The sequence below is a fragment of the Mercenaria mercenaria genome, chromosome 4 (assembly GCF_021730395.1).
Source record: "Mercenaria mercenaria strain notata chromosome 4, MADL_Memer_1, whole genome shotgun sequence".
In the NCBI taxonomy this organism is placed as follows: domain Eukaryota; kingdom Metazoa; phylum Mollusca; class Bivalvia; order Venerida; family Veneridae; genus Mercenaria; species Mercenaria mercenaria.
Genome location: NC_069364.1, coordinates 9467831 through 9683496, shown reverse-complemented (window position 1 = coordinate 9683496; position 215666 = coordinate 9467831). Strand labels below are relative to the sequence as shown.

Here is a 215666-nt window from a genome sequence, read left to right as displayed (position 1 = left end):
ACGTGCAGAGCGCATGTTTCGGATGGCTCGCTTCAAGGTCAAGGTCACACTTAGGGGTCAAAGGTCATATTACTGTTTCAGGTGTACATTGCTCTGCATTGCTGTGCTCTTGTTTTAAATTGGCACATCCCTTTTTTGTTCACTTAACAATATTTTTTTTGAATTGCTTCCCTTTTATGTTACTATAAATAGCATATTTTGTAACTTTTTTATTATTGGCCGTAAGGAAATACCGAGACCACTTTCCTGTGGTACAACATGGATGGTACCTCAAATGTTTAGGTGTATTTTGACATATCTGTACCTGGTAAGGATTTTTTTGTGGACTTAGATTTTGTTTTTTTGGAATTTCTTCCCATTGTTGTTCGGTAAATTGCACTTATTCTTCACAAGGAAATATATTCTGCCGGCATGCATATCCTGCAAAATTCATGAATCACGACAATATGACTTTCCAACATACCCCTTAAAAGACAATATTCCAAATACAACAGTAAATGCCAATGAAGTGATTGAAAAGGACAATCAGCAAAAAAATGGAAGAAAACACTTCTCATGTTAGTGAAACAGTGAATACCAACACTCGAAAGATTAAAGATTCCGTCAGTAAAAGTGGAAATATAGGTTCAACGCAGTCAAACTCAATTGAAACAAAAGAAGACGTCCGATTGGAAAGAAAACCTGAAGTTGAATGCGTTGGAACTTCGAATATCAGGTATATCAGTAAACGATTTCTAGAGGAAGATGGATTTCACCTGGAGAAGACAACCAAATAAAATAGATGAGACAATAAAATACATTCAAAACTCGGACGCAAAAGACACTTATGTTTTGCATTCACTGTGCAATGATGCGGAGAAAAGAACTAAAGAGGAATGCGTTAATGGGATAGAAGAAACAGTACTGACAATATGCAACAAGAAAAAAGAATTAACAATAACATTAATTAAAAATTCGCCGATTCACATCAGGTCAAATTATGTGACAATTCAAATTTGTTTTATAAAGGTGAAGCCTACAGTGGAGTGTTAGAACGAGACGGTCTGCATCTTTCGAAACTTGGAACAAACATGCTCAGCAAAAACATCAAAGCGCATGCCTCATGAAAGCACTAAATGTGAAACACAGCAACTATGGACAACAGTCTAAAACAAAAGTGGGTCCCTACAACAATGCCCAGAGTAATTATGTAAGAAATGGGTGGCGCTAATATGGATTCGTAACCAATAATATAAGACTAATGAAATGATGATAAACCGTAATTTGAGTGTTTATGTATGGAATATAGGTGGAATAAAATCGAAATTTAATAAATTACACAATCTAGACTTCATTAACGCAATTCAGCCTCACGATATAGTTTTATTAACTGAAACACGTGTCAGCGAACGAAAATATCCATGTCAATGGTAATACATATTACTCTAATTGCCGTGATGTTTCCAACAACAATAGACATTTCGGCGGTTTAGCCATTTTAATGAGAAAAGAACTTAAAAGCGCATATTTTATATTGCCATCTACAAGCTCCAAATTTAGATGGATAAAATTGCATAAGCCACAAAGGAGAAAGGGAGCTACTGGTAGCATTTTTTAAATCTTTGGTAGGACCAGGCCTGGGATCGATCCTTCGACCTCCCGCAGTCGAAGCGGACGCTCTAATAGGCGGTTATATATATCAAGTAAATATTTATCTGATCAATTTATATTACATTTAAGATTTCATTGGTGTGTCTTAAAGACCTGCTCCAGTCCTACCTTTTAACCTTAAATTGTCATTGAAAAAGCATGAAAATCCTGACTATGAACAGACGCCTGTCAAAATAGTGTCAATTTTATATAGGATTCTATATAAAATACCTGTGGTTTTGCGTGCTAAAGTGTGGCGCGTGGCCGTCAACTGTTACCTATTGTAATCATGGGTTGCATACACAACAGAATTTGAATAGCCGCGGAGCAGGGCTTCAATGACATTTACAATACATTCATCTAAACGTATGCCAAGTTTCAGAAATGTATTTAGATAACGTTTACGATAGTGGCAAAAACTAAGTGTTGTGTTAAAAGATTCGTTCAGTGTATAATAATTGTATGGTTAGCTGTAATATTTCTGCATATTTTAAAGCTGTATGTTATTATTTTTGTTTGATTTAATGTCACACCGACACAATTATAGGCACATGGGTAAAATTAACGACCTTCAGTAAGCCAACTGGATGGCTTCTTCACATGAAGAATTTAACGCCCAGAGCGAGGCTCGAACCTACATCGATGAGGGGCAACTCGGCCAGCGGCCATGGAGGCCCCTTTATGGTTTCACACGTATATCTATGAATAAAGTATTTAACAAATATTAGTTCTTATCAGTTATGATAGCCTGTTTATATTTGATATCACAACTAAAACGAAAGAGGAAGTAAATTCAACCCCTTCCTTAGAGATAAAGTTGGTTACGTGAAATAAACGTAAACGTGGAATTTTGATGAAGAAATTCCAGTACTCAGAGCAAACATTTACCTAGTGTAATTTTCGGCAGTGTCTCACTGCCTTCTTCAGCACTGACTGACCGGTTATGGTAGGTCACGTGATCGGAGGAGAGGTCCGTAGACGGGGGGAAGCTCCAGGCCCTCGTCTCGATTTAGCGATGGTCTCCGCTGTTTTATTTCTATAGCCTCTTTGACTTTGCGTTTGATAAGTCCACTTTCACTTGTCAGAATCTTAGCGTTTTCAGATTTGATGGTATGTCCGGTGTTTTGACAATGTTCATGTATGGCTGAATTTGTTCTGGTCACATGCTCTTTAAGTCTAGTCTCTAATGTTCTGGCAGTTTCCTCGATGTAATCTTCTTTGCAGTTTTCACATTTCACATGGTATATAATTCCACATTTTTACAGTTTATCGGTTTGATCTTTCACCCGAGTGACCTGACTCCTTATCGAGTTGTATGGTTTGTGGAACATGTTCACTCCGTGGTTCTTGAACACCCTCGCCAGAACTTCCGAAGTTCCACGAATATAGGGCATACCCACGTTTACTCTTCTTTCCTTTGTCGCACCATTTTGAGTCCCTGTTGAGATCTTTTGTTGGGAAGCTGAAAAATCCACTCAGGGTATCCATTCGCACGTAACGCTGTTTTTACGTGTTCAATTTCCTTCTTGTCTGATTCGTTAGTCACAAGTGTATTGGCCCTGTGAAACAAGGTTCTTACCACTGACCTTTTGTGTTCCAAGTGGTGGTTTGAATTGAAATTAAGATATTGGTCAGTATGTGTGGGCTTTCGGTAAACTGTTACTCTTGTTGAGCCATCGTCCTCTACATGAATACAAGTATCTAAAAATGGTATCTTCCCATCCTCTTCTTGTTCTGAAGTGAACTTTATGTGCGGGTCTATGGAGTTCAGATGTTCTGTGAACTGGTCAATGTCATACTCAGGTATCTTTGTCATGGTATCATCAACATATCTTACCCACAGTGATGGGGGGTTCTTGGCTCGGTCTAGTGCCTGGCGTTCAAAGAACTCCATGTACAGATTAGCAACTATAGGGGAGACTGAAAACCCCATGGCCGCTCCCTGTTTCTGTTGGTAGTACTTGCCTTGGTATACAAAGTACGTACTTGTAAGACAAAGTTCTAAAAGTTCACTGACCTGATCAACATTGAGTTCGCATCTGTCATTCAAGTTCTTATCTTTCTCTAGTCTCATTCTAATGACTTCAAGTGCCTCTTCTACAGGTATACTGGTAAAAAGTGCAGAAACGTCATATGATACTAATTTCTGTCCCGGTGGTACCTCTAGTCCCTGAATTTTCTGCACAAAATGAACACTATTGATAATGTGGTGCTGTGTTTTACCTGCCAATGGACCGATTACTGACCTTCCTACGTCACGTGACCTACCATAACCGGTCAGTCAGTGCTGAAGAAGGCAGTGAGACACTGCCGAAAATTACACTAGGTAAATGTTTGCTCTGAGTACTGGAATTTCTTCATCAAAATGTTAAATCCAGAGCATGGGAACAACATAATCAGTTGTAAACGTGGAATGTTAACACTATGGTAAGTAGTTATAACGTAAAAATGTGCTTTTATTTATCTCAAAGTATGTATTTTTAAATTGATTAAAAGTGACAATTATCTAGGTTTTTGAACTTTCAAGTTAGAAAATGAATGACCGTTTTGAAAACGAAAGTAAAAAACGGGATATTTATGCAAAGTATACATTAATATTATAAAAGTATTGGTTTAGTCTTAAACATTACTAACGACTAGTTAGTTATGTTCCACAAATTACCACTATATTCAATTTGTATTAAAGAAAGAAAAAAAACGACAAAAAATAATGTTGCCATTGCCTACCTTTTGTTTTCGACTACTTTACAGTTAAGACTTGGGACTTTGTACATATTACTCGAAATAATGAATAATCAATACGCTCAAAGCATTGACGGTGGTTGTTGTTGCTGCTAATCAATTTGTAAAATATTTGAATGAAAATTACATCTATAAACCAGAAGAACATTTTTATGCAACCCATTCAGCTTTTATTTCAACATTAATGCCTTTTCACTGCCTATCATTGTTTACATAAACTATAACATAACTTACACCGATGTTTTTTTTTACTGTAAACAAATAAGATTTCTTTTCCAAATTATTTAGCTTTTTATACTTCTTTGTAAAGCTTTTTGACACTACCTGCCGTTGATTTTATAAATACTGATTTAGTCCTTACCATTATGAGATTATTGTGAAAGAAAACAAATGTACACCAGAATGTCAGCCCTGCAGCCAGTATATGTTAGTAATACCGTGTTCAGACTACGTTTTTAGCTCGACTATTTATAGAATAGTAGAGCTATTGGACTCGCCCATGCGTCGGCGTCCGCATCGGCGTCCGCGTCCCGATTTGGTTAAGTTTTTGTATGTAAGCTGGTATCTCAGCAACCACTTGTGGGAATGGATTGAAACTTCACACACTTATTCACTGTGATCAACTGACTTACATTGCACAGGTTCCATAACTCTATTTTGCTTTTTTACAAAATTATGCCCCTTTTTTGACTTAGAAATTTTTGGTTAAGGTTTTGTATGTAAGCTGGTATCTCAGTAACCACTTGTGGGAATGGATTGAAACTTCACACACTTATTAACTGTGATAAACTGACTTACACTGCACAGGTTCCATAACTCTATTTTGCTTTTTTACAAAATTATGCCCCTTTTTCGACTTAGAAATTTTTGGTTAAGATTTTTTATGTAAGCTGGTATCACAGTACTCACTAATGGGAATGGATTGAAACTTCACACACTTGTTCACTGTCATGATCTGACATACACAAAGTAGGTCCCATAACTCTATTTTGCTTTTTTACAAAATTATGCCCCTTTTTCAGCATAGAAATTTTTGGTTAAGTTTTTGTATGTAAGCTGGTATCTCAGTATCCACTAATGGGAAAGGATTGAAACTTCACACACTTGTTCACTGTCATGATATGACATGCAGTGCGAAGGGTCAATAACTCAACTTTGCATTAACAAAATTATGCCCCTTTTTCAACTTAGGAGTTTTTGGTTAAATTCTTATATGTAAGCTGGTATCTCAGTACCCACTTATGGGAATGGATTGAAACTTCACACACTTGTCCACTGTCATGAGCTGATACGAACTATGCAGGTTCCATAACCCTATTTTGCTTTTTTTACTTAATTATGCCCCTTTTTCGACTTTCTTATTCATTCAATCGACAAGGCTGTTGAATAGTCGAGCGTTGCTGTCCTCCGACAGCTCTTGTTAATCCTATATTAACTCGGGTTTATTTTTTAAACTCGTTTGCGTAGGCCTATATACAATAAAACAAGTAGAGATGCATAAATTATCACCCCATCTCTCATACTCAAAAGTCCGCTATACATACAAGAGGACAGATTGCCTGACATTCGGTCGAACAACCTTACAACTTTTGTCAGACCGATAAAAAAATCGAAAATTAGGTAACTGACAAAACAAAAACCGTTTTAATTTTTATATTTTACATTGTATATAGTTGTATCAGCCCTGACAGGTTTTTGTAAAAATGAATTTAGCTGAAGTGAAAGAGTAGAAACTTTTTTTTAAAAACAGTTTGAATGTTTCAGCATTTCTATTAATAAAAACGTAATTGTGGCAAAACTTTTAAGTCCTCAGGTTTAGGCTGAAAGAAATTGAAATGTTCATATTTTGAGAAAATAATCATGGAACTGTTAAAATTAAAAAGCACTTCAATGATATCAAAGTGGTTTAAACGGAAAGAATTCCAACATCTCACACCACTGTCAAGACCTTTAAATATTAAGAAACTTTTCTTCATTTTGAGAACATTTAGGTACGAATATTTTTTTCTAAATTATCTAATGTTGAATAATTTTGACTTTGCAACTTACTGTTGCAGTAAGAGATAATGGGTTTATTTTACTTTTATCAACAGTTGTTTTGCTTCAGTTATGTACATACAGGCATTTACCTAACATAAATCAATTAATTGGGAATAATGTTGTTTATCATCGCCAATTTTTACGGGAGAACAAAGTTTAAAATTGATTTTTAAGTTGATGAAATTTGTTATCTGTTGTGCTACAGAAGGCAATTATTAATATCATCGCTGCAGGTTCATATAAATTGAAAAAAAATGCAAGAAAGTAGTATCTTCCTTGGACTGAATTAGTCAAAGCGGGCCTGCAACATTTTTATTTTTGTAATTTTGGGCGACATATGGGTTTCCACTTTTTCTACGTGACCTTGATAAGGAAAAGAACAGAACAGACTATTTATTTTGAGTTAAGCATATACAGCTTATCGTCCATACATGGAAATATATTACAATGGCATGTACATGAAAATGGCAAAATATCTAAGTTTACATAGAAGGCACATATCATACACTTTAGACATCAACATTAATCAGGCCATTTCTTATTTTAAGTGATTTTATGATAAAAATTGATAGCCTATACAAAAGTTTACGATTGCTACTTTTTAAAAGCTCAACAAACTTGAACATATTTGGTCGATTTCTGTAATAGGCAGGAATGTATGTTTTTCGCAATTCTTTGTATGAATCACATATACACACAACGTGATATTCGTCCTCTATATCGTTCTTATCAGATAATACACATTTTCGCTCACTTCTTATCTGGTTCCTGTGTCTACCTTGCTCTATTGCCAAACAGTGGGATGAAAGTCTAAGTTTTGCCAAAGCATTTCTGGATTTACTATTGTCAATTGTATGTAGGTATTCGGACATCTCAAAAGTTTGTTTTATTTCCTTGTATAGCAACAATGACGTTGAAGTGTTTACTGCTTCTCTCCATTGTCCTATATAAATGTCTTTAAACCTCATTTTAAACTGTCCATACATCATTAAACCCTGTCTGTTGTAACATAAACTTGACATTTGATAGCCAATTATTTACTATTTCGTGTGATTCAAATAGATCATTATAAATAGAATATAAAATACAATTTGTATTATGACAGTTTAACAACTTGAACCAATATTTTATTATTTTCACTTTTCTATCTAAGATTAATGGAAAACGACCAGTCTCGCCATATAGTGCATAACTGTTTGTATTCATTTTAACATTCAATGTCCACTTCAAATATTTTCTGTGAAGCCGTTCCAGTTTGTCTGCTTGAGAAAACCCCCAAAGTTCAGAGCAATATGACATTATAGACGTTACATATGCATCAAACAGATTAAAATTGATATGTAGAGGAATCTGCATGTCCTTGGTAATGCTTCTTAATGAAAACATCGATTTAAGAGTTTTATCTGCTAATGCCTCTATTCCTTTGCGAAATGAACCACCACTACTAAGTACAAAGCCAAGATAGTTAAAGCTGTCAACAATATCAATGTTTTGTCCGTTATATGTCCATGACAGGTTTCTTGATAACGGACCGCCCTTTCGAAATACCATATTTTTTGTCTTCTCGACGTTAACTGTTAAGCCCCACTTTTTACAATACGCCTCTAATTGGTTTAAGTGTGTAATACATATTTTACTGAAAGTATTGTGAAGTATATTAAATTGTATTAGATGTTTAAACTAGTTTATAGACTGAAATCATAACTAAATATTGTGTTCTTCAAGAATTTCAATTATTTGTAAATTATTTCAGCTCGATACATCAAACATGAACGAGAAATTCCCTTAGAGATACGTCATGTATCATTTACTATAAATGCAATTGTGTTATTTCAGTAGTGTTGCTGTTGCTTTTGTTATTATGGAAACATGAGCTTATTTTAACGAAACAATTACAACATTTAACCTTTAACAGAATAATCATAATAATGACAAAAGACAATTAAGATTTATGACCAGCTCTAGAGTATATCATATACTGACCAAGCATACATACAAAATACAACTATATCATAAGTAGATGTATATACCAACTTATAGTGACCCCTGGGGCGGGGTCAATTTTAACCCCGGGGGACATGATTGAACAAATTTTGTAGAGGTCCACTAGGCATTGCTACAAGTGAAATATCTAAGCTCTAGGCTTTCTGTTTTATTTGACAATACATCACAGGTAAAAAGATAATTCGAGGCATCCCGAGAAATAGTCTGTAATACCGTAAATATCTGTGAAATTAATTTTTGTATAGGTTATTTATATCTCAAATTCGTTATGAACAAAATACAATATAATTGTTCTATAACCAAAACGTACGTCTGTATTAAGTTTCAATTTAAAAACAGTTTGCAAACATTCAAACAAATATTATTTCAACATGGCATTTATTATTTTTCCTGGATATTTTGTGATTTTAGCTTTCTAAAAGCACTCAAACGAGTGAATATGGAGGGATTCTATTGAATTAAACGCCAACTGGACAAAACAATATTTTGCAACATAATTGGTATAAAGTTTACTTGATTTCATCAAAGAACGTTATTCTTTTTCTTTCAGGTGGCTTCCTTCGCATTATTAGTTGCGGCGATCGATTTTGGTACTACCTTTTCCGGTTGGGGATTTTCGTTCAGACATGAGTTTGAAAGTGAACCAACAAAAGTGTTTACAAAGCCTTGGCCTGGCGGACGGCTGTCTCTAAAAGGTTATATATTGAACAATTTTATTTTTGATATTTCTAGAAACTATGCCAATACTGATAACAAGAACTCCAAGGCGACTTAGAATATCTGATGCTAGTTAAATATGTTTATATCATTTAAAGTGTGAAACAGCAAGCTTTCTTTGGTACACATGACACTCTTTCATCATCATCATCATCATCAACAACATCATCATCATTTTCTCGCGATCTGATTATAATACTGTACATACGCACCTGTAAGGGATAACTATTTACATCTAAATTAGAATACAAATTACTATGCTATAGGTGACACCATTTTTCTTCTAAGAAGACCCACCAAAGTTGTCCGTCACACCAAAGTTGTCCGTATCCCTGGATAGTATATAGTTTCAGAAAACTTTTAGCTTCTCGTGGTCCTCATGGAGGCTACATGCGTCTCATGGGTTGTTGTGCAGGCTTTATTTGGCTTTACGCTTAATGGTTGCATACTTTTCTCAATCTGAAGCGAAGCTAGCTTTTTTGACTGTCCTGGACCCTTTGACGTGATGGCAGTTCATCGTCAACAACTTGTTGACAGCCAGATGATGTTAACATCGACCGTGTTTTGTACGGATTCAGTTTTTTTGATCTATGTTGGCTTTGCCCCACATAAGGAGTGTACGATGAGGAACGTACATGTTTGTGTCAACGAAAACGGCATGGTGATAACTAGTGCCATGTAAGCTGTTCATCCTTGATCAGTTCTGGTCGGTTTGTCAGAAATAACATTAAGTGTGTTGTTGCCACTAGTTGGGAAGTCTACAATATGAGCAAGATCACGTTCAGGAAAATAGAAAACGTGAAAACTTTACAGGTCGCTCAACACAACAAAAATGAAAATGCTGCAGGCAGAGTTTGATTGAGCCTGTTCATGGACGGTAGAGGAAATTCATGCTACCGCCCATGTCCTCTAGCCCCGGGCTGAGCAGAACTCAGCAATTACACATGTTACAAGTACCGAAAATCAATTTGGAGAGATCCGCAAATGCGTTCGTACGGCAGTGCACATGGAACCTTCAGTGATACACTAGTGTGCAATTCCATGAAAATCGGCGTATAGTTACCAGTTAAAATAATGGGCTTGCCCTAAACGAGGAAACAAGGGGCATAACTAAACATATTGAAATTTAGACAGGAGATTTTAGGCTGCCAAAAAAAAAAAAAAAAATAAATAAAAAGCAGGCACCATATCCAAGAGGTGATTATACTACTTAAAGCTGCGAAAGTGGGACTATTGGAACCACCAAAGCCGAAATGTCCAAGCTGAAAAACTAAACAGTACCACTAACACAACACTTGTTCGATGGTGGCTTTCTTATATTCTTGTTTGCCTGTTTATAACGGGAAGGTTAAGATCAGCGGTAACCCATCTGGTCTCGCGTAATGGCGGACAGGTTATTGAACACTATTTTTCACTTGGGGTGGCCACAGAGATCTTAATTAAGGTTCTAGTGTTTCTTTAAATCTCATTATGGATGAATGTTTGACATTTAGATAGAAAAAAATAGGGAGAAAGTTGTTTATGGTTAAGTAAAACTCAGTATCAGTTTGAGTAGTAATACCAGGTCAAAGCAGTGTACTTTTGATGTGATTTTTGCAGTAAGTTTATGTGACAAGACAAATCTCTCTATGACCCCTAATTTTCGCTTCATTTTATCTCAGTTTAAGGATAATTCTTCAAAATGTGGTAAGGATTTGTACTAATATTCAAGCCGCTTTGAAAGTCTGCCTTACAGCTGCGCATGCGCACTCTATTTTTTTTATTGTTATCCTTACACTATCTCTTTTCACTTTTTGGTAGGGCCAACGTGCATTTTGATAGAACCAGATGGTCTGACACTACACAGTTTTGGATATGAAGCGGAAAATAAATACGCCGATCTGGTGGCTAACGAAGAACCCGAGAAGTGGTTCTTCTTCCAACGGTTTAAGATGCAACTTTACGAGAAACAGGTAAGTTTTAGATGTGGATTTATCTACTTTATCATTGAAATTTTGTCTGTATCATTGAATGTAAACCTATTACACGTCTGAGGCTAATGTAGTGACAAAATATATTCCAACACTTCAGAGACTTGGGAGAGACATGGTGTTAGAAGACATCAGCGGAAAAAAGAGGCTCTCTGCTAAAACAGTATTTTCGCTGTCCATTAAGTACATGAAGGATGACCTTATGAAGATGTTACAGGGACGTATGTTTGGTTGTGGCATCAAAGAAGATGAAATACAATGGGTCCTTACTGTACCAGCTATCTGGAATGACGCCGCGAAGCAATTCATGAGGGAAGCTGCACAAGAGGTAATCCATTGATTGTTAATGCATTGATATACTTAAGAAGATACTAATGATAATAATACTGTCTTTAGTTTATTCGGTTTACTCATATACTAGTATATCAACTGAAATATTCCTGTTACATTACATTTGTAAAGTTACAACATGGACTTTGCCATCCGTCATTGAACCACGTTTTGATAAGCAATGAAGTTATTTGCAATGTAAATAGAGAATGATAGGTTACTGTCTTATTTTATTAAGTGAGTCGAAGAAAATATAAAAGTCGAGGCTCTAGCGTTTATAAAAATAATTGCATAAATATGTCTTTTAGCAGTTATTCTCAAAAACAAGATGGCGTCGTTTAAAAAAAAATAAGATAAAATAGTCCGGCAAGCTTTATTTAGTCATTGACTTGATAAAGCAAAATTTATCATATCCCTTGATTTTTGCCTTTATTTTGCATGAAGGTAGGATAAATAGTAATAACTTGATTACATATATTTAATACGTTTGATACTATAGATAGTAACAAAAAGTGCATTTTACCAGTAGTACCAGCCGCGCGCTAATTTTATCAACATGCACAACTTGTTGAACATAATGACATACATTCGAGCACTTTAAAAACGCCCCATCTTTAAATTTGGAGAATTTGATCCAAATACATATATTTGTGAAATATGCATAATAAATATGGGTCTTAAGATGGTAATTTGTTTATGCCAAACGAAAAAATAATGGTAAGCTTTATTTGACGTCGCATATACCACGAGCAACAAAACTCTTGTGCGACAAACTAGGTATCCAGTAGTGCTTATTTCACCTCTTGGTACAACCCTTTAGTACCTTTTTTTTTACTTCTTTGGTATGACGCGGCCAGGGATCGAACCCAGACCTCCCGAACTCAAGCGGACACTCTACCACTGAGCTATTGAGGCGGTGCGAAGTGTGACTACCGCTCATGAAGCTCACATTCGGGTAAGTTTTATTCGGATATATAAAAATTTTGGTCATGAGTTTGTTATCGACGTCAACATGTATAAAAAGTTCGGTTTCGAGGTCAGCGATGTTTTTTATTAATGGAGTGGTCCATTATTCAGGTACTGTTATTCAGTGTGATAGTCGTTTTTACCTAAATAAGACAAGGTAAATTATGCTTATTTCCCTAATCGGTAGACGAGTCTATAAATTGAACTCTCAAACGTAAAAATCAAACTGCCCAACGATAACGTGATGTATGCAAACATGACTATAAATACATTTAAATGAAGCGTAGAGAATTCAACATCTTTGTAAATCTAAATATTTCTAGTTTACATACTATTTACAAATTAGCTCGGAGGTAAAACATACTATTAATACTCATACTCAATAGATCTCCTGCCGCGTGGGTTCGAAATTCAGCGACGGCTTCATTTTTGCATCAAAAATATAGATTCCTTCATTTTCTCGATGATACAGACATAAAGACATCTGACGGTCACGCTTCAAATAACACAAAAAATCGACAATATCGGGTCAGATTTAATTAATAATAACAATTCAATAAAGAAATACTTGAATACATGTTGTAGAGATGGTACTTTGAAAATTAATATTCATCTTTACAGGTTTTCAGTGTGAAATGATAGCTAAGTGCACCAATTTACCAGATATATTTATGCTTTTTCTCCTCTCCATGTAAAAATAGAAATATTTGATGTTTAAACAAGAGCTGTCAGTGGACAGCGCGCTCGACTATTCTCAGTGCTTGATAGTATAATATAAGCAATGAGTAAAACTTTAACATTACAATAAGCATATTCTAAGTCGAAAAGGGGCCATAATTCAGTCAAAATGCTTGATAGAGTTGTCTGTTCCTGTTAACAGACTGGGGTCATGATGGTAAACAAGTATGCAAATCTCAATGGACTTTGAAAATATTTGGGGTGGTAGGCAAACTTTAACATTTATTCTAAGTCGAAAAGGGGCCATAATTCAGTCAAAATGCTTCATAGAGTTGCCTCCTCCTTTTTACAAACTTTAACATTTATTCTAAGTCGAAAATGGGTCATAATTCAGTCGAAATGCTTGATAGAGTTGTCTGCTCCTGTTAACAGACTGGGGTCATGATGGTAAACAAGTATGCAAAATATGAAAGCAATATCTCAGTGGACTTTGAAAATATTTGGGGTGGTACGCAAACTTTAACATATATTCTAAGTCGAAAAGGGGCCATAATTCAGTCAAAATGCTTCGTAGAGTTGCCTCCTCCTTTTTACAGACTGGGGTCATGATGGTAAACAAGTATGCAAAATATATAAGCAATATCACAATGGACTTTGAAAATATTTGGGATGGTACGCAAACTTTAACATTTATTCTAAGTCGAAAAGGGGCCATAATTCAGTCAAAATGCTTGATAGACTTGCCTCCTCCTTTTTACAGACTGGGGTCATAATGGTAAACAAGTATGTAAAATATGAAAGCAATATCTCAATGGACTTTGAAAATATTTGGGGTGGTACGCAAACTTTAACATTTGTGTGACACTAACGCTCGCGCTCACGCCGACGCCGGTGCGAGTAGGATAGCTTCCCTATTCTTCGAATAGTCGAGCTATAAATGACATTCTAAAAATATCTGAAGCAAAATAGACAACTCTTGTATTGACAGTTTTCATTGATTTTTGGGTTTCTCCAGTTATAGTCTATATCAGAAATTTCCACAGTTAGATAGATTTAATAGAGTATAGTGTAAGTTTAGTCTACTTCCATCACCTTGAAAGAGCCTTTTGTCTTTAAATAAATTCAAAATCCAAGACTAGCCAAGAGTCTTAAACTCATGAAAAAATTCTGAGTGAATGAGAATGATAATTATGCTCTTTATTAAAAGTTTAACAAAAATATAACAAAAAATGACCGTTATTAAAGATTGTATAATGTAAACAAACATTTTTACAATCAATACTTTCCACTCAGGATTGCACTCAATTCAGGTGATAACTGTTGATATAATTGTAAATAATAGGCCCTAACAAAAAGTCTTTTTTTTAAATTGTGTAAACAGGTTATGTTGTAAATTAATGTGAATAAATAAAAATCGTCAAATTACTTATTCTCCATATGCTTTTGCAGCATTTATTCGTTTTTTTATGGAAAGCAATGATTGTGTTCAGCTAAAGTTACGTCCAGAGAATATCGAATTGCTTACAAATATATAATTAAACGGAAATTGCAGAGAGTCATTACCGATCCACTACCTCAAAATGTTAAAATTTGCATTTACATTTGATGACAATGACTTTTTGTGTTACATTAATTTCAGTAAAAGACTCCTGAACAGTCTGAGAAATGCTTCAAACTGAGTAAAGCGTAAGAAACACTTTGCTTTGAAAGGATGAATATAACATCAGTCTACCTAAGTTGTTACAAATCTGTGACACCAATTTAACTTTTATGTAATTTCTCATTGTTGGATATACATTTTAGATTTTGATGTATCAATTTTTGTGTAAAACCAAGGTATCATCATTGAGAACAAAAAAGAGCTTTAGCTAAAAAGACAAAACTTAAAATCTGAGGTAACGTTTCATTATGTCGTAAAATTTCTTTAAACAAATTAATGCATTATTTTACTTTATATGGATACACTACTAAACTTTCTATATCCATTTCTGACCAATGTTTTATGTCGGCTTAAGTTTATTGGTCAATTCAGAGTTATTCGCCCTAGCTTTTCTTTAGTAGTTACCATCTCTGCATCATGTTGCCGTAATGAAATAATTGGCATATATTGATGAGGCGTTTTTCAAATCCTAGAGTGCAGTTTGTACAATGACGACACTTATTTTCGACCGATTGTTAGATTCTGTTGCTTTTATTCACAATAGTACCAACGGCAAGTGCAATATAGTGTTATCTGGCGATTTTAACAGCCGTACATCCGATAATCTTGACTATATATCTTTTGATACAAATGAACCTTTTCTTTCATTACCAGAAGATTATACAACTGATGTTTTATATCCAAGATTTTCGCTGGATAAAGGCCATTTGAACAGTAATGGGACTGCATTTATTGAGTTTTGCAAACAGACTGGTCTTCGTATCTTAAATGGCCGTGTAGGTGATGACGCCGGCATTGGAAAATATACATTTGTGGGTCACAGAGGCTGTAGTCTAGTAGATTATATTATTGTATCCGAATCATTGTATCCTTACATTACATCCTTTACAGTCCATGACCCCAATCCGTTATCAGATCACTATGTTATTTAATTTGCTTATGAAAACATTGTTATTCGTCAGCATGAAAATTGCTCTGATGATAGTGATTATTTAACGCTAGATAGTAAATATGTGTGGAATAGAGTACTAAAAGATGATTATGTTAATGCTTTAAATGATACAGTTGTAACTGAAAAGCTAAACGATTTGATTTTGAACACTGGACGAGCTGAAAATTGTGTTGACATTGAAACAAGTTTGAACGATTTTGGAAGTATTATGAATAGTGTAACTGATAAATTGTTTAAGAAAAAAATTAATAAAAACTTTTATAATGTTACATCACAAAACAATAAAGCATGGTTTGATGATAATTGTAAAGTAAAAAGAAATGAATTTTATGTGTTTTTAAATCGCTATAGAAATTGTAAAACTGACGAAAACAGAGTTATACTTTCTAAATCACGCTCAGATTATAAAGCAGCTTTGAAATTTGCTAAAAGAAAATGCGACGATGAACGTACACGAAAGCTTGAAACTTATCATCAAACAAACGCCAAATTGTACTGGAAGTTGTTAAAAGTTGCCTCACATGTAAAAGATCCAAATATACCATTGTCTTATTTTGAAATATATTTCAAAGCTGTAAATAATCCTGACGATTAAGGATAAAGGCCATTTGAACAGTAATGGGACTGCATTTATTGAGTTTTGCAAACAGACTGGTCTTCGTATCTTAAATGGCCGTGTAGGTGATGACGCCGGCATTGGAAAATATACATTTGTGGGTCACAGAGGCTGTTGTCTAATAGATTATATTATTGTATCCGAATCATTGTATCCTTACATTACATCCTTTACAGTATATGACCCCAATCCGTTATCAGATCACTGTGTTATTGAATTTGCTTATGAAAACATTGTTATTCGTCAGCATGAAAATGGCTCTGATGATAATGATTATTTAACGCTAGATAGTAAATATGTGTGGAATAGTGTACTAAAAGATGATTATGTTAATGCTTTAAATGATACAGTTGTAACTGAAAAGCTAAACGATTTGATTTTGAACACTGGACGAGCTGAAAATTGTGTTGACATTGAATCAAGTTTGAACGAGTTTTGGAAGTATTATGAATAGTGTAACTGATAAATTGTCAAAGCTGTAAATAATCCTGACGATCACCTTTTTAATCCTGATGAAGACGTTTTGTACTTTAATGAACGTTTTCTTAATAATGAATTTCAGGTAATGTTCAATGAGCTTGATGTGCCTTTAAGTAATGTCGAAATCACATCTGCCATTAAGGAGCTAAAGACTGGAAAGAGTGCGGGCCCCGATAATTTATTAAATTAATTTTTTACGCATGGTGCTTTTCGATTATTACCTTACCTTAACACATTGTTTAACACGATTTTTAACACTGGATGTTTCCCTGAATCTTGGTCTGAAGGATATATCATTCCATTGCATAAAAAAGGTGCAGTAAATGTTCCTGATAACTGTAGAGGAATCACATTACTTAGTGTTTTAGGAAAACTGTTCACTAGAATTTTAAATAATCGGTTAACAAATTGGACAGAGTACTATAATATATATATAGAAGCACAAGCAGGTTTTCGAAGTGGCATGCGTACCACAGATAATATTTTTGTATTGCATGGTCTTATAACTCATATGATCAACATTGGAAAGAAGCTGTACTGTAGTTTTATTGATTTTAGTAAAGCATTTGATTATGTAGAAAGAAATAATTTATGGTATAAGCTGATTAAAACTGGTGTTCGAGGTAAGATGTTAACTGTTATTAAAAGTATGTACACTGGTCTGAAATCTCGTGTGAAATATAATAATAAACTTAGTAATGAATTTACATGTATGCTTGGTGTACGTCAAGGTGAATGTTTGTCGCCTTTTCTTTTTTCTATGTTTTTGAATGATATTGAAGAATATCTCATTTTGAACAATTTCGAGGGTGTAGATACATATATGACAAAATTATTTCTTTTGCTATATGCCGACGACATTGTCATCTTCTCTGAACAAGCAGACGGACTACAAAAAGGATTAGATTTACTTCAAGAATATTGTTTCAGATGGAAACTGAAAATCAATGTTAAGAAAACTAAAGTTATTGTTTTCAGAAAATCGGGAATGTTACCGAGGAACTTGAATTTTGTTTTTGAAAATGAACAGATTGAAATAGTTAAGTCTTTCTCGTACCTTGGTATAGTATTTACACAAGGTGGATCATTTAGCGAAACCCAAATTACGTTGGCTAGTAAAGCACAAACGGCGATTTTCAAATTAAATATAAACTTACTGAATTTTTCAAATGTTGCTGTTAATCACAGACTAGAATTGTTTGATAAACTCGTTTTACCAATTCTTAACTAGTCTTGTGAAATTTGGGGATTTCATAATGCTGTTAACATAGAACGAGTACATACTTTGTATCGAGTTTTAAAAGTTAAGCGCACAACACAGAACGACTTTGTATATGGTATCTTAGGAAGATTTAGTCTTATTGATCATAGATACATTAGAATTATTAGATATTGGTTTAAACTTATATGTAACAGTGATAATAAGCATAATAAAATTGTATATAATATGTTAATGGCTGATGCAGATATACATCCAAATAAGACTTCCTGGGTTACTTTAGTCCGAGACTTACTGTCTTCGATGGGATTCCATGATGTATGGCTTGCACAGGGAGTTGGTAATTTCGATGTTTTTCTACATATTTTCAAGCAAAGCCTCTATGACAATAGTCTTCAGTTATGGCACGATCGTTTAGAAAATTCAACTCGAGCAGTTTTCTTCAGGGAAATTATTAATTTTGATTTTCAATTTTTTTCTAAAATGTTTAAACGTACAGAAATTTAGGATAGCGTTCAGCAGGTTAGTTGTTTCCTCGCACAACCTTAAGATTGAGTCTGGCAGGTGGCATAGACCAAGAAGTATTCCATTAGCAGATAGAAAATGCACAGTTTGTGATAAACTTGAAGATGAGTTTCACTTCATTTTAGAATGTTCATCCTTTTACGATTTACGTAAACAATACATCAACAGGTACTTTTGGATTAGACCAAGTATGTTTAAATTGAAACAATTGTTTCAGTGTAAAAATGAAAATGTAATTAAGCGTTTAAGTATATACATATTTAAATCGTTTGAAATTAGAAACACTATAAATGGCACATAATATATTTTGTTATTATACCTTGTCTCTACATATGTTGAGTACGATATACGTGTAAGATAGCGATGTAGTATTGTATATTCATATGTTGTACAAATATGTAAATTTGTGTTGATATAATCTCATACTCAGCTAGTCAAAACAAAATAAGAAATGACACCTTCTCCGCATACAGTAAATTACTTGACGATCAGTTGAACCCTTAATCTTTCTTACTTTTGCTAGTTAAGAATGTCCCGTTGCTATTCATTTTGAGCAGAACGTTGTGTTTATACATGCACTTTTTAAAGCTGGTTTATATCAACACAGTATTTGTCACGTGACTTGCTATTGTTATGTAATTGTAATTCATGTATATGTTCACATGGGCCTATGGCCTATTGAATCTGAAATAAAAAAACTCTTCTTCTATAACAACCGGTTCCATTGATCCTATCTGATATTGTTCACACGTAAGAAAGACTACTTTTTAAAAAGCAGGAACAGGCCTTAAGGGCATTTTTTTGCATTCTGTCGGGCAACATCAAAGTATTACGTCTGAGTATTCGTGTAAGTATTATATTAAATGTGAGTAATGCTTTAAAATCCTGTACATGTATCATATTCAAGGCTGGTATATTAGAAGATAAATTGAGCATTGCGTTGGAACCAGAAGCAGCCAGTTTATTCTGTCGCCATCTACCGGTTGAAAAACTCAGCAGTGATAAAACAACATTGTCTACGTTTGAAGTAGGAAAAAAGTACATTGTATTGGATGCAGGAGGTAACTTTTAAGTTTTATGTTACTGTAAGAAACATTTATTGTATCAAAAGCAGTCATTCCGATTGCCTTTTTATTTTTTTATACCCTGCACATTTACCATGCGCAAATTTTGTGCTTACTTTACAGATATGGTAAAGATTATTTAAATAATGAAAAAACAAAAACATTTTAGCATAAATAGCGTTATTAAAAGGTACACGTACAACGCAGACGTAGGATATGGGGCAAAGAAAACAAGAATATCTTTAAAATGATACACTGCCGCATTAGTCAATGCCCACTTTAAGCTACGAAACATGCAAGCACTCTGCACTTTTACAAACGATCGGGTATTTATAAAGCAAAACAAAGTGTAGTTTTTAAAGTAACATTTTCATGTTTTTATGTAGAACAAACTTTATAGAACACATATTTTACATCATAATTATATTAATCATAATCTAGGAAATACATACAGGGGCATAACAATTATGCAAATTTATCATTCAAAATCCTATCTATAGGCACAAACCATTAGGGGTGGTGGTAGGGGATGAGGCGGATATACACTCATTCATTCTGTCACAGGGTGAGAAAAATGTGAAGCCAGACCGAGACTCGAACCTGGGGCCTCGGAATTCCCGGTTCCGATAATCTACGGACTGAGCTACCCGACCGCTTACACATTTTCTGCCCGTTTCAATATTCAAGTTCTATAACGTGACATATTTCCCCACCATTTTGAAATTTGTCCTCGAATTTCAGCGGGTACTTTATAAATCAAGCAATTACAGGCGTCGGAGACTAACCAGTGTAATGCCGTCAAGGCCCCACATTTGGCGCCAAATGTCACAGGATGAGAAAATGTGCAGCCAGACCAGAACTCGAACCCGGGGCCTCGGAATACCGTTCCAATGCTGTACCGACTGAGCTACGCGGCCGCCTATACAATTTCTCCCCGTTTCAGTATTAAAGTTTTATGCCGATATGTGGTTGGCAGAAATATGCCACCACACCTTACAGAAGCTTTAAATCGAATCGGATAAAAATGCAAAGATATATAAATATAAATATCATTTCCACTCGGCTTACAATTCTCATCAAAAAAAATATTACGGGATAACTCGGGGTTCATTAACGAAAAACGGAATTTGAATCTTTCATGTTTTTCAGCGGTTTATTTGATTGGAATAGAAAGGTGATACCGAATCAATCGAATCGCTATATCTATAATGATTCGAAATGATTTAAGCTCAAAATCTTCATAACTGAGTCTAGAATGTTGACGAAACTACTGTGGAACAATTATTTAACGAAGTTATTTCATCTATTTGCATTGATTTATTAAAAGTCTTAATAGTCTAAATTTAAGGAAAGTAAAAGGGGCCGCAGCAGGATTTGCATATTTCTTGTTTGTTGCCTTTTTTAACTCAAAACATGAGAATCCCAATGTTTTGAAATGACGAGAACACTTTTAAAAGAAAAGAACCACGATTCAGAATCCTGTTTCTGTTTTGAGTTAATTAAATGCAACACCGGTGTGTAGTGAAATGGTCTATTCGAGCACCCTCAAGTCAAAACAATTACAATAAAGTTACTATAAAATCAAAAGTAAGATTATCAGTAAATCCCCAGTGACTGCAGTACAGGTCGTGTATATGTTAATATAAATGTCTGTATTAAGGTATCCGATCCACAAATAAGCAAATTCAATATAACAGTGTTATATAAATATATCAAATATTGATGCCTGGTAACCGCATATAATTTTGGTATCATTTGAAAGTATATCATCTACTGAAAAAGAAAATATAAATTACATGATAAAAATATGTTATAGAATTTATTTGTTTTTTACTTTATAGTCTTCAATGATACTTCAACAGAAATCCAGTTGTTACAGTGTAAGATTTGTCATTTTGCGGTCATAAAACAGGACTGTAATTATTTTTGCATATTATTTATGGTCATCTTATTTATTAATTCTTGTTCAGCAGACACAACTCTTTCAAATGATACCAAAAAATCATGGGGTCACCAGGCATCGAAATTTACCTATTTGTGGATCGGATACCTTAAATCACATTCTAACACGATCCGATTCATTTTCCTATTAAACAAAGAAGGCTGGAGACAGTGATTTATTAAACAACAATTCACTGTTCTGACGTCACAACTATTACGTCATAGCGTCAAGCGGCGTAACGGCGCGCTGGAAAAGAACCCGATTGAAAACGGGCAAATATTTAATGCAAGCCGACAAGGTGTACTTTAAAGTCCTTGATAACCTGTTAGAATCGAAATAATATATCTCATTTAGTGATTTGCTCTTGAATAAATCACTGTTTGTTGTCAGATGCGTAGAATTATATCACTCGGGCTACGCCCTCGTGATATAATTCCTTCGCATCTGAACTCCAAGCAGTGATTTATTCAGCGACAAATCACCGATGAGATATATTATTTCTTAATTGTAAGCCAACATTTTCAGATGAATATTCATTTAAGGCATGACTTCCTGTCCTGAACATGTTACTCTAATTCATGTTTTCGTTCTAAAAATATCATAATATGCTCTCGTCATAATATGCCGTGTACTCAAAATGTGATGTCTTGCGCTCGAAATAAAGTGTCGTGCGCTCGGAACAAGAAGCCGTACGCTTGAGATAAGATGACATGCGCTCGAGATAAGATGCCATTCGATCGAAATACGATGTCGTACACTCGAATTAAGATGTCGTGCCATCGCGAAACTGTGTCGTACGCTCGAGATAATTATCGTACGCTCGTGAAAAGATGTTGCGGGCTCGAGATAAGATGTAAGATACCGTGTGCTCGAGATAAGATATTGTACTTTCGAGATAAGGTGTTGTGCGCTCGAAATAAGATGTCGTGCGCTTGAGATTAGATTTGACAGTTTTGCGCGATATACGAATGTTTTAATACAATATAGCGCAAATCTTTACGGGCAAGTGTATTTAGCGCGAAAAAGTCATGCCGTTTAGTCGGATATTTGATGTGGATTACAGGGTGATTTTATTGCGCATGTCGTGTGCTTTAAATAATAAGTCGTGCGGTCTACATACGATGTCGTGCACTCGAGATAAGATGCCATGCGTCCAAAAGATGCCGTGCGCTCGAGATAATATATCTAAATAATTTAATATTAAAACAGAGGGCCATGGTTGCTCTGGGTCGATCACGCGACTTTCAAAGCTCAACATGATTAAAAAGAGGTTTGAACAAACCTCGCCCACTTGCGGCCATGTATATCATAAAATTATAATAAAAAAGTGAGAAGTCAAAAGTCCCTAAAAATTTTGAGCACCATATTGCTTTGATAAGCTAATCATATTGTTCAAGTTCAATTAAGGTCCTTGAATACACACTAGAAGTATTCTCTATAGACTTGACCTGAAAGAATGATTGCCATTTATGCTGTTACAGTCCGCTGGAAAAAGTACACTTGCATACGTTTTCTTGTGATAGAAGGATCCTCGTGTTATACATTGTATTTGGCATTTAAAGAAAGCAAAAAAAAAAAAAAAGCTAATATTTAAAATAGGCAAACTGGAAGGTTCACAATCTTTATTGCAGGTGGCACTGTGGATATTACGGTACATGAAGTTTTGTCTGGCGGGAAACTTAAAGAACTGTACAAAGCCAGTGGTGGAAATTGGGGAGGTACAAGAGTAGATCAGGCTTTCACAGACTTTCTGTCCAACGTTGCAGGTAAACATATATCAGGATAAATTTCTTGAAATTGAAATACATGCGCATTGCATTCGAAAAATAATAGATCTCTAATAATAATAGCTTTATTTAACGAAAATAATGATGCCTATTGCTTTGTATTGGAGGGGAGATAACAGCGTTGAAATGATCTCCACTAGTTATCTTCCTTTTATAGTAATAGTAAAACATATAGCTTGTAATTATCAACATTCACCGCATCGCCTCTTCAGCAAACAACTGGTGGCTTTGGGAATTAAATGAGAGGGTCAGGTCAGAATATTATTTGTACAATGTTCTTGACTCGTTTTGTTATATTTGTTATTTTATGTTTGTATTCTCTTATGCCTTCTCGGGCCATGAGATCAAATAAATCTTTGAATCTTTTTGAATCTTTAGTAAGAGTAAGTAAGTAAGTAAGTAGGTAGGTAGGTAGGTAAAGACTTTATCATGAAGTTACTGTGATATTGACCATTTTACAATATGGTCCACAGATAGGTATGGTAAGAAACTTATTTGGCTATAATAGCAAGTCTAACATGTAGTTCTTTAATATAATGATTTCAACTTTCTATCCGTAGTATGTAACACAGGACATGAATTAAAATAACGTATTATGAACAATTTAATCCTTAGTGACATAAACAGTATGAAAGGAATTTTATGTCTGATAAAAGTATGTACAGGTGATCAAGAATAAATGTCATCTGTAATCTGCGCACCCAAACCCTAAAAACGCTTATATGAGATAAGTACAAGAAAGCGTTGAATTGCATTTTAAAAGCAACGATATTGTAATTTTGTCTGCATGGTATTAAACATTTGCAATCACAGAAATAGACTAAAGAAAAGATAACAAATTATAAAAAATAAATGTGAACTCTGCAAGGAAAATTAAGGTGGTCCTGCACGTTTGTTAAACCCTAAATAATGGCACAACGTCATTTATCCGGATATTGTAGAATAAAGCCTGGAATAAGCATACGGAAATGATAATCGTTTCATAAATAAATTGCAACTCGTGAGTAAGTGTATTACAACGGCAACGTTACTATTTTTCTAACATGTTACATTAAAACGTTTGGCACGTTAATTAATTCGAAATAATATCTTAAAATCAGCGTTTAATGTGCGAATCTTTTTAATCATGGGCAAATATATCACAATTAAGCAAACGGACCTATACATTTTTTTCACCATATTTTTGACCGTACGTTTTTACGACTGTGAGAAGATTCATAAAATTATTCATAGTAGAGAATTTCTATTCTCGAAAATGTTATCAAAATTGCAATTGACGTCCATTATGAAAACTTGTGCGAGGTCCAACTTTTTCAAATCATTTGGCAAAACATTAAGCAAACGACCCTATCTTATTTATTTTCCGAATTTTCTAAGTTTATTGTAACGTTTTGAAAAGTCAGGGCTTTATCAAATTTTAGATGATAGAAAATATTTTTATCCGAAAGTGCAGAACTACCTTAATCTAGTTAAAGAGAGGAAAATGAAGAAAAACTGTTGCGACTGAATTGTCTTACGACTTTGTACACAAATAAGCAGATATGAAGAGAATTTTACTAAAACAATGCCACCAAGTCCAATTTAATGAGGAACCATAGAAAGAATTTGTAGATAATAATGATTATTACATACTCGTTTCTATTCCCCGTTAAGTTACACTGGTACCGGAAACGTCAATATTTTTCCATACACTGACGCCTGAATTTCATATCGGGTGCGTGACGTAATTCAGTGTGTGTTGCTGCACTATTTTTTTCTATTTAGTTCAGTATTGTTAGTCTTATTCAGGCTATTGAACAAATTTATGATATTTACATTATATCTATACGTGTAGATGCGTATGTAATAAAAAGGTTATTATCTTTGCATCGGGAAATATGCACTCGTTCTTCAGCGGAAGAATATTGCGCTCCTAAAGTCGCGCATTATTTCCACTGAAGAACTCGTGCATATTTCCCGATACAAAGCTAATAACCTATAAATAAGTATTTTCAAAAAAAAAAAAAAATATTATAGTTTTCTAGATATTGTATATTATTACATACTCGTTTCTATTCCCCGTTAAGTTACACTGGTACCGGAAACGTCAATATTTTTCCATATACTGACGCCTGACTTTCATATCGGGTGCGTAACGTAATTCCACGTGTGCTGTTGCACTATTCAGTACTCGTTCTTAAGCGGAAGAATATTGCGCTCCGAAAGTCGCGCAATATTTCCGCTAAAGAACTCGTGCATATTTCCCGATACAAAGCTAATAACCTATAATTATATCCATTCTACATTCCCAGTCAAACGCTCTTCACTCAATGTTTGAAGAATGTATGTCTGCGTATATGTGAAACGAAGTTTCGATGTTGAACGATTTGAAACGATAATTATCAGTTTAACTTGCTTGGCTACAATCCAGTTTTAATTTCAGTGCAACCGGTGCAACCGGTGGGAAAATAGCTTAGAAACAGTCACAAAATACAAATGGTATATATCAAAGGATTACCCTTTCACTATCCATAGCAATGGCGGGGGATTTAGCTGTCTTTCAGACTGCCTTGTTAACATACAGCTTCCTTTGGAAAGTTGGAAGGACACCCCTAATTTTGTTAAAGAGTTTTATTATAGAATTTCTATAAAAATGTGATTTCACACCTTTTGGAGAGAACCATTGCATAGATTGAATTAATATTTTTCATGTACATGTGTCTTATAAGATACAGGTTCTTTCAAAAGCAGGCGTGACACCCCTAATATTCTGAGAGTTTTGGCCTACTTACGACGTTATGTCGACCAATCAAAAAACAGATCTGCCATTTTATAGAGAAACACGTGAAAGGATTTTATTGAGTTTTTGTAGGCTTATGTACCCATTCAAGATGCAGCTTTTTAAACAAATCGGACCAGACAGCTCTACTTTTGTAGGGCCTGTGGTCCTTTAGTTGATTTCATTTTAGCTAAAAAGCTACTTTTGTAGTTTTTAACCTATAGCAGTAAATGTCGCGGTGGGGACATTTAATTGTGTCTCGTGGACTCCTGTCTAGTTGTATATGTATATATATATATTACAAATTATAAGAAGTAATGAATTATATCTGTTGAAAATTGTACCTTTCAGTTTGCTAGTTTCTATTTAGTCAATGTTTGTTCTAGTCATTATAATTATTAATAAATGTTGGAATTTATTTTACATGTAGTTCTTCGTTTGATACAGGTCCCAAACTGAATTGAAACACGTGACATGTTTATCGTGAAGAAATTTTTGGGTGTTCTATAACAGCACGTTTAATGTTTGGAAACATGTCACATGTTTCATTTTGAAACATCTTAAGCGTTTACTTTACATGTTCGAGTGTTTCAAAACTGTAACAGAAGAAGTGTTTCACTTTGAAACGTGTCGCATGTTTTTGTTTGAAACACGTGGACATGTTTAAAGTTGGAACACCAATGTTCCAACCAACAACACTGTGTGTTTCTAAATTGAACATGTGACGTGTTCCATTTCGTACGTGTTTTAAAACTGTAACAGGAAAAGTGTTTCAAAAAGTATTTAAAAATGGAACACTTCATTTCTGGAAACATGTCACATGTTTCAGTTTGAAACACTTTTATGTGTTTACCTAAGTGTTCAGGTGTTTCAAAACTGTAACAAAAGAAGTGTTCTGCTTTGAAACGCGTCACGTGTTTCATTTTAAACACGTGACATGTTTAAAGTTGGAACATAAGTGTTTCCCACAGCAACACTATGTGTTTCTAATTCAAACACGTGACATGTTCCGTTTTAACGTGTGCCCAAAGTGTAACAGGAAAAGTGTTTCAAAAAGTGTTTAAAAGTGAAACGCCCGTTTTTACAGTGTAGACCGGGAATTACTGCCTATATTATGATCTATTTTGATTAATATATTTTTAGGTTCTGATGTGATGTCAAAATTCAAAGACAGACATATAGAGGACTACATTGACCTGTTGAGACATTTTGAAGTAAAGAAGAGAGATATATGTCCAAGCACTGACTCAAAAGTAACATTCAAAATACCCCAAACGTTTGCCGACGTAGTGCAAGAATGCAGAGATAAAACGCTGCAGAAAAGGATTGATGAGACAATATACTCGACACAGGTACATGTGTTTGTATTTTCTTGAATGTTCAAAAACGACAAACAACCAACAAAGCAGTCATTGTTTATCTGCAATAATCTGTCTTAATTATACTTGATCAAACACAGTCAAACAAACATATACAGTTTCGGATACTCACGTTGACAAATGTCCAATCACCCTGCCTCTAAAACCACGTTATATAGGCGCACTTGATAACACTGAAGGCTGATTTCTTTGAATCTTTCTTTTGCTTTAACGCCGTTTTTAACAGTATTTCAGTTACATAACGGCGGGCAAATAACCTAACCAGTGTTCCTGGATTCTGTACCAGTGCAAACCTGTTCTCCGCAAGTAACTGCCAACTTCTCCACTTGAATCAGAGGTGGAGGACGAATGATATCAGACACAATGCTTTTTATCAAGTCGTCACGGAGAACATACGCCCGTCTGGGGATCGAACTCACGACCCCGCTATCTGTAGATCTGCGCTCTCCCTATCAAGCTAAGCGGGCGGACTTGGAAGCTTTAAATGAGTATTTCTAACCGTAAAACTTCACTGAGACAAATAGATCTTCTTATATGTAGTAAATAAAATTTGTGAAATGTTTTTGGTGGAAGAAATGCGCTTTATATACTGCATTGCGCACACCGTATAATAAAGCTTTTCCTAAGCGTCTTAAAGGATGGTTGACCGCGTTAACTGAATGTCTAGGTCACTTGAAATGTATGATGGCTAATTACTGATTATGTTGTTTTGTCTTCCCCGCTAAAACAACAACAATATAATGCTGTGATTTCGTTGTTAAATTCTGTCGCCCATGCTTAAACGACAGAACATTTTCAGCTTTTATCGTCGTTTCATTCTGTTGCCCCCTGTCAAATTATAGAGTGAGAAAAAAACGAATGATCGACACATACACGCCTAAACCCTATCGTTTCAGGAGCATGAAATCGAAACAACGACACATTAGAAAATCTTGTTCTGTCGACCCACTTTCCCTCGCTTTCGACAACGTTTTCAATTTGTCATTTTGTCTATCTTTATTCTAAACATAATTTTTTCAGCAATTCCTGAAACATTTGTAAAATGTTAGTCAAGGAATTGGACAGAAAGTTGTATTAGCTTACGCCTGTTCTCCTTTGTACACGAATTTCGAATGCACGTGACAAGCTATACATTCTGACGTTCAGTAGGATAGGTTTTCAAACACTTCTGACAGCCCTAACTAATGGCATTTTAGCTATAAATAAACATTGCAAACACTTATAATTCGGCAGAAATGCAAAGACGTATACGGTGTACGCCCGGAAGTGTGCATTGACTCTTGTCGCTGTGACTTAGTTTATCCAGTAAAAAGAAAGTATTTGCTTCAGCATCGATAAGAAACAAACTGTAGGTGAAGTGTTGTTAACACTTTTTTCCCACTCATTCGTCAGCTTAATTAAGAAGTCAAAGTGCCGATTTGTAAATTCGTCCAGCCATGACGATGTTGTGCTTAACACTAAAAACATATAATCAGAAAACACATTTTCAAATGAAAAGCGAGCGTCATTGTTCAGTGGTATTACTTTCTGACTACGAAACCAGGGGTCGTGAGTTCAAACTTAAATTTACTAACACATGGATAAAAGTCCACTGTATGGGCGCTTTACACCTGGCACACTAAAGAACCTTCTGGAATTGGAGCGTCATCTGTATCTTGCACTATCCTCCAACTTAACTTTACTACAGTCATCTGGAGGACTCGCCCATATGGGTTACCAGTGAGGACTATGAATAAGCTTAGAAACAAAGAAATATTTTTCTGAGGAAGGGAGAGTGAAATTTTTAACATTTTGAGAGAGCATGTAAAATGAGTTTAAATTTGAAGAATGCCGGGCTACAAGTGCGTACCTAATATCACATTTTGACGTCATGGTAGTGTGATGAATTAATCTATTGTTTTTGTGATTAAACTCAATGTTCTTAATTTGTTTGTTTGCCCTTTGTGTAATTGTTTTAAATTGTACATGTAGATTCTATTTGTGTAAATGCCAATCATTTACACAGCGTTCTTGGAACGTGACTCTTACAATTGTAGCGTGCACGGTCTAGCTCAGTATATTCAATATAATATAATTTTCCTATGGGCTTCCTTGCCGAATGATTGGAAAACAAATGATTCTTAAAATGATTGGTGAAATACAAAATAATTAATGCTAATCAATCTATCTCAATTTAACTGATGACGAGCACTCAAAATTAGTGGATGGGATCTCTTGTAGTATGGCGATTCACAACAAACTATGCCTGAGGTGAATACCATACATTAAGATTTTACCTAAATACCACCAGATGTCGAGTTCCTATCGTCGTGGAACTTAAACGGAACGCAATGTTCTGAGTAAGAACCCAGACTATGATAGGAGGTCAAGAACCCGATAGTATTTGGCAATTTATTATATTATTTATTTTTCTGCGATGTTATTCGGTCGGTAGCTTGGCAGATTCATATAATATATTTACTTTGACGTTGTTGACTCCTCGGTAGCCAGGCAGGTTCTGATCTCTTCGTGGCGCTGTCCCGGTATTTATAAGCTTTTATCCAATTGTAATTAATGAGCGCTCAATGATTATGACAAAATCAAGCTCCGTAGTACATTGATAATGGAAGTGCGTAATTTGTCCTTAATTTGTGTATTTTCCGTAATTAGAGCCTAAAACTATCGTAATTAACGTGTCAGTAGATAGAACTTTCTATTCTAGGAATTCATGAAAGATTAGTGCTTATTTCATTTAGTCTATCATCTAAAATATTGAATTATGACGGATCATCGGCGGTTCGAATATGATTGGGTCTAACTATTCTAGGTACGAATCATAAGGTATGCGGTGACTAAATTATATCAAACATCCTGATAGAGGCATCTCGCCACACAATTGATCATTGTCCGCGATATTGTAATTTCTGAGTGATTGTTTTACCGTTGCGGAATAATGTAAAAACAGCTTATATATCTTTAAAACTTGTCATACATCAACAGTTTTGCTTTAAATATTCATTGAATTTTGTTTTAATAAGTAATGTCTGTATTCATAAAAAGACAAACAGAGACTAAAACCTGCAATCACTATTACTTTTTATCACTTGTTTACAGGTTAAACTGCAAGCAGATAAACTACGAGTGAAAGCAGATGTAGCTAAGCTATTTTTTGAGTCTCCAATAAAAAACATCATAAATCACGTAAAAGCCTTGCTGCAAGAACCCGTTAACAATGATGTTTCTGCCATTCTCATGGTTGGTGGGTTTTCCGAGTCGCATATGCTACAAGAAGCCATAAGAAACAATTTTCCAAATCTAGGAGTTAAATGAAGCAGGATTAGCGGTGCTGAAAGGAGCAGTGATTTTTGGGCACAATCCATCCACCATTTTAGAAAGAGTCAGCAAATATACGTATGGTGTTAACATCTTTAATCATATCAATCCTGCTCGCAGTTTCTTTGCTATACACGTGCATGCCGGTGAAACATTAGTTGTTGGGCAGCCACAAGCGGAACAAACTTATGTTACAGTTCGGGAAGACCAAACCATTGGGGAATTTGACATTTATGCTACTTTACAGATTGATCCAATATTTGTTGACGATCCTGGATGTGAGAAAATTGGTACAATGACAGTCCACATGTCTGGATGGGGCTTTGGAAGAAAAGTGAATGTAAAAATGATCTTCGGTGGAACTGAAATAGACGTCGAGTGTACGGAAGTAGCTACTGGAACTGTTACGCATGCAATAGTTGATTTTCTCACATAAGTAACTTAGAAAAGTGACATTCCGCATTTTTTTTTTGCAAATCTATGGTATTTCATGGATATTAAAATTTCGATATGAAATAAGATTAGTACTTAAATTTCCGTGAAATAGATCAGTTGTATGTATAGTTTAATAGTTTCATAAATGTTGATGTGTGTAAGACAAAGATAAATTTAGTTCAAATCATAGTGCAGTTGATAAATCGGGACACAATCAGTTTAAGGACATATGAAGTAATGCTTTCTTGTATTGAAACGTAGGTGTCAGGACCACGATTTCATATGATAACGGAGATAAAACATAACTTATAAAGAGTTTCATTCCCTTCTGTGTGTTTTGGTGAACTATACAGGAATAGTACCAGGTTATCACGGATGTATCTTAAGTATGTTTGAAGTGGTCAGTTTCCCCCCATAACTTATAGACTTAATTATATTTAGAATTGAACCTTCACTTTTTGGTTTACAAGTCATAAAACCGTAGCTGATTTTTTATGAGGATGTGGTTTACAAACTTCGTAATACCATAGGTATCCAAATTCTTGTATATATATAATGCAATTTTGGTGTTCAAAACTTTTACATTTGGACACTACACTTTCATCTACAATTGTGTTGGACGGGTCAGGTGGCTGACTGTATGATAGCCATTTCGTGAATTATTCTCGTCTGCTTAAGTAGAGCGGGCAGACCAATGCTCGGCGTAAAAACTACATATTTTAAATCTAAAAACTGATTTTACATTAACTTATCATACTTTTTTTATCGTCAGTTTGTAGAACAATCTGTGAGTATTCAACCATATTCGTTTACATATTTCTAGTCACACCGTGACGTAATAGACGGGAGCTAAAAATAGTACCAGTAAAACCTGTGCGGTTTTTGCGGAAGTATACCAACGCTCGGCGTACGGCATATTAATCTGCAGGTTGTAATTTTGAACTATCTATGCATTAAAGTGAAGTATAAGAAATATCTAACACAAGACATAGGTTGTATTGATTAACCGATTATTTTAAGTATATAAACTTGTACGTAAATTACCCCTCTCTTTATTCTGCATATACAAATTGAATAAACACATTTTATACAACAATTATCTGAAGGAATTCATTTGAAGATAATTTATCACAATTCTGTGAGTCTAACTTCAAGAAATCAATAACTTATGATATTTGATGATTTATTTCCATTATTTTTGGAAATCTTTTCAAAAGTGTCATTAGTCCACATAGTATATATCAATTACTTGAACAGCATAAGCTACAGAAAGTGCAGTACAATTGGTCCATATAAAATGCCATGATAAGGGTTTATAGTTTATTTACGTATAAAAAAAATAAAATAATTAAAAAGAAAAATGCTTTTTTCTCCATAATTCCGCCTGCAATCTACGTTTTTAATACATGTTTTACCAGAAAATCTGTTTTAATGAGAGCAGAACACAAAACTGAACGGCTTTTAGCCTTGCATCGTCTGCTTTACTGTGACCACGTGACCATACCGGAAATGAACCGCACTTGGATAAAATTACGCGTGATGTAAACAAACGAAAAGGGACTCACAAGAGCTGATATTTTAAATATATATTAAGAAATTCCCAGAGAAACGTGATATACGCCGAGCGTTGGTATGCGCCAAGCATTGGTCTGCCCACTCTACTATATTTCAGTGGCACTGTCTAAATTAATACATTTAGTTCATGAGTAATAAAATAGGAATTTTGTTAGAATATATAGCTTTAAAAAAATGACAGCAAATTAACCAACAGGCAGCATTTACAACATATCACTAAAATAATGCTGTGCTTTTCAGGCTTATCATCAAACGTTCCCGTATTGTCTGTAATATGTTATAAAAATAATAGAAAGTTACAAAAGGAGATTGAAGTCATACATCATCGTTGCTGATCATATAAGTTTGGCAAATAAGGGATGCACCATAAATACTTCTATTCCTCAAAATGTTACATACACCCTTGCGCGTGTTATTTATCCCCCGTGTTGTTTGTGAGTATTAAAAACGGACAATATGCTATTTTACCGTTTGCCATATATGGCCTGAATTTGGTGGTTGCTACATACCCTAGTAGGTTTGTTACCAGTAACAAATGTTCTGTGTCTTAGTAACAAAATGTACCGTTTGCCATCAAGTTAGGTAAAAATATTATAATTGTTTTACTATATACGAATCAAGGTGGAATGCGCCTAAGTTGAATTCGTTTAGTTCCGTTTCGAAACATATATATTTCAAGTCTTAGTATTCTCATTCAACAGAGGTTCGATATGGTCCTTTAAGTTACTGCTGACAGTTTTCGATATTTCATGATGTTTTATAAATGTTTTGTTCAGTTCCATGCAGTGTGCTTTTATTTCTCCTGTTGTATAGTTATTGTATTGTGTATTGCTGGATTATATTTGTTTCGATGTTCTTAACCTTTAAATATGATTTTGTGCTCTTAGTTTTGTTTAAGTTGTCGTATATTTATGTTGATTTGACAGTGAGCCGGTACAATATGTAACAGGTTAGAGCGTTTTCATTTCGCTTAAATAAATCATAAGAAAAGAAAACATGTAAGAATACGATTGAAAACATATTATGTTTTATTGCTTTATTTTATATCTTTGCCTTTCTTCTTTATCTGTTGTCTATGATTTGTGAAGTTTTATTGGTAAGAATTGTATTTGAAATAAACGTTACACCTGCCTCTTTATTTTTTTTGTTGGGTTTAAGGTCACACCGACACAATTATAGATCATATGGCGAATTTCCAGCTTTGATGGTGGAGGAAGACCCCAGGTGCCCCTCCGTGCATGCGGGCAACTGGGTAGAACCACCGACCTTCCGTAAGCCAGCTGGATGGCTTCCTCACATGAAGAATTCAGCGCCCCGAGTGAGGCTCGAATCCACATCGGTGAGAGGCAAGTGATTTGAAGTCAACCACCTTAACCACTCGGCCACGGAGGCCCCTGCCTTTTTATCACTGATTATTTGATTTGCCATTTAAAGATAAAGAAACACTACGTAGTCCAGATGAATTCAGTGTTCTTATAGTCCTCATGTAAAACACCTAATGCAAAGTCCCTATCTCTTAAAATGTACTAATTTTAATGTCTCTCACGCCGATCCGCGTTTTCGAATAATCCCCGGGTAATAATTTTAATAACACCTGCGCAGAGGTGTCCTTTGCGCAGGTGTTATTAAAATTTCAGTTGCTATTTATATTTTTCTTGTTTGGGTTGCTTCGGTATAATAAAATTATAGCCTATTGGCTCGGGTGTTAATACATTTTGAGGGTTGACAATATCAATAACACCCTCACTGACATGTGTTATTTATATATTATAACATATGTTTATTTTTCTTTTAATTGTTGTTATTTATTTGTTGCCTTACTTTTATTGTTTTGGCTAGGCTTATTGTGTCTATGATATATTTAAGTAATGCATATGTGATTTAATACTAAAACACCTTACTGAATGCGAAAAAAAATAAACAAAATTAGTTTGATGTAATTCAAAGAGTGTGAAAATTTTCAGGATAAAAAATGCAATACAATGTAGTAGGTCATCTAGTTTACACAGATCCACTTGAAAATGAACGATTGTTGCGCGTAATCATTTACCTTAAGCAACCAAACTATCGAATAGTCTACATGGTAGGAATACACTTGTGTACGTGTAGCGAACAGAGTTTGAATTATGTCTGTGATAGCACTATCTTAATAGCAGTGATTGTATGAAGATTACGTAATTTAAGCAAATGATAAATCTTTATGATTAGTAGGCCTATATATTATTAAGTTATGTGTCCGCCGTGATTTGAATGGTGACTTTTTCAAGTATTAAAAGCTGCATGACAAGTATTTGTATAATATTTGTATTTATTTTTCCTATATGGATTTTTCTATGGTATTGTGTTCCTTACTTTTAGGCAGTTGACTATTTTGGTAAACTGCACTTATTCTTCACAAGAAAATATATTCTGTCGGCATGCATCTTCTTCCTAAATATTTGGACATTCAATAGGTTTGCCCGCGCCGAATTGTGCCCACTACATAGCTCTGTAGTGCATTTACCATCTAGCCACGCCCACAGATTTACCAAACCACAAGCGGGTTCCAGAAGCCAGTAACTGAGCTGGCTTTCATCAACCCTGAAGACGTGGTTAACTTGTAAACAAGTCATGATGAAGTTAAACACTGATCAGGTGTGTAATTTTAGTAATTAAAATTACAGTTTTTTACTATTCACACACATGTAATGTCACTGCGGACGAAATATACCGAGTTGAAAAAGCAGTGACATAATTTATACATTTGGTAGTGGCTGACCAGTCTTTCACTGCTGTTCCTTACATATCAGTAAAGAAGAAATGTCAAGACGTCACGTAGCCTGTCCTCTAGGGCTTTCCTAGGCGCCCGGTAATCAGTTTGTGTATGAATACTGTAATGAATAAATTAAATTACCATTAGCTATCCTACTCGGCCCGGCGTCGGCGTCTTTCCGCGTCCACACCTTGGTTAAAGTTTTGATGTCTTTCTCTTTATCTCTGTTATTACTTAATAGATTTGCTTCAAATTTAAAATAGTTACTAATCATCATCATCCACATCATATGGCACAAGGGTCATAACTCTCACACCATTATAATTATTTCATGAATTATCCCTCCTTTTTACATAGAATTTCAGGTTGAAGTTTTGGTACACTTTCACTCTATCTCAGTTATTACTAAATGGGTTTAATTTAAACTTAAAATAGTTAATAGACATCATCACCCATATCACATGACAAAAGGTCCATAACTCCAGTACCAATTGTTCATGAATTATGCCCCCTTTTTACTCAGAATTTTATGTTAATTTTAATGCATTTTCACTATATCTCTGTTATCACAAAAGGGATTTGATTCAAACCTAAAATAATTATTAAGCATCGTCAGCTACATCATTTGACACAAGGACAATAACTCCGACACCTATATTTAATGAGTTATCCCCCTCTGTTATTGAAACTCTCGCACCAATATTTTATGAATTACCCCCCCAACCCCCTTTTTACATAAAATTTCAGGTTAAAGTTTTGATGTACTTTCACTCTATCTCTGTTAATTATAACCAAACAGGTTTGATTCAAACTTAAAAAGAGTTGTACCACATCAACACCCACATCATATGACATAAGGGCCATAACTCTTGCACCAATATTTCATGAATTATGCGGCATTAATTTTTACTTAGAACTTCAGGTTTATTAATTTGTGGTGCACTTTCACTATATCTTTTTTATTACTTAATAAGTTTGATGAACTCTTAAATAAATTCTTCCACACCCTCCTCCTCATTATATGGCACAAGGTCAGTAAATATGGTGCAAATATTTCATGAATTATATCCCCTTTTTACTTATAATTTCAGTTTAATTTCGATGCTCGTTCACCATATCTCTGTGGTTACTAAATCGGTTTAATTAAACGTAAAATGACTGTTCCACATCCTCACCCAAAACAAGAGCTGTCAGTGGACAGCGCGCTCGACTATACTCAGTGCTTGATAGTATAATATAAGCTATGAGTAAAACTTTAACATTACAATACTGAAGCATATTCTAAGTCGAAAAGGGGCCATAATTCAGTCAAAATGCTTGATAGAGTTGCCTCCTCCTTTTTACAGACTGGGGTCATGATGGTAAACAAGCATGCAAAATATGAAAGCAATATCTCAATGGACTTTGAAAATATTTTGGGTGGTACGCAAACTTTAACATTTGTGTGACGCTCACGCTCACGCTAACGCTCACGCCGACGCCGGGGCGAGTAGGATAGCTCCCCTATTCTTCGAATAGTCGAGCTAAAAAAACATTATTTTTATGATCATGTTTATGTTATACAACTAAGTATGTTATAAGAGGAATTCAAAACATTTCTCATTACTTCCTGTACAACAGATCCCATAACGTAACACTTCTCTTTGTCAATGGTTGTCTCGGCACAATTACTGCGCACAACAACAACAACAAATTTGGATTTTTTTTTAATGCGACAATAACTTCACATCTTAAAGCAATAGCATTTTAATACAGATATTGATCAGATGTAGTTTTGCAGTATATTATGTAAAGTTTCATTTGAAAATACTTAATTCATAAACAAATTGATTACTTGACGGCTAGAAAACCCTCACAGGAATTGCTAACCGTCCAGTTACCAGATGGCTAGAACACAGGCTAGGCGTCCAGATACCGGACGGCTAGACACTTTAAAAGAAGAATGCACGACCACCCAACCACCACTGCTCAATTTCTTCATTTGACAAATTAAAAATTCAAAATTGATTAGATGAACAGAAATTAAAAAAAGATGACAACTGTCAATTTTTAAATTTGAATTCAACGAAAATTTGGTTATGCCTTTCAAAAATCAAAATTGGTCAAATGGCCTTGGTCAAATAAGGCCTAAACAATTGTTTGTTCCCGACCTACCCTAAATTTTTTGCCCGACCCTAAATGGCCTTGGAGATTTATTTTTCAACTTTTTAACAACAAGAGGGTCAAGATGGCCTAGGTCGCTCACCTGAGTAACACACCATAACATGTAAACATGTTTGACCAAGTGATTTCATGGAGACAAATATTCTGACCAATTTTCATTAAGATTGGACCAAAACTGTGGCCTCTTGAGTGTAAACAAGCATTTTCTTCGATTTGACCTAGTTTTTGACCCCACATGACCCACATTAGAACTCTTCAAAAATTTCATGAAAACAAACATTCTAATATAGTTTCAGGAAGATTGGAGCAAAAAAGTGGCCTCTAGAGTGTAAACAAGCTTTTCCTTCGATCTGACCTAGTGACCTAGTTTTTGACCCCTCATGACCAAAATTGAAACCATCCAAGACTTCATCAAATGAAAAATGCAGCCCTTATTGCCTACAAATATTTTTCTTTGATTAAACCAGGTGACCTAGTTTTTGACCCCAGATGACCCAGATTCAAACTTGATCTAGATTTCATCATGATAATCATTCTGATCAAATTTCACAAACATCAAGTGAAAAATGCAGCCCCTATTGCACATACACAGTTTTTCTTTGATTTGACCAGGGTGACCTAGTTTTTGACCCAAGATGACCCATATTCGTCCTTGACCTAGATTCCATCATTACAAACATTCTGACAAATTCCATTGATTTTCAAACTTGAATGGTGGTCTCTAGAGTGTTAACAAGATTTTCCTTTGATTCATTCAAATTAAAATAAAGGGAGGTTATTTGTCAAAAATTCACTCCAGAGTTGTCTACCCTGATTGTCTGGGTCCACTTAATCACATGATTGAAATTTGGAACCAATCATGCAAGTAGTTACCATATGTTAATTTAAATTAAAGACAAAGGGAGGTAATTTGAAATAAAATCAGTCCAGAGTTATCTACCTTGATAATCTGCGACCACCTGAAGACATATACTTGAACTTTCAAATCAATCACGTACACATGATTAGGACTAGTGAAGAAAGAAAAATGCAAAACAATGTGAAATATAGCAATTTTTATAAATTAAGGGCACATAACTCTGGTCCTACTAAACTGATTTAGCTCTTGGAACTCGTCCATGATCTTTTATTAATCATACACATTCTGTGTAAATATTATTTGGATAGGTGAAGAAATGAAGTTGCTCGAGTGTAAACAAGGGAAAATATAGCAATTTCTGTAAAATCAAGGGTGAGTAACTCTAGCCTAATGGTCAGATTTCAATCATAATCAAACTCATCTGAGATCTTATGCTCATACACATTCTGTATAAATATGATTTGGATTGCTGAAGGAATAAAGGAATAAAGGTGTTATAGTGTAAAAAAGGTAAAATATAGGGATTTTTGCAAAATCAACGGCCCATAACTCTGGTCCTACTTGTCTGATTTTTTTCAAAATTGAACTCATCCAAGATCTTATGGCAATACATATACTATGTAAATATGCTTTGGATTGGTGAAGAAATGAAGGTGCTAGAGTGTAAACAACGTAAAATATAGTATTTTTTGTAAATCAAGGGCACATACATGTACCTCTGGTCCTAACAAATAGATTTTGCTCATAATTGAACTCATCCAAGATCTTGAGGTCATACACAACCTTTGTAAATATGAATAGGATTGGTGGAGAAATGAAGATGCTAGTGTGTAAACAAAGTGAAATATAGCAAATTTTGTCAATCAAGCAAGGGCACATCACTTTGCTCCTTCCTGCCCGAATTTGCTCATAATCGAACTCATCCCAGATCTTGAGAACAAACACATTCTTTATAAATATGATTAGGATTGGTGAAGAAATGAAGATGCTAGAGTTTAAACAAAGTGAAATATAGCAAATTTTGTCAATCAAGGGCACATAACTCTGGACATACTGATCCGATCTAGCCTATAATCGAACTCATCCGAGGTCTTGTGCCCAAAAGCATTGTGACCACGTTTGATTAAGATTGTTTCAAAATTGTGGATGCTAGAGTGTAAAAAAACTAAATGTGAACGGACAGACGACGGACGGACGGACGTGCCACCGAAACGAAGGAGGGGCCATTTCTTTTGTTATTTTCTTTTGTTGTATAGGGGGCCCTATAATCTATTGTTAACGGATTGAAGCTATTGTTCTCCTTTGTTCTCTTTACAGTTAGATGGCCCTCCCTTTCTTTTAAGTTGCTCGGACGGACGGACGGACGGACGTCGGACATTCATCGATCCTAATAGTTCACCATGAGCCTTCTTCTCAGGTGAGCTAAAAAGTTGCAAAACAGCACTTTTCTTTTTATGTTTTAAACATGGTCAGGTGCCCGCTCTTGATGAAATAATGCACTTGAATTTTACATATAGATGTATAGGTTACGTGATTCGTTTCCATGTTAACATTAACAAGATCTGAAAACAGAATTGTTATAAAATTCCTTCATAACTGACTCAAATGGATAAATGATTTCAAGGATTGTTCATGTTTTCTCAATACCATGCTAAATGTTAACAATATTAACAATAGCTGTTTGAAAAACACATATGCTCCCCTTATAGGCTTAGATATTAAATGACCTTGACCTTAGACCCAGGTTCAAGAGTATATACTAAATGAGACCAACCATCATATAAAATTTGAACTATGTAGGTCAAACAGAACTTAAAGGTGGTTAATCAGATTTTGGTCAACTATTGGATTTGTTCAAAACTTAACCAACTGACCATTTACACTTATTTGTTCTCACCGAGTTCTTAATACAAACCCGATCGTCACTGGAAGTATATTTCAACTTTGATTTTCCTACCCTGGTTGCCCAACCAAGATAGCGTTATTTTAGCATAATAATAAAGTTAAAAACACATTTTGCCTAAGGAATGATATGAATGTAAGCACTACTGTATTAAAGTTGTCAAAGATTTGCATTGACAAATATATATTTCGCTGAACTTCATTAGAAATGCGTTTATACAATTATTATTACCTCCCTTTGTCTATCTCGGTTGCGCAACCAAGTTAGATTGAACAAGAGGGCCATGAAGGCCCTGTATCGCTCACCTGACCTATTGACCTAAAGATCATCAAGATAGTTTCATTAAGATATGGTCATAAATGTGTCCTCTAAAGTGTTAACTAACTTTTCCTTTGATTTGACCTGGTGACCTAGTTTTTGACCCCATATGACTCAGATTCGGGCTTGACCTAAAGATCATCAAGATTAACATTCTGACTAAGTTTCATGAAGATACATCATAAATGTGGCCTCTAGAGTGTTAACAAGCTTTTCCTTTGATTTGACCCGGTGACCTAGTTTTTGACCCCACATAATCCAGATTCAAACTTGACCTAAAGATCATCAAGATTAACATTCTGACCAAGTTTCATGAAGATACATTCATAAATGTGGCCTCTAGAGTGTTAACAAGCTTTTCTTTTGATTTGACCCAGTGACCTAGCTTTTGACCCCACATCACCCAGATTTAAACATGACATATAGATCATCAAGATTAACAATCTGACCAAGTTTCATTAAGATATGGTCATAAATGTGGCCTCTAGAGTGTTAACTAGCTTTTCTTTTGATTTGTCCTAGTGACCTAGTTTTTAATCCTACATAATCCAGATTCAAACTTGACCTAAAGATCATCAAGATTAACATTCTGACCAAGTTTCATGAAGATACATTCATAAATGTGGCCTCTAGAGTGTTAACAAGCTTTTCTTTTGATTTGACCCAGTGACCTAGTTTTTGACCCCACATCACCCAGATTTAAACATGACATATAGATCATCAAGATTAACAATCTGACCAAGTTTCATGAAGATACAGTCATAAATGTGGCCTCTACAGTGTTAACAAGCTTTTCCTTTGATTTGACGTAGTGACCTAGTTTTTGACCCCAGATGACCCAATATCGAACTCATTCAAGATTTTATTGAGGGTAACATTCTGACCAAGTTTCATTATGATTGGGCCAAAAATTGTGACCTCTAGAATGTTAATAAGCTTTTCCTTTGGCTTGACATGGTGACCTAGTTTTTGAACCCAGATGACCCAATATCGAACTCATCCAAGATTTTATTGAGGGTTTCATTCTGACCAAGTTTCTTTAGGTTGGGTCAAAATTGTGACCTCTAGAATGTTAACAAGCTTTTCCTTTGATTTGACCCGGTGACCTAGTTTTTGGTCCCAGATGACCCAGTATCAAACGCATCCAAGATTTTATTAAGGGTAACATTCTGACCAAGTTTCATTAAGGATGGGCCAAAATTGTGACCACTAGAGTGTTAACAAGCTTTTCCTTTGATTTGACTTGGTGACCTAGTTTTTGACCCCAGATGACCCAATATCAAACTCGTCCAAGATTTTTATGAGGGTAACATTCTGACCAAGTTTCATTAAGATTAGGCCAAAATTGTGCCCTCTAGAGTGTTAACAGTCAAATTGTTGACGACGGACGACGGACACAACGCGATCACAAAAGCTCACCTTGAGCACTTCGTGCTCAGGTGAGCTAAAAATAAATTAATTCTAAAGCTACACGCTGTTTTAGAATTTACCGTTTATTTCAGGTAGATGATATATTCCAATATTTATCAAATGCAAATCGAGGGGTGAATGCGAAAAAGTGCTTCTTTATTTATATGCACTTAGAACTCTTTCGCATTCACCTCTCGAAATGTAAAACTAGAAATTATATTGAAATAAAATGAACTAATCCGCTTTTGTATTAAAGGGAGATAACTACAAAATTCCATAAAAAGAAATAAAATATCCAACACGGATCTAACTCTGTGTAATGGGTCTTATTGTTCCTTTAATAAATGTCTAAAAGATTACTATGAAAAATGTCAGATGTGAATGACCACCTTTAAAGATGCGCCGCAAAAAAAATATTTTCTTTTCTATTTCCATGATCATCATGGTAATTATACATGTTTTGCATGAAGATAATGAGAAATAACAAGTATCTAGTTACAAATTGACAGTGACATTATATAAGGCCAAGACAATGTGTTTAATGTCTAACTATATTTATAAAACTATACTGAATGAGAATGACTGAATAAGTTTGCAAATGAAGTTGCGAAAAAAGGAGGAAAAAGTAGGTCACTAGACCGTGGTGGGTCTTTAAGGTATTGATTTAAAATTGATTTTACTCTAAATGACACTGACCTATGGCCAGGTGACCCATAAATTATTGAGGGTCATCTTCTCAAGGAGACTGGGTAAATCAGATCTGCAGATGGAGATCTATAAATGATTTGATGCTAAGTAAGCTTGACCTTTGACCCAGTGACCCGAAAATGAAAATGGTCATCTACTTTGAAGTATGTAGGTAAACAGATGTTGAGATACTGCTTTAAAATGGATTTGACCCTAACTGACCTTGAACTTTGACTACATGACACAGAAATTATTAGGAGACTAAACAACCAATAAAATATGAAGGCTTAAGGTCAAATATTTTTCAAGATAATAATCAGAAACGGATTTAACCAATTAGGACCTTGTGACCTTGACCTTTGACAAAGTGACCCCAAATATCAATAGATGTCATCTACTTAAAAAGACAAATTGTGAACTAGGCCAGACGTCCGGAAACCGTTTAACTGTTCCGGGTCACTATGACCTTAACATTTGACCTACTAAGAGGTCATCTGCTGGTCATGTCATGACCAACCTCCCTTTCAACTTCCATGATCCTTGGACCAAGCTAATGACTTATCATCCAGAAACTTGTTTACGGGACTAATAGACAGACGGACATCTGCAAAACAATATACCCCTCCTTCGGAGTGGGGGTGGGTGGGGGGGGGGGGGGGGGGTAATTACCTAAATTATTGTATAAAAACATTAAAAAAAATTAATAAGTGGTCAATGATAACCCTAAATCTCTCACCCAAACTTCACCGAATACTGGGACGTTTTTTTTGGGGTAGAACACTAATGAATCGTTATGGTAGTTACTGGGGTAAATGTTGTGACTAAGTTTCATTACAATTGGGCTTAAATAGTGGTCATTGCGCTTGAAAGAAATTTGAAATTGAACACATTGATGAAAGTAAACATTTAAACATTTAATAAATTACAAGTGCTATCTACTCTGAGATTTCTTGCCAAGGGTGATTTTTCGTCAGAGACGAGCGATCTTCATGGAATTTCTAAATCATCAAGCAGCAGGATTGTCTCAATGTATGCAATGCGATATGTAGGCGTTTGATAAACATTGATATGCCAGACCCACACCAAGCACAGGTTAGCAATCAAGGAATTACCAGTAATGGCACCACATAGGGCAGCAAAAGCTACCTTCGTTTGCGGAAGGGATATCATGACAATAATGTGCAAGCCGTTTGTGACCAAATACAGGAGGTAAATTCTGAATTTTTAATACTCATTAATGAACACTGTAACACTTGAATGTCAGGCTGTGCGGGTATCTAAATATGAAGTTATTTCAGTAATGTGCTGTAATGTAACTAAAATATGCATTGTTCTTGATTCTGCACTACTACTGACATGTTCTATTAAATTATTTAATACAAGAAGAATGACTTGAGACATGTATGCAACAAATACTACACTTACTGCTTGATTTCCTACTTCAGCTGTAATGTTTATGATATTCATTTTAATCATAACATATATGCAGTTATCTGTTACACAAAAAAGTAAACAATATTTTAAAATTTTATAAACAAGAGGGCCACCTTGGCCTCAGTATCTCACCTGAAGAAAACCTTAACCATCATACTTTGCTTCTAACTAGTTTTGGTGAAAATCCTTTAAGCTGTTCATTAAAACAAGTTTTTTTAAAAAAACAAATCTGCATTTTGCTATTACGCACTAAAAATGCATAACATCAGTAAAGGTATTTCTATTTTAACTCTTCTGGCTCCTTACAGGGCCAAAGTGGCCCCATTTGAAGAAATTCGACATAAGACCTTTTAATGATGTAACAAACCACGTTTGTTGAAGACCCATCAAGCAGGTAATGATAGTAGTTGTTAAAATGTATTTTTATTTTTAGTCCTAGCATAGCGGTCCCTGTAAGGGACAAATGCCCCCTTTCCCCATTGGAATAAAACTGGGACATGACCTTCTAATGATGCTACAAGGCGATTTTGATGAAAATCCACCACGCGGTTCATGAATAGATCTTTTGAAGGTATTTCTATTCCTACTTCTAGTGGCTCTTAAAAATTGGCCATGGGCTCTTAAAAATTGGCCATGTGCCCCCAATTGAACAAATATGACAAATGGCCTTAAAGTCATTCTTTAGAACAAGTTTGATGAAGATCAAACAAGTGGTTCATTAGTAGAAGTCTGTTAAAGGTATTTCTAACCTTAACTTAGGCAGCCACTAGCTTAAAAATGGGCCAAGTACCTCCAACTGAACAATATTGGTGAAGGACCTTTCAATGATGTTGCAAATCAAGTTTGATGAAGTTCAATTATAATAAGTGGTTTATGAGAAGGAGTCGTTTAGAGGCATTTTAAATTTTCCCTCTAGTAGCCCCTAAAATAGGCCGAACTTCCCCATGTGAAAAATGTTTGGAGAGGACCTTTTGATGATGCTACAAACCATGTTTGATGAAGATCAATCCGTCAGATCATGAGAAGAAGTTGTTTGAAGGTATTTCTAATTCTATCTCTAGCAGCCCTTAAAAGGGGCCAAGTGCCCCTATTTGAACCAAATTGGGAGAGGACCTTATAATGATGCTACATACCAAGTTTGATAAAGATCCATGAAGCAGTTCATGAGCGCTTCAGCTAAGAAGATGTTTCAGTATAAAATTTTGATTTTGGACGACAGATGGACGACGGATGCCTGACCATTCACCTATACAAAGTTCAGGTGAGCTTAAAACCACATGCCAACATAATATATCTTTATGCTAGTAATAACTTTGATTCAACATAATCATGATCATGTTTACATATATAGCGTTTCATCGGGTTCATGCATGTTACTACTTGTTTCAGATTCATACATGTTGTTGTAAGGTAGCCAGGGAGTACCCATGACGCATTCATAATAGCCAACTCGTCTTTACCGATCATACTAGAGAGAGCTAACATTGTTCGGCTAGTAGGGGACTCTGGATATCCTCTTAAAATTTGGCTTATCACTCTAGTTTTAAATGTGCAGACTGAGGCTGAAAGACATTTCAACGATGCATTAATGTCCACTACAAATATTGTCGAAAGAGCATTTGCTCTGCTGAAAGCACGTTTCAGGTACAGATTAACAATAATTATACATTTATTTTAAATATATAAAATTTCCTTTGTATAACTTCTTTCTTCTCACATGTAATGAATATTTCCACAATGTGTTGAATAACTGAATAAATAATGGCATGTATTTTCTTAATTCTTAAGTCTGTTTAACACTGAGCTCCTCTGCATTACAACAAATATAGGACAATCATCAGTTTCATTCTACTGTCAAAAAACATTTGTTACGGTGAGTACCGGATTAAATGATTTCAAAAGTGGCATGGCCCTGATTGATATTTCAAAATGTGTTGTAAATGAAAGAAAGATAATTTTTTGTTACATGTGAACCACAAAAAAAGTCTACTTTCAAATTTTGTAGATTTGAACTGGAAAGCTGATAATCAACAATAATATCTGTTACTAAAAATATACTTATAAAAAAGTTCATGAACCAAAACCGAAACTGGCATTTTCTATGTCGTTTTAGGGGAATGTTTAACGCATAAAATACTAAGCATAACATTATTATTTGTTTAACTGTGCGTGTATCAGTGCTATACACTGGGCACGTTAAAGAACCAGGCTGTCTATTCGAAACGAGCTAGGCTAAGTTAGCCGGATAAGCCTGTATCTGATTTCTGATCTCTCTGTCGTGGGGGCTTTGTCTCACTCTGTCCCTCTGGTCAGATCGCTCTGTGTCTGTACTAGTAGAGGATGAATTATGCGCCCTGTGTGGCTGCATTTGAACTATGTAAAGCGCCTTTGGCGCTATATAAATCTGGTATAATTCAATGTACAACGCCGGTGAATATACTATGTGTAAAATTAGGCGTTTAATCAAATAAAGCAGTTTCAGTTTCAGTTTTAACTGGCAACAAAAATTATACAGTTTACCATCTTATAACATTCAAATTTTTTCCAGGAGTCTACACAGTACTGGCGGGTCACTTCCGTATCAACCCCGAAAAGCCAAGATAATAAAGTCATGTTTCAAACTGCGTAACAAGGCACTTAAATTAAATCTTCCACAACCAAATTATTGACAATATTATACTAGACAATGACAACAACATCGTACAAGTCTGCAATAGGAATGGTTTTGAACAGAGAAGGAGGCTCATTCAACTAACTTTTAACTTGTAGCATACAAATCTTCAATATTTACAACAGGTTCTTTTGACTATTGTGAATTTACAGAAAGAAAACTGCGCTGTACATACTTCTTGTTACTGTATACAAATTGCGTAAAAGCAAACTAGAATAATGGAAACTATGCATCACATACATGTGTTATTAATTTCATTGTAGAACTGTATTCAATTTTAAATCTTTTCAAAAAGTATTTACAGAGGTACTAGCTTACATTGCAACAAAATTTGCTCAATCGAACATGGTGTATATAGAGGATATTTGTTTGTTTTAGTGTAAGATCGAAATATATTTCACCAAGTGAACACTATAATGCAATATTTTCACGTGAAAATGTAAATTATGGTGTTCACGAGTGTAATACATTGTATATTTCGATCTTACACTGAAACAAACAACTTTTCTATTTATTGTATGCATTTTTAATGGTTTTAACCAAATTATATCCAGTTTGTCCGCGCAACGTCACGTGCATCTTATCACGACGTCGTAATGTTGTGACGTCAGGGTATCTTTGTTGAAAAACTGTAAATAGTTCTATTATGTTTCCTGATTTGTTTTACATTTTATTATGATAGAATGTAAATATTTATGATCCTGTTATTATTTCTATACAATTATACCTTTACTGAAGAATATTTTACAAAGAATTCTCTATCATTTACAATTCATATTATTTCGCACTCAAGTGTAGTTCCGTACCAGTGAAAAATAAAAATGATATTTTCACTGTTTGAAACAGTGAAAATATCAATTTTATTTCACTGATAAATTTCAGTATTTCACCGAAAAGCATAAAATAGATAGAGAGGATATTACATGTTGAATTTATTAAACAAGTTGAATAAAATAATAAAATACGAGGCCCTGCCAAGCATTTTATCAATTTTATTCAACAAATTTGATAAATCCAATGTGTGTGTGTGTGTGTGTGTTCGGGTTTAACGTCTTTTTCAACAATTTTTCAGTCATATAAACGACGGTGTCTACTTGTAACAGTGAGCACAATGCCCAACTTTATAATGCTGCCTCACTAGAATATCACGCCGTAGACACGTGACATGATACCCCACCAGTCACATTATACTGACACCGGGCTGACCAGTCCTAGCACTACCCTCTTAATGCTGAGCGCCAAGCGAGGAAGCTACTAGTACCACTTTTTACGTCTTTGGTATGACGCGGTCGGGGATCGAACCCACAACCTCCCGCACTCGAAGCGGACGCTCTACCACTAGGCTACCGAGGCGGTGGAAGGACACAAATGTAATATTCTTTTTTATCACATGTAAGCTTTTCCTGCTGAAATATCAAAATTTCTTCTTTCTATACCTATATTATAGACCAAGTAAATTCAACCAACGGTTCCTATACTTAAAACGACGTCAACGTCAAAGCTTTATTACACTAGTGTATTATCAAATTTATGTAATAGAGTATATTTGTTTGTTTTAGTGTAAGATCGAAATATATTTCACCAAGTGAACACTATAATGCAATATTTTCACAAGTGGCACAGCCACTCGTGAAAATGTAAATTATGGTGTTCACAAGTGAAATATATTTCGATCTTATACTAAAACAAACAACTTTTCTATTTATTTTATGTATTTTTAATGGTTTTAACAAAATTATATCCAGTTTGTCCGCGCAACGTCACGTGCATCGCATCATGACGTCATAATGTTGTGACGTCAAGATATCTTTGTAGAAAAACTGTAAATAGTTCTATTACGTTTCCTGATTTCTTTTATATTTCATTATGATAGAATGTATATATTTATGATCCTGTTAGTATTTCCATACATCTATATCTTTACTAAAGTATATTTTGCAAGGAATTTTCTACATTTAATAATTCTTATTCTTTCGCATTCAAGTGTAGTTCCGAACCAGTGAAAAATAACAAGAGCTGTCCATAAGACAGTGCGCTCCACTATTTGGTGATTTGACAGTAAAATGAATATATGTCTCAATAAGAGACCTCTACTTTTTAAAGGAAGATACACCAAGGGGCATAATTCTGTCAAGAACACAAATTAGAGTTATTGGGATTGTTATCACACATGCAGATGATGATGGCAAATATATATTTTGAGTTTCAAGTCATTATCTTATACAGTACCAAAGTAGTTTGTCAAAAGATTTAAGTATGAAAGGGGCATAATTTGGTCAAAAATACAAATCAGAGTTATAGGGGTTGTTACCATACATGCAGATGTTGATGATAAAGACACATTTTAAGTTTCAAATCTGTATCTTATATTGTACTAAAGTTATGTCCAGAAAGCAAAGATTGCCAAAAAACATCAAGTATGAAAGGGGCATAATTCTGTCAAAAATACAATAAGAGTTATGGGGATTGTAACAGTAACAAAGATATGACAGAAAAACAAAGGTTGCCGAAAAACTATACCCAAGAAAGGTCACGCCGACGCCGACGCCTGGGCGGGTAGAATAGCCCCCCTATTCTCCGAATAGTGGAGCTAAAAATGATATTTTCACTGTTTGAAACAGTGAAAATTGAAACAGTGAAAATATCAATTTTATTTCAATGATAAATTTCAGTATTTCACTGAAGAACATAAAATAAATGGTTTTATTTCACTCCTGCGACGTCAAACATGTGATAAAACTTTTTATTAATGAAAATAAATATTCTATTTTATGTGGTAACTCGGACATTAACTTTCAATAAAATTGATCAAAATTTTCAAGAAGAACCACACACCATATCAATAATTTCTGAGGAAAAAAATTCAGATAGTTTAAGTTATTAAAATACGTTCCTGTTATATGCCCTATGTTATGTCTTAATTAACTTTCAAGAAATTTTTTGTTAACACATCATCCAATTACTTTTCTCTTAAAATAACAAGTATAGATTCAAGTGCTTCTGTTGATCTAGTCTGTAGTATAGTTGATTTTTCTAATAGTTCAGTTTTTCTTTTTTCCAATTCAAGTTGTTCTTTGGCAATCAACAACTTCTGTTGTTCTACCTCTAAGAACTGTCTTTTCTGATCAAATTCGTCATCTGAAAACAGTTGAGATTTGCTTATTTCCATAAACTAGCAATAACAAAGAAATCAATATCTGCACTTAAACTTTGAAAAACTTGATATAATGAAATTAAAAAAAATTGTAATAATGAAATTTTCAGGAAGCATATTGTTCATAATTTTAACATGTATTTTATATTGTACTTACTATGCATTATTAGTAAGACAAAATGCATTCAGAAAAGTCAGAAATTGGAATCTTTTAACTACAATGTTTGCCAGACGAGGACAAACAAGATTCTGCGTTTATTGAAAATGACTCACAGCTAGTGGCACTTTTCATTCCACTGCTTGTCAATGTGGCCTTCCCTGAAAAATTATGTTGTTTAATTAATGGACATAAGCTTGAGATTTCATAATTGAATAAAGCCAGCAACATTAGAATTTAGCTTGAGAGAATGGTCACTTAATGACATTACACTGGATTTGTATTATTATCAGAATGATAGGTTGATGATGATGATGCGATTTTAATATGCTCACCTTAGGGGGCATAAAAATATATTTTATATTACCATTACTGGCCTATATAAAGACTCAAGCCAAAACGACAATTGATCACTGAAATTTTACTGTTGATCTGGTTTGAGCACCAATCAAATGTTTCATGAAAATCAATTATTCCCTCTCTTTAGCTGTGGCACCTGAATTCTTCAATGAACTGATTAATGAATGTGAAAATACATTTAATACCCCGACATTAAGTTTAAGCACTATCAAGAATTTCAATTGCTTCATTAATACTTCAAACATTCACATAATTTTGAATACCAGACACTGTAACGGATTATTATATCATGGTTAACTGATGATGGTTCAGGCTGGCATAAAATGTTTTCAATGGGCTATGCACTCTCACCTGAAGTGAGAGAAAGGTTCTTACAACCATATTTTGTTGTAATATTCAAGCAGCATCATTCACAAATTTGAATAAACGCAATTAAAGTAAGTAAGGAGCAAAATACCATTATTTGTAGGACACGTTCCTTTCCTGGTAGGGATATCAATTTGACATTGAACTGTAAAATACAGAAACTCATATGTTTCAAGAGGCACAAATTGACTGTAGTCACTGAATGTCATTTTAATGGACAACTTGTTTAATCACTTTCATGAAGTTTCATCCACTTCCAATCTATGCGGTCAATATCTGGCACAACCATTTGAGCAAAGTTTAGAAATAAGCATCCACTAATGTTACGTAACAGGTACAGAGAACAGCTGGAAATCAAAGGAAATGTACAACCTTATGAATTAACCTAAGAGGCACTTACTGGCATAAGTTGGTAATCTCATAAGGGCATTGATCTAAAGAGATAACTATCAGAGGGTCATGATGACCCTATATCGCTCGCCTGTTAAACTTGGCCTTTGGATCATCAAGATAAACATTCAGACCAAATTTCATGAAGATAGGGTCATAATTAGGGCTCTAGAGTGTTAACATTCATTTAACCAGACAGAGTTTGATAAAGATTTCATATTTGGGTTATTATGTGAGACCAGCATTCATGAATATACAAAATTGTACAAAAACTGAAAGCTAAATACCTGCTTCACTTCCACATGCGCCTTTCTTTACTAATACCTCAGATTGAACATCTGCTGAAAAGTATACAATCAAGAGATGCCAATTAAAACAGCAGGCTCGGCTATTTTGATGTTGAATAGTGAAAGTGGAAACGTGTGAGGGAGCTGCAGCTTTCATAAAAGTGTGTAGTGACTCCAATATGGATGAAGGTATTGTATAGGTAGTTTTATTTAGTTATAACAGACATAGAGTAAAAGTGTATCAAAATATTTAATAAGTATAAAAGGGCCATAATTCATGGAAAATGTCAGAAAGAGTAATGCTCCATGTATTCAATATTGAACAAATTTGTATTCAAAATTCTAAATTAGAGAGGCATCACTCAGCCATGAGTGATGTCGCGAACTAATCATTTTTAGATTGATTTATATACATTTTACGATTTTATGATTTAGCAAAAACAAAGATATGGTGAACAAACAAAACTCAACAGAAATTATTAAAAGGAAAAGGGTACATAATTCATGAAATATCTTCACCACCATTATGGACCTTGTGTCATATGATAACGATGATGATATTGTGAAGGAAGAGAATTAATTCTGAATAAGAATTGTCATGTATTTATATGTCTATCTACGGGAACATCCAGACAAAGTTTCATCAAAATCCATACAGTGAAGAAGTTGTTTAAACAAATTGTTGACAATGGATGGACGGATAAACAAACAACTGACACAGCGTGATCACAAAAGCTCACAATGACTACTTTGTGCTAAGATGAGCTAAAAAAAAGTCAAACATGTACACCAAAGGTTGTTAAATGTCAATCACTAGTAATATAGCAGAAACAAATACCTTCACTTATAGGACACAGCCCCTTTGTGTGAGCTTTAGTTGGAAAGTACATACAAAAATATACATTAGAGAATTATAACAGGAGATCCAGCCTTTTCAAAGCTTTTAAAGATCAGTAATTTCATCTGATAAATATCACATGCTTATTTCAATGTCAACTAAATACTTCATAATAACGCATTTTTTTACAACACCTTTATGTTATTGTTATAAATTATATATTTATAACACCATTTTTCAAAATGAATACTTTTAAAAGAAATTCTTGAAAGGAATAAGAAGGTAGCGGTCATACGTGAAATAATGGCAATTTAAAATTACACCTAGTCATCAAAGGACATTAATACAAGTTGTGATATGTATATCCCCTCCTTATGGAAAACTTATACTAAGGGCAGCAGTTTTATTACCATTGTGTAGACATGATGTGGTGCAGGGCAACTCACAACTTCCAGTCTGTTCTGTATCTTTTCCATGTACGACACAGTCTGTGAGGAAGATAAGACAGTACACAAATATTCGTATTAGCGACTCCAAAATGTATATATCTAAATTAAATCACTTCTCCTGCTATTTTCAGGGTGGCAATTCTTCTTGCACCAATGAGCATCTCGGTAGAACCACATACATTCATTAATCATTATGCCACTTTAGTAGAATCCTCAAAATGAAAAATAACAAGTGAATGAAGTATTGCCATGCAAGACAAAGTCCCCTACTTGAAGGCACATAATTTTCTCTACTGCAGTATAACATAATGAACTGATATCTGTCAATGATGTATAAACAATATTGTATAATATATACAATATGTCATGACAAAATTTGCATATACAAAAACCTATAGTTGTTGATTGTTTCATAACATCTATAAATATAAACAAGAGTGCTAGAATGTCACAATATATGCCCGTCACAGCAAACTTCTTTACACTAGCACCTGTATTTTCATATGGATTTTTTTTTGGCCAATTATAAGAAAGTGATAATATAAGTTATTTATAGTAACAACAAAGGTAAAATTAATCCTAAAATTAAAAACATCTATATGGTAAGTCCACAAAAACTTCTTAACCAGGTAGAGATATGTCAAAATACACCTGACAATTGGATGTAACATGCATGTTGTAACACAGAAAAGTGGTCTAAACAATTGATTTTTCAATGAGCATTTGTGCCAAGTTACATCAAAATCCCTCCATGCATGAAGAAGAAATGCTGCGGACAAAGTCATTCTTGAATTTGACTTTTGAGCTCTAAGTGTGACGTTGACCTTAGACCTAGGGACCTGGTTCTTGCGCATGCCACTCCGTCTCATGGTGGTGAATATTTGTGCCAAGTTTCATCAAAATCCCTTCATGTATTAAGAAGAAATGTTCTGGACAAAGTCATTCTTGTATCTGAACTTTGGCCTCTAAGTGTGACCTTGACCTTAGATCTAGGGACCTGGTTCTTGCACATGACACTCCACCTCATAGTGGTGAACATTTGTGACAAGTAATATTACAAGAGCTGTCACAGGAGACAGCGCGCTCGACTATTTCGATGCTGGATAGTGAAACTGAGCACATCTGAGGAAACTAGAACTGTCACTGGAGTGTTTAATGACTCCAATTGTGGATGAAAATATTGCACAATAGCCTGAGTCTATGTCAAAAATATCAACTTAAAGTAATAAGAGAGGTAAAGATAAAATGTATCAAAACACTATATAAGTATATCCTAAGCAAAAAGGGGCATAATTCATTAAATATTGGTGCCAGAGTTATGCATCTTGTGTCATATGGTGTGGGTGATGATGTTGAACAACTATTTTAAGTTTGAATCAAATCCATTCAGTAATAACAGAGACAGAGTGAAAGTGCACCAAAACTTTAACCTGAAATTCTAAGTAAAAAGGGGGAATAATTCATGAAAAAATGGTGCCAGAGTTATGCACCTTGTGTCATATGATGTGGGTGATGATGTCGAACAACTATTTTAAGTTTGAATCAAATCCATTCAGTAATAACAGAGATAGAGTGAAAGTGCATCAAAACTTTAACCTGAAAATCTAAGTGAAAGGGGGGATAATTCATAAAATATTGGTGCCAGAGTTAATGCCCTTATGTCAGATGATGTGGATGATGATGAGGAATAACTATTTCAAGTTTGAATCAAATCCATCAAGTAATTACAGAGATAAGTTGAAAAAAGAGAAAGTGTAAAAAAAACTTAAACCAAGGTGGGGACGCGGAAAAACGCCGACACCGACGCCGGGTCGAGCAGGATAGCTCTCCTTATACTTCGTATAGTCGAGCTAAAAATCCCTTTAAGGATTGTTGAGTTACAGACTGGACAGGAAAAAAGCCCTTCTGGCCTTTTGCTTCCAAGTGTGACCCCTGACCTTTCAGCTTAAGGCCCGGGTTTTGCGCATGACACATTGTCTCATCCAGGGGAGTATTTGTGCCCACTGATATTTAAATCCTTTTTGCATGACAAATTTATAGACCGAACAGGAAAAAAATCCTATTGACCCTTGATCTCCAAGTGTGACCTTGACCTTTAAGCTAGGGTTTTGGGTGTTGCACATGTTACGTCGTCTCATTATTGGGAACACTTCTGCCAAGTAATATTTTGATCCCTTGATGGATGACAGAGTTCTGGACCGGACAGCAAAAAAAACCAGTTGACCTTTGACCTCCAGTTGTGACCTTGACCTTTAAGCTAGGGGTCCGGTGTTTGCGCATGACACGTCGTCTCATCATGGGGAACATTTGTGCAACGTAATATTAAAATCTCTTGAGGAATGACAGAGTTATGGACCGGACATGAAATGGCGGACGGACGGACAGATGGACGGAATGACGGAAAAGCGCATACCTATAGGAGTTATGGAAGACACGAAACAGACCCTGTTCATGCCATTGTTACACTTGACTGCCAAGTGTGACCATGACCTTTGAGCTAGGGGTCTTATTATGAGGTACATTTGTGCCAAGTATTATTAAAATCCCTTCATGGATTGCAGAGTTATGGACCGGACAGGAAATAAACCCTGTTGACCTTTGAGCCTGGGGTCCGGGTTTTGCGCATGACAGGTCGTCTCATCATGGTGAACATTTGTGCCCAGTTATCTTAAAATCTCTTCATGAATGACAGAGTTATGGACCGGACATGAAATGGCGGACGGACGAATGGAATGGCGGAAAAGCACATTCCTATAGTCCCCGAAATTGGTTTTGAACCAGTAGGGGACTAACAAAATATGAGGGAGGGTTCACATTCGAATGCATGTTCATTTTGTCTTAAGATCATCTTCAAAACAAAAAAAACATGTATTATCCCTACTTTGTATATGGAACTTTAATTAAAAGTCAGCGACCTAGAAAACTTGACCACTGTTGTACACAATAAATCACTTGAAACAAAAATTGACTTATAACTATTCTTGATTGGGGCAACAATGACCAATTTCAATGGCTCTGCTGCCACTACTCATAGGAATTTTCAAAATAACTAGTATATTAAATATTCATATTCCGATCAGATATATACAGTATATATTAATCAATATGTCCAGACAATGCTGCCTCGTAAATCTCCATTTAATTGATAGGATTTTCTTAACATTATCAAAGTAACATACATATCAAGAGTCAGGCCAAATTTTAATACCTGTTTTTTTCAGGTCCCCGTATCCTGAATCGCACCCATCAACAATCCCAATCATACTGCTCTTTGGTATCGTGGTAAGAACCTATGAAATAAAAAAAACATTAATTTAATATATATTAAATATACATTATGGTTAGTTCAATTTGTTTAACTCAATGAAACTGTTTGCTTATAAATGTTCATGACAAAAATTTATATATACACACAATGTATATATATAACTGGATTAAATGAAGTTGTACAGGTTACAAGCGGAAATTGTGGCCTAAAATAAAGGTTGAATTTCCAATCTTATTCCATTTTTATGCTGCATAAATACTTGGATTTCTTTATGCTGCATAAACACTTGGATTTCTGAACAATCAATCATTTTTGTCTTAGAAAATCATATGCAACTGGTTTCTTACAACATATTCCAGATGCAATTATTTAACAAGAATTTATAGCAGAGTTACCAACATCCCCCACCTAAGGACATTTTTCACAAAACATACTGCATGCCAATACAGCATCTTGACATGAACAAAAAATAACAATAGTGCAAGAATGTCACAATATACGCCCGTCATGTAGATGTTACAGTAAAACATATTCTGTATAAGTTTGGTAGACAGTAAGCCAAAACAATGACTTATTCAATTCTAGCAACCATGCAGGTTAAAATGTTTTAAGAATAAGCTATTTATATTCTGTATAAGTTTGGTAAACAGTAAGCTAAAACAATGACATATTCAATTCTAGCAACCATGCAGGTTAAAATGTTTTAAGAATAAGCTAAGTAAGTCCACAAGAAATCTGTATTTTGTTTTTCTAAGTCCACAAAAAACTCCTTACCGGGTAGAGATACCTTAGATTACACCTAAAACTTGAAAGTAACATCTATGTTGTTTCACAGGGAAGTGGTCTTGGTTTTTCCCTGCGGTCAATTATATTTATTTATTTTATTTTGTTGGGTTTAACATAGCACCGTCACAATTATAGGTCATATGGCGACGTTCCAGCTTTAATGGTGGAGGAAGACCCTAGGTGCCCCTCCGTGCCTTATTTCATCACGAGCGGGCACCTGGGTAGAACCACCGACCTTCCGTAAGCCAGCTGGATGGATTCCTCACATGAAGAATTCAACGCCCCGAGTGAGGCTCGAACCCACATCGATGAGGGGCAAGTGGTTTGAAGCGGTCAATTATAAAAAAGTTACAATATACGTTATTTATAGTAACAACAAAGGGAAGTAAATCTTATAAACAAGAGCGCCGCCAAGCGGGGCAATATACGCCCGAAGGGTTACATCAGAGGATTGGAGCAAAATTTAAAGAACTTGACTGTTAAGCCCAAAGGAACAACAAAAAGAAAAACATCCAAAAAAAATTCTAAGTCCACAAAAAAATTCTTACCAGGTTAAGTTATGTCAAAATACATCTAAAAATTGGATGTACAATCTATGTTGTACCACAGAAAAGTGGTCTCGTTTTTTCCCTATGGCCGATAATAAAAAAGTTTCAAATAAGCTATTTATAGCAAAAAAAGGGAAGTAATACAAAAAAACATTATTGAACAAAAACAGGATCTGCCAAATAAAAACAAGAGCACGCAATGCAGAGCAATATACACACAGCAAAGTCATATATGACCGTTGACCCATAAGTGTGACCTTGACCTTGAAGCGAGTCATCAAAAACATGTGCTCTGCACGTCGCCTTAGTGTGGTGAACATTTGTGCCAAGTTTCTTTGAAATCCTTCAAGCAGTCCAAGAGTTACAGAGCGGACACAGCAAAGTCATAAATGACCTTTCACTCCTAAGTGTGACCTTGACCTTGAAGCTAGTCATTCGAAACAAGCGCTCTGCACGTCGTCTCAGTGTGGTGAACATTTATGCCAAGTTTCTTTGAAATCCTTCAAGCAGTTCAAGAGTTACAGAGCGGACACGAAACACACTCATATGACCTTTGACCCCTAAGTGTGACCTTGACCTTGAAGCTAGTCATCCGAAACAAGCGCCCTGCACGTCGTCTCTGTGTGGTGAACATTTGTGTCAAGTTTCTTTGAAATCCTTCAAGGCGTTCAAGAGTTACAGAACGGACACGAAATTGCTAACGGACGGACGGACAGACGGGCACCGGGGGTATAACATAATACGTCACTTCGGGCGTATAAAAATCAAAAAAATCTATGTCCACACAAAAACACTTACCAAGTATGGATAGGTAAAAATACACCTAAATATTGAATATATCATGCATGTTGTTCTACAGAAAAGTGGTCTCGATTTTTCCCTACGGCCAGTAATAAAAAAGTTACAAGCTATTCATAGTAACAACAATAGGAAGTAATTCTCAACTAGGGACCTGATTCCTGCGCATGACACTCCGTCTCATGATGGTGAACATTTGTACCAAGTTACATCACAAGAGTTGTCACAGGCGACAGCGCGCTCGACTATTTCGATACTGGTTATTGAAACTGGGCACATCTGAGGAAGCTGGAGCTGTCAATAGCGTTTAATAACTCAAATATGTATGAAGATATTGGAAAATACCTTGAGTCGATGTCAAAAATATTAAGTAATAAGAAAGATAAAGATAAAGTGTATCAAAACATTAAATAAGTATAATTCTAAGTAAAAAATGGGCATAATTCATGACATATTGGTGCAAGAGTGATGCAACTTGTGTCAAATGGGTGATGATGTGGAATATCTACTTTAAGTATAAATCATATCCATTTAGCAATAACTGAGATAGAGTGAAAATGCACTAAAACTTTAACCTGAAATTCTAAGTGAAAAGGGGGATAATTCATGAAATACTGGTGCTAGAGTTATGGTCCTTGTGTCATATGCTGTGAGTGATGATTTTGAACAACTATTTTAAGTTTGAATCAAATCCTCTCTGTAATAACAGAGATATAGAGAAAGTGCATCAAAATTAACCTTAAGTCTTAAGTAAAATGGGGGCATAATTCATGAAAAATTGCTGCTAGAGTTATGGACCTTGTGTCATATGATGTGGGTGATGATGTGGAACAACTATTTTAAGTTTGAATCAAATCCATTTAGTAATAACTGAGATAGAATGCACTTAAGTGACCTCATTATAGTACTTGCAATATTATAACGTCATACACTATATACATAATGCCAGAAATACCAAAACTCATTTGTCACCGCAATCTATTTTAACGTGATAGGCAAGGAAAGGACTCTTACATGACAGCAAATGACTGCTGATTTTTCAACAATTAAAAGTTATGGTGTGGAAACAAATTTTTACTTGAACTTAAACCGTGATTTTGACCTTTAACTGACATGCATAGATCATGTATTGACATAATGTCTCATCATGAGGAACATTTGTGTGTAGCACCAATCCATCAATGCATATAAAAGTTATGGAGCAGAAACAAATTTCACTTGACCTTCAATAGTGACCTATGACCTACAAGCATAAGTCATGTACTTGCATAATCTGCATAATGCCCTCTATTCATAGTTTTATGAATCTAGCATGAATACTTCTAGAGTAATTGCAGGATCCAGATTGGAGGATGGACAGACAGACAGAGGGCATTCCTATAGTCGCCTTCAGTGTTCCACTAGTAGGGGACTAATAAACCTCACTAGTGTTTGGTTTCTCATTCCACACTGTGCCTTGGGTAGAGAAAATTAATTATTCTCAAATATGTCATAGCTACCTTATCTTAAATTTGTCTTCCAGATGTAAATGGCAACTTTTTCCTCTAAAGTAAGAGATCTGGAAGTCAGAGATATATATCAGATATATATATACATAGATGGCCCATCAACTTTATACCTACAATCAAGAAAACTTAGAAACAAAACTTACTTCATCTTTTGTAGTTTGGCTTGTGCACATCAGTATTTCGCCTGACTGTGGCAATGGCTGGTCTTTGTCCATCATATATACAGACAGTGTGGTCGGTAAAACATCTCCTAGAAAAAACGCAGAAGTCAACTTTGTTTTATTTTCAACTGTTAGGATAAAGCTAACATTAAATATTACTACATACATGTGACAAAATGACTAAAGCACAATGTTCACATGAACTTGAGAAATAACACAAAAAGTTAAACAAGGTAAAAATATTTTTAAAACCCTAAGAGTGATGATCTTGATAGTCATTTCAAAAATATTCCTTCGTTTGACACAATTTCAATACTATACAAAAAAGTGTGGTAAAAACTTGTGTGGCAATAAGTTTATATCAAAAAGCATGCTAACAATATGCAATTTTGAGAAACTTTTAGTAAACTTCTTATCATCTCTTGAGTTGCAGTAAAGGACAAATAATCAGATTTGGCTGATCTTTAAACCCAGGTGGCAATGATCTGGATATCTCTCCGGTATCTATACAAACAGAAAATGTTCAGAGAAAAAGTACATAGCAAGTAAACTAAACTCTACAAGCTTAAGTTTGGGAGTTTTAATTCAAACCCAGCTCTGCCTCAGTGATAAGAGATATGACAAGGGTATGAAAATTAATGATAAAAAGACCGTGCATATGACTATGTGATGCTATTTAATAGACACTTCATATTTTATATTTTAGAAATTACACACTTTTTAATTTTGTAATACTTTTCCAAAAATAGAAAGCTTAAACAAGTTGAATTAAATGAAACTGATATATTTCTTGCTGTACATTATCTTTAGATACTATTTGCATGAATGTAGCAGAGCCAACTTTTAGAGGTTTTAACCCATTGTGATGTTCCTTCATTTAGTGTACTTTGATCTTTCTTTTGCTATCCCGCTCTTTCTTTTGATTGGTTGAGAGGACATGTAGTTTTCTTATTGTACATGAAAGGGAAAAGTTGTAGTGACAGTTTTAAAGTTGATGGGACGAATATTTCAGGTTGAAATCGGATGTTTTGGTCAGTATTGGTTCTTGTATTGGCTTGTGTTGATTTAGTATGGTTTATAATGATTTTACTATTATAGAAATCCTTCTTGTATTGAGATTGTCATGAATTTCCGCGACGGTCTACAAACTGCCATTTATTCTATATCAATTGCATGTCACTTTATGGTTTTGGTTTTACAGCTAATACATCACAGTGTCTGAGAGAGACTGGAAGATTAAACAGGACCAGACCAGAGACTGAACATGTTGTAACAGTGGTTTTGCTTCACAAGCAAGGTAATTATTGAATGCCATATACATGTATTTTATGTAAAGAACAATGGATGTGTCGAACAAAGTTATTTATGTATAAAGTGTGTTTTACTAGTAGTTACAGTACCATTATACACTTTACCACTATACACATCTGATTTTAACATAAGTATTGATAATCATACATGACTGACATAAGATGTAAAGAGTGTTATCCACATGATTGCGTTATGTATTATGCTCATTGATAAATATGTATGATTCATTTTTTATTATAAATGTTACGGTATTGTAATGCCAAATAGTTATGATACTTATTATTATTTCAGATCCAGGACTTATAGGATAGTGATCACTGGGTACATGTGTACCGGAGAGACTATAGATATGTTGTGATGAATTAGCTAGTATTTATCAACAGTCATATATCGTGATATTGTATAGTAATCATAAGAGGATAATGAAGATAAGATATAAACTTGCAGACTTGGTTTATTTATTTACAATGTGCTCTACCGACATACCCTAAAATAAGCCATGGTCTACATAAATTCTGAGGATTTTTTTTAAAAGCTGGTTTGAGATGCGCTACTTAAACATGGCCAACAATATTCATATTGTCAATCAATATTTAAAGCAGTTTACTAAATTTTGATCAAAGAATAAAATATTATTTCCATTCATGGGCGGAAGACATAACAAGAGCTGTCAGTAAGACAGCCAAGCTCGACTATTCGAAATATTGTCCCAGAAGCAGGAAAATATTACCCAAAATGTTAAATATCAAACGAGTTTTAAGTTCAAAACGGGACATAATTTGACCATAATGCATATCAGAATTATGAGACTTGCTGCTATCATGTAGTTTTATAACCCCGAAGACACACGTGAAGTTTCAATTCAATATCTGCATTAGTTTTGGAGCGTAACTTGCATGTAAAACCTTAACCAGAATTTTCTAAGTCCAAAAGGGGGCATAATTTTCCCAAAATACATGTCAGAGTTATGGGACTTGACCCAGTAAGGTTGGTAATTGACCTAGAAAAAGAAAAAATAAGTTTCAAATCTATATGCCTTTAAGTAATAGCTGTATGTACTTGCACGCAAAACTTTAACCAGAATTTTCTAAGTTCAAAAGGGGGCATAATTTGGCCAAAATGAAGGTCAGAGTTATTGGACTTGCTGCTATCAACTAGTTTTATAACCCCGAAGACACATGTGAAGTTTCAATTCAATATCTGCATTAGTTTTGGAGATAGTAACTTGCATGTAAAACCTTAACCAGAATTTTCAAAGTTCAAAATGGGGCATAATTTGCTCAAAATACATGTCAGAGTTATGGAACTTGAACATAGAAAAAAAAATTCAAATCTATATGCCTTTTAGTAATAGCTGCATGTACTTGCACGCAAAACTTTAACCAGAATTTTCTTAGTCCAAAAGTGGGCATAATTTGGCCAAAATAAAGGTCAGAGTTATTGGACTTGCTGCTATCAACTGGTTTTATAACCCCGAAGACACATGTGAAGTTTCAATTCAATATCTGCATTAGTTTTGAGGATAGTAACTCGCATGTAAAGCTTTTACCAGAATTTTCTTAGTCCAAAAGGGGGCATAATTTGGCCAAAATGAAGGTCAGAGTTATTGGACTTGCTGCTATCAACTGGATTTATAACCCAGAAGACACATGTGAAGTTTCAATTCAATATCTGCATTAGTTTTGGAGATAGTAACTTGCATGTAAAGCTTTAACCAGAATTTTCTAAGTCCAAAAGGGGGCATAATCTGCTCAAAATACATGTCAGAGTTATGGAACTTGACCCAGTGAGGTTGGTAATTGACCAAGAAAAAGAAAAAATAAGTTTCAAAGCTATATGCCTTTAAATGTTAGCTGTATTTACTTGCAGGCAAAAACTTAACCAAGGTGTGACGCCGACGCAGACGCCAGGGTGAGTAGAATAGCTAGACTATTCTTCGAATTGTCGAGCTAAAAATCTAAGATATGCCTAGAACATGCTCACTTTGTTCAAAAACATTTTTCTCAAAGAGATTTATTTTAACCAAACACATAAGTACTGGAAAGCTAAATAAAGTCTTAAATGATCTTAAATTTTTCATAAACATATGAAATGCAAAAGACCTCACCTTTTATGGCAAGATATTTCAAGATGATACCAAGATGTTCTAGACTAAGATAGTCCCGTATGTTGGAGGAAATCGACTCTAAAAACTTGTTCCATAATGCTTTGAGATCACTGATCAAAGGGTCTGATCCAACAGTGCTAAAATTGTATGTTAAGTCATAAAAATATAATTATAGACAATTAATACTGACCACTCGACATAACTTTCATGCAAGCAGATAAAACTATATATAGCCATCAATGCAAGACTAATAATGTTTCTTTTTCTTTTTTCATACATCTATGATGCTATCTTTTTTACATTTGTTACTCCACAACAATCAAAATGTTTCAGCAGGGTATATAAATTAGTTACAAAAAATCCAATAATGAGCTAATATTGGACATTTCCTGGGGAGTGCTCAAGTCTGCACACTTGCAGAGGTTTTAAAAATAAGTTTGTCCTCCATTTATATCAAATAAATTAGCATAGTTTTGTATCATTATCTGTAAAGTTTTCATATACAGTGGAAGCCCACCAAACCGGATATTCCTAAGACCGCAATCCGCCGAAAATCGGAGATTTCTGTCGGTCCCAAATTTTCACCTTCTATTTTTATAAGAAAACCATCTCCCTTAAACAGGATTTTCTGGATTCAGGAAACTGGACGAAAATAGGCAGAAATGTAGTCATTTCCAAAGTATTTTCATCTCCAAAAAACTGACCTAATTTTCCATGGCCTCTGGTCAAACTAATTTCAGTGAGGAGTTTTCGAAGCCGTGTCACTCGGACTGTGCGGCATTAGAAATGTGCAATTGTGAATTTGCAAGTTAATGATGTGTTGGTAATTTGTCGGTGATTAATGTCATCAAAGGTTATTATTCAATTTGACTATGAAACAAATCAAATTAAACAGACAAAAGTGATAATTAAACAAAAATTACACAGAAAGGCCATGCTCAATTACTCAATAAGCTAAGAAACATATTTTTTTCAATTCAGCATGTTATTGTCGGCAAAAAAAAACAAGAGGGCCATGATGGCCCTATATCGCTCACCTGTTATCATTGCACTTGAGGACAAGAAGGTCCTCAGTAAAAATATTTAAGTCCAAAGGACAGGAACAACAAAGGGAAGAAATTTAACCAAAAAGAAAAAACAATTCTTACAAGGTATAGATATGTCAAAATGCACCTAAAAATTGGAGGTACCGTCCATGTTGTACCACAGAAAAGTGGTCTCGGTTTTTCCCTACGGCCAATAATAAAAAAGTTACTAAAAATAAGCTATTTATAGTAACGTAAAAGGGAAGTAATTAAAAAAAAGTATTGTAAGTGAACAAAAGAAGGCTCTGCCAAATAAATCTGTTGACATAAATGAAATTTCAGATCAGTATCTTCATTAGTTACAGAGATATACCCATTTTAATTTGAAATAAAGGGAGGTAATTTGACATAAAATCAGTCCACAGTTATTTACCCTGATTGTCTCAGTCCAACTAATGACAATAATGAAATTTCAAATAAGTCCTATAAGAACTTACTGATATAAATCCATTTTGATTACAATCAGGGGAGTTAATCAGATATAAAATAACTCTGGAACCTACGATTGGATCTGATTTGTCATGGAATCTAAGATTTATTGTTGTTGAAGATATTTTGGAAGTTTGTATCAAATAAAACCATAAATGAAGTCTCTATATGGCTGCAAAAGCATCAAAATTGCCAATTTTGGACCTTTAAGGGGCCATAACTCTGGAACCCATGACGGAATTTGGCCAGTTCAAGAAAGGAACCAAGACCTTGTGGTGATACAAGTTGTGTGCAAGTTTGGTTAAAATCAAATCATAAATGAAGCTGCTATTGTGCAGACAAGGTCAAAATAGCTAATTCTGGCCCTTTCAGGGGCCATATCTCTGGAACCCATTATGGGATCTAGCCGGTTCAAGAAAGGAACTGAGATCTTATGGTGACACAAGTTTTGTGCAAGTTTGATTAAATTCAAATCATAAATGAAGCTACTATTGTGCAGACACGGTCAAAATAGCTAATTTTGGCCCTTTCAGGGGCCATAACTCTGGAACCCATAAAGGAATCTCGCCAGTTCAAGAAAGGAACCAAGATCTTATGGTGATACAAGTTGTGTGCAAGTTTGGTTAAAATAAAATTATAAATGAAGCTGCTATTATACAGACAAGGTCAAAATAGCTAATTCTGGCCCTTTCAGGGGCCATAACTCTAGAACCCATAATGGAATCTGGCCAGTTCAAGGAAGGAACCAAGATCTTATGGTGATACAAGTTGTGTGCCAGTTTGGTAAAAATCAAATCATAAATAAAGCTGCTATTGTGCAGACAAGGTCAAAATAGCAAATTTTGCCCTTTCAGGGGCCATAACTCTGAAACCCATAATGAGATCTGGCCAGTTCAAGAAAGGAACCGAGATCTTATGGTGATACAAGTTGTGTGCAAGTTTGGTTAAAATGAAATCATAAATGAAACCACTATCGTGCAGACAAGAAATTGTTGACGGACGGACGCACGGACGCACAAACGACGGACGACGGACGAAGGGTGATCACATAAGCTCACCTTGTCACTATGTGACAGGTGAGCTAAAAAGAATAAAAGAATGATTGCGGACACTCAAGAAACATACAATAATTACAAGAGATTAACCAAATATTTTTTTTTGTTTGTTTGTAGCGGATGTTTAGTAATTGATAAAATTTCAAAGACTGTGTTGTCATTAAATGGGAATTAACGATTTCGTGATTCCTTCTCCTAAAACAAGAGGGTCACTGACCCTAAAGCACTCACTTGTGTACAAAGCTTCAAGTGTGCTTGTATAAGTACAGAGTTATGTTTCTTCTATGTTAGCCTATAATATATACATGTCACACACACTTTTGAACCTAGGGCAATAAATTGAACAATTATGGTAGACAGTACAACTCTGATATCACATGCCAAATATCAAGGCTCTATCTATTATTGATTCTCAAAGTTTCTTATATATAAGCCTAGAGTAAATACATGTCACACACAGGGACATGGCCATTTTTGACCTTAGGGCAATAATTTGGACAATTATGGTAGAGAGTCACACCCTTATATCCCATGCCAAATATCAAAGCTCTAGAGAAAAAGTAACAAGAGGGTCATTGACCCTAAAGTGCCCACCTGTGTACAAGGCTTCAAGTGTGCTTGTATAAGTACAGAATTAGGTTTCTCCTATGTTAGCCTATAATGTATACATGTCACACACACTTTTGAACCTAGGGCAATAATTTGAACAATTATGGTAGACATTACAAATCTTATATCACACGCCAAATATCAAGGCTCTAGCTATTATTGATTCAGAGAAGAAAAGTGACCACACCCCATGGCAGACATGTTTTTTGATGAATCGAAATAATTTGAACAATCTTGGTAGAGGGTCACAAAAGAACCATTTGTGTAAAATTGTTTTAAAATCGGGCTTGCAGTTTCAAACAAGAACGTTTTTAAAGTTTCCACTATATACATATCGGGAAAAGAGACCACGCCCTCTGGCGGCCATGTTTTTTGACGAATCAAAATAATTTGAACACTCTTGGTAGAGGGTTACACAAGGACCATTTGTGTAAATTATTCTAAAATCAGGCAAGCAGTTTCACATAAGAAGATTTTTAAAGTTTCGACTATATACATAAAGGGAAAAGTGACCACGCCCTCTGGCGGCCATGTTTTTTGACGAATCAAAACAATCTGAATAATCTTGGTAGAGGGTCTCACAAGGACCATTTGTGTAAAATTATTTTAGTATCGGGCAAGCAGTTTCACACAAGAAGATTGTTAAAGTTTCCGCTATATACATAAAGGGAAAAGTGACCACGCCCTCTGGCGGCCATGTTTTTTGAAAAATCAAAATAATTTGAACAATCTTGGTAGAGGGTCACACAAGGACCATTTCTGTAAAATTATTCTAAAATTGGGCAAGCAGTTTTCACACAAGAAGATTTGTAAAGTTTCCACTATATACACACAGGGAAAAGTGACCAAGCCCTCTGGCGGCCAAGCTTTTTGATGTTTTGACGAATCGGTATAATTTGAACAATCTTGGGTTAGGGTGACATAAGGACCATTTGTGTGAAATTATTCTAAAATCAGTCCATCGGTTTAGGAGGACATGTCATTTGAAGTTTTTTCTATTTTATGCTCTGGCAGCCCCTATGTGCAACCAAGCAGAACCGTTTGAACCATTTTCAAATTGGTAGAAGACCACCCAAGGAACATCCAGGCCAAGTTTCATCAAAATTCATTTAGTGCTTTTGAAGATGTCGTTTAAACACAATTTTTGACGATGCACAGATGACTTGATGGACGGACGGACGCATGAATGAACGACTGACACAGCGTGATCACAATAACTCACTATGTGCACTTGGTGCTCATGTGACCTAAAAAATAAGTTTAACAGGCAAATTCGATGAATTGGTATCCCCCGCCGAAAGGGTTTGTGGTGAGGAATGGCAAAAAAATATATCCGGCAAAAAGTTAAGGATGTTAATAAGAAGCAAATAATTTCATTAGTCAAAATCAATTTAACAGAAAACAAATGTTTAATTAAAGAGTACATAATAAATGTATGATACTTTGATCCTGACTAAAGAATTTATTTTGAATGGGATATGCTTACTGTAATAAGCTTAGCTTTTAAAATTAAATGCAGTTAATTGAAATGTGCGCTTGAAGTTTAACTGGAACGAAATATTGTCTTTGAGTGGTTTGGAACCAGGTGTTGTTGTTTAACATGTACATTTGAACTTAAAAAATCAGATGTCCTTATGAGAACACTGGTAAGATATCTTGAACATGACTGAGGGCAAGGCTTGTGCAGTCACAACTTAACATGTTGAAGGTTTGAACATTTAAAAAACAAGAGCTGTCGGAGGACAGCAACGCTCGACTATTCAACAGCCTTGTCGATTGAATGAATACGGAAGTCGAAAAAGGGACATAATTTAGTAAAAAAGCAAAATAGGGTTATGGAACCTGCATAGTGCTTATCAGCTCATGACAGTGGACAAGTGTGTGAAGTTTCAATCCATTCTCATTAGTGGGTACTGAGATACCAGCTTACATATAGGAATTTAACCAAAAACTCCTAAGTTGAAAAAGGGGCATAATTTTGTAAAATGCAAAGTTGAGTTATTGACCCTTTGCATTGCATGTCATATCATGACAGTGAACAAGTGTGTGAAATTTCAAGCCTTTCCCATTAGTGGATACTGAGATACCAGCTTACATACAAAAACTTAACCAAAAATTTCTATGTTGAAAAAGGGGCATAATTTTGAAAAAGAGCAAAATAAAGTTATGGGACCTGCTTTGTGCATGTCAGATCATGACAGTGAATAAGTGTGTGAAGTTTCAATCCATTCCAATTAGAGAGTACTGAGATACCAGCTTACATACAAAACCTTAACCAAAACATTCTAAGTCGAAAAAGGGGCATAATTTTGTAAAAAAGCAAATAGAGTTATGAAACCTGTGCAATGTAAGTCAGTTTATCACAGTAAATAAGTGTGTGAAGTTTCAATCCATTCCCACAAGTGGTTACTGAGATACCAGCTTACATACAAAACCTTAACCAAAAATTTCTAAGTCGAAAAAGGGGCATAATTTTGTAAAAAAGCAAAATAGAGTTATGAAACCTGTGCAGTGTAGGTCAGTTTATCACAGTGAATAAGTGTGTGAAGTTTCAATTCATTCCCACAAGTGGTTGCTGAGATACCAGCTTACATACAAAAACTTAACAAAATCGGGACGCGGACGCCGACGCGGACGCCGACGCATGGGCGAGTCCAATAGCTCTACTATTCTATGAATAGTCGAGCTAAAAAAAAAAAAAGGAATGGAAATATATATATGTATATATATTTATTTTTTAAGGGTGTGGGGGTGCGGGGGAATAGGAGAGGAAACAAAATTTCACATGTTGATTATAATTATTGATGGAAAATTAAAAATGAAAAACAAGAGGGTCATGATGACCCTGGATCGCTCACCAGAGTAATATGAGCTGCATTTTTCTAATTTCAAACTGATGATTTTTAGAAATTTTTTGGAAGATTTTCTGATGTACAATCAAGTAACCCCTGGGGCGGGGCCAATTTTATCCCGGGGGTCATGATTTGAACAAAGTTTGTAGAAGTCTACTAGGAAATGTTACATATCAAATATCTAAGATCTAGACCTTATGGTTTATTTCTAGCAAATTTATGAAGATTTCCCTATGTACAATCAAGTAACCCCTGGGGCTGGGTCAATTTGACTCTGGGGGGTCAAGATTTGAACCAATTTTGTAGAGGTCTACTAGGCAATGCTACATGTCAAATATCTAAGCTCTAGACCTTCTGGGTTTTTTTTAAAAATTTTGAAGATTTTCCGATGTACAATCAAGTAACCCCTGGGGCGGGGCCAATTTTACCCCGGGGGTCATGATTTGAACAAAGTTTGTAGAAGTCTACTAGGAAATGTTACATATCAAATATCTAAGATCTAGGCCTTCTGGTTTATTTTTAGCAAATTTATGAAGATTTCCCTATGTACAATCAAGTAACCCCTGGGGCTGGGTCAGTTTGACCCTGGGGGGTCAAGATTTGAACAAATTTTATAGAGGTCCACTAGGCAATGCTACATGTCAAATATCTAAGCTCTAGGCCTTCTGGTTTATTTTTAGAAAATTTTTAAGATTTTTCTATGTACAATCAAGTAACCCCATGGGGCGGGGTCAATTTGACCCTGGGGGTCATGATTTGAATTTTTTTTGTAGAAGTCTATTAGGCAATGCTACATGTCAAATATCTAAGATCTAGGCCTTCTAGTTTATTTTTAGAATTTTTTTGAAGATTTTCCTATGTAAAATCAAGTGACCCCTGGAGCGGTGTCAATTTTGACCCAGGGGTCATGATTTGAACAAATTTTGTAGAGGTCCACTAGGCAATGCCACATGTGAAATATCTAAGCTCTAGGCCTTCTGGTTTATTTTAAGAACATTTTTAATGATTTTCCTAAATAAAATCAAGTGACCCCTGGGGCGGGGTCAATTTTGACCCCAGGGGTCATGATTTGAACAAATTTTGTAGAGGTCCACTAGGCAATGCTACATGTGAAATATCTAAGCTCTAGGCCTTCTGGTTTATTTTTAGAGAATTTTGAAGATTTTTCTATGTACAATGAAGTAACCCCATGGGGCGGGGTCATTTTGACCCTGGGGGTCATGATTTGAACAAATTTTGTAGAAGTCTATTAGGCTTTGCTACATGTCAAATACCTAAGATCTAGGCCTTCTGGTTTATTTTTAGAAAATTTTTGAAGATTTTCCTATGTAAAATCAAGTGACCCCTGAAGCGGGGTCATGATTTGAACAAATTTTGTAGAGGTGCACTAGGCAATGCTACATGTGAAAAATCTAAGCTCTAGGCCTTCTGGTTTATTTTTAGAAAAATTTTGAAGATTTTCCTATGTTAAATCAAGTGACCCCTGGGGCGGGGTCAATTTTGACCCCAGGGTCATGATTTGAACAACTTAAGTAGAGGTCCACTGGACAATGCTACAAGTCAAATATCTAAGCTCTAGGGCTTCTGGTTATTTTGAGAAGAAGATTTTTAAAGATTTTCCTATGTAAAATCAAGTGACCCCTGGGGCGGGGTCAATTTTGACCCCGGGGTCACCCCGGGTGACCAAGGCAAGTGGGCGACCAGGTGTGGGTGCGCAACTTCACATGTTTATAATAAATGTTCACAGAAAAGAATGAAAGAAATTTAACGAAATTCTGCCAAATGGCAAGTTTGTTATGTACAAATATGTGGATTTTTAGACAATTAAAGGGCAATAACTCTGCAGTTACAAAAGAAATCCATACGAAATTGTGTGTGCACAACCACATTATAGTGCTCTAAATTCTGTTAAAGTTTCATAGTTCAAGGTCAAATATATCAAAAGTTATGATGCAGAAATTGCCATATTTATAGTACCCTATATATTTAACACTAGAAACTTCTAAGGGCCATAACTCTGATGTTACTTGGGCAATCTGACTGAAACTTGACGGGCCGCAAGAACTCATAGTGGTTAACACGTATATGAAGTTTTAAATAAATATTCCCAACCATTTTCTAGATATGGCTCCGGACGGACGGACGGATGGACCGGACGGACGGAAAGACGGACGGACGGACAACGCCAAAACTATATCCCTCCGACTTTCGTCAGGGGATAACAAGAGTGCCAGAATGTCACAATATAAGCCCGTCATAGCAAATTTCTTTAGCACCTGTACTTGCAAATGGAATTTTAATTCTGTGGTTGTGTAGTAATTACTGTAATTCTTTTGTTTTTCTAAGTCTGCAAAAAAAACCTTAAAATACACCTAAAATTTGAAAGTAACATCTATGTTGTACCACAGAAAAGTGGTCTTGTTTTTTCCCTACGGTCAATTATAAAACAAGAGCTGTCTCCATAGGATGACACATGACCCCGATGGCACTTTAAATGAATAGTTATGGCCGATGTTCGAGTTTAGGACCTTTGACCTACGGAGCTGGGTCTTGCGCGCGACACGTCGTCTTACTGTGTCACACATTTATGCGTAGTTATTTTAAAATCCATGCATGAATGACAAAGATATGGACCGGACACGCCCATCAATGCACTATCATGAAAAAAGACCTTTAACATCTAAGTGTGACCTTGACCTTTGAGCTACGGACCTGGGTCTTGCGCACGACACGTCGTCTTACTGTGGTACACATTCATGCCAAGTTATTTGAAAATCCATCCATCGATGACAAAGATATGGACCGGACACGCCCTTCAATGCACTATCCCTTAATGTCTAAGTGTGACCTTGACCTTTGAGATACGCACCTGGGTCTTGTGCGCGACACCTCGTCTTACTGTGGTACACATTCATGCCAAGTTATTTGAAAATCCATCCATCGATGACAAAGATATGGACCGGACACGCCCATCAATGCACTATCCCTTAATGTCTAAGTGTGACCTTGACCTTTGAGGTACGGACCTGGGTCTTGCGCGCGACACATCGTCTTACTGTGGTACACATTCATGCCAAGTTATTTGAAAATCCATCCATCGATGACAAAGATATGGACCGGACACGCCCATCAATGCAATAACCTTTAATGTCTAAGTGTGACCTTGACCTTTGAGCTACGGACCTGGGTCTTGCGCGCGACACGTCGTCTTACTGTGGTACACATTCATGCCTAGTTATTTGAAAATCCATCCATCGATGACAAAGATATGGACCGGACACGAAAAATGCGGACAGACCGACAGACCGACAGACAGACGGTTCAAAAACTATATGCCTCCCTTCGGGGGCATAAAAAAGTTACAATATAAGTTATTTATAGTAACAACTAAGGGAAGTTAATCTTAAAACAAAAAAAACAAACAAAAAAGTCTAAGTCCACACAAAAATCCTTACCAGGTAGAGATAGGTCAAAATACACATAAAAATTGGATGTAACATGCACGTTGTACTACAGAAAAGTGGTCTTGATTTTTCCCTACAACCAGTAATAAAAAATTTACAATATAAGCTATTTATAGTAACAACATAGGGAAGTAATTCTAAACTAGGGACCTGGTTCTTATGTATGACACGCCATCTCATGATGGTGTACAATTGTGCCAAGTTACATCAAAATCCCTCCATGCATGAAGAAGAAATGCTCTGGACAAAGTCATTTTTGTATCTTACCTTTGGCCTCTAAGTGTGACAGTGACCTTAGACCGACGACCTGGTTCTTAGGCATGACACTCCGTCTCATGGTGGTGAACATTTGTGCCAAGTAATTTAAAAATCCCTCCATGCATGAAGAAGAAATGCTCCGGACTAAGGTTTCATTCTTGTATCCTTTGACCTCTAAGTGTGACCTTGACCTTAGACGTAGGGACCTGGTTCTTGCGCAAGACACTCTGTCTCATGATGGTGAACAATTGTGCCAAGTTACATCAAAATCCCTCCATGCATGAAGAAGATATGCTCTGGACAAAGTCATTCTTGAATTTGACATTTGACCTCTAAGTGTGACCTTGACCTTAGACCAATGGGCCTGCTTCTTGCGCAGGACACTCCGTCTCATGATGGTGAACAATTGAGCCAAGTTACAGCAACATCAAAATCCCTCCATGCATGAAGAAGATATGCTCCGGACAAAGTCATTCTTGAATGAGTGTGACCTTGACCTTAGACCTAGGGACCTGTTTCTTGCGCATGACACTCCGTCTCATGATGATAAACAATTGAGCCAAGTTACATCAAAATCCCTCAATGCATGAAGAAGATATGCTCCGGACAAAGTCTGTGGACGCCGCCCGCCCTCCAGGGGCGTTCCCATAATACGTCCCGTTTTACAAACGGGCGTATAAAAAGGGATATTTTAACTGCATGTTCCCTTGCATATACAGAAAAAAAAATGTAGTGTACCAAAGGGCAACGCCTGTATGATACAACAGAAAACAACAGCAGCTATATAAACGTCTCTTACAATACAAATCAAGGATATCTTCCCCAAATCGGAATCCTCTCAAAACCAGAATCTTTAGTCAGTCCCAAGCTTGTCTGGTTTAGGGGGTTTCCACTGTATATCAATAAACCAAATAAAGATTTAACATTTTTAAAGACAATATCAGAAGTCTTCAATTCCGAAATCTATAGATATACATTTGTTTCCCAAATCCAGTTACATGTATGTTTGCTGTGATCATGGTTTGTATGTCAGTCTGCGATTGGCTCCAGCCACTGAATATAGGTCGCTGTGTAAGCTGCTCTCTCAATGGCTCAAGCGTTTCTGGCAATGATTGGTCATGTTCATCAGACATTTCAATGTCATCATGATCCATGCACCAAACTATACCTGTAGTTTAATGATACCATCTGTTTTACATTACAAAATTACAACAAAATACCTCAAACAACAACTGTTAAGACAAATCATTGTAAAAACATTTGGGAAATATACCTGAAACATTTGCTAATAACAATATGTTTTGACTGTAAAGGGTAAAAATTCATTTGCAACTTCCTTTGTTTAATCAGGATATAATAGAATGTCATGTAGTTTCTTTAGTTTATAAAGATCTTTGTAAAATTTTTTTTAGTTTTTTGCAAATATAGTAAAAAAGATTTTCTAACCAGCAGTCACATCCTCTGGGTCCACAAATTCCAATGCTCTGATAGCACGGGCTTCTTCATAGCCAGCCTGGACCAGCTCATGTACAAAACTCTGTTTTTTCTCATCTTCAATTGAATCTTCTACTGTTTCAGCTTCTTCATTGTCACTGTCACCATCTTCTTCAACCTCTATCTCTGCATCTCCTTCTATCTCCTCTTTTGCTGCAGCCATTGCTTCCAGTAGGTCATCTGATAATTCATCAAGACATACTTCCAAATGTTTGTTATATGAATGTTAAACAAATTGAAGAGGTCTATAAATAAATGTATAGAAAAATTTAAATCAGCTGCTTTTATGTTTATTCTATCTAAAGCCTAGTGGAACTTCTGTGCAAAAAACCAGAAAAACAACCTACCAAAGAAAAGTGAGATAACTTAAATTTTGCTTCGGTACCACTTTCTTAAATACATTTTGACAAAACTGTTCAAAATGATAAAGAAAATTGAGTTACAATTGAGCATAAAACAGTTGTTTTGCCACTATTTCTTAGCCACTACAGCTTTAAATTCACAAGTGATTATTCTATATATTATCAAGAATTCAGCTAAAATTAAGAGTTGTAATGCAATAACCTGGAGTACATCTGTCTTTTACAGCAGAAAGTAGTGGGTAGACAAGATGGGAAGGTTCAGAGTCAGGACCCATTTTCACCAACTCTTTCTGAAGAATGACTAACTGGTCTACAGTGAAATAATTCAGGTGAAGATAACTCTTGCATTTTTTGTTTATGTACTTCAACCACTCTTCCAAACAGGTCTCCATGAAGTTTGCAAGTTCAGGAATAATGTCTTGTAGATCTTCTGTCTCCGACCTTCGAACCTGATTAAAAAACATGAATGTTCATATACATGTACATGTAGTAGTAAAACAAAAGCCAGGTCGAAAATCACCACACTTGAGTAATTTAAAACAAATTCTTTCCACAAAATTGTATTACCACAACAAAGAACTTCCTATAAAAGTTCTTGAAAACTTCTGTAAGCATGTACCAGCACTGTAAATTTAATTGCAGATGTATCTTTTTTTAAAAGCTCTAAAACCTTTTAAGAAACATGATAAATATACATGTACCTTTGGTCGTTAAAAGTGTTGATTATGTTATGTTTATTTAATAACAAGAGGGCCATGGTGGCCCTAAGTCGCTCACCTGAGATGCACAGCTTGCTTCAACAGTTTTGGAAGATAATTATGCAAGGAAAATGTCTGTAAAATGTTATGAAACTGTATATTTGTATAGTCTTTGTGATGGGCCAACAGTTACTGACAATGATTTTAAAATTGGGCCTCTGTTTCTGAAAGAACATTTTTAAAGTCTGCAATATACACTTAATGTATAGGGAAGACATGACCACACACCCTGGCAACCATGTTTTTTGATGAATCAAAATAATTTGAACAATCTTGGTAGAGAGTCACACAAGAACCATTTATGTGGAATTATTTTACAACCGGTCAAGCAGTTTCCTACAAGAAGGTTTCTAAAGTTTACACCATACACTTATAGGAAAAAGTGACCACACCCCCTGACTGCCATGTTTTTTTAACAAATCAAAATAATTTGAACGATTTTGTTAAAATCGAGTCAGAAATTTCATAAAAGAAGATGTTTAAAGTTTCCACTTTATACTTTCAGGGAAAAAGTGACCGCGCCCTCTTGGACCACATTTTTTGATGAATCAAAATTATTTGAAGAATCTTGGTAGGGAGTCACACAAGGACCATTTGAGTGAAATTATTTCTAAATTGAGCCAGCTGTTACATACAAGAAGATTTTTTGAACTTCCGATATATACATATTGCAAACAGTGGCCACGTTCTCTGGCGGCCATGTTTTTTGACAAATCAGGATGATTTGAATAATCTTGCTAGAGAGCTACATAAGGACCATTTGTATGAAATTATTTCAAAATCAGACCAGCCATTTAGGAGGTGATGTCGTTAAAAGAATTTTCTATTTTTAGTCCTAGTGGCCCCTATGTGCAACCAAGCGAAACCATTTGAACAACTTTGAAAGAGGACCACCCAAAGGAACATCCGGGCCAAGTTTCATCAACTTCCACCGAATGGTTTCAGAGGAGATGTTGCTTAAAGGAAAGTGTGGACAGTCGGACGGACAGATGCCGGACGTCGAGCGATCACAATAGCTCACCCCAAGCACTTTGTGTTCAGGTGAGCTAAAATAACAACCTTCAGTTGAGGAGCTCCATCACCTTGCCCAAATTCTAAAACAGCACAAACTGGTCGATTAGGTTCAGGGTCACAGAAAAACCTTGCAGTCCAGTCTTTGAAGAGGACACAGCCAGATGAACAAAGCTTCATATAAACACTGCTAAGCCTAGTTATACTGTCAAATATCTGCAAGATGACAATATACATGTATTTGTAGCCGGTATAAATTCCTACTTTCAAAACAAGACTGCAACAATATAATCTACTTCACAATATTTCATGACAAAAGCGCGATGAAGGCCCTGTATCGCTCACCTGACCTATTGATCTAAAGATCATCAAGATAGTTTCATTAAGATATGGTCATAAATGTGGCCTCTAAAGTGTTAATTACCTTTTCCTTTGATTTGACCCGGTGACCTAGTTTTCGACCCCACATGACACAGATTCGAACTTGACCTAAAGATCATCAAGATTAACATTCTGACTAAGATTCATGAAGATACAGTCATAAATGTGGCCTCTAGAGTGTTAACAAGCTTTCCCTTTGATTTGATCCGGTGACCTAGATTTTGACCCCACCTAATCCAGATTTGAACTTGACCTACAAATCATCAAGATTAACACTCTGACCAAGTTTTATAAAGATACGGTCATAAATGCGGCCTCTAGAGTGTTAACTAGCTTTTCTTTTGATTTGACCTGGTGACCTAGTTATTGACCCCAGATGACCCAGATTCATACTGGACTTTGAAATCATCATGATTACCATTCTGACCAAGTTTCATGAAGACACAGTCATAAATGTGGCCTCTACGTGTTAAGAAGCTTTTCCTTTGATTTGACCTGGTGACCTAGTTTTTGACCCCATATGACCCAATATCAAACTCGTCCAAGATTTTGTTGAGGGTAACATTCTGACTAAGTTTCATTAAGATTGGGCCAAAATTGTGACCTCTAGAGTGTTAACAAGCTTTTCCTTTGATCTGACCTGGTGACCTAGTTTTTAACCCCAGATGACCCAATATTAAACTTGTCCAAGATTTTATTGAGGGTAACATTCTGACCAAGTTTCATTAAGATTGGGTAAACTTGTGACCTCTAGAGTGTTAACAAGCTTTTCCTTTGATTTGACCCGGTGACCTAGTTTTTGACCCCAGATGACCCAATATCGAACTCATCCAAGACTTTATTGAGGGTAACATTCTGACCAAGTTTCATTAAGATTGGGTCCAAAATGTGACCTCTAGAATGGTAACAAGCTTTTCCTTTGATTTGACCTGGTGACCTAGTTTTTGAACCCAGATGACCCAATATCGAACTAGTCTAAGATTTTATTGAGGGTAACATTCTGAACAAGTTTCATTTAGATTAGGCCAAAATTGTGACCTCTAGAGTGTTAACAGTCAAATTGTTGACGACAGACAGACAACAGACGACGGACGACGGACACAGGGCGATCACAAAAGCTCACATTGAGCACAAACACTTTGAGCTCAGGTGAGCTAAAAAGCAGAGCTTAAGTTTTGAACAGTTCTAGCACTTCAACAATCTAGTTTCTGTTCCTGTTGGCAATTAACTCAATCCAACAACTAAGGTCAAATTGTCACCTAGGGTGCTCCTCTAGACATAATTTCAGGCATGTTTCAGGCTAAGAAGAGCCTAAGACCTTCCGCAAGCTGACTGGATAGCTTTCTTACAATGAGTGTCCTACATCACATGCATGTTTTGAATATGAGTGATTAATGTCAAGTGATTCAAAATCAGTGATTTTAGCAAACTAGCCACAGACAGGAACAAACTTCTAAATCAAATATAAAAGAAATATATTGTACTTACCATGGTGAATCTGTCCACACTATCAGTTCTTTTCTCAGCTTTACCTGTCACCAGCATCAGTCTACTCTGCAAGTCTTGTAACTGTGAGAATGTGTAGTTCCTCAACTCTCTTTTACCCTCTTGCTCTGGTACAGTCAGCTTCAAGGTGTCCTTTAGTTCCTTTAATTCAAATTTAATTGTCATTCTTAATGCAAGTTAAAACTCTTGCAGTTATTTCCCTACAACAGGATACTTAAGGATTTAATGTTACAGAAAAATTACATTTAAAGTCTACCACTTTTATTTCCAACAAACAGCAGAAAAGAAGTTAGCAATTATCATCAGTCTATAAATACATCCCACATGATGTACCATGGTACAAACAAGAGGACCATGATGGTCCTGAATCGCTCACCTGTCCCCACATGACCCAGTTTTGAACTGAGCATGACGTCGTTTTTTCTATTATTTGACATAGTGACCTAGTTTTTGAGCTGATGTGACCCAGTTTTGAACTTGACCTAGATATGAAGAAAAAAAATTCTGACCAATTTTCATGAAGATCCATTGAAAAATATGGCATCTAGAGAGGTCACAAGGTTTTTCTATTATTTGACCTAATGACCTAGTTTTTGAAAGCACATGACCCAGTTTTGAACTTGACCTAGATATCAGCAAGATGAACATTCCCACCAATTATCATAAAAATCTCATGAAAAATATGCCCTCTAGAGAGGTCACAAGGTTTTTCTATTATTTAACCTAATGACCTAGTTTTTGACCGCACGTGACCCAGTTTCGAACTTTAATTAGATATCATCAAGGTAAACATTCAGACCAAATTTCATGAAGATCCATTGAAAAATATGGCATCTAGAGAGGTCAAAAGGTTTTTCTATTTTTAGATCTACTGACCTAGTTTTTGACTGCAGATGACCCAGTTTTGAACTTGAACTAGATATCATCAAGATAAACATTCAGACCAATATTCATACAGATCCCATGAAAAATACGGCCTCTAGAGAGGTCACAATTTTTTTTATTTGACTACTGACCTAGTTTTTGAGGCACGTGACCCAGTTTCAAACTTGACCTAGATATCATCAAGTTGAACATTCTGACCAATTTTCATGAAGATCCATTCAAAAGTATGGTCTCTAGAGAGGTCACAAGGTTTTTCTATTTTTAGACCTACTGACCTAATTTTGAATCGCATGTAACCCAGTTTCAAACTTGACCTAGATATCATCACGATGAACATTCTGACCAACTTTCATATAGATCCCATGAAAAATATGGCCTCTAGAGAGGTCACAAGGTTTTTTTATCATTTGACCTACTGACCTAGTTTTTGACTGCACGTGACCCAGTTTCTAACTTGACCTAAAATTCATCAAGGTGAACATTCTGACTAACTTTCATGAAGATCCATTGAAAAGTATGGCCTCTAGAGAGGTCACAAGGTTTTTCTATTTTTAGACCTACTGACCTAGTTTTGGACTGCACGTGACCCTGTTTCGAACTTGACTTAGATATTATCAAGATGAACATTCAGCCCAACTTTCATACAGATCCCGTAAAAAATATGGCCTCTAGAGAGGTCACAAGGTTTTTTTATTATTTAACCTACTGACCTAGTTTTTAAAGGCACGTGACCCAGTTTCAAATTTGACCTAGATATCATCAAGGTGAACATTCTAACTTTCATGAAGATCCATTGAAAAGTATGGCCTCTAGAGAGGTCACAATGTTTTTCTATTTTTAGACCTACTGACATAGTTTTGGACCGCACGTTAATCAGTTTCAAACTTTACCTAGATATCATCAAGATGAACATTCTGACCAACTTTCATAAAGATCCCATGAAATATGTGACCTCTAGAGTGGTCACAAGCAAAAGTTTACGAACGGACGCACGGACGACGGGCGCCGCGCGATCACAAAAGCACACCTTGTCACTTTGTGAAAACCTTAAAAGTGGTTTATGTTTTTGCCACTGACCGTTCCAAGGCGGTGCCCCAGTGTTCCTTTGTTTGTTCGTTTTGTCCTCGTGTGTTGACTTTGTGTGTGCGCGCGTGTATGTGTGTGTGTGTGTTTGTGGTGTGCACGTCTGCGTGCTGTAGGTTTCGTTTTGGGGAGGCTGCGATTTTGGTACGTGGCATTCCCTGTTTGATTTTTGTCTTTGTTTTTTAGACAATACAGAATGGACGGTAAGTTAAACTATCTGGCTTTTAACCTTCAAGTGTAACCCTGACCAAGGACCTAGTGACCTGGGTTGGGTGTTCTACATGTCATCTGTATCTGGAAATTTAATAAATAAACACAAGCTAACCATCAATGTTCCATCTATATTTTGAGACTGTGCATCCTTTTTCCATGTATTTTTACCAACTGTAAATATTCCATTAGCATTGATGGCCTCAGCTTGCATAAGGGAGTTAACTTCTTTCTTGATCTCTTTGAGCCACTGTAGCTGGCGATTTGTGTCTTTCTAGAAATGGTATTCAAGAGAAAAATACTGATCTAGTACATTTTAGTACAATCCTGTTAAATGAAGATCAAGACCAATAAAAATAATTTAAAGGCAATATGTGGTTAGAGATAAAAGAAGAACAAACCTGAATGATCATCATCCCTTTTGAAACAAATGCTCTTTCTATAAACTATCCTTGCAAATTGTAACAATGAATTCAGTCTAATTGAAACATTCACACCTGAGATCTTTGTTTTCTTTGGTTTTACATAAAAATAAAACAATTACCATGTATATTTAAACCTGCCTAAGTGGTAACCTGTATTAAGCAACCACTTGCCTTAAACAGCCGGTCAGCAAATATCCCTAAACTTATTTTTGTTCTAATTTCAACAAGACATAAGCAGCCACATGTCTAAAGCAGCCACATGACTACTCCCTTGGCTTGCTACGTAAGGCAGTTTAACTGTACATACTAAAACAATATAAAGCATTTATTCTATTTTAATATTCTATTTAGTGCCCATACGCATTATAAATTTACTGTATAAAATAAATATATTTTTACCAATTTGTCTGGCAGTTTAGGGTTTGCTTCAAGTTCTTTCCATACAACAGCAGAAAGGTTCAATAACTGCTTGTACCCACAGCTTTCATCAAGGTCAAATATGAGAGGGGCATATCCTGTTACAGCCGAGTGTAGACACTGAATACGGGCTATACTGATTGGCTCATCCCTAGCCAACATGAAGGCCAGGTCCACAAACACTTTCAGTTCTTTTAATCCAGCTGTAATAATATATAATCAATATCATACAAATTACACTATCAGAAGATCAGGAGTTCTACTACAAGCCTATCTTTTAACTGCCATTGCTTTTCTTTGGAATAATGCTCTTAATATGCTATTAAATCATTAGGGCATTACATTTTGGGAGTATTGGCAAAAAAAGAGACTTATTACAAACTTTCTGCAGATCTAACAAAGCATAGGCATTGATCTATAAAAAGTATTAAAATCTTTAGACTCTGACAATATTCTAGGAACAGGTAATTAAAGACAATGTTTTGACATACATTTCTTCATTGACTCTTTCAGCCAATGGACAAGTGGTTCACAGATAACAAACATTTTCAAGCATTGTTCCTTGTCTGGTGTTAGGTCTTTCAGAAATTCACAGGCTTTCATTACACTGTTATCAAATGCTTTCATGTCTTGATCTCCATGCTGGAAATAGTATTTTATAAACTAAAGACACAAACACACAAAATACACAAAGTAAGAGTTGTGGATTTCTTAGAAATACTTGTTTACATTTGGTGAGAAGAATTTGGATATTAACATTTACACCAGACTTACTATGAAATATACATCTGACATTTATCAGGCTATCAACTGGCTTTCAATATAAAACACAATTGTGTCAAGCTGAAAGTCTTTGATATAGTAACTAGAGGGATTATTCACAAAAAATGTATGTTTCCCACCACTAATCATGCAGAAACTGTAAAATGCCATAAATTAAGGGCCATAACTCTAGGCAAAATAACAGAACAATTTCATTCCATTGATATACATAACAAGGCTTGGTAGTGTCAATCGTGTAAAGTTTGGTGGAATTCCAACCAGTGGTATAGGAGAAGTAGCATAGATCAAAGGATCTGAAAAAATCAAAGGAAATGACTCCACTGAAAATTATGTAATTAGACCATGATGATATTATGCACAACTATGCTTCAAACTGATCATGTGTGAGGTCTTGAGAAATTTAACCTTATTGTCTACAACAAGTACTGTAAAATATAACACATCAAGGGCCGTAACTCCACTGAAAATCAGTGAAGCAGAACATGCCAATAATACTCATAACACTTGGCACTGATCACTCCTGTAAGGTTTGGAGGAAACCACCATATAAGAGAAGTGCTAAAGCATCATCAATTTGAAGAATCAAGGGCCATAACTCTGTCGGAAAACAATAAAGTGGAACATGCCGATGATATGCAAAACTAGGATTGGCAAGGATCACTTTTGTGAAGTTTGATGTAATTCATCCTGGTGGTATCGAAGAAGTTGCCTGGACAAGGTAAAATACAAGAAATCAATGGCCTAACTCCACTGAAAATCATAGAACTAGAACATGCCGACAATATGTACAGCCCCTGGCTCGCGGAGTTTGCTTTTTCCGCGTTACCACCGGCACAAATATTAACCCTGAGTGGAAAATCGGGATGATTTTTCTCATTGAATCATTACTTAAGACTGTGATAAATCACGATGGTTTTGTAAGACCCCGCGATCAATTATAGATAAAGTGTGCACGGCGACACGCGATGAAAAATCTCAGCGGGTCGCGCTGAATCGCGATGGATCGCGGCGAATCACCGGCAGTCACCGCGAAATCCAGGTAAGGCTGGCTACGGGACATGATTATACACTTAATGATTTTATGAATTATTTGCAGTCGGGATTATTGCAAATGGCTAAATAACTAATGAATGTATCTTAAAGTTTATAACATTTTACTTTTGTCAAATCTTAGATGCAATAATATTTAAAATGATGACTTTATATTGATCATGAAAACGTTGGCTATAATAGGAATATAAAAAATAAAGCGGCGCCGCTAATTCAAATTAAGTTGATTTCCTTTTAATTAGTTTGCTACTTTACTTAGTATATAAAAGTAGTATTTTATTTATTTTCATATAAGTATACAGAACGGGCTACGGTGTTAATTAAACATATCACACATTACGATTTAATATAAGTTATTCAATAGTTTATCTGGACGTAACATTTAATAGATTCTTATGTATACTAATTTAACCAATTTTGAATAACTGTTAATTAAATACTATTATATCAAGTTTAATTTAAACACAATTTAATCTTTACACTGGTAACATATAAGATCCAGTTTATAAAATATATAGTGTATGAGTCATTATTGTTGATGATAATTAAAAATAAAAACATTCTTCTAATATTTAACAAATATAATAATAAGGACAAATTGTGCATTTCATACCACGTGTAACAATTTTCTTAAACTTGATCAGATATCGGTAAAAGTTGTCAATTAACCCCTTATCTATTGACAGGCGTTAAAACAACATTTAAATACCTCGTTATTAAACGAAGAGTGAAACACGTGGCCGCCGGTACAATAATGTATAATGTAACAGTACACTGACAAACTTGCAGAATTTACACTTTCTTAAATATTATAACAATGTTCTTGAATTGATCTATCAACCACATATTCGGCTAACATTTGATAATTTAACGCCTGCATGTAGCTTACATTTTAATTTGAAAGCAGTGCCTGGTACATAAATAAACTTTTCGTTTTCTTATAATTTTGTTTATTATTTCAAGTACTTCATTTAAAAACAAAAAGTTTATGCGCCAAATTTAAGGGTTATCTTCTAATTTTATTATTGCAAAAACAAGAAAAGAAAAATGTTAGGCATTTTTGTATTTTACATCCATTTATTTCAAAACTGTCTTTAACTTTTAAACTTTTAAAAATTATTTCATCTTGTAATATTTATGTACTGCCTTAAAATTTAGTTAGTAATAATGTCTTAATTGTAAAATGTAAATTTTGAAATGATTTTGATTTGCTTTTGCGCAATTATTGTGAATTCAATTATTGATTTTATACATATATCTAGCAGAATGTTGTTTTACATTCACCGATTTAATTTTAAAAACGCATAGACTGTTCGTTTTGCAGTATAAAGCAACTGCATACGTATCATTAATCTAAGAGAGGTTCTTTGATATATATGCGGTTTATCTTCCATATTTGTTCATATTTGCTATCATGAGGTTTGACATTTCTTGCACAGATGAAACTCAATAATCTGATTTCATCCTGTTGTGTTATATTTCAGTAGCTATGCAGGGTTGTACGTTTATGATAAAATAACCGTTCTTCTGTAAACTTTTTTATATCAATATAAAAGATTAATTACTCTGATGTGACTTATTATTATAATACTAGAAAAATTTAGTTTTCACTATAATTATTTAATTATGTAAATATCTATCTTTTACATAACACGGTCACATTGAAAAACAAACTTAACGTAATATTATAAATAGTGACACAAAGAATGCATTCGTTATATAAAGATAAGTGTTACCTAATCTTGTTAGCAGAAAAAATTATATTATGAAAAGACTTATAACTGAAATAATCTAAGCAAAATATGTTTAAAATTATTATTATTAAAAGATAATGAAAAGCCATTTACTTTTTAATTTTTTTCCTCTTAATAATTCATGTTAAATTTCCCGCCAGGTTATATGCATTCTACAATGTATATTGTCATTTATAACGTCATTCCCTTACCTGTAAATTGCGGGGATCCACCGCAATTCACCGCAAACCACCGACACTTCACCGCGACACGCTGCGATTTGTCTTCGCAATACACCGCAATCGATTTATTGCTTTTGGTCGCGGTGGAAGCTGTAAAATATATTATGGGGATGCAGGAAAAAACGCGCATCCCCGCGGCTCATAAATGTGTCCGCGCTAGGGTCGAATCGCGGTGAAGCGCGGACTTTGAAAAATCCGCGAGCCAGGGACTGTATAATAAGGCTTAGTACTGATCACTTCTGTGAGGTTTGGTGGAAATCTGCCCAATAATATACGAGAACTGGCCAAAACATCATAAAGTTTGATGAATCAAGGGCCATAACTCTGTCGGAAAACAATAAAGTAGGCTCCTCTGAAAATCTTCTAACCAGAAAATGCTGATGGTATGCACAACTCAGCCTGACAATGATCACTCCTGAGAAGTTGAGTGTAAATCCACCAAGTGGTGTTGGAGGAGTTGCATGGACAAACTTTCTGAGACAGATAGATGGACTGACAGACGAACAAACTGACAGCACTAAATGAATATGTCTCCCCCACAACATGTGGGAGACATAATTACTATGAAGTCTTCTAAAATATTAGTCTGTATCATTTACTGCAACAATTTTGTGTGAAAAACATTCATCCTGAAATATGATAACCTTAGCAAGAAATAGCATGTCAAGGGGAAAAAATTGCACAAATTTAGGAGAATGCTTTTGACCAAGGTTAGCCAACATCCATCAAGCTGTTCATGATAGTGTTCAAACATTTAAGGTGGCTCCATACCTTAGACCAAAAAAGTAAAAATTTAACGTATATTAATGAAATTTGGTCTGAATGTAGATTGAAGACTATATTTTTCGAAAATGCAGATATATATTGCACGGTTCCTGTCTAATGCGTTCTGTGTAGCGCCACCTAGCGGTACCTGCTTTTATTACGGAAAAGTTAGTTTTTTCGCTATTATTTAGTGGAAAATGGTCCTAGTTTATTTTTTTCCCGCCTATTTACAGTTTTTTCATATTACAAGCGGCTAAATACTCAAAAACAAATGTTCAAGCTATATATAAGCAATTATTGCAGGAAACCGTACATTCGGAGAGGCAAAATAAGTACTAAAAACGGCACCTGAATTCGCGTATTTCGTCTTATATCATTTGTTGGCGCGGTGGAAGTTTTTTATTTTTTGGCATTACATTTTTTAAGGTATGTTTATTAAATAAATGAAATAAAAAAGGTATGTGTTCACGCTGGATTTTTCGGAAAATAACTTTGAAAATTGTCATACGTAAATAAAAATACGGCGTTTGACGGGGCAGCGAAACGCAACGTCATGACGTGACAGTGTATTTCTATACAAATTTTAAGTTGAAGTTACTGGGTTCCGTTTCGACATTTTATTTAATATAAAGTTAAACATTTTCCTCATATAATGCGTATTTTACTTTTTTGATATTTCTTTTCTCTGCAATATTTCAAACACGAACATTAACGTCCACTTGTTTTTATGAAAAATAATTTCAGGTCCGCTAGACTGTTTTCGTAAATCGCTCTATTCATTCAACAAGTTTCGATTCGCTTGTTACTCAGCATATTTTCATTTAAAATGTCTTTAAAGTTGTGTATTATTTACAGAGACCATTTTAACGCGAAAATTAATGTTTACGTTACATTGATGTAAGAGCGACTAATACGACGTTAAGTTTTAAATAAAATGTTTGTTTTAATCGTGTAAAATCCAAACTATAGAATTTGACCAAAAACAAACATGTTGTTGAAAAGTTCATTTTCCCTCGATTGAAAAAATTAAAGATAAATTTATAGAACCACCGAATTCATTTTCGCCTAAAATCACACTACGCTATCCCTACCCCCAAATCACAAGATAACGCAATTGAATGTTTTCCCGCGTCTACTCTTTTTAAGGTAAACTCCACACTTTTATTTTTCTTAGTATAATTAAATCAAAACAGTCTTTAAAATTCTGCTACCTTGGGGGCAAAATTATGTCAATGTAGAATTCAATATATGAGAATGCAACAATATCGACACTCCATAACCGTTGCATTAAATTACATTACCATGCCCCACCCCAGATAAAAGATATATGTAATTCAATGTTTCTTATGTCTAGTGATCAAGGCAAAAACTTATTTTAACCTATTCTAAGTAGAATTTAATCAAAAGTCATTTACAACTGTGGAATGATTTCATTCATCGTTAAGACTGAAATGATTTATCTCGCAAGTTAATGATAATACATAAAAACGCATTACATCATTAACAAAAATGAATAAGAAAAAGACAGGATACAATATTCAGAAACATAACACTGGGGTATACAAAACCTAGTCAACCTCAGCACAGTACGAAAAAAAGTAAAAAGGAGGTGAAAATGAGAAATATTCATTTTAACACATAACTCGAAAAAAATATTGATGTGTTTGAAGAGTAGTCGGACACCCTGATTTTGAATATAGTGCGTATTCTGTGGAAAAAAACGCGGGCTAACAGAGTATAATTGTTGTACGAAAGCAGTTGCTCTGAAAAGATTCATTATTTTGCAACTTGGCTAGATAGAAACACTATCCTTTGCAAAGAGGTTTTAGCTCTCCAGGGATGTGTGAAAAGAAAGTTTATCCTTGAATTTATAGATACATTATAGAAACAGATTCCATATATAATATTTTCCTAACATTAGAAACCTATTAAACGTCACAAATACGAGTAAACACTCTGCTAAAACAGTTGAATATTCGAAAGACATTTTGTTTGTTTTTGGGATTAGCGCAATTATCTATATTACAGCTTGCAGTTAAACTAAACCGTGTTCTGAATTCTGTATTCTCAAGTAACTCCAACTTCACCACATAAATCAAAATTAGAGGACGGATGATTTCGACCACGTGTCTTCAATCCTCTTACCGGGGATTAAACTTATAATTCATAGATCTGCGCTCATTCTATTGAGCTAAACCGGTGAGAAAAAGAAAATAAATGAAAGAAAACAGCGGATGTGATTGAGACTCGCTGTTCAGCGATTGAATGCTAAACGTGTGTATTTCTATGTTGCCATTATCTGTAAGGGCGACTCAAGAACCGGTGGCTCAAACTTGCAACCCCTGTTTTCGTATTAGTATTTGTACGTGTAATGTGTATTTTTATTTCCATAAGCGTCTGATGTGTCAAACTTCAGAATGTAACAATTTTCCAACAATTTCGCAGTGCACTCATCGGAAGTTGTCAAGGATACGCTCACGCGTATATGAAACTTTGGAACAATATTGAAAGCAAAACCTCTTTTGTATCATGACTATGGAATTTATAGAAGTTATGATTGATAGCGTTTGTGGTACAAAATTTCAAAAGAATAAAAAATTAACTCTGACATGTAAAACAAAATTATGCCGTCAAAATATGTGAACATTTGCGCTGAGCGGGTAATTAACCGGGCAAGCCAAATGGCAATTAATCTTCAAGGATGGAGAAGTAAGAAACAAAATAGTGAAAATGTATGACATTTGGATGTGCGTGCGTGCGTACTTATGAATAATGATACAAACAACCTTTAGTGGCAGTGGTCAGTTTCACATTAGGCCCGGATACGTTTTTAAATAAAATAGGTACATGTACATGCATTTATATCTAGCTGTGTTTATGATTTTTGATAGAACTAAGGATTCCTGCATATGAGTAATTATTGTGCAAAAAAATATATATGCTAAAATCAATTTTCCTGGCTCCGTGTAGAAGGCCGGGTCTAAAATCTTGCCAGAGGTAACAGGAGTCGGACGAAATGGAAACGGTCATCCATCCATTCATCAATATTCATAGAAAAGAAGTTACAGAAATATGAAAAAGTAAAATACGCATTATATGAGGATTATGCTAAATTTTACATTAAATAAAATGTCGAAACGGAACCCAATAAAATTGCAAGAGAAACCTCTAACTTCAACTTCAGCATTTCACCTAAGATTGTGTATAGAAATACACTGTCACGTCATGACGTTGCGTTTCGCTGCCCCGTCAAACGTCGTATTTTTATTTACGTATGACTATTTTCAAAGTTATTTTTGCGAAAAATCCAGCGTGAACACATACCTTTTTTATTTCATTTATTTAATCAACATATCTTAAACAATGTAATGCCAAAACATAAAAAACTTTCACCGCGCCAAACAAATGATATAAGACGAAATACGCGAATTCATGTGCCGTTTTTAGTACTTATTTTGCTTCTCCGAATGCACGGTTTACTTCAATAATTGCTTAGATACAGCTTGAAAATTTGTTTTTGAGTATTTAGCCGCTTGTAATATAAAAAAACTGTAAACAGGCGGGGAAAAAATAAATTCGGATCATGTTCCACTGAATAATGGCGGAAAAACTAACTTTTCCGTGATAAAAGCAGGTACCGCTAGGTGGCGCTATACAGAACACATTAGACAGGAACCGTGCAATATATATCTGCATTTTCGAAAAATATAGTCTTCAATCTACATTCAGACCAAATTTCATTAATATACGTTAAATTTTTACTTTTTTGGTCTAAGGTATGGAGCCACCTTAATTTGGAAGCTCTAAAGATCCCTAAGTGCAGTCAAGCCTAATTATGTAAACAATGTGAGCAACATCTATCTATGGATCCTACAGACCAAGTTTGGTGAAGATTCATCAAGCAAACAAATTTGTTGGAGGTCAATGCTAAAGCTATAATAATAAAAACATGAATCATCTATGTAAAGAAATTTAGAGGGCAAACAAATACTAAGCATAAAAGCACGTACTACTACTGTTTAGTTAATGGCTCCTATTTTCATGCACTTATTTCAGTAAAAAACTACAAATAACAAACAAAGAATAGAGGCATTGCTGCTAATATCATCTTACTGTTGCAATTACTCTTATTTGAGCAAAATCTCCCTTCAGTCTGTACTCTTGAGCAAACTTTAGTATTGTCTTTGCTCCTTTTACACAAGCTTCCAGCAGCTGTCTGTAATTCATCAGCTGATCTATACGTTCCTTGATGCATCTCTCAGGGATATTCATCATCCTTAACTCTACTTTCATCTGGTCATAACTGTCTCTGTACCTCTGACCAACCACTTTCTCAAAGTCTTTGAACATTATATCACCGCTATATATTCTGTTTATTATTGTGTCCCATCTTCAACATATCAAAACATTCAAAGGGTCAACAAATTTATACAAATCTACGACAATGCCAGGATCTATAGCACATATTAGCTGATACAGGAAATCTTTAACCAGCACAATCATGTAGCATTAAACACGTACCATACTTCATTCATATTTACTCCTTGTAAGTAATTACAAATTTTTGAATACTGAATGATTAAAAAACATTTGAAGAAAATGACAATGAAAGATCATTTTGTTAGTAAAGTGGAATGTATTCCTGACAATGATATTGTGAGAGCATGAAGACTGGGTCAAGCCCTGTTCACACAATGGAAGAAAATGTGTTTCTGCAGAAGTGTGAAAGTGATGGTAATTACACATCAATATTTTATGGTCTACTGAACTGAGCAATTTATTGAGCCTTCAGTTCTGAATCTCAAATGTTCAAAAAAGCCCCCAGCATCATCTCTTAAAGATTAGTGTCACTATTCACCATCAAATGAGACAGTCAAATGAATTAAATAAAGAATACCTATTTTTGACAACACTCCAAACTTTCTGCACTACATCGTCTAGTGTAGCACACTGGTTATATACCTCTTGGCATTGACCATTCCAGAACATCATGAATGTACTGCTTTCACAGCAGGCATGTAGATGTGGTACAATATTTATTACCGTTGGGGAAACTCTAAATGCACACAGTCTGGGCTTGTATGTTTCAATAATGTCTACTTTAGTTACATCAGCGGGCTCACAGAATTCTTTTATCTGGTGTCTTTCTATGTGTTCCTGTTTCTTTAGTGTGTCATCAATGCACTTCATGTCAACTATCCATAATAGAAAGAGAACAATGTCTTCTTCATTATAGAACTTTATCTTTTTACAAGAACTATCATTAACAGGCACATGCTCCAAAAAATTATACTGGACACAGAAGTGCAACAACATCTGTTTACAGCATTTGAAAGGACAAGGCCTGAAAACATTTAAAAGAGAGTTATGTTTCTTGCAATGACACTACACACCAAGTCAAATGAAGATCAATAAAGCGGTTCACGCGAAGAAGTCCTTTGAAGTGTCTTCTATTTTCAGCTTAAGCAGCCTTTTGACGGGGCCAAGATTTGTCATTTAATAACGTTTTGGAGAGGAGCTAATAATAGTGCTACAAACCAAGTGTGATGGAAGATCCATCAAAGCAATTTATGAGAAGAAATTTTTCAAATTATTTTTTTTTTGCCAAAGCAGAGTCTTAAAGCCCCCCCTCCCCCTCCCCCCCACACACTCCTGAGTATCCCATGTGAACAAATTTGGGACAGGTCCTTATAATGATGCTACAGCCCAAGTTGGATGAAGATCCTTCAAGCAGTTCATAACAAGATACCATTTGAAAATTTTTCCATTTTAAGCTCTTGCCATCCCTAAAAGGAGCCGTCAAATGAAAAAATAAATGGAAGAGCATCTTATAATAACTCTACAGACCAAGTTTGATGAAGATACATCAAACAATTTATGACAAGAAGTCATTTACAGATATGTTAGGTCAAAGGTCTAGTGGCCCCATTAAAGGGGCTTAGTGCCAACATTTTAACATATTTGGGAGAGGACCTTATAATAATGCTATAGACTAAGTTTGATGAAGATCCATCAAGTGCTTCAAAAGTGTTTTTATTTTTTTTTCTGGTTATTGCCCTCACATGTCCCCCCAAAAAAGAGGTCAAGTACTCTATTTGTACAAATTTGAGAGAGAGAGCTTTACAAACTAAGTTTGATATAGATCAATCAGGCAACTCATGAGAAGTTTTTTGTTTCCATTTTAAGCTCTAACAGGCCCTAAAAGGGGCCAAGTGCCCCCATTTGAATAAAGAGGACCTTAGCATGATGCATAAACATAGCTTTTTAAATCCAGATAATCCTATTTCAAACTTGTCAAAGATTTTATACAGGGAAACAGTAGTCTTCCAGAGACACGTATAACAAACACAGGAGTATCACAAGAGCACACCTTGAGCACTCTGTACACAGATGAGTTGAAAAAGAGTAAGTTCTGCAGCTTTTACTGATAATATCAATTTCTATTATCAGGATTATTAGCATTTGTCTCAAGTTAGGTAACTGTTGTGTACGTTCTAGCATATGTATCAATATGCTTCATCTATATGACAAGTGACGTGAAATTTCCTCGAAAACCGGGTTTTTCAAACATTTCTAATTTTTGTAATATTGACTTTGACCTTAAAGTGACCTTGACCCTAGCCGCCAAAAAAAAAAAAACAACCCTAACCTTTCTTTCCAATTAAGCTACCCACATACAAATTCAAATGTAAAACTCATTCTTAACTACAGCTATTGAGCAGAAGGTGTTTTTCTATATTTAGTAACAGCCACCCCACATACATTCTTGCATACCATATGGGGATTTTCAGTAATTTCACCGGTGCTGGAAAACTCCATCTTACACCCTGGGGTGTAAGACGACTCTCGTGCAGTAAATGACATATTGCAAACTACAAATATATAGAAGATTTATGTAGTAATTTAAAGTTTATTTCATAAAAAGGGAATAAAAATCCAATACCTTGCAGTTCCTCTTTGTTTCTTATAGTATATTTCTCGATTCAAAAACATAAGTTTATTAAAACTATATAATGTTACGCTGCAAGTGATAAAACAAAACCGGAACTAAACATTGTACTTTGTCTTTGAAACGTCAGTACGTCTTTCCTGTTTACCAATGTTAAGTTCCCGCGCATTGTTTAAATATACTGCTGTAAGTAATTAATTCTAAAATGAAAGTCATTCGTTTGATTTTATGTTTACAATTACTGCTTTATTTTGGAATGCAAGGGAAAGATTCTTTCACTGGCTGTAGGTGCAGGTTGGAATATCCGGCTCTCCGGTAACTGTTTACGCGGTAACTCGGTTAAGCCTCGTTACCGCCTTAAACAGTTACCCTCGAGCCAGATATTCCAATCTGCACTTACAACCAGTGAAAGAATCTTATAATCCAAAGCTAGTTCTTCATAATAAACTTGCTGTACATTAAGTTTAGTGTCAGTTTGTCAATCTGCTATAAAACCGGAAACCACTTCTTTGTAGATTCCAGCATGAAGATTAATATGAAGGTCAGGGTCATCTTTATATAGATCAGTTAGTAGGTCTTGCCACAAGGTTTGTTAAGTGTGAGTATAAACTAAATTGTGTTATTTATGTGGGCTGTAGGACCAAAATGTTGTTAAATTCGGTTATAAGTTTGAAGGTGAAAGTCATATGAGGGTCAATGTCATTTATATATTAGTCAGTTTGTAGGACTTGCCTCAAGGATTGTTTTGTGTGAGTAAGAACTAAAGCAGGTCTTTAATGATGGTTGTAGGCAATCTAGTTTGTAAAACCGATGAAGGTCAACGTCATCTATATAATAATACATGTAGGTCAGTTTGTAAGTCTTGCCACAAGGATTTTTAAGTGTGAGTATGAACTAACTCAGGTCATTAAGGTGGGCTATAGGCAATCTGATTAGTATGGATGGACGGACAAACGGACAGACCATTAATTGCCATTTGCCCGGGGGCATAAAATGTTAAGCCCGGACTAGGATTAGATCCCCTGTTTGTCCGTCGCACTCTAAAATTACTACATTACAAAAGGCACAACAGCCCAACACTTTTGACAACTGATAATTATGCACATTAAATAAATTTTTGTTTTAAAAAAACACACCATTTTGTGACTGTTATCTTGACCTTGACCCAATGGCATTTAAATGACTTTTTTATCACCAAAAAAATTAGGCGCTCAATGGAATTTAAATCACGACCTATCCGTTCAACAGCAGAAAATGTAGCTTTGGCCCAACACTAGACCACAGTGGAATTTTCTAAGTATGCAGTTACTGACCTTGAACCTGACCCCACTGACCCTATATTCAATCCAATCATTGTTTTTCTGTAACCTACTTATACGCTATGTTTAATTCAAATCCATCAATCAAGACTTAAATTATTGAGCAGAAACAGTTTTTTATATTTTTAGTAACAGTGACCTTAACCTTGACTCCACTGACCTCAAATTCAACCCCAACCTTGGTCTTACTGTCATTGCAGTCGTATACAGTTTGGTGTCACTGCAGTCGTATACAGTTTGGTTCGAAAGGGGACGAGTAGGAAACTGCGAGCAGTCAGAGTAAGGTTGTCCCCCTTGTCGAATTTTTGCGCGAATATTCCTGACACATGGGTGCAGATCTTTCCAACTTGCGCAAGGGGTTTCTTTCTTTCACGACTTGCGCGCGGAGGCCTAAAGAGGTATTTTATACGTTAGCTTATAATTTACTTGCGGGGTCTCGTCGTGTTTTGAGGGAAATTGCTGTTATTCATTGTTAAAGTTTCATAGTATCAATTTCGGACAGAATTGCCTTTTTCGGATACAGACTAATTCTTTTGCATGACGATGGTGCTGCGTTATTCTGCTAAATAGTTGATTGTAGACTTGTCTAAGGGTATTCTATGCAAGTTCTGTAAGTAAGATATAATTCGCAGATGTCAGGTATGAACTTGTTTGTATTTACCTTTGTTGTACTGTATGTTTCAGTTCGACGTAGACAATTAAGATATAAAAGGTCTTCAGTACAACTCTGGTCATTGTCGTTGAGAAAGAAGCGTCCTTACACTTACTATAAGCTACTTATAGGCTAAGTTTATCTCAATATCTCAACAGAAACTAAAGTTATTTAACGGAAACCAAATCTTGACGCCGCCCATGCATCTGCCAAAAGACATCACCAATCTTATAACCAAGTTTTCAACTTTAAAATGTACATGAATAAAAATCTTCTTGAAGACTTTCTAGTATCAAAATTAAATTTCTACTATTAAGAAAATTTCAATCAACTCACCATTTGCTAACTGTGTACACACAGATGCCAGTGTTGCCATTTGTTTTGCCAGTAACTGAAATGCTCCCAACTCTTTCTGACGTATTTCAATAGCTTTTTTAACAAAGGCTGCAGTATGTTCCTTCTTGGAATGTACAAGTCCAGCAAGCTCTGGGAATTTACCATCTTTTTCTGCTATGAGGCTAAACTCACCAATAGTCAAAACACCCGACAACAATGCTATTAGTTTACTTTCAATAACAGAGATCGCTTGAATCAAGCATTCCAAACAGTCTTCTGTCAGTATTTCCATTTTTTTCTGGTCTTTGTCTGGAATGAAACAAGAGTAGAGGTAAGACCTCGGTTTCTTACTGATCAGTAAATTGAGTACCTACTGAAATCAAAAAAAGTTCATGTAAGGAGGCTAAATTAAACTAAACTAAATTTTATGAACATTTTATTACTTGTCCACTTACACAATGCTATTATTTTGTCTCTAATACAAGGAATTGTGCCAGATGATTTGAAAGTTGCACGTGTTGTTCCTGTATAAAAAGAGGTATAAAACTGAGGTAGGAAACTACAGACCTGTATCAAATTTATCTAATTTATGTATTATTTCTAAAATATTTGAAAGAATTGTATATGATCAACAGGAAAGTTTAGTAAACAGAATTTACTATACGAGTTTCAATCAGGCTTTAAAAGTTCTATTTCAATGGATACATGTTTGTACATCTGTCTGACTATATAAGGTTTTTGGCATTCTTTCGTCATCTGCAAACATCACATGTGGTGTGCCCCAATGCTCCATACTTGGGCCAAAGCTTTTTTAATTTACGTAAATGGCATGGCAGGTGTTGTAAATAAACTTTAATTGTATGCAAATAATTCTGCTATATTAGTGCCTGGCAAATGTAAACCGAGCTGTCCATAAGACAGCATGCTCGACTTTTTTCAGTGCTTGACTCTGAATTAGAGCTTTATAATAAAACTTTAACCAAAATATTCTAAGTTAAAAAGGTGCATTACTCTGTCTAAATTCAAATCAGAGTTATGGGGATTGTTTCTCCTGGTGTAGACTTTGATACTACAACTCTTTTAAGTTTCAAGTCAAAAGCTTTGATAGTAACAGAGCTATTTGACTATCAAAAACTTTAACCAAATATTTAAAGTTAAAAAGGGGCATAACTCTGTAAAAGTTCAAAACAGAGTTATGGGGATTGTTTCACCTGGTGTAGACCTTGATAGTAAATATTTATTTTAAGTTTTGAGTCAATAACTTTGATAGTAACAGAGATATTTGATTTTATCAAAAACTTTAACTGACGGCAATGCCGACGCCGGGGCGAGTGCAATAGCTCTACTTTTTCTTCGAAAAGTCCAGCTAACTAGAAATTGAGCATCTGTTAACCAAGGACCTTGAACGAGTTAGTAACTGGTTAATCAACAACAAATTGTCATTACACCTAGGGAAAATAGAATCAATTTTATTTGGCTCAAAGTCCAGGATAAAGAAGGATTCTAACCTTCATATAGTACGTAATGGTACAGTGACTAAGCACACCGACTCTGTTAAATATTTGGGTGCTATATTGGATCAATGTTTGTGTTATGAGACTATGGTTACATCAATCATTAAAAAAGCAAATGCAAGACATAAGTTTCTGTACAGAAAGCAAAAGATTTTATCGTTGTACACTAAGAAAATACTAATCATGTCCTTGATCTAATGTCACTTTGATTATACCTGCTCTGTTTGGTATTGTGGTATTTCTCAGTCTAAAGAACAGGCTCCAGGTTACTCAAAACAAGAACCTTAGGTCTGTCTTTAGACTTGATAGTCACATTAATACAGAGCACTTTTTACAGTTGGGCTGTTACATGAAGAGTCGAACAAATTACTCTAAATCATGTTTTTAAAATACATTTAGGTTCTGCCCCTTCTTACATGAATGAGTATTTTACTCGAGCCAGTTCTGTTCATAGTCATAACACCAGGTTTAGTAAAGGGTCATGCTTCAGTATGCCTAAAGTAAAAGGGTTTGGTAAAAAGTCATTCTCCAATGATTGTTCTTTGTGGAATAAATTGCCACATGATGTTAAGAATTCTAAAAGCATGCAGCAGTTCAAGGTTTCAGTTAAAAATACATCTTTTACATAACTTGTAGTTACATTTATTTTATTTATACAGTGATTCCTTTACTGTGTTACTTATATTTAACTGCTGATAAATTTTCTCAAGTTACCACCATTTACTACAAAGTTGTTGTGCCTTGCTAGGACATGTCATCATTCATCCAGGACCACAATGGAAATAAGGGTATTCACATTCCCATTTTTTTGTGTCATCCTGGGTACAGTCAAATCTCAATATCTCGACTTTGTCGGGACCAAGGGAAAACAATCGAGATATCGAAATATCGAGATAACCGAAGTTTGGTCAACTTTGGTTGATATGTGGGTTAAATTAAATGTAGTTTTGTGTTGATAAAAAGACGTTATTGAGACAAAATATGTATATTCGTACATAAATATTAATATTTTACATATTGATCGGTCATTACTTGTTGAAATAATTTTTCAACCTACTTCCTGGTTTATAATACCTCTTTCCACCATCTTGCGTTTTGTGCAATGCACATGATGTGAAATTCACTCTTAGGTGTTTAAACTTAAATACGATGTAAATTGCACAGAATCTTCATTGCTTTGTGTTTATAATTACAAGTTAATCCACTCATTTTGAAAATTCAATATAAATTACTCAATTTGCGCGTCACACAGCTTGCGTCGCTAACAAACAATAACTGCGCGTGTTGTTTTTAGCACCTAATGTGGCAGACGACAACTGAGCGAATACAAGCGCGTGCAGCTTTTCTCACCTGCATTTGGCAGACGATTAATGTCAACTCGAGATAACCGATGTCAAAATAGAGTAAATTATAAAGTTGAGATTTGAAAATTTAGTCAAAATATTGAAAAAATCGAAATATCCAAATCGAGATATCCGTAGTTCATTCATATGAAATAAGAAGGAAAAAATCGGAACCGGGAAAAGCTACTCGAGATATCAAAATAACCTTAGTCGACGAACGGATTTGGACTGTATATGAATACATGTCCATTTGAACAAATATAAGGAAGGTCCAACATCAATCAAGCAGTTCATGAGCAAAAATTGTCCAAAGGAAATCATGGACATAACAATAGACAACACGTGACTGACAACAAGCCATCCAGTATACTAACAACTTAACCTAAACCTCTGGTTCAGGTGAGATATAAAGCTACGTAGTAACCTTAAAATAGGTCGTGAATAAGCTTTCATGTATGTTAGATAGAGGGGTTTCTGCCACATTTATGAAAGCAGAATACATGTATTTTAAGAAATGTATTCTTTCAACAAATTAAAACAACAATAAGTGTGCTTAATTTTAGACAATTATAATCCTGATTCCATTTCAAATCTCAAAGGAAGAAATAAAAGCATGTTCTGTTGAAACTGTGAAACTATGTTTTCAAAGGAATGAACTAATTCACAAATTTTTAAATCAAAATTCAACTTGAACTTTGTACAAAGAAAAGGGGTGTGTATGCAAACTACAATATTCAGGTTAAAAACAACCTAGTACAGTGAATAACTGTCACATATTAGCAAGTTTCTTACTCACAATATATTTTTAGATACTGTGATAATGGTGGCCATCTCAGGAAATGTCTCAACATAGACAACTCTTCCTCCTTTCCTGTCTTCACATTTTTCTTCCATTCGGAAATAAATAGTTGAGAGATTAGACTTCCAAAACGCTTATATTCATGCGGTGAGAACTGACCAAAATCAACAGTGTATTCCTTAGCTATAGCCTACAAATAAATTACAGAAGTAACTTTTATACATAAAAATAAAAAGAGTGTCAAACTGTCACAATATATATCAATTACAGCAAATCACTTTTGACTTTTAAAATACTCTACTTATTGAGCAAACTTATTGTCATTTTTCTCAATTTCGACTGAAGATTCAAGATTCCAAAACAACAACTATTACAACAATGATTTGGCTGATTGTTAACTCTGGTGAAGATAATGTATGCTCATAACCATTAACTAGAGTTGTCACAGGAGTGACGAATAATACCCCCACAATAAGGCGCCTTGTCACAGAACTAAGGTAATGTCAAAGCCGTACATGCTTGACCTTTGACCTACTGACTTCAAAATCAATAGGGGTAAGCTGCTGGTCATGTTCAACGTCCCTATAAAGTTTCATGTTCCTCGGCCCAAGCGTTCTCAAGTTATTATTTGGAAACTGTTTAAATGTTCCAGGTCACTGTTACCTTTTACCGTTTGAACTCAAAATAGATAGGGGTCACCTGCAGGTCATGACCAACCTCCCTATTAAGTTTCATGATCCTAGGCCCAAGCGTTCTGAAGTTTTCGTCTGAAAACCGTTTAACTGTTCCGAGTCAATGTAACCTTGACCTGTGACCTACTGACCTCAAATACAATAGGGGTAAGCTGCTGGTCATGACCAACCTCCCTATATATTTTCATGATCCTAGGCCTAAGCGTTCTCAAATTATCATCCGGACACCATTTAACCTTTCAGGGTCATTGAGACCTTGACCTTTGACCTACTAAGCTCAAAGTCGAACTTGACCTGTATTTTCTAATGTTACACCTGTGTACCAAAAATTATTTAAATCTGTCAAATTGAATCCTTTCATGAGCTATTGTCCGGAAACCATGAAAACCAACGGACCGACCGACAAGCTCACTCCTATATACACCCCCAAACTTCGTTTTGTTGGGGTATAATTAGGACTAAGTTTGTGGAACAATGGATAAGAACTGCTTTAGTTATTAAGCGGACACTGTCAATTTTTGAAATTTTAATTAATTTAAGTGTCCTAAACTTAAGAGTGACAGGGAGTATCTGTCTCGTGGCATTGATTAACATTGAATACGGACTACATATGTCATGAGAGGACACTGTCTATTTTAGCACCTTTTAGTAATTCAAGGGTCAAACTTCCAGAAAGGAGTCAGCTGGTTACCAAACTTGACCGAGATATTATGCCAATAAACAATTTGTAACCAAGTTTGGTGGTTATTGGGTGAGAACTGCATAAGTCAGAGAGTAGACACCATCAATTTTCGCTAAGTAATGTTTGAGCAATTCAAGTGTCTAAACTCCAAAGAGACTTACCAAACTTGACCGAGATATTATGCCAATAAACAAATTGTAACCAAGTTTGGTGGTTTTTGGGTGAGAACTGCGTAAGTCAGAAAGTAGACACCGTCAATTTTCGCTAAGTAATGTTTGAGTAATTCAAGTGTCTAAACTTCAAAGAGACTTTGAGGATCCAGTTGGTTATCAAACTTGGCTCGGATATTTTGCCAAAGTTTAGTGAACATTGGACAAAAACTACTGGAATTAGAGAGTGGCACTGCCATAACGTCGGAGCTATTCGGTGAACCTGTATAGTATTCGAACTTGGCCGAGATATTTTACGCATAAACATTGTGACCAAGTTTGGCTAACATTTGATAAGAACTGTCAATTTTTTCAATTTCTAGTAATTTATGGGCCATAACTCCAAATGGAAAATCTAGCAGGTTATCAAAACTTGGCAAAGACATTATGTCCATAGGAACTGTGGCAGGAGTTTGGTGAAAAATGGATAAGAGCTGCTCAAGTAAGAGGCAACTTTAGTGGATGACGCCCACCCACTCATCACCTAACGCTGTAGGTGATCACTCAACATGTCCCATTTCAGTGACATATACAAAATGGACATAGGAAGTCCTTCAGGGGCTTATGCAGTTTGATTATGATCAAAAGAAAGTGCTGTCATCATTGGTCAAGTCTTTATCGAAATATACTGGTATATATAAATGGATAATTCTTTTTTTTACTGATGTATGTCGGAATATTTCTTTACCAGTGACAGACTTGGTGATAATTTTCTTTAATTCAACATATTCAAAAACTTAAAATGCAATGTAAATCAGTCTACATTTGAAAAGTGGCTCTTTTTCCTTTACAAAAAAAATAAATCCCCTATCTGGAATAAACTAGTTACATTTAAAATCTATGTATCCATAAGATGAGTCCCGCCTTTGGTTCTCAACGCTTGTCTGTATGTGCTTAACGTAAAGCAATATTCAACATGACACAGTTTCATCAAGACAAGCATTTTTATTAAGTTTAATAAAGGTTTGGTCACAACTGTGGCCTCTAGAAAGTTAACAAGCTTTGCATTTGATTTGACTGGGTGACCTAGTTTTTGACCGTTAAAAACTACACTTCCGGTAACGAACGGTTAAGCAGCAATATGAGCAGGTCGGACGATGAGACGCTAGTATTCGCAAAAGACAAATTGCAGGACCGATTACCCGCTAACAGGATGGCTGGAGGTAATGCATCACGTGACTGCCATAAGCATTTTACAGACAATGCAGACGTTGCTTCCTGTAGGCGCGAGAACGCACGATTACAAGAAGGCGGGAAAAATGCTTCCAGTCTGGATGTAGAGAGACTAGCTTCAATATTGCAAGATGGGTTACACTTGCCAAAACCTGAGCTATTGACCTTTAGTGGTTCTGCACTTGATTATTGTAAGTTCATAAAAAAATTTGAGACGGACATAGAGTGCAAAGTAAGTGATAATAGACTAAGATTAAACTACCTTATACAATATTGTACTGGTGAGGCAAAGTCATGTATAGAAGATTGAGTTTTGTTAGACAAGGATATAGGGTATTACCGTGTTAAGGCGATTTTGCAGTCTAGATATGGTAGATCGCATGCTATTGCAAGAAGTCACATTGACAAATTGTTACATGGTTCTCAAATTAAGGCCTCTGATGTTGATGAACTGTCTATATTAGTGTTGAATATGCAAAAATGCCAACTCACACTATCACAGCTAGGGTTTATATCAGATGTAGATAACTCTGAGAATTTGAGGCAAATTGTTAGACGTCTCCCAATGCATTTAAGGTTGAGATGGGCAGAGATAGCGCACTCTATTTTTGTGTCAGGTAGAGAGCCAAACTTTTTGGATTCGACAAATTTTGTAGACGAACGATCACGTGTCGCTAATTCAGTGTACGGCATTGATATAGTAAAAGAAAAAGTCCGAGTCAGTAAACCGTCTCATGGTCTGTCGGAAAATGTTGTAAAAAGTAAAGTCACTACCCTTTTTACATACACAGAAAATCAAAAGCCTAGATACAATAGGAAATGTTATTGTTGCTTAGGTACATGTACAGACATAGCCTAATGTGATAAGTTTATAAATATGTCTTTAGAAGATAGAAAGAATTATGTTGTCAAGTCTAGATTGTGTTTTAATTGACTCAAACGTAACCATATGTTTTTCCAATGTAGGAGAGAGAAAATGTGCACTGTTCCTGATTGTACTATTAATTAAGGTTATAACACACTAAATAGTTGTTGTTCTTTATTCTATATAAAACTGACCTATTTCCAATGACCGCAGCACACATCAGGACCCATTTTAAATTTCTGTAACTTACATTTTCTTGAAGAATATTGTCAGTGCTAACTAAAAATCAAAAGAAAAGTGGGGGTCATGTTTGAAAAATAATTTCAGTCAAACACACAAACTGCAAAATCAGCAAAAAAATGACACCCCAAATTATACTGGTGGTGTATGATCTAAGTTTCCATGAAAAATTTTGTCATGTTGCTATTTCATTATGAAAATGCTACATACATGTCAAGCATAGATCTTTCATGTGATTTTAGCAAAAAAAAATGCAAAGAAAATAAGGAAAATAGCTCTACAGAGCAAACAAACTAAGGACTATTTGTGTCTGCCATTTTGCGACTACCATTTTTTTCGCGCCATTTTTCTATTTAGTGTCTGTATGCCTATAAGAAAAGCATTTTTCTCTGACAGTGCGTCAGTTTCATTTGAAATGTACAAAAACCAACATGCATGGAGAAATACAAGGTTTTAGCTTGTTATCACCAGTTTCCAAGTTTTTACGGCATTTTCAGTACCATAAGATAATAGCTGTCGCGACATAATTTTGAAGCAGTTACCCTAAATTCAGCCTTGTTTTGCCCTGTTTTGACATTTTCTATTCTGATCTGCATGCAAATTACACATTTAAACTGTTATAGATGTTCACTTTTACCTCTGATGGCCAGAATATAGCAATCAGTAGCCTATAAATATGCAGTTTTTGAAAAAAATACACCCAAAAACAGTGAAAATGTGATATTTTTGGATTTTATCCTCATTTTCAACAAAGTTGCAATTAATTTGTCATTTTCTATCAAATTCTAATCAAACTATCCCATTCCCACAATCATCTGGCCAGATTTCATTTTTTACCAATGTCATCTTATAAGAAAAACCTTTTTCTTTGACAGTGTGCCAGTTTCATTTGAAATGTACAAGAAACCTAAATGCATGAAGAAATACAAGGTTTTAGCTTGATATCACCAGTTTCCAAGATTTTACGGCATTTTCAGTACCATAAGACAAAGCGTCAGATTTTGTCAAAAATAGCTGTCGCAACATAATTTTGAAGCAGTTACCCTAAATTCAGCCTTGTTTTGCCCTGTTTTGACATTTTCTACTCTGATCTGCATGCAAATTACACATTTAAACTGTTATAGATGTTCACTTTTACCTCTGATGGCCAGAATATAGCAATCAGTAGCCTATAAATATGCAGTTTTTGAAATAAATACACCCAAACCAGTGAAAATGTGATATTTTTTGGGTTTTATCCTCATTTTCAACAAAATTGCAATTAATTTGTCATTTTCTATCAAATTCTAATCAAACTAGTCCATTCCCACCATCATCTGGCCAGATTTCATTTTTTACCAATGTCATCTTATAGGCTATAACACACTAAATAGTTGTTGTTCTTTATTCTATATAAAACTGACCTATTTCCAATGACCGCAGCACACATCAGGACTCATTTTAAATTTCTGTAACTTACATTTTCTTGAAGAATATTGTCAGTTTTAAAAATAAAATCAAAAGAAAAGTGGGGGTCATGTTTGATGCAAGAAAAATAATTTCAGTCAAACACACAAACTGCAAAATCAGCTAAAAAATGACACCCCAAATTATACTGGTGGTGTATGATCTAAGTTTCCATGAAAATTTTTGTCATGTTGCTATTTCATTATGAAAATGCTACCTACATGTCAAGCATAGATCTTTCATGTGATTTTAGCAAAAAAAAAAATGCAAAGAAAATAAGGAAAATAGCTCTACAGAGCAAAATATCTAAGGATTATTTGTGTCCGCCATTATGCGACTACCATTTTTTTCGCGCCATTTTTCTATTTAGTGTCTGTATGACTATAAGAAAAACTTTTTTCTCTGACAGTGTGCCAGTTTCATTTGAAATGTAGAAGAAACCAAAACGCATGAAGAAATACAAGGTTTTAGCTTGATATCACCAGTTTCCAAGTTTTTACGGCATTTTCAGTACCATAAGACAAAGCGTCAGATTTTGTCAAAAATAGATGTCGCGACATAATTTTGAAGCAGTTACCCTAAATTCAGCCTTGTTTTGCACTGTTTTGACATTTTCTACTCTAATCTGCATGCAAATTACACATTTAAACTGTTATAGATGTTCACTTTTACCTCTGATGGCCAGAATATAGCAATCAGTAGCCTATAAATATGCAGTTTTTGAAAAAAATACACCCAAAACAGTGAAAATGTGATATTTTTGGGTTTTATCCTCATTTTCAACAAAGTTGCAATTAATTTGTCATTTTCTATCAAATCCTTATCAAACTAGCCCATTCCCACAATAATCTGGCCAGATTTCATTTTTTACCAATGTCATCTTGTAAAAGAAACTTTTTTCTCTGACAGTGTGCCAGTTTCATTTGAAATGTACAAGAAACCCAAATGCATGAAGAAATACAAGGTTTTAGCTTGATATCACCAGTTTCCAAGTTTTTACGGCATTTTCAGTACCATAAGACAAAGCGTCAGATTTTGTCAAAAATAGCTGTCGCGACATAATTTTGAAGCAGTTACCCTAAATTCAGCCTTGTTTTGCCCTGTTTTGACATTTTCTACTCTGATCTGCATGCAAATTACACATTTAAACTGTTATAGATGTTCACTTTTACCTCTGATGGCCAGAATATAGCAATCAGTAGCCTATAAATATGCAGTTTTTGAAATAACTACACCCAAAACAGTGAAAATGTGATATTTTTGGGTTTTAGCCTCATTTTCAACAAAATTGCAATTAATTTGTCATTTTCTATCAAATTCTAATCAAACTATCCCATTCCCACCATCATCTGGCCAGATTTCATTTTTTACCAATGTCATCTTATAGGTTATAACACACTAAATAGTTGTTGTTCTTTATTCTATATAAAACTGACCTATTCCCAGTGACCGCAGCACACATCAGGACCCATTTTTAATTTCTGTAACTTACATTTACTTGAAGAATATTGTCAGTGCTAACTAAAAATCAAAAGAAAAGTGGGGGTCACAAATAATTTCAGTCAAACACAAAAACTGCAAAATCAGCTAAAAAATGAGACCCTAAATTATACTGGTGGTGTATGATCTAAGTTTCCATGAAAAATTTTGTCATGTTGCTATTTCATTATGAAAATGCTACCTACATGTCAAGCATAGATCTGTCATGTGTTTTTAGCACAAACAAATGCAAAGAAAATAAGGAAAATAGCTCTACAGAGCAAAAAAACTAAGGACTATTTGTGTCCGCCATTATGCGACTACCATTTTTATTCGCGCCATTTTTCTATTTAGTGTCTGTATGCCTTAAACACCATTCACTTTTACATAGTTTAGTACAAACACCTTCTGATAACGCTGTAACACAACCTTCGTCTTTCTGTGCTGCTGTAAATGGTTCATATGTTAAAACATGTTTGGGGATCATACCTGTTACTGTTAAGGGAAACGGTTACTTTTGTCAAACTTACGCTCTGCTCGACGATGGTGCTGACAAAACGTTATGCGATGAGAGGCTGATCCAGAAACTACATGTGTCCTGCAGACCCGTCACGTTTCAGATATCGACCGTAAGCTCGACCGGAAGTACGATCCATGGACAGGAAGCAGACCTCAGTGTAAGTTCAATTTCCTGAAATGGCGGCGATATTTAACTCAATAATGTTTGGACAGTGAAGCAGCAGCCGATCTCCACACGTTCTGCAGCAACAGCAGAGGATATTCGAGTTATATCTCATTTGTCCGATCTACAGATTCCCCACGTTTCAGTGAACGAAGTCATGGTACTTATTGATACAGATTTACCAGAAGCACACATTCCACTGGACGCAGCCATGAGCCGTACGCAGTAAGGACGCGACTAGGGTGAGCAGTTCATGGACCAGTCCCCCAAACCAATGTAGAACAGGACAGAACAGAGCAATTAAGAAAAGCAGCAAATATCCATTATGGTCAATCCAATGACGTAATATTACAACAACAACTAGAGCGTATGTGGACTTCAGACTTCAACGACGGACCACAATGCGAAAAACAGTCGATGTCGGTTGAAGATAAGAGGGCGTTAGGCATTATGGAGTCAACCCTTTCACACGTAGCCGGTCACTATGAGATGGGACTACCTTGGCGAGCGGACGATGTTACCCTACCAAATAATTTAGCAATGGCACACTCACGTCTAAATCAACGGAAGAGAAAACTTTCACAGAACAAAATTTTACATGGAATGTATACAAAAACTGTCAATGACTATATAAACAAAGGATATGCCAAGGAAGTAGAGGACAAAAATTCAGACTCCAAGCGGATATGGTTCTTACCCCACCACCCCGTGATGAACGTGAACAAACCAGGAAAGGTCCGTGTGGTATTTGACTGTGCCGCGAAATACAAGGACACCTCACTGAATAGTCAACTCCTACAAGGCCCTGATATGACGAACAGACTGATATAGGGTACTTATCTGATTTCGTCAGGAAAAGAAAGTAATTGCTGCCGATATAGAGACAATGTTCCATCAAGTTCGCTTTTGTAAGGCGGATTGTGATGCACTTCGGTTCTTATGGTGGCCTGATGGGGACATGTATAAACCTCCAAAAGCGTACTGTATGCAGGTGCATTTGTTTGGTGCCACTTCATCTCCTAGCTGTGCTGCTTATGCATTGAAAAGAACAGTCAGTGACAACGCAAAAAGATTTCCACCCGAAGTCGTAGATACAGTTAACAGAAACTTCTACGTCGATGACTGTTTGAAATCTGTGGCATCGGAAGAGAAAGCGGCGATGTTAACAGCGGATCTACAGAAACTAATGCAAATGGCAGGCTTTAGACTTACAAAGTGGACCAGCAACAGCAGACAAGTACTCGATACCATTCCTCAATCGGAACAAGCACCTGCGGTTGTTAGCCTTGACCCTGATGACATTCTACCTTGCGAACGTGCATTAGGTGTTAATTGGAATGTCAACGACGATAAAATAACATTCAAAATCAGGATAGCAGATAAGCCTCTGACAAGACGTGGAATTCTATCCATAGTCAGTGCGATATATGATCCACTTGGACTTGTAGCACCAGTGACGTTACGAGCAACAATTATCGTCCAGGATCTTTGCAGGAAAAAATTAGGATGGGATGACGTTATACCGCAAAAGGAGCACGGAGATTGGCAACGGTGGCTGTCAAACTTACCTCGTTTGGAAAGTATTCGCATAAACCGGCGGTACCAACAAAGTAACTATGGTGTACTGAAGAACATTCAATTACACGTGTTCAGCGATGGTTCAGAGACTGGCTATGGCGCATGCGCTTACTTGCGCCTGACAGATCAGCGTGATACGACAGTCTGCAGTCTAGTGCTAGGTAAATCCCGACTTCCTCCGATCAAGCAGTCATCTATACCCAGACTGGAGCTGTGTGGAGCCGTAGTGTCCTGTCGACTGTATGCCATGTTGATTGAAGAACTCGACTTAAAGATTGACCAGGTGGTTTTCTGGACTGACTCTATGATCCTTTTGGGGTACATAAACAACACCGCAAAACGCTTCAAGACGTTTGTTGGAAACCGGCTAAGCTTCATACACGAGATGACAAATCCAGAACAGTGGCGTTATGTTGGCTCCACTTCAAACCCTGCAGATCTGGCTTCTAGAGGTATAGATCCCAGCGATGAAACCAGTCTCAAGACATGGCTAAACGGACTGGAATATCTGATGCAGGATGAATCTACTTGGCCTCGACCACCAAACAAACAGAATATAGTAAACGACGACACATAAGTCAAAAGGGAGGTTGCAACAAACACCACTGCATTATACACGGGAACAACAATCCAAGACCTTATCAACCACTACCCCGACTGAAATAAACTACAGAGAGCGTGTGCTTGGTTACAGAGGTTCATTGCGTACTGCAGACGACAGACGGATACATTAAAACGAAGAGACCTCGTCGCAGTCGAGACGCAGAACGCTGCATTTACACTATTAAAAAATATGTACAGAGCCAACTTTAGTCAAGAACTTGAATACTTAAACAAAGGAAATTATGTGCAGAAGAATAGCAGTTTGGCTTTGTTAAACCCTATACTGACAAATGGACTCATTCGGATGTCTGGCAGACAAATTCACACAGAATATGATACATGCTCAATCATTCTTCCCCACAGTGATCACACGACAGAGCTGATAATTCGTCATTGTCATAAAAGCAACGGACATGTTGGGTACCAACACGTACTTGCAGTATTACGGACGAAATACTGGATCTTACGTTGACATAGTGCTGTTAAGAAAACGATTGGAAGATGTATTGTATATAAGCGCCAACACAGTCCGTCACTCACACAGCAGATGGCGCCATTGCTCCAAGAACAGACGACACCTGACAAACCTCCATTTACTTTTGTCAGACTAGACTACTTTGGTCCATTAATGGTGAAATCAGGTCGTTCTTGCCTTAAAAGATTGGATGTCTTTTTCCTGTTTGACCACGAGAGCAGTCCACCTGGAAGTAGCTCATAGCTTAACAACTGATTCGTTCATAGCGGCCTACCAACGCTTCACAAGTAGAATAGGGCATCCAGAAAAAGTATTTAGTGACAATGGTACAAACCTAGTAAGCGGAGATAAAGAACTTAAGAGATCCATAGAAGAGTGGAACCAGTCAAAGATCGGTCGGTACTTGGTGCAGCAAAACGCAGAATGGCACTTCAATCCACCATACGCAAGCAACATGGGTGGAACATGGGAGAGAATGATCAGATCTACTAGAACAATACTCAAAGTTCTTGCACAAGAACAACTTCGTAATGACGAAAGATTGTTGACATTGATTACAGAGACAGAAAGAATAATCAATGACAGACCAATCACTCCTGTGAGTACCGATCCTAGAGACGCACCAGCATTAACACCGAACATGCTCCCTTTGATGAATGCTAATTCATGTACACCGAGAGGCGTTTTCCAGAAGGAAGATGTATATTGCAAGAGATGGTGGAAACAAATCCAATACTTAGCTGACATATTCTGGAAAAGATGGATCAGAGACGTTGTACTTGTGGTAGACGTTAATGTACCTAGAGGGCAGTGGCCACTGGGCAGGGTAACCGAAGTCCTTAAAAGCAGGGATGGTTTTGTACGTAAATGCATGGTCCGTACTAGAAACACAAATGTTCTTAGACCGATCACAAAATTATGTCTTTTAGAAAGTGCAGATTAAGATTTACATTTGGCAAACTTAAGCTTTATATTTGTGTTTAACTGCAGCATTGATATTTCTGAAATGTCCCTACAATGTTTAGATAACTTTATTATTATTCTTTTTATATAGGATTTATCTTGTTTCCATTGACAAGTGAGGGTGTTTATATTTTTATTAATTAAATGGTATTTCCCTTTATTTGGCATTATATAAGATAAAATGAATATACATTTCATGGGGGGCAGTGTAAGATTTCTGTAAATCTTAAATTGACGCGTTATTAATTTCTATTATTTTAATGTACAAGTGTCATTTTTGGCGCTAAAGTATTGAAAGTTAATTGACGTGCAATTTGGCACGACGTCATACTTACGTAACTTGTTTATATTGACGGCATTCAAATAAAGTAAATGTTTGAAACAATATTGGAACTGGAGGTTATTAAAACATTCATAAATGTTGCAGATGTCAAATTCGGTAAGAGCGAAATTTGTATTATGCTTTTACAAGTAGATTTATATGGAATATTATACCTAGATTTAGAATTTGTTAGATAGAAATGAAAACAATTTGAGATGTCCAAATCTTTATATTTACTGTCATTTGTTTACCTTATTTAATTTTTATTTTATAGAGAATCACTGACGAATAAATATTAGAGAAACCAGCGCATACTCGTTTTGACTATCCCAGATTCCCACAGTCAGTTTTAATTCGTCAATGTCTGAATTACTTCCGGTGTAAACGAAAGTAAAATTAATACAGGTCGCTAATTAGGGTATAAACACATACAATTTTGAGTCGATTTATGGATCAGTTGATGACCGAATATTCGTTCGGAAGGATGACCGGATATTCGAATACCAAAAATGCTATTCGCTGCCATCCCTATTTTTAAGTTATGCTCCGGACATGAAATATGATGGGCAGATCTGACCCTGTCCTACCATCCTGGCATATGGTCTTTTCAGTTAAGTTTAAAGTAAATACCTTGAATAGTTAATAAGTTATGCTCCGGACACGAAAAAAAAAATCCGAATAAATTTGAACTTTGAGCTCAATTTGTGACCTTTACCTTTGACCTACAGACCCAGTTCATGTGCTCAGCACATCATATTGCATGGTTATTTAGTTATGATCTGGACACAAGATATGATTGACAGTTTTGATCTTTTAGCTCGATTTGTGACCTTGACCTTTGACCTACAAAGCTGTTTCAAGTACTCTGCATATTGTCTCATCACCATCTACCTATATATAAAGTTTAAAATCAATATCTTTAACAGTTATAGGGTTATGCTCTGGACACTAATTATGACGGATGAAAGGACAGATGCACAAACCATCCCATAATACTTTTCCAGTTTTGATAGTGCTGGAAGACCCAAGGTGACCCTCCTTCCATAATAAAGACATGGGTGGGTACCTAGGTAGAACGACTGACTTTCCATAAACCAGCTGAATGGCTGCTGCATAAATTCTATAACACAAACAAGGTTTTGAACTTGCAGCAGTGAGGAGCAAGTGATTCACAGTCAGCAACCTTAACCACTTGAGCTAATTTTTTACAAAGCTAACAGATCTCACATGATTGATTTCTTTAGTTAAACGGTTAATACAATGTACTTAAGTCACCAGTAACCAATATGGTCAACTCCTTCCGAAGACTGCCAATTATTTTAGTTGGAGGATAGTGCAAGCTTTAGAAGACACTCCAATTCCTGAAAGTTTCCTGGTTTTAAAGCATACCAGGTGTAAAGCACCAATACACAAGACTCTATCTGTATGTTAATAATTTTAGTTAGAGGAACAGGAGTCCACACTTATGAGCCCTGGTTTAGTTGTCAGATAGTGTTATCATTGGACCACTGCATCAGCTCTCATTGGAGAACTGCAAACAAGTGATACAAATAGCCAATGGCACATTTTCAGTGGCGTTTCAATATGTCATATAGATGCAACTATTTATAATCTGTAAAGATCCCTTGATCAATCTCTCAGATGACATAGTACCAAGGGTTGGAGGGTTATTTGATATCAAAGTCATGTATAGCTCAAACAGCTTCTCTATGCTATCTATAACCATTGACCATCAACACAAAAACCATTGAGGAAAAATGAAAATTGTTTACGTCATGTTCCTTTACTCACCAGAAAAGCCGCTCGACTCATACATTCTTGCATACATCGGTTGTACTCGTCTACTTTCTGACAGTAAAGTTCCACAAACTTCTGCCTTATAAATTTCTCCTTACATACCTGTTAGGAACAAAAACAGTTCAGATATAACTAGAGTTGTCACAGGAGTGACGAATTATACCCACACAATATGGCCTTGTCAAAGAACTAAACCAATGTCAAAGCTGTCCTTGCTTGACCTTCGACCTCAAAATCAATAGAGGTCATCTGCTGGTCATGATTAACCTCCGAATGAAGTTTCATGATCCTCGGCCCAAGCGTTCTCAAGTTATTGTCCAGAAATGTTTTAAATGACCTTTGAAACCAAAAATAAGTACGGGTCATCTGCTGGTCATGACCAACCTCCCTATTAAATTTCGGGATCCTAGACCCAAGCGTTGTGACGTTATTGTCCGAAAACCGTTTAAATGTTTCTGGTCACTGTGACCTTGACCTGTGACCAGCTGATCTCAAAATCAATAGGGGTCATCTGCTGGTCATAACCAACCTCGCTTTCAATTTTCATGACCCTAGGCCCAAATGTTCTCAAGTTATCATCCGGAAATTGTTTAACTGTTTCGTGTTATTGTGACCTTGACCTTTGACCTACTAACCTCAAAGTCAAACATGACCTGTATTTAATCTTGTTACACCAGTGTACAAAAATTTAAGGTCCTAGACCCAAGTGCTCTCAAGTTTTCATCTGGAAACCGTTTAACTGTTTCGAGTCATTGTGACCTTGACCTTTGACCTACAGACCTCAAAGTTAAACTTGACCTGTATTTTATGATCTTACATCTGTGTACCAAACATTATGATCTTAGGCCCAAGTGTTCTCCAGTTATCATCCAGAAACCATTTAATAGTTCAAAGTCATTGTGACCTTGACCTCTGACCTACAAATCCCAAAGTCAAACTTGACCTGTATTTTATGATATTACACCTGTGTACCAAAATACATTTTGTATATGATCATAGGCCCAAGCGTTCTCAAGTTATCATCCGGAAAATGTTTAACTGTTCAGGCTCACTGTGACCTTGACCTTTGACCTATTGATCACAAATTTGAACTTGAACTGTATTTTCTAATGTTACACCAGTGTACTAAAAATTATACAAATCGGTCAAGCCTTTCATGAGTTATCATCCGGAAATCACAAAAGCCAACAGACCGACCGACCGAAAAGCTCACTCCTATATATCCCCCCATCCAAAACTTCGTTTTGTGGGGGTATAATAAATTAGTATACATTAAAAACATTTCGCACAGAATATATGGTAGATACTAGATTGTGCTTGTTTCAGAGTAAATCATCAAGTGAACCCAAGATGCAATATTTACATGACTTGAACAGCCACATGCCAAAGTGTAACTTCTGGAGTAAATGAGTGAAAGATATTTTATCTTTTCATGTAAAATGAATAAGTTTTTCTACTGTTAGCGCTGGCAGCTACCAATGAGTCCATCAGTACTACTTAAACAAACTTGATTTATAGAGGTCCATAAAAAGATAATACAGACTAAGTTTGGTAAAGATCCATCAAGTGGTTCCCAAGAAGTTTGTGTATTTTTTTACCATTTGTAGTACTAAAATCCCTTAGAAGGGTTCAATCAAAACTATCTGAACAAATTGAGGCATGCTACTGACCAAGTTCAGTGAAGATACATGAAGTGGTTAATGAGAAAAGTTGTTATTTCTAATTTTGGTCCTGGAAACAGCTAAATGGGGTCGATTTTATCAAACTTGTGAGAGGATCAATGCAAGGATTTTTTTTAATCAAGTATGGTGAAGATCCACCAACCAGTTCACGAGATAAAGTAGTTTCAAGTTAAAAGCTTATTCCAGATGAAAGACACAGATGCAGCATGATCACAACAGCTTGAACTTGCTGTACAATGGAGCTTAAACAATTTTTATTACAATCATCATGTAATAGCTGATAAAAACAATCATTTTGTTCAAACTTGCCTATCTCTTGCAAAGTTTGGGTTTGGTTGATAACATAGTTATTGGTTTCTGAAGAATGTTTGATGTCTGTTACTGATGAGTTGGTCGTGATTACTGCATCTCTGTATATCCGAATAAAGCTAATCTGAATACAAGATTCATGTTCGAGTCATGTTTCAACTAGAAATGTGTCCATGAGACACAGATGCCCCCACTACATGACATTAAGATGACAATTTTTCCCAGGTCATGGGGCACAACTCCAACAATACTGAATGAATCCGGATGCGAAACCCCTGGTGCACAACTGCACATGCTGACCAACATTCCTGTAACCTTTGGTGACTCTAGGTCAAATACGTTTGGAGTTACGCACGATACAACATTAAAATGACCCATTTTTAACTAAGTCAGGGGCTATAACGCGTACACAATTGAATGAATCCGGACGCGAAACCCCAGGTGAACAACTACATATGCTGACCAACATTCCTGTAAACTTTGGTGATTCTAGGTCAAATACTTTTGGAGCTATGCGCGACACAACATTAAAATGACCAATTTTTTACTAAGTCAGGGGCCATAACTCCTACATGACTGAATGAATCCGGACGCGAAACCCCAGGTGCACAACTACACATGCTGACCAACATTCCTGTAAAGTTTTGTGACTCTACGTCAAATACTTTCAGAGCTACGCGCGACACAACATTTTCGGAAGGACGGACGTACGCACGGACAAGAGCAAATCTATATGCCCCCCTCCACCCAAGTGGGGGCATAAAAAAGCACAGAAAATTTACTACCTTGACTTATTAAATAAATTTTATTACAAATCTTCCAAGAAAAAAATCTTGGCAAACCTAATTTGAATGTTGAAACTAATACAGACAGAAGGGAAGTACTATTAATTTTAGGATCTTAAAGGGAATTCATATAGTTTTTCGGGCGCATCTTTCTGTGCACCCGATACTATCTATAGAAAAAGTGAAGTCAAGTCAAGTCAACATTTGTTGAAACATGTGATAGACGATCTTAAATATGAGGAATCTTGTATTAAATAACATTTTTCAATAAGTTTTATCAGTAATCATGCCTGACATGTATCATGCAACTTGCCATTTGTGGCTGTGTTTTGACAGCGCATTTTAGTACAAAGACAGTATTGTTCATATAATGTTAGACAATTAACTTATAAGTACTGATAAGACAATATCTCCTTTCAAATAATTTACTTTTCAATTATAAAGGATTAAGATTTTTTAACTTCTAGCAGATATACATGTAATCAATTTGGTCAAGTTAGGCCATTTTTTGGTCTGAACAGGTGTTGTATTCAAGAGGTCTTAACATACAATTTAGCCTGGTGACCCATACTTTTTTGGCCTTTTTTATGTTCACAATACAATTATCTATACACAAGGAAAACAGAAAAAAAAATCTTTGAAACATTTTTTTTATCAAAATTAAAAAATATTCTCTGCTATGAGTATTTTTCATTGAAAAAAAGTTCACAAAAGTGAATAAGAAACAAGATCTTTTTTTCATATTACCCATCATTGTAATGATATTGTATTACAAATATGACTATGATATGAAATAAATACATAAACCTTATTGTGCTGTCTTAATTCATGTTTTTGTTGGTATTTATAAAAAGCAGAAAATTATGAAATGTTGAAAAACCGCTAGCAGTTTCAGCAACCATGGCAACAGTCGTGACAGTTGGTGTGTGTGTTCAAAACAATTTTTCACAAAAACAAGCTTGCTATATTTGTTCCTTGTTTTCAGCACAAAATTTCCTATCAGATATGTGAATTTGAAAAAAATCTATGAAATAACAAGAGCTGTCTCCATAGGATGACACATGTCCCCGATGGCACTTTGAATGAATAGTTATGGCCGATGTTAGAGTTTAGGACCTTTGACCTACGGAGCTGGGTCTTGCGCGCGACACGTCGTCTTACTGTGTCACACATTCATGCGTAGTTATTTTAAAATCCATGCATGAATGACAAAGATATGGACCGGACACGCCCATCAATGCACTATCATGAAAAATGACCTTTAACGTCTAAGTGTGACCTTGATCTTTGAGCTACGGACCTGGGTCTTGCGCGCGACACGTCGTCTTACTGTGGTACACATTCATGCCAAGTTATTTGAAAATCCATCCATCGATGACAAAGACATGGACTGGACACGCCCATCAATGCACTATCCTTTAACGTCTAAGTGTGACCTTGACCTTTGAGCTACGGACCTGGGTCTTGCGCGCGACACGTCGTCTTACTGTGGTACACATTCATGCCAAGTAATTTGAAAATCCATCCATGGATGACAAAGATATGGACCGGACACGCCCATCAATGCACTATCCTTGAACGTCTAAGTGTGACTTTGACCTTTGAGCTACGGACCTGGGTCTTGCGCGCGACATGTCGTCTTACTGTGGTACACATTCATGCTAAGTTATTTGAAAATCCATCCATCGATGACAAAGACATGGACTGGACACGCCCATCAATTCACTATCCTTGAACGTCTAAGTGTGACCTTGACTTTTGAGCTACGGACCTGGGTCTTGCGCGCGACATGTCGTCTTACTGTGGTACACATTCATGCCAAGTTTTTTGAAAATCCATCCATCGATGACAAAGATATGGATCGGACACTAAAATTGCGGACAGACCGACAGACGGTTCAAAAACTATATGCCTCCCTTCGGGGGCATAAAAAATACAGTGCAACCTCTGTAGAGCAACACCCTTTGGAAGATACAAATATTGACAGTTATGTAGAGGTTGTTGCTTTGGAGAGGTAAATTTGATAGTATATTTCAGCTAAGGGAAATTTTGATGATGCTTTTATAGAGGTTCTTGCTTAAAAGAGGGCCGCTCTGGAGAGGTTGTACTGTATAGGAATTCTCTTTAATTTTTTTTTAAAAATGCTATACATCTAATTTTCATTGCTAACCTTCACAAATGTAACAAAACTTTTCCATATTCCTATAACTATTTAGGCAAATTATGTTATCAAATGTGGTCTGATATTTTAAACAAGAGGCTCATGATGACCCTAGATCACTCACCTGTGTAATTTGAGCTACATGGACAAGTGTAAGAGATAGATAAGAAAGTAAAATACAAGTTAGCATTGAAATCTTTTCCCAGTTGTATGAACATGTTTCAAATGTCAAACTGATGCTAAAATATTAAGAAAGTAGATCAGTAGGTCACATTCATGATCACTGAAAGTCAGGTTTAAGATCAGTGTGCAAAAATGTATATGTCATCAAAATTTCAAAGCTGTATCTTAAAAAACAAGAAAGTATGTCAGTAGGTCACGGTCACAGTCAAGTGACCCAAATTACTTGGTGTCATCAGGTAATTATATTTAAACAGTCTAGGATATATGATCAGATAATTTTTAAGTGTTTTTCCTATATAACTCATATAAAAACTAAGTGACACCGGGGCGGGGCTTTAAATGAACCTTGGGTCATGATTTGAACAATCTTAGTAAAGGACTACTACACAATGCCACATGTAAAATATCTAAGTTGTGTGCGTCTCAGTTTAAGAGAAGAACACTTTCTTATATTTTTCCTATAGAACTCAACTCTATGTAAATTCAAGGGACCACGGGGTGGGGCCAATATCGACCCTGGGACCATAACTTAAACAATCTTGGTAAAAGTCCACTAGACAATGCCACATACCAAACATCTAAGCTAGGTCTTCATGTTTCAGAGAAGAAAATTTTTGAAATTTACAATTTAACAATATTGGGAAAATACGCCCCGCCCCCTGGCAGCCATGTTTTTTACCTCAATAGAACGGCTTAAGCAATTCTGGTAGAGGGTCACCTAGAGATCTTTTCTACAAAGTACTTTTGAAATCCGGCTAACAGTTTCTGACAAGAAGATTTTGAAAGATTTTCCTTTCGGTTGCCATGACAACCAAAGTTCTGCATGGATTTCAATTCTTTGTGCAATTTTGAAAGGGCGCCATCCAAGAATCATTCCTGTGAAGTTGGGTATAAATCTGCCCAGTGGTTTTGAAAAAGATTATTTTAGAAATTGTTGACACACAACGCACGACGGACATAGAGCGGTCGAAAAAGCTCACCTTGAGCTAAAAAGAACAGGGCCTTGTATCATTCACCTGACCTAGCTCTTAAACCCAGATAAGCTAGTATCTAATTTGGCCTAAATTGCACACAGACAAACATTTTGACTAAATTTTATGTAAATCATTTTGTAGAATTATAGAAATCATGTTCCAAGTTTTTAAATGATTTAACCTAGTTCAACAGTATTTGACCTCAGGTACTCCATTTATGAACTTGACCTAGATTTCATACAGACAAGTATACTGACAAAGATTTAGGATCATCAAGCTGAAAAAGTGGACTCTAAAGTATTGAAATTTTTTTCTATGATTTCACCTAGTGACCTAGTTTTCTCCCAAGTGCCTCCAATACAAATTTATCCTAGATTATTCTTACCAAGTCTCACGAAGATCAAGAAGAAAATGTGACCTTTACAGTGTTCAGTGTTTTGAACCTGAAATAGATTCCATACAGACAAATATTCTGACAAAGTTTTAAGAAGATCAAGTAGATAATGTAGCCTCTGGAGTGTTAACAATGTTTTTCTTTGATTTGACCTAGTTACCTAGTTTAAGATTTCATGTAACCCAGTTTTTAACTGCACCTATATTTCATAGAGACAAACATTCTGACAATCTTCTATGAAGATAAAGTGCACAATGTGGTCTTTAGAGTGTTAACAGGGTTTTCATATAATTTGACCTAGTACTTCTGATAAACCAGTAGATTTCATAAAGACAAACAATCTGACAATGTTTTATGAAGATCAAGTAAACACTGTTGTCTGTAGAGTGTTAAAAAGGTTTTACCACTTTTTTGACCCAGTGACCAAATTCAAAAGGTCAGATAACCCAGTTTTGAACTAAGCCTAACTTTCATACAGAAAATGTTCTGACAAAGTTTTATGAAGATCAAATAGAAAATGTGGCCTCTAGACTGCTTAAAAGGGTTTTCCTATGATCTGACCTGGTGACCTAGTTTAATATCTCAGGTATCCCAGTTTTAAACATTCTGACTATCTTTTATGAAAACCAAACTGAAAATGTGGCCTCTAGAGAGAGTAAACAAATTCTTTCTATAATCTGACCAAGTGACCTAATTTTTGGCCTCAGGTAAAATAGAGAAAAGTAGAAACTTCACAGGTCGCTCAACACAGCGGAAACGAAAATGTTGCAGGCTCGGTTTGATTGACCCTGTTCATGGACGGTAGTGGAAATGCATGCTACCGTCCACACCAGTTTTAAATAAAGACCTCAGATTATCCACTTTCAAACTTGACCTACATTGTAGATTTTAAAAAGACAAACATTCTGATAAAGTTTTATGAAGATGAGGTTTTAATGTGGCCTCTAAAGTGTTAACAATGTTTCCCTGTTAACTGACATAGTGACCTTGTTTTTTACCCCAAATGACCCAGTAACAAACGTGTGCAAGGTTTTATTAAAGGTAACATTCTAACAAGTTACATTAAGATCTGGCCAAAATTTCGACCTCTAGAGTGTTAACAGTCAAACTGTTGATGACAGCACTTTGTCTTCAGGTGAGCTAGCTAAACATAGTAAGGCAACCAGGTTAGAAAACAAGAGGGTCATTGACCCTAAAGCGCTCAACTGTGTTCAAGGCTTCAAGTGTGTTTGTATAAGTACAGAGTTATGTTTCTTCTGTGTTAGCCTATATTATATACATGTCACACACATGTTTCTACCTAGGGCAATAATATGAACAATTATGGTAGATATTCCAAATCTGCTATCACACGCCAAATATTAAGGCTCTAGCTTTATTAATTCAGAGAAGAAAAGTGACCACGCCCCCTGGCAGCCATTTTTTTGACGAATCGGAATAATTCGACCAATATTGGTAGATGGTCACACAAGAACCTTTTGTGTAATATAATTTTAAAATCGGGCCAGCAGTTTCAACACAAGAAGATTTTTAAAGTTTCCACTATATATATATATATATATATATATATAGGGAAAAGTGACCACGCCCTGTGACGAACATGTTTCTTGACGGATCAAAATAATTTGAAAAATCTTGGTAGAGGGTCACACAAGGACCATTTGTGTAGAATTACTTTAAAATCAGGCTAGCAGTTTCACACAAGCAGATTTTTAAAGTTTCCACTATATACATATAGGGAAAAGTGACCACGCCCTCTGGCGACCATGTTTTTTGACAAATTAAAATAATTTGAACACTCTTGGTAGAGGGTCACACATGGACCATTTGTGCAAAATTATTCTAAAATCAGGCAAGCAGTTTCACACAAGAAGATTTTTAAAATTTCCACTTTATACATATAGGGAAAAGTTACAACGCTCTCTGGGGGTCATGTTTTTTGATGAATCAAAATAATCTGAACAATCTTGGTAGAGGGTCACACAAGGACCATTTGTGTAAAATTATTCTAAAATCAGGCAAGCAGTTTCACACAAGAAGATTTTTAAAGTTTCCAGTATATACATATAGGGAAAAGTGACTACGCCCTCTGGCGGCCATGTTTATTGATGAATCAAAATAACTTGAACAATCTTGATAGAGTGTCACACCGGTGTAACGGTCAGATTTTCCCCCAGTCAGTTTTCCCCGGGGAAAAAATCAACCGGTTGGTTTCTTCCCCAGGGAAAAATCCAACCGGTTGATTCTTTCCCCGGGGAAAAAATCAACCGGTTGGGCCCCCCCCCCCCCGCAATTGGTTTTCTCCCCCCTGGTTGCGTTTTCCCCCTTATAACTAAGTTTTTGTGCATAAACAATGGAGAAATAAACAGCTGGTAGTTTTTTTTCTCCCCCAACCCCCCTGATTGTTTTTTTTTCTCCCCTAGTTTTTGTGCACAAACAAGGGAGAAAAAAACAAATGGTTGACTTTTTCTCCCCTCTTGGTAGTTTTTATCCCCCCTAATAACTAAGTTTTTGTGCATTAACATGGGACAAAAAGACCAACTGGTTGTTTTTATTCTACCCCATGGTTGTTTTTTTCCCCTAGTTTTTGTGCATAAACAACGGGAGAAAAAAACAACCGGTTGATTTTTTCTTCAATTTGGTTGTTTTTTTTTTGTGTATCAAAAAATAAAAATCGGTTGGTTTTTTCTACCCCCTGGTTGGTTTAATACAAAGTGAAGGGGGAAGAAACTGACTAGTTCCCCTCTTTAATGTGTATATCTGCCTGTCTGAATAATACATGGTGAAGGGGGAAGAAATTGACCAGTTGATTCTCCGCCCCCCCCCCCGTGGTATTTGTAAATCTGCACATCTGAATAATACCCAGTGAAGGGGGAAGAAATTGACCAGTTGATTTTTCCCCCTTTCCCCCCTGGTATTTGTATATCTGCATGTCTGAATAATATACGGTGAAGGGGGAAGAAACTGACTAGTTGGTTGTTTCCCCCCCCCCCCCCCCCTGGTATGTGTATATCTGCATGTCTGAATAATACACGGTGAAGGGGGAAGAAATTGACCAGTTGGTTTCCCCCCGGTATGTGTATATCTGCATGTCTGAATAATATATGGTGAAGGGGGAAGAAACTGACTAGTATGGTTCTTTGCCCCCTAGTATGTGTATATCTGCATGTCTGAATAATACATGGTGAAGGGGGAAGAAATTGACCAGTTGATTCTTTCCCCCCATGGTATTTGTATATCTGCACATCTGAATAATATATAATGGTGAAGGGGAAGAAACTGACTAGTTGGTTTTCCCCCTGGTATTTGTATATCTGCATGTTTGAACAATATACGGTGAAGGTGGAAGAAATTGACCAGTTGGTTCTTTCTCCCAATGGTACTAGTATATCTGCCTGTCTGAATAATATATAATGGTGAAGGGGAAGAAACTGACTAGTTGGTTCTTTCCCCATGGTATTTGTATGACTGCACATCTGAATAATACACAGTGAAGGGGGAAGAAATTGACCAGTTGGTTTTTCACGCCTGGTATTTATATATCTGCATGTCTGAATAATACACGGTGAAGGGGAAGAAATTTAAAACCGGTTGGTTTTCCCTCCCCTGGTATGTGTATATCTGCATGTCTGAATAATATATGGTGAAGGGGGAAGAAACTGACTAGTTGGTTCTTTCCACCTTAGTATTTGTATATCTGCATGTCTGAATAATACATGGTGAAGGGGGACGAAATTGACCAGCTGGTTCTCCCCCCCCCCCACCTGGTATGTGTATATCTGCACGTCTGAATAATACACGTTGAAGGGGAAAGAAACTGATTATTTGGTTCTTTCCCCTCTGGTATGTGTATATCTGCATGTCTGAATAATACACGGTGAAGGGGGAAGAAATTGACCAGTTGGTTTTTTCCCTGCTGGTATTGGTATGTCTGCATGTCTGTATAATATATAACGGTGAAGGGGGAAGAAACTGACTAGTTGGTTCTTTCCTCCCTGGTATGTGTATATCTGCATGTCTGAATAATACACGTTGAAGAGGGAAAAAATGACCAAGTCGGTTCTTTCCCCCCATGGTATTTGTATATCTGCATGTCTGAATAATACACGGTGAAGGGGGGGAAGAAATTGACCGGCTGGTTTTCTCCCCTGGTATTTGTATATCTGCATGTCTGAATAATACAGTGTAAAGGGGGAAGAAATTGACCAGTTGGTTTCCCCGCCCCTGGTATTAGTATATCTGCATGTCTAAATAATACATGGTTAAGGGGGAAGTAATTGACTAGTTGGTTTTTTCCCCCTGGTATTTGTATATCTGTATGTCTGAATAATACACGGTGAAGGGGGAAAAATTGACCAGTTGGTTCCCCCGCCCCCCCCCCTGGTATTTGTATATCTGCATGTCTGAATAATACAAAGTGAAGGGAGAAGAAATTGACCAGTTGGTTTTCCCCTAGTATTTGTATAACTGCATGTCTGAATATTACACGGTGAAGGGGGAAGAAATTGACCAGTTGGTTTTTTCCCCTGGTATTTGTATATCTGCATGTCTGAATGATACACGGTGAAGGGGGAAGAAATTGACCAGTTGGTGTTTTCCCCCATTGTATTTGTATATCTGAACATCTGAATAATACACAGTGAAGGGGGAAGAAACTGACCAGTTGGTTGTTTCCCCCCTGGTATGTGTATATCTGCATGTCTGAATAATACACGGCGAAAAGGGAAGAAATTGACCAGTTGGTTCTTTCCCTCCTGGTATGTGTATATCTGCATGTCTGAATAATAAACGGTGAAAGGGGAAGAAATTGACCAGTTTGTTCTTTCCTTCCTGGTATTTGTATATCTGCCTGTCTGAATAATATATAACGGTGAAGGGGGAAGAAACTGACTAGTTGGTTCTTTACCCCCTGGTATGTGTATATCTGCATGTCTGAATAATACATGGTGAAGGGGGAAGAAATTGACCAGTTGGTTTTCACCCCCCTGGTATTTGTATATCTGAATGTCTGAATAATACACTGTGATGGGGAGAAGTAATTGAGTAGTTGGTACTTTTCCGACTTGTTTATGAAGGTTTATTTGTATTAAAATGTCAGAAAAAATATTTTGGTAGTTATTTGTTTTCTTTCTGTACTGAAAACAGTCACTGTATGCTTGAAATACATTCCTATTGATGAAAATATTTAGCTGTAATGTGTCTATCTGAAGAATATGATTTAACTTTACTAAGTAAGAAGTGCCTGCTAAAGTCTGACTGAAAACATGACGGAACAGAATATGCCCCCATTAATGTCAGTCAGAGGTAACTGGGCAATGAATTGTCTACAGTCTGCTGTGACCTTCACTATTAAACATTTGACTCTGAAAAGGATAGTGTTCATCTAATAAGCAAAGACAGTCATGCTATAAGTTTGATGACACTAGGCCTAAGCATTTCTATAGTTAATGATTTGATACGCTTTATTATCTCAAGGTCTCTGTGACCTTGATCTTTGACCTTTAAAGCCCACATCCGATAAGGCTCATATATAACCAAAGAAAATGATCCTTTAGTGTTAAAGTGTCTGGTGCAAACATTCTTCAGTTATTCTGTTGATAAGAAACACATTTCTAGGTCAATGTAAGTATGATGTTAGATTGATGACTGAAGCACTGTAGTCTTGAAATGTGACCTACTAACCCCATGTACAGAAGGGGTCATCTGTTGATGCAAAATGTTCTATTTTATTTATGATTAAGTTTGTAGTCTGTTGTTCCCCAACTGGTTTTTGTGCATCAATAAGAGAGAAAGAAGAACACACTCTATTATTCACACATGTAGGCACATACACTTGTACATACTGGGGGAAAGAACCAACAAGTCAGTTTCTTCCCCCTTCACCGCCTATTATTCACACAATCATGTAGATACATACATACTAGGGGAAAGAATCAACCAGTCAGTTTCTTCCCCCTTTACTGTACATTAATCACACATGTAGATACAGTCATACATACTAAGGTGGAGAGAACCAACCTGTCATTTTCTTTCCCCTTTAGTGCCTAGTATTCACACATGTACATACATACAAACTAAGGGGGAAAGAACCAACCAGTCAGTTTTCCCCCCTTCATCGCCTATTATGCACAGATGCAGGGACATAAATACTAGGGGGAAAGAACCAACAAGTCAGTTTCTTCCCCTTTCACGGTCTATTATTCACACATACTTGCTAGGGGAAAAGAACCAACCAGTCAGTTTCTTACTCTATCACTGACTATTATTCATATATGTAGACACATACGTACTAGGGGGAAAAGAAACAACCAGTGAGTTTTTCCCCCTAATTTTTTTTTCATAAATAAGGGAGACAAAAACAGTTTTTTTTCTCCCTCGTTTATGCACAAAACCCTAGTTATTAGGGGAACAAAAATCAACCAGGGGTGAGAAAAAAACAACTAGTTGTATTTTTCTCCCTTGTTTATGCACAAAAACTAGGGGGAAAAACAACAAGGGGGAGAAAAAACCAACCGGTTGTTTTTTTTCTCCCTTGTTTATGTACAAAAACTTGGGGGAAAAACAACCAGGGGGAGAAAAAAAAACAACCGATTTTTTTTCTCCCTTGTTTATGTACAAAATCTGGGGCGGGGGGGGGGGGAACCAACCAGGGGGCAGAAAAAAACAACCAGGGGCAGAAAACCAACCGGGGGGGGGGGTGGAGGAAAACCAACCGGGACCATTTGTCTAAAATTATTCTAAACTCCGGCAAGCAGTTTCATACATGAAGATTTTTAAAGTTTCCACTATATACATATAGGGAAAAATTACCACGCCCTCTAGCAGCCATGTTTTTTTGACAAATCAGTAAAATTTGAACAATCTTGATAGAGGGTGACATAAGGACTATTTGTGAAATTATTTTAAAATTGGACCATTGGTTTAGAAGGAGACGTCGTTAGAATTTTTTTCTATTTTTAGCGGTGGCAGCCCCTATGTGCAACCAAGCGGAACCGTTTCAATAAGTTTGGTAGTGGACCACCCTAAGAACATCATGGCCAAGTTTCATCAAAATCCATTCAGTGGTTTCGGAGAAGATGTCGTTTAAACACAAATGTTGACGACGGGCGACTTTACACACGCATGGACGGACGCACAGACGACGGACACAACCTGATCACAATACCTCACCATGATTACTTTGTGCTCAGGTGAGCTAAAAACATCAAACTTTTATTTTAATATGGATCAAGCACTAAGCGAATATGAGTACGTATAAAATTTCCATAGCATGACCTGAAACAAGTGACCTTAATCAGATTGACCACTTTTGAAACATTATGACTAGCCAGATGGTCAGTATGTTCTTTCATAAACTAAGTCTTACTTTACGCTGTAGATTCTGCAATAGTCCTTCTGATATAATTTTGTTCCATGTATTTCCGACATCTTCAGACTGCAGGACAACTGGGGCGAATACACCGTTCCAAACCTAAAAATATGTAAGACTGACATTTGAACAAAATCAGTGACGAAAACAAAAGATAATTTTGAAAAGTCTACAAATTTATTCCTGAAAACATTGTTAACAGATTGACTGAAAATATTAATTCGTAAATTATCACCTTAAACAGTTTAGTTGAAACTAGAATTGTGTCCATAAAACACCCCATATACTCTGCCATTCCTTTATATATCAAACACTTTTAAAGGACATAACTGCAGTAAAAATGTTCAAAGAAAAAAATCCGTCCTTTATATTCATCTGCACATCAAGCTTGTTCATCTGTAAACGTTTTGAGAAAATCAGGCTAATAGCGAGGGAGGGGTTGGACACATAAGACTTTTCTCTATATTCCATAAGGTCAGTATTATCACGTAGTATGTGTCTGACATCAAAGGTTAAAAGAATATTTACATTTAAAATGTCTTCCATTTCTATATGCCATCTTTGGTAAGTTTCCACCAATCTAACTACATCTTTTGCATTTTCTCTCAAGACATTGCTATGGCCTTTTGCCTCTTTGTCTTGTGTTTTTTGTTCTGCAACTACTCTGTCGTACATGGCAATGCAGTGAATGAAAGCCTGGGCACAAAGCTGTATTGTACCTAACCGTTTGTTTTCCATGCTTCTCTTCAACATGTGGGATGCAATGATGTAACACATTGTCCAGCGTGATAAAACACAATCTTCACTGAAAAGAGTAAACCTTTATCATACTGTTTCAGATATCCAGATATAAATCTCTTTCAGAATAGACACATTTTCATATACATACTGTGAATTCATTAATTTTTGTGGGGCACCAATTTTCGTGGAGTTCTTGGTTGAGTCAACCCACGAACTTTAATTCAAACGAACAAGTAAAATTCCAATTCATTTCGTTCAAAAATTGAAATCTATGAATTCATATCCCCACGAAATTGCCGTTTTGACCAAAAACCACAAAATGTCATGCCCAAGAAATTAAATGATTTCACAGTAGAGACATATCTGATAATGCAAAAAAAAAATCTCTCTGCTCTTGAATGTATTAAATTTATTATTTCAACATCAGCTAGATGGTTATTTAGCATCACTGATCTACTGGAAGTATGGAACAAATGCAGGGCTTCATTCAATCAAATTTCTAGTTAAAATCTGCTTACTGATTCACTTACTTTACTAGTCAAAACCAATATTGTCTGGTTGATTGGCAAAACTCGTTGCAACATAGTTCTGCATGTTCAGATCAATTAGATTTTGATCCAACAAAGTTCTGCAAACAAATTAGAAATATGTCCAAGGACATATGAATGTCCTTTCTATGTGATGACAGAGAAGTGTGTGCCCCTCATTTGTTTGTTTGTTTTAAATTAAGTTTTAATGTAACAATGGGAAGTTAACCTAGCCAGTGTTTCTAAATTCAAGTCAATTAAATTATCAACAGAGAACATACATCTTGTCCAGAAATCAAATTCACAACCCCATGATCCATAGGGCTGTCCTCTCCCTACTGACCTTAGACTGAACCCCCAAAGTACGACCTTGACCATTGAGCTTGGGGTCTAAGTCTTGCAAGGGACATGTCGCCTTGTTATAGGGAATGAGGACAAGGCAAGATATTTGGACCTCTATATGTGATGCTGACCTTTTAACCAGTCACAGATTTGGAAACATGAAACATTGTCTTGATATGAAGAATGTTTGTGTCACATTATTTGATTATCCATCTATGTATACTGAAGTTATACACCTCATAAAAACTAAGAAGTAAAATATTTTACCTCCAATTTTGACCTTGAACTTGGAGTTAGGGGTACATGTACATGTCTTGCAAAAGGCTCATTATCTAGTAATTGTAAATGTTTTAGCCAAGCTCTTTTGGTATCCATACATCCATACAAATTTAAGTGTATAAAAACATTAACCTGAAATTTGAAACAGAACAAGGAGCTGCGTTCAATAAACGCTTGATGCCCCCAGTGGCATCCTTGTCGACAGATTTTGCACCTAAGTCCAAAACGAGGTCAAGGTCAAACTGAGGTCAGGTAATGTTTGAACATGAGGAATGGTCACAGTTTACATCTGTATTAGTATCAATTCATTCTTGTAAGGGGTATTGATGCTAGACAAAACGGTCCCATTTGGTTAACCAAGAGATGGCCCGTATAAAGTAACCTAAGTCCAAAATGAGGTCAAGGTCAAAGTCAAATTGAGGTCAGGTGATGTCTGAAGATGAGGAATGGTCACAGGTTACATCTGCATTAGTATCAAGTCATTCTAGTAAGGGGTATTGATGCTAGACAAAACGGTCCCATTCGGTTAACCTCTTATGGACGGACGAACGAACAGACGGACAGGACAATCACTATATGCCACCCACATCAACAGATGCTGATGAGAAAAAAAATGATCATCTTTCATGAAAAACTGGTGATTGCGTTATTGACCTTGTGTCATATGATTTTGGTGAAGATGTAGAACTATGTTAAGTTTGAATCAAATCCATTTTGTAATAACCAAGATAGAGTGAAAGTACATCAAAACATTAATCTGAATTATTACGCAAAAAGGTGGCTTAATTTATGAAATATTGGTGTGAGAATTATGGCACTTAAGTCAGCTTATGTAGGTGATGATATGAGACAAATGATTTAGGTTTGAATCAAATCCACTTAGTAACTAGAAGGTGTTTTTGTCACAAAAACATATGTCCTCCCGCCTATGTATACCTTTAGCTCTGCCGACCATTTTGTGCAGCGAAGTGGAACATGTCAGCAATATGCACAACTAGGCCCATAAACAGACTCAATCAAACCGAGTCTGCAATTTTCACTGTTTGCCTTGCTCTCGGTGATTCCGAGGGATCTAATTTCCAGATTTTATTTTTGGTACTGATCACTCCTGTGATGTTTCATTGAAATCCAGCCAACAGTTTGATCTGTGAAAGCCGGACAAGATTTTTCTATTTTTAGCTCTGGTGGCCATTTTGTGCAGCACAGCAGAACCTGCTGGCATTATGCAAAACAAGGCTTGGTACTGATCACTCCTATGATGTTTCGTTGAAATCCAGCCAGCAGTTTGACCTGTGAAAGCTGGACAAGATATTTCTACTTTTAGCTCTAGCGGCCACTTTGTGCAGCGCAGTGGAACCTGCCGGTAACATGCACAACTAGGCTTGGTACTGGTCACTCCTGTGAAGTTTCGTCGAAATCTGGCGAGCAGTTTGACTTGTGAAAGCTGGACAAGCTTAAGGCGGATGGACGGACGGATGGACCGATGGACGGACAGACGGTGAAGGCAAAAACAATATGTTTCCCCCACGTAAGCAGAGACATAATGATGCGCGAGTTATGGTCTCTGTGTCATATAATTTGGGTGATGATGAGGTTCAACTACCTTAAGTCTGAAGGCAACTAATCAAGTAATAAACAAGATAAAACATTAACCAAGGTACAGATGCAGATGTGTGGAGGCCAATGCCTGATCAAGTAGAATAGCTCTCCATATACTTTGTATACTTGAGATAAAAATTGTGTAGCCATTTCAGGATAGTGTAAGTCACAGGCTATTACAACTAAAACTATTTTATCACTAACCTGAAGAAAGTTTCTTGCAACTGCTTCAGCAATGAATCTATACATCGGTGGACAGTCTGAAACAGTTTGTTCATGCGTGTAAAAGATAAATACTGTAGGAAACGTTTTCCTATAATGTTTATTACGGTAAATCTATAGTGCAGTTAATAAAATATGTCTTAAACTAGAGGTTGCTTTAAAACAAAGTGCCGCTTCATTTATTAAAATAAATGGTAAATGAATTAACATGCAGTATGTGGTCATAGAGCAGAGGGAGAAAGACAATAAAAATGTACAACAGCACAATGTTTGCATCATTTGAGGTCCTCTCCTATTAAAATGCAGTAAAAAAATTCTTGTTTAGTTTTAATGTGACTATTTTTAGCTCTAACCATTGGCACCTATTTGAATATAACTGAAGGTATAAATCAATCTTAGGGAAGGGTAGAAGGGAGATCAGAACCAGGTCATTCACTCCAGGAACATTTTTGAAAAGTATTATGGCTTTCTGCATTTAGGGGACTTCTGAATACATTTTAACAATAATTACACGGAAGTGCTGGTCTGAGGCAGTAAGTTAAAACTAAGATAGATCTCAACAAAGGATTAAAAACATAAATATATTGAAGTAAAGTACAGTGGTCAACTGCTCAACAAAAACCAAGAATAGGGCTGGACTGCAAGAGGCCAAGTGGACCGAACGGTTTCAACAAATTAGAGAGAGGATCATAAAAGAATGCTTGACAATAAGTTTGATGATGATTCATCAATTAGTTCATGAGAAAGAGCCGTTTAAAGTTTTCTTTCAATTTTTAGGTACAGCGGCTACTAAATGGGGCCAATTGATTTGACATGCCATTTGAATAAAATTGGGAGACCTTATAACGATATACTACTGATCAAGTGGTCATGAGAGGAAGTCAAATAAAAATATTTCTATTTCAACCTCCAGCTGACCCTGAAGAAGATCAATCAAGTGGTGCTTAAGACATTGTTTACATGTTTATCTATTTTTAGCTTCAGTGGACCATAAAAGTGACACAATTTGAACAAGCAAATTCGATGAATTGGTATCCCCAGACGAATCGGTTTGTGTTGAGGAATGGCAAAGAAATACATGTATTTCCGGCAAAAAGTTAATGATGTTACTAAGATGCAAATAATTTCGTTACATTTGAATTTTAATTAATTAATTAAAGGAACAGAATTCTGGAACTTGGGTGGTGATGGGGAAGGGGGATTTACAATTTCACATGTTGATAAATATTCAAGAAAGGTTTGAAAATTAAAAAAAAAAAATTGGGAGGGGGGGGGGGGCGCGTGGGGGGGGGGGGTTGGGGGTGGGGGGAGGGGGGGGAGGGGGCAGTGACCGGGTAAGGGTACAAAACTTCACATATTGATTATAAATTTTGATGGAAAATAAACAAGAGCTGTCACAGGAGACAGCGTGCTCGACTATTTCGATGCCGGATAGTGAAGCTAGGCACATCTGAGGAAACTGGAGCTGTCACTGGAGTGTTTATTAACTCCAATGGTGAATGAAGATATTGCACAATTGCCCGAGTCTGTGTCAAAAATATTAAGTAATAAGAGAGGTACAGATAAAGTGTATCAAAACACCACATAAGTATAGCCTAAGCAAAAAGAGGGCATAATTAATAAAATATTGGTGCAAGAGTTAAGCATCTTGTGTCACATTATGTGAGTGATAATGTGGAACAACTACTTCAAGTTTGAATCAAATGCATTTCATAATAACGGAGAGATAGTGCAAATGCATCAAAATTAACTTTAGATTCTAAGTAAAAGGGGCATAATTCATGAAACATTAGTGCCAGAGTTATGCACCTTGTGTTAAATGGTGTGCGTGATGATGTTGAACAACTATTTTAAGTTTGAATCAAATCCATTCTGTAATAACAATGATAGACTGAAAGTGCATCAAAACTTTAACATAAAATTCTAAGTAAAAAGGGGGAATAATTCATGAAAACTTGGTGCCAGAGTTATGCACCTTGTGTCAAATGATGTGGGTGATGATGTTGAACAACTAGTTTAAGTCTGAATCAAATCCATTCAGTAATAACAGTGATAGAGCGAAAGGGCATCAAAACTTTAACCTGAAATTCTAAGTAAAAAGGGGGAATAATTCATGAAAACTTGGTGCCAGAGTTATGCACCTTGTGTCAAATGATGTGGGTGATGATGTGGAACAACTATTTTAGTTTGAATCAAATCCATTCAGTAAAAACAGAGATAGAGTGAAAGTGCATCAAAACTTAACCTGAATTCTAAGTAAAAAGGAGGAATAATACATGAAAAAATTGTGCCAGAGTTATGCATTTTGTGTCATATGATGTGGGTGATGATGTTGAAAAATTATTTTAAGTTTGAATCAAATCCATTCAGTAATAACAGAGATTGAGTGAAAGTGCATAAAAACTTTAACCTTAAAAACTAAGTTGAAAGAGGGGATAAATCATGAAATATTGGTGCCAGAGTTATGGCCTATATGCCAGATGATGTGGGTGATGATGAGGAATAACTATTTCTATAACTATAACTAAGTTTGTATCAAATCCATCAAGTAATTACAGAGATAAGTTGAAAAAAGCGAAAGTGTAAAAAAAACTTTAACCAAGGTGGGGACGCGGAAAGACGCCGACGCCACGTCGAGTAGGATAGCTCTCCTTATACTTCGTATAGTCGAGCTAAAAATGAAAAAAATCGAATGTGGGGTTGGGGGTGTGGGAGATGGTGTATGATCGGGGTGGTGGCGGGTGGTGACCAGGACTGTTGTGGGTACAAAACTTTACATGTTGATAATAAATATTGATGGAAAATCAATCGATATTTTTTTTTTTTGGGGGGGGGGGGGGGGGGGGGGGGGGGGGTGGGGGTTACATGATCGAGGTGGTGGGGGTGACTGGGTGGAGTAGCGAGGTGGGGGGAGGGTACAACCTTGAATGTTGATTAATATTCATGGAAGGTTTATTTTTATTAAAAAAAGAAATAACAAGAGCTGTCCGTAAGACAGGGGATTTGACAGTAAAATTAATATATATATCTGAATAAGAGACCTCTACTATAAAAGAAAGATACACCAAGGGGCATAATTCCATCAAATACACAAATTAGAGTTATAAGGATTGTTACAACAAATGCAAATGATGATGGTAAAGATATATTTTGAGTTTCAAGTCATTATCTTATACAGTACCAAAGTTATGCTCAGAAAACTATGTTTGTTAAACAAATTAAGTATAAAAGGGGCATAATTTGGTAAAAAATACAAATCATGGGAATTGTTACCACACATGCAGATGATGGTGATAAAAATACATTTTAATTTTCAAGTTTTTATCTTATATTGCATTAAACTAATATCCAGAAAGCGAAGAAGTTTAAGTACAGAAGGGGCATAATTCTGTCAAAAATACAAGTAGAGTTATGGGGTAAGTAACCAAACATACAAATGATGATTATAAACAAATATTTTTAATTTCAAGTCATTATCTTTTAAAGTACCAAAGATATGTCTATTAATAAAGCTTTCGAAAAAATTTAACATGAAAATAATTCCAACTATAACTCATTTGTGACCTTGACCTAGGGTATAATTGGCCCAGCCCCTGCATATACTATGTTTGTATACTGAACAATGTTTATGTAAAGTTACAGTAAGATATAAGCAATAGTAACAAAGATATGACAGAAAAACAAAGATTGCCGAAAAACTTTAACCTTAAAAATAAACTAAGAATAACACCTTGGTGACCTTAGATATAATGGGCCAAGTTCCAGACTTACTTTGTTTGCATACTAGACCATGTTTATGTGAAGTTCAGTAAGGTATAAGCAATATCAATTAAGATATGACAGAAAAACTTTAACCTTGAAAATAACCTAAGTATAACAGCTTGGTAACCTTGACCTTGGGTATAATGGGCTCAGCCCCTACACATACATAGTTTGTATACTGGAAAATGTTTATGTGAGGTAACAGTAAGATATAAGCAATAGTAACAAAGATATGACGAAAAAACAAAGGTTGCCGAAAAACTTTAACCAAGAAAGGTCACGCCGACGCCGGGGCGAGTAGTATAGCCCCCTCCCCTATTCTCCGAATAGTGAAGCTAATAAATTGTGGGGTGCGGGGGTGGAGAGTGGACGGGTTACGGCCATGACGGTGGGGGTGACAGGGTGGGGGTGACCATGTGTGGGTACACAACTTCACATGTGGTTAATAAATATTCATAGAAAAAATGATAGAAGTACAATGAAATTTTACCAATTGGTTAGTTTTTTATGCACAAATATGTGGATCTTTAAACAATTAAAGAGCAATAACTCTAAAGTTACTAAAGAGATCCTCACAAAATTTAGTGTACACTACCACATTATAGTGATCTTAGACTAGATTTAATTCAAGTTTCATAGTTTTAGGTCAAATATGTCACAAGTTATGAAGCAAAAATTGTCATATTTATAGTACCCTATATAATTAACACTAGAAACTACTAAGGACAATAACTCCGGCGTTACTTGGGCAATCTGACTGAAACATAGTGGTGAACATGTATATGAAGTTTTATTTAAATATTCCAAACCACTTCCTAGATATAGCTCCGGTCGGACGGACGACGCCGTAACTATATCCCTCCACCTTCAGCTTCAGCGCGGGATAATAAATTTGGGAGAGAGCATTTCAATAATGCTACAGACCAAGTTTGATGAAGATCCATCAAGCAGTTCATGAGAAGTGGTTTAAAAATGTTCTATATTAAATTTAGCAGCCCCTAAGTGGGGCAAAGTGACCCACTGAAAAACATTTAGAAGAGAACCATACAATAATTCTACAGAGCAAGTTTGATGAAGATCCATAAAGCAGTTTGAGAATATGTTATTTAAAGGTTTTTCTACCTATAGCTCTGGCAGCCCCACTGGCAGCTCAGTTTCTTGTATGTATAGTGTTCTTTTTGCAATAGACCAATTTTTGGAAGCAAATTAAAGTATCTTTTAAATTACTTGTTCAGCATAAGAGATTTCTCGGAATTTGCATGTTCCATAATCATAGCATGTTTCTGGCTTGGTAACGTTCAACATGTACGTCATATAAGCAAGGCATGCTTCCACTGGTATTGCTCTAGTTTCTAGGACTTTCTCTAAGTCTGCCAAATCAACAGCAGCTATAAATGATCTTGGAAGAAGGTAGTCCATTTCAAATAGTGGCTGTAACAGCTTCAACATCTTTTCTGCAGGACTGAAAGATAATCATACTAGATAACAAGAGCTCACAGAACACGAAATGCCCCCCTTGATGCATTCAGTAAATACACAAGAAACAGAAATTATTTGGTCACTGTACACAAAAGTTCTACTGTTCTGGGTCCATGTGACCATGACATTTGACCTACTGACCTCAACATCAAATGTGGTTATCTGCTCATGATAAACCTTCCTATTAAGTTTCAAGATCCTAGGCCCAAGCATTCTTGAGATATCACCCGGAAACTGTTTAACTATTCTGGGTCACTGTGACCTTGACCTTTGACCTACTGACCTCAAAACCAATAGGGGTCATGATCAACTTCCCTATCAAGTTTCGTAATCCTAGACTCAAACACCGAGAACAATGCAAACAGTGAAAATTGCAGACTCGGTTTGATTGAGTCTGTTCACGAGCAGTAATGGAAAATGCAACACTGCCCACGCCCCTAGCACCGGCTTAAGCGGTATTCAATCTTCAAATCTAAATGAATTGAAATCAATCTTAAGTTACCGTATGGAAACGGTTTAACTTTTCCGTGTGACTGCGACCTTGACCTTTGACCTACTGACCTCAGAATTAATATGGGTCATCTGCTAATTATAATCAACCTCTCTATCAACTTTCATGATCCTAGGCCTATGCGTTCTCAAGTTATCGTCCAAAAATAGATTAACTGTTCTGGGTCACTGTGACCTTGACCTTTGGCCTACTGGCCTCAAAGTCGACAGGGGTCATCTGCTGGTTATGAACAACCTCTCTATTAACTTTTATGATCCTAGGCCCAAGTGTTCTTTAGTTATTATCCGGAAAACGTTTAACTGCTTCAAGTCACTGTGACCTTGACCTTTGACCTACTAACCTCAAAATCAACTCCTGCTCATGATCAACTTCCCTATCAACTTTCATGATCCTAGGCCCAAGCATTCTTGAGTTATCATCGAGAAGCCATTTAACTGTTCCGGGTCACTGTGACCTTGACCTTTGACCTGTTGATCGCAAAATATCATCTGCTGGTTATGACCAATCCTATTAACTTTCATAATCCTAGGCCCAAGCATACTTGAGTTATCATCGGGAAACCATTTAACTGTTCTGGGTCAATGTGACCGTGACCTTTGACCTACTGACCTCAAAATCAAATGGGGTCATCTGCTTATGATCAACCTCCCTATTAAGTTTCAAGATCCTAGGCCCAATTATTCTTGCGTTATCATCCGGAAACCGTTCAACTGTTCCGGGTCACTGTGACCTTGACCTTAGACCTACTTAGTACTGATCTCAAAATCAATAGGGCTCATCTGCTGGTTATGACCAACCTCTGTATCAACTTTTATGATCCTAGGCCTAAGCATTCTTAAGTTATCATCCGGAAACGGATTGGTCTACATACCGACAGACCGACCAACCGACATCTGCAAAACATCTTTGAAGGGGGTCATAAAAAGGACATCCAATTACTTTTCAGTATATCTATAAAAAAGAGATCGCAGAGTGATCTTGGTGCCCACCGTTCAGCCATTTTTGAATGTTCCAAATTTCAAGGCTAGATCAAAGTCAAAATAAAGGTCAAAGTTCATTTCGGTACACAAAACTGTGCATGTGGTCCATGCATGTGGTCCAAATTTGAAGCTGTAGCTTGAGAAATGTGATAGTACAGTCAAACCTATCTATAAAGACCACCTTTGAGAGAGCCAAAATGTGGTCTTTATTGAGAGGTGATCTTTATTCACAGGTTAAAATACACTGTAAATGTTAAAATGGGAAATAAAACATGTGGTCTTTAGAGCCAGGTTGTCTCTGTTCAGAGGTGGTCTTAAACACAAGTTTGGCTGTAGGTCACTAGGCCAATCTCAAGGTCAAAGCTCATTTCGGTAAACAACACTATTTTTTAAGGTCCGAATTTGAAAGCTACAGCTTAAGAATTGTGAAAGTAGGTCACTAGGTCAAAATCAAGGTCAGCTCATGTCAAGGTTCATCTAGCCACTCAAAACTATACATAAGGTCTGAATTTGAATGCTGTAGGTTCTGAAAAATAGATTTTTAAAGTTTTTTCCTTTATAAGTCTATATAAACCATGTGACCCCTAGGGCGCGGCCATATTTGACCCTATTTATTTCATTTTGTTGGGTTTAACGTCGCACCGACACTATTTTAGGTCATATGGCGACTATATTTGACCCTAGGGGAATAATTTGGACAATCTTGATAAAGGACCGCAGGATGAGGCTACATACCAAAGTCTAGGTCCTGTGGGTTTGGACAAGAAGATTTTCAAAGTTTTTCCCTATACAAATCTATGTAACTTATAAAAAATAAACAAAGGGTCATAACTCACTCAAAAATTGCTGAACCAGTCTGATTTTCAGAGGGACACAACTAGGGTACCAATACATCGTTCTGACAAAATTTGGTCAAAATCCCCCAGTAGGTTCTGAGGGGATGCGATAACAAGAAATTGTTAACAAAGGGACGGAAGGACGGACGGAAGAACGTATGAAAGGCTGGAAGGATGACGGACCACTGACGCAGAGTGATTTGAATAGCCCATCTGATGATGATGGGCTAAAAATATAGTTTTAACAGAGTTTTCTATGATCTGACCCAGTCTCAAGCACAGGTGACCTAGTTTAAAACTTGTCTAAGATTTCATCAAAAACAAACATTTCTATCAGGTAGCATACAGATCAGGTACAAAATGTAAACCAGGTGTATCTATGATTTAATCAGTTTTTGAACAAATATGACTAAATTTAAAACGCAACAACTATACAAAACAAGAGCTGTCCATAAGACAGCCATTTCTCGACTATTCGAATTATTGTCTGAGAAGCGGGAATATTACCCTAAATGTTCAAATATCTATAGTCTAAGCTTCAAACCAATATCTGCATTAGTTTTGGAGGTAGTAACTTGCATGCAAAACTTCAACCAGAAGTTTTAAGTTCAAAAGGGGATATAATTTGGCCAAAATGCTAGTCAGATTTATGGGACTTGTTGCTATAGCCTAGTTTTATAATCCCGAAGACAGTTTCAATTCAATATCTGCATTAGTTTTGGAAATAGTAACTTGTATGCAAAACTTTAACCAGGATTTTCTAAGTACAAAAGGGGACATAATTTGCCCGAAATACATGTCATAATTATGAGACTTGACCCAGTGAGTTTGGTAATTGACCTAGAAAAGAAACAATAAGTTTCAGAGCTATATGCCTGTACGTAATAGCTATATGTACTTGCATGGAAAACTTTAACCAGGATTTTCTAAGTCCAAAAGGAGCATAATTTGGCCAAAATGCATGTCAGAGTAATGGCTGTTGATTCTATCACCTAGTATTATGACCCAGACGACACAAGTGAAGTTTCAATTCAATATCGGCAATAGTGTTGGGGATAGTAACTTGCATGTAAAACTTTAACCAGGATTTCTAAGTCCAAACGGGGGCATAATTTGGCCAAAATACATGTCAGAACTTGACCCATTGAGGTACATGCCTTTAAATGATGGCCATATGTACTTTCATGCAAAACTTTAACCAAAGTGTGAAGTGTGAGTAGAATAGCTAGACTATTCTTTGAATAATCGAGCTAAAAAGTAAATAAACTATAACTAAATGCATTTCAAATTGTTCATAAAGTGTTTCTGCCATGTTATTAATTATATACATACAAGGTTGTGATAACACTTCAGTAAAAGACATTTGTACCAAGCATCAATTTAAGTCGAATTTCAGTTATTTCCCAGTAAAATGCTTGGTCTCTTGGGATAACTGGTTTCTACTTTTCTCTAGAAATGTATTAATTGGAAATGAAACTAATGGTCTTTAGAGTCCCTGGTGACCTGTTGGCAGATGCCGACGCCAGGATGAGAGAATAGCTACACTAGTTGAGCTAAAAATGAACACCTTGGCTCAGGAGAGCTAAATATTTAATACACAGAGGGAAATAATTTGAAAATCATTTAAGATAAAACTAGAATGTTTCTGTAGGACACAGGGTGTGCCCCCACCACCACTGGTACATTTGTCACAAATAAGGGGCAATAATTCAAATGTTTGCAGTTTAATGGGGTATAGCCTCAAACGTTTTATGAAAAGGCCCATTATTCAAGGCCCTATACTTTTTTGAGATATGAGCATCACAAACAAAAACATCCACTATTTCGGCTATTTCAAGGGCCATAACTCTGTAATAAGAGCTAAGATTCTCAAGAAGAATGCCAAGTGTGCAAGGTCACATCACGATAAAGACTCCAGCAAGGTTTCCTGAATTTACATCTAGGCACATAATTAGGTGAAAAAGTGCATTTTTTACTATTTCAGGGACCATAACTTCAAAAATAAGGGGTGGAGCCAGCCAAAAAAAAAAATGAAGTGTGCAAGTTTATATCATGACAAAGACTTATGCAAGTTTTCAACCATTTATATTTAATACTTTTTGAGCAAGGCGGGTCACAAGGTGAAAATGCGCATTTTTGACTATTTCAGGGTCTGAAAATGGGGGGTGGGGAGGGGGGGGGGGGGGGGGAGCAAGATGAAAAATAGGAGATGCGCAAGTTCAGATCATGATTAAGACTCATGCAAGGTTTTATGAAATCTGTATCAAACACTTTTTTAGCTAGGCGTGTCACAAGGTAAAATGTGCATTTTTGACTATTTCAGGGGCCATAACTCTAAAAATAGGGGGCGCAGCCAGACGAAAAATAGGAAGTGCGCAAGTTCATGTCATGATAAAGACTCATGCAAGGTTTCATCAATTTATATCAAATACTTTCCGAGCTAGGCGCATCACGATCTTCAGACGGACGGATGCACGCACGCACAGATGCACAGACAAGACCAAATCTATATGCCCCCACCACTCGTTGGAGGCACAATTACAGCTCTAAATGTTCCCTTATTTAAATAATTATATCAAGTTTTAATCGATTCCTTTCAGCATTTTCGAAGCTATCTGATGGAGAGACACAGACAGACAGACAGACAGACAGATGGACTATATTTTTTGTATCCCACTTATATTATCATGAAGATAAAACATACATTTTCTCATTATTATTTTATCATCTCTTACATTGACCAATTTTCTCGTTTTTTCTTGAAACCTTCAAGCTCTCTGTCTATTGCGGATACTCCCCACCATATCTGAGTCTGGTCATGTTTCACATCTACTTCAGAAGCTTGAAATGGTACACATTCGTCAGAAAGGAAGTGTACCCAAGGCAAAAGACAAAGCCAATATGGGTCCTTTGATGCTCCAGAAATATTCTTTATGACAGCTAGAATAGTATCCAACAAGATTTTCCTGAAAAAAAAGTCCTAACTATATATAAGTAATATAATGAGATTTATGTGCAAAGCCAAAGAGATTATAAATATTTATCTCATCATTAATTGATCAAACGTAACATCCCTTAGTTATGGTGAAAATATGTACACAGTTATTTCAATATCTTTCTATGTATATAGAGTTACAGGCTAGAAGACAAAAAAACAAGAGGACCAAGATGGCCCGAGGACGCTCATCTGAGTAACATGCCATAAGAGTGTAAACATGTTTCGCCAAGTGATTTCATGGAGACAAATATTCTGACCAATTTTCATAAAGATTGGACCAAAAAACGTGGCCTCTTGAGTATAAACAAGCATTTTCTTTGATTTGACCTAGTGACCTAGTTTACTACCCCACATGACCCAGAATCGAATTTGTACAAAATTTCATGAAAACATTCTGTTCTAACAAAGCTTCGGAAAGACTGGAGCAAGAAGTGGCCTCTAGAGTGTTTACAAGCTTTTCCTTTGATTTGACCTGTTGCTTAGTTTTTGACCCCACGTGACCAAGATTTAAAATCATCCAATACTTCATAATAACAAATATTTGTCAAGATAGAATAAAAATGTGCCCCTTAGTGTGTAAACAAGCTTATTTTTAATTTGACCTGGTGACCTAGTTTTAAACCCCACATGACCCAGATAAAAATTCATCCGATTTCAAGCAGACAAACATTCTGACCAAGTTTCATGAACATCAAATGAACTAGAGTATTAAAAAGCTTTTCCTTTGATTTGAACGGGTGACCTAGTTTTTGACCTATGATATCACCCGGTTTCGAACTTGGCCTAGGAATCAAGATAAACATTCTGACCAAGTTTCATGGAGACAGGGTCATAAATGTGGCCTCAAGAGTGTTACAAGCTTTTCCTGTGATTTGACCGTGTGACCTAGCTTTTGACCCCATATGACCCAGTTTCAAATTCGGCATATAAATCATCAACATTAACATTCTGATCAAGTTTCATGAAGATAGGGTCATAAATGTGGCCTCTAGGTTGTAAACAAGCTTTTCCTTTGATCTGACCGGATAACCTAGATTTTGACCCGACATGACCCAGTTTCGATCCAGGCCTAGAGATCATCATGATAATCATCCTGTGCAAGTTTGTATCAGATCAAAGCATAAATGAAACCTATAAATGGCTGAAAGGGCCAAAACAGAAAATTTTGCCCCTTTCTAGGGCAGTAACTCATGACCGAATCTTGCCTGATTTTAAAAGGAACCGAGATCTTATTGTGACTTAAGTTGTGTGAGTGTGGTTAAAATCAAATATGTCACTTCAATTGTATTCACAAGGTACAAATTAACAATTTTTCTTCTTTCAGGGGTAAATCAGGGGCTGTAACTCAGGAACCTATGATTGAATCTGACAGATTCATCATGGAATCCAAGATTTATTGTTGTTGAAGATATTTTGCAAGTTTGTATAAATCAAACCATAAATGAATTCTCTTTGTGGCTGCAAAAGCCAAAATAGCACATTTTGGCCCTTTAATGGGCCATAACTCTAGAACCCAAGGTGGGATCTGGCCAATTCTTGAAAGGAACCAAAATTTTATGCCAATACAAGTTATGTAAAAGTTGATTCCAAAATGTGGTCTCTATCGTGTTCACAAGCCAAAAATAGCAAATTTTGGCCGTTTAAGGGGCCATAACTCTATAACCCATAATTGGATCTGGCCAGTGTTCAAAAGAAACCGAGCTATTATGCCAATACAAGTTGTGTGCAAGTTTGATTAATGTTGATTGCAAAATCTGGTCTCTATCGTGTCCACAAGCCAAAAATAGCAAATTTTGACCCTTTAAGGGGCTATTACTCTGGAACCCAAAATGAGGTCTGGCCGGTTTCCGAAAGGAACCGAGATATTATGCCAGTACAAGTTGTTTGCAAGTTTGAATAAAGCTGATTGCAAAATGTGGTCTCTATCATGTTCACAAGCCAAAAATAGCAAATTTTGGCCCTTTAAGGGGCCATAACTCTGGTGCCCATGACAGGATCTGGCCAGTTTTCGAAAGGAACCGAGATATTATGCCAATACAAGTTGTGTGAATGTTTGATTAAAACTGATTGCAAACTGTAGTCTCTGTCGTGTTCACAAGAAATTGTGGACGAATAGACGACAGACGAAGGGTGGTCACAAAAGCTCATCCTGTCACTATGCGATAGGTGAGCTAAACAAGAGCACCGCCTCGCGGGTGCTGACGCTCATCTGATTTTTTTGTATAATAGAAAAATTGTCCTACCCATGATTTTCTTAGTCCAAAAAGGGCCATAACTCTTGCAAAAAGCAGGATGGAGTTATATTTCTTGATGTACATAGTCAGCTTATGATGGTAAACAACTGTTGCAAGTTTCAAAGCCATAGCTTAAATAGTTTAGGAGAAAAACTGACCTAAACACAAAACTTAACCAATAAATCTGATATTTTCTAAGTCCAAAAGGCACCTTAAGTCTTGCAAAAGGCAGGACAGAGTTATGTTTCTTGCTGTGAATGGTAAGCTTATGATGGTGAACAAGTGGTGTAAGTTTTAAAGCAATAGCTTTGATAGTTTATGAGAAAAGCTGACTTAAACATATTACTCAACCAAGAAAATTGATTTTCTAAGTCCTAAAGGGGCCATAATTCTTGAAAAAAGCAGGATGAAGTGATGTTTCTTGATGTACAGGGTCAGTATAAGGTGATGAACAAGTGTTGCAAGTTTCAAAGCAATTGCTTTGAAAGTTGACCTAAACATAAAACCTAACCCAGAAATCTGATATGTTCTAAGTCAAAAAGGGGCCATAAATCTTGCAAAAAGCAGAATGGAGTTATGTTTCTTGCTATAAAGTGTCAGCTTATGATGGTAAACAAGTGTTGCAGTTTTAAAACAATAGCTTTGATAGTTTAGGAGAAAATCTGACCTAAACATAAAACTTAACCAAGAAGTCCAAAGGAGGCAATAATTTTTGCAAAAAGCAGGATGGAGTTATGTGTCTTTGTGTACAGGGTTAGCTTATGATGGTGAAGAAATGTTACAAGTTTTAAAGTAATAGCTTTGACAGTGTAGGAAATAAATTGCCCTAAACATAAAACTTAACCAAGAAATCTGATATTTTCTAAGTACAAAAGGGGCCATGAATCTTGCAATAAGCAGAATGGAGTTATGTTTCTTGCTGTACAGGGTCAGCTTATGATGGTAAACAACCGTTGTAAGTTTCAAAGCAATAGCTTTGATAGTTAAGGAGAAAAGCTGACCTAAACATAAAACTTAACCAGGCAATGCCGACGCCGATCAAGTGATAACAATAACTAATCATTTATTTTTTTCAAAAACTCAGATGAGCTAACAAGAGCACCGCCTTGCGGGTGCTGACGCTCTTCTGATTTTTTTGGATAACAGCAAAACTGTCCTACCCATGACTTTCTAAGTCCAAAAAGTGCCATAATTCTTGCAAAAAGCAGGATGGAGATATGTTTTTGATGTACATAGGAAGCTTATGATGATGAACAACTGTTGCAAGTTTCAAAGCATGCATTATGAGAAAAGCTGACCTTTACGCCGTTTTTCAACAGTATTTCAGTTATGTAACAGCGGGCAGTTAACCTAACCAGTGTTCCTGGATTCTGTACCAGTAAACACCTGTTCTCTGCAAGTAACTGCCAACTTCCCTACATGAATCAGCGGTGGTGGACTAATGATTTCATACATAATGTCGTTTATCAAGTAGTCACGGAGAACACACGCCCCGCCCGAGGATCGAACTTGCGACCACGCGATCAGTAGACAGACGCTCTACCTACTGAGCTAAGCGGACAGGTTAAGAATCTGAGGTAAACATAAAACTTAACCAATAAATCTGATTTTTTTCTAATTCCAAAAGGGGGCATAAGTCTTGCAAAAAGCAGGACAGAGTTATGTTTCTTGCTGTACATGGTCAGCTTATGATGGTGAACAAGTGTTGCAAGTTTTAAAGCAATAGCTTTGATAGTTTATGAGACAAGAGGGCCATGAAGGCCCTGTATCGCTCACCTGTCCTATTGACCTAAATATCATCAAGATAGTTTCATTAGAAATATGGTCATAAATGAAGCTTTTAAAGTGTTAACTAACTTTTCCTTTGATTTGACCTGGTGACCTAGTTTGTGACACCATATGACCCAGATTCCAACTTGACCTAAAGATCATCAAAATTAACATTCTGATTAAGTTTCATGAATATACAGTCATAAATGTGGCCTCTAGAATGTTATCAAGCTTTTCCTTTGATTTGACCCGGTGACCTAGTTTTCAACTCCACATGACCCAGATCCGAACTTGACCTGATGATCATCACGATTAACATTCTGACTACGGTAAGTTTCATGAAGATACAGTCATAAATGTGGCATCTACAGAGTTAACAAGCTTTTACTTTGATTTAACCCGGTGACCTAGTTTTTGCCCCACCTGACCCGGCTTTGAACACGATCATATAGATCATCAATATTAACGTTCTGACCAAGTTTCATTAAGATATGGTCATAAATGTGGCCTCTAGAGTGTTAACTAGCTTTTCCTTTGATTTGACCTGGTGACCTAGTTTTTGACCCCGTATGACCCAAATTCAAACCTGACGTAAAAATCATTAAAATTAACATTCTGACTAAGTTTCATGAAGATACAGTCATAAATGTGGTCTCTAGAGTGTTAACAAGCTTTTCCTTTGATTTGATCCGCTGACCTAGTTTTTGACCCCACATGACTCTGAATCGAACTTGACCTAAAGATCGTCAAGATTGACATTCTGACTAAGTTTCATGAAGATACAGTAATAAATGCTGCCTTTAGAGTGTTAACAAACGTTTCCTTTGATTTGACCCAGTGACCTAGTTACTGATCCCACCCAACTCAGATTCAAACACGACCTATATATCATTAAGATTAACATTCTGACCGAGTTTCATTTACATATGGTCATAAATGTGGCCTCTAGAGTGTTAACTAGCTTTTCCTTTGATTTGACCTGGCGACCTAGTTTTTGAGCCTACATGACCAATATTTAAAATAAACCTTGAGATCATCATGGGTAACATTCTGACCAAGTTTAATGAAGATACAGTAATTCTTGAAAAAAGCAGGATGGAGTGATGTTTCTTGATGTACAGGGTCAGTATATGGTGGTAAACAAGTGTTGCAAGTTTCAAAGAAATCGCTTTGATAGCTTAAGAGGAAAATTTGACCTAAACATAAAACTTAACCCAGAAATCTGATATGTTCTAAGTCAAAAAGGGGCCATGAATCTTGCAAAAAGCAGGATGGAATTATGTTTCTTGCTGTACAGGGTCAGCTTATGATGGTGAACAAGTTTCGCAAGTTTCGATGCAATAGCTTTGATAGTTTAGGAGAAAAGCTGACCTTAACATAAAACTAAACCAAGAAAACTGATTTTCTTAGTTCAAAAGGGGTAATAATTCTTGCAAAAAGTAAGACAGAGTTATCTTACTTGATGTACAGGGTCAGCTTATGATGGTGAACAAGTGGTAAAGCTTAATTAAGAAATCTGATATTTTCTAAGTCAAAAAGGGGCCATGAATCTTGCAAAAAGCAAGATGGAGTTATGTTTCTTGCTGTACAGGGTCAGCTTATGATGGTGAACAATTGTTGCAAGTTTCAAGACAATAGCTTTGATAGTTTAGGAGAAAAACTGACCTAAACATAAAACTTAACCAGTCAACGTGGACGCAGAAGCCAACGCCGACGCCGACGCCGAGACTGACGCTGACACCGTTCAAGTAATGGAAATAACTCATTTTTTCAAAAAATCAGATGAGCTAAACATGGCATAACACTTTTAATATGTAAGTGTGACCTTTACCTTTGAACAAGGGGTCTAAGAGTTAGATTTTACACATTGTTTTATTATGATGTATGTCTAGACTATGCCAAGTCATCTAGGTATACAAAAACACAAAAAATTGAACAAGAGAAATGTAGAAATGACCTCTAAGGTTACCCTTAACCTTTCCGCAAGGGATGTAGGTCTTGCATGCAATACAGTATCTAGTTATGGTGACTGTGGTAAGATACTTGAAGATCAATCCACTCATACAAAAGTTATAGACTGGACAAGAAAACAAGCGGGCCATGAAGGCTCTGTATCGCTCTCCTGACCTACCAGAGATCATCAAGATACATGTAGTTTCATTGAGATATTGTCATAAATGTGGCCTCTAAAGTGTTAACTAATTTTTTCTTTGATTTGACCCGGTGACCTAGTTTTTAAACCCACATGACCCAGATTCAAACTTGACCTAAAGATCATCAAGATTAACATTCTCTCTAAGTTTCATGAAGATACAGTCATAAATGTGGCCCCTAGAGTGTTATCAAGCTTTTCCTTTGATCTGACCCACCGACCTAATTTTTGACCCAACCTTACCCAGATTTGAACTTGAATTATAGATCATCAAACTTAACATTATAACCAAGTTTTATTAAGATAATATCATAAATGTGGCATCTAGAGTGTTAACTAGCTTTTCCTTTGATTTGACCTGGTGACCTAGTTTTTCATCCTACATGAACCAGATTCAAGCTTTGGGATCATCGTGATTAACATTCTGACCAAGTTTCATGAAGATACAGACATAAATGTGGGCTATACAGTGTTACCAAGCATTTCCTTTGATTTGACCTGGTGACCTAGTTTTTGACCCAAGATGATCCAATATAAAACATATCCTGGATTTTATTAAGGGTAATATTCTGACCAAGTTTCATTAAGATTGGGCCAAAATTATGACCTCTAGAGTGTTAAAAAGCTTTTCTTTTAATTTGACCTGGTAACCTAGATTTTGACCCCAGATGACCCAATATCAAATTCATCCAAGATTTTATTGAGGGTAACATTCTGACCAAGTTGTATTAAGATTGTGTCAAAATTGTTACCTCTAGTGTTAAGAAGCTTTTCCTTTGATTAAAGTTTGACCTGGTGACCTAGTTTTTGACCCCAGATGAGCCAATATCAAACTTGTCCAAGATTATATTGAGGGTAACATTCTGACCAAGTTTCATTAAGATTAGGCTAAAATTTTGATCTCTAAAGTGTTAACGGTCAATTTGTTGACGATGGACGGATGGACGACGGACACAGGGCGATCACAAAAGCTTACCTTCGTGCACAGGTGAGCTAAAAATATGCAAAATATGTTTGACCTCAAAGTGTGACGTTGACCTTTAAGGTAGCAGGTAAAGGTCTTAAATACAAAACATCATCTTCTTATACTGAATATTTGAACCAAGTAATTTGAATATCCATCCATTCATCCAAAAGCTACAGACTCTTTTACCTCAATGTGACCTTGACCTTAAATGCAGGTATGGGACTTAAATGAAGCATCTCTCCTTGTTATGGTGTTAACACTTTAGAGATCAAAATAGTTATTTCGTTCAAACGAAATGATTTCGTTTAAACTTATTTCGTTAAAACGAAATGATTTCGTTTAAACGAAATAACTATTTCGTTTAAACGAAATCATTTCGTTTAAACATGATAAAAAAGTCTCACATTACCTAAGTGGAAAAAAGTGTGTAACATGTCACTTTAGGGGCACCGTAGTTTTACTTTTGTGTATTTCTTTTTTGTAGATTTTCTGTATATTTTTTTCACTGTATGAACATTATAAACTTAAGCATGATGACGTACTATTTACATCTAAATCAATCAGACACCACAAACATTCTGTCCACAAACTTAACTAAATTTGCACAGATTTTTGTCGAGCTTTATCACATTTATGCAGGTATATATGATGAACAAAATATTGCAAGTATTTCAATACTCATGCTCGGCCAGCACAAGCTTTAACCAAGAAACATTCAAAACCCAAACAATTAGTCTTCAAAATTAGAAACAAAATATATATTCGAAACAAGTCACAACCGAACTGCAGAAAATCAATTTATTCACCTCTAAAACTCAAAAGAACCTATCAACACACAATTCATATGAGAATTTGTTGACAATCTGCGTGACTCAAATATCTACAGTACCAAACAAAGCATGATTTCTAAGCTTTTGATATCATTAACATATATTGTTACCTTTTCCCAGGGAAAAGTTTATCTGCCAGTTGTAACTCTGGGCATTCTTTCTTGTCTGTATCAGCTGAAACAATCAAGGCTTTTGCCAGTGCCCGTACACTTTCTGTATTTGGCATATTCAGTTCCATCGTTTTCAACACATACAGAAGTGTGAGTCCTGCAGTTGTTGTCTTTTCTTTTTCTTCTTTGGTTTCCACTGTCAACATCTGCTTCAAATTGGCCTTTTTCATGAAGGCTGTTGTAATGAATGTACTCATCTAGAATGGATGAAACAATTGTTATCAACATGAAACAAGAGCTGTCCATAAGACAGTAAAATGAATTTATGTCTCAATATATAATATAGTACCAAAGTTATGTCCAGAAACGTTTGTCAAATAATCTAAGTATTTAAGTATGAAAGGGGCATAATTTGGTCAAAAATACAAATCAGAGTTATGAGGTGTGTTACCACACATGCAGATGATGATTATAAAGATAAATTTTAAGTTTCAAGTCATTATCCTATATTGTACTTAAGTTATATCCAGAAAGCGAAGATTGACAAAAAACTTCATAAGTATGAAAAGGGCAAAATTATGTCAAAAATACAATCAAAGTTTTGGGGATTGTTAACACACATGCAGATGATGATTATAAAGACAATTTTTTAATTTCAATCATTATCGTTTAAAGTACTAAAGATATGTCTATAAACGAAGCTTTCAAAAATATTTAATATGAACTTGGTGACTTTGACTTTGGATATAATAGGCCTAGCCCCTGCACATACTTTGCTTGTATGCTAGGCAATGTTTATGTGAAGTTACAATAAGATAAAAGCAACAGTAACAAAGATATGACAGAAAAACAAAGGCTGCTGAAAAACCTTCTTAAAAATAACCTTAGTATATCACTTTGGTGACCTTAACCTTACGTATAATGGGCCCAGCCCCTGCACATACTTTGTTTGTATGCTGGACAATGTTTATGCGAACTTACAGTAAGATATAAGCGATAGTAACAACGATATGACAGAAAAAGAAAGGTTGCCGAAAAACTTTAAACAAGAAGGCTCACACCGATGCCGGGGCGAGTACGAGGGGCGTTCAATATGTATTGTTACTCCGTATGTAGTTCCGTAACCGCTTATAATTTTTAGATGCGGTTTTATAAAGCAATTTATTGGCAACAGAATGCTATATCAATTATAAAAATCGGCATATTCAAAGTAAAAATATAATCATTTCAGTGATGTGTACTCAGGTATACTGAACCATAATTATAATTTAGGTTTGTCCTGGGCTTCCAGAGTATCAGAAAAATAGAATAACTTGTAAAATCACAAAATTCTATCATTTTTCTACGAGGTACAGTAATTTGTGATGAGTTTGTTTTTGTTTTAAACTATTTATTGCATTTCTAATTTTACAACACAACTAAAAATCTAAACTCGAGGTTGATTCCATCTAGAATGGATGATGAAAGCGATTAATCAAAGTTGTAAGAACTAGTTTCGCAATCGAGAATTAAGATACTAGTATCAACTTAAAATACAATAATTTTTTAAACGATGATTATCGCATCTGACAAAATTGCAGAGGCTTACTGTACTCACCTTATCATTTTTCGAGTAAAAATATATACACTTAATTTAAAACTGTTATAAACATTTTTTATTTTAATTTTCATGTTTTTGTGAAGATCATGATTTGTTTTATCTGTTTAAACTGAAAAATGAACTTCTAGTTGTTGAATAGTAGAATCAAGGAATTGCATATTACAATCACAATATTTTGGACATAAAATTGCCTAGTATACCCGAGTATACCTCACTCAAATGATTATAATTTTACTTTGAATCCACCGATTTTTATAAAACAGCATTTAAAAATGATAAGCGGTTACGGAACTACATACGGAGTAACATTACATATTGAACGCCCCTCGTAGAATAGCACCTCCATTTTCTTAATAGTGGAGCTAAAAAGTGGTATGTGTTTACGTAGTAGAGTTTAGGCTATCCTTACATGTTTGATCAAAGACAGTTTCACTTAGTTTAAGAAACAGACCTAAAGAAATAACATACTCTAGTAGATAAAATAACATGAATACTATTAAAAATAGCTATAATATAACTTTTCAGACATAACTGGACTTTTACAGCATCACATCGAATCAAGCATGAAGGTTTTTACCCAGTATGAAGCTAATAATTTAATGAATTAATATTTTCACTAGCTGTTTTTCCATGAATGGACATAACTGAGCTGATTTAGGGTGTGCCAGGAAATCAATATTTCTATTAAGACAGGCTGTATTGTTTCAATGTACATGATATATGCTTTTTAACTGAATACATAGAAATGATAATCCTAATATTCTAACTTGTTATACTATTGAAACTTGACATTCAATTTGTTAAATTTACTTCTTGTGAAAATGAAACTGATTTACACGCTTTCAAATCTGTACAAGTATTTAATTACATATCCTGAGATTTCCTGTAGACAGAACAATTGTTCTGAGATTTTTCACATCAGGAATTCCTGAGATATCCTGCACACAGTGCAATTGTCCTGGGATTTCCTGAGAACAGGGCAATATATACTTTTAGTATACATTGTATACCTATATTAATTCTGTCAAAATACAGCTTGAATTTAACAAGGTAGTATGAATAGGCAAGAAAACCCTCATATTGTACCTTTTGCATTGTATGTCTCCGGAATACTTTCATATTATATGCATGATCTGACACAGTTCTATTATTAAAATAGCGCACACAAAGACTTCACTCGTTTCTATTTTGACACTGACAAACATTAAAAAAATTCATTCGATAACAAAATAATTAACAACAAGCAAATTCGAAGAATTGGTATCCCCCAACAAATGGGTTTGTGTCGAGGAATGACAAAGACATATATCCGGCAAAAAGATAAGGATGTTACCAAGAAGCAAATAATTTCATTACATTTGAACTTAAAAGAACAGAAAACCTTAAGAGAACAAAAGAGCACAATCAAGTAAGAACTCTGGAACGTGGCTGGTGACGGGGTAGGGGTTTACAACTTCATATGTTGATAAATTATAATAATTCTTGGAAGGTTTGAAAAACTAGAAGATGCTTTAGAAGAAAAGCGGATATCTCCCACGAACGGCATTCGCTATAGGCAGGAATTATCAACAGGGATCATCTACTCAATAAGCCCAAACAGCATAGGAAGTTTGAAAGTTCTTGGTCAAAAGGTTCTCATGTTATTGACTGGAAACGGTTTTCCCTATTCGGGCCCCTGTGACCTTGACCTTTGACTCATTAATCCCAAAATCAATAGGAATCATTTACTTAATTGGCCCTACCAGCACATAAAGTTTGAAGGTTCTAGGTGAAATGGTTCTCCAGTTATTGATAGGAAACAAAGAGTGACGGACGGACAGGGCAAAAAACAATATGGGGGAGACATAATTAACAAGAGGGCCAAAATGGCCCTAGGTCGCTCACCTTAGTAACTCACCATAACAATGTAAACATGTTTGACCTGATGACCTAGTTTTTGACACCAAATGACCCAGTTTCAAAGAGATAAACATTCTGACCAACTCTCCTGGAGATTGGAGCAAAAATGTAGCCTCAAAGAGTGTAAACAAGGTTTTTCTGCAATTTGGCCAAGTGACCTAGTTTTTGACCTAAACTGACCAAATTTTTAACCAGTCTGAGATTTCATGTAACAAATATTCACACCAATTTCATTAAGATCAAGGACCAAAAACAAAACCCCCAGCACGCAGACGCGTGAACTACACACACACACACACACACACACACACACACAAAGCCAACACATAAGGACAAAACGAACAACACACACATACACACACACACACACAAAGCCAACACATAAGACAAAACGAACAAACAAAGGAACACAGTGGGGCACCGCCTTGGAACGGTCAGTGGCAAAAACACCACTGGGGAGCTTAAACCGGTTTATGGTGCGCACCCAACCTCACTCTTACCCCCACCATGTTCTAAAGACACGGGACAGTGTAAATAAAAGTAATCCCCTCCAGGCGAATCTCTTACACACGTAAAGGAAACAAAAAGGCATGGCATTTATAACACAAAAATGCTCGTGTATAAATATATAAAAAACAAAACTTAAGAACCAAAAACGTATGTACTCAATGCCTTTTCAGAAGACAGAGCAACAAGAGAAACACCCTTAAGGGCCCGACAAACAGGTCAGAAGACAAATATCAAAACAGTTCAGTCCTGGTAGGATTTAAAAACTGCTTATCATAGAGTCATCCCCCTCTTCCGTCAGACGCAATCAAAGAGGGAAGCGTAGTGTCCAAGTCATTCTAGTTAGGGGTATTCAATGATGCTAGACGAAGCATCGTTCGGATGGACAAACGAACGAACGGACGGAAAGGACAATCACTATATGCCTCCAGCATCAGTGGATAAAAATGCAGCCCCTATTGCATACACAAGGTTTTTCTTTGATTTGACCAGGTGACCTAGTTTTTGTCCCCAGATGACCAATATTCGAACTTCATCAAGAAGATTATTCTAATCAAATTTCTCAAATATTCAGTGAAAAATACAGCCTCTATTGTACACACAGAGTTTTTCTTTGATTTGAACAGATAACCTAGTTTTTTTAACCAAGATGACTCATATTCGAACTTGACCCAGATTTCATCAAGACAAACATTCTGAAAAAATTTCATGACGGTCAAACGAACAAGTGGGTCATGATGACCTTATATCACTCACCTGATAAACATGACCTTGTAATCATCAAGATAAACATTCTGACCAAGTTTCATGTAGATAGGGTCATACAGTGGCCTCTACAGTGTTAACAAGGTTTTCCTTTGATTTGAGTGGATGACCTAGTTTTTGACCCTATATGATCAGTTTCGAACTTGGCCTAGGAAGATAAACATTCTGACCAAGTTTCATGAAAATAGAATCATAAATGTGACCTCAAGTGTGTTAACAAGCCTTTCCTCTGATATGACCGGGTGACCTAGTTTTTGACCCCACATGACCCAGTTTCAACATTGACATATGAATCACCAAGATAAACACTATGACCATGTTTCATGAAGATAAAGTTATAAATGTGGCTTCTACATTATTAACAAGCGTTTCCTTTTATTTGACCGGGTGACCTAGTTTTTTAACCAATATGACCCAGTTTCAAACTGTGCATAGGAATCATTCAGTTAAACATTCTGACCAAGTTTCATGAAGATAGGTTCATAAATGTGTAATCTAAGTTGTTAGCAAGCTTTTCCTTTGATTTGACCTGGTGACCTAGTTTTTGATCCCAGATGCCCAAGATTTGAACCTGGCCTCTAGGGTGCTAACAAGCTTTTCCTTTGATTTGACCGGGTGACATAGTCTTTGACCCCATATGACCTAGTTTCCAACTTGGCCTAAGAATCATCAAGATAACCATTCTGGCCTAGTTTCACGAAGACAGGGTCATAAATGTGGCCTCTATGATGTTAACAAGATTTTCCTTTGATTTGACCTGGTAACCTAGTTTTTGACCTCACATGACCCAGTTTCTCAATTTGCCTAGAGATTATCAGGTAAACATTCTGTGCAAGTTCATATCAAATCAAAGCATAGATAAAACCTCTATAGTGATGTGATAGAAAAGTTTACACCTTTCAGGGGCAATGACTATTGAACCCATGATGGAGTCTAGCCAATTTTTGAAAGGAACTGAGATGTTATTGTACTTAAGTTGTGTGTAAATGTGGTTAAGAACAAAATATCGTGTTCACAAAGTAATTAAAACATATTGGCTCTTTCAGGGGTCAATCAGGGGCCATAACTCTGGAACTTATGACTGAATCTGGCGAATTTATCATGGAATCCAAGATTTATTGTTGTTAAAGATATTTTTGCAAATTTGTATCAAATCAGACCATAAATGAAGTCTTTATATGGCTGCTAAAGCCAAAATAGCAAATTTTGGCCCGTTAAGGGGACATAGCTCTGGAATCAATGAAGGGAACTGGCCAGTTTTCGATAGGAACAGAGATATTATGCTGATAAAAGTTGTGTGCAAGTGAGATTTAAATCAATTGCAAAATGTGGTCTCTATCGCGTTCACAAGCCAAAAAAGCAAGTTTTGGCCCTTTAAGGGGCAATAACTTTGAAACCCATGATGGGATCTGGCCAGTGTTTGAAAGGAACCGAGATATTATGCTAATACAAGTTGTGTGCAAATTTGATTAAAATTGATTGCAAACTGTGGTCTCAAACATGTTCACAAGAAATTGTAGACGAACGACAGACAACGTACGACGGGCGATCAGAAAAGCTTACCTTGTCACTAGGTGACAGGTGAGCTAACAAGAGGGTCACTGGCCCTGAAGCGCTCGCCTGTGTACAAGGTTTCACGTGTGTCTGTAAAATTTAAATAGTTACGATAGAAATTACAAATCTGATAGCACATGCAAAATATCAAGTCTCTTGCTATTGTGGATTCAGAGATGAAGATTTTCAATATTTCACAATAAAAGCCTATAGTAAATATATGTCAGAAACAGGGGCATGACCATTTTTTTTCACCTTTTCACCTTAGGATAATAATTCGGACAAGTATGGTAGACAGTCAAATCCTTATATTACATGCCAAATATCAAAGCTCTAGAGAAAAAGATATGTCTGATAGCTAAAAACCTAATTTTAACCAAAAAGACCTTTATGTTCAATGAACCGGAACAATTTTAACACTTGTGAGAGAGGGCTATGCAGAGGTCATCTGTGTAATGTTTCATCAAAATCCATTAAATGGTTTTGGAGGAGATACTGTTTAAAGAAATGGTTGATGAAAAGTGACCACGCCCCCTGACGGCTATGTTTTTTTTGATGAATCAGAAAAATTTGAACACTACAATGTATTTGTAGAATGTCACACATTCTTTGCAAAATTATTTTTGACCACGTCCACTTGCGGCCATGTCTTTTGACGAATCAATGTAATCTGAACAATCTTGGTAGAGGGTCACACAAGGACCATTTGTGTAAAATTATTTTAAAATCGGGCTAGCAGTTTCACACAAGAAGATTTTTAAAGTTTCCACTATATACATATAGGAAAAAATGACCACGTCTCCTGGCAGCCATGTTTTTGACGAATCAGTAAAAAAAAGTGACCACGCCCTCAGTGGCAGCCATTTCTTTTTTTGACGAATCGACAAAATTTGAACAACATTTGTAGAGGGTTACACAAGGACCATTTTGGTAAATATACGTCACAAAGACAAATCACTGTTTACATTGTATTGTAATTTTGATACTAAAAATTACACAAAAATGCCATATCTGTGTGAAATTATTCTAAAATCGGGCCAGCAGTTTCACGCAAGAAGATTTTTAAAGTTACCACTATATACATATAGGGAAAAGTGACCACGCCCCCTGGCAGCCATGTTTTTTGACATATCAGTATAATTTGAGCAGTCTTGGTAGAGGGTGACATAAGGACCATTTGTGTGAAATTATTTCAAAATCGGACCGTCTGTTTAGGAGGAGATGTCGTTTGAAGATTTTTCTATTTTTAGCTCTGGCAGCCCCTATGTCCAACTTCACTAATAATCTAACTCATTCAAGAACTTGAAGTCAAACACATTCTATATAAATATATTTAGGATTGGTGAAGAAATGAAGATGCTAGAGTGTAAACAAAGTGAAATACAACAAATTTTGTTAATCAAGGACAAATAACGCTGGTCATACTAAACTGATCTAGTCCATAATATAACCAAACACATTGTGACCAAGTTTGATTAAGATTGCTTCAAAACTGTGGATGCTAGAGTGTAAACAAACTAAATGTGAATACACAGACGGACAGACAGACATTCCTACGGATGGACCTTTATTGGGTATTTCTTTTGTTATAAAGTACCAAACAAGCGCTAAAAAGTACACAATAAGCACTACAGAATGAATAGTATTTACTGTTACCTATTGTTCTCTGTATCCAACAAATGTTCTTTCGTGAGCTCGGATTGACGGACAACGGACATTCATCGATCCATCCTAATAGCTCACCATGAGCCTTTAGCTCAGGTGAGCTAAAAAAAGGAATGAAAAACATTTTTTTTTTGTGTGTGTGTGTGGGGGGGGGGGGGGGGGCAGTGACCGGGTGAGGGTACAAAACTTCACATGTGGACAATAAATGTTCATGGAAAAAAATGACAGAAGCTTAATGAAATTCTACCAATTGGTTAGTTTGTTATGTACAAATATGTGGATTTTTAAACAATTAAAGGGCATTAACTCTGAAATTATTAAGAAATCCTGACCAATCGGAATCTGCATTACTATATTATGGTGGTCTAAATTTAATTCAAGTTTCATAGTTCTAGGTCAAGTATGTCACAATTTATGAAGCAGAAATTGCCATATTTAGAATTTCCAGTTTCTTTTCCACACAGGCATGAGGTAAAAATACACAGAAAATATTTTGTGGAATACCTACATTTTGAGAAAAATCTTCATTGTCCAAATAGCATCTTCCATCAACTAAATAGATTTTTTTCATGCATTCTGAAAGCATTCTGAGCTGTTGAACAGTATCATCTACTGTAAGAACACTTTTGTCATGTTCCATTAAATCTTGACAGAATATTTCTACAGCCCTCTCCGCATGCTTAATCAGAGTTTTCTTCCATGTGAAACAATACAAGCCAAACCCCATTTGCCTCATAGACTTTGGTTCATTTTCCATAAAACAATCATATTGATGCCACAATTCTGAAACAGAAAAAGAGCAGACTTAAATGTAATTTTTTAAGTTGTAATCGAAAGTGTTTATAACAAGAAAGCCATGAAGGCTCTATACCGCTCCCCTGACCTAGTTCTTACCCGAGATAAACTAGCTAGTACATGTATTTAATTTGACGGACATTTCAGTTAAATAAACATTCTCATCAGGTTTCATGTAGGTAAAGTAGAAAAGTGGCCTCAAGTATTAGCAAGGCTTTTCTATTATTTCACTTTAAATAAGTCACTTGGTTTTTGACCCAGGAGACCAAGTTTTTACTTGACCTAGAATTCATGAAGAATATTACTCTGATAAGGTTTCATAAATGTTAAGTTACTCTGTGACAGGTACATTACAACACAAGTTATGTCTCAACCATGGCATGTGACAATTAACATGTCAAAAACAATCCTTACAAAATTTCTCAATGCGACCTTGCAAAGATTTTAATATGTATAATAATTACACAGATAACATTTATATGACTGTCCAGTCTCCGAGATAAATTGTATTTAAATTATACGATTAAAGCATTAATGAATTAAAACATTTTCTTCAAACTTTATACACTGATAGAACACATTGGGAGGAAGTGCAGCGTGCAAGAACAATAACACTACCATGCCTATTTTTTTGAGTTATTCCCCTTTATCATATTTTCTTAAAATTTGTCCGGAGCATATCTTCTTCATGCATGGAGGGATTTTGATGTATCTTGGTACATATGTTCACCACGAGACGGAGTGTCATGCGCAAGAACCAGGTCCCTAGGTCTAGGTCACACTTAGGTCAAAGGATACAAGAATGAAAACCTTGTCCGGAGCATTTCTTCTTCATGAATAGAGGGATTTTTTTTATTTGTCAAAAGTAGGTTACAGCATATAGCATATAGTATAAGAAATATTCTATAAGTAGGTAAGTACATATTGAGTTATTTAAAAATGTTTGTATTATGGTGCCTGCTTTTTAAATTTGTCTTTTGACAGTTCCTGTAATACGCAAGCTCCATAACCTCAGATTCCCTTCCTAAATTCCAGTTTGTTAAGTTCTGTTTTCTCGTTTTGGGCAAACTCTTTACTTTATCTGGGGACCAAACGCCGCTCTTCATGGAATTACACGCCTCAACACGTGTATCATTGAAGGCTCCATGTTCATCGCCGTTTGAATACATCTGCAGATGTCTCTAAATTGCTTTTTGTACTTTAGCATGTTTAAATGTTGAGTTCTGCTCCACCCGGGGCTAGAGGGCGTGGGCGGTAGCATACATTTCCACTACCGTACATGAACAGGCTCAATCAAACCGAGCCTGCAACATTTTTGTTTTTGTCGTGTTGAGCGACCTGTGAAGTTTCCACTTTTTCCATTCTATTCTATAAAGCCCTGACCCTTGCCATGTTAGATTTCTTTAATTCGAACAGTACTATGGAGATTACAAGATGTTTACCGAAACATACTGACCAACAGGCTTAAAATCAGCACAGATCTTGATCAGACTGCATTGAAGTGCAGGCTAATCAAGATCTACACTGATCTCAATAGCAGAAACCAATTGTGTTAAACAAAAGCAAGGATCAAAGCAACACCATAGTATAGTAAGTACTATTGAGCTACATAAAGGGAAATAATTCCTACAAGTATAATAAGCTAATCAAAACACAGTGATTCATCTTTCTTGTTTGTAATACCTACTTCTTATCTTAATAAAGAACTGAAATAAAAGATACCAGATCGGCATGAGAGGCTATGCACAAAAGCATGAGAGAAAAAAACGGGGGAAAGGAAAGAAACAAAGTAGGGGTTGGTGATGCAGCACCGGGGAGATTTCGAAATGAGCTGTACAAATGAAAGTTCAGTTGTCTAGTGAAAGCAGAGATAGACAATCACTCCATTTTACATTGAATTTGTTTAATTTGTTTTCTTTCTCAGCATTAAAATGTTCAAGTTTCAATAGCATTTCCATTTGTGTTTTGAACAACTGAAAGCTTGGAAATATGTTTCTAGTTCGACATTGATATATAGTAAATTTCGCATTTAGTAATATGTTCATTAATGCAATGCTAAATTTTTCGTTACCTAGAATAATATCTGTCTTTGACCATTCAGTGAAAAATATGGACAAGTTTCGTTTATTCATCTTTTGACCTCAGTCCAGTATAAGTTAATATAACGGCAATCATAAAATGAATGTTGTAAAGTTTCAGTTTCTGTATTACAGAAAGAACATAACGAATCATTTCTTAAACCAATTTTTGGAGAGAGTAATTTGTTGCAATGATTCTACGATTCAGTTTAAATTGAAACCATTGCAACTTTGTATCTTTAGTTGCAATGAAAGGGAATTTATATACATATTTCCAGTTAAAAGCGCATTTAAATTTAGTTTAGAGAGGATTACTTTTGGCCTGGCAAATAGGAAAGCATATATTTTTGTACATCTTTTTATTTGACTATTAATTATTTTTACTGCAAACGGTTGTAAAAGTGAGGTTTCCCTTCATGCATAATGTGGAAATCTAACCTTGTCAATGAAATCTCTTACTGATGCGATGATATTTTGGTATTGTAAAAAAATTGTTCTGACTTCATATTTATCAAATAAAATCATTATACAACAGAAAATTTCCATTTCTATCTGGAAAATTGTTGACTAATAAAACTCCTTTCCTTATGAACATTGGATAGTGAAAACTAACACCATCAATTTTAAAATTACTGCTGTGCAATACGGGCAGTGCACAAAAATCACTCCAGCTTTTTGGGTATTGATCATTTATTCGTATGATTCCTTTAAAGACATTACAAAAGTAATTTCCAACAGTGTTCAGTTTATTATTCATAAAATTCATTCCATATTTACTATAGGTTTAAAGAAAAGGGTAGATATCTGTAATAAGTTCAAAATATGTAGTATTATACCTCATATATCTGCGAAGCCAAGTCAATTTTAAAGCGGTAATGAAAGTATCTAACGCTGTCATTTTTATACCTCCATTTTCATAGGACTGAATAATAGTACATCTTTTTACCTTATCCTGGCCATTCCATAAACATGTATAAAAAGAACTGATTTTTGGTAAAGCTAGTGTTTTTATGACTATATTTCTACCTATTGGACTGATAACCCTTTTATTCTAGTGAGCGAAGAGCCTTTTAATTTCTTCATTTTTTGGTAAATAGTTAGTATTTGCCATATTGTTGAGGTCATTTGTGAAAGTTACTCCTAGTAATTTAAAACTATGGGACTCCCAATGAAGTCCTAGTTCTGGACAAGGTAAAAACCTGCTATATCTTAAAGATCTAATCAGAACAGCTTTTGTTTTATCTATGTTTATTTGTAATCCTGATATTCTTACAAAGAAGTCTAATGTTTGTATTGTGTTTTTAAGGACTTTTCAGTTCCGTCTAATAATACAGTCGTGACATCCGCATACTGTGACAGGAGAAATTCTATATTATTGATTCTTATCACTTTAATATTTTTGTTTTGTTTCAATATTGCCGCTAATACTTCCGCACACATAATAAAGATATAGAAGACAGGGGGTCCCCCTGTCGGCAACCTCGCTGGACCCTAAACCAGTTTGACAGGTGACCATTTATATTGACACAAGATTGTATATCATTATAAAACAATTTAACCCAGTTTATAAAGTTTTCACCAAAATTACAATACTGTAACACCTTGTACATAAAAGACCATGAAAGGGAATCAAAAGCTGTTGCAAAATCAACTAACAATAACATTCCTGGTATTTGTTGTTCTTCTGTGTGGAACATTACATCATACACTAGTCTTATACTATCTGCAATTCCAGGAAGAAAACCAGTTTGGTCTGGACTAATCAGATTTGGTAAGACATTTTTTAATCTTTGAGCAATGCTAGCAGAAGCGATTTTGTATGAAACATTCAAAAGAGAAATGGGACGCCAATTTTTAATGTAGCCTTTATCTTTATCTCCCTTTGGAATACAGATTACAACCCCTTGTTTAAGATAAACCGACAGATCCCCCGAATCAAAGGTATAGTTAATTGATCTTACTAAGAAATGGACAATATCCGACCAGAAAAAAATAAAAAAGGCAGTGGTAAACCCACTACTTCCGGGCGCTGTGTCATTTAACATTTTAGACTGTTCAGCATGTTAGATGTCCTTCTAAACCTTGTTTCTCATTTTCACTTAATTTTGGGATACTACAATTTTGTAATATATGGTCTAATTCTACTGTTTCAGTCTGTCTTACTGAATATAAGTTTTTATAATAGTTAACAACCTCATTCATAATATCTTGCTTTTGCAGGAGAGCTCCTGATGTCGAGTACAAAGAGTTCATTAACTTAGAAACAAAATTTCTTTTTTCTAGACCGCAAAAGTATTTTGTGGGTTTTTCGCCATCAGCGAGCCACTTAGCTCTAGACTTTATATAGGCACCATGCAAATGTTTTGATCTCAACTCTACCAATTCTGGTTTTTTTTACTCTGTAATAAATCAAAGTTAATAGTATTTTGTTTTTCAAGGGTACTAATCTCATTTATAAGTTTCTCTTGTTTATGTTCTTCTTGTTGTTTTTTTTTCTTAAAGGAGGAGAAAGCTATATTTTACCCCTAATCTCCATTAAAAGAACCTCAAAAAAGTTTATCATTCATGGTCAATATTAAATCTTCATTACTTATATTTTCTACTGGTTCTTGTGAAGATTATTCTTCTGAAACGTATTGTCTTTTAATCTGCATTATAAGTTGCTTAGTTTGTTCAACAAATTGAATATTCCTTAACAAAGAGTTGCTGAATTTCCAGTACGAGGTACCTTTCTTAAACTTTCCGAATTCAAAACTTAATAAAATCATTGAATGGCCTGTTCTATAGTCTGGAAAAATTGACGCATTACTGAAGTATGTGTATAAATTACTGGAAATTAGGAAGAAATCTAGTCACACTTAGAGGTCAAAGGGTTCAAGAATGAAAACCTTGTCCGGAGCATTTCTTCTTCATGCATAGAGAGATTTTGATATAACTTGGCACAAATGTTCACCACCACGAGACGGAGTGTCATGAGCAAGATCCAGGTCCCTAATCCTAAGGTCAATGTCACACTTAGAGGCCAAAGGTCAGATACAAGAATGACTTTGTCCGAAGCATTTCTTCTTCATGCATGGAGGGATTTTGATGTAACTTAGCACAATTATACACCATCATGAGACAAAGTGTCATGCGCAGTTCCCTTCTCTTTAGAATGACTTCCCTTTGTTGTTACTTTAAATAGCTTTTATTGTAACTTTTTCATTACTAGTCGTAGGGAAAAATCGAGACCATTTTTTCTGTAGTACAATGTTACTTTCCAATTTTAGGTGTATTTTAAGGTATCTCTACCTGGTATGGAGTTGTTTTGTGGACTTAGAAAAACAAAACACTTACAATGATTACTAAGCAACCACAAAATTAAAATTCCATTTGCAAATACAGGTGCTAGAGTAAAGAAATGTGCTGTGACGGGCGTATATTGTGACATGCTGGCACTCTTGTTCCCTGTTAACTTTCCATTCCTTCTTTTTACAGTAGCCATATAGAAAAACCTCATAGTTATTATAATGTAACTGTTCATGAAAATTAAATTTATCAGTAAACCACCTCACCACTGACTTATTCTTTCTTCCTGATCTTTAAAACCCCTGATGCGGACCACAACTAAACGGTTCTTCAAAGCTTTCCCCAAAATTAATACTTTCAGACACTAACTTGCCAGGAACTTTAGCCTTCAATTATAATATGCCCGGCGGGGGATTAGCCATGTCTAACATGGCTCTTGTTAGATATGACAATACCATTCATACCGGATGGCCCGCCTGCTTAGCTCAGTAGGTAGAGCATTGGTCTATGGATCGCGGGTTCATGAGTTCGATCCCCGAGCGGGGCGTATGTTCTCCGTGACGATTTGATAAAATACATTGTGTCTGAAATCATTCGTCCTCCACCTTTTTTGTGAGGAAGTTGGCTATTACTTGCAGAGAACAGGTTTGTACTGGTACAGAATCCAGGAACACTGGTTAGGTTAACTGTCAGCCATTACATGACGAAGCTACTGTTGAAAAACGGCATTAAACCCAACACAAACAAACAAACCATTCGTACCGTCATCCTACGAATATAAGACGCACATTTTTACGAGAATCTGGTCTGACCGATGCGTCCTATATATGGGTATAGAAAAAGACCAAACATTTCCCCCAACTCAAAAATTAAGAAAATCGATCTTTGTTTACCCCGCGTACCTCTACATTGAAGAGAATTCAAGGGGAGTAAATACCAATGACTCGGGCATAGCTAATAGCCGGTATCGGGACCCGGCGTCTTAAATTACTTTTGTATAAAATATAAAAAATTTAGAGCTCTCGTAAAAAGATAAATAAATGCTGTTTTTCATTAAAATATATTTTGGAACGCATTTCTGTAACTGATTATTAAGTTTTTAACAAGACCCTCGTAAAACTTTCCCGGCGCGTTTTCACACATTTTGCATTGAAATACTTGAAACTCCATATCAGGTAGCCCGGAAATCGATTATCTAATCTTCAAACATAATTTTGATAGTTGTCTATAATCCTCTTGTTCATCGAGAAATTCACGCCCGAGGCATTACTTTTCTTACACCTACTGTCACAACCTGCAAACAATTAACCGGTTACTAATCATACCCGGAGGCAATTGTAAAAAGGTGCATGCGAGATTTTAGAATGATCCAATATGATATCATAGTCGCTGATTAGTAATGTTTAAAACAATTTGCAAACCAGTCTTAAAATTACGTCATATTACCGCCACGTGCCAAAGTGAACTTTCGTTTTCACTGGCGTCAATATTCATGGAGTGGTCAGATGATGTGGCAGTTTAGTGCTTACACAGAGTTTATGCTTTTATAATTTAAATACTTGCTACAACATTCAAAAACATCGACAATGATTAGGCAAAAACCGGCAAGTTCGTAGAAACTATAGCGAATTTCGGACAAACATAAATTCTGATAAGTGATAAGTGGGTATAAGCATTTTTCCAGAATTCTGCTGATATGTTTTCACTGCGTCCTATACACGAGTGCGACCTTTATATGTCGCACTCGTGTTTAAGACGCAGCGAAAAAATATCTACAAAAATGCTTATATCCATGTATTGGTCGCAAAAAAGAGAATCTCAAAAACACGTAAAGTCTCATTGTGAAAATGACTTATTAAAATCATGAGGTGAGATACAACTAAACTGACAGTTTCAGTGGAATTTACAGCTGAGACAATAGAGGTATAGATGACAATAACTGAGAGGTTAATCAAGTGACAGATGCCAAACTGAGTATGAGATGCTATCGAAAACACAGATATTTAAATAACTTTAAGTTGTGTCCAAACTATCTCAAACTTCTTAACACATTCTCAAACGTTTCAACACCTTTTCAATCTCATAACCTTCTCAAACATCTCCGAATTAATGACTCATGTGTTGCGGCAACTTGTAATTGCGGTTGGTTTGATGTACTTGCTAAAGTCTGAAAACACGTTGGGAAAGTTTTACACAGGTTAAACTTAAGGATGAGTTACAGAAATGCGTTGTAAAATATATTTTAATAAAAAACAGCATTTTTAAAGCTTTTGTGGGAGCTCTTAATTTTACAATTTACCTATACAAAATTCATTTAAGACCCTGGGTCCCGATTTCAGCTTTTAGCTATGCCCGAGTCATAGCTAGTTACTCCCCTTAAAATCTCTTCAATGTAAAGGTACGCGGTGTAAACAAAGATCAATTTTCTTAATATTTTGAGTCAGGAAAAATGCGGTCTTGTTCTATACCCATGGTCCTTCCTGACCAGAATCTCGGTAAAAAAAGGTGCGTTTTATACTCGTAAGATGAGTACATACTTGTATATATTATTCTAAGAAACTCCACGGGGTAATAGGATTCAGGAGAAGAAATTGTTTAAATGTGTGTCTATTTTTAGCTCTGGAAGCCTATTGAAGGGGTCAAAAAACCATTTAAACAAACTTGAGAGAGGACTTGACAAGAATGCTACACACAAAGTTTGTGAAGATCTATCGAGTGGTTCATGCAAAGAAATCATTTCTACATATTTTCTACCCTTTGCTATGGCGGCACCTAAAAGAGGCAAAACTCGACCATCTGAGAGAGGACCTTATAAAGATGCTACCGACCGTTTGGTGATGATCCTTCATGTGATTCATAAGAAGAAGTTGTTTTGTTTTTTTAATGATTTTCATCTTTTAGTTATGGCAGCCACTAAAAGGGGCCAAATAAAACCATCTGAACAAATTTGAGAAAGAACCGTACAAGGATGCTAGAGACCAAGTTTGGTGACGTTCCATCAGCTGAATCATGAGAAAAGTTTAAAGGTATTTTCCCTTTTCAGTTCAGCTCTGGTAACCACTAAAAGGCGCCAAGCAGAACCGTTTCACTAATTTGAGAGAGGCCTATGCAAGGATGCTTCTGCTCAAGTTTGGCGAAAATTCATCATGTGGTTCTAGTTCTATAAATAAATGTCGGACTTCAATATTTTACGATTTTGACATTTCATATAGTCCGACGTTTTATCGAAATTATAAATTTCCTTTTAGAGCGTTCCGCAAAATATCTTGCGGAAGGTTTTACAAGTTGAAGGTGGACCTGACTGAAAAGCGATAACTAAATACCAACAACGGGCAAAGAAACCTAGTTTACACACCAATTGAACATATTGTCTTACTGAAAATATTGAAGATATGTCCACACTCTCAAAGTGAAATTTACATCCATACACTTTCACAACACAACACATAACTGTCAAATCTTCTATATTATAAAGAATGATTTTAGACGAAAAAAAGTCTCATGGTCGGCCTTGAAAAAAAAATGCGGCCGGTTACTAAGGTATTGTCTATCTAGTATGCATATGTTTATAATCGATGAATGTAACCAGCATTTATTGGTTTTAATTTAATTAGAAGTTATTACAATAAATTATTAGTTCATATCAAAACAGTTTGAAAGGCTAGGCCACGTGTATTCGGCGGTACCCATGCGTTAAACAATGGCCGCAGATTTTTTACTAGTGCCGTAGGCTAAACGTATTTTTCGTCTAAGCATGTACAATTGATTCTATACATTTATTCAGTGTTGTATTGTTCAGTTTTCAGTATGGTAAACCAATATATCAGGTGTTTGAGAGTTTTCCTACATTACACTTCAATAAAATAAGGTCGAAATCTGTGCTATGCAAATGGCTGTCATTCGATTAAACTTGACACAGGGACATGTTGAACGTCCAAATATTAAAAGGCGCCCTGTGCAAGTTTAATGTTATTGAACTACATGTGGTTCATAAGAAGACTAAGTCATTTCAAATAACAAGACATTTATATCGCTAACATGAGTTATTCTCGGTGCTTCCGAGGGATCTACTTTTCAGATTTTATTAGTTGCTGGCTTGAACAGTTAAAAGTTTCTACTAAATACACACAAGCAGGTAATGTGTATGTGTATGTTCTTTGTTATTGTTTTTTCGGGAGGTTGAGGTGGGGCAAGACATTGGGGGAAATGATGTGATATGACAACATCAAACATGAAGATTTTTTAAGTTTCCACTACATAAATAAGGGCAGATTTTTAAAGTTTCCACTACATACATATAGGGAAAATGGACCATGCCCTCTGGCGGCCATGTTTTTTGAGGAATCGGAATAACTTGAACAATCTTGGTAGATGATCATTCAACGATCATTTGTGTGAACTCATTTCAAAATCGGACCAGCAGTTTGATATAAGAAGATTTCAAAAGTTTCCACTATATACATATTGGGAAAAGAAACCATGCCCCTGGCGGCCATGTTTTTTGAAGAATCATAATAATTTGAACAATCTTGGTAGAGGGTTACATAAGGACCATTTGTGTGAAAATATTTCAAAATCGGGCAAGCAGTTTGATACAAGAAGATTTTTAAAGTTTTCACTATATACATACTGGGTAAAGTGAACATGCCCCTTGGCGGCCATGTTTTTTGACAAATCATAATAATCTACATAAAACCTTGACAGAGAGTTACATAAGGACCATTTGTGTGAACTCATTTTGAAATTGGTCCTACAGTTTTAGGGGACATGTTGTTAGAACATTTTTCTATTTTTAGTTCTGGTGGCCCTTTGTACAACCAAGCGGGACTGTTTGAACATCTTTGAAAGAGGACCACCCAAGAAACAACCATATCAAGTTTCATCAACTTCCCACCAAAGGTTTAAGAAGAGATATTGTTTGAAGACAAGTCTACTTATACCATGTTGCTCTTGCGACAGTGCCATTTTTAACCCCAGGGGGATAATTTGAGCAATCTTGGTAAAGGACTGCCATATGTGGCTACAAACCAAATACCAAAGTCCTAGGCCATGTGGTTTTGTACAAGAAGATTTTCAAAGTTTTCCCTATTTAAGTCTATATAAACCATATGACCCCTGAGGCTGCGGCCATTTTTAACCCCAGGGGGATAATTTGAAAAATCTTGGTAGAGGGCCACTAGATGATGCTACATACTAAATACTAAAGCCCTAAGCCCTATGGTATTGGACAAGAAGATTTTTCCTTTTATACATGCAAGTCTATATGAACAATGTGACCACCAGGATGGGGCCATATTTGGCCCTAGGGAAATAATTAAAAAATCTTGGTAGAGGATCATTCGATGATACCACATACTAGATATCAAAGCCCTAGGGCCTGTGGTTTTGGACAAGAAGATGTTTGAAGTTTTTCATTCCGGTTGCCATGGCAATCAGTTTTGCATGGAATTCAATTCTTTGAAAAAAACTTTAAAGAGGACCATCGAAGGAATATCTATGTGAAGTTTCATCAAAATTGGCCTGGTGGTTTAAGAGATGTTGTTTAAAGAAAGTTTGGATGGACGGAGGCCGGTCGCTGAGCGATCACAATAGCACACTCCGGGTACTTTGTGTTCAAGCGAGCTAAAATCAAACTAGGCACGACAGACAATGAATATAATATGACCTAACATAATAGCTTACCCCGAACCTTTGGTTCCGATGAGCTAAACACAGCAGATTAGACACAAAATACTTGCTCTTTCAGATAATTTGATCTTACCAAATAAACTTGACTGAAAAGTGTGTTCTGCACATTATCTCTTTGGGGTAAACTTTCAGAATTACTTTAATTGGGTAAAATGATCTTTGATCTTGATCCACCGTGGTCTCATTCTGGCAAACATTTATGCCATGCAATTTAAAAATTCTTTTTAATAGGGGTAAAAGTACAAAGCAGAAAAACTTTTCTGACTGTTGTGAAAGATTGAAACAAACAAAATAATGTTCTCCGCAGAAATTTTGGCAGGCATTTATAATGAGTCTGCTATTGTGTAATGCTTGGTTGCTTTCTCTTCTTTCTTTAAGAATCTTTTGTTTGCATTCTACGCTTCGAAAGAATCTTTTCACATATTTTATGTACATTGGTGGTCTTTGTCAAAATGATATGAAAAGTAACAATTTCTGTATTAAGGTTACCTAATCCTTTGAAGTTCAGGTAGTACACGGTTAAATCCCTGTTTTTTGTGATCGTTGGCTTGTCATTTTTCAGATAATATTCCCATCTTACCATATCTGGTTTGCCACTTCGGACGATCATGTACTTGTATGAAATGGAATGTCTACCAGATATCAGTCGTGTAGGTATCACTTCATCATATACCATCTCATACACATAGTTGTCTATTTTCCTTAAAATAAACTCTTCATCATTACTGCATGTATTAGTTCATGTAAGACTTTTGAAACATGGCACGTGATTACAAGGAACAGCTTGTCATAAGAACTCTGCATAAGACTACTAAAGCCTTATAATAGGGACATGACATGACATTCTAATATCACCTTGCAGAAAAACCATACTACAGCTATCACTACAAATGATTCATACCCCTACAAACTGCTTTGTCAGAGAAAATATGAATTTCTTGTAATATTATCAGTTAATAATATATGTTACACAAATAGAAAGGAATTTAGGTTTACAACTGATAATTTTACCAATTAGCACTGTGTTATATTTAGGTCTCTTCAATAACGTCATTGTTTAAGTCCTAAATTTTGTGAGTGGACCATGTACCAAAGCTACAGACCAAGTTTGGTGATGATCAATCATGCAGTCCAAGAGAAGTTATGTAAGGGATTTTCTATTTTATGCTCTGGCAGTCCCTTAAGGGGCCAAACAAAACCAGCGCAGCAGAACTGAGAGAGGACCCTCCAAGGATTCTATAAACCAACAAAACCAAATTTGCTGAACATTCATCAGATGGCTAATGATCAGAAGCTGTGCTGTTAAAAAGACTTCTCTATCTCTGGTGGCCCTAAAAAGGACAGGCAAACCAGTTAAACAAAATGACCATCAAAGGATGCAAAAGTCTGATTAAGAACAATCAAGTGGTTTGTAAAAAGCAGTTGTTTCATGGATTTTCTATTTGATGATGTCATTTAAGTTTTAAAGGAGAATATCAATACAGAGTTCCGGTTCAGTTAAATTATGTAGTGAAAAGTTACGTATATTTCTTTAAATATTTCTTTTGAATAAAAAAATATACAATAGGGTACAGAAGGCAGTCATAAATGTATACAATTTTTATACTGTTTTATGTTACAGTTAAAACATTACTATGTCTACTAGCTTGCTACAACCTGGAATTTATCAAGCTAGCAGGTTGCCATTGTATTAGGATAGTAGACAATAAAATTGTATATTAATACAAGGCCACCACTTGAAAGTGTCTCACCCACAGGAGTTTTGAAATAGGTGCAAAATGAGTTTCAAAACCATCTTTCTAAGTTTCAAAGTTATATCTTAACAAGTTTTTGAAAACTGGTCATGTTTGTGAATTTTCAAAGGTGTCAACAAAATCTAAAGAATCATAAATTTCTTCAAGGTCAAGGTTACAAGGGGGCCAGGACTCACCATGGGGGTGTAAAATTTTGAATCATCCTACAAGGTTTCAAAGTAATATATGTAACTGTTTTTGAGAAACTGTCATTTTAAAATTTGTGAATTTTCAAAGGCGTAAAAAATATTTAAAAAAAGCTAATTTCTCCAAGGTCAAGGTCAAAAGGGACTCACCATGGGGTGTAAAATGAGTTTTGAACCATCCTTCAAGGTTTCAAAGCAATACTACTCATAAAGTTGAACCTTAGCATTTGAAGGTTTCAAGTCGTGTCAAAATCACCTTTCACAAACCGACATCAAAGAATGCAACTTCTCTGTATGACGCGTGTCAAGTTTAATTCAGTAAAGTACATTGTCCAATCAGTTTATTGGACAGCCAATAAGACTGCGCCACATAACGCTTTACACTTCCCACTTTCACTTCAAGCCCCGCCTATATATTGATGTTGTTTCCCTCAAAAACTGGAAATTGTCAAACCTGTTGTTGTTATAAACGTAACAATATATAAAAATGTCAGTTATGCAGAAAGGTCATTTCATAGAAGAGGATGTAAAAAAAATCGTTTTCAAGAAAATAGTTTCAGCCAGCGGGAATTCTGAAATGGCTATTGTGCCGCACGGAATATTCGCTTCTGCTGCTAAACAATTGGAGATCTATCATACATCACTGAAAAACATTTGGACTACATATTGTGTAAACAAAACTACTAAACGAAAGGAATACATACGGTACAATAATGGTAAATTACACGCAGATCATAAACAATATATTGACTATTTGGTTCACTGCGAACCTTCAATTTTACTTGGCAGCATTCATGACAAACTGTTAGAAAACTGTGACCTTCAAATTTCAACAAAATCAATATCAAACTATTTGAAAAAAAACGGTTCGAGAAAAATTCTCACGCGACCGGCAGCTGACCGTTACAAAGATGATAATATGGTCTATATAACTTTTCTGGATGTTCTTCACACAAAGGATGTAAACACAATCAAGTTTTTTGACAAGAGTGGGCTTGCGAAACCCGATGTGAACAGTGCTCGTTACGGACGTTCGGCAGTGGGAGAGCGTGCTATCGAAACACAAGACAGACAAAAGACTCCAAATAAAATTTAAAATTTACTCATTGGCGTTCAGGGTGTATGTTACGCTAATATACTTTCAGGTGCGAGTACAACAGACACATATATAGATTTTTTGTCCAAGCTGTAAATGCAACTACCAATGATGGTTATTTAGAGCCAAAATTGTGACCTCTAGAGTGTTAACAAGCTTTTCCTTTGATTTGACCTGGTGACCTAGTTTTTGACCCTAGATGACCCAATATCGAACTCGTCCCAGATTTTATTAAAGACACTGATTCTGGTATGCTAAGTATGTGACCTAGGGTCTGCGCATTGGCAGTAAGAGCCAATATACAAGACTGGACAACTGATAAGAGTTGCTTTTGTTCATCATAGAAAGCTACTGTATAGCTATTGCGCAGTACATCGATTGCGTGTGTGATATTTTTCACCTTTATAGCAAATCAGTTCTCACTTTTTTAAGGAGTTTAGAAAGCCTGATTAAATTAGGACTAAACAATACAATACAATAAAATATCATTTTATTGCATTAAACATATTGCAATGCTTATAGCACAATACATTTTAAACATATGTGGAGGCTGATCTGGATCCATATTGGTTGCAGTCGTCATAAGGCTGGTTTTTGCATGACGCGGCTCAAATGTGTTTTGCTCATCCCTTTAAGTAGAAATAAGAGGGCCATGAAGGTCCTGTATCGCTCACCTGACCTACTGACCTAAAGATCACCAAGATCAACATTCTGACCAAGTTTCATTAAGATAATGGTCATAAATGTGGGCTCTACAATGTTAACTAGCTTTTCCTTTGATTTGACCTGGTGACCTAGTTTTTGATCCTACATGACCCAGATTGAAACTGGACCTTAAGACCTAGATCAACTGCTCTTCAGTAAATCTACTGACCAACAAAGCAAGTAAAGCAAACACTTGTTGACATTTGATTTTAAGAGGTTGGAGAGAAAAGTCACTCAGCATTTATGAGTTTCTTTGTACTGAGCACCGTCCCCTTCTACATCTAATATCAACAGCAAATCTCATCTCATTCAGGGGAATTGATAATTTACAATAGTAAGGACAGACACCTTGCAGAGTTAATTATTTTAGTATTTTTTGTGCCTATTGCTAAATTTCATACATTTTGCACTTAAAAGGTTGATAGTAAATACCTTTTTTCTTTCATTATACGATCTTGTCTATTCCAGCCACCCAGTTCTTCATGGCCTATCCTCAATATGCATTTGTCTTTTGCTGGATCAAAATGGAAGTCCTCACTTGTCAAAACATGGAACTGAACCGTAAAGCATTTTTCATTGAACTTCCTAAAATAAGATAAGACAAATTATTACTTGGAAAAGTCTATACAGAAAACAAACGAATATATATTCCCAACATTATCTTACAATCTCATACATGTCATTTTAAACCATATTAAAATCTTACTACAATGATATTATAAACATGAAATAAGAGGTGTTTCAGAAATCAATGGGATTTCTTTGCAATATAAGTTTCTTAAGTTGCCTCTAGTTACTCCAAAGCAATCACCTTAAGCCAACAAAGAGGATTATTACATACATGTACTAATTTCTATTCCCCGTTAAGTTACAATGGTACCGGAAAAGTCAATATTTTTCCATACACTGACGCCTCAATTTCATATCGGGTGCGTGTTGTAATTTAAATGTGTGTTGTTGCATTATTATTTTTTAATTAGTTCAGTACTGTCAACCTTATTCAGGTTATTGAATAAGTTCATAATATTTAAATTTTACTTTACATTTTACATGTAGATACGTATTTAATAAAAAGGTTATTATCTTATCTTTGCATCGTGAAATTTGCACTCGTTCTTTATTGGAAGAAGAATATTGTGCTCCTAAAGTCGTGCATATTTTCCGATACAAAGCTAATAACCTATAATTATAGAGTGGTAGATACATTCCATTTTAAAACAGTATTCCTTTTTTGAGTACAAAGGTGTTAACACGTCATGATCTTATGAGTGACGTTAAAGTTTGTGTCATAAGCATATTATATAGGTCTTACAAAATCAATGACACCACCATGATACAAACATATGCAAAAACTAAGAGTCTAATAACTTTCTACACGAATTGACATAATAACACAAATACTAAACACTAATTTCATAAAAATACCATAAAAATGTTAAAACAAAACCAGTTTAAAATATATATATAAAGATTTCTCATCTCTTTCCATTTCTGTTAATAGATGTTTCTTTAAAAGTAGAAAAGTAAAAAAAGTAAAAAATAGATCACAGAGTTATGTACTATTGCCTACAGCTACAGACTATAATATTGAACAAGTGATAAAAGTTTCAAAGCCATAATTATGTCCAACACTTTACACAAAATATGAACTGGTACGAAAAACTAACCAAGATTTCTAAGTCAAAAGGGACCATAATTCTATCAAAAGTCTTGATGGAGTTATATACTCTTGCCTATACCTGGACATGGTGATGGAAAGCAAGTGTTGAAAGTTTCAAAGCTTTATTTCAAAAGACTTTGTCAAAATATGAACTGGTACGAAAACTTAACTATGATTTCTAAGTCAAAAGGGGCCATAATTCACCCAAAATCCTTGATGAAGTTATGTGCTCTTGCCTATAACTGGACATGGTGATGGTAAACAAGTGATGAAAGTTTCAAAGCTTCTACTTATTCTTCGAATAGTCGAGCTAAAAATGACTGTGGGAATTTCTTTAACTTCAGCAGGTAAATTGTAATACGCAAAATGATACAAAAGAGTTTATGAAAGTTCTGCTTGATACGCGAATATAAATGCATTTATGTACGCTGATTATTTGTGTGGAGGTTTTCTCTGTTTGCTTTTACAGAAAAACAACGCACCAGTATGATCTCTGTCCCCGCTCTCCCTAACTTCAATATTTCACATTCTAAAGTGATTAACAAATATGTATTCGAAAATGGTATTGTCTGTTTATCTGTTTAATTGAAAGAAAAGTCCGCAAATTTGTTTTTTTTATTTCTTTTTTGTTTGATTTTTTTAATGCACAACTTCGCACTTTGGTTGCACATTTAAAAAACATTTTTCATGATAAACTAAGTTTCAGGCTCTGCATTTACGGTTTCATCGTCGTAATCATCATCATCGTTTCGTCATCATCATCATCATCTAACAATAATAATTATAATGATTATTTTTTTCTTCTCCTCTTCCTTATTATTATAAGCTCCCCTTTTCGAAGAACAAGTAGAGCTATTGCACTTGATAAAGTCAAATCCCCATAACTATGATTTGAATGTTGACGGAGCTAACATAGATTTTTTGTTAAAGTTTTTGATAAAGTAAAATATCTCTGCTACTATCAAAGCTTTTGACTTGAAACATAAAATAGTTATTAACTATCAAAGACTACACCAGAAGAAACACTCCCCATAACTTTGATTAGATTTTGACAGAATTATGCCCCTTTTTAACCTAGAATTGTTTGGTTAAAGTTTTGATAAAGTCAGATATATCTGTTACTATCAAAGCTTTTGACTTAAAACTTAAAATAGTTATTTACTATTAAAGTCTACACCAGGAGAAACAATCCCCATAACTCTGATTTGAATTTTGACAGAATTATGCCCCTTTTTAACCTAGAATTGTTTGGTTAAAGTTTTTGATAAAGTCAGATCTATCTGTTACTATCAAAGCTTTTGACTTAAAACTTAAAATAGTTATTTACTATCAAAGATTACACCAGAAAAAACAATCTCATAGCTCTGATTTGAAATTTGAAAGAGTTATGCCCCTTTTTAACATAAAGTTAGTTTTATAAAGTGTTTACTGGCAAAGCTCTAATTCAGAGTCAAGTACTGAGAAAGTCGAGCGTGCTGACTTACGGACAGCTCTTGTTATTATTATTATTATTATTATTATTACTTGATGCCACACTGTATTTTGTAATAGTATAATAGATACATGTGTAAAGCTTTGCACACGATAACAAATGTTTGTAAGCCTAAGGCAAGATATATGTATGCTATGTGTTCTTCTCCCTGTTTAGTCTGAGATGAAAACATGACGATCGTAACTCAAAGGTCAAAATAAACAATATATATATATAAAATAATTATACATTTGTAAATGCTACTTGACACAGATATTGTCTAACATGGCATTAAATAATCATTACAGTTTGAACTCATCTAAAATTTTCACGTGCTCAGGTATGGTATGATATCTGTGCACGTGCGCAGGTATGGTATGTAGGTATTCATTTTGGTTACTAACCCGAAGAGAACAAAGGAATAGTTGTGTAATTTCGGGTGTTTTCGTTATTATACGTTATATTTGTATCCTGAAAATATCTACATTAATTAAAACAAGCAAATTCAGTAAATTGGTATCCCCTGCCATACGGGATAAAGGTTTTAACCTTGAAGAAACATTCTCTGCCAGCAAAAAGCACTCAAATGCAACTGAATTTCAATCTTTTTGATACTCATTCTAAATTACTGATCAAAAACCATTTTTCTATATAAAATTGGGGCGTTCCATGAGAAAACCCGTATTAGTGACAAAAAAATCAAAATTGAGATAATAACATATTCATAAAGAGCATTCTTTTATCTTTCAAATCCGAAAACTTGAAGTGATTATCTTCACTATCTTAAGAGCTACAATGTTTTTAAGTTAGTCACCGAGGGTATTTTGAGACGTGACGTTAAGAACGTCATGAAAGCAGTATGACGTCGTTGTGCATGCCCTGTATTTTTCAAGTCATTAATGGAACAAATTATGCGTAACACTTACTTAACATCATACATTTGAATATTTAGGAACAGTTTAAAGCGATTTTACTGAAAAATAATTTAACCGTATATTTTTAGTTTCATCACGAGCCTTTTATCTATACACCTCTATATTTTCATGACGCATAGGTGCTTTGGAATTTCCGTTGCCATGACAACAGAAACAACATTTATTTGAAAAATATGGTAGAATTTGATTTGTCTTAGATGACACAATTACAATATATTTAATTATACAATAGTTATATCATGTCACTAATACAGATTTTCTCATACATTAGTAACAATGACCTAGACCCAAGCCACATAAAATGAAATAAAAAATGTATCAATGAAAACTACCTGTTAACCAGATTTAGTTTGCTATCATCATTCCTAATTGAAGTTATTGTGAAAAAGCCACTTTTCTATTTTTAACAACAATGTTCTTGACCTTGACCTAAACAACCAAAATACATCTAAAACCAGTCTCCATGCAAGCTTCTTAAATTCCAAGTATGATCACAATACCCCATTCCTTAGTATCTGAGCAGAAACAGGTTTTCTATTTTTAGTAACAGCGACCTTGACCTTGACCCAAACACGCAGTGAACAAAACACATACCATAGAACAGTTTAGAAAGCTATGTATGTTCTAATAAGCTTGGCCACTATACTCCACAGCAAAAATGGATATAAAAATGACATTAAATTTGCAAAGAAATGGCCCATATAGTAAGAATAATCTATGTACAAGTACTAAGGGCAATAACTCATGTGTTCCTGAAGCAATTTCACTGAATCTTGCAGGGCCACGTTTCCCACTTACAATTAATATTATTACGATGTTTTATTGAAATCCTTTAAACCATATATGATATATGACTTTGGACAGACAGAATATGGAATAAAAGCACTATAATTTATGTAATATATAATTGTATAGGTACAAAGGGCCATAAATCTTGTCTTCCTCAACCAATCTGAATGAAACTTGCAGAGCCGCATTGCCCTGTAGCAGTTTATATTTCTACCATGTTTTACTGAAATCCATTTAGCCATGTCTGAGATATGACTCAGGTCAGACAGAAAATGGACTATTTTTGTTCTATATATATAAGTAAAAATGGCCACAAATCTTGTCTTCCTCAACCAATCTTAATGAAACTTATAGGGCCTCATTGTCCTTTAGCAGTTATCATTTTACTGTTTTATTGATGTCCATCTATCCATGCCTGAGATATGACTCCAGATGTACAGAAAATGGAATAAAACAATATAAAATGTGTGTACAAAGGGCATGCAATCTGACCTCACCTTGCAGGGTGACATTTTCCTACAGCAATTAACATTTCTTCCACGTTTTATTTAAATACACCACACAATGTCACACACGGATGGAAGGGCGGAAAGACGGACGGATGGATGGACAACGCCAAAACAATATCATCTGCCTTCGGCGGGGTATAATAACCAATACATTTTTAACAAATGGCATGGTGGCTTAGTGGTAACCTCTCAGATGTTTTGGCAGGTTACCATGTGTTGGAATTCAGTTCAGACCTTTTTTTAATTCAATGTTATGTAACTGTATAGATTAAATTATTTTATAAAACACATCATTGTTCTCATGTACTGACACCAGTTTCTTGAATTGTCAGTTGAATGAATGAATTAACACTTGTCCTGTCCTTAAAGATTTTAGTCGACTTGTAGAATGGTTTACTGACATGTATATTGAAAGAAAGTTGCAAGGCAGAGTACTAGTATTTCTTCGAATATATGAATGTTAAATCATGATAAGTTAGACAATTTTCCCGTCTATTTAAGTTTACAGATGAAATAGAAAACTAGATGCCCACGTCAACATGTTGAGCCCGCCAGCTGTCAAGATCTGACATGACCTTTGACCTCCAACTGTGACCTTAAGATAGAAACCTGGGGTTTGCGCTTGTCTGTCTCACTAAGGTTAACATTCATGCAAAATATAAACAAGATTGCTCTATGCATCTTAAAGTTATGGTCCGGACGAACAAATCCGGGCGGACGCACGTACGCACATACAACAAACAGCCATTTGTACGAGCGGGCTTGACAAAAAATGGTATGGTCACGACAGACATACGTCTCGAACCCACAACCACAAGATTGGTAGCTGAATGCTTTGTCTGCTTAGCTATAACTACACATCCGACATGGTGTTCATTAAGAAATGTATATTATTGGTTTCGTTATTTAGGTTCGGACACCAAAAATTAATCTATGGAAACATACGGAATATTCATGAGTCCCTGGGCAACACTTACAGACAATAGACTGTGGTCTGTTTTATTTTGAAGTCCAAGCCTATTTGTGTAACTGCATACTTACACAAAAACAAAGCTTATATGTTGCTCTGAATATGACAAAAGTGCTATGCCTCACTTTCTGCATCGTAAACCTAACAAATACAGATGTATTGCAGCCCCTGGGGAAGTCTTGGGTCCATAGTGCAACATGGAACGAAAGTTAAAAATTTAAAAAAAAATCAGAGAACCAAATCTGGAAAGCACAACAATGACATTTTGCTCTTAACAGAAGCCTAATAATTTAAGTTGTTATAGGATGAAGCAAACAGAGACCATTTTTAGATTCAACTTTTAAATTTGTCATGGGCTTTATACTATTGTAGGAACAGTGACCTAAACCCATTTCCTTTTAAAGAAGATAGTATACAATACCGTGTGGTCATTGTTTTGCAATACTAGGTCTCTTGAGATTTTTGCAAGTCAATACCCTATTATTCACTTTACGTTTAGTGTCATTAAATGGAATCTATGTCTCATCACCTGTTATGAAGTTATCAAATACCCTTTTTTTAAGGTCAAGGTATTTCTTGAGTAGTTTCTTTGAAATTTGTAACCTGGTATGTTTCTTTTCATTAGCAGACAATAGATGTGGGATTCCCCAAGCACTTACCACTAGGTGGGGTAATTTTTAAGAATGCAATGTACTGATGCTGCACTCAATTTTGTCATCTTGACAGTGAACAATGATTATTTTTTCTCCATGATTGTATTTTATTAATGTCAGACTTGATCACTGTAGACTCAATTCTACCATTATGAGAAGCATAAAAAATAATGTCACATAATTATGGATGCATTTAGCTTTTCAACACAGTTTAAAGCAGACCTTAAATAAATACACCCATATTTTAGCAACATTTTCAATTCATTTTCAAACTATTTTCAGTGCAGTTATTTAAAGGTCCTGGAATTATGACTGCAAAGTATCAAAATTGCAAAAGAACCATTTCAGTTTCAGTAATACTTGCATAAACTCTATCATTTTGATAGTATACAAGGTGATTGTAACAATTCTGAAACACCCCTCATCTTTTAATTTCCTTATTGGCCTTATTCTAATTGTATAACCTGAATGAATTTTAATAAGAATCAAATGTATTACTCTGACACTAATTAGCTCATCTGGCTAAATATCACCATGATCTGTCATGTTAGGTGAAGCTGTTTACTATATATAGGATGAGTGTTTTTTCCTTCTTCATTACACAATTATTATAGCATATTAAACTTATACTGTATTAACCTCTGAGCAGCTTTGACTTTGCTGTCCTCTGTCTTTGTCTGTTTCTTGGACTCATCCTACAAAATAAATAGATAACTCAGAGAATCAAGTATTCACGACAGGCAATGGTCAGAGTGTTAATAAACTAAAAGATCTTTCTGTCAACACAGCACTTTGTTTATTTTTCATTTGGTAATTATAATAGTTATCTTGAATCAAAATATTCCAGACCTGAAAAGAGCAGATTATGAAAACTTATATCAATTACTTCATTTATAATAATCTAAAAAATCTTGCATTATGTTTGTTAAAAATTGATATGTTGTTATCATATATTACAATATAAAACCAGATGTGTGTACATGGGACACAGGTGCCTCGCACTCCTGTCACTGTACATAGTTTCATGAAAATAGGTGAAATATTCTTTAACGTGTTTATAACACAAAGTTTTAAGAACTTTATTATATGTATTTTTCACTAAGTGAAGGACTATAACTCCAGTCTTGTTGAGTGAAATCCCAAACAGAACACCAGGCGCAAAACTTTACAAATTGCTATAAAACAATTCTCTAATGTTTTATGATTCTAGGTCAAGTATATTCTGAGATACATGGTGCACAGACTTTTATTTTTTGACTAAGTCTGGTCTTGCAAATGAAATGTAAAAAAACTCAGGTGCACAAATTCACATGCTGGATACTATTCCTACACGGTTTTATGTGAAATATTTTTAAGATATATGCAACACAAACTTTTAAGCACTTTATGTGTATTTTTCACTAAGCCAAGGACCATAACTCCAGTCTAGCTGAGTTAAATCCCAAACAGAACACCAGGTGTGCAACTTCACTTTCTATAAAACAATCCCGTAATGTTTTATGACTCTTAGTCAAATACATTTTGACATTTTGAAATGTGACACATACCTTTGGTCTGATAGAAATCTGCAACAAAATCCAAGGTGCACAACTTCACATGCTGAATAATATTCCTATGATGTTTCATGACTCTAGGTCCAATACGTTTTGAGAAACATGCAACATAAACTAAGATCCTTTTTACGCATATTTTTGACTAAGTCAAGGGTCATAACTGTGGTCTCGCTGTGTGAGATCCAAATTAAAACCCCTGGTGCACAACTTCCAGTGCTGAATAACAATCCTATGAGGTTTGATGACTTTGGTTCAAATACTTTTTGAGATATGCACGACACAAATTTGGCCATATGGATAGACGGATGGACATGGGCAACTCTACGTACCCCCACCTCCTAAAACATTTTGTGGGTTACAACAAACACAATTCATATGCAACTGATGGAAACAGTTTTTCTTGCCAAAATATATGATGACTTCCTCTTTGCTTTCTTCAGGAATGGATATTGTCTTGTAAATAATGATAAAAACTTTTAATTTTCTCATCCTTTTAGAACAGCTATCATATAATATTTATTAACAAATAAAAACAATCAAGGCCTTCGAGTGGTTTGTCGTCTAATTTATCAAGGTTCAGAGCTCAGATGCTCGGGAATTGAAACACAAGGCCATTAGCTCAAGTGCTTTAATATCTAAGCATCTGAACAATGAACCAAGGTAAATTAGACGAAAAACCACAAGAAAGTCTCGACTGTTTTCATTCTTACATGTTCAATGAATTTTTTAGATAAAAATTATATTGGGCTTCATTTATCCAAGTAGTAAAGAATCGGAAGTCATGAGGCAATTTGACGTTATAATGTTCTATGGCGCATAACTGTACTGCTGTGTTTATTGAAACAACCTTACTGTCTTTATAAAGATTATTTAGTATGATAACAAAACGGTTTGCACTTGAAACAGATAATGTCACAAAATCAACTTCAAATTTGAGGCTATCTTTAATCATGCACAAATATCTCAAAATTAACCTTTACCTTGATCAATTTCTAAAATAGACTGGCCCATCATTCCATTTGGGCAATACCATTTATTATTCGAAGGGGTGATCACTGAAAATTTACTGACTGAATAGCGAACAGTGCAGTGCACTGGTCGCAAAGGCAGAACAGGCTAAGATTTAACCACATTATAAACAAGAGCTGTCCGTAAGACAGCCAATGCTCGACTATTCAAACTGTTGTTCAAGAAGCAGGAATATTACCCTAAATGTTAAAATATCTGTAGAGTTTCAATCCAGTACCTGCATTAGTTTTGGCGATAGTAACTTGCATGAAGAACTTTAACCAGGATCTTCTTAGTCCAAAGGGGGCATAATTTGGTCATAACGCATGTCTGAGTTACGGGTCTTGATGTTATCACCTAGTTTTATAACCCTGAAGACACACGTGAAGTTTCAATTCAATATCTACATTAGTTTTGAAGATAGTAACTTGCACAAAAACTTTAACCAGGATTTTCTAAGTCCTAAAGGGGGTATAATTTGGCAGAAATGCATCAGATTTATGGGCCTTGATGATATCACCTAGTTTTATAAACCTGCAGACACACGTGAAGTTTCAATTCAAATATCTACATTAGTTTTGGAGATAGTAACTTGCATGCAAAACTTTAAATAAAATTTCGTTGGTCCAAAAAGGGGCATAATTTGGCCAAAATACATTTTAGAGTTATGGGACTTGACCCAATGAGGTTGGTAATTGACCTAACAATACAAAAAATAATTTTCGCAGCTATATGCCTTTAAATGAAAGCTATGTACTTCCATGCTAATCTTTAACGAAGGTGTGTAACCGATGCAAAATTATACAACAGGGTGAGTAAAATAGCTAGTAGTCGAGATAAATTTCATATCTCCATTGCCCTTGTCACTTATAAATTCTGTTTGTTCTTGTTTTCTTTTTTTTTTCTCATTCAGTTTCTGGGTCTTACTATGTTTTACCTGTCGATTTCTATAATTCTGTACCTCCATAGTGCCATCTTCTCCACCTTTGGCAGCATCTTCTTTTCCACCTTTTGCATCATCGTTATTTGTTCCTATGTCTTCCTTCATATTCTCATCATTGCTGGCAGGTTTTGTACTATCAACAATATTAAGATTCCTGTGCATACTTTTTCCAATATGGACTTCTTTCAGTTGCTCAGACAAGTCAGTTTGTGAAGTTTCATGAATTATGCTAATGTTTCCAGTCAGATTATTTGAAATTTCAGGTTGTCCCGTCTTATTTTCATCAGACATACCACTCTCGTTGACTGCCATTTCAGTATCATCCTCTGGTTTCAAATGTGACTTATTTTCTGTTGACTGAACTGCTTCAGTGTTCACTGAACTAGCACTGTAGTTTTCAGACATTTCTGAATGAGCTTTATCTATGTTTTCTGATCCACTACAGCCTGATTTTATAATATTTTCATCTCTCTTTTCAAAATGACCACTACTATCATCTTTCAGACTTTTATTTTCTTTCCTTTCTGTATTTATATCCTTTCCATCCTGGATGTTACCATCCTCAATTACATTTCTCGTACCTGCCAAAAGGACTGCATGATTTGTCTCTACTGAATCATTTTGTTTGCTGTCGGCTCGTGATTCCATTCTAGATTTACAGTCAGTTTTTTCAATCCTTCCAGAATATTCCACTTCTCTCACAATAGATGAATGCTGACCTGAAAAAAAATACAGTTTGTACATCAGAGCTGCCAAAAGGACAGCATGCTTAACTATTCGAAAGTATTTTCCAGTTAGGAAGTGAAAATGACTGAAAACTGTGAATGCAAATAAAACAAGCGCACTGCAATGCCAAGCAGTATACACCTGAAGGTATGACCTTTGACCACTAAGAGTGTCATGATATGGTGAAAATTTGTGCCAAGTTTCTTTAAAATCCTTCAAGCAGTTCAAGAGTTACAGAGCAGACAAGAAACAAAATCATATGAGATTTGACCCCTTAATGTGACCTTGACCTTTAAGTGAGCCATCCAAAACATGCATTCTACACATCATCTCGATGTGGTGAACATTTGTGTCGAGTGTCTTTAAAATCCTCAAAGGGTTCAAGAGTTACAGAACGTACAAGAAATTGCTGATGGACGGACGGACAGACACCGGCGTCATAACATAATACGTCCCTTCAGGCGTATAAAAATATTAAGATTTGTTTGTTTTTGAGTGAGCATCGTTTGGGATGTAATATGAGGTAGAGGTGTACGAAGAATTTCTGAAGAAACACTGGGAATCAAAATATTCAAAGGAAAGTAGCAGGTAAAAAATTGTTGCAAGAGTGGGGGATATAGAAGTAGGTTGAGCGAGGTATGTAATTAATCAATATGAGCATAAAGAAATTAAAGATACAAATTTGTTTCTAGGAGGGTGTAATGATGGGAAGGAATGGTTGAGGTTCAGAAGTTGGGGGAAGTGTGAGAGATACTAACATATACTAACAATATTCTTAGCCTAAGGTTGAGACAGCAATCATTTAATAGATAAAATTTTCAGCCTATGGAATGACAGTCACAATAAAAAGCTATCACTTTTGGATGGGACAACAGTATGCTTTAAAAGCTATCATTTTAACTTGCTTTATTTTAATTTACAAATTTAGAAGATGACAATGTGTCAAACATTTAGGCCCCTGTTTGTCAAATATAATATTATGTCAGCTAGAACAATTTGGGGGATATTTCCAGTGAGGCATGTCCCCAGAACTGGATACAAAGTCTGTGTCAAATTCTTGGCTCTACCCCTGCCATGTTAAAATAAGAAATGTACATAAACGTTAGAGGGGAGGAGGTTGTGTTGGTGTGTGTGTGGGGGGGGGGGGGGGGGGGGGGGGGGGGTGTCATTGGTGCAGAAGTAATGGAGGATACTAAAAAACAATAGATCGATGTATAGGGATGATTGATGGAGGGGGGCTGTGTAAGTTGTGTTGGTTGAGTAGCTGTGATTCTAAGAATCAATAATATGATATGAGATATGTCAATGTAAGAAATTTACAAAAGAGGGCCGAAGTGGCCCTTATAAGTCCCCCACCTGAAACTGACTATTTGACCTTAAATATATGTATAACACAATAAATCAAGAATTGTAATAACTGTGTTTATTTATAAAACGTTTTCCTATTTTTAACTTTGGCGGCCCCTAAAATCAGTCAAGCATATCATTGAATGAATTTGAAAGAGGAATGTACAAGGATGCTACAGATAAAGTTTGGTAAAAGTTCAGGAAAAGAAGCCATTTAAAGGTTTTTCTATTCGCAGCTCTGGTTGTTTTGTTGGGTTTAATGTTGCTGCATAACTGACAAAATTTTCGGTCATATGGCAACTTTACAGCTTTGATGGTGGAGGAAACCCCAAGGTGCCCCTCTTTGCATTCTTACATCACGGGTGGACACCTGGGTAGAACCACTTACCTTCCATAATCTAGCTGGATGGCTTCCGCACATGAAGAATTCAACCTTTAATTATGACCCCAGGGTCATGATTTGAACAAACTTGATAGTTGACCACTAGACAATACAAAATGCCAAACGTTTGGGCCTTATGGTTCTGGACAAGAAGATATTTAAAAAAAAATGTTCTATACAAGTCCATGTAAAACAAGGGACCCCCTGGGCAGGCGTGGCATATATTGACCCTATGGGACATACTTCTGACTGAGCACTGTTATTAACAAGTATGGACATGCATTTTGTGTGATGTTCCATGGCATTCGTTTAGCCATTTTTGATGCCTAATATGGGCCCCATTCCCCTCATAAAATAATGCTTTTTCCCCTTCCTCCGAAAAAAAATTCCATGATCATAGTTGTTTGACACAACTAGATAAGAACTCTCTTTCAAATTATGTTGTAGTGCCTCTAAGAAATAGCTGGGCAGATTCCTGAACCAATACTGCATTTGGTGATGCAAGCGTGAAATTTGCCATGTGTACTTGTCTGAGCCTACTTTTTCCAAAACGCTAATTAGTCACTTAAGAAATTCAAAATGGCGGCCATTTTTCAAGATGGCCACCACAGGATGTTGATTTTTGACTTGAAAAGACCTATACAGAGTGTTTTTTTGTCAATTTTGAGGAAAAGTATATCTTAAGATGTTTTGAGTCTGCAAAACCTATTTTTGAAACACAAAAGACTGGTTTCAAAATCCAATATGGTGTCTTTTTTCAAGATGGCCATGTTTCATGTAACAAGAGCTGTCCGTAAGACAGCGTGCTCCACTATTCGTGGATTTGACAGTAAATTGAATATATGTCTGAATAAAAGACCTTTACTATGAAAAGAAGATACACCAACGGGCATCATTCCATCAAATACACAATTAGAGTTATTAGGATTGTTACAACAAATGCAGATGATGACGGTAAAGATATATATTCAGTTTTAAGTCATTATATTATATAGTACCAAAGTTATGTCCAGGAAACAAAGTTTGTTAAAAAAATAAGTATAAAAGAGGCATAATTTGGTCAAAAATTCAAATCAGAGTTATGGGGATTGTTGACACACATGCAGATGATAATGATAAAGATTTTTAGTTTTAAGTTTCAAGTCGTTATCTTATATTACATTAAAGTAATATCCAACATCCAGAAAGCCAAGATTGCAAAAAAAAAGTTTAAGTACAAAAAGGGCATAATTCTGTCAAAAATACAATTAGAGTTATAGGCAGGATTGTAGTAATTCTGATGCTAATGCTAATGCAGTAATAATGCATATTTTTCAATTAATGCCCAGTAATGATTAATGCCACAATTTTAGCATTAAAATAATGTTACTTTAATGCCAAAGTTAGTAATGCTAATGCTAATGCTTAGCATTACTTAGGCATTATTTTCTGTATCACTGGAAATCCCAGGTTCAAGTTAACTTGGTGTGAATCCGATCCGATCCAGAGATATACCACAAACCCCAATTTGAAGGACATAAAACACAATCTAAATGTTCAGGATGCACAATATTCTACCTAAATACTGATAAAAGTTAGATCACATATGGGCTATCTAGTTATGAAACATTTTTGAACATACAATTTTACTTAAAACACTAGCACTATTTGTTTGTAACCAATTAAATTTTCAAAAACATTCGAAGAGTACCTAATGCAAATTAATGCATTGAACTATACATTTAAAATCTTGGACAGCTACAAAGCGCAAATTCATATTAACAATTAAAGTCTTCAATTTTATACATACCAAAATTTATGACAAGAGGGATGATTTTAATTTTAGTATTGTAAATTTTCCCCATTTGGATGGGGATGTACCTCAGGCTACATCTTACGGGGTATATATTTCTCAATTAACTCGGTTTGCCAGAGCATGTAGTCATGTCAAGCATTTCAATGAACGTAATCAATATATTACAGGTAAACTTCTTCAGCAAGGCTACCGTTAATATAAATTGCGTAAATATTTTGCTAAATTTTATTATCGTAATTCTGATTTAATTTTAAAATTCAATAGTAATTTAAAGACACTTCTGCGAGAAGGTATTTCTAAACCCGTTTTTTATGGGGGTGTGGTTTACAAACTTCGTAAGATCTTGGGTCACGGTAATTTTCCAAATGTATTTGGAAAGATTATCAAACGTTTTATTAAAAGAGGTTACGACCCAACTGTTTTGAGACATACCGCATGTTTAGTGTTCAACCCGTTTACAGTTGGACACTACGCTTCCCTCTTTGATTGCGTCTGACGGAAGAGGGGGAGGACTCTATGATAAGCAGTTTTTAAATCCTACCAGGACTGAACTGTTTTGATATTTGTCTTCTGGCCTGTTTCGTCGGGCACTTAAGGGTGTTTCTCTTGTTGCTTTGTCTTCTGAAAAGGCATTGAGTACATACGTTTTTGGTTCTTAAGGTTTGTTTTTTATATATTTATACACGAGCATTTTTGTGTTTTACATGCCATGCCTTTTTGTTTCCATTACGTGTGTAAGAGATTCACCTGGAGGGGATTACTTTTATTTACACTGTCCCATGTCTTTGGAACATGGTGGGGGTAAGAGTGAGGTTAGGTGCACCATAAACCGGTTTAAGCTCCCCAGTGGTGTTTTTGCCACTGACCGTTCCAAGGCGGTGCCCCACTGTGTTCCTTTGTTTGTTCGTTTTGTCCTTATGTGTTGGCTTTGTGTGCGTGTGTGTTGTTCGTTTTGTCCTTATGTGTTGGCTTTGAGTGTGTGTGTGTGTGTGTGTGGTGCACGCGTCTGCGTGCTGGGGGTTTCGTTTTGAGGAGGCTACGTTTTTGGTGCGTGGCATTCCTTGTTTGATATTTTTCTTTGTTTTTTACACAATTAGTTTTGTCAACCAAAATATCAAACAGTCATTGTTATCTTTTGACATCTTTTTATCCATTAACAGTTAGCCACTGATAGTGATGTTAAAGACCTTAAGGCAGCTAGCTTTTACATGTCATGTCAAATTAGGCTGTTAGGGAGTCATTAAACAGGTACTTGACTTTCAACATAAGTGTTTTTATAAAGTAATGGTAATGGTAAAAGAAAAATTCAGATATAATATAAGAAAGTAATACATGTATTAAACTATAGATTACATAGGTAAATACTGTAAAGCAGACTAAACGCTCAAATCTTTGAGCAGCTGATGTTCATAAAATGCAACAGTGATAAACTATAATACATTAACAATATCAAGCACTGGAGACATAGACAGATACAAAAATACTGAAGAATTTAAATGCTGTGTTTCTTATGGTGCTGTTGGGTCATTTAAAGTATTTCATACAAATTATATATAACCCCTAGTTGGTAGATTTGATTCATTACAAATGATTTTCTTGTGTTGCTGCTATGAAGTAAACAACTAAAATGATCAAATGAAAAACAAACAACAAACAAATAGTGATTCGATCATAACATGCAATAATTCACAAAAAGTAATGCTAATGCTAATGTACCCTACGTAATGCTAATTTAATGCATTATTTTGACAAAAATGAGTAATGCTGATGCTAATTTAATGCCGATTTTTTCTAAGTAATGCTAATGTAATGCATTACTTTTGCAAGTAATTATTAACAACCCTGGTTATGGGGTATGTAACCACACATGCAGATGATGATTATAAACACATTTTTAATTTCAAGTCATCATCTTTTAAAGTCTATTAATAAAGCTTTAATAACTAGAAGATGCTTTTGTAGAAAAGCGCATGTCTCCCCCAATGCGTAGTCATAGGCAGGAAGTCAATAGGGGACAGGAGCAAAAGTCTAAGCAACACTGGTGGCTGGATGCAATAGGAATCATCTATTTGGCATGTCCAATCATTCCACAAAGTTTCAACATTCTGGCCTAAGTGGTTCTCAAGTTATGAATTGGAAACTGTTTTCCATGTTCAAGCCCCTGTGACCTTGACTTTTGATCGGGTGATCCCAAAATCAGTAGGGATCATCTACTCTGCATGTCCAATCATCCTATGAAGTTTCAAAATTCTGGGTCAAGTAGTTCTCAAGTTACTGACCGGAAATGTTTTTCCATGTTCAGGCCCCTGTGATCTTGACCTTCAATAGAGTGATCCAAAAATCAATAGGGGTCATCTACTATGCATATCCAATCATCCTATGAAGTTTCAACATTCTGAATCAATTGGTTCTCAAGTTATTGATCGGAAATGGTTTTCCATGATCAGGCCCCTGTGACCTTGACCTTTAAACAGAGTGACCCCAAAATCAATAGGGGTCATCTACTCTGCATGACCAATCATCCTATGAATTTTCAACATTCTGGGTCAAGTGGTTCTCAAGTTATTGATCGGAAATGGTTTTCCATGTTCAGGCCCCTGTGACCTTGACCTTTAATGGAGTGACCCAAAAATCAATAGAGGTCATCTACTCTGCATGACCAATCATCGTATGAAGTTTCAACATTCTGGGTCAAGTCGTTCTCAAGTTATTGATCGGAAATGGTTTTCCATGTTCAGGCCCCTGTGACCTTGACCTTCAATAGAGGGAACCCAAAATCAACAGGGGTCATCTACTCTGCATGACCAACCATCCTATTAAGTTTCAACACTCTGGGTCAAGTCGTTCTCAAGTTACTGACCGGAAATGGTTCTCAATGTTCAGGCCCCTGTGACCTTGACCTTTAATAGAGTGACCCCAAAATCGATAGGGGTCATCTACTGTGCATGTACAATCATCTTATGAAGTTTCAACATTCTGGGTCAAGTGGTACTCAAGTTACTGATCGAAAATGGTTTTCAATGTTCAGGACCTTGACCTTTGACGGAGTGACCCAAAATTCATAGAGGTCATCTACTTTGCATGTACAATCATCCTATGAAGTTTCAACATTCTGGGTCAAGTGGTTCTCTAGTTATTGATCGGAAATGGTTTTCAATGTTCAGGCCCCTGTGACCTTGACCTTTGACGGAGTGACCCCAAAATCAATAAAGTTCATCTACTCTTCATGACCAATCATCTTATGAAGTTTCAACATTCTGGGTCAAGTGGTTCTCTAGTTATTGATCGGAAATGGTTTTCAATGTTCAGGCCCCTGTGACCTTGACCTTTGACGGAGTGACCCCAAAATCAATAGGAGTCATCTACTCTTCATGACCAATCATCCTATGAAGTTTCAACATTCTGGGTCAAGTGGTTCTCTAGTTATTGATCGGAAATGGTTTTCAATGTTCAGGCCCCTGTGACCTTGACCTTTGACGGAGTGACCCCAAAAACAACAGGGGTCGTCTACTCCAGCAGCCCTACAACCCTATGAAGTTTGAAGGTTCTAGGTCAAATGGTTCTCCAGTTATTGCTCGGAAATGAAGTGTGACGTACGAACGTACGGACGGACGCACAGGGCAAAAACAATATGTCTCCCCTAGAGGGGGGGGGGGGGGGGGGGGGAGACATAATTAATCAGTTACGGTTTCTAAGTGAAAGCTTGTGGGAAGCAATTGCTTGTTAGCAACAAGGGAAGTGCACTGAATAATCTGCGTTATCTTATTGGTCAATATCATAGATAACAATTAGTTTGATTGACAGCCCCGATCCATCCATTATGCCATTAACACTGACGTTCCTAGTGAAATTAATTTTAATGTTACGGTCGAAAGACATATTTAGAGTGTTGAAGGACAGCCTTTGACTTTAGGAAATGACGGTGGACTAAGGCGTAGTTTTACCGGCGGCGACGGCGATGATGACGGCGGCGGTGGTGTCAAAGTTAAGTTTATGTCAAGTCTTTTTTCTCAGAAACTACTATGTTTATTGGGTTGAAACTTCACACATGACTTCACACATGACTTTGTGGTCATTAAGGCACTGTACCAGGCTAAGTTCCTTAAAACGTCTTGTAATAAATGGTTCCTGATGTGCGCAGTATGTTATAATACGATTTTTGGACTGTTGGTCAACCGTGAGAGTGCATCTTTAAAATTTTTTACCATTCTTGGTGGAGCACCCTGACACCCCCCACTCCAGCCGGTTAAATTAATCAAAATACTTCATGGTCTTGGAAGTAAGAAATTTGGAACGATAACAATTTTCTTAAATGAAAAAGACCATTTTTAAAAAAAGCGAGTTCAATGAAGCACATGATTTAGATTTCATTTTAGGTTGTAGAATATTTTGCCTCAAAAAACTTAATTATTGTTGAAATAGCTTTCGACTAATTACTATTGGAATATTGTTATTGGATTTATAATTAATTTATAATAAAATCAGATTTTGCAACAAAAGAGCACAAACTTTTATACTTTTAAACCCGAGTATCACTTGAGGTATGTCTTAATTTTTTTCAAAATTATGCAAACCCAACCTTCAGACTCCTGAAAAGTACTAAAATCCCAGTTATAAGGATTTAACCTTCCAGGGACAATAAATAATTTAGAAAGTTAAAACTCTACATCTGCTACTTACCTCCTACAATAGGCTTTTTCAGTCTATGTCCACATTCTATACAAAACTTCGCTTCTTGCTCAAGAACTTTACCACATTCAGGACATGTGTCTTGCAAACTTGTAAACAGCGACTGATCAACTTTGACCCCACAGTTTTTACAGAACTTCTGTACCGGCACCAAGTCTGCTCCACATGGTGAGCCATCATCAAATTTACCAGGACAAATAACAACAGTGTCCATCTTCTCATCAATCATCTCGTCTCCGCATTCATTACAGAATTTACCATCACCCTCTTTACCACAGACGGTGCGTGAGCACCTCATCTTTCAGTCTTTTTTTTATCTCTGGAAATCAAATAGGGAAAACTAAGGATAAAAGAATATCATAATGAGTCAATGTAACTTTCTGCTTTTGTCTAATAAAAACATTCAATGCAGATTGGATTGTCTGCTCAATGTGCTAATTATCGCCGATAAACCAGTTTTAGTGATAGGTATTTACTTTGTATCTCAATGTGTCTTGATAATCATCTACAATAAAATCACACTGGCCATAGCTTTCGCAGAAGCGGTGGTTCCAACGCCGTGGCAGTGGAGGATTCGTGGCAGAAGCGGTGGAGAAATATGGCCGACTGACTACATTTATGCTGTCATCGGTACGTTTTCTAATGACCTTTTCACGTTTGACTGAAAACAACCAGTGAGACAGGAGCCCGCATGTGTGCTCTTTCAATCAGAAACACTTGTTCAGTGCAATTTTTTGTCATAAATGTAAACACTTCTGTACAGTTTGACGAGGGACTGCCGTTTTTGTAGAATTCACATCAAAATGGTAAAATCTTGTACAAAACGACCCCTGTGCATGTTTGCAGCAAATCGTAAGTACGGCCTTGTCAAGCAAAAACTATTTCTTTGTAATAGGTGAATTTTCATTGCAGGCATATGAAAAAATCAACCAAATTGATTCCAACGCAGTGTGCGGTGGGTACAGTTGCAACGCATTACGGTGGAAATTGTTTCTTTAATGTTCGTTATGGACTTTTAACTTAAGTAAACAGCATTTTCCTGGGATTTTGACTGGGGAAAGCCCATGAAATCACTTTGACATCAGACAGCAACAGAAACTTAATGTTTAGTAAAAATACTGTTGATTTGCACTTCCGTTCTGTTGGATGCACACACGAAAAGCTTTATTTAAAACCATAATTATTTTACTAAATCAACTGCGAAATAATAACGCCATGTTCTTCCGTACTAAATGCACCTTAATTATGATTATTGGTATTAAAGCATGAAGGTTTTCTTCATTTTCCTTTTCCCTTATTATATACAAAATATCAACTGACAATATTTATTCTTTTGATTAAATGCTTACCACATGCGACTTTTAAATCTTAGAACAGACCAACTTATCTAATATACAAACTGACTGGTTTTTTGCTCTCCCTTTTATATTTTGGCCACAATATCGAAGTCGGGTTCGCATTGGGATGGGGCGGGGGCGGGGGAGTATTCTCCAACACTGCACATGCTGCAACCATTTTTCATTTTTATAGGTTTTTTTAATTTAAATCATGTTTTAGCATATTTAAGTACGTTCCCAGCTGTAATTTCTCTTCCGTTGTTATAATAAGAATAACTGAAATGAGTTGATTCATTGTCGTCCTCTAGGCACTAGAACAAGGAGTTTAAGGTCTTTAATATGTTTGACTGGTGCTGTGACAGCTTTCAGAGGAGAATGAAGTTTTTGTCTTTAATCTATTGTAACATTTCTTTCTGCTTGACTGTTGTTAGTTGTTTTTACTATGTTTCTCCGTTTATCTTTCAATGGTACACTTAGCCTTAGAATCATTAAGATAAACATTACTGAAGATAAGGCTATGAATGTGATATATGGCGTTAACTGGTTTTTCCTTTGATTTGACAGGGTGACCTAGTTTTTGACCCCACATGACAAAGTTTCGAACTAGATCTAGAGATTATTAAGATAATAATTCCATGCACAGTGTGCCTAATCATGTGATCGCGCTACGTCATTTTGAGCTCGAAAGAGAAAATAAAAAGGTTACACAGAAATAAATCCTGGAGGCCAGGATATCCCAGGTAAATCCTGAGATATCCTGGGATATCCTACATGATTTTTAAGAGCTCAGCTTAAGACAGGAAAAGCCAGGACCTGAATAAATGAAAACAGGATAAGGCAAGACAATCCAGGACTTATATAAATTGATTGAGGAACAGGCAGGACAAGCCAGGACTGCTTCAAACAAGATTCAATATATAAGCTGTAACAAATGTAAATCATAATTTTCTTCATGCAGGAAATCCCAGGATATCCTGAAAAATCCTGCATCAGGATAGAAACCAATGAAAATGAATGCTTCTGAAGCTGTTATACATGTTCCAAAAATATTGCCCTTTTTTCTGTTTGTTTTTGTGTGATTATTGCAAATTCTGTTAGCTAAAGAATGGCCAAATTCACTCTTGTAATGTATATATTTTATCAATAACATTCTAGATATTCCCTTCAGTAACTATATTGTACTCAAGAAAATTGCTCATGAATACCAAAAATTTGAATGTAAACAGGAAGTGCTTTGTTCATGTTGTTGCTGGCACATGGAATGGAGCAAAATATTTTAACTGGAATCTCTAAAAATGCTTAACTCCCTGAGGCCGATATCGTAATATATCTGCTGCGGCGAGATAAGAATTACCACCTAACGTCGAAGAACATTTTCTGATCTTATCACGATCTCACGCACATGCAGTCAATTGAAATCATGCAGGGAATCATTGGTGATTAAAATAAATTAAAATAAACTTACAAAACCTTCGAAGTTTCAAAAAATATTTTTATATCCTATTTCATCCGTAACCTATATCCAAATAGAAAAATATTTTCACTTCGAAGTATTTACAATTTTAACAAACCTACTGCGTTGAAAATATTTGAACGTTTCTGGTTCGCTTACTTTTTCACATGTAAAGACATTGAACCCCATTAAATAGAAATACACTATTAACAAAGACTTTGTACAAAAGCATACTTAAAATTGACACCCGTTTTTGTGTGAATATCGATCATGCCTTTGTTTAATTTTGATGTATACATGTACACAAACGTTTTGTGACACGCGATGAGACAGTTAAGTTGTAATATATACATTTACCTTTGAAAGATTATTAAATTTACAATCATATGTTTATGTAATCACGTTGTTTTTGTATTTTATAAAATATGTTTTGTTGTGTTCATGTTTTTCAGTTTGTATCGTATTCGATGTAAGTGTACGAATATTTCAGCCTTCTAAAACTTAACATTTTCCGACCATTCATTTAACTGATAATGGAATTTCATCGTCTGAATCATCATCGGACGGAACTGATATGTCAGAAGCTGCATGATAATGAATATTTTCTTTATTTTAAGAAATATTTGTGGCAGATGACATTATTTTACTCCTTTGAAATACAGAATGAACGACACACAGTGGATTTCGTCTTTACATGGCCACATAATGGCAAACACTTATTTCAACAAGGGAACTAATTAGCACTAATTATAAAAAATAATACCCAGTATGCAAAATAATTTTGCTTTTGCCAAGTTTATCAAAAATTAACAAGTACATGTCACAATCAGCATGATCTCAGTGCCGCGACTATACTCGTCAATCGCCGTCCTGGGGAGTCCTGATAACGCGCGTATAGTCGGATATCGACGCTACGGGGGTAGAAAATATAACGCCTATAGTCGCATTTCGGCCCCAGGGAGTTACTTTTAAGAAGGATATCAGGTAAGAACATTAAACTTTCCAATTTTAAATGAATTTCAAACCTGTAATGTCACAGGACCAGAAAGAAATCATAGACTAAAAACGATCTTTATTCCCCTCAGTGTCTTAATTAAACTTTTACCTGGTCGCAGGTATTTTTTGTTCAGGTATATGTGAAGGATAGATAATGATGCTTCTGTAACAAGAGTTTATCTAATACTTGTATATATTTTAGGTGGTTCTTATATAAATAAATTTGAACCACTGACTTAATTACAGGGGTACATGGATAGGCTGAAGCTGGTCAGGCAAAGGCTAATTACATTCAGCAGTTGACGAAATGAATTGGTGTATGAAAGAGATGTTGAATTATGCCAGTGTGAAAAAAACACACAAAAAAACAACAATACAACCTGTCAAATATGATCATATTTAAGTATAAAAATAACATTTAACATTTGACATTTTTATTACATTAATTTTTGTTTATACAGTTGTCAGTGTTTCTGAGATACCTATTATATGAATTCCTCCCAAAAGGAAGGAAAGCTTACAACTTATGTTTGTCTTTAGGATCTCATTTCAGTCTAATAATAATCTTAAAGCTACAAGAACTTAATCCTTTCCAAATGAGACACAAGGATTGATTATTTCTAACAATTATTTAAGGTAAAGTCCTGCACCCAGGCTAACCTTGAATGTCCTGGCCCTAGGATTACTTCTACTTGCCAAGAAATCCCAGGATATCCTGGCCCCAGGACACTCTACCATCCTGACTTTCTGGGATTTCCTGGTCCTGGTACTCCATCTACATTCCAGGAAATTCCAGGATATCCTGGCCCCAGGACACTTTTTTCAATCTTGGCAATGTTATTTTGTACATCCTGACATTTCCTACTTATACAGGATTGTCCAGGAATGTGCAGGAATAAATCCTGTTCCAATTACCGGCGTGAAAAATCTTGAGATATTCCATATCCCAGGAAAATTGGCAGGAATTTCTCCTGAGATATCCCAGGATTTACTGGCCTGTCTTCGCACGGGCAAACAAATATTGAAAATCAGGGCGTAAGTTTTTTAATCTATATATTGTGTTTATATCATGCATATGATTCGAAACCCACTTGAAAGTGCTATCCCCGGTACTATGGTTTCCCCACCAAAAACTTTGTTTTAATGCTATTCCTGTTCAATTGACTTGCACATTTAGCGCATACTGTCGAAAGTGGTTGAACAGGAATAGCGTTAAAACGGGGTTTTGGTGAGACAATTGTTGTACCGTGTGTAGCACTTTCAAACAGATTTCGAATAATGTACATGATATTCACACAATATATTGAATAATAAAACTTACGCCCTGATTTATAATTTTTGTTTACATTTCCTTTTTCACTTTTGGTCTCAAAATGACGTAGCGTGATCATGTGATTGGGCACACATATGCAAGTTTGTATCAAATCCAAGCATAAATGAAACCTTATATGGCTGAGAGGGCCAGAATAGAAAATTTGCCTCTTTCAGGGGAAGTATCTTTTGAAAATATGATGGAATCTAGCTGAATTTAAATAGGAACCGAGATCTTATTGTTCTTTAATTTGTGTGTAAGTGTGGTAAAAATCGAAAGTAAAATGTCACTGCTATCATGTTCATAATGTAAACATTTTGGCTCCTTCGGGGATTAAAATGTGTTGAAAAATGAGGTCTCTATCGTGTTCAAAAGAAATTGTGGACGGACGACGGACGGACAGACGACTGACAGACGACGGACGAAGGGCAATCAAATATTATTAATCTCATCTTGTCACTAAGATAAAAACTAAACTTTCCTTGACACTGAGATTCTGTGGTAAACACCTAAAAATAAAGGATATTGCTGAAGAAGAGGTAAATTAGCCTACTTGTAAAAAGTCTTAATCCCAGTAGCACAGCTGCTCAATGGCATTTTGTTAAGGTATGCTAGGTATTAGTAATTGTATTGGTACTTCAGTCAAGTTGGTTTATCATACGATGCAGAAGCTGCATGTGGTCAAATCAGAAAATTAATACTGTCACTTGATATATTGTATTTACGGATGTGCAAATCAATGTCATATTTATTCTAAACTTTTAGTCTTATGTCAAAGTAATGTTATGGCCCTACCCAATCAAAATTGTGGGAATATGCTGTATACTCCAATTTAAAGTCAATAGCGAACATTATAGAAACAAAATCCACCGTAATGCGTTGCAACTGTACCCACCGCACACTGCGTTAGAATCATTTTTTGCCGATCATTTTGTATGCTTGCAATGAAAAATCACCGATTACGGAGAAAAAGATTTTGCTTGACAGTGCCAGACTTACATTTTGATGCACACATGCTCAGGGGTGGTTTTGTACAAGAATTTACCATTTCTGATAGAAATTCTACAAAAACGGCAGTCTCTCGTCAAACTGTACAGAAGTGTTTACATTAATGACAAAGAATTGCACTGAACAAGTGTTTTTGGCTGGAAGAATACACATGTGGGCGCCTGTCTCATCGGTTGTTTTCAGTCAAACGTGAAACACTCGTTAGAAAAAGTACCGACGAGAGCGTAAATATATATAGTTAGTCGGCCATATTTCTCCACCGCTTCTGCGACGAATCCTCCATCGCCGCGGCGTTGGAACCACCGTTTCTGCGAAAGCTATTGCCAGTGTGAAAATATAAAGCTCCAAAAGTTTCTTCAGAGATATCTTTCTGCCAATAACAAATCTGGAAGTGTACTGGTAGTTTCATCTTGACATGAACCAATATTTTTTTTACAGCAGCTTTTGGAAGCATATTATGGTGACTTTGTCCAGATATATTTAATTGTACAGTAAAGATTGTATTCAGGAACCAACCTTTGGTGTTTCAAAAAAGGCCATTGTGGACAGGGAGTCTCTATACACAGTCTGACTAGGAGAGGTCTTGGTTTTAGGCATATAATACATGTTCTAGTTGGCAACTTATTAAGGGCATTGAAACACTCTGATAAAGCGAGTAATATTTTAGATGACCTTTTAAAGCTCGGTTTAAAATAAACCTAATCTAAAAGTTCATTTACAGTTCTGGAGAAGTTTTCTCCCTTTGCGAGAGTGAGTCAGAAAGTCATTATAAAGAATAGAAGTCACAGTCGCTGTACACATCAGACTGGGGGTTGCTAGAAACAAGCCAATTTTAATGTGGAATGCATCGGGAGGAAATAAAAAGGTCGTTGTAGACAGAAAGTCGCTGAAAGCAAGGGGTCGCTAAGGCAGTTTTTACTGTAGTTTGATGTGTTCCCAGGGGCGTTGGGCAAAGCTTTATGACTTAACTCACTGGGGGAGGGTATGGCCCACTGGTGAAGATTTTGACAAATTCATATGTCATTTGCTATATCTAAGCTAATTACAGATGATTATAATGGTAGACCAGAATTGTGTCCATAAGACATGGATGCCCCAACATACTGCCCCATCCTTTAAATAGCAAAGTCTTTAGTACAGAATCATCTTCACATGAAGTCTGTTCGACTAAATGTTTGATCTAGATTGTATTCAGAAAAGGTTATGCATCAGAGCAACTTTGAATCCATTCCTTCAAAAATTGTATGAGGAGTTGAACACACCAAATTTCTCCAATAAGGCCTATTTGGTGAACTTAAGAAAGGGCCATCATTCTAAAACAATAGCCACAGAAAAAAGTCCATCTTCACATCAGGGTCCATCATCTAAGAAACAATCAAGCATATATCCTTTTAATAGTGTATGAGGAATCGAACAATGTTTCTCTAACATAAATGCAATAAAGCAAAACTATCAAAGGGTCATAACTGCAGTAAAAATAGTCACAACAGAAGATCCTTCCAGCATTTAAGCTTGTTCGGGATAAATTGGACACACAAGATTTCGGAATGTACATACAGACAGACAGATGTAAAGACAGCAGCAACGCCATATGCCTCCTACACAAATGTGTGTGTGTGTGGGGGGGGGGGGGGGCATAAAAACACACATTTCTTCAAAAAGATAAAGCCGTCACACGAATTATGCTATTTTCTTACAATAATGAACAGCCAGATACTGATATTTTTTGTTTCTATAATGTTACAGTGAAATACTTATACAAAGAAATCCCCTATGCCCATATTTACATAAGCATTTAAAGGGGTATTTTTTCCAAAAACACTACAGTAAACCTTTCTGAATTAAATATAACCCATAAATAATCAATGTTAATACCAGGATGTGCGCATTTCATGATAACTGATTAAGCAAGAATGTTGATGCCCAAAGGGCAAAAATGCAAGCCCATTATTTGTTGACACACAACCTTAATGATACAAATATTTCAGAAACAGAAGCATTATTTAAGTCAAAAGTTATTGCACCTACAAGATCTGACATAATAATGACCTTTGACCTCTTAGTATGACCAAACCTCAGTTTTGATGAGAAAACAAGACGAATTTTTGATGCATGGCATCAAAGAAGCCGCAATTTCTTTCTTCCTTAGAATGTCTTAGACGTAGAAAAAAGGAAGGTGTCTATGAAGTATAATGCTAAGTAGATTAAATGATTATAAAATTATGATTGGTACACAGTGATGTTAAGATTCTATATCTTCAATGCTTCAGATGTATACTTCATTTATTCATGACGGGTTAAAATATCAGCCAATTACTCTTCTGCAGGCCATACAAGAAACCAAAGGCAATATCTTTGTTCTTACACTCAAACTAGATGACCTTGGGCAACATGTCGAGCCCGCAAGTTGTCAAAAGGACTAACAACATCGTGTTTTGATTTTTGATCTTTAAATATGACTTTGACCTTTGAGGTAGTGGTCTTGGAGTTGCAGGGGTAGTGGATTCAAAATGATGCAAATGGAAGAGTGTCCCCACCCCTTAACTTTCTTGATTTACAATGTAATAACTTTACTCTGGTCTCAATTCTAAACTGATATGTATATATTAATGTTAAATTGCTGCATACCAGTGAAATGTTGCACAATCTAAAGCATACATCTCTTATATTAGAAAGCAAACCAATTCAAAATATAATCCACGCAACAATATTAACAAACATATTTCTGATTTAGATCCAAAAATAGGAAAACAAAATGTCAAATTATAAAAGAAAACATAATACTAGAAATTGCTTTTGTAACAAAGCGCATGTCTACCCCAATGCAAAGTCCTATAGCCAAGAGGGGTCAGAAGCGAAAATCAAAGAGACACTGATGGTTGGCTGCAATAGGGATCATCTACTTGGCATGTCAAGTCATCCCGCTAAGTTTCAACACTCTTGGCCTAGTGGTTCTTAAGTCACTGTTCAGGCTCCTGTGACCTTTGATCAAGTGACCCCAAAATAAATAGGGGTCGTCTACTCTGCATGTCCAATCATCCTATTAAGTTTCAACATTCTCGGTCAAGTGGTTCTCAAGTTATTTTCCGGAAATGATTTTACACCTTTTTTGACCTTTAACAGAGTGACCCCAGAATCGATAGGGATCATTCACTCTGTATGTCCAATCATCCTTTAAAGTTTCAACATTCTGGGTCAAGAGGTTATGAAGTTATTAATCGGAAATGGTTATCAATGTTCAGGCCCTTGTGACCTTGCCCTTTAACGGAGTGATTCCAAAATCAATATGGGTCATCTACTCTGTAGGAACAATCATCCTATGAAGTTTTAACATTCTGGGTAGAGAGGTTCTCAAGTTATTGATTGGAAACGGTTTTCGATGTTCAGGCTCCTGTGACCTTGACCTTTAACAGAGTGACCCCAAAACCGATAGGTGTCATTTCCTTAGCATGAACAATCATCCTGTTAGGTTCCAACATTCTACGTCAAGTGGTTCTCAAGTTATTGACCGTTAATTGTTTTCAATGTTCAGGCCCCTTTGACCTTGACCTTCAATGGATTGACCCTAAAATCAATAGGGGTCATCTACTCTGCATGACCAATTATCCTATGAAGTTTCAAAATTCTGGATCAAGTCGTTCTTGGGTTATTGATCGGAAATGGTTTTCCATTTTCAGGCCCCTGTGACCTTGATCTTTTACGGAGTGACCCCAAAAACAACTGGAGTCGTCTCCTTTATAAGCCCTACCAACCTTTGAAGTTTGAAGGTTCTAGGACAGGGCAAAAACAATATGTCTCCCACAGAGGAGGAGGAGGGGGGGGGGGGGGGGGGGGGGGGGAAGGGGACATAATTAAAGTAACTCAGATATGGTAAGTAGTCTGGTGGGTAGTCGGGCGGTAAGGGAGAAAGAAAATTTAAACGATATAGAATACAAATCAAAAACAAAATATTCCAATTGCTTGTTTCCGCCAGCGCTTCCTGAATTGAACTCCGGCCTATGTGACCAGTATAGTATTGTACTATTTAATTGACCTGTCGAAACATCATGTTCCCGGCTTTCATATTAATCTTATATAGGCTCGAACAGAATATAATGAAAGCCGGGTCCATTTTTTGACCGGTCAAATAAATTGGACAATGCCATTTTCGAGCTATTTTATAGTCTGTTCCACTGATCTGTAATACAGATTTCTGTCTAAAAATAGCCAGGCTTTCCCTAAGAGAAATGTAGCGCAATATGAACTTGTGTATCGTCAATTAACAAACATACTACATACAGCTCGTTTAAATGGGTCAACCATGTTGATGTACTTATAAAATAGACTGACCCGGTTTATAGGTTGGTCAGTGCTACGATATGTATTGTATTTTGCTATCCAAATATTTCTACAAAATGCTTCTTCTAGAGACTTACCCTAAGCCTTCTTAACGCAAGGGAAACAATCTAATTATATAGCGAAATTGTTGAGTGAGCACCGTTTCTTAATCCTAATCCTGCCCATGTTATATCAGTGCAAAGGAAAAAGTAACCTATCTATGATAAATGCCATGGATGATTACACAGTTATGCATCTAACAGTCTTGAAATTAATTTCTTCGATTTTCTCATATTTCTAGATATTTTTCCCATACTTTGACGCATATGTATGGGTAGTTGAGATTATTCTCTTTCCAGCCTTTTCAACATATTTCACCTTGTGAAATTCTGTGGGTTTTGACTTTTTAAAAAAAAGTCGTCTGTTCGTTGACAAATTTCACCACAAAAATGTCCTAATTTCCCCAGGGCAATCAATTATTTGATCTTTACATAGTTTTGTATTCAGATTGCTAATCCATGTGGCAAGTATGCATACTTTTTTCATGATTACAGGTAAAAAGTGGGTAGTTTGCATGAGGTACTAGGTCAATTGTCACCTAAGCCTATCATAAAGTCTTTGCGGAGTTGTCTCCATTTTTTCCAAATATTTCATCCGGGATCATTTTTTTTCAGCTCAAATAACTCTTTTCCAGGAAATGATATTTTAATAATGTTTTCAGTCATTGTATTCTGATGCAGTTAACTACACATACATATAATATAGATACCTGCTACTTGAAGTTTGTATTTTCAGTAACAATGCCTACTTCTTCCCCTTCCGTTTGGAGCCGTCTATGTTTACAAACACCTTTGTTTATTTTATGAACTGTACTCTAGCACGGTATTTGTAACAGTAACATGTTGAATTTTAACCTGTCAAATGTGCATATATTACACGCTCTGTGCATTCGATATTATAATATTCGACTCAACTTCGATGCTATCTATATGTTTCACGGAAAGAAATTTTGGTTAAATGTCCAAATTTCATTATTAGTATTGGAAGTGAAACAAGTACTCGTCGTTCGTGTCTGTGGCCCAGTGGTTACAGCACATGACTCAAATGCTGGAAAATCGCTGGTTCATTAGGAAGAACATTTTTATTTTTCATTTTTAATTGTTTATATGATTTATATGACTCTGATGACAGCAGTATCAACACCACGAGCGAAACTGAATGATAAATTCAGCTAGTTGTAACTTATATGTATGAAATTTACAATGTAGGGAAATAAACTGTGAATAAAAACAACATAAACATATTTTTGAAATGAGAAATTAAAAAAACAAGTGGGCCATGAAAGCCCTGTATCGCTCACCTGACCTATTGACCTAAAGATCATAAAGATTAACATTCTGACATAGTTTCATTAAGATATGGTCATAAACGTGACCTCTAGAATGTTAACAAGCTTTTCCATTGATTTGACTTAGTGACCAATTTTTTCACCCCAGATAACCCAATATCAAACTCGTCAAAGATTTTATTGAGAGTAACATTCTGATTAAGTTTCATTAAGACTGGTCCAAAAGTACAAAGTGTTTCTTGAAATTTGTAAAAAAAAAACAAACCAATAGGGTCATGATGACTCAGGATCGCTCACCTGAGTAATATGAGCTACATGTTTCAAATTTCAAACTGATGGTAAAATATTATGAAAGTCAGAAGGTCACATTTATGGTCAATGAAATTCAGTTTTACGATTTGTGTGCAAAACTGTGTAAGTCATTAATATTTCAAGGCTGTATCTTAAAAAACAAGAAAGTAGGTCAAGATCACAATCAAGTGACATCATATTACTTGGGGTCATCAGGTAATTATAATTAAATAGTCTTGCAAATAGGATCAGATGATTTTTTAAGTGTTATTCCTACATACATCACATAATAACTAAGTGATCCCATGGTGGGGCCTCTTTTAATCTCAGGCCGGGCATAATTGAACAATTTTGGTAGAGGACTACTAGACAATGCATCATACCAAATATCAAAAGCCTAGGTTGTATGTTTACTGAAAAGAAGGTTTTTAAAGCTTTTTTCTATATAAGTCTATATAAAACTAGGGACCCCAGAGCAGGGCCTATTTTCATTCCAGGGTTACACTTTGAAAAATTTTGATTGAGGACCAAAAGACAATGCCACTTACCAAATATCAAAGGTCTAAGAGTTGTGGTTTCAGATGAGAAGATTTTTAAACTTTTTTTCCTATATAAGTCTATGTAAAACTTGCGACCCCCAGAGCGGGGCCATATTTGACCCTAGAGGGACAATTTGAACAATCTTGGTAGATGACCACTAAATAATGCTACATACTAAATATCAAAGCCCTGGACCATGTGGTTTTGTACAAGAAGATTTTCAAAGTTTCCCCTATATAACTCTATATAAACCATGTGACCCCCGGGGCGGGGCCATATTTGACCCTAAGGGATAATTTGAACAATCTTGGTGGAGGACCACTAAATGATGCTACATACTAAATATCAAAGCACTGGGCCATGTGGTTTTGTACTAGAAGATTTTCAAAGTTGTCCCTATATAACTCTATATAAACCATGTGACCCCCAGGGCGGGGCCGTATTTGTCCCTAGAGTGATAATGTGAACAATCTTGGTAGGAGACCATTAGATGATGCTACATACCAAATAACAAAGCCCTAGGACATGTGGTTTTGTACAAGAAGATTTTCAAAGTTTTCCCTATATAAGTCTATGTGTTGCATGGAATTCAATTCTTTGAATAATTTTGAAAGGGGGCCACCCAAGGATCAGTCCTTTGAAGTTTGGTGTAATGCCCCCAGTGGTTTTCAAGAAGAAGATATTTTTAGGAAATGTTGACGGACGGGCGACGCACGACGGACATTGAGCGGTCACAATAGCTCAACATGAGCCTTTGCCTCAGGTGAACTAAAAACAGACTCTGAACGGTTTTTATCTTAAGGTCTCCAGGTTTCAAGCTATTGACGATGACCACTTAGCTATCGTGACTTGCGTACATTCGTATGCACGCTTTAAATATAAACCATTTTAATTCCTGGTTATTTTCCGTATACGGAATGTACCGAAAATCAACCGAAGATTAAAATATTCTGTGTACCGCCCATGTATGTAATCAATATGCATTTGACAGTTCAATAAAATAGTACAATACTATTAAGAAAAGAGGAATCAGGTAGTGAAACCATTATCCATGACAAAATAGTTGTACTACTTTTGAATCGTACTGACATTCTATCTACGCAGGTAAAACCAATCTGAAAAGACTTGCATTCCTATATGTATATTAGAGAGAATAAAATTCAATCGCTAATTTTGAGCGAAGATCATTTCAAATATTCTATTTCCTTATGAATATATTTACATTTTTTCACTGAAGTCAATTTATGATAAAAAAAAATGCGAAATTCACAGAAATAACTATCAAATAAATCGAATAAGGTGTTTAAGTAGGGGACCCTTGAACAGTCTACAAAAATGGGGAAAATTCTTATACGATTGCTGCTGACAATGTATTGTTATAATTGTGATTATATACCTGCGTTAAAATGAAATTGAATGATTTAAAAAAATCAATTTATTTTTTTACTATGAAATTTTATTAAATCAGTTTGTCTTATATACATTTTTTTTGTAATCTAATCACAATATTGTAATACAACAGCTGATCCTAAATTAATGACATCATCTCCATGTGAGAAATTTTTAAGCTGGAAGCCACCTCCCAATTATTTCTGCGGAATAAAATAAAATTGTTATATGCTTGTCAAACTTATTGCCTAGACAAGACTTTTTATGCCTTTTGACCTCCCTCCTAGTATGACCTTTACCTTTCCGACAGGGGCCTTGTTTTTGTGCCCTGTCACTGCATCAAAGATTTAAGCCAACTAAAAATACGATTGATAGCTCCATGCATGTCAAAGTTACGGTCCGCACAACATCTAAAATGATCTTTGACCCTAAGTGTGACTCTGACAAATCAGACAGGAGCCTCGGGTTTGAATGTGACATTCCATCCCATTGAAGAACACATTTATGCCAAATAAAAGTAAGACTGGTCCGTGTATGTCAAGTTACTGCCAATGTAAGCTGTAAAGAGACTTTTGAACCGTAAGTGTGACCCTAACCTCCAGGGATTGCTTGCGGCACTCAGTCTCATTTAGGCAAATATTTATGCCATATAAAATAAGACTGCTCCATGTAACATGTCAACGTTTCAGTCCAGAGGAGCTCTAAAATGACCTTTTCTTTTTGTAACATCACATTACAAATTTGTAGGTCTGTCATATGGTGACTTTCCAGCTTCCACGGTGTAGAAAGATACTAGGTGACTCTCTTGATGAGCGGGTACCTGGGTAGAATTACCAGGCTTCGATAAACCTGCTGGATGGTTTCCTCCCATGAAGAATTCTACTATGCCCAAAGCGAAGCTCCGACCCACAACGGTGAGGGGCAGCTAGGTTTTTCATTCAACTTATGACGCATTCTCTCTTAACCTGGTGAATTGAGGTATTAGAAAGTGAAATTTTTCTCTTCCTCTGATTTGTATTTGAGAATTACCAGCGGTGTAAATGATATATCTCGGCCTAAATGTGAATTTTTACCATTTACACTAAAAAGGTTTTCAAGATATATATGTTTAAAAATGACATGCTGTGCTCAAAAATTATAAACTTTACAACACGACTAGCATTCATTGATATGCAATTATGATGCAAGTTTTTACAAAAATATGTACTTCAGTTACCAGTGCTACAGAGTATGGTCTACACGTTTGTTCAGTATAAGTTACTGTTTGATATTATTATGTAACTTTTACTTTTGGACAAATAAAAAGGACAAATAAAAAATGAAATACTTGTTGTTTATTCCATTTTTCAAGATACCTTCTCTTTTGATTTAATTAGAATAATATGAAGCAAACACATATATTTACCGTGCAGTGTAAGTGAATCAATAATATATTCATATTCTCAGGCGACTGAGCTAGATTTGCCAAAGATACAATGATAATGATACAACTGCTTTTTTTCATTGTCTCGTAGATTACACTAGTTTGGTTCGTAGATTATCAGGTTATCGATCAAGCTATACAATTAGTGTAAATACTAAACCTTTCAAAGTATAAAGCTATTCATGTCAAGGTTACAATAAAACAATTAACCATTTAACATAATAGGTGAATTATGCAAAAATACTCAAGAATCATCACCTTCTAAAGTGAAATACTTAAACGACAGAGCAATGTCACAAAATACCAACACAGTATGCAAAGTAAATATTGTAACTGTGTCGTTGTCATCTTACTGGTTACATATGTACTATCAACTGACGCTGTCAACAGTTCATATGCTTCAAGGCCACACCACTGGAAGGCACCATTATCATAGCCCAATTTTATTTTTTTTAATGATAAAAATTACAAAATTAAAATATCAAAAGGAAAAATAAATTGTTTTGGAATAGGCATAACAATTTAATTCCAAACTATGACAACGTTTATTATAGGTAAAAATCTTTTTTTTTCATAATTGTTTTCCTGATTATTAACAGGTTCCTATTAAAACTGATAAAATGATTACCATGTTGTTTCTTTATGTTATTCTTTAGTTATTTACCCAGCCCTTGCACATCCCCCACCAGAAATCACAACTTTTTCTCCCCGCTTTCAAATAGTAGCCCAGAGTCAGGTCCCACCAGGTCAACCTCCAAAGTTAAAAATAACCCTCCACCACATGCTAATCTTAAGGTAATGTATCTGAACTGCCAATCTATAGTCAATAAAAACATGAATTCTATGTTCTACTTGACACTCAAAATCCAGATATCGTCATAGCAACTGAATCGTGGCTCACCAATGACCACCACATAAGTGAGATATTCCCCTCTTCATTAGGTTACACCCCATTTCGCAAAGATAGGCTTTCAGGTAAAAGTGGTGGCGTTTTCATTTTGGTCAAAAACAAAAAAACTTCATCAGTGCAGCAACAACTCAGTACACAGTGTGAACTGCTATGGGTAAAAAAAAAATATGAATGCCTCTCAGTCTCTATATGTTGCTGCCTACTACAGACCAAAGGAAATGATCTCATTAATCTAATTGAGCTCGAAAGGTCACTGGAACTTTCCAGACCCCTTAAGGGCACCAAATGGATTTTTGGTGATTTTAACACTCCCAATCTCACCTTGGACTCTGACCACATACCCATAATGAAACCAAACAGTACAAACTCCCAATCTTATAACAAACTCCTTGAAATTATTGATGAACATGTTGCAGCATAAACTTACAAAGACGATTGAAGGAAGAATAAAGATAGGAAAAGTGCCACCTCGTTGCTAATTCATATCATCCTTAATGATAAACATTAAAAAATCTGCTACACAGCCAATCTCAATAAAATGAACCGGTCAGAATAGAAAAAATTAGTAAAAACAAAAGTGCTAATTCAATGTCATATATAACATTTTTTGTTAGTAACGGGTTTTCTGGATTAGAAATGGACAATGTGCCATTAGTTAAAATTCGTAGTGCAGTTCAGTGGTCGTGAAAAGAACATGAGTGCAAATACTATTTTCCATTGCCGCATTGTTCATATTTAAGTTAGCACATTTTGAATATTGCTAATGAAGCTCAAAAAGTTTGGTAAAAACATATTTTGTGAGTTTTGCGCTGTGAGGTAGAATGGTACATAAATGTACAAAATTAAAGTAATAACAAAATGTGACATTATCAGTGCTCTCTTTTTTTTATTGAATTACAAATTTCCAAATTCGTCACTTAAAATGCAAATTAAACTTAAATTAAAAGTAAAATGCATAATGCAAAGATTTTAAACATAAATATTTATGTTATGGTGAATATGATTTTGTTTCAAAACCTCAAACTTCACTATCATTACTAGTTTAAGCATTACTGTCAAAAATATCTATTTATCATAGACATTATTTTTATCATAGAGGAGCACTACTTGGTCTGTCTCGAACAATCAGGTGTAACGTAAATATCAAGCAAAATGTTTGATTCAAATACTCTGAAAACTATTGCATAAAGTACAATAAATCTACCATCAAACAGAATGATAGTTGTAATAGAAGTATATATAATTGTGATTAGACAATTATGAGAAATCGATTACCGGGCGACTAGTAAATCGCCAGGGGAAATGCTAGACGTCCGGTTACTGGACAACTAGAACGCAGGCTAGGCAAATAATATTATTCCCTGTCAATTTATAATATGGAAGTGTCTAGTCGTCCGGTAACCGGATGCCTAGCCTGCTTTCTAGTCGTCCAGTAACCAGCAAGGTGAAAGTATCACGTAACATGTAGCGATTAAACAGGCGGTACGGGTCGCGATGTTGTTTTCCAATAAAGTAGATCATAATACTTTTTTATTTCATAATTGACTAGGAAAACAACATCGCGACCCGTACCGCCTGTTTAATCGCTACAGGTTGCTACGTGATACTTTCACCTTGCTGTATCTCGGATTTATCGGTTGCTAGGAAGTGACGTCACGCCGACCTGATCAATAAAATAAGTCATCCCGATAAGACAAATGAGTAAGGCTACCCCCTAACGGAAGGGGATATCCCCCTCCTTTACCTACCCCCCTCGCGGCCCAAATATCAAACACCTTCCGACGCCCCTGTAATCAGTTATTTTAATTTCTATGTTTGTGACTGTCATAATTTTTTTCAAAAACGAAAGTGCGTTTCGAAATTTTAGTAAGTGTCTCAAATTTGATGTGTGACACACTGACACAGCTGATGTTGCAGAGAGATATTAAAACTTTACATTAAAACAAATAGTTTGGAATCAATGAATGTTTCAAAACAAGAACATTACTATACATTTTATTATTTTTTCCTTCGCAGAAATAAAAAGCAAAACCGAAAGTAGACGGCTTCCTTCGCTTCCGGTTAAACACAGCCTAATTAAAGAAAGGGCATTTTCCACGGAAAAGATTAAATATGAACTGAAAGCGCTTGTCATGTTTGTGAAATTGCACATTATTTAATCAGTTCTTTATATTTCCGATAAATTTTATCATATATTTTTATTTTTGCGATTTCTAGACAAATTACATGACATTAATCAGTTCGTACAAGAATCACGCCCATTGGAGGATCCGTTACTGTCTTACCCTTTACAGGAACGTAGACATTAGTCCAAATAATTTGACGTCAAAAGTGATTCTGAGATATTTTCGTGATAGGTCATAATCCCTCTCTTTACGTCAAAACCAAGAACAACCTTTCCTGTGTTGAAATTAGATTTAGGTAAAAACACGATCAGGCAATATATTTACACGATGAAATCATAAAACATTTTAAAACTGAATCATTTTACGGTTTAAACATAACAGTAAAACACATTAATAAAGCGTAAACACTATATATATGTTTCAGTTTGGCTACCTCGCTGTATTTACACGCCTGCCATTACACTCAGTACAAGCTGACAGTGCGGTTGGTCGTTATCGATCACGTGACACGAATCGGAGCCATGTAAAATTTGTGTAAACTTTAGGGTGTGTTGTTTAAAACAGTGACAAACTCGTGTTTTGCCGTTTATTCATATAAACATTAATTGAATTGAAGGAAGAAATGAATATTCTTTCCAGGTATCTTAAAAATTTACAAATGTTTTTGTTTTTTAATAGTTAGAATGCGATTTAAAAATCACATTGTCTGTGTTGTGCCTTCCGCTCAGAAAAGAGCGCGGAAGGCTCAACACATAAAAAGGTACTTTCTATGTTCTACGTAGAGGAAAGATATTGACCTATGCAAAAACATTCACAATATCGTGGCTCACGTACAATTAGTTGGACTACGTAGACATATTCGTGTGCGTCAATTCACAAAGGTTGTTTGTAGAAAATAAAAGAAAATTGGGCCAAATAAAGGGAAAAGAAAATATAAAAACAGGGCTGAAAAAGCAAGGTTATGGTGAAGTATGTTTAATGTTTCAAATAGCGGCATTGAACTGCTGAAGGGTTGGATGGAAGGGAATGTCAGGCGGAATATTATTCTACAGGACAATAGGCCTGCTGAAAAAAAGAATATTTGAAGTAGTGACCCAGTACATAAGCATATATGGGGCCCATATGGGCTGTATCCATATTGTAAGTATTTGCCCATATATAGGACCCATATGGGACCCATATGCAATATCTCAGTTACGTGATATACCAATGTATTTATTTTAAGCTCATAAGTGTTGTCACTAGTATAAAAAAGTTTCTGTATGCTTTCTTTGAATGTTTATATTTTTATTTGGTCTTAAACAAAACATGTTTCCCAGAAGGGCACCATCTGGGTGCCACGTTGTAAGGATTTGCCAATATCGGACCCATACAGTGTCTCAGCGATGTGATATATCGACTTATAAGTGTTTTCACTAGTATAAATTACATGTACAAGCATTTTTGTATGTTTTCACGATTTTTTATAGATTTCTTTGGTCTCAAAAATATTTTCCAAGAAGGGCCCCATATGGGTCCTATATTTCCTACCGTGACTGTTCGGGCAGTGTATGTGTATATGATTGATTATTATTTATTTATTTTGTGTAAATTGGAAAATATTGTAATGATATGACACTCACATCTTAACTTGTTACTCCATACACTAAGTTTAACCCCCAAACATTTGAATGGGATAACAACCGCATGGCGTCATACTTGCGTTTTTTTGTATGTGTGTGTGTTGTTTTTTTTGTTGTTTTGTTTTTTTACTAAAAAACTGTTTTTTCATGATCTGGGTGTATATACCACATACATGTATGTCCAAATTGTAAAAAAAAAAAAACCCATTTCTTAATACTCCCATTGAATTTTGATACCTTTTTAGTGTTCTGTAGAAATCTTTCTCTCAGATTGGAACTACATTTCTGAATTTGTAGATTTATCATTTATTTCTTAGAAAAATGAAAAACGCTTGCAAATACATTATGATATTTTGTAAATAGTCATATTTTTTATGGACTTGTGCTAAGACTGACATTACTTTTTCTACTTTACAGAATGCCTTTACAAAGAATCTGTGACGAAGTGTCTTAGAGGTGCATTATATCAGGAGAACAAAACAGGGTCCATCTTGATCCCAAAACAACTACATGAACAGCTGCCAATATTACAGAGCTTGTTGACAATATCAATTACAAATAAGACACAGGCAATCCCAGAAAGGCCCTAAATGGTATATACTGTATATGATATGGGGCTTATAAAGGTCCTACATGGGATATAAGATCTGGAACCCATAAGGGACCCACATTGATCCCATAAAGTACATACCATATGTGACCGGTAGGGGACTAAAACAAGACCAATAAATAAGGTATACAGAAGCCATTCGCTTGAGCGACTCTGGCTGCATTGGGATGGACTGCACATTGCTTGGGAGGTATTTCATAGGTATTTCATTTAGTTTATACTAATTTGTTTTAGCTCGATTGTGATGAAAGCTTCAAGCTTATTGGAACCACTCTCGAGTCCGCTTCCTGGAAAACCAGTACTGGTGTCATATGAGAAGTCATGGTCGTGACCCCAGTGGGGCTCGAACCCACGACCCCGGGATTGAGCAGCCGACACCTTATCCACTAGACCACCGCTCCCCGTATTTCATTTATCATGGAAAGAAACAATTTGAGTAGTATTGTGTGTGTCTATGTGGCATTTGGTAGATTAGGTTCTTGGTAGGGGTAAGGTGATGATGATCTACATGGACTTGGTTATATATGATTTTGTAAAATACAAACAGGGCGGTTTGATAACTGCGTTGTTCTATGATTTGTCTTTAGGGTTGTTATCATATGGGAAACACTGCTTTAGTAGTCACAGTTGTTACAGTCATATAGGTAAAGAAGCCACATAGACTTCCTTTGCATTCGCCCACCGATTTGTGAGTTTCAGCCATTATAGATTGTTTGTTTATTTGTTTAAGGTTTAACGCCGTTTTTCAACAGTATTTCAGTCATTTAACGGCGGGCAGTTAACCTAACCAGTGTTACTGGATTCTGTACCAGTACAAACCTGTTCTCCGCAAGTAACTGCCAACTTCCCCACATGAATCAGAGGTGGAGGACTAATGATTTCAGACACAATTTCGTTTATCAAATAGTCATGAAGAACATACAACTACATGATGGATTCAGTCTGTGTAAATGGTTTTGCTTGATCTCTTTTAGGGGACACCAGAGGTAAAGTTAGGTAAACTAGAAACAAATAAACAGGTTTGTCATGTGATCGACTTAAATCTTTCGTCTAAATAGTGAGAATGCTTTATATTAAAGCTGTTGTTTTCACATTCCTTTTTTAAAAACTTTGAAAATTTCCATCACTGTGTTTCGTTGAAATCGGTATTGGCAATGTATAGTTTTGAACAAAATTTCAGGGCATTTTAAAAGCTCAGCTAAGTAGATTTTTTATTCTTTCTTCAGCGTCGGGTTACCAATGTTTTATATTATTATTATCATTACACATTTATATAGCACTATTTTCATGCACATGTACACGTTCAAAAGTGCTTTACAGAATACATTGCAAACAATATAAACAATTACACATTCAACACAAAAAAAATGCATTTTCGATTTAGCAAAAATCATGAATGAAAAACATATAGATAAAACAAGACAAACATATATACATATATAAAAACATTTATGTGACCCTAGCATAAAGTAATGTTCTATGCTGTGACATGAAAAGAAAAACTGTATAGGTCAGTTAACGAAATGTAAAAGGAAGTGGTTTTTAGCAGGCTTTTGAAAGCAGCCAGCCAGGGTGTCAGCTTCCCTAATCTTGACGGGAGTTTCAAAGCTTGTGAGCAGTGAACGAAAAGCTCCGATTGCCATACATCAAGGTTTTAGTCTTTGGCATAACCAGTGATAGCTAGTCGTGTGATCTTAGGTTTGTAACCGGTTTATACACTTCTATCACATCCCTAATATAGGCAGGGGACTGATCGTGTAGATCTCAGAACCTTGCACTCTACCCTATATTTCACTGGCAACCAATGAAGCTCCTACAGACCAGGAGTTATATGTTTACGACGGGGCGTCCTAGTGATAACGCGAACTGTCGTTTTCTGGACATGTTGCAACTTGTCAAGTGTGACGTTTGGAATACCACTTAACAAGGCACTGGTCTAACCGTGCGGTAACCAGGCTATTAAGTAAACCCTTACCCTGGTAAATTTCAATAATTAACTTGTCCATCTTTCAATCTGGACAGCACTATTAACGTTTAAAAGGGGTCCCTACCAAAAAGATACTGACTGAATGGCGAACAGTACAGATCGTGATCACACTGGTCGCAAAGGCAGAAACAATCGTGTCCAGCATGGTAAGGGTTAACAAGGGTCTTTGTAGCATCACTGGTAAATACCGTCTGATGTGACCTATATTCAGCGTAGATGTGCATACCCAGCCCGGCACACAGAGTTGTCTTGCTGTTCCATACCTATACTGTTGTCACATACTGCACCAAGATTCTTAAGGCATTGTATGGACATGGACTTTATCACAGAGTCAAAGACCTTAACCGAGATGCTCTCAATGTACTTTGAGTTATGCTTTGATATGAATAACATTACCTCTGTTTTATCAGCATTGAGCTTCAACATGTTGCAATGCATCCACAAGACAATTTCAGCCAGCCAGACAAATCTAAATACGGCACAAAGCCTAACTTTTAGCCGCAGTTTCTATCGGCTTAAATGACAGGTATAACTGAGAGTCATCGACGTAGAAATGATGAAGCAGTCCATGACGTCTGCATGTAGCACCAACGGGTTAAGTGTAGATGATATAGTTCTTTGGACCAAGCACTGATCCCTGGTGCACACTGTACTTCATCAACATAGGTGTCGGCAACTCGCCATCAACGCACACAGTTTTATAGCGGTCACTTAAATATAATGATATCCATACATGTGCTTTGTCTGCGACTCCAAAATGATGTTCGAGGCGATGTACCAGTGATTGGTGGCCAGTCATGTCGAAAACTGCACACGGTTTTTTAAACAGAGGTCTTATCCTCAAACTCTTAAACTCTTTTGGTACATAATCTAATTCAGTTGTTGATGTATTTATAATGTTTGTTATCAACGGCAATAGCTCATCAAGGCCTTTTTTCAAAAGCCATGTTTGTAAAGGTTCAAATTCACAGGGTTTGTTTGGAGATTTTTGTATGATTTGTTTTACCTCTTCTTTCTTTGCAGGAGCCAAATCAACAAGACAGTTTACTACTTCCTGATGCTCTGATGCAAAATAATGTCATTCCTAATGTTTTCAATGTTATCGGTGAAACTCGCTAATTTTTTGTGCAAGTTCCCTTGAGGATGAGTTTGAGGGACGGGCAGTATCTTTCACTGCCTGTAGCAGATTTTGTTTAACTTGGCCAAGGCCACACGACTTTACTTTATCAGAGAAGTAGTCGGTTCGCGCCTGAATTAAGAGTTAATTTACGGCAGCACATTGGTCACTATAAAGTTGATGGTCAATTGTTAGTTTAGACACGTACGCTATTTCATTGTAAGTGTTTAGGCTC

General features: G+C 35.8%; 2 protein-coding genes and 1 long non-coding RNA gene across 13 annotated transcripts; 2 read left to right on the top strand and 1 right to left on the bottom strand.

Moving 5' to 3' along the window:
- The first annotated feature begins 3954 nt into the window (after nucleotides 1-3954).
- On the top strand, nucleotides 3955-30768 carry LOC128546141 (heat shock 70 kDa protein 12B-like). The gene is made up of 8 exons (XM_053540378.1): nucleotides 3955-4056; nucleotides 8966-9110; nucleotides 10933-11084; nucleotides 11203-11430; nucleotides 19436-19589; nucleotides 23166-23300; nucleotides 27223-27431; nucleotides 30552-30768. Exons 1-8 carry the CDS (start codon nucleotides 4054-4056, stop codon nucleotides 30765-30767), a joined length of 1242 nt encoding a protein of 413 aa, XP_053396353.1. The 5' UTR covers nucleotides 3955-4053; the 3' UTR covers nucleotide 30768.
- Nucleotides 30769-46745: 15977 nt separating this feature from the next.
- Nucleotides 46746-210024, bottom strand: LOC123550949 (E3 ubiquitin-protein ligase rnf213-alpha-like). Of its 11 annotated transcripts, none has more exons than XM_053540369.1 (34): nucleotides 209962-210024; nucleotides 191637-191964; nucleotides 182701-183425; nucleotides 179842-179897; nucleotides 172648-172800; nucleotides 168965-169176; nucleotides 157135-157409; nucleotides 148637-148893; nucleotides 140311-140541; nucleotides 134997-135231; nucleotides 129990-130045; nucleotides 126826-127102; nucleotides 126295-126399; nucleotides 112435-112542; nucleotides 99232-99424; nucleotides 95579-95887; nucleotides 91220-91517; nucleotides 90436-90712; nucleotides 82241-82391; nucleotides 81732-81952; nucleotides 81023-81181; nucleotides 78712-78870; nucleotides 76891-77058; nucleotides 75276-75522; nucleotides 74664-74891; nucleotides 74193-74385; nucleotides 63466-63602; nucleotides 60030-60136; nucleotides 56187-56268; nucleotides 52940-53017; nucleotides 51692-51745; nucleotides 51106-51159; nucleotides 50405-50449; nucleotides 46746-50115 (listed from the first exon to the last, which is right to left on the bottom strand). In XM_053540369.1, exons 2-34 carry the CDS (start codon nucleotides 191941-191943, stop codon nucleotides 49937-49939), a joined length of 6336 nt encoding a protein of 2111 aa, XP_053396344.1. In that variant the 5' UTR covers nucleotides 191944-191964; nucleotides 209962-210024; the 3' UTR covers nucleotides 46746-49936. The 11 variants fall into 11 exon arrangements, 9 of the variants coding, with proteins under 9 accessions (XP_053396344.1, XP_053396346.1, XP_053396345.1 ...); XM_053540371.1 differs by lacking the exon at nucleotides 209962-210024 and adding an exon at nucleotides 194448-195139 and having other exon boundaries at nucleotides 182725-183425; XM_053540370.1 differs by lacking the exon at nucleotides 209962-210024 and adding an exon at nucleotides 194448-195137 and having other exon boundaries at nucleotides 51692-51742.
- On the top strand, nucleotides 60935-61829 carry LOC128556197 (uncharacterized). The gene is made up of 3 exons (XR_008370486.1): nucleotides 60935-61078; nucleotides 61249-61344; nucleotides 61650-61829. It is a non-coding gene; the product is annotated as an uncharacterized LOC128556197 (long non-coding RNA).
- Nucleotides 210025-215666: the final 5642 nt, after the last annotated feature.

Coding starts and splice junctions, on each gene's coding strand:
- LOC128546141 (XM_053540378.1), top strand. Junction 9,111..10,932: donor CGGACGGCTGTCTCTAAAAG/GTTATATATTGA, acceptor ACTTTTTGGTAG/GGCCAACGTGCATTTTGATA. Junction 11,431..19,435: donor TGAGGGAAGCTGCACAAGAG/GTAATCCATTGA, acceptor ATCATATTCAAG/GCTGGTATATTAGAAGATAA.
- LOC123550949 (XM_053540369.1), bottom strand. CDS start 191,943: ATGAGGTGCTCACGCACCGTCTGTGGTAAAGAGGGTGATGGTAAATTC. Junction 148,894..157,134: donor ATGAAGATTTTTCTCAAAAT/GTAGGTATTCCA, acceptor CATCCATTCTAG/ATGAGTACATTCATTACAAC. Junction 90,713..91,219: donor TGGAGTGTTGTCAAAAATAG/GTATTCTTTATT, acceptor GATATGTTGAAG/ATGGGACACAATAATAAACA.